This window comes from Phytophthora sojae (genome assembly GCF_000149755.1).
Source record: "Phytophthora sojae unplaced genomic scaffold PHYSOscaffold_6, whole genome shotgun sequence".
NCBI lineage: Eukaryota > Oomycota > Peronosporomycetes > Peronosporales > Peronosporaceae > Phytophthora > Phytophthora sojae.
Genome location: NW_009258120.1, coordinates 3,927,212 through 4,164,567, shown reverse-complemented (window position 1 = coordinate 4,164,567; position 237,356 = coordinate 3,927,212). Strand labels below are relative to the sequence as shown.

The window sequence follows — 237,356 nt, the reverse complement described above, 5'->3', positions numbered from 1 at the left end:
TATGTGGATAGAGATGACGGCCGGGCTGGACATTCATGATCAATGCACCGCAGTGACGGCACGACACATCGGGGTGGGGCTACGTCGGCTTGGACTTCGGGACGACGACATCGAGCTCGCCCCATACAGGGTCCTCCTTGCGGCCCATCGGAGTCGCGGCCCAGTTGTAGAGGACTTGTGTAGCCCGTAGGAAGTTGACTTGTGAAGCAAAGACTTGCGGGGATTTCGAGACGTGCTGCGCGCAGCGTGCGAGTAAGGAGAAGATGGTGGATGTGGTCGAGCAACCTAAAGTCTACACTGTATGCCATTGGAAGCATTCCCCTGCACTCGGTCAGACAGCGCGGGAAGCCTTAAGCGCGGCCCACATCGAGGTATTCGAAGCGCTTAAAAGTGGAGTGTGTGAAGGTCAACTTCAAGGGGATAAGTACCTCGATAATTACGAAAGTGACCGCACCATTTTTCCTATCGCAGAAAATATTTAACGTATTTAACGTTAAAAACATTGTTTGCAATCATAGCTATTAACTCATTTTTAGCAGCATAACAACTCTAGCAACAAAGTTCCAGGAGAATGGGAAAGTTGAGCAAGAACTGATTTAGTACATCTCTATACTAAGCATGAGATAAAACCACCAATGCATCAATAGATGCTGCATACCAAGCTGGGCCTGGGTATGATGTCACCAAGGCTGCACTAATTAAAGCAACATTGAAATGTTGGCGTTGCGTAACATTGAGCGCAACAATGGTGCCTCTGCCTAACATTGCACAATGTTACGGTATCTCTCGTAGCAAAATATTTGGTTTACCAATGTGACAATAGTGGACGCGCGTCGCCACGACAGCTCGACAGCTCGACATCTCGACAGCACGACAGCGAAGCACGCTGTATCACTCGGGGCGTGCGCCAACAGCTTCCGCCGCTACGCGGCAAGCGCGTCATGGTGTACGCGCCGACACATGCAGCAGGAGAATGGGCTCTACGGGATCTACGCGCAGCTCTACCTGGGCGCCACGTGTTGTCTATTCCTAGTTGGCAGGACACTCTCGCGTGGGCTTTCGCCTGCGGACTTAGCGTAAGGCACGAGGGGGTGGGGCAGGCCGCACAGCGGCCCCCCCCCCCGAGCGAAGCGAGAGAGGGGCGGGCCCCCCGAAGTGCCGTCGCTAAGTCCTCGCCTCGGCCAGGCGCGGTGTCTAGGAAAAAAAATATCGGGTAGCAGCGCAGACCCGCCCCCGCCTGATCGGCGGGTGTTGACGATCGGTGAACGCGCTCAGCGAGGCTCGCGCTCGCGTTCGCTCGCCCTCCCTTTTTAACCTAACTGCGCTGTTGGCTAGAGGCGCATTAAAAGCGCTGACGACTGCTTGGAAGATAGCGCATTCGATTGCATGCAACACGCATCGCGCCTAACGCAACGCAACGCACTGGGAAGGCGTTTGCTCCCGCATACGTAGTACACACATGCATATAAGCACCGCAGTAGGACATGCACACATTAGAATAAGGTTGAGCGGGTGACCGCTGCAGACGGACGGTCGCACGACGCGGAGGCGGAGCGAGCGCTTGCTTCCTATCCGGTAGATTCTGAAATGAGAGCTGTTGTGAGCCAGTCGCTCCAAACATGAAATTTCACGTCTGGAAAATTTACTTTGCGTCAATGTTAGCGATCACGCAACATTGGACCCCATCAATGTTATTGATCCCACACATTGAGGCTGATTTTCAATGCTGCTTTAATGACTCTCCTGCTTCTTAGGCTCTGTCTTCCTCTCTATGACGCACTGTTGCATAGACCTCGGCTATTCACAGCAGCATCTTTGAGGAAAGTGGCCACGAAACAGCGGTGACACATTATTTCGCTTTTTCTATTCGACCGAACAACAGGAAAGTCATTCACAGAGAGAGGTCGAATGCCGTCCTCTCTTGCCGGCGTGGTGGCGCTCGTAGCAGTCATGCTGCATGCAGCACTCGCGACGACCGTGGTTACAGCGTCTCACGGCAGGATACAGACTCCGCACCAGCAGAAGAACTCCCAGAATGAGACTACGCCCGACTGGCCGTCACTTCGCTTCCACTTCAGTTTCAAGCGCAAGTCTACCAACGTTTACGGTCACAACGAGTTCGACATGATCGCCGAGCCCACCGTGTCTAAAGACGGCGCCAGGGTGCTCTACGACGTCTTCGCCACGTTCGCAAAGGGCTCTACGACGTTCAACTACACGCTGGTCGACGGGACCGCCTATTTGTCAAGCAGTTCAGGCACGACCACCGCTCCGATGACGAAGTGCTTGGAGTCAGAGTCTAGCTCTCTCCCTCCGATCAACAATATCGTGGCTGCGCTGAATGGAGCTACAGAGGCTTCAAGTGATCCCCACGGTGTACAGTGCTCGACAGGTCGACTGTACAAGGCCTCAGTAGGGGCATCGACTTCGCGGTGTGTGCCGCTGAGCCATCAGGTTTCACGATGCGAAGCAGTGACATGGATATCGAGGTGGAGTATTTAGAGGCGTCTATGAACTTCGGTGTGGAACGTGAATGCCCCAAGACGGCGCTACCCATTTCCGTGACGTCGGTGGGGCAGGCTTTACTCACTGGAAAGCTCGATGCTGATGCTGTTCGTGGCACGAGGAAGCTGAAGGCTGCCTTCGACTTCTCGTGGGGGAAGAAATCGACGTGCTCGTGTAAATCTGCCCGAAGACCGTGTATTTTCATCCATGGGCTGGGCATCAAGGAGGAACTTCCACGCAGCCAAGACTCCTTTGAAGACTACTGGGGGGATGAGGTGCAGGAACACGCGCCGTGCTGCTCGTCGATTAAGTTCGCGGTCTTGGATACGGAGCACTACGCCTGGACGGATGCTGCACTGCAACGGAAAGTCTGCAATCGAGCCCTCGCAGTGAGCAACTCTAGCACCAAGTCTGTGATTTCCGACACAATTATCATCACCCACTCAATGGGGAATCTCATCCTGGCTGGAGCAATTGCCACTAAGAAGTGCGGCCTCGCTGCCAGTTCCTCCTGGATGGGTCTAGCAGGACCCATGGGTGGGAGCATGGCCTCCGACTATTTCCAAGCCTCATGTGCCGACAACACCAACGCTATCATTGAACAGTATGCTGATGTTTTCGGGATGTGCCCAATTCAAGCCGCGATCAAGTCGATGTCGACAGAGAACGGCAACTGCAGCTCAGCCGGTCTTAATGCTGCGTACAAAGCTGCTCAGAGCGTGTACCAGAAGAAGGTGGACGGGCTAATGTGCAGTGAGAGCGACGTCGGTCTGGTATCGTTCTACCAGCCCAAGTTCTGGGCGATGCACCACTTGATCCCGTACAAGACCAAGCTAAATGATGGAATGGTGGAGTTCGAGAGCTGTGCGGGCGGCTTTCCAGCCTCAAAGTTTGGCCCCACTTGGCAGAATCGCTTCTACAGTACAAGACTCAACCACTACGACATGACCTTCCGGGAGGGCGATGCGCCGTTCGACAAGGCAAAGATGCCTCTGAAATGGTTTGAATGCCTGCTGTAAAATGGATGTAAATGTGGTTATACTAGCGTCTCAAGAGAATACTTCGAAGCAATAGAGATAACTTAAAAAATATATTTGCAGCTGCATCTTTTCGTCCACTGTTCCGAATAAGTGTGGAATATCTTCCTGCTTCCCGAAGGCAGACGCAACCTGTAAGCATGCTAACGTGAGCTTTACTCAAGCGGATCAATCTCTACGCTGTCAAGTTGTACCGAGTTCTGCGTGGGGTTCCTCAAGACTGCTCACCCAGTGAAGTTGTTTATAAGCCAAACCACGAGAAAATCTTCAACGTGCCTCCCTCCATCTGATCAGACCGGAATTCCCTGCAAGCGGTACACTACTGTACCTACCTGCATAATATGTGTTTAACTCCTCGATTTATGTACATAAATGATATCTACCAAAAAGCTTCATTACAACTTGGCAATTCGATCGTGGTGTGTGCCGATACTTCGACGCGAGCAAAGTCCGACCCCTTTTGGCTTTTCTTGCGGACATTTCTTGCTCGGGTATTGAAAATCCTCTGGTTCAGGGGGTTTTCATGCCCCCCCCTACGGCCACCGTAGTCACTACACTACACTACACACACTGTGCGCATGTAGGCCACCTTACATATTTCATGTGTATTGTGCCGGTGGTATATTACCTATGTACTGTACACCGTACCGGTACGGTACGTGTAGGTGCAGTCCATCATCAAAACCCTGGCCAATCTTACAGGAAAGCCCTGGCATAATACACAATTCCTCAGCTGACATGCGAAATATACGGAATCGAGGTCTGGTCGGCTGCGCGGAACTGATCTGCTTAAACTTAGGGCGATTGGTTCTCCATTGAACTTCGGCATGTAATCATGCAGTCCTACGCTGGTCACTGCGTGCCGGTACAGCGAAGGGCTTCCCATTTGCTGATTTCCGTCGCTGCAGCTCGTGGCGGTCGGTGGCCAAAATGCCGTCGATGCTTGGCTTTGTCGTCTTGGTGATCTACTTGACGCTCTCGGTGCCGACAAGTGCGACGCAGAACGAAGAGAATTTGATGCTTCAGGCGCGTAAGCTTAGCTCGTCTGCATCGGAGACTAGAGACTGGCCTTCGCTGCGTTTCCACTTCAAGCTCAAGCGCAACACCATGGACATCTACGGCCACGATGATTTCTCCGTCTACGCTAACCCAGTCATGGCTGCTAATGGAACCAGCGTCCTGTACGACGTTTTCGCCACTTTCCAAGAAGACGCAATCGAGTACAACTACACTCTGGTGGATGGAGTTGGGTACTTGAGGAGCGGTGGTCTCGAAGCAGGCCCTGCGGCATCTTCGGTGGAGTGTTTAAGCTCGGACATGGACGACTTCCCTCAGATCAACGCCATAGTTTCAGCATTGAACGAAGCTACGGCTCTCTCAAGTGTTTCCACAAGTGCGAGAGCTAAGATCAACTGTCCTGTTGGCAACGTGTATAAGGCGTCCGTGAGTGGTTTCGACTTCGCTGTCTGCGCTGTCAGCGACTCCGGGTTTCAGATGTACAGTCGGGACGTGGATATTGACGTGGAGTATCTCGAGAGTCGAGTGAGTATCGTGTCTCCAAAGACTGACAGCTCGGAAAAGTGTGGAGCCGAAGTGGAGTCGAACGCCGTGACGGCAACAAGCAAGTCGCTACTGACGGGAACCTCAGTGACGGTGAATGGTTCGCGGAAACTGGCAGCTGACATCTCTCTCTGGTATGACGACGATCCTGTATGTTCGTGTAAGTCCACTCCACGTCCGTGCATCTTCATCCACGGTCTCGGTGTTAAGGATGAGACTCCGGACAACGAGGATTCCTCGACATACTGGGGGAATATCACCAACCACACGCCGTGCTGCTCCTCGATCAAGTATACGCACCTCAACACGATCAACAACACGTGGATGAACGTTACTCAACAGCGGAAAGTTTGCGATAGGGCACTTGCAGTGAGCAATACGAGCTCGGACTTCCTCATTAATGATACGATTCTGGTGACACACTCAATGGGAGGGCTCATGTTAGCTGGAGCGTTGGCGAATGGACTGTGTGCGTTGTCTCCAAGCTCGACATGGATTAGTGCGGCAGCGCCGATGCGAGGCAGCATGGGATCCGACTTTGCTCAAGACACCTGCGTCGGGAGCACGAATTTCCTGGCGGAATTACTGGCGGAGTACAAAAGCCAATGCCCCGTGAGTGTTGCGTCCAAGTCGGTGGTATACGAGGACGGAGCGTACAGCTCCATCTACCTGCGAATGGCGTATAAATCCGCTCGAGAGGCGTATCGGACAAACGTGTCGGCTCTCATGTGCAGCGAGAGCTTTTCTGGGATACTCTCAGCGTACCAAGTCAACTTTTGGGTCCTGGGCCACCTGATCCCGCACAAATCGAGCAAAAATGACGGCGTAGTGGAGTTTGAGAGCTGCTCGGCAGGGATTGAGGCGTCCAAATTTGGAGATACGTACACGGACCGCTTCTATCGGACGAAACTCAACCACTACGACATGCAGTTTCGAGGCGGCGACGCATTTCTCAATAAGGCGAAGATGCCACTGAAATGGTTCGAGTGTTTGCTCTAGTCAGTCAATCGAAAGACTATTATAAAGCACAAACGGCCACAACTTGACGGTTTCTAGCTGCCTGAATCAACTCAAAATTAGGCTTCGAATGGTCCCCTGCCACAAGCATACATGCTATTATTTGCTCTAACATTAGTCTTCATCACTCCAAACAATGTTTTGGCGGCTTGTTTGGGGCGTCTACGACGCGTGCTGGCGGACATGGTACGCGGTGCACGTCGAACACAAGGGCGCGTACTCGCTCGAGCGACTGCAGGTATTGCACCACTTCCTCGACCATCAGAGCTCCAGCATCACCTCAGCAGTACTCAACGTCGTTGTGGCGGTAGCAACCCCAGTACCGTGCCTTATTATCGCGCTGGCCTCCGACGCTATCCCATTAGCCCCGCCAGAAGATGGGCCGCGAGCCAACGGGATGTTCTGGGTCCGGTGCTGGCTGATCATGGGCTCGTTCACCCTGGCTTTGCTGCTGCCAATGCACCACCCGCCATTCCAGAACGAAAAGTGTGGCTCTACATCATGTCGGCGGGGATTTCAGCAGTGTATACGGGCTTCTACTTCGCCGTAGCGTTAGCGGTTGGATTTCCCGTCCCATTCTCGTACTTGACGCTGGACATGGTGTGGATCTCGCTTATCGTCGGAGGACTCTGGATTTACATTGGCCCCACATGTCGCGCGAGCGCCACTGTCCGTCAATGCCTGAAAAAGCACGCCATCTTCATCTACGCAGCCTCCAGCTTAGCGGTCGTGTATCCGTTGTTTTACTACGCCTTCTTGTGTGCTAGAGAATACGCCAGCGTGCAATTGCTGCTCACTTTTGCGCTTCCGATTATCAAGATGATGGAAAAGTTGCTCCTGTATCGTACCACAGCGCACGCGTCCGACCTGCAGCCGGTGTTTATCGCTTTCAACGTCGATGTGTTCAACGCGCTCTTCGTGTCGAGTTGTATGCGCAACTCGACGTCCATGTCGGTGACTACGACGCTCATGATGGCCGACTTTGTTGGAGCCTGCGCGGCGCTCTACGGACTTCAGAACACGATCGTGCATATTGATGCGCTAAATTCAAAGTTGGGGAGAGCTACGCGAGTTCAAATGGTGGAAATCGCGGCGCTCATTGCATACCGCCAGCATCCCGATACCCTAATTGAAGCAGAAGGTACGCGGGAGCTTCAAGCTACAGCAGCCGTCACGCCGTGGCCTACCCACGAGGCCAATGAAAACAGTGAGAACGTATTGGACTCGCCTAGTTCGCCGTCAAAAATCTGGATGAAGAAAGCGTCAGTCAAAATGAACGCGATTGTACCGGCGGTGACAAGCTCACTTTCCCCATTCCGTCGCGGTCCTAGTGTTGATGAGATGGCTTCCCGTACGTCCTCTATTCGCATCATGGAGCAGCTTTCCCCTAAAGAACGGCAGAACTTCGTGCATCAAACCTGCCGCCTCCTACGTCGAGTTGAATTTTTGCTGCTGGTTGAGTACACGGAGGTGATGGTGCCAATGGTCTATGGTAAGCCCAAAGATAATGCTTTATTGCTGTTTTCTTTCTGCAAACTCGCTAACGATGGCTATTCTTTCAGTGATTTACATTGCGACAGTGTACCACCTGCCAAACCGCAAGTATTTCCCGTATCTGCACGAAATGTCCGAGACCGATCTGGCAAACACAGTTCGCAGCGTGATGATTTACGGGCTGCTGCAGTTGGTTTCCTTCGTGCTGCTCTTGGTTGTGCTTACTCGACGATTTCAGCTCACTCCAGGAACAATACTACGCTTCGTTCTGCACAAGGAGTGGCGTGTGGTGCAAGGTCAATTCGTACTATGGATCATTTACGTGCTGCAGTCCTCTATCGAGCATGTTGGTACGAAAACGAAAACGCTTTTGTCAGCTTTTCTTGTCGATGCCAGTTTGTCTAACAACCGCACCGAATACATTTTTTTGGTATACGTACAGGCACCGACTACACGTTCAAGTTCAAATGGCTGCATCAGTAGCGACTACAACTCGTCCATAACTTTTCAAAGTATTTGATTATTGTAACATTTTTCGAGAGGAAGACTCTGACTGAAATAACACCTCAATAGTAGCCTCTCCTAGGCACTATCAAGAAGTTTGTATGGAAATAGCCCGAACCCTATATAATGATTTTCGGCCGCCGTGAGACGTTGTTTCAGTCCGAGGAAGTCGAATCTCTGTATTAGGAATTTGTATGGGCCGTCATCGGAAGCAACTTCTTTGTGCTGAAACAACAATTGAGGTTTATTTGGTGTTATTTGATCAATCAGGGCATGCCACACCAAGATTACACTTTTTCTAAAAAATATATGATCGGCAAATTTTTTTGATCTGGGCGAATTACGAAGTGAATCATACTAAAAAAGTACGAGTTGATACCAAAATGTACGAGTACGATCTCGTATGAACGCGTATTTTTTGGTATGACTTCCTAGTGCTTATAGGTATGAACTCGTAGTTAACGGTAAGACTAGTTGTTTCTGGTATAAACCTACATTGGCTGCACGGGTGGCATAGATATTGAATGGAAAAATATCCATCGTCTCGAGAGTTGTTTTCATTTCACCTGTTCGACCTTGGTGAATTTTACTATATGTATAGAGTGTAGCAGTATTCTGGTCGTTATAGTTTTGGCAATAGGTTAAATTAGAGTTCCTAAATTGCTGCACAAACGGAAACCAAAGAGCGAATACAGTTAGTAAATTGCAGCGCCATATTATCTCGTTTGAAAAAGGTAAAGGGCTAAATATCATAGGTGGACTTCGCTTTACCTCGATCTCTTATATGATTGGCTTAACCTCGATCTCTTATATGATTGGCTTAAACAAAATGTTATTTGGGCAATCTTAAAACCTCTTCAAAGTGATATCCTTTTCACAATATTTATTTGAATCATTTCGTGGGGTATCTTCCATATCCGTCGGCAACAAATGCTGCAGTCGTTGCCTCCGCCCCTACTCGCGTCCATCCTCCAGTATGCCATCAAGGACCTGCAGCCAGACCTGGGCCCTCACAAGCGGGTGCTCCCCATGAAGCGTCTGCAAGAGCTGGCGCTGGTGTGCAAAGCCACCCACGCCCTCATCGCCCCCATGGCGGAAACCCTTCAAGATGGAATATTTTATCAAGGTCTGGAGGATTTCGCGGGTCCTGAAGACGTAGAGGAAGTCCTAGAAGAAATAAAAGAATACGGAGCTCCAGTGCGTGACTTCCGACTGCGGTTGGGTCCGTACGAGCCAAGTCGCGGGCCGCACGACCCGAGAAACTTTGATTTCAGCGACCCTGAGCCCCAGAGTTAGACGAGCTGGACATCGACTGGGAAACGTTGTTCGGCTACATGCCAGGACTCAAGAGACTGGACCTGACTGAAGTCCCACTGCTCAGTCGCCACATCCCGCGAATCCTAACAGCGGCCTCGCAATCCTGTCGGAGCCTGGAAATCCTCATTTTGCCGAGTAAAATTGATCTTTTCGGCACTGTTACGGAGGTGATGGTTAGAAAATTATTGGTGGCTCTAGTTCCTGCGCTGGAGAAGTGGCACTTGAGCTGTGGAGGACTGCGGCAGCTGACGATGCCGACTTGTGAGGAGGACGAGGAACATGTGAGATGCTGCCCGCAATATATCGAGGCGGTGACGAGGTTCTGCCCGAGAATCGAGTACGTGGACGGATACGAGCAGGCGCTGAAGATATAGCGTCGTGCGAAGAAATGTGGTCGATTTCGCTGGAGACGTGGAAAGCGTTTAACGCTTCGTGCACGGCGCTACGGGCGTTCAACTGGAGTGTCGTCCCGTTCGGTGACCCATTTTTCCGTATATTTGGAGAGTATGTGAAGCCGCAGCTGACATCGCTGTCGCTTTCGGCGAATATGAAGTGGTGGTACGAGAGCTACCTCCGCCACTTCACCGCATCGGTCGTGAGAGTCGATCGATATGACAGACACCCGGGATACGGCAATTCGGCTACAAGCCCTGGCGACGCGCTGCGAGCATGCCCTGCCCTGACAAAGCTCTACATTGAGATTGATCATTGCGCCAACGAGGAAGGAGAGGAGCGATACGTGGACCCCTTTGTGTACAGAGATGAATTCTGGGAAGCCGCGGCTTGACACTGCTCGCTGTTGGAATGTATTGAAATGGTGGACGCGTCAGATGAGCAGCTCGACAACATGAGGCCCATCGACACGGTGACGGTCTGCACACTCGAGGCTCTTGCGGGTCTCAAGTGGCTGCGAAAGTGTATGTTGGAGATCGCAAGAGCTGGCGCCACCTGCGATGAGTGCAGTGGCGACGATAACGGCCTGCGACGACCACAACGACCCCTCCAGCTACACAACACGAAACTACCGATGCATATTAGCCTAGCACAGACATCCTAGCATCATCCAACCTAACTCATTCTGCAATACACCAGGTGTGAGGCACCACTACAAGGAGCAACCCGTGCAGGATCAACGAGTGCTCCCTTCAGGTTATGAGCCCAACTGGCTCGCCTTCTGCAGCGACCAGTGAAGTCGCGAGGCGACCACGAAGACCTTGAAGAATACTCGGAGGCGCGAGGTGCTAACGAGGCTGACGAAGACCACCAAGATGGAAGGAATACTCGCCTAGGACTGCCAGACGACCTGCACTTCGACCCTTCGGACCAAGAGACAATGGAGCAGCACGACCAGCTCCAGCTCATCCTTCGACTGCAGCCCGAGCTGGCAGAACTGAAGAAGCAGCTCGCGACGCGAGCGCCCCGTGCCCCCTCCATGTCGGATACTAGCATGGAAACCGCACCTCCATCACCGAAGAAGCCTAAAATCAAGGACGTACGCTGCTCGAACTTCAAGGGAAACGAGGTTTACCCTGGGTTAGGAGCTGGCTTCGAGAATTTCATCCACGAGTTCGAGCATGCAATAAGGACGGAGGAGCTCGTGAACGGATCCACCTGGACCGGCGACATCAAGGCTTCGGTGATTGTCAACTTCCTCGAGGGGAAAGCGTCTAGGTACTATCACAAGAAGAACTCAGAGTGGCAGCGCCGTCATAATGGTGACAGCATGCCGTACTCAGATGTGAAGCGCGCGATGCGTGCAGAGTTTGGCTGTAAACTAAGCCAACTCGAACTCAGCACGAAGATGCAGCGTAACAAGCGTGAAGGCGATACGTGGCATGACTACCTGGAATACTTGAACTTCATCGAGAGCCTCATCGAAGGTGATCAGACCAAGATGGTCATGGAGGTATTCGGAAACAATGCATGCCCCGAGTTAGCGCCCACGCTGTTGTCTTCAGTGCCCGACGACGCAAGCGATTACGTTGCGGAAACCGATCGCATGAAGCGACTGCTATACAAGCTGAAAGGTGACGGGCGCAGATGTGGTGCGAAGCGAGATGAACGCAAAAACCGTCATGCTGACCGCCGGAACCCGAATTTTCATGGCCACCGCAGCGGAAATCGCCACAATGACGATCAGCATTGGCGTAACCAGCGAAACAACAACGACAACTCGGATCGACGTCCGCAGCAGCAAAATAACGGCCAAGCCTTTGCCGCCGCTGGTCATCGTGGTGAAATACATTGCCATGTGTGCGGGAAGCCTGGTCACAAGATTTTCACGTGTCCACTCGTGGAACAGGCAAAACAACTAGCCACCAGAGGAAGTGCGAACGTAGCCGCTGCTGATGATGACGACACATCCAGAGATTCTGATGATGAAGGCTATGTCTGGGTCGCTGCCGACGATGCCGAGCGCGGCGCTTCTGCCACGAGAGGAAATGTTTGGACAGTGGATTCGGGAGCAACTCACCACCTTTGCATCGACCGTGACCAACTTTTCGCGATAGAGCCAGCATTCCTGTCGGTGCGAGTGGCGAATGGAGATCTTGTCGCCGCTACTGAGAAGGGAAAGACTGTCATCACGACGATGGCAGAAGGAGTGCCTCGTACTGTCCTGCTAGAAAACGTGTACTTCGCAAAAGGTATTGACCGCAACCTGATTTCAGTGGCTCAACTCACCGCTCGAGGCTACACCTGCACCTTTGATGAGGAGCAGTGTACAATTACGAACAAGACGGGCAAGATTGTTGCCGAAGTGGGTAATTCAGCCTCGACTGGGCTTTGGTCTGTTGGAATCGAGCAAGGCGCGGCCTCCTTCGCAGCAATGACGACCTCTACGCTTCAGCAGTGGCATGAACGCCTGGGGCACGTGAACTACCAGGATCTGGTACGCATGATTGACAAAAACCTCGTTGAAGGCATGATTGCCTCTAATCGGAAGGTGGATTTCTGCATGAACTGCGGTGAAGCGAAATTAGCTCGACGCGCGAAGAACAAGCAGGATACTTCTACATCTGCCCCAACGGACGAACCGGGCGCTACCTTGTGCGTTGACCTGAAGACGGACATGACCCCGGATCGGCTCGGTCACAAACACATTTTGACCATTGTAGACCACGCTACGAACTACAATCGCGTCTACTTGCTCCGCAAAAAGAGCGACGCGGAAGGGCATTTGGAGGACTTTGTTAGCGAGTTTGAGCGACAATACGACACCAAGGTGAAGATGATTCGCTCAGACGGTGGTGGTGAATTTGGCAGCACCAGACTCGGCCGCTTCCTCCGCAACCGGGGTATTCTCCACCAAGAAACGGAGGCGGGCATGTCATCATCAAACGGAAAAGCAGAGCGTTTTCACCGGACTGTCATGGATTCCGCCCGAGCGATACTCTGGGCCTCGGCGTTGCCACAGCGATTTTGGGGCGATGCTGTTCTGTATGCGAGCTACATTCGCAACTATCTGCCGACTCGAGCGAACGCCGACCATGCGTCTCCCATTGAGGCCCTCTCCGGAAAACGACCCAGTGTCTCGTACATCCTCAAATTCGGCTCGAAGTGTACGAGCCACATCGCTCATGCAACGAAGCGATCAGCAAAAAAGCGCGCTGAAAGAGGAGTTGTTATTGGCATCGACTTCAAGAAGAAAGCGTACCGTGTTCTCATCCCGCGAACCAAACGTGTTATTTCTACAACACACATCCGGAATATTGACCGTCTGGACTCGCGAGCCGTGGGGCGATACATGGACGCTGTCGACGCAGACAATAGCGGCAAGGAGGAGGAAGCTGGCGATCAACAGCACGAAACCAACACCCCACATGACGCTAATGGTGAGGAAGCACGGGCTGGTAGCCCTGCAGAGCAGCATCAACTTACGTCGCGTGCCATCCAGCGCATCTTTGGCCTGAATCGAGGTACACGAGCACTACCACGCGATGACGTTCGGCTGCCCCAATCGTTTCTCGAAGAGTTCGCCACTCCGGCATCTGTCCTGCTCACTATCGTACTCAAGGAGGGTACTGCCTTTGCGGTACTACTAGAGCGTGACGGGATCAAGGAGCCAGTAACTATGGGGGAGGCAATGAACAGCCCTTATTGGCAGGAGTGATGGCAGGCAATCGAAGAAGAGCTTCGAGCAATATCGAAGAACGCTACCTGGGAAATTGTGGACATTCCTACTGATGGAAATCTGTTAAGTGCAAAATCGGTGTTCAAGCTCAAGTTTGACAACAAAGGCGAATTGGAACGGTTCAAAGCGCGGCTGGTAGCGCGCGGCTTCACTCAAAAGTTTGGCATTGACTTCGCACAGACCTTTGCGCCCGTGCTCAAGATCGCGAGCCTGCGGTTCATTGTGGCCCTCGCATCTCAGTGGTATGCCGTCATTCGACAAGGAGATGTTGCTAACGCATACCTGCGAGCAGACCTCGATCGACCCATCTACATGCGCGCCCCTGTTGGACTCCAATTACCCATGGGCAAATGCCTACTGCTGCGAAAGGGTCTCTACGGCCTTAAACAGAGCGGTAAGTTGTGGAACGACACTATACACCGCTACTTACTGGAACTTGGCTTCAGGAGGAGCCAGCTTGACCCGTGCTTGTATTTTCGTTGGCATGATGGCAAGCTAACTGTACTGGGCCTCTACGTCGATGATGCGGTGGTCGTCAGCCAGCGTGAGGGCGATTCCGACTGGACGATGCAGAAGCTCGCCAGCCAATTTCAGATCAAGGACATGGGTCCAGCCAAGAAGTGCTTGGGAATAACATTGAGCAGAGCGACTGCGGCATCTACCTCCACCAGACAGCCAATATTGACGGTTTGCTGGCGAAGTGCGGCATGGAGAATAGCCGCCCCGTGACTACGCCGATGGAGTCAACTCGGGATCTGAGCGGAGAGGACAGCGAGCCCTTCTACGACACTAGCATCATGCGGGAGACCATTGGGTCACTACTATGGATTAGCAAATGCACTCGACCAGACATCACGATGCCTGGCGCGTTTCGTCTCAACGCCTACGTCGACTCATTGGACTGCAGTCAAACGTATCCTGCGCTACTTGCGCGGCACGCGCGAGTTGAGGTTGCACTTTCCCCGGCCGCAGGCACCTTACACACTATTGAGACAGCCATCTTCAGCGATGCAGATTGGGCCGGGGGCAAGGACGCAAAGTCGACTTTAGGAGGACTGCTCACCATCAACGCCATGCCTATTTCGTGGTACAGCAAGAAACAATCTACGGTCGCCCTCTCTACAGCCGAGGCTGAGTACATCGCTGGGGCGACGGCAGTGCAGGACTGCTTGTGGGTGAAGCAGCTCCTGAATGAACTTGAGCTGCACGGCAAAGATGATAATATCGACTTGTACATCGACAACCAGAGCGCGATCAAGAACATGGAGAACGACGTGACGACTGCACGCATGAAGCACATCAACATAAAATTTCACTTCATACGCGACGCCATTCGCAAGAAGGAGGTCAGCGTGACCTATTGCCCTACGACTGAGATGAAGGCCGACATTTTCACGAAGCCCCTCGGCGCAACCCTACACGGGCGCAACCTGGCCATGATCAAGTTTATGAACCCGCACAACGAGAAGATGTAGACTCGGATCATCTTGGTCGAGGAGGACTGTTGGAGATCGCAAGAGCTGGCGCCACCTGCGATGAGTGCAGTGGCGACGATAACGGCCTGCGACGACCACAAAGACCCCTCCAGCTACACAACACGAAACTACCATGCATATTAGCCTAGCACAGACATCCTAGCATCATCCAACCTAACTCATTCTGCAATACACCAGGTGCGAGGCACCACTACAAGGAGCAACCCGTGCAGGATCAACGAGTGCTCCCTTCAGTGTACGATTGGACCCGCTCGGTTGACGGGCAATGATATTTTCAACTACTTGCGTTGTGCAGTGAACACGGGTGGGTTCGTCTCTGAACGTGAATTCAACATCAGCATCGGCGGCCACGAGCACAACAGACTCGCAAAGTTTTACGCGGTGATAGTGGCATTTTTGAAGTTGCTTTCGGAGACAAACGAGGACGCTCTAGGCGCTGCGGTGTGCTCCATGAAGCCTCATCTGCGCATCACAAACCCCTACAACTCGAGAGTGCGGCAGAATTGGGCCGAGGGGTATATGCGCGACGAGCTAAAGCCTTGCTTGCATCTGTCCGGGAGAAGCACCCTTCAATGGTCATGGAAGTGTCAATTGGGGGTCGCAATGGAAACAAGTTCAACCGCATCAATGAGTCATCGCTGGCGTGGCGTCCAAAGAGCAGTCGTCGTAGGCTGTTTCGAGATATCGAAGCAGAAACAGCAGGACGCGATTCGGACAGCGACGTCAGTATCTTTAGTGGTGGGGAAAGTGGCGAGAGTGACAGCGAAGACGAAAACATGGAGGAAGACTAAGGGTGCGTACTGCACAACAAAATTCCAGCGGAATGGGCCCAATTTCAGCGGAATTTGCATTACAGCGGAATGGTCGATCAGCTGGCGCGTACTGCATACAATTCTAGCGGAAATTCGAGTATATTCCAGCGGATTTCATCCGCCCGAATTCGGGCAGACAGCGGATGGATCCAGCGGATGGATCCAGCGGATTGAACAGATGGCACCTGGCAAAGACACTTTTTCGTTAAGAGAGTGGGTGGACTCCATTCACAAGCGCGTCTCTGTGGCTGCCCGCGGCATACCGCTGGCGGAGGAGATGGCAATGCCGAAGACAGTGAAGAGGGTTGACGTGGCACGACCGCGGAGTTATGGAATGGAAGCTGTCGCCGCTGTGGTAGGAAGGCAGCCCGTCATTCAGGCCGACACTCTCTCAGGTAGTTTGGGCCACGTCCTACAGTAAGCAGGGCACACGGGTTTGTCCCCTCCACAACTCAATACCACTATACGTTTGCTTCTGATGCACGCTCTGTTTCCAATATTTGACAGTGGAAAATAGCAACAACAACAAAAATCCGCTGGACAGCAAAATCGCGCACTGCAACACAAAACAGTGGATTGGTCATTCCAGCGTGTGCTTCAGTTCCAGTGGATAGAGTTATCCGACGTTTTATTCCAGCGGAACTGCAGTACGCACCCTTAGCATTATGTGTGGATTGAGACATTGGGTTGCAGACTTGTAACCCCCTGACATGGCTACAAGTGGGGCGTGCACTACTGGTAAGGGGATCGCCGGCTTTCAACTATTAATACCAGTCCAGCACGCAGGACATTGCTTATTTGATAGCGAGCGAGATCTACGTTGAAAACCAGTAACATCCAGCTGACTCTTAACGATTTCGTTCAAATGCGTCAAACTCCCTGCCACTAGCAACAGCAAGGCGATGTCGTCCTTACTTGAAAGTTGCATACATGTATTCAATCAAAGCTAAGCAAGCATACTCCCCACAAGAAACAGCCTCTCAGTGATGTAAGAGCTTGTTGCTCTACCACCACCAAAGGTTTGAATTCTTCCTGAAGGTACGCATACCATAATAAGCGCTCATTTTCAACGTATTTCGAGTTGAGTATATGTAGAATAGCTGTCTGCCAACACCTGAGTAGCCCTAAGCTTCCTCAAATATGGTTAGAAGTAGCTGGCTTGGTGGTAAACCTTGACGGTGAATACTCATAAAACTCGCAGTCTCCCATGGTAATACAAATATTCCGCTTAGCACCAATCGATTATAGACGCTTGAAAGGCCTCATAATTTGCTGCCACACAAGTTTAGTGAATACCGAAGTATTAGCAAGACTCGTGAAGGCAACCAGCGTACAATCTGTGCCTAAACTTACGTTCAACCTCATTTTGACGCGGGCAGCACAATAGGTGGCGTCATCCTCATCCTCTTACTTGTTCCGCGAAGGATTTACATGAATCGGCTGGCGTCGACAGAACGATACATGTAGTCCAGCCAGCGTGAGATCCTAAATACTTTGAACCTGTCGCCTCTCCGATCGTAGATTAGCCCTTTACCAAGAGAGACAGATGTGCCTTAAAACTACTAAGCTTACCTACATTTGTACTCAGTGAATTAAGCTCAAATAGAAGGCCACTTTACCACATTTGTACTCGACGGCGGCTTCAACTGATCTCGTCAGAAGCTCCAAAACGTCGATGTAGCCTCCAGAATCACTTTGGGCAGATGCCTCATTGGATTTTAGCAGACACCAACTCCTCAACGATACTACACAACGCTGCGGCTTTCAATATACTTGCCGTACTGAAAAGCGACCCCCATCCATGGAATGGTTCGCACAAATTTTCTTCGTGTTTCAATATTTTTTCTTTCCAAGTTGCATGATTCCTCGCTTGCATGTTGTCACGTTTGTGAAATTGTCTTCAAGCATCTCCAGGCATTAGCGGTAAAATCCTCTTTTAGATTCGATGTTTGTCTCGTAGACAGAACTCGAGGATCTTCCGATGCCAACGATTGTCATTTACTTGAAGTACTAAATATTGAAACTGAGAGCTATGCTGGCCAACCAGCAGATACGAAATACAGCAAGGACTTGGTTGTAGTTCTAACTCCAAACCACGCAACTCCGACCCCAGAAATGGTTCAAGCACATAAGACCTCTGGAATTGGTTCCAATCTAACTTTGATCCAATCTTTCGTACTTTCGGTGGCTTGGTTTGTTCAAGGCCGTTCGGGGCGCTGCAAACGGCTCTCGGCATGAATCGCACTCCAAATATTGGCTTCGTGTAGATGTTAGCTGCACCTGTAAAACAAAACTAGGTAAGATTCTTAGTCTTGGAAAAGTTGGAAATGGAAGAGTAGGTGATATTACCTTCGGTCAATCATTGATATCTTTTTTCAAGCTCCTTTTTGCATTGTTTCATTATTTCTCTTCGCCGTCGACTCAAATGCCGATAATGCGACGTGCAAGGGCACCACTCGGCTGCTCGAAATCAGCCGTTTCGTTTCTCGAAAAACGCTCGCAGTCTTAAGTGATAAAAAATCATGGCTCCTGAATCCGACGTGCATGTGAACGCACCGCCCCACACTCCAAGATTGAAGACGCGGAGAAGCCTTAGTTTTCGCGTCTACTCTCACTATAGCAGCAGTAACTATTCCTTTTCGATCGAATCTTTCGCCAATCGATTGACGAACCCATTTCAGGGTCCATCCCCTCCTGCTCCAGCATTGCACATCAAAAAAGCGACTTGCTTGTGGTCTCTCCCACTGCCGCTTGATCTCTGCCTCAGGATGAGACCTTCACTGCGAATAAGTCGCTGATCAATTGAAGATGCGGCGGTAACCCTCGCGGCGCCTTCAGCTGCGCTTGGCGTCCGTTCTGGAGTGGGTGCTTCTTCTCAAGCCATTGACCAAGCGACTTGTCTGGTTGGGTTGCAGTCGTCTCATAATCCAACCGGACAGCTAGAGGCCACGATGATCCCGCAGCAGTGCGAGCATTCGCCCGAGTGGATGATGGACACGGCGCTGCACTTGTACGCGCGCTGCGGTCGGGCCGACGCAGCCAAGATGCAGCTTCGCCACGGCGCCGACACGGAGATCTGCAACGCACAGGGCTTCACGCCGCTGCTGCTGGCCGCACGCTACAACCAGCTGGGAGTACTTCAACTTCTGCTTCAACATGGGGCGCGCGTGGACGCGTTGGCTCCATTGGAGATGGATTTGGGTCAGAACGGAGTTGAATTGGGCTCTTGCGTCCACTTTGCGGCCGAAAGTGGCCACGTTCAGGTGCTCAAGTTCCTCGTCGCGGCTGCAGCACTAGACCCCGACGAGTACACTCGAGGACGACAAGGGATCACGCCGCTGCACTTGGCGGCGCGTCTGGGTCGAGCGGATATCGTACGATTCCTGGTGACTAGGAGTGATGTGGACGTCAACGCCAGAGACGCTCGAGGCATGACACCGCTGCACCACGCGTGCGACTACCCCAACGCTGAGGTGGCGCTCCGTTCACCTCCACAGCTTCTCCATGACGCTGCGCACGTGGAAGTCGTGAACGCACTGATTAACGCTGGGGCGGTAGCTGACGCCCGACGTACCCAAGACTGGGCCACGCCGATGCGGTGCGCTCTGCATCGAGGTCATTTCCTAGTCGCCAAGGCTCTCGTGGACCACGGCGCGTATAGTGGAGTGACCTGGTGGCTACACAAGATGAAGACGCTGTTATCCCATGATACAGCAACGTACGCCACGTTATCATCGAGTCGATCCAAGACGAAGATGAAGCGACTTCACCGGGATTCGAGCATTTGGGACACCGAACTATCGACTGGGAACGAGCCTATCACGTCCTTACAAGGTCTTGCTCGACATCATGAGACGGCTCTGCACGAGGCTTGCAAGGCTCAAAAGCTGCGACGGCTTCGGGTAGTTCTGAATAGACAAGGAGATGTGTGGGTCAATGCGCGCGTGTATCCGACTAGCTCGGACGATTGTGCGGGGTGGACGGCGCTACACATTGCAGCGGCCGGTGGATGGCAGGCTGGACTTGCGTTGCTGATCGCTCACGGTGCCAACGTAAAGCTGACGACTGAAGACAGCGATGTATCAAGTGGAACAACAGTTCTCCACCTAGCGGCGCAGAATGGCCTGTGATGACACTGCTGGACGCTGGAGCTGACATCAATGCACGCGATGACTTGGGCGACACGCCATTGCTTCGAGCACTTCGCAATGGACGCTCGCGTACGGTCAAGCTGCTGCTCCGTCATGGAGCAAAGTGTGGCTCGCAACAAGACCCCACGTTTGAGCTGGACGCGCCACGCTTCGGTGCAAGTGAGTCGATGATTGGGTCTTTTGACCCGCGGAAGACGACGGCCCTGCATCTCGCGGCTTTCTTCGGACTGCTTCCTCTAGTGAAAGAGCTGGCGAAATCCTCCACACTCTTCTCATTTGATGCTGTTGACGACGACGGAGCCACACCGTTGTGGCTCGCAGCGCTCATGGGGAACTTAGATGTGGTGGACTATCTGGCCCAACAAAGTGCGAACTTGCATCACCACGTTGGTGGAGATTCAACGACTGATTGTGCAGCTGAGTTCGGTCACCTTGAAGTGCTGGAGTACATTTCGACGTCTTCACCTGGACGACTAGGCTGGGGGTGCAGATCACTCACCCGCCTGGCGTTGCTGGAGAAGAGAAGACGTATCCACCGTAGATCTGTATAAATTGTACTTATTAATACTTCGAAATCATAAAAACATCGTAGAGTTGTGTTAGTTTTCGTACATTAACTAATAGTGCAATCCAGTTCAAGTGGAAAAAAAAACATTTTCGTTTATGCGAGCCCCTTAGTCTGCTACAGTAGATAGTAACCAGCTCAAGCTGCTTGATTTATCCTACGCGGACACTCGCTACGCCCTTTTGGTACTGTAAAAAGAGGTCGAACGCCTTGAAATTCCTGTGGACCTTCATCTGTTCCTTGGACAGCATGGACATCCCCAGCTTTCCGGCGACCCACGCCTCGGATTTACCTTCAACAGCCCACCGCGCCATCTGATCCGTTGCCCTCTTCTTATTGTAGTAGCGCTTACCAAACCTCGCGAAGCGGTCGTCTAGCAGCTTCTTGTACTTGACAAGCGCCTTCCAGTTCTCGTGCTGGCTTCTCAAGGCCTGCGGGACGCTGGAAATTCCGAGTTTCGCGGCAACGGAGGCTTCGGATTCTCCAGTCTTGTACCACAAGTTGAGCAACTTCTTCGTCGCCTTATTGCCACGAAAGTGCCCCGCGAAGTTCATGGTGACTCCCCTCTCTTCATCGTCTCGCGTTGTCTCCAATGCCGCCGTCCTCAAGAACCGGGTCCCGCGTGCAGCGTTCTGGATCGACAGCTTGGCGGAGGATTCGGACGAAAAAGCTTCGCTGGATGCGAGCAAGAAGCCTGCGGCAATTACGAGAAGAGAGGAGACACGCATGCCTGGACCGGGGACGCAGTCGAAAGCTGAGGATGCGAATTGCAGAATGAACGGCCAGGTGCCATTTCAAATCGGCAAAAGCTGGTGGCTGTGCTGCACAGCTTGAAGCTGTGTTGAGCTGTACTGTAACTGAAGTACAACCACAATCTTAGAGAATCTTAGAGACACTGGATGTCGTGCATAGATTCCCAGTGCAGGCTCGGGATCACCGTGTACGAAGCATTATTATTATATGAACTTAACCATTTGCAACTTTTAGTTTACCTTATCAATCAAGAACACGATTATTTATGTGGTTTTGGTTTATAACGGAAGATGAAGAGCAGGTACAGAATGAGATACTCAAACAGTCGATTGCTTGAGGCTTCAACGTCGAGTAGCGGGCAAAGTACGATCAAAACATGCATCTGCCCATCTATACGGTTTCATACTAGTTAGATGATGCTTCAGACTGAAGCCTTCAGTACTGTCGATGCTTCTGCCGATAGTTTGCCATAATCAGTTTGCATCGCTAGGCGAAGAATACAATTAGTGCTAGCTTCACTTTGCACCGAGATGGACGCCTAAATTCTAGGCAAGGCGGAGAATTCGTTGCACAACTAAGCAAGATCGCCCCCGAAGCGTTATCAATACAGTAGCTTATTACAATATTCGTGCATGCGACTGATAGAGATCGATGATCTGCTGAAAGGGTATCCCATGGCAAAGCCCCTCGTCGATCATTGCGTCCAACATTGAAGTCAATGCATCCCAGATCGCGTGCGCAATTTGCAAAAAATAGTCTCGCGTTCTGCAGTCGACAAGCTTGGTTTGGTTCTTGTTTCGCAGCAGAGGCCGACAAATTGTGTACTCCGTCTCCATAACAAGTCGTTAATTAGAGGAGCGGTAGCAACATGAAGGTTCCTCTTGCCTCGTGTAGCCTTGAACATGGCTTCGCACCACTTTCGAATTCAGGTCTTTATGACATTGGAATCGGTCGCGCCCACCTTCAATTTTTTTGTATCGTAGTCACTTAGAGATACTAACGACTTCAAATACAAAGTTCTCGCCTTCGCTCGTTTACGTCGCTGGCAAGCTACCACTACATAGCGTTAATGCGGTGAACTACACCGTCGTGAGCACTTACCGTTTTGATATGCGCCCATCCATCCAGTGTTGTAAATCCCCAGCCGCGAATCGAGCTGCGGGTCTCCACATTGTTGCGCTGCGCGCATTCTCATGTAACACGACCTGTCCGCTGCACCCACCTCCAATTTTTTGAAGACCATCAGCTTTACTCCATTTTATTGTCTCAACCAGACCTTTGACACTTCAAATTCTCGTCTTGTTGGAGTCGCTGTCTTCTTTGTCGACCATACTGTATTAATACCACATTGAAATGAAAAGACTTCAATTTGCTTAGATTCAGCAGCTGTCGAGGCTACCAGTAAAGCGAGAGTCGCCAAGGCACAGCGTGGACAAGTCCTTGGGGAGGTTTGCGAGTTATTTTAAAGCTGAAATACTGTCACAACAAGTTCAGAAGTGAATTTGTATTTGAGTAGACCGACAGGACGTTCTCAAAGATAGAATTCATGTATCCTTGTGATAGCATTGTAAGCGCTTGAAGCGATCGAAACTCAGCTTCAAGATCCGGATTGTTCCCAGATCATGTAGAGAAACTGCTTCTATCTCAGCATGTTCATTAGTGCACGAAAGGGTTGTCGAATTGTATGCGCTTGAAAGTCGCGAATTCGAAATCGAAACCAAATACTCGTTCACAAACCATATTTTACTACTAGTAATATGGTAAAACTTAAAAAAAATCATCATTTATCGTGTGGGCTCATGAAATGCTTGTCCGGAGAAAATAAGTAAGCAACGATCACGAATGCTGTTGGCATCTTGTGCTATCGCTAGCTCCTCTGATACAACGGATTGACACTTTGATTGAGACCTTACTCCGATTTGGCAATGCCACCATCTATCGCCCGAAATTCATCCACGAAGATACAAAACTTACCCCACTCATATCTACGTTTTACGTGTGGATCTCTGTACACTACTACAGTAGAAGTAATTTTAATTACAATTATCTGCAACATTCACTTCAACTTCACTGGAACTCTCATCTTCTTCCTGTACGCATTGACATTAACTTCGAGGATTCAGGCTAAGAACCGACTCCTCGGCGTCAGATAGTCTAGCTAGAACTCAGCTAGATCGCCCTGGAGAGAATCGCGCGATGGCCTCTACCATTTCCACCACGCGCCGACATTGTAGGCGCACTGCTCACAATGGCGCTAGGCCGACTCAACACCACAGAGGCTGGAAGAGGCCCGGCCCAGGCCCCCGTGAGTGGCGCACTCTTCACTGGAGTGGCGCTCTTGGCTGGAATCACCTGCACCTTGTCAGTCGGAGGTGTATTCTTGCGCTGATCGGTCTTCACACTCACAGGGACTGGCGGAATTTGCGTCCACATCGCAGCCTCCAGCGGCAGATACTTCTTCTCCAATTGGCTCGGTTCGTTGACACGGGAGTTCTTGGCATGCTGCCCCTTGCGTCGTTCGGTCTCCTTCTGCTGCTTCATGCCCTTCTCCGTGGGGTTTGAGCGAGGACGAAGGTTCTTCGCCTGCAGAGCAGGTTTGTCCTTGCTGGCATCCCACGCGCCACCAATCTGCTGGAGTTGCGTACGAATACCGTCGTAGAGGTGTTGACCACCGAGTTGCTGCATGGCCTCCTGGAACTTGTCCGACTGCGCTTGCTTCACCATGTACTTCAGCTTGTACTGGTTCACCTTCGTCCATTCCTCAGCAACCTTGTTGGAGGTCGGCGTCAACCCTTTCGCTGTCGGTGCCAGCACTAGGCGCTGGTGGCTCATAAGTTCCAGAATCTCACGCAGACTCTGGCATGCAGCACGCTTCTCGGGTGCCAAGCCCAGCACTATTCGCAGCACAAAGCTGACACCTACGGCTTGCTGCTTGGATTGGAGTCCTTTGGTGCCGAAGCGCGCGCCGATGACGGTGTCCATCTCGCCGAAGCTGTTCTTTCGGACCAACTCCGGTTCGCCGTACTTGGAGAGCGCGGCAGACACGGTGATCAGTGATAACAGCGCCTGCTGAGTCTCCTGCGTACCCTGGATGCAAGCAAGCGTCTTCGAATTCAGGACGCTGCGCACCCAAAGGTCGACGTCCTCACGCTTGGCGTTCGCCTTGCTGTTGATGGGCCTGGCCACGGCATCGTCCTTGGCTGTGAAGTAGTTGTGGAGCTTGGCGAACCGCTTGAAGTCCGTCTTTCGAATCTCCCGAGCGCGCTGCACGCTCCACGTCGTCACATCATTGAGCGTAAATGGCTTTGAACCATTGGCGACTGTGGTCTTGACGACGTTCACTTTGATGCCGTTGAGGTTCTTCGTCGTCGACTGCGTAGTTGCAACGGTTGTGGTCATTTGGGCGTTCTTTACTACTGTGGCACAGGCAGGCTTCACCTGTGCGCTGGCGGGGGCAGCGGCGGTGACGTTCTTGGCGTTGTTGGCCTTCTGACGCGATACAGCGTTGGTCATTCTTGGAAGTTGCTTGGGAGCGCGGTGGCTCTCGTAAGCCTGGTTCCGCCTTGTTGGCTAGCTGGTGGGATTGCAGAGTGTGAAAGTGGAAGCACTGCATAAGGCAGTTAAAACGAACGTGACGAAGATAGGATTCCCATTATGAGATACCCACAGACAGATAAGAGCTTGACGTCTGTCGGATCATCAGGTGAGGCCAGCAATAACTAAGACGCCGAAGCAGGACACGTCCAGTAGTAATTAGTACTTTTGCACGTATCAAAATATAGTACAGGTACTACTACTGTAACGAGAGCTATGCGTAGGCTGGGATAGCTAAGGAACTTGTAAGTAGGGCATCTCCCTGCCGCGCCGTCGATAACGAGCTTCGAAATTTACTACTTCAGTACAGTATGTGCTGTATGTAAATCTGTGTTGCCCATTGCAGCGCGTCTCTGAGCTCCTAACAAAAAACATCTCTGGTGTTTCCGTTCACACCTAGCTGGGGATCAACGGTCCGCTCTTCAAATTCGGCCGAAGCTTCGTCGTCAAGGGAGCTGACACCCGCCGAGCTCATTTCATTCAAGCTCTCATAGCAACATGCGGCGTCTAGAACTGTCTTTGATCTGTATACCTTCATCTTTGAAAATATTGTTAATTACTAGAGGAATTGTGCTGGCAGTGCGCACCGCCGGGGATTTTCATTGAAAATATAGTTAATTAATTTTCAAGTAGATGGGTGGAGAACGCGTCATCCCATAGCATCAACGCAAATGTTCAGTATATTTCAGTTCGTCGGCTTCAGCTACCGTACCGGAGCCAGCGACGCCGAATTAATCTGTGCTGGGCCGCCCCTCCGGGGTACTGCTATCCCAGAAAAAACGTATAAATGTAAGCTTAAGTTACTACTGTAGTACAGGTGCGTTGTAGGTGAAATGAGTCGGTAGAACAGAATAAACATGAAAACCCGTAGCTCCGCGGAGGCTGGAATAGGAAATTTTTGGTATATTTCCCCTGCTATTACTACGGATTAGCTGCGAAGCAGCCGCAACAAGTAAGCAAAAAAAAGAAATGAAGTCATGGTTACAATCTGTTCGAGGCTTGCACGAAATGCAAAATGCCTACCTTTGCGTCAGTGCTATGGTAGAGTAGGCCATCCACCTCAAGCGTTCTCTTTACTTAACTCCATCAATACATACTTCTACTGAAACATACCAGTTTCGTCGGTAGTATACCGGTTCAAACTGACCACGCATAGGACCCAGTGTCACACCGGGGTCATACCGGTTTCCACGGAGATGTACCGGTGGAAGGTCAAGAGGGGTCATTTTTTTTTACATGTACCACCGGATGCAATCCGATTTGGTCTGGGATAGCAGCACTAACGTTGCCCAGTAAAAAGCTAAACTTGTTCGTCATTGACTACTTACTCACCCACAGCGACAAATGATGCCGCGGAAAGTTTTAATGAACAGAAATTTTCAGCTTACCATATTTACCACAAACAAGGAAGATCCTCCACACGGACAAATACTATCTCTATAGTATTTTAATTATAACTTCAAAGTAAAAAAACTATATCACCTTACCGAGCGCTGTTGTGCCCCCGGCCTTCCAAATTTCGAATTTGTCGGTAGTAAACCAAGGTAAGATGAAAGGCTAGGAAAGTGCCGTGACTCAAAGTGGGTACATACCGGTGCATGTACATTTTCCACGTTTCTTGAAGGCACATAGCTTGCGCATTCGCACGCAATGGAACTCTTCCAAAACCAACACAAAAATAAATGTGTCATGAGCACAAAAATAGGGCTGCATACCCAGTACAATATGCGAAGACGCAAATATCGTCTCCAAAAAATGTGTCATGAAGAATTGTGTCAATTTTGGAGCAGCTCCAATGTATGAAGATATACATTAGGCTTTGCCATGGGTACCTTGCAAACATCTGGTAGCACATCCGCGATTTCTACGAATTGTCAATACCGGCTACAGTGTACTGTAAATGCAATGGATGCTAAGTTGTTGATAACGCTCTATGTCAGGGTAATACACGTACATGTAGCACTATGGACCAGAACTTTATGTTACCCGTATTAGCAAAAATACTACACTATACACAGAAACGGATATTGGCAAGAAACTTTGTATTCCAACACCGACAAATGCAATGCCTTAGCAATGCAATCTCAATTTGGACCCTCTAGCTACAGCTACTGTATACATTGCCCTGTACCCTGTACTTCGGACATGTGTATGAACTCCATACACACAGTCGTGTGCTTGATACAGTACTATGAAGCCGTACCCGAAGGTCGATCCCATTTTCCAGCATGCACACCGCTATCTTCAAATACCCCGTCTAATCGAGTTAAGTATAGAAGAAATTATCGGCCAATGAAAAAAACTTGACATCTGTTTTGGATCGGTTTTTTCAGGTTTTCGCACGGTTTCCTCGTGAAATCTGTTTTGGATCGGTTTTCCAGGGTTATACGACCCGGGAGGTTTTTTAGCGCGAAACCTGCGACACTCGATGGTATCGAGCGATAAAATTTAGCGAGCAATGGCTGCTGCGGTCACTTTTCGACGAGCATGGAGTCCGAACGGTGTTAGTAGCTAACAATATGTGAAGTGGCGTGTGAGTGTGGGAACTAGTCTTCCCTATCATTAATTACCTCTCAAATCGCTTCAACATCTCACCGCGCTGAATTGATTATAAATGCGTATGATGAGCACAAGTCCATACCGTCAAAATTCCAACGCTCCAACCAAGTGTCCAACATGTACCGGTACTACAGCAAATCATTTTAATGACATCTATTTCATTTTAATGACATCCTAACTAAATCCTATTCATTCATTCGTTCAGCTTCGGAGCGGGCCCCCCGGCCAGCAGCACCGAGAGCAAGACGGGCGTCGGCAGCGAGATGGACTGTGGCTGGGCCTCGGGCTGGGTGATGGCCGCCGAGGTCAGCAGCACCTGTAGCAGGGCGGCGACGGCGACAGTGGCTGGGCCTCGGGCGGGGTGATGGCCGGTGAGGTCAGCAGCACCAGGACCAGTGCGAAGAGGCGGGTTGTAACAGGGTTACACGCTCAAGTGGCTACAGTCACTTGTAACTCTAACAGATACGACGTCTGTTAGAGGTTCGAAAGACTTTCTCGACCTTGGTGTAGACACACCAAAGGCTACATACATTTACGACCACCACAACAGGTGGTCCATAGAGACTTAGGACTGCTATTGGCTGAGAGCAGCATCTCTTAGCCAATGAGCGACATGCATAGCATTAGAATTCTGCCAACCAGCCGTTGGCAGATTCCTATCTTAGAATATTACATTTAGAGGAAGTCAGAAACATAATACAAAAATAGCAGTTCTCATTTTAACCCAAAAACATTATTTGGATCGTTTGTTTAGATTAATCTATACTCGGAGGCCCGAGTATAATTAACTCTAAGTTAAACTAAGCTACGCTTCCTCACAGACACGCGCACACGCGTAAGCTAAAGTAGTGAGCCAAAGTAGGCCCATTACACCTGGTAGCACTTTGTAGTCCGTCCAACGACCGACTACCTGAGTTCGTACGTCACCGCACGAACGCGGAGCTGAGAACCTTCCCATGGATACGGAGGTGTCCATGGAAAGCTCCACTACGCCTGCAACTCACGTTGCACGCGCTGACTGTCCCCACCTGTCGGACCCAGAGTGGGAAGTTCTCCAACGACTGTCAACAGTCATTGGTGAGGCGGCTGTAGCTACGATGCTGCGTACGCTAACGGCGACAGAGCAACATGGTGTTGCTCTGGGATTCATCATGAGGGAGCAGCGAGATGCTGCTTCGTCTACCACGGTGTCGTCCCCGACGACACCGCGCGCGTAATCGCTGAAGCTCAGCGTGAGCAATTAAGTTGGAAGAGAGGGCGAGCCTCTCCTCCGTTGGCTTGTCGAACTCGACACTGCCATTGCGGCTCGACGCATCGTCGACCCGTTGTCGAAGGTCGCGTTCGCCATGTCATGTCTTGGCGGACGTGCAAGAAGTTGGGCGTATGGACGCCGACTCTCGGATCCTACGTGCTTTAGCACGTACGAGGGTTTCAAGGAAGAGCTCAGACAAGCGTTTGAGCCACCGCAAAACGAGTTCCGGTCGAGGGCGGAGTTCCGCGACCTGCAGCAGGGCAAGCATGATGTCCATGCTTACGCTCAGAGAGCACGGTACTTGGTCTCGAACATCGTGACCAATCCGATCGACGAGGCGACCAAGGTCGTCACGTTCATAAAGGGGCTGAGAGATGGGCCTGTCAAGACCTATCTCTTCCGCGAGTACCCGAGTACTCTCGAAGCTGCAATTACTCTTGCAATGCAGGAGGAGTTTAGCCTGCAGCAGGCTAAGCTGCATGCACATGTACCGAGGCGACAGCCACGCCCGGTAGTGAGGACAGGAGGCCCAGAACCCATGGACCTCTCGAGTGCTGCAACTGCTGGACCCCAGCAGTCGCAAGGAAACAATGTGCGATGCTACCGATGCGGTAGAATCGGTCACTTTGCTCGGGAGTGCACGGCCCCCGTGAACCAGCAGGGTGGCTATTGCGGCGGTGCCAGGCACCGTCGCAACCAAACAAAAAACGCTGGACGCCAGTAGGCGCGGGGCGCCCTACTGGTAATGCAGTTCCGCGTGTCGACCTTGGACACGCGACACTGAGGACTGCAGCCCCCAGTGAGGTTCATTCTCACTGCAAGAAACAAGATGACAAGCCTGACCTTGTCATCCTGAATGTGAACTCGATGAGAGCAAGCGGCTCTCTCCGTGCTTTGGTAGATTCTGGCGCATCGAAGAACTTTGTTCGACTGCGAAGTCTATCAAGGCTTGACTTCGAGAATTTAAAGATACCTCGAAGTATGTTGGAAGTACGACTGGTGGCAACGGGTGCCGTCGTGAAGACCGAGAAGCGCATGCTACGCGTGCGCTTCACGTATGAAGATCAAGAGTATGTCGAGACCTTTATCGTCCTGGATCTGGACGATAAGTTTGACATTGTATTGGGCATGCCGTGGCTTGCACGACATGATCCGGTCATCGATTGGGAGAAGCGCACTCTCGTGCGCTTAGGTCGCGACAGCGGAACAGTGAGCGATGGTCCTGTTGCCGCTACGCACGCACCTGTCGGTGCGTGCGACTCCCCACTCGAGACAGCGCCTAATGCCGCTGTCCCGAATCATCCTGGGGGCGCGCGAGCACGCGCGCAGGGGAAGCTAGCGTCGGTGTTGCCGCCGACAGCTAATGAAGAAAATGTGTTGACCTCTGAGCGCCCTGGGCGCGCGCGAGCACGCGCGCAAGAGCAGCAAGCATCGGGGTCGCCGCCGACGGCTGAAGGAGAATATGTGTTGATCTCGGAGATCGACACCCGCTTTTCAGCGAATCAGGAAGACTCTCCGGTCTCAAGGGGCACGGATGACGCAGGCGAGTCACACGCCTCAGCCGTGGAGGCTGACGCGAATCTGATTGGACCAGGTCTGGCCAATAATAAGAGCCAAGGTGACGGAACGCCGTCGACTCCGGGAGTCGATGGCTTGGGTGAATTTGATTCGTCGGCTCGGGGAGCCGACGCTGCAGGCGGTGCGGACGGTTGCAAACGTTTCGCACCGGAAAAACTTGCATGCTGTCGTGCAGTCGGGCTGCAGGACGAAGCGCCGGGCGACCAAGCCGGGCTTGAAGTCGCTCGCCCGCGGGACGAACCCGCCGGCGGTACTGAAGAAGAACACCCGTCCACGGCTGGGCCTGGACGAGGTCCAGAACCAAGCGGAGCCGGGCTCCGCAAAACAAGAAGACGGCGCATGCGAAGATCGCTGCGCAAGTCTCGGCCTGGGGCCGAGACGCTACAAGGAATGTCTGCCGGGCAGACGGAGGCTGAAAAGCCGGACGTCGAGACGTTGAACGTCTTGACGCGTACCTGTGCCGGGTTCCGGTACAGGGAGATGACTCTCGCTAACCCTCCGACGCAAGCGTCGGAGTTGACTTCGCTTCCAGTCATGAGCTGGAAGCGCTTCGCGCGTGACTTGCACGATGGACGCATCGAGCAAATATGCATTCTCTCGGACGCCGAGAGAACGAAGCGCGAGAATGAAGAACTGAGGCAGTTCTTCATGGAGACCACCACTGAGAGCGAGGACACGCTCAGTGCGAAGACGAAGAAGGAGCGCTTTGAAGAGCAGAGCTGGGACTCGTTGAAAACGAGTCCCTACTACGAGATCTTACGGGAATACGCGGACGTACTTCCGGAAGAGATTCCTGCGGATCTTCCGCAGGACAAGGGCATCCAACACGAGATTGATCTCGTGCCGGGAACGAATTACTGTGTCACGCGGCAGTGGCCACTGCCGCGAGAGCAGGTCAAGGCGATCGACGACTTCTTTGAGAGTCGTCGCAAAGCTGGACAAGTGCGGGAATCGAAGTCCCCGCACAGTGCTCCGACGTTCTGTGTCAAGAAGCCACAGGGCGGCTGGCGCATCGTTCATGCGTACAACAAGCTGAACGATGCGACGATACCGGCGCAGACACCGATACCGCGAAAAGATGTAATCATCGATTCGATGGCCAGGAGCACTATCTACAGTGCTCTTGATCTGCACGATGGGTTCTATCCGATCCTCATGCGTGAGAGCGATATCCCTCTCACGGCTGTGAGCACGCCGAGCGGCATGCTCTGGGAGTGGCTTGTGACGCCACAGGGTCTGAAGAACGCCCCTGCGACCTTCAACAGGTGCGTGACGCACTTGTTGCGCTCAGTGCGCGACTTCGCACCGAGCTACGTCGACGATGTGTTCGTCCACAGCCGGGCTGCGGACGGGATGAGCGATGTTGAGATGCACAAGGTGCATCTCCAGAAGCTGCTTGCGCTTGCGCAAGCACAAGCTCTATGCGAACTTGAAGAAGTGTATCTTCGGGGCGAGCGAGGTACCCGTGCTCGGGTGTCTCGTTGGGAGGAACGGTGTCCGCCCTGACCCTGAGAAGGTCAGAGTAATCAATGAGTGGCCGACGCCGTCGAACGTCAAGGAACTGCGGCAGTTCCTTGGCTTGGTCACGTACTTGTGCAAGTACGTGAAGGACTACGTGGGCATGATACGCCCGCTGTCACAGCTCCTGAAGAAGGACGCCGAGTGGGTTTGACTGCTGAGTGTCAGCAGGCCTTCGATGCAGTCAAGCGGGGCTTGACTGAGGCGCCGATCTTGGCGGTGGCCGACCAAGATCGCCCATTCCACGTAGTGTGTGACGCATCCGACTTCGCAATCGGATGTGCGTTGATGCAGCACGATCACGAGGGTCGTGATCGTGTCGTCTACTACCAATCTCGTCAGCTGAAGCCAGCTGAGCGCAACTACCCGGTACATGACTAGGAGCTCCTTGCCATGAAGTACGCACTCGCGAAGTTCCGAGTGTATCTACTCGGAAGCAAACCGTTCGTGGTCTATACGGACCACGCGTCGTTGCGGACGGCTGTGAAGTCGCCGCACATCTCGCAACGGATGACGAGGTGGATCTCATTCTTCGCAGAGTATAACTTCCGGGTTGAGTACAAACCCGGAAGACTCAATGTGGTGGCCGACGCGCTCTCGCGTCGACCTGACTACGCCACAACTGATGCCGAGGTCAATGCCATTGACGCCATGCGATCGAGCACCCCGACGTCGTCACTGCTGGACGACGTGAAGGTCGCGTCCGCGCACGACGCGGACGCGAAGCTCTTGCTGGCCTACGGCTCAGCGCCTTCTGACCAAGCTCGTCAGAAGCTGCCGAAGCATCTTCGTGCTCGTGCACACCGTTCCCGGGTGCACGAGGGGTTATTACTCTACAGTGCAGTCGACGACAACGCGGACCGCGTTGTTGTGCCCAATAACCATGACCTGCGACTCAGGATCATGTACGAGTATCACGATGCACCGACTGCGGGGCATCCGGGCCGTGAGAAGACATACCTTCTTCTCACGCGAGACTTCTACTGGGCCCACCAGTATAAATGGGTGCGCAAGTACGTCCGTGCTTACGAGGTTTATCAACGTCGCCTTTCGCGCAGGCTCCCTTGCAGTCACTACCAACTCCACGGGAGTGTTGGCAGTCCATGTCTTTGGACTTCGTGTTCGGTCTTCCCCCGGACAGCCAGGGGAACACGGGCGTTGTGGTCTTTGTTGACCGCTTCAGCAAGATGGTACATCTTGCTGCAGTACCCGCTGAAGTGACTGCGAAGCAGACGGCGCGTCTATTCGTTGACATGGTGTTCAAACACCATGGCATGCCGATCGACATTGTGTCGGATCGGGACCCGCGCTTCACTGCACACCTTTGGCAAGAAGTGTTTACACTTCTTGGGAGTCAACTTTCGATGTCGACTGCGGACCATCCGCAGACGGACGGGCAGACCGAGCGCGTGAACCGCGTGCTCGTAGACGTGCTTAAGAGCTACGCTAACTCGTTCCAACACTGGAGCGAGTGCCTGCCGATGGCGGAGTTCGCCATCAACAACTCGGTGCATGCCTCGACCGGGCATACACCGTTCTACGTGAATGCCATCAGGCACCCACGCCTCCCGAGTCAACTCGGGATGGTGGCTTCATCCTTAAGTGGGGGAGGATCTACGACTGCAACGCAGCAGCCGCAGAATGCCGCTGACACTTGCACAGTGTCAGCCGCGACTACGCGCAAGAAGAAGAAGAAGAAGCACGCGTCTGTGCAGGGCACAGACACCGCGAAGACGAACGCAGAGGCCGGGCCTACTGCAAGAAACGAGCTGAACGAGTTCAGCTCGGACGCAATCAACTTCGTGCAGCGCAGACAAGCCGTCATTCGGTTTGTCCAAGACGCTATCGCAGCTTCTGTCGACCGACAGAAGCTGAACGCAGACAATGTTGGTAGGGGCAACACTAATGAATTCAAGAAGGGCTCATTGGTTTTGTTAGCAACTCAAAACCTGCCTAAACATGCAGTTTCCGACTTCGGGGCGAGCAAGCTCGCTCCGCGCTTCATCGGGCCGTTCACGGTGTTGGCACGGCATGACAACGCCTACACGCTAGATATTCCATCTAGCAGGCGCCTCCATCCGACCTTTTACGTCGGGCGGCTGAAGCCATACCGGCACCAGGAGCCACCTAGCTCGGCTGGCCCGAAGCGGAAGCCCCAGCGGGAGCGAACCTCTGCTCCAGCGCGTGAACGCGCTGGGCCAAGCGTGCGACGCGACCTCCCACGTCGACAGAGATGTCCAATGCGGTCTGCGAGGCCTGAGCGACTTGAGCCCTCAGGATCACCACCTCCTGCTTCAGAGCGGTGAACTCCCGGCTCTGATGCTGTTCCACAGCAGCGACCCGCTCCTCGAGCGTCGGGCCAAGGTCAACCCCAGGTAGACCATACCCGGGGCGTGTTCCCACCACCGCCGCCTCCGATCCGCGACGCCCGCGGCTCAACACGCTGGATTGTTGAGCGTATTGTGAACCATAGTATCCCTAAAACGAACCGGCAGCCGGTTCGTTATCGTATCCGTTGGAGAGGGTTTCCGCCCCACCAAGATACATGGGAGCCGCGGGACGTCCTGCTGCAGGACGTTCCGGAAATGGTGAGGGCGTACGAAGCTCACCACGCACTGCCGACGCGAAGGTAGTGCGAGCGCTGTGGTCGCCTACAGTGCCCGAAGCCCCACGATCGTCGCGTTCCTCGCGTGCCAAGAACTTGGCACGGAGATCCTTGAGACTCTCAGGTACACGAATCGTCGTGTACCCGTTTAGGTCGCGGTCGCTCAAGCGCACCGCACCCGGAAGACACAACGTGCACTGATGGCCTTCGGGCACAGCGCATGGAATACCAGCGCCCACAGAGGATCTGTGGAGCTGCTCCAGCCTCCCGCGCGTCGAGAATGTCTCAAAGCGCTCACGGTAAGCAGCCTGCTTCTTGTTGAAGTTCTCAACAAAAGCATTCCAACTTTGACAAAGTGCCTGCAACTCAGGCACTTTGCTGCGAGAAGAGGTCTTCTAGCTGGAGAAGTATCGGAGCTCGTAAAAGAGTCCGATATATTAATCGCGCCTTTGATTCGTTAACGGATCAAAGTGCTGCTCCTCCGCCACAGCATCATCGTGGATCCCGCTGCATACGTACAGCGGAATTTCATTTGGAGGTACGGTGTTGCCCACACGGTCTGCGATCTCTGACGCAGACGGCATCCACGGATCGCGCGCTGCCTGAGCAGTGCGCGGAGAACTTGAAGACGCCACCTCACGCGGGGAGCTTAAAGCCCCAGCAGCGGAGAGCGGAGTTTCGCTCTCGCCGCGCGAACGCTTCGAGCTTGAAGCGTCCGAGTCGTCTCCTTCACGAGGGCGTCTCGACCCGGCATGCGGGTCGAGACTATCACTGTCGATAGACTCCTTGCGCTTGTTGGAAGAGGCCTCGCCCTCTTCCATCTCTACGTCGTCACTCCCGTTGTCAACGGCGTCGTTGACTACAGAGGAACCTTCGAGGACAATCTCCGACTGGGTTGTCCCCGACGCGGCGTTTGCAGCGAGGGCGTCGCGCTTTGCCTGCTGGCGCTCATGGTACTGAGCAACAGAGAGGTTACCCTCTGTTGCGGCGGCGGTCATCTTCTGCGGCGAGCTCATTGCGGAATGAGCTCGAGTTTTCTTTCTCCCAACGTGAAGAATTGACGAATGGTCAATTTCCTGATTGGCGTGCCGTTGAGGGGGGGGGGGGGGTGTAACAGGGTTACACGCACAAGTGGCTACAGTCACTTGTAACTCTGACAGATACGACGTCTGTTAGAGGTTCGAAAGACTTTCTCGACCTTGGTGTAGACACACCAAAGGCTACATACATTTACGACCACCACAACGGGTGGTCCATAGAGACTTAGGACTGCTATTGGCTGAGAGCAGCATCTCTTAGCCAATGAGCGACATGCATAGCATTAGAATTCTGCCAACCAGCCGTTGGCAGATTCCTATCTTAGAATATTACATTTAGAGGAAGTCAGAAACATAATACAAAAATAGCAGTTCTCATTTTAACCCAAAAACATTATTTGGATCGTTTATTTAGATTAATCTATACTCGGAGGCCCGAGTATAATTAACTCTAAGTTAAACTAAGCTACGCTTCCTCACAGACACGCGCACACGCGTAAGCTAAAGTAGTGAGCCAAAGTAGGCCCATTACACGGGTGACTCGTGCTGCGGCATGGCCTCGCGCGGGGTGATGGCCGGTGAGGCCAGCATCAGCAGCAACAACAGGACCAGTGAGTGCGGCTGCAGCGACACTGCCGGCTGGCTGGTCTTGCGCAGATTGATGGTGGCCGAGAACTGCAAGACACAAGGCAAACATGTCATCACTATGAATGTCCTATGCTAACGTTATGTTTTGTGCAGTGTTGTTTATGATGTAGTAATGAACAAGTGCAAGAAAATACACGAAGAGGTTTACCCAAATATGATGTTGTTCATGTATTCATGTGATGTCGGTGGTATTGTCCCTTGATCAGCGAGCCTGGTGTGCGGTGAGTCGCTTTAACTTTTGAGTTTGTTCGTGTATTTTGCTATGTGTTACAGTAGCAGATCAACCTTGCGCGGGCTTCAGTCGAGTGAATGAAGGCAGTGCTGAAGGTGGCGTCGGATCGACAATGACACCTTGGTCAACGCGTTCATGGAATTGGGCGATGAACGCGTCGAGCTTACCAAGCTTCTGCATCTGACGAAGAGCCTTCAACGCCGAACCCGCTGCAACCGCGGAGGAGCCGTGCGATTTCAAGAAGGTGAGTGCGTTCTGCTGCGCTTTATCACCAAGCTCCAGGACCTCGCTTTTGTATGCAGGCGACGAAGTGTCAAGCGCGAAATCTTCAGGTAAGAAGAGCATAAGGTACCCTGCGATGTGCCTGTACTCGTACAACGCTGTCTTCTTTAAAACGCGACACCTACGCACGAGGCTCCGCTGTAAACCACTCGAACCAGATTGTCGACAACGACTGGGCTCCCTTCTTCTTCGGGCGTGTCGTCGTAGCTCCTATTGGCGGTGGTTGCTCGGGAGCAGGAAGTGTGGTGTCGGTGTTGGCTGATCGAGTTGCGGCTGTGTTGGTAAGTGCTTGCAGGTGTGCTTCAACAGCTAATATGCGCTCGTCGAGTCGTTTATTCTGCAGTATTAAGACGTCGATCTGATCGGACTGACGCTTGATGAGGTCAATCAACGCAGGCGACTGCTCCTCACCAGCACTAGCCGAAGCCTCTGATGCAGGAGGTGCCACGAATGCCTGGTTAATCGTCACGCTCCACACCAGCAGCTCGGACTCACCGATGGCTCGTTGTGCTAGGAGCTCACGTATCTTCGTGATAAGCGGGCGGCTTGGGCAGAGCACTAACATTTCGGGGTAATGCATGAACAGGGTAGCCGTAAGGGCATCAGCAACGTCGTCGTCGAGGTTCAAGGCACCGTCAGCGAACGCTATCGTGCTGAAAAAAAGAAGCTGCTGCATCTTGCGAGCGCGGACCAAGACTGGCGTGTCCAGAGCGGCTAGCGTTGGTAGCCGCCCGTCCTTGGGCTTCCAGCCACTCAGGACGCGGGACACCTTTTGGTCGGCTTGGGTTGTACCAAGCATGTACCCGAAGGCCTTGTTGACGCGGACCAACTTCCAGCCGCCACGTTCAAAAATCCAGTTCTCGGCCAAGGTACCGTCGTTGGCATGCATGGCTCCACCACATCAAAAGGAATGGGAGATAAGCTGCGGCGTCATGCGAATGCTACGCAAATCGGCGAGCTTCTTAACACTAACCAGCAACCTGTTGACGTATGCTTGTGCACCAGGAACTGGCTGCTTTGTCGAAGGTGCTTCAGATTCCTCCATAGAAGACTGGTCATCATCAACTTCCAGTAGTTCAATCAATGTAAGCTCCTGTACATCATCAATATCATCTGATCTGTGCTTTCTGGCGATGAACTGAGGGAGCATGCGCTGGCTTGGTGCCTTCTGCATAATCAGCGCCACAGCCAAAGCTTGCAGAGGACATGTCAAGCAATTTGTTGGGTCCTTGAATAAGGAGATGCCTTGTAGTAAAGCTGTTTTAACCCGCTTAAATCGAAGAAATAAGACGCCACCTAGCATAAATGCCCTCAGTGTTAAAATGATTCTGCTAAGCACATGATAATTAATTACTTACCAGGCAAGATGGATAGCTGGCTCTTCTCGACTGCTTCCGCGTCCGAGCTTCGACCGTAAAGGTACCACATCATCACGACTAGGGCCGCGTAGAGGTATTCACTCTCCGTCGCAGCCGTTGAGTACAGTAGAGACACCATAGCTTCTAAGTCTTCTTTAGAGCACGGGGGTGCTTTCTTCTCGTCGCCGAGCTCCTCTCGGTTACTACAATACTTACCCAGCCCTGATAGAATGTTTTGGAGCTGAGATTTAACCAAAGCTCCTTGCAGTAGGTACTTATCTACTAGCCAATTCTTGACGTTGCCATAGTATGCTATACACGTATTGGTTGCTATAACCTTTTCGGCTGATGTGGCTAACGAATATGCATACTTGTCTAGTATAATACGCAATACCTTACATGTCTTATCCCCGTCGATAAGGCGGTGTGTGGCTTCGTGTGTCAAGCTCTCCGCGGCCAGGAACATCGTGAACGAGTTGATCGCCGTCGTCCTGGCCTTCATGCTGTTGGCAGGAGCAAGCGATGCGATCGGCATGCTAGCCTGCCTGCTCTTTTCACTCTGAACGAAACACTGTGTACCGACCACTCAGGTTGGAAACTGAAGGATATTTTTGGGATATGCATTTATATAGACAGTTGTATGGCATTAAAAATATTCTGACAAAATTCCAACCAAATATGGTTGGAATGGTGGAAAAATACCCTACTTTAGCGAAGCTTCCGATTGGCCAAAATTCATCGGACTTAAGGCATTCATTGGGTGAGACTCGTCAAGTACGAGCGTTTTGGGATTGCAAAAAATAGCGGTTGGAACAGAGTGGATATTCATCCATATCGCGACGGTTCCGACATCCCTACATTTTCCGACAACTAGGGAATTGGTCAAAGCCAGGGCAAAATCGGAAATATCGTGAAAGCGGAAATCAAATCATATCTACGGTAATTTAGGTCTAGGGGGCCACTTGACCGATTTCTAGTCGACTTTCATGCGGCCCTAGGAAATCGCCTCTAGAGACCCCTGGGCCGGGAAAAACGACATTTCCACCCGCGAACTGGTTGGGGCCCCCGCTCTGCTCGCTCGATCATCTTTGCGAAAAACTGATCATTTTTTGTTTTGAGGCATTTTGGCCTCGGAACAATGTGCACCGGAGCCAAGTAAGTGAGGCCGGCATCCAGGCAGGGGGCCACAATTAGAAGCATTCCAGTAGCAGCTATTTCCTCCAAACGATTACCATTAGCTAATGCATTGTTTTTGGTCGCGTCCGGGAAGCCTTTTCATTCGAATCGCCCGCCAAGCCCTCGATCCAGAACGATGCACGCGAATCACGGCTCTTGAGCCAATCACGGCTCTTGACTGCGAGAGACGATGAAGAGAGGGTGATCCCTCCAGGAGTGACCATGAACTTCGCGGGGCACTTTCGGGACAGCAAGGAGACGGCCAAGTGGCTCAAGGCTTGGCCAAGAAGGGAGAATCCGAAGCTATCGTCGCTGCAAAACTGGGAGTGTCCAGCGTCCCGCAGGCCTTGAAAAGCCAACACGAAAACTGGCAGGCGCTTGTCAACTACGCGAAATGGCAAAAAAAGTATTTCGCACAGTTTGGTACGGGTTACCAAAATTTTAAAAGGACCCAGAATGAGGTGGCGCGCTGGGCTGTTGAAGGTCGAACCGACGAGTGGGTCGCTCGAGTGCTGGGAATGTCGAATCTGTCGAAGGACCGGTACAAGTTTCACCGGAACTACAAGGTATTCGAGATGTTTCAGGAGCAAAAGAAGGCCTTCGAGAATTTACTCAAGAGGCACGTGGCGAGGCGGAACGGTCGAGCATAAGTTTTCCTTTCGTCCGCCTATCAGCTAAATAGCGAGTTAGTTCAAGAGGAGCCACACATAAAACGAAAAGAGCGCTTTCCAGTCCAAAGCAACGCTCAAAGTTACTCAAACCTTCACGCTGATTCCACAAATTCACATTGCTTCCCGTTAGGCAAACCCCGCAGAACTGACTCGCCACACGCTGATCTTGGTTCATTGACTGAAGCGATAACTTCTTTCATTCGAACGCCGTCGGAGCAAAACATGGTGATCGCCTGAATGAAATGTGTACTAATACCGTAGAATTGTTCACCGTACCTCGTTCCTCGTGGTCATCGTAAGTTGCTTCAATCCATTGCAATCTCTTGCGGTGTACCATTTCTCCAGTACGAAGAGATGGGTGGATGCTCCAAGGACATCTCCAAGTAAGCTTACAAGGCGTTCGAGGGGCTGCATACGAGCCAACATAAAAAAAATTAAATCGTGTCTGGCGCCTTCGAACGTGCTAGTGGGCGTCATTTGCTACGCTGTAATGTATGCACCAACCCAGAAGGCTGTAGAATGGACGGCAGTGTGCCGTGAGCTGAAATCCGCACTGGATCCGTCCTTGAGTTTGCAGGTCACGGTATTTGGTCTCGATAGGGACAAGTTCAGCCGCATCGATGCCATCGAGTTGGACTGCAGCCCGAACTAGCGCGAGAGTGTTCTTAAAAATGGCACTTGAAATTTATCACGACGCTTGAATAGAAGAAGTTATCTGTGACCGTGAGGGAAATGGTCTCAATGAAAACGGAGAGCCCGATGGACCAAGATCAGCGGATGCTGCGGAGACTACTGAGCCAGTTCTTGCAGGAGCGGGGTTATGTATAACGCGGGCTAACTTTTGAGCAACACAACGAATTGAATCCGAGACACCTTGCACACGCTTTTCAGTTTGCGTAGTGAAAGTGAGTGCTCTGATGATGCCAGCTCTTGGGTGAAGCCGGGGGTAGCGAATCGAGGATGTGAGAGAGCACGGATGGGATTTTAGCGAAATACCTCTTTTTCAACTCGTGCACGGCCTTATACACTGAAAAATACCTTTGAGCATTGGTGGCGTTCTTGTACAAGGTTAGCTTCAGATTGATGTACTACTTACATTTATGTCCAAGCTGTCATTTCATCACCCCCAGGTCGTATCCACGCGTACGCTTTCAGGGATCGCAATCGTGATTTTCATTGACGCTGCGTCGCTGGCGTCCACATCGCGACGACAGCTCCAACCCGCAGAGCCCCCTCGCTTCGAATCGTTCTTCTCATGCAGCGACTCCAGTAGCATCAACAAGTTGGGCGGAGCATTTCTCTGCTCGGCGATATCGAGGATGGCACCGTAGCCGATAGCGCTTGCGTCGACCATACCCTGCACCACCGTGTTGCCCGCAGGAGCTGATGTTGGAGGCGTGGCGTTTGACGAGGTAGATGACCGGCTGGAGGAAGGTGCTGGATCCGTGCTGTTCGACCAAACAGAGTAACGAGATGGCGCGGGGGCTGGCGTCGAACTCCACGCTGATGAGGACGCGGGTGCTGACGCTGTAGCGAGCCTGCTGCTGTTACCGCCGGGGAACAGCGAAATGATCGTTGACTTAGCGCTCTTCGGCTGCACCAGCGCTTCCATGGTCTTCCAATCGCGCACCAGCGCACAGGTCACAAGAGCCGAGAAGAGGTAACGCTTCGGGTCAATGTTGAACTGCTCGCGGAGCGGGCCTGGCTGGCACGAGCTGTGCCGCGTGTGCGACTTTTTGGTGTCTCCGTGGTAAAGCATCGAGTAGCGGAGGAACTCGCCCACAGTCATGCGATGTACACATCTGCGCGGGAACGCCAACCAGCGCGGATCCAGCTCCAGGCGCTTCACATTGGCCGTGATAGCAGCGACCCACTGGCGCTGGACCTCGGGCGTGAATGCGTCCAGGATCAACTCCTCCGATCCCGCCGCGTCGCAAATCTTGACACAGTACGGCCGCAACGAAAACTTGCCGCGGTAGTCCAGCGGCTCGATCTGCATGCCTCTGGCGAGCGCCAAGCTGCCCTTCTTGTTGCCTTTGCCCATCTTGTCGTGGAACGGGTTCCTGGACTTCTCGAGCTTGTCGCCGTCGTGCTTGAAGTACACGATCTCCTTCTCGGTGAGCTGCATGTACCGCATCCTCCAGTTGGCCTGCAGGTTGCCCACGCCCCTGGCCCGCTTGTCCAGGTACGCCTCCATCCGGCAGACCTCGGGGGCCGTGCTGGCGTCCTCCTTCTCCGTCTGGATCTGCAGCTTGGACAGCGTCACATACTCGTGCAGCAGGTCGAGGATCCACACGGGCAGCCGGTGGCGGTAGAACTTGGCGATGTCCAGCACGTCGTCCGTCGTCCTGAGCGAGCGCTCCAGCTCGCGGTCGTAGAAGACCAGGGACAGCAGCATGGCCGCCAGCTCGCGGTACCGCTGCGTGGCGGCGTACAGGTCCAGCAGGTTCTTGAGCGCGCCGAGCGACACCGTCTCATTGGCCACCATGCACTGCTCCACCAGGTAGTGCACCCATTGGCTCAGCGCCAGGGGCAGCGCCGCCAGCTGCTTGCGGAACAGCGCGGGCGCCATCGTCTCGGACACGAAGAGCAGCACGTCCAGCATCACAGCCGCGCAGCCCGAGGCCTCCGCGGCCGCCAGCAGCGCGCACTTGTCCGCGAACGAGCGCAGCGGCAGGCGGTACAGGTCGCGGAAGTCGCGCCCGGCGTCGGCCGCCAGCTCGCCCTCGTCCAGCAGCCCCAGGTGCACGCACAGCAGCTGCGCCACGGCGTCCTCCGCCGCCGCCGACATGATACGTCAATTCGTCAAATTGAGCCTGATACCTCTGATGCAACCCCTTATTGTGGGTATGGCACACGAGTCGAACTTAGCACTAACTTCGCGTTGTGTGTCACGAGCGGCTGTGGCTGTAGAGAGCTGGAGTTGTAGATCGTAGTAGCCATGCCCGGAGCTGCGGACGCCAAGGCGCTGGCCGCGGCCATGCGGCAGACACTGAACCTGCCGGCCACGCGCTTCCCGATGCGGGCCAACGCGGCCGCGCGCGAGCCGCAGCTGCACGCGCGCTGCGTGTCGGCGGCCTACGCGGAGCAGGCGGCGGACGAGTCGCGGCCGCTCTTCGTGCTGCACGACGGCCCGCCCTTCGCCAACGGCAGCCTGCACATGGGCCACTTCCTGAACAAGACGCTCAAGGACGTGATCAACCGCTACCAGCTGCTGCGCGGCCGGCGCGTGCGCTACGTGCCCGGCTGGGACTGCCACGGGCTGCCCATCGAGCACAAGGCGCTGACGCTGCTGCAGCTCGAGGCCAAGGACCTGTCGCCCGCGCAGGTGCGCGCGCTGTCCCGGCAGCTGGCCCGCAAGGCCGTGCAGGAGCAGCAAAAGGACTTCGAGCGCTGGGGCGTCCTGGCCGACTGGAGCGGCGCCGACGCCGAGAGCGTCTACCTGACCATGGCCCCCGAGTACGAGGCCCGCCAGTACGACGTGCTCAAGAAGATGGTGCACGACGGCCTCATCTTCCGAGGCTTCAAGCCCGTGTACTGGTCGCCCAGCTCCCGCACGGCGCTGGCCGAGGCCGAGCTCGAGTACCAGGACGATCACGTGTCCCAGGCCGCCTACGTCAAGTTCCGCTTCGCCTCCATGGGTAGCAATGCTAGTAAGGAGATGGCCAGTGTGCTGGAGAAGTATGGAGACAAGTTGTCGGCCGTGGTCTGGACCACCACGCCCTGGACCATCCCGTCTAACCAGGCTCTGTGCGTCAATGCCGAGCTGGACTACGTTGTGGTGCGGCCCCGCGGCGCCGATTCGGACGCGTGCTATTTGATTGCGAGCGCGCTGCAGGAGAGCTTTGCGACGATGCTGAAGGGAGACGCCGAGACGGACGTGGAGCTTGAAGTGCTGGAGACGCTCAAGGGTGCCGATCTGGAAGGCGCGCACTTCACGCACCCGCTCGTGAACCGCGACGCGGTGGTGCTGGTGGGCGAGCACGTGACGACGGACGCTGGTACAGGTGTGGTGCACACGGCTCCGGGACACGGTCAGGACGATTACTTCGCCTGGATGGCTCACCACTCGAAACCGGGTGAGCACCCGGACATTTTGTGCCCTGTCGACGCTGACGGCTGCTTCACTGCCGAGGCGGGACAAGGACTCCAGGGTTTGAGTGTAGTGGGAGAAGGCAACACGGCGGTCATCGATCTGCTCAAGAGCTCTGGCAACCTGCTGTCAATCAACGAATACCATCACCGATACCCGTACGATTGGCGCACGAAGCAGCCTGTGATCCTTCGTGCTACGGCTCAGTGGTTCGCGCGACTGGATGCGCTTCACGCGCGCGGCAAGCGCGTGCTTGAAGACTCGGTGCAAATGGTGCCACCGAGTGCTCGTCGTCGTCTGGAGGCTACGCTGTCAAGCCGTCACGAATGGTGTATCTCCCGTCAGCGCGCGTGGGGCTTGCCTATCCCGGTGTTCTACCACAAGGTCACGGGCGAGCCGTTGATTACAGAAGAGAGCATCGAGCACCTCCAGAACATTGTCAAGTCGTACCGCGTTGAAGGTGAAGACGGCGAGGTCGAGCGTGAAGGAGCTGATTGCTGGTGGGATTTGTCAGTCCGTGAGTTGCTGCCCGAGTCGCTTCAGGACCAAGCCGACCAGTACGAGAAGGGCACCGATACGCTCGACGTGTGGTTCGACAGTGGCAGCAGCTGGCACGCGGTGCTGCCGAACCTGCTTGAGCCAAACGAGGAGGGACAGATTCGCGCCGACGTGTACCTGGAAGGTTCGGACCAGCACCGCGGGTGGTTCCAGTCGTCGCTTCTTACGTCTTTGGCCATGCAGGGCACGGCGCCGTACAAGAACGTCATCACTCACGGCTTCACGCTGGATGAGCGCGGCAGTAAGATGTCCAAGTCGCTGGGCAACACCATCGTGCCGAACGACTTCATTAACGGATGCACGATGCCTGTGCCCGTCGCCGATAAGGGCTCAAATGCCAACAAGAAGAAGAAGGCCAAGAAGAACAGTGACATGCCTCAAAAGTCTCCCAAGGTCAAGCAGATGAAGGTGCCGGCGTACGGCGTGGACGTACTTCGCTTCTGGGTGGCGACGACCGACTACACTGGCGACGTCAGCATCGGCCCTGGCGTCGTCGGCAAGGCGAGCGACGCGCTTCGCAAGGTCCGCAACACGGCCCGCTTCTTGCTCGGCAACCTACAGGACTTCGATCCGGCGCAGCACGCCGTCCCGCACGACAAGATGCAGTTCTCGCTGGACCGCTACATGCTGCACGAGCTGAACTCGCTGGCCGAGTCGGTGACGGCTGCGTACGACGCGTTCGCGTTTAACCGCGCGCAGCACGCGCTGTCGCACTTCATTTCGACCGACCTGTCGGCGTTCTACATGGAGGCGACTAAGGACCGGCTGTACTGCGATGCGGCGGACTCGCAGACTCGCCGCTCTGCGCAGACGGTGTTGTGGCTGTCGCTACAGGCGTTGACTCGCGCTCTTGCACCTGTGGTGCCTCATACGGCTGAAGATATTCGCCTTCACTGGGTATCGCAGCTACAAGGCGAAATTCCACTTGAGGAGGTTCCTGGTAGTGTCTTCCTCGAGGAAGGCTGGATGCCCAGCGCCGAGCAGTGGAAGAACGACGAGCTGGCCCGCGACTGGACTGCGATCCGCCAGCTGCGCTTCGAGGTGAACCGCGTCGTGGAGCAGATGCGTCAGGCAGGCCGCGTCGGCAGCCAGCTCGAGTGCAACGTGTACGTCGTGGCCTCCGAGTCCGATCCGCGCGTTGCCGACTTTTTGGCTCCGCTGGCCAACAGCTCGTCGGAGCTCGAGGACGTGCTGTTGTGTTCCAGCGTGGAGGTGGTGGCGTCCGAGACGGAGATCGAGAGCGCGGAGCAGTTCAAGGCCAGTTGCCAGCTGGCCATGGGCCCCAACGATGCGCCGATGGAAGTCAAGCTGGTGCTGACGCCAGCCAAGGGCCACAAGTGTCCGCGCTGCTGGAAGTACGCGCCCGAGGTGGATGCGGCCGAGACGCAGCTGTGTCTGCGCTGCGCCCAGGCCACGGACCTGCGCAGCGTCTCGGATCTGGCCAAGTCGCTGATCGAGGAGGACGCATAAAGGCCGTCAAGCCACTGGCTTGACGTCGCTCGTGGCTGCCACGAGCTGGGAACAGTGTTCCCGGAACACCACCCACTCGGTGGCGTGGTTCGCTAGCATCTTGTATGTAAGGCGATCGTAATAGAGCAACAATGTGCATATCGATTAGGTATTTTTCTGGTAGAACATTTGTGTGTGTTTTCTAGATCAGCGCAAATTTTCGGCCTAAAACTGAAGTGTCATGGTATCGTTTGGACCTCACCTCAAATTCTGAAGCGTGTTGTGCCAATATTGGGGCCTAATCTGGCATCGTTACCTCCATCCGTGATCTCTCACATCTCGAGTTCGATACCTCGGCTTCACGAAGAACTGGCACCAACAGAACGCTCGCTCCCACTACGCACGAACTCGAAATGTTTGATTATCAGTGGCAATAATGAGGGAAATGGTCTCAATGAAAACGGAGAGCTCGATGGACCAAGATCAGCGGATGCTGTTGTCTACTGAACCAGTTCTTGCAGGAGCGGGGTTACGTGTAACGCGGGTTAACGTTTGAGCAACACAACATATCGACTCTATGAAATGTCACTTTTCCGTCCAAAGACCAACTCTCAAATTTTCCCAAGCCTCCCCACCGAGAGCCCACAAATTCACGTAACGTTAGATTCCCGTTAGACAAACCGCACCTCTGCAGATCTGACCCACTACACGCTGAGCTTGGACCCACTTTCAGCATAACTTCTTCCATTCGACTGAGTTTAGGGACTAAACACAGTAATGCATTGTGTTCTACCGCGGAATTGTTTTATCTCGTTCCTCGTGGACAGAGTATGTTGCTAACATTAAAAAAATGTATCGTATGCCTTCTTGACCTGCTACTTTGCACCATTTGCTACGGTGCATCGAGCCAAAAGGCTGCGAGGCAAGAATGAACGATAAGGCTTTCCGGTCCAGAGACTAACGTTTCATTGGAGATTGAACACCAAGTTTCGTCTATGCTTGGTCCCTCTCGAACTAATTTGCTGGTTAGCTGATAGGTGCGCGAGAGTAATGCTCATGCTGCAGGTTCCGCCTCGCTGCGTGCTTCTGGAGTAAATCCGCGAACTCCTTCTTTTGCTTCTGAAACATCTCGAACGCCTTGTAATTCCGGTGAAACTTGTACCGGTCCTTCGACAGATTCGACATTCCCAGCACTCGAGCGACCCACTCGTCGGTTCGACCTTCAACAGCCCAGCGCGCCACCTCATTCTGGGTCCTTTTAAAATTTTGGTAACCCGTACCAAGCTGTGCGAAATACTTTTTTTGCCATTTCGCGTAGTTGACAAGCGCCTGCCAGTTTTCGTGTTGGCTTTTCAAGGCCTGCGGGACGCTGGACACTCCCAGTTTTGCAGCGACGATAGCTTCGGATTCTCCCTTCTTGGCCCAAGCCTTGAGCCACTTGGCCGTCTCCTTGCTGTCGCGAAAGTGCCCCGCGAAGTTCATGGTCACTCCTGGAGGGATCACCCTCTCTTCATCGTCTCTCGCAGTCCTCAAGAGCCGTGATTCGCGTGCATCGTTCTAGCTTGGGCGACGATTCGAATGAAAAGGCTTCACTCGACGCGAACAGCAGGTCGGCAGCAAGTACCAAAAGAGAGGAAACACGCATTCCTGGAGTAGAAGTGGGAGGCTGAAAAGTAAATTGCGGACTGAACCGTCGGTGAGCATCAGAAGGCGGCACTCCTAACAGTGACAAAGCTTGAGAACACCAGATGTTGTACATACCACATGGTACAAGATATTGCTGGCAAGTCACAATACTTAAGTAGTTTCAGTTTTGTAATTTTTTAAATTTACCAAACTGCTTGCTTCGAGCAACCTAAGCCTGATAAATCAGAGGTATGCAGTTTTTGCATGCATTCGCGTCTGCACATGGATTAGTTTCCACCATGTATATATACGGTCAAGCTCGTGCCTTCGACATTGGGCAGGGCCGCCGATTATGGCATTTATATTTATGATGACAGAATCGGCAAATAAATAATGTCGCTTGCAAGAAAACCCCACTGCATAAATAATGACATGAGTACCATCCCTACATAAATAGTAGAGGATGTTAGCAACTTCGTAAATAACGACTCAAATTTACGGTCAACATTTTTATATGTTTAGTTAAAACGAAATCGTCGACAGTGTTAGCATACACGAGATCCCTGCATCCGATGCCATGCTGCTTCGCGCTCTGAGCGCCCCGAGTGACTGATCATCCCAGGCGTTCGAGGCTCAACGAGCACAGCGATGCGTACTGCAAGAGGTACTTCCGCTTCACCGAGGATGCGATTCGCGCGCTCAGCGCAGCACTACATTTCTCGACGTCATCACCCGCGATAGAATCAAACGCTACAGTATCGAGGCGCTGTGCATCTTCTTAGGTTGACATCCCCAAACCAATAGTACGATCAGGAACTCGGATATCACTACTCTAAGCAACATATTCTACTTTATGCTGCTCTTTGTGGTCAATGGCTGCCTACTCTACTTCGACGCGCCGTTCAGACGCGCAGCCGAATCGTCGTCATCCTCGTGTGCCTCGCTGGGAGAGGCAAGGACGTCACACGGATTAGGGGGGGGGGGGCACTTGAGACTGGATGAGGTGGTTCGAGTGACTCGAACCACCGCGACTCGAATCGAGTCGGGGCGCTACATGTACCTGTAAGCGCCATGGGGCCATGGTGCTCGAGGGGGAGATGCAGGATGAGAGTAACGAGCCAATCAAGGCTTGTAGACTCGTGAAAAAGCCTTACGAGTTTCTCGGGAGATTCCGTACTAACACGACGCCCCTCTTACGAGTTCGGGAACATAGACAGCGGTGGTCGAGTGTCTTTGTCCCCAACTCCTAAAATACCAATTTGCTAACATCCTCTAATGGTGCTGTGCAAGTGCGCAACTTTGTATTAACGTAGCTACGCAGACCATCTACAGTACCTACGTTCCAATAGCTCGCGTTCTGACGCAGGAACAAAATTTGTTCCAGCGTAATCGGGTGCAGTCCGTTGCGCTCGTGCCCAAGCGTGATGCGGGCAACACTGAAGAACCGCTCGACGACATTGGACGTCGGAGGGATACTGCGAAGCAGTTTATACTGGTGCTGGTGCTGAATGAGACGTCTGCGTTTCTGCAAACGCTCCACGAAGGAGCCTTGAGAGCACGGTTGTAAAAGTTCGGTTTTTGCTTAATGGAACTATGGGTAAATCCAGCATATTTGGGTTTTGCAGGGGTTTTTTTTGCCTATAATGCAGAGTTAAAGTGCAAATATTAGGACAAACAGTCCAATAGTTGGCCAAGGATAAATTATTTTATGATTTTGAGACCAAACGAGCCAATCAGAAGCCTATATTGTCGATTTTTTTGAAAAATAGAAAACCCACCTTCTTTCACCCAATCCCCCAGATTCAATCACACGCCCAACTTTGTCGAAAAAGGTGGGCTTTTAACAACACTGCTTGAGAGTCGTCGTCAGCCGATAGATCCGGTGTTTTTAACCCTATCGTGATCAAAAGGATACTTGAAGTATCTTTTAGTTCGGGCAATACTGGAATGAAGATATTTTACCGTCGCATTTGGAGAAGCCTACGAACCGTCGTCTAAGTTCCCACCAATAACCTAGCTGTAAAAGGTCTATCAGTAACGGCCAAACCTCACGAATTTCCATCACACTATTATGTCTCTTGGAGTACGTACTTTTATGGCTGCTATTTAGCACTGGCGCCAGCGAACCAGCGTTGAGTGCTACCAGTAAGCCATCACGAGCGTGGCCATCACGATGCCACAAGCAAGGTCGGCAAACTGGGCATGCCAGAAGAGTGAGCATGCACATATAATTCATAGCTAGACGTCTACGATGCAAAAGGAAGAAAGTGCCGAGCCGTTATTTATTCGTCGGGAAGTTTCGCCGTAGGAAGAACATCGTATGCTAGACCTTCGGGTAGCTTCTGTAACCAGCTAGGCGTACGATGATAGGTACATCTAGCGCAGCGGCATATTGCATCCTTGGCATGAAAAGATAGCAAGTCAGCCATTTCAAGAAGCTTTGCTACCTTCGGCCCAATCTTCTCCAGCTTCTCGAGCTCCTCCTTTCCGACGAAGTCTGCTGGTTGGAACCTCTTGATGCCGCCGTTGGGGTTGCGACCAGGTACGCATTCTTGTGGCGTACTGAGGAAAACGCGGTTCTCGTAGATATAGTGCGAGAGAAACCAATCTCGGTCCTCCGGTGTCATATCTTTTTGATCCTTACCTCGGACAGGTCCATGCAGTTCTCAAGCCAATACATCAACCATATCACGTTGTGTATGTTTTGCTCTTCCATGCGATGAAGGTTAGACTCGCGAAACATCGCGTGCATTTCAGAAATGGGCAGTATGTCGGCAAAGTCATCTATGTCGGAGCTCGATCCAAAGCGGGGTTCAAACACCTTGTACACAAAGGTAAGATATCGACGGCCATTATTACTGAAAAGCCAAACGAAGACTTACTCGATTCTGCGCCGGCACAAACACAGGAAGGAGTGTGTCAAATGTGAGCGTCGGTGCGGAAAGTTCCTGTGTCTGGTTGTTGTCCTTCTCCATACTTATTGGTGCTCTGCTGGTGACCGCGAAGATTTCGAGATGAGGAGAAGGGTCGCGCTCGCACGGCCAGAGCATGCTCCCAGGCCCAAGATCGCATGACCCAATATCGCTAGAAAGGTCGCGATCGTTGGGCTCGCAGTGCTCGCAAAGGCTAGAACTATCTATCTCACGTGGGTTGATCGAGAAGAGCCCCCCATGCCGATCGCCAGAAAACCCCAGGGATCTGAAGGTGAGGTGCCGTGCTGAAAGCCTATCACTACATTCAATGTGATGTCGAGGACTACGACTGTATTGATAAAGGTACAAATAATATATTGCAAGTCGCAAGGCAAATCGTGCTCACGACCTGAACTAATCCACGGATGGTGTTAGCATTAGCAGCGCCCGCCGGTGTAGCCTTAGCGTCGTGCGTTGTGCCCCCGCCCCGAAAAGCCTTCCCTACCCTCTGTGTCTCCCACAAATGGTACCCTATGTAATGGGCATATCAGGCACAGTAGTAAGCTAAGTGGTAAGTATAGTTTTACGCCTGGGTTTAGTGAGACCGCTGCCGTGTGTAAAACTATACTCATACTTACCACTTATTAGTTCCTCCGATCGACACACGTTAGCACCTAAATTTTGTTAAACCTGTTGTTGATGGCTTGTAGCTTACTACTGCCCATTACATAGGGTACCATTGTGAGGAAGAATTTGCGTTAGATTGATCGATAATAGTCGCCACGGCTCCGACCGTTCTTACTCATTCCACCAATAGACTCAGTACATGATATTTTCTGTGTCTTCTTTGTCCCGGTTGCTACGGTTGCAGGCGTCGTCACGACCGGCACGCCAACGTGCGGAACCCAATAACAAGGAGACTATCTCACCTTAGCGTTGGCTAATTTCATGTGAGGAGCTACATACTACATTCAAACACCACCAATGGACACCCGACCGCCTAAAGCTCTGCTGTACCGCCAGTACTACCTGCCCAATTTACGGCGCTGGGACAGAATTGATCGAGATAGGCATGAGGTAGAGCATGGCTGCAGTGCATTGGCGACGCTGCCAGGCCACCCAATCCCTGAAAAACTACAGCTTACTTGTATATACTTTGTCAATTGGTGCGTGCATTGGCACCCGCGGGGCATCACTACCATTTACCGTAAATGTAAACGATGCTACTACTAATACCTGGCTTCATCACCGGCATGACCAGCGTGGCGGTCGCCGTGGGCACTGGTGCAGTGCTGTATCCATTTGCCATCGCATGAATTACCATGCCAAAACACCAGCTCCTAATACATACGTCTTGTTACATAGTATTGATGCGTCTTCCTTTCTCCCTCGACTTATCGACCCAAGTGCGACAAACTTCGACTTCAAGTGAGCGAGTTATCTAGCCGTCTCGGACGACTTACTCGTGGTTGAAGTCAAAGTAAGCTTGCTCTAGCTGAAGCGCGAGGTTTTTTCCTTGGGCTCGCTTTAGCCAATCACGCGTCGACCGCGTAAAATTCCGCCAATGACAGTACGACCGAAATACACGGCTTCGTATGATTGGGTAGCGCGTAGATCCCGCCAAAAATCCTCCCTGTGTCGCGCCGTGCGGCGCGCGTTTTATAAACTCGCAGTTGGAACTCATTTTCCGATTTGCGTGAAGCCGAGCAACCCACCTATCTGGGCCGTCGAGGTGCTGCTGCTCACAATGCCGCCAGCCTCACCAGCACAAGAGTCGCATCGAGGCCACGCTGGCCAACGGCGCCGCTACCCGACCCCATCAACTGCGACACGACGACGCTGGCCCATAAGAGCCGACGACGGGACTGAATGGGCGACCTGCTGCCCGATTGTCCGCCGGCGTCAAGTTCGGCTCGGCCACTGAGGCGTCGGCGGATACACGGGTGGGACGCTAATGACGACGTCAAGCGTAACGCGGCCTCGGAAGGATCGGCGAACACATGAGCAGCACGCTGGCCGGCCACACCGTGGACGAAACGGCTACGGGAGACACAGAGGGTAGGGAAGGCTTTTCGGGGCGGGGGCACAACGCACGACGCTAAGGCTACACCGGCGGGCGCTGCTAATGCTAACACCATCCGTGGATTAGTTCAGGTCGTGAGCACGATTTGCCTTGCGACTTGCAATATATTATTTGTACCTTTATCAATACAGTCGTAGTCCTCGACATCACATTGAATGTAGTGATAGGCTTTCAGCACGGCACCTCACCTTCAGATCCCTGGGGTTTTCTGGCGATCGGCATGGGGGGCTCTTCTCGATCAACCCACGTGAGATAGATAGTTCTAGCCTTTGCGAGCTCTGCGAGCCCCCTTTCATGATGCTAAGATTCCACGAGCCCATACAATTGCCAGTGCAAGGTCATTTGACCACCTTCTTAGCTCCACAAGAGGTGAATGTCGGGGAAACGGAAGTATCTCGATCAATGCTCTAGCGAGCGGACTTCTAAGTGCCGGCAGCCAGTACAAGCCACGCACTCAGTTGGCCATGCCCCAGCTGACCTCCGTACGGAATAGTTAGGCGCATACATTGTACGTTCGGGGCGGTAACAGTGATGTGTTGGTGTGATTTAGATGTAGATTTGGCTTCCGATCGAGTAATGTTCGGAGCTGTGTGGCGAGTGCTACGTGAAGCTGGCTGGACATCCAAACGTCCAAGTCGGAACAGCCTTTGTGATCTGCATCGTTACATCGCTCCAAACGGTGACGTGGACAGCGTGGAAAGTAAGGACTTCTTTCTAGGAGAACGGTCTCTTTTGGAGTACTACAGGAGCACGTGCAGTGCGCAAAGTCAGTCAAGTGCTATGGAGCGTTCTGGCGTGGTGAAGGGCGGCAGAATTGAAGCTGTTGACATTGCAGTAAGTTCGCAAACCACTACTGCACGCGCTCCTGCTAGTCCTGCAGGTGCTTCGAGCTGTCAGATTGTTTCCCACCGAAAAACACGACTGCAGCAAGTGAACAAACAAGATGTGCAGTGTGCACGGATGAGTGTAGCACTGAGTGCAGTTGCACATGGTGCAAAAAGTTTATTCACCACTTCTGCTCGCATGATGTATGCGCGTCGCTAAGCCTTCCTGCTCCCGGGGGTGGACTTCTCGAAGATTTTGGAGATAGTAGCTATTGTAGCAAATGGTGCTACAAAAAGGCTACGGAAGTGAACTTGGGCACAACTGGAGCTGGTGAGCGAAACCTGCATCAGGTATCCAGTACCCGAGAAAACGCCGCCTCTGCATCTGGACCGTCGGTGATGGCACCGTTAGCTCCGTCCGCTACGATATCGAACGCGACAGCGACATCGAAACCGAGACGACGCATCAACTCTCGACCGAAAGGGCCAACCCGTTCAACCTCAAGCGTGACACAAGTTGCCAAGTCAAGCAAGAAAGGGAAGGCCCCCCTGCAGAAGCACGCTAAGAGGAAGACTAAGGCTACAGCAATGAGAGCAGAACTGATTCGTAGAGCCCACGCAGCAGCTGACAAATTTGTCGGCGCTAGTGTGGCGTTTGCCCCAGCTGACGAGGAGTGGATGTCGCTGAGCTTTTACCAGGGCGTTGGCTCTACCTATCTGATAGGTGTTGTGACCCGCTACAGCTTAGCCACCGAGAAAAACAGCGACAACATCGGTGTACCTGTGGCCATGTTCGAGGTACAATGGACTTGCACTAGTTTTCAAGGCAAGGACCATGTTCATACCGTACCTGAAGACATTATTCTCCGGGGAATTCGCCAGTTTGCAAAAGCACATCAAGGAGAGTTACAATTTGGAGAGTCCTGGACGCAGCTGTGCAGCATGATTCCAAAACTGTCAAACATTCCAGCACTTACTGAGGAATTTGAGGAGATGGATGAGGAAAACTACCGTGAGTGGTCAGCCTTTCGTGGTCGAAAAGAGTTGCAAATCGCATTGAGCCCTGACGAGGTTGAGCAAATTGAATCCATGTCGTTTTCACCTACCGCATCGTTGGGACAGCCGCCGAGTTTATTCAGCCATCCTGATGGATCGTCGACTACGAAACTACGCCAGGAGAGCCAGCATCTATTCGGTCACTCAGCAACCTCGGCTTTCTTTGCCTTTTTCCCGCTGTCGTTTTGGAATCAAGTCGTAGTTTTGTACGAACGAATATGCAGACGCCGCTGGTAGCCCTTCAGCGAGGCCAGTAACGATTGATGAGATGATGAAATTCTTGGGCATTCTGTGGTACATGACCTTGGTCGACAAAGGTGAGATGAACTATTGGGTTGACGACGAGGAAGCAAGTATTTCCCCTGGTGATCGCGCGATTGGGTTGGGGTCGATTATGACGTGGCGTCGATTCCTCTACATTCGCCGGAATTTGAGTTTTCGTTCAGGTGTTACCACCGCTGACCTGCAACGAGTCCCTGCTGCTAGAATACGGCCTCTTATCAGCATTCTCAAATCGCGGTGCTTGCGTCATGTGGACGTTGGTCGAAATGTGGCTGTTGACGAGGCTAGTATTGCTTGCCAGTCGCGATATGCACGACACATCATCGTATTCAACCCGCAGAAGCCTACAGGAAAGTATCACTTCAAGTTGTACGCTTGCTGCTGTTCAACGTCGTGGTACATGGTTAGCTTCAAGCTGCACTGCTCCAGCGATCTAGTAGACAGACTGGATGGTGTAGTTCCCCACCCAGAAATTCATCGGCACGCTGATCTCACTGCGAAGTCATCGGAAATTCGCTCCCATGTCATGGAAGTCACGGCGTCCTTGAAAGGCTCTAGCAGGATCGTAAACACAGACAACTTTTACACCTCCTGTTTGCTGTTGGAGAGTCTAAGGACGGTGGGCCTCTATGGGCGTGGCACAGTGCGCTCATCTAGCAAGCATTTCCCCCATTTCACGATGGTTCGAAAGAAAGATGATAAATCTCGAGGCTACATGAAGCAAGGTGTTTGCCTAGAAAAGCACATTGTCGCGGCGAGTTGGGTGGATGGATCTATCGTGAATGTCGTCTCGAATGCTGATGCGTCTAGTACATCTGCGGTCTATCGTCGACTCAAAGATACACCAGTTGAATTCACTGCACCTACCTGTATCGGTGAATACAACAAGGCTATGCAAGGCGTCGACCGGGTTGATCAGTTGCGCGCGCGGTTTTCATTAGCCGATGGCCACAGCTTCCAGAAGTGGCACAAAAAACTCGCAATGGCCATGATCAACATTGCTAGGTGTAATGCCTATATTTGCCATGGCCTAGCGCGTGATCCCAGCGGTGAGGGTTCTTCGCCAGATCTCAACGATCAAGCAAGCTCCAAGTCTCGTGATAGCCATCGATCATTCGTGGTGTCACTAGTACGAGAGTTATTCAACGGGGACTGGAAGAAGTGCATCAATACTGACTGCGGTATGGTGTATGCTACCAGCACTGCAGAGGCGCCAGCGCCATCCCAAGCACCAAATCCACCAGTGTCTTCAGCTCAAGCTGATCCACCACAGATGTGCGTCGAAAAGGAATCATGGATGGTGCTAAAAGGGAGAAGCCGCTCGAAACGCAAATGCACAGTTTGCAAATTTGAATGCAGAACTCCCACCCAAAAGACCGATTACTGCGAAAAGCATGGAGTTGCTCTGTGCAAGCGTTCATACCCCATCGACCCAGCAAAACCGCATCTGTGTCAGCAAGAATCTTGGACGTGCTGGCAGAAATATCACCTATTTTACCTGCCCAAGCAAGTCTACACAATTGACGGCAACTTGAAACGGACGTCTTCGATTTATAAAGCGCAGCATCAGTTCTTGAAAGAGCGCCGGGAACAGTAGGAAGCGAATGGCCATGAAGCGTAGTTGTAACAGTCTATCTCATTACATATGCTAACCATCACAAAACCACAGCTTTGTCATTACAGTGCGATAAGCTTGAGGTCCGGCGAAAACAATTCATGTGCTCATCTTCGTCAACTTGAAGGTCACTTGCACAGCCTCCTGTAAACGACAAAGGCACAACACACGAAGCCACAAAAACGTATCAGTAGAGCGATAGCTTTTTATCTTTCCAACAGTCAGCTTACCATCCTGGATCAAATCAACTCCGTCACTTGGAAGCACTGTGCGATGCAGCGTGCGTGTCTGCCTTCCCTCTGGTGTCATCATCATCCGTCTTCCACCTCGTATGTGTTTGAGTCAGCGTTGATCTTGCCGATGTCAGTCATGATCCACACGTCGTGGCTGCGAGTCACTTTGGCTGCAAAATGGCAGCCGATTGCAGTATATATCCACCATTCCCGGCACCATCATGTCGACGTAGTCGCCCTTCCCACCCGCCGCTGCAGGGTCAGTAGCCAACAATCAACGGGTGTCGATACTGCAGCTGGAGCGGCCACTTCATGTTGCTGTCGGCCGCTCCGCAATCGAAGCCTCGCATGTCGGCGGTCACGGGCAGCAGCACGCGGGCATCGCCCAACCGCCAGGGACGTCTCGGCCAGAAGGACGAACGTTGTGCCGGCGATGGCTGCCTGCTCGGCCGGTGGGAGGACCACGGGGAGGTCGATGAAGGACACCTGGGCGGAGGAGGATCTGCTAGAGCAGCGAGGCCACGAACGAGGCGTTCTCGAATGACTGGAGACACAGCAGGCGGAGCGTAGCAGCACAAACGCTCCGAGGCGCACGGGCAGTGAGGCAGGAGAGGGCGACAACGATGAGAACAGCAGCGGTAGTTTCTTGCTCTCTGGATGTTTATCGAGCCTGTGATAAGCAGCGTCGGGCGTCGGCAATCAACAACAGCAAAACAGTAATCCATCATCAGCACAACAGGATACCACCACCACAAGCGTCCGCTAGCGTTGGAAAACTCACGAAAAAAGAGTCCAGGATTGTCTTCTGCAGCACGTGCTCCGAGCGGTGGTTGTATTCCATCGGTATATAATGTCGTCCTACATCAAACACACCCGTCAGTCCACGTCCAAAGGCAAAAAGTATGCTACCTCCCGTCTTACCGTCTCCTTCATGACCCTTCAGAGCGCGCCGCCAGGGCCGAGGTGGCCAGAAACATTGGGCGTTATGACGATTCCCTCGCCACCGCTCGTGAGCGTGAACTTGTCCAAGTACTTGAGCTGCATGAAGTGCTCGAAGACGACGTCCAAGTCGTCCGGCGAGAAGAGCGAGAAGTCGCTGTTGAGCTTAGTCATTGCCTGGAAGGCGCCATACAGTGGAATCTGCCCCATGCGGTGCATCGGCCGCATGCCGTAGACGGGCGCGTTAAGCCCCAGCTTGCGATGGCGTTGAGCAGCGCCCCCATGCGCGCCAGGTCGATGCGGCCCACCACGCGCTGCAGCGGCTTGAGCAGCTCCACGTCGTACTCGTCCGTCCAGTCCCAGTACAGCAGGATGCACACCTCGTCCACCTCAAGCAGGTACGCGCGCGAATACACCCTACACAGTGCCGTGAACATGCAAGGCTTCCCCGGTGATCCCCACGGTACTGCTCATGCTGCAATTGTTGCGGTAGGATCCCCACGGTACTGGTCATACTGCTATTTTTGCGTCTTATCTGCCAATCAAAACGTATCCGTGCAATGGTACCTGATGTATTCTTTTTATCGAAAGGGCGCATAGAACCTATCTCTTTTTATATATTCACGAAGAAACCTCTGTCATCTTATAAGCTAGAAGGGTACTTCAAGTACCCTTTTAGCGCTCTAAACTTGAAGTTTGTATGGTGTCTCTTCAAACAGAAATGTATGGCGATAATGAAAGGGTTAATGTAAAAACGATGATACTTAGTAGGATTCCAGATAAAAAATATGATATTAAGTAGGGTATAATTTGTAGTCATAAATTATGACATTGGGTAGATTCGCTGCATAAATTATGATATTGATATGTGCTAGGTATTCAGTCCACAATAAATTTATTTATGTTATGATGGCCCATTATTTTTATGGTCATGCTATTTTCGGCGGCCCTGACATTGGGAGGTTATCAGCCTTCTAAAAAGGAATATATACATATATATAAGTGCGGTAGAGTGAAATCGAAAGCGGTTGGTTTCTTGCTTTCACCGGGAATGCACTGTGAAGCTGTAGGTCGCTCGAGGGTAAATTGAAAAGTGATATTCGCAGTGGAAACTAAGCCATGTGCAGACGCGAAGTGCATGCAAAAGTGCAAAAGTTTTTACTAAGCACATCTGAGTTATCAGGCTTGGCTTGCTCGGGTCAAGCAGTTTGATTGTTTAATTTAAAATTGCAGAACTGCACTTTCTCCGTGCACTTTTGTATCCTAGACTAGCTACTCACTTCATGCCCACCCGTTGCAGTATGCAATTTGCGAGTCGGGGGATTTGATCGGGCTTGCCTATACTCAATTGCAGTCTTGTCAACCACGTGACGGGATCCCAAAAAGTAAATCTGGAGCTGTATCCTTTTTACCAGTTGCCCGTCCAGCAATCCGTCTCGTAAACTATCCATAATCATAAATTACGGCTTCCGTAATTAACTAACGCATTGCGTTGACGGGATAATATCCCAAAACGTATTGTGGCTTTCATCCGTTTTGACAAATCGGGTGGTCCAAGATCCGATATATCGGGCCCGATTTGCAGGAGGGCTCCGATTTAGCAGGAAGGGCTGAGGGAAGCAAACTATATCTAGCCCGATTTGCGCCTGGGGGCTGCGAGTTGCGAAGTAGGGGCCAGAAATGCCGCTTTTTGCCGGCAAAAGGGACCGCCGCGAAAACATGTCTGGGGCCCTCTCAGATCGGCGTGGCACGAAGTTGTAGCGGCCGTAGATGTTCACACAGGTGATTTAGATGGCCATAGTGCTATGAAGTGGCTATATACAGTGTACTATTGTCCCCAATGTCTTGCAGTTCTAATGCGTCATGAGAGGTGGGGAGGTATGTCCAACTGGGAATGCCTCCCCTTTGAGCCTTATGCTACTAACTCAGGTCAGATATAGCTAAACAAAACCGTGCTTTGCGCGGGGAAGCTCTGGATTTTCGAGCCTTTTTTCATTTTTTATTTACACGTATTGTGCTTTGCAGACTTTTGGTACTTCGGACTGTAACAGAAGCGCTGCTCGAGCCTCTTCGAGCCTCTTCGCGCAAGATATCTCTCAGCTCACTAAAAGCAAACAAAAAGCAAATAGCTTACTTCTGGTTTTGTGTAAGCTAGTGTATGTTGAGAGCTGCACCCGCTTATGAGATGCACCTACATCGACCAATCATATGAAGCGATCTACATATTTTTATCCAATCAGACCAATTATTATACCCGGCAAATAAGATATAACCACAATATTACAGTTGTGACTTATACAACATGTTGAATTTTGTATATGATACTTTTTAAGTACGAATACAGATCAACATTACCGGGGTGAACATAGGGTGCAGCTCTCTACATGCGAATTGCGGTACAGCCCCTGTTCACCTGTCATGAGCCCTGTTCTGCTGTTGCTTTCTGTTTAACCTGCTACTTTCTTCATGGATTTCTCCTGAGATGTGTGTGGACTGTGGATTACACTCCCCAGACCCCAGCAATAAATCTTACTCCTAGTTGTGGGGGCAGGCCGATTTGTATGAATGCTCGGCAATGGTTTCCGCCTCTGGAAATTCCGGGCGGCCCTAATTTGTGAGTACAGTAGGGTTTTCTTCGGCTACGTGCCCTTGCAATCGCTCACTACCTCCTGCTACATGAATTTACTTAAGTACAGCGCTATTGTTTTACTTCTGTATCCTACGGATCCTCAATAGCAAAGAGCAGTCCATTTGCAAGTTACTAGCTATGGGAGTAACCGATGTACGTTTGACTGAAGTGCTTTGGATGAAGTGGTTTTGAATTATCGAAGCGAATCGCAGCTTGAGCCCGCAACTCGCGTTTAATCTAAAATACTACGTAGTATTTGTTGGAAAACAACAGCAGACCAGGGTCCTCGACAGGTCAGTAGGAGCTGTACGGTACCAGCAGCTCGACAGTGCTGGAACAACAGGTATTAATTATTTTACGCGCTGTACGTGCTGTTGGCGTAGAAGGACGACTCGGCGTAGTACTGCGAGTACTGGTTGTCAGCGTGGGCTGGTGTTGGTCTGTGCCATGGGCACCAACGACATGTCGGAGTGCGCAAGCAGGCCATTCGACTCTGCGGCGTCAAGTAGTCGTCGTTGTACGGCTGGCTTAGCCGTAATGGTGGCCGTATTGGTCCCGGTTGTACTGACCGCTGAGGTGGGGCTGCTGGGGGTTCGGGTAGTCGTCGTCGTCGCTGTGCTGCTTGGTGCACATGTTGTCGTTCTCCTGTTTGTTGGCGTTCAGCGTGGATGTCTGGGCGGTTCTCTTGCTCGCGTCGTGACGGGCATCGGGCACGGGAGTAGTCTGCTTGAGGTAGGGTGACCTAGTGAGGGTGCTCTTCTTCTTCTTGGGACAGTAGTAGTAGTAGAATCCCCTGACGCGTCGAGAGACTTTCTCCGATCCATATTCATCGCCAACGCATATGCCGATGCCGACTCTTCTCGGCGGCGGATGAATCAATCAAAGCCTTTGATTAGCCGAGTAAAAACACCACCCGCGCATACAAAAACCAAGCTGCTGATGGTTTTTACTCGAAGGGCGCCTGAAACTGTCACCCGGTGACAGCTCTGAGGGGTCGCCGTAACAAAAGTAGGGAAACCTGCTGGCTTTCCGCGCAGTCGCATGGCTTTTATTTCTATTTGGATGAGTTCACCTTTCTAAACCATAGTGAGCTCAAGTGAGCCCGGAATCCATATTTGCGCGCCCCCTTGATTGGCTGCTGACGGGTCGGCAACGCAACTTAAGTAAGGAAGTTTCCGCGACCGCACGTTACCGCTCAAGTTTAATGTCGGTGGTGCGATGCTATGTCGAGTGCGGAGCGCATGAACTTGAGCGGGAGAGTACCGTTGTTGCCTGTTCAAGTAGGCAAAAGTATCGAGTACCTAACCTGGGAAATGTTGACACGAGTCTACGTTTCTAAATTCTGTCGCAGATTTTTTTTCGCTGTCCCATGCGAGTCGCCAAGTATAGCGGGGGCAAGTGAGCGCGATGTGGTGTAGATGTTTTTTACGTTAGAAATTGCGAAAAGCATAGTGAGGCTAACTGAAGCGCTTCGATCGCGACCACAGTGTTTCTTTCATAAAAAAACATTCACAAATTTGCCGAACCGACTCTGCGAACACCCTGTGCTCTCAGCTTAAGAGCTGAGAGATCTTGTACGACTTATCGAGCACCACTTATTGATAAATCGTACTCATGTACGAGTTGCTAAAGTCGTGGATGGTCAATCAGCACTAAGTAGTGCGCATACGCCATCTCCTGCATGGTTTAGCACATCCAGCACCTTTTGGCAATTTTAGAAAGTGCCATTGCCGAACCAAACCGGGTTCGAGACTCGACTTAGCAACTTGCATTCAAGGCCACTATGATTTACCGCTAAGTGCGAACACTAAGTAGTGCACTACATAGAAAGGCAAACTGGATGCAAAGCACAATACTTGGATCGCACACTGCTGTCTACAGGGCCGCTCGCTAGATATGGGTCATGATGTTTTGATGAACGTTTACAGATACAGTATTGCCCCACTTGTGTTATTCACTAAACTTCGTCTTCAATATATTTAATAAAGTAAAAGGGATTGTAGGTTTCATCAAGCGCACGTATAGTTGGCGTTTGTAGTAGGTGGCGGCTTTCTTGATCGACGTCTTTGGCAAAGACTCTTTGCTCAATGAGGCCACCCAGTTTCACCGTTTGTGCCTTGTCGATCGTTTAGATTGCTCGTAGGTGATCCTCGTTCCGCGCAAACTGATTATCACGCGGTGTTTGAGGTGTAAACCACTCACTACCAATAGGAAACCGGAGAGCACGCCAAGCAAGGTATCATTAAATATGGTATTGACGTGACATGGTGTTCCGCTGAGGTTCGACTCGTCGATCTTAATATTTAAAGGGTTAACGCGAGACTCTGATTTGTTTAACACAATGATATAAAACATATCATGGTTATTGTTAATCTATTGGAAGAGTGGGGGCGTCGGCTTGTATAGTACAGGTTGTAGTGAAAGCTCCACTGCAGCGTGTTCATTTACAATATAACTCATCAAAGCAACGCGATTGAGATCCTCCAGCACTAGTCATTGGGCGAAAGCCCCATGATGGCGAGCTTACTTTCAGTGTTTCCGGCATCCTTGCCGCTCAAAATTTTACATGAGGGCACGCTAGCAAAATGCACGTATATATTGGTGTGCTGATGAGGCATTCATCTCACTTATATCACGTTCTGCTATTTGCTTCCACAGTTTAGCAAAGATCCTGCTACGGTTTCCGAATTCGTTTCCTTTGGTAAGTATACCTCTAGTATTTAATACTCTGATATGGATATTACAGGTACATATGGTTGTTGCTCGAGTGAGTGCGTTTCATTACCATCATTATGTTCGATGTGTATTGAGGCACAAGCAACATTCAGTTTTGTCGTGAAATGATTGCATCGGTTTAACGCAAACATAAATCTTTTATGGTGCTATCATTTCAAAATTGGTAAGGTTTTTGGGATTCACCCAACAACTCTGGATTAAATACAGTGAAACCTGTTTATATGATCCTCTCTATTTGAGCCATGCCGTTTATTTGATGCAGGCTTTGTCGCTACCAAATATTTCACTTAGTTTTTGTATGATCTCTGTTTATATGCATACAAGGTATATGAGTTACATTTTTGGGGACCAAATTAGGTCTCACCTGTTTATTTGATTCACACTGCTCACGGCCACACACTCTTCAAAGCACCACTGCTCAACACTCAACGCCTACCGCAAGCCTTCTTCGCTCGCCATGTCTCCTCGCACCTGTCTGACGCTAGAACAAAAGCTCCAAGTGCACCTAAAGCTCAAGCAGAATCCTGGCATGAACAACCCCATGCTCGCCGAGTGGATCTACGCAACTTTCAAGGCCCGGGTCAGCCGTGCCACACTCGCCCGACTGCGCAACCTGCCTTCTTCCTACTTCAGCCACGTCGACCTGAGTTCGACCAAGCGGCGCCGAGTGAAATTCCCTCAGTTCGAGCGGGAACTGAGGGAATTTTTCTTTCAGAACGAAGCTAAAACGGCGATGGCGGACGACGTGCTCCTGCTGACGGCGCATGAGCTGGCGGAGCGCTTAGGCATCGATGCCACGCAGCTCCGGCTAAGCAACGGCTGGCTTGAAAGCTTTAAGAAGCGCAATGGGATCCGCTCCCATACGCTACACGGCGAAGGTGGCGCTGTAGAAGCTGATGAAGTGCGAGATGCGAGGCTAGAGCTACAAGAGTTGGTGGCGCAGTTTACACCCGAGAATGTGTTCAACTTCGACGAAACGGCGCTTTTCTATCGCTTAGCGCCTAATCGAACGCTAGCTACGACTATTCGCAAGGGCAAGAAAAAGGAGAAGCAACGTTTGACTTTGGCCTTCTGCTGCAACGCGACTGGCTCCGACAAGCTCGACCCAATAGTCATCGGTACGGCCAAGAACCCGAGGTGCTTTAAAAAGGGAGCGGCGATTAAAGGTAAACCTATATTGTACAAGTCCTCCAAGAACGCCTGGATGACATCCGTCATTTTTGACGAATGGCTGCACCTCTCCAACATGAGAATGGCGGCCGCCAATCGCAAGGTCCTACTTCTAGTCGACAATGCTTCATGCCACAAGATTCTACGAAACCTGACTCATGTGACTGTTCACTTCCTCCCTCCTAACATGACATCCGCCGTACAGCCGCTGGATGCAGGTAAATATTTTATCTATATTGTGGTGTAGCCTAAACTAACCAACTCTATTACGGTGTTATTTTTATTCAGGTATTATCCGGTCGTTCAAGGCTCGGTACCGAAACTATTTTGTGCGGTGGTGTTTGGATGCACTTGAAGCTAACATTACACGCAAGCTCAACGTACTGGAAGCTGTCCAATTCTCCATTGATTCTTGGGCGGGTGTGAGGCCAACGACAATTACAAATTGCTGGGTCAAGACTCGCATTTTGGGAGGAAACATACTAGAAAGGACCCGTGCTGACACGGATTACATTGAGGAGGTATCCAGCAACGAGATGGAGGAGTTAACGGCGATGCTATCGAGGTGGGAGGGCGCTGTTAGCGCTAGTGAGTATCTGGCAGTGGACGAAGACGTTCCTGTGCACGAGCCAGATGTGCTAGTGGACGAAGCGGTAGGAAGTGATGCAGTTTCGCAGGACGAGCAGGAGGAAGAGGAGGAACAGGAACCCGCAGTTCAACCTGCCATTGCTCTGAGACACTGCATGGAGCTGGCTACATTGCTGCTGCAATGCGGAGAGCAGACTGACAGAGAACGAAGAGCTTTACAGACCGTGACCGCTTTGGTTCGAGAGACTACGGTGAAGGCAAAGCGGCAGCGAACTATGCACGATTTCTTTACGTGCACCACATAATTGTTTTAACTGAGTCCATTTTATATGAGTCATTGTAGTAGATGGTCACCAACAGGGCCTCATATAAACAGGTTTGACTGTAGTTTTCTCTTTTTCAGTTTTCTGTTACGCTACGACTTTCGATTTCAGCTCGAGTTCGTTCACTGTTTAAGTGCTATTTTGTGTAGGTATTACCTAAATTGAAGGAAGCAGTTCGACATCGCAAGTCAAGAAGTCTAGTAGAAGCTTGCGGACATTTATTCATTGAGAAAAGGGTGCTCCCCTGCGCTTAGCTACGGTAGCAAGTCTTGATTGAGTGTCCACGTGGCTGCAACTCCTCTCGGTTCTGAGGCCGCGAGGAGCCGACTGCAATGCAAGTCTTCGTCTCTCTAGTTGGAGGAGGCGTAGGCCTTCTCCAGCGGGTGCGGACGCGTGATCACGTCGAAGCGGTCCGGACCCACGCCGATCCACTTGATGTGCGTGCCCAGGAGCTCCTCCACGCGCAGCACGTACTTCTGCGCGGCCACGGGCAGCTCCTCGAACGTCTTGCACTTGGAGATGTCCTCGGACCAGCCGTCCATCTCCTCGTACTCCACGACGGAGTCCTGCAGCAGCTGCAGGTTCGACGGCATGCCGTCCAGCTTCTTGCCCTTGTGCCAGTACGCCACGCCGATCTTGACCTTCTCCAGGCCCGTCAGCACGTCCAGCTTGGTCAGGTTCAGCTCCGTGAAGCCGTTCACCATGTTGGAGTAGCGCATCTGCGGGATGTCGAGCCAGCCGCAGCGACGGGCGCGGCCAGTGGTCGTACCGAACTCGGCACCAACCGTGCCCAGGTGCTCGCCGACCTTGTCGTGCAGCTCCGTCGGGAACGGACCCTCACCAACACGAGTGCAGTACGCCTTCACGATGCCGATGATGCCGTTCAGGCGGTTCGGAGAGATGCCGCCGCCCGTGCACACACTGCCGATGCTCGGGTTGCTCGACGTCACGTACGGGTACGTGCCGAAGTCAATGTCCAGCATGGTAGCGTTGGCGCCCTCCACCAGGATCTTCTTGCCCGCCACGTAGGCGTTGTTCAGGTACGAGACCGTGTCCACGGTCATGTCCAGGATCTTGTCCTTGATGTCGCTGTACGCCTTGATCTCGGCCTCGGCGTCCGCCTCCAGCTCCGGGTAGTTGTCCTTGTAGAACTTGACCAGGTCGCGCATCTTCTCCGAGAAGTCGTCGAAGTAGCGCAAGTCGCCCACGCGCACGCCGTTGCGCAGCATCTTGGACGAGTAGGCCGGACCGATGCCCTTCTTGGTCGTGCCGATCTTGTTGCGGCCGCGGCGCAGCTCGTTGATGCCGTCCACTTCCTGGTGCAGGTCGAGCACCATGTGCGCGCGGTCCGAGATGAGAATGCGGCCTTCGTAGTCCACGCCCATCCTCTTGAGCTCCTCCAGCTCCTCGAGGAAGCTGGGAAGGTGCACCACGACACCGTTGCCGATGATGCAGATGGCGTTCGGGTTCAGGATGCCCGAGGGTACCAGGTGGAACTTGTACTTCTTGCCCTTGTGCACGATGGTGTGGCCAGCGTTGGAGCCGCCGGCCACGCGCACGATCACGTCGTACGACTGGGATAAGCTGTCCACCAGCTTGCCCTTGCCTTCGTCGCCCCACTGGGCGCCCAGCACCACGTCCACGCCGGCGTTGAGGCCGTCGGTGCGGCGGTGCGGGTTGGCCACGGCGCTCTCGATGCGGTTGAGCTTGGCCACCACCTCCTTGAGCATGGCCTGCGTGACGGCCTCACGGCTCACAGGCTTGGCCGCGCCCTCGCACTTGGCGGCCGAGCCGTCGTCCATGCTGGCCACGCCGGCCGCGCCCACCAGGGCCATGGCGGCAGCCACGGGCAGCAGGCTGGCGAAACGGCCGTTGCGCTGCTGGGCCTCCACGGCCAGGGCGGCGCGCACCGCGGCCTTGGTGTGAGCCGCGCGGAACTGCTGTCCCTGGCACTGGGCCGAGAAGCGCGTGGCGCCGCGCACAGCCTTGGACACGACGTCGAGACGCATCGAAGCGGGTCTCCCTCCGGTCTCCCTGCGGCGCGTGGATCCGGAATGAGCTGGAACTTCGGCGTGTTTGTGGTGGCTCAGAGCCGCCAGGCGGGTCGGGTCTGGGAAATGGGCCACGATGGTGAGCTCGGCCTGTCAAACCAAACCCAGGCTGACTGACCAATGGCACGGCAGGCATTTGTAGTCACGCAATCTGCCACCGATGGCGTGGACTGCCTGCGTTGTACCGGTAGATGCACAGGGTTTGACTGGCGCTCGCTTCGCAGTACTGCGCCAGCGCCTCTCTGGGCTGCATGAACTCTGGCGGGCGCGGCGAGTGCATGTACAATGCATGTATGTAATGCATTGCATCTCGCTCGAACTCAGGGCTACCTGAACAGTATCATCCGAGAAATAAGCCTACAGATCACGACGCCGTCAAGGCGGCCAAGATACGCGACGTGAACATGAGTAAGCTGCCTTCGTTGAACACGCACGTGGCCACCCGATTGCTGCGTTGGTTGGATGCTGCTTGGGTGGCGACGAAGGCCTAACATCTCGAGCTCACATCTCGACTCACGGGTGACAAGGAGGGGAGAGAGGGGATATGCGCCTCGACGTGGTGTCCAAGGCTGCGCGCGCGGCCGCGCGCTTCTCATCCTCGGCCCGGTTCCAGAGCCAGCAGTTCCGCACGGCCCATGCCTCGGCCGCGCTCCGCGCCGCGCTGGTCGTGGAGGCCGGCCAGTCCCAGCACGCAATGACCGCTACGGGCGTCTACTGTCTGTAGCCGCCGCGAGTGCAGCCGGCTTCGACAACGACGCCAAGTGCGACTGCGACTGCGGATAAAAGGATGAGCCGGAGGAGAAGGCGTGCTGCGCCAAGAAGGACACGAAGCCCGTGGACCCACAGGTGTCCACGCTAGCCACACTCAAGGAGGTGGTGGCCAAGCTCAATCGCATCGAGAGCGCCGTGGCTAACCCGCACCGTCACACTGACTGTCTGAACCCTGGTGTGGACGTGGTGCTGGGGGCTCCATGGGGGGATGGAGGCAAGGGTAAGCTGGTGGACAGCTTATCCCAATCGTATGATGTCATTCTGCGCGTGGCCGGTGGTTCCAATGCTGGCCACACCATCGTGCACGAAGGCAAGAAGTACAAGTTCCACCTAGTGCGGTCAGGAATTCTCAACCCAAATGCCGTGTGCATCATTGGCAACGGCGTCGTGGTGCACTTGCCGAGTCTGCTACAAGAACTGGAAGAGCTGAAGCAGGCCGGCATCGACTACGAAGGCCGCATTCTCATCTTGGACCGCGCGCACATGGTGCTCGACCTGCACCAGGAAGTGGACGGCATCAACGAGCTGCGCCGCGGCCGCAACAAGATCGGCACGACCAAGAAGGGCATCGGTCCGGCCTACTCGTCCAAGATGCTGCGTAACGGCGTGCGCGTGGGCGACCTGCGCTACTTCGACGACTTCTCGGAGAAGATGCGCGACCTGGTCAAGTTCTACAAGGACAACTACCCGGAGCTGGAGGCGGACGCCGAGGCCGAGATCAAGGCGTACAGCGACATCAAGGACAAGATCCTGGACATGACCGTGGACACGGTCTCGTACCTGAACAACGCCTACGTGGCGGGCAAGAAGATCCTGGTGGAGGGCGCCAACGCTACCATGCTGGACATTGACTTCGGCACGTACCCGTACGTGACGTCGAGCAACCCGAGCATCGGCAGTGTGTGCACGGGCGGCGGCATCTCTCCGAACCGCCTGAACGGCATCATCGGCATCGTGAAGGCGTACTGCACTCGTGTTGGTGAGGGTCCGTTCCCGACGGAGCTGCACGACAAGGTCGGCGAGCACCTGGGCACGGTTGGTGCCGAGTTCGGTACGACCACTGGCCGCGCCCGTCGCTGCGGCTGGCTCGACATCCCGCAGATGCGCTACTCCAACATGGTGAACGGCTTCACGGAGCTGAACCTGACCAAGCTGGACGTGCTGACGGGCCTGGAGAAGGTCAAGATCGGCGTGGCGTACTGGCACAAGGGCAAGAAGCTGGACGGCATGCCGTCGAACCTGCAGCTGCTGCAGGACTCCGTCGTGGAGTACGAGGAGATGGACGGCTGGTCCGAGGACATCTCCAAGTGCAAGACGTTCGAGGAGCTGCCCGTGGCCGCGCAGAAGTACGTGCTGCGCGTGGAGGAGCTCCTGGGCACGCACATCAAGTGGATCGGCGTGGGTCCGGACCGCTTCGACGTGATCACGCGCCCGCACCCGCTGGAGAAGGCCTACGCCTCCTCCAACTAGAGAGACGAAGACTTGCATTGCAGTCGGCTCTTCACGGCCTCAGAACCGAGAGGAGTTGCAGCCACGTGGACACTCAATCAAGACTTGCTACCGTAGCTAAGCGCAGGGGAGCACCCTTTTCTCAATGAATAAATGTCCGCTTGGTGTTGAATTTGCCTTTTGCCGTATACATCTTCAGTTTAGGTGGCGTACACAAAATTACGGGTTCAAACAGTGGTGAACGATCGTCGCAACAGTCGGCACCCTTTTGTCGATCTCAAAGCGAAAGTCTTAGCGTAGCTACAGAACCGTAAAAATGGCGGAGCGGCAGTTCAAGATCAAAGTGGGCACTCTGCGCCGGTGCGTATCAGGCCCCAGAGTGTGATGGCAGTACGTATCTATGGTATGTATTAATAACACATTTTATGGTGCTTGACAGGGTGAAGAAGGACCTCGAGTACTACGCCAAGGAGCACGCGGCCCAGCAGACCAAGATCGAGAAGATGCGCGCGGACGGCAAGGACGAGCACGACATCCGCAAGCAGGAGGAGGTGCTGGTGGAGACGGAGACCATGCTGCCGGACTGTCAGAGTCGTCTCAAGGAGGCGGCCACCGACGTCTCCAACTTCATCGAGGCAAACCGGGAGGAGGTCGAGTCGCTCGAGACGTTCAAGGAGGCGCAGGAGCTGCTGGCCGCCATCCCCACGCTGCTCCAGTAAAGTAAAGTACCTACTCGTGGAGTAAGCACACAGTCTAATTGAAGCCACCCCCTCAGATATCCGCACTCTTTTGCTGAATTAAACTCGCGTGACACCAAACGCGAGCTTGTCCGGTGATCCCTTGCGCTCGGGAGAGCAGCGGCTCGACGGCTTCTCGGGGGATAAGCTTGGCAGACTGAGCTTGGCTAGTGACCCGCCCGACGGGGTGTGCAAGTGGTGGGCACTGCGAGGAGTGCCTGGTGCAGACAGCACGCGCGGTGGGAGCGGGTGCACGCTAGCGTCGCTGTCTGTAGCTGTGTTGTCGGGTATCCGAGCGGCGGCACTCAAAGGAGGTCCGTGCGATGACTTGGTTTTAACGGGGGATAAACTACGTGGCTCGGAGTGCGAAGCTGAAGCTGGAGCTGATGGTGCTGAGCAGGGTAATGATGGACCGTCGACGGCGAGCCACGAGTGAGCTAGCACCTGATTTATTGAGAGCCGCTCGGACGGATCCTCGCACAGCATTCCGAGCAGCACAGTGCGCAGCTTCCCTGAATACTTCCAATTGGGTCCGTGGCAGAAGTCACGCGTTCGAACTAACGCCTGCAGCACAAGAGGTATTAGAACAGAGCCTTTGACAAAGCTTGCGTGAAAATGGCTTGACTGAGCGTACTGACCTCTTTGACACACTCAGCGAACTTCTTGGGCTCCTTCAGGATCGAAATCTCGTACATGGACATCCAAATCGACGAGAAGAGCGCATTCCCCAGCACCAACTAAACGGGCAATTTACGGCGTCAATGCAAAGGAAGACGCTGAAATCACTCATAGTTCGGAACGTACCTCAAGCAAGATGCACCCGATGCTCCAGATATCCGCCTTGAGCCCGTCGTAGCTTTCATGCAGCAGCAATTCGGGAGCAAAGAAGCCGGGGCTACCACAGAAATCGTGGAGCGCAGATGTAGCCTTAGTACACAGACCAAAGTCGATAATCTTGACCAGGTGCGCATCATCAGGCGAATACAGGACATTTTCCCTGCACACATAACTTTTGGTTAGTCCTGTTGCATGACTCTAGCATAGCTTGACTCAAACTGTTCAGCACGTACGGCTTCAAGTCTCGGTGGCAGTAGTTGCTGCGATGTAAAACTTCCAGTGCCTGCGCGAGGTGTAGGAACAGCGGACGAATCGTGTCCTCTGTCACCCCATCCAGATGCGCCCCAAAGAACTCGAACAAGTCCTTCCCTCCACGCTCCGTCACCAAGTAGATATGTTTGCGCGTATGGATGACGTCAACCAGCTCCAGGACGCCTACGTGTCGAATGGCAGGATCGCTCAGTGAAGCGATTTCGGAGCTGATACGATGCAGCGAGACGAGATCAATCAGCTTCTGCTTGTCGATTGCCTTGATCGCTAGCTGTGGTCGCTCGAGAGTGCTTGAAGTGTACACAACCGCGTACTGACCGTAGCCCAGAACTTGCTCTAACGGGTACTTCCCGACTGCTGTTGGTGTCTCCGGTAGCTGCGTCGTTAGACGGGGAATGGCTCGCAGGCTTGGGTCACGCGCTGGAAGGTACTCCCACATCAACTTCCGGTGGTTTTCAGCGAGCTTATCGAACTGCGCCTTCATCTCGCGCACGTCGTCGAAAAACTGCTCCTGCTCCATCTCGAGGTGTTGGGCCTTTTGCATCGCATCTTGCGCCTTGGCCTTGAACGAGTCGACCTGCTCCGTCAACAGCTTGATCTTCTTGCTCTTCCTGTCAATCTTTCGTAGCAAGTGGCTGGTATCACCGGTGGCAAAGGCGTCGGTCGCTGAAATTTCTGTAGAGTCCAAGCGAGACGTGTCTGCGTTGTCACTATCAGGCGAAGTTTTGCTGCCTGCTTCGTTCCCGATAATGGCAGACAGGGAGTCTCTGTCCAAACGCTTCCTAGAAACAATCTACGCATCACACCGACTCAGTTGGATTGCGCTGCATCAAACGACAGTATGCTGCAAGACGGGCGTCATACCAATTGGTGATCTTGAAGTTCGGCTGAAGCCTACAACAAACAATTGCAGAGTCACAACTAAATACTCACGATCCAGTTCCGTTTTCACAGTACGACTTGACCTTACCGCAGGCAGACTGGAGAGGATTTCAACCGGTGTCGCCGAAGCTGGAGTGACGGTAATTTGCGTTGGCAGCAGCACAAGCCAGATTAGCCAAGCTGCGTACCAACCCCGGTTTATTCAGGTAAACACGTACTTTGGAGAACGCTCAAAACTACGTCGAACAGGGCTTCGGCGCCGCCGTTTGCAGCAAGCACCAGCACTTCCATCGCGCTTCACTTTGATCAAGCCGACCGACACGCTTGCACTGGGGTAAGAACCAGTCCAAGAGGTGACAAAAGCGTTTCTGCCTAATGCAGGCTCTAAACTTACCCTCACCCATGTATCACTTGGTGTCTGCGCAAGAAATACTGCCTTCGTCACAAACCCGTTATTAGCACACGACAACGAGTTGACACGATACCGGCCCCGTGTCCAGCATACTTTCCACGCACACACTCACGCCATCGCTTATCGCCGGTCCAAAGTGAGGGATATAGTTCCGTCGCCACCTCTCTTTCGATTGAATTTCATTTCAAAGCAATAGGATGCAACCTCAACCGCTGTCGCTACCTACCTTCTTCACTGGCGATGCAGCGCCTGTTGCTGGTAGAACTCCTCCAGCTTGGCCAGGATATCCATCGTATTCTGCTTGAGGATTTTCCGGATGGCCATCACGATCTCTTTGCCGGTGAACTCTGTGTCTTCGTCGAACGCGTCCTGGAAGTGGAAGTAGATATCGTTCATGAACTCCTTGAACAGCTCGCTCAGAGCTGCATATTCCTGGTCGTTCTTGGCAGACTGTAGCTGAGTCATCTCTTGCTCTTTCGATGCCAGCAACTCTTCTAGGTGTTGCGCATCAGAGTGGAACCCTTCAGCTTGTTGTTTCAGCACCCTGGATTCACTCTCGAGCTGCTGAACACGGACCATGAGCTCTTGGACGCGCGAGTTCTGGACAGCTTGGGATTTGACTGTTTCGTCTTGAAGCTGCACCTGCTGGCTTTGCGCTTGACTCAGCCGGTTGTTCATCATCTCACGCTCGACGTCCCACTGCTTCTTCTGGGCCGTCAGCTCCGCGACTTGCGCCTCCAGCGCCGCCTTTTCCGTCGCCATTCTCTCGATTGAGTCCTTCGATCCTTGACGGACCTCGTCCTCTACCTGGCGTTGAAGATGCTCCAGCTGTCTGTGTGTGTCTTCTTGCAGTTTGGCCTTCTCCTTCGCGAGCTGCTCGTCCTTGGCTGCAAGCTCAGCTCGAAGCTGGAAGTTTTCTTCCTGGTACACCAGCATTTGCTCCTGTGTGTGGCTGAGCTGCTGCTGGACGCTGCGCAGCTCCAAGCGAAACTTCTCCTGTTGCAAATGGTTGCCGTTCTGTAGTTTATCCAGCAGCGTTCGGTTCTCCATCTGAAGCGACTCGTGTTGGCTCTGAAGATCCTCGACACTTGATTCAAGCTCACCATTAGCTACCTGAAGACGAGCATTTATCTCTTGGAGCTGGTCACGCTGGGCCAGAGCCTTTTCCAAATTTTTCAGCAACATTGATGAAGACGAAGACGACGATGAAGAAGATGACGTAGCAGGCGAGAAGGACGCGCCGCTGCCGTACTTGCCCGAACTGGTGGAAAACTTCGTCGACTTGATCGAGCTCTGCATATTCAGAAGCCTGTCCATCTTGGATTGAAGATCCTGCAATGTCGACTCGATAGACGTCGACGAGCGCTGCAGGCGGATGATACCGTTCTCCACATCCGGTGACGATCCGGGTCCTGTTCCCGCCGGTGCTGACGAGTACGACGTGAACGACCGGTTGGCATACGGCGTAAGCGAGGAGGAGAATGGACTGGGGGCCGGAGGGATCGCTGGCGGGGGCTGCGACGGAGGGGCAAACGAAGACGAAGAGAAGGACGGCACCAGGTCTAGCTTGGGGGGACTCCACCTATTAGTCGTCGAACCATAAGAAGCTGTGGTCCCGATAGGCGGTGCACTTGACCCCATGAGTGCAAAGGAGGAAGGCGTGAAGGTAGGTGCGGGCTTCTCCTGTGATGGCTTGTACTCGGTCAGGCTCGAATGAGTTGCAGTACCATTCTTCAACGTCGACGATTGAGAAGCTGGCAGTTCACTCACGCTAACGTCCTCAGATTGAAGCTTGCGCTTGCTCTCCTCCAGCTGCTCACGCAGTCGCGCCAAGTCCGACTGCTCTTTCATCAGGCGCTCCATATCACTCGACAACGCAGTCAAACTCGAGTTGCTGCTGCTGTCGCCAACGCCCACATCAACTGCTTCGGGGGAATGTTTCAGAGGCTCAATCACCTTTGCAGCCAGCGACGTCGCATGCGTAGGGGGAGCAGTAGCCTCTGTCTGGATTTCGTTCTGCAAGTTGCGGAAGGACCCTGGCCTCTCGCCCGGGAGTTGAAGACCGGCCAATAACACCGGGACGTAACCTGCCGGCGGATCTCCCGACTGGATAACAGAAGCAGCTCGGTGCAGCGAGGCGTCCACCTCCCCATTTGGCTCCATAGACGATCGGCTGTCTAGCTTCGTCTTCACACTTGCAATGAGCCCGGAGCTCTGACTGCCCATGCGGGACAAACTCGCCATGCGCTTCACCAGATCATCATGAACTCCCTGTGCCTGTGGGTCCTCAGCTTCAGTTCCAGCAGATACCGCCTCCTGCTCTACGTGCGTCAGCGTGGTGCCAGCACTCGCCCGCGTGTTCTTCTTGACCTTGACCAGCTCCACCTCCGCGATGACCCACTCCTGCGTCTGCGGGAACGCGGCCGCCACGAGCCTCTTGGCCGCCTTCTGCATGCTCACGAGCGCCTCCGAGGCCAAGACGGCCACGAACGGGCCCGCGTCGGCCGCGGCGTCTCCGTCCACAAGCTTGATCCTTCTCACCTCTCCGTCCTGCGTCTGCTCGGCCGCTGGCTGCTGCGTGATCTCCAGCGGATTGGCCGAGAAGAAGCTGCTTCTGCTGTCCACGGAGCCCTGCCACTTGCGGAGCGTCACGCCCGCCACGTCACCGAACGTGAGGGGCGCGGCGTCCTCCTTGCCGACAGCCAGCTGGTCCACGAGCACCACGGGCCGCGCGCGCTCGTAGGACTTGCTAGCCTGCACCAGGACCTGTGCGCGGGCCAGCGCCACGGCGCGCAGGAAGCTCTCGCTCGTGGCCGCGTCCTTGAAGCGCATGGCGTAGTTGCGCTGCGACTGGCGCTCGTAGAAGTTGACGTAGTTGTCCTTCTGCGGCACGAAGCGCGCGCCCCCGGGCGCCACGGGCAGCTGCAGCAGCGGCGTCTTCTTGGTGTCGTACAGCAGCAGCGAGAACGCGTCGCTCGCACTGCCCAGCAGCGCGCAGCCCACGGCCGCGTCCGTCTGCTGCGCGTACGAGCCGCTGGCGTCGTCGTACAGGTACAGGTACACGGCGCACGAGTGCAGCAGCGCGCCGTCCGCCATGCTTGTCTTCGGAGGGGGGTGCCGGATGTAGCAATGTGCAGTGCGCGACACTACGGTTGAAGCCGTAATACCGTCGTCGGCGCTTATAGAGAGAACGGATAGAAGAGCAAATCGCTCCCAAACTGTGGTATTCTAAGTAATCATACAGATTAGGAGCGATTTGCTCTAAGGAGCAGTTACATGGTGTTTTGCAAATAGATTCTACACAACCAGCACCCCAACGTATCTGATACGGAGTCGGGGTCAAATCAGCAGACGCAAGGTGCTCGTTCCCTTCGGCACTCGGTTCGCACGTGACGAGGCTGGAGCTGGTCATCACTTTCGAGTAACGCAGACCAGGGGTCTTGGACGCACTCGCCCCGCGTCGACGATGGTCGTGCGCGCCTTGGAGTGAGCGGCGCGCTCGCCTCGGAGTGAGCGGCGCGCTCGCCTCACGCGTTTTTCTCAGAGGTGGCGCCATCCCGGCGCCGGGGCTGCTCCGGTCGCTCCGGGGCTGATTTCCGCTGGATACTGTAACTTGCCGCAGCGGAGACCGAGGGGATGACTTCTGCCGTCCATGCCACTGTGGACCGTGGCTTTGCTTTGGATGGGTACATTGCGCGGGAAGCGTTTGAATTTTGAAAGGGCGCATGGCAGCGATATACACTTGGCGCTGTCACGTTTTGCGGAGCTCGTCGCGGCGCCTCGCCTCGATGGCAATTGTAGCCCCGCTTGGCGTTGCAGAGCTCCCTTGCAGGCCTGCAAATTGCAGTGCAATGCATCGGCTGCATGCTGGACCAAGTGCACCGTGCATGTAATGCAGCAGCTTCAACGCCCATCCGCCACGGTATCAAGCTGTGATTCGCAGCGTTCGCTGCTACGTTGGACCAGACCGATGGGTCCACTCGAGCAGGAAATTCCTGCCCGCCGGAAACTTGGCTGCAGCGAGATAAGCTGCAGTTTGAACGACTAAGTGAAGGTCGTTCAGACCTGGACATTTACGTAGGCAAAATGCTGGACATAGTACATGTACATGTAGATTTTTTTAGTGAGAGCGTCCTGCACGCGTGTCGAGACTAAGGATAATGGCCACCATCACTACAACGGAGCAGACACACCGGACTCACGCCCGTGGGATATTAGTCCGCCCAAGTCTTATCCAGCCGCGCTCCATGGATATCGATTGACGTAGCTGTAGGCCTGGCTCCTGCCTGGTCTCACTTCGCAGTGTAACAGTGCCCCCGGCTGGTGCTGCCGTAGCAGGCTGGTGTCGCCGCAGCCGACTGCTGTTAATTAACATATCGACGCTCGCCACCGGGTGCATCTTCCGAGACACCCTGCCAGGTTTGCAGCCTCGGAGGCTTCATACAGCCAGTGCGCTGCACCCTGCCGATCGGTGAGCAAGTTTACGCTCGGCAGGAAATGATGGCCATCGCCGGTCAAAGCGGCTGAGCCGCTCGGCCGGAAGTGGGCGAGAGTACACCGTAGAGGCTGCGAGCCAAAAGTTTGGCCCGCTGGCCGCAAGCAAATCGCGCTGCGTACAGTACTTTTGCGGCCAGTTCGATCCGAAAACCATAAAAGATCCATTGTGCAAGACGGGCGCCATACAAATCCCCAGTCACGCCGGCTTCTCTTCGAGAACAGCCCGACGCTCGCCACCAGCAGTGTGTGTGTGCCTGAGTTCATCTAACAACGTGAAAGGCCAGGTCGGAGCGACATCGATTGAACGCTCGACGCGGCAACAAGCGGCCGTGGCGCACTCTCTCACTCTCCGCGCACAGGGCGGAAGAACATCTTATCGGTACTGTAGCTAGCTACTCTCGCTTCTGACAGGCAAGCCGCGCATGGCATGGGCCCCGACTAACGACCCCTCTCTCCTCGTGTCCTGCCGCCTTCAGAGTCGAAACTTACAGCCGAGCACCGTGAGGCCCTTGGAGTGACCCAGCGACCGCCATGTTCAAGTCGCTGTTCCGCTGCATCCGCAGGTTCTTCAGCCGCATGAAGCCCAGGCACAAGGACCAGCTGCAGCGCAGGACCGAGTACGGCGCCGACATCGACATCGAAGAGGCGCTGGCCGAGCAGCTGGAGATCCAGAGGCGCAGCGGCCGCGTGCTGTCCTCCACGGCCAGCATCGCGGCGGCGCTGCGCCAGCGGCCACGCGAGGAAATCCCCGTGTTCTCGACGCACCTGGGCAACAACGAGCACCGCGAGCCCTCGGACCCGGCCATCAAGGCCGCAGTCGAGGAGATGCAGAGCCTCACGCCCGGATACATCGGCCAGACCGGCGAGAAGCCCGAGTCACTAGTGAACGGCGGCGTGAGCAAGAGGGTACCGTCCAGCAGGATCTCGTCCAGCGCAGGCTCCTCGTTCAAGATCCCGTCGCCCGTACCCGAGGACGGCGAGCCCGAGATGGAGACGGACGACAAGGAGAAGGACAAGTCGTCGCCTGCAGCGGAGCGAGCATCCGAGACGAAGCCGCGCCGCTCGTCGATCTTCGACATGCGCTCCGAGTGGATCTAAGCGCGGACGCCACTAAGCAAGATGTGGGAGATCACGACACGAGCACATCGAGAGCGGGCGGAGCAAACGCGTTGACGGGCCGACGGACAATCACACAAATGCCCGGTCGTGTTTTTTGTATATAGAGGGATGGCAGCACCCATTGCGAGCGGAAGCAAGTCCGGGGAGGCTAGAGCAAACCATAGACGACGCCACTAGGAGGCGGGGGCGGACGGCGCGCGAGGCGAGGCGAGGCGAGGTAGGGAACTTATTATTGCCCCTAATATTATAGTTGGCTCGACGGCAGGCTCATATTGAGGTACCATAGCATGGGACGATGTTTTGTTGGCTTCGCATGTTCGTCAGCCTCGTAGGACCAGGTAGCTGGCCTCGGAGCTAGCCAGCTAGTTCATCCGCAACGACCAAGCGCCGCCACCACCGCTCAGGAAATAGCAACAAGTCCATTAAGAAGTAAGAAGGACGGGCGTGTCGCCCGGAAGGATCTGCCTCCACCGATGGCTCAGCAAGGTGACGTCCGCGTCCACCGGGCTCAGTCGTCGTTGCAGGCAGACGCAACCGCAGACGGCACGACGGAGCTCTGGCTGCATTAAGTATAGTCAAATTTAAGCGTAGATACATACACGTAGGTTTCATTGCAGTGTCAGAAGCAAGTTCAGTCCATGGCCTGCCAGAGCTGCAGCGCCACGATTGGCGACAGTACTCGTCGGACCAGCGCGCTTCAACGGCAGGATTCATCCACATCCTGAAGCTCTGCGGCCTGCGCTTTGTCCGTCGCGCGTCGTCCCCGTCGTCGACTGTCGGTCCACCTTCGGAAACCAAGGTGGGAAGTTGGGCAGCGCCAACGCAATCGCTGCCTTCGCTTCACTGTCAGCAGCATCAGCCACCGTCACGTTGTAATGTAGCGCCGAGCCAAATTGAAGCTGTACACGTGGCGCCTGCAGACGGAGAACACGAACCGGAGCAGAGCAGAGCTTGCAGATGGAGAGCGCGAACTGTGAGCTGCGCACCGAGAGCGCCACATGCTCCGTCATTTCTGCACCACGTCACAGATTTCGATAAAGACTGACATGTCACTCTTCTACCTCCGCACAACGGTACCAAACCACTGGTACGCCTTCCAAACCGGTATCTGTACCGGTGACTCTCCCGCTTGAACTGCTTTTGGCGGGAATCGAGCTTTTGGTTTGGCGCCTCGGCATTCAAGCGCCCGGCCGAGTGCATTCCGACAGTCAAACAATCCGCCAATAGCCCATTGCCCCGACAGCCATGCTGGACCACCTGCTGCCGCTCATCTACCGCGAGTTCGAGTACTTCGACGAGGCCAACAAGGAGAACTTGGGCTACGTCATCCGCCGGCGCGCGCGGCCCGTATCTTCCTCCGCGGTCTCCGATGCGTCGCCACGACGGACTCCGCCGCGGCCCCCAAGACGCAGCAGCCTCAGCCCCGGCGCCCGAATCGCAGGCGGCGTGGCCTCCAGGCGCAGTCTCAAGCGCCGACGAGAAGAGGATGACGACGTTGACGACGAGGAGCGACCGCGCGCCAAGAAGCAGCAGCGGAGCCAGACGCCCGTAGCCGCGACGGAGACCACTACAGCTACGGAAGGTAGCGCAGAGCAGAAGCAGAAGCAGGACAAGGAGAAGGAAGAGAAGGAGATTACAGCCGTCGCAGCTGCAAAGGTGGAGAAGGTTGCAGCCAAGACGGAGCAGGAGCAGGGAACACAGGAGCAGGAGGAGACAGTCATCATAGCTGCGAAGGAGGAGAAGGTTGAGGTGAAGGAGGAACCGAAGCAGGAGCAGAAGGAGGTGGGGTCTCCAGTTGATACAGCAACCAAGAAGGAGCAAGAGCAGGAGTGGACGGAGTTAGCAGTTGATACAGAGCAGGAGACGGAGTTTGTGACCCCCGTGAAGAAGACGCAGGAGCCGATGATCTCGGCGAAGAAGGCGGGCAAGAAGAAGAAATCGGGCAAGGTGAAGAAGACCAAGAGGCAGACCAAAGTGTCGGCGGAGGAGAGGAAGCAGCACAAGAAGACGGTCAAGGTTTCCAAGAGCGCGACACCCAAGCGTATCCCATTACAGGACATCACCCACCTCTACGTGAACGAGCACACGCGCTCGTACGAGTCTCAGCAGCGTGAGCGCTTCGTGGCCGGATTTACGACGTCGGTCGCGATCCGCTTTTTCTAGGTACTCATGGACTTGGTAAGTGTCTGAGGTGGAAGGTGTTGCTGATATGTTGTTACTGTTGTTGCGATGATGCCAAGACCGCAGCTCGGCCGATGCAGGCTGCTTTGCAGCTCAAGTCCAGATTCTTCATTTCGTTTTCGTGTGCCCCGCGTTTTCTCCAAGCGAGGCTTTAGACAAGCCTATTTAGCGTCTTCACTTGCGCGCCGCTCCTCCCTCTTTTTGGCATGGATTGGGTGGAGGGTAAATGGTGATTCCACGTTTCAAGACCCCACCTTCAAGACCCAAGTTTCTTCACTGCGTGTATCTGCTTGCATGTGCGTCCGTTCTACTCTTCAAGATCCAAGACCTCCGCGCTATGCGCACGCCTCATTACGCGTGTTTGCTCACGCGGAGCCTTGGAGATGCTCTTCAGGTCAACGCCTTCTCTGATGCAAGGACTGCATCCCATTTCATGCGGACCCCAGCACCAAATCATCGCGAGTACATCGACGGCCAAGGTGAATCGACGACCCTCAAGCAAGGACTCCCCGTGAGTGCTTCACTTCAAGCTACTGCAAGTTCCAGTTTGCCACCGCGTAGCACACCTGGCCAATGCTGCACCTCATCACGTGCGCTGAAGCATTCGGGCCAGTACGACGTGGACAACGTTCTCAGCGGACCCCAGCGCTGCACCTCATTTCGTGTACGCTTGGGGCATTGGGCATCTGACAGATTCCAGTTTTGCAGTCGATCTCTGCTGCTTTGACGGACATGGTCTAGGCCGCACCTCATTACGTGCGTGCCGAAGGCCGACACGTCCGTCGAGCGGTGGAGTCGATGTTCGAGTTTTCGGTCCGATTGATCGCATCCCGCGCCTGAGCTGCACCTCATTACGTGCATGCTTGGATGCAGGATCAGCCTTCGAGAGGACTGAAGGCTTGACACGCAGACCTGGATCCAGATGAATGCCCAATCTCCGTTGGTTGCGTCCCATGTCGACGAACTGGAATGTCCAAGGATCACCTGCAAATCGTCTGGATCTAGGCTGCACCTCATCACGTGTAAGTCTTAAGACTAGGCCTTCAGAACCTGGACAGCAAGCTCAAGTCGATGAAGCACCCCTGCCTGCAGGACTGTACCACCTCGGCCTTGACGGATCCAACCCGCATGCACCTCATTTCGTGCAAGCCATCCCGCGATAAAGGCACAAGCATCCCACGATTTTGAAAGCCCGGCATCACCGCCCTGTACAAGTAATGCGCCCACACAACGCAAGTCAAGGATTTCGTCATGAAGAATCTCATCGATGCTTTCTTCAGTCAAGTGTAAACTAATGCATTTTCATTCATATTTTTCTTCCTGGAGTCTCCATTACTGGGTCGCGTTGAGTCGTAGTTGGCCTCGAAGGTGATTGTTGTGAGCAGGCAAAGATGCATTGTACCGAATTATTTGCTTTTTAGTACAAGTGTTGAAGCACAACATACATAAGCGTGCAGAGTCTACCGTAATTTACCAGCTCACGCTGCAGATTCGTGCGGCTGCGCCTTCGTAGGCTGCGCACTTTTCAGTCCCAGCACCTCCATCCATTTACCGGAGGCCTTCGCTTCCTGCGCCCACGCCAGACGCTGCGCTAGCATCTTGGACGGGTTCGCCCATTCACCCCAGAAGACTGTCATGCCACCAGATCCCTTGGTTTCCTGTTCCGCAAGCGCCTTGGTGATACGCTGCGCCAGCAGTTGAGACGGATACTCAACCAGGTGATACGACGCCGTGGCCAGCATGCACAGCAGCCCGAAGCGAGAGAAAATCCTGCAGTAGTAGTTGGGCTGCGAGTTGACAGTCTTGTTGTACAGCACGAAGCTGTGCAGCAGGTAGACCGAGAAGCTGATCTTGCCCCAGTAGCGCAGGAAGCTCCACTCGAAGATGGACGAAAGCGGCGAGGGCAGCAGCATCTCGCACACGAACACCGTGGTCAGAGACACACTGACGAACGGGAAGCCGGGCGTCTTGGGCGCCGTGTTCTCGTGGACCCAGATGAAGAAGAGACCACGGAAGGCGATACTCAGGAACACAGCCAGCGCCGAGTACTCGATGGTGCGTAGGAGCAGTTTGGGCAGCAGGCGGAACTGGAAGCCGCTGGCCTTGATCCAAGTGTCGAGCTTGACGAAGATGACGGCGGCCATGGATCCGGCCAGGAACGTCGGGATGTGCGGACGCAGCACCGAGTGGCTCGTGCGGTAGTCGTTCCAGCCTTCGTTGACCACCCAGTAGTAGGCCGGGATGAAGGGCACCCACCAGAACTTGCGCAGCATGAGCGTGCCCACGACGAACACGGGGATGAAGAAGTAGTACGAGATCTCGAGCGGCAGCGTCCAGAAGACGAAGTAGCGGTACTCGAACTCGAACGTGAGCGTCTTGTACAGGTCGAAGTTCTCGGGCTGCTTGATGAGGAAGTAGCGCTCCTTGGCCTCGTCGTCCATGAACCAGAGCGCCACGCACGTGAGCGCGAACAACGGGTAGACGCGGCAGAAGCGCTTGCAGAAGTAGTCGCAGAGCGCGAAGACCCACTTGCGCACGCCCGCGCCCTGGTTCATCATGCGGATGGTCTTCTTGGTGAAGAGCCACGTCAGCAGGAACGACGACAGCACGAAGAACGAGTCCACCGCGACGGCGCCCAGGTTCAGGTCCTGCATGTACTCGTGCGAGTGCTGCGTAACCACGAGCATGGCCGCGAGCCCGCGCACGCCGTCCAGGAACAGCACCTTGGTGGGCGGCGCGACCGCGACCGCCGCCTTCTTGGCCTTCACGGGCTTCTTGTCCTTGTCCTTGTCCTGCTCGTCGTCGTTCAACAGCGGCTGGTCCTCGGGCGTCGACTGCACGTGGACGGCCACGTCCTCGGCCTGCGTCTTGCCGCTGCCGTCGGCATCGGGTCCGTGCGAGCGCAGCATGGGGGCGACCTAATTAACCTTCGGGGGGTTTCAGCAATGCGGCTTGGCCTGGCGCGGGACGAAATGCCCGGTTGCTGTCCGAGCACCCAAGATGACCACAGGTGGCTTCAGATATAAATCCCGGGATTGGGACTCATACAAAACCCAAGTGCGGGGCCGCCTCTACCTCAACCAGACGACGTCTTTCGCGTGCATCTGCCCGCATATCTGTGGCTCGCACTCGGCGGCGCTCTTGCTCGATCCTTCCTGCGCTGATGGGCACCGGACAACCGTCGTGCGTGGCACTGGAAAATGGACAGCGCACAATTGCTTCAGCTCACCCAGCCAAGATGACACCGCCCTACTGAACAGTACACTCCACGCGGACGCTTCCTGCGACCCGCGACAATTAGTCGATTTCGACACAAGTCCGGCGCAACATCGGTACCGGCTCACGCTACGGGTGACTTACCGCCGGGCTCCGCTACGACGATAGCGAGTGTGTTCAACTGCGTCTTGTTGTCTTTGCTACAGCTACACGTCACGGCGGCCAAGCTACACTACATATATGTACACACACGCAGACGCTCACGCCGTGGACTCGTGGGGCTTGCCCTGCACCAGCGACATTGAGCTGCTTCTGATCCGGAGCACCGTCTTGATGACGGCCGAGGACTTGGCCTCCTGGGCCCAGGCCACTCGGTTCGCTAGCACTCGGGCCGGGTTGGGCCACCCTCCCATGCAGGCCGAAGCTCCGCCGGAGCCCTTCTTCTCCTGCTCGGCCAACGCCTTGGTGATTCGCTGGGACAGCAACTGGGACGGATACTCGACCAAGTGGTAGGAGATCGTCGACAGCAGCAAAATCAACCCGAAGCGGGAGAACACCTTGTCGTACCAGTTCGGCTGCGAGCCGATCACGTACGCGTACGACACGAAGCTGTGCAGCAGGTACACGGAGAAGCTGATCTTGCCCCAGCAGCACGCTCCACTCGAAGATACTGGATACGCAGGACGGCAGGATCATCTCGATCACGAAGAGCAGCGTCAGCGGGACACTGATAAACGAAAACCCCTTCTCGTTCGGGGCCGGGTTCTTATGCACCCAGTGGAAGAACAGGCCGTGGAATGTGATGCTCAGGAACACTGCAAATGTGATGTACTCGACGACACGGATTGCGAGCACGTGCCACCGACGGAACTCGAAGCCCGTCGTCTTGATCCACGTGTCGATCTTGACGAAAATGACCGCAGCCATGGAACCGGCGACGAAAGTCGGGAAGTGGGGACGCAGCTCCATGTGGCTCGTTCTGAACTGGTACCAGCCTTCGTTGACGATCCAGTAGTACGCCGGGAGGAACGGGACGAACCAGAAGTGACCCAGCGCGAGCACTCCGAGCACGAACACTGGGATGAAGAAGTAGTACGTGATCTGGAGCGGCAGCGTCCAGAACACAAAGTACCGGTAGTCGAACTCGAACGGGAGCACCTTGAAGAGGTCGAAGCTCTCGGGTTTCTCGATCAAGTAGTAGCGCTTCTTGGCGTCAGCGGGCAGCAGCCAGATCACGACGCTCGTGAGTGCGAACAGCGGGTAGACTCGACAGAAGCGCTTGGAGAAGTAGTCGGCCAGCGTGAACATCCACTTGCGGACGCTCGCGCGCTGGGCTAACAGTCGGATGCTCTTCTTCATGAAGAGCCAAGTCAACAGGAACGAAGAGAGCACGAAGAACGCGTCTACGGCGATGGCGCCCAGGTCGATGTCGACCATGTACTCCTTCGAGTGCGACGTGCAGACCATGAGCGCCGCGAGCCCGCGCACGCCGTCGAGCAACAGGACCTTGGTGGGCGCAGACGCTGCATGGGGCTGCGTGGTGCTTGCTGCTGTCGTCGCTGTCGCGCGCCACTAACGGCTGCGCCTCGGCGACATCGTTTACGGATAGTGCCACGTCTAATGCGGGGACGTCGGAGTCCGAGGCTTTGGCATTCCTCAGCATTGCGGGAATTGCGACAGTGGGGAGCTACGTTGGGGCTGTGGCGGCCAAGTGGCGACTAGTGATGGTTTTGGACGACTTCAGAATAGTTCAGAATACTTTGGAAAACGTCCAAAATTCCGTCCAAAATCCAAATGTATCCAAAACTGTCAGAAAGAATACTCGGGATTGATTCTCAACCAGAGGCACAACTGCGCCTTCGCATCCGAAGAAGCCACCGCTGGTGCCCAATTCGAACGAGACGCCGCTGCAGATTCCCTCTGCGGACGAGCCCATGCCAATTACAGCTCCGTTAGCTGCTGAGCACGAGCCCCAACATCGACAGAGACGCCCGCGCGTTAGACCTGTACCGGAAGGCCCAGCCGAGCCACCGTAAGCGCCCTGAAGACGAGCTGGACACCAGCACACGAAGGTGACCGACGTCGAGGAAGAACGGACGACCGGCTGCAGGGCGACCGCGCCAGCGACAACGACGCGGAGAGGCTCTCTCAGTGAAGCAGCTTGCCGAGCGCCAGAAGGAGGAGACCCACCGCACCGTCGTGGGGAACATCAAGCTGCGCGGCATACTCAAGCGTGGCTTAGGCGTTGACGGCCGTCCTCACGGCCAAGGATGGCACTGACGTGCTCGTGCTCATGAAGAGCAAGTAGTACTATTACCCCGCAGGCGCACAGCGCGACATTAGGAACGCTGGCTACACTATGTTCATCGTGGGTGACGGCGCTGTGGTTGTCGAGGTGGTCGGCGACACGACGTCCAAGCGCCCGAGGTGCACTGTGACGATCCTCGAGGGAGAGACCAAGCGGGTCGCGAGTGACGAGTCCGCGATCAAGCCGTCGACGTACCTCAAGCACCTGGCCGTCAACGTGGAGCTGAGCGAGCATCAGACGAAGTATCTCAATGGCAATTACTTCGAGAAGCGCAGGCTGCGGGCGGACAAGGCACAGATATTGAGGCGGACATCCAGACCTGTGCGGTGGCTTCAGCCGAGCTTATCCAGAAGCAAGCGCGTCGCTTCGTCAAAGACAACCGAAAGCCGCAGCAGAACAGTGCGTAGTACGCCAGCAGCTACGTGCAGGCCCAGATCAATACCACCAAGAGTTCTATGTTGAAGAGAAGGTATATGAAGACCTAAAGTAAAACCAAACACACAATGTATTAAAGATTAGTTGTCGACTTCTACACTCTCTGGGCGCGATTGATGACGCGCAAGATCGAGTTCATCGCTCTCAATGATGCCATAATTGATGTAGATGAATGCAAGCATCTCGACCTTTTCTACGGAGAGTCTATTCCTCCTTTTGGAGTGAATGTGATCAAATATGCTCCATGCTCTCTCGCTCGCAGCCGATGAAGTAGGAATCGCGAATACAATATCAGCTACGGGTACCGGAAAGACTTCTTCTCACTCTTCGAGCCCCAGTAGTACTGCGGACTTGACTCAGAAAACTTTACCCGCTCAGCTTCACCACCACGCCGTTTTTCAGTCTTGAACTCAAGAATCTCCGCGGTTAGCTTAGGTATATCCACTGCCGTTATGATGCCGCAACGTACCGCCATTTGGCAGGCTTGGTCATCTACCTTCTCGCTGTCCATGCCAACAAAGTCGTCAAGATCCGTAGCAGGATCGAGCATGAATGCAATGCCCATTGCGTTGGTGTGCACGTACGTCCAGCGCTTCTTGATCTTTTCACGAAAGCAGCCTTGCAACTCGACGAGCGATAAAGTTGCAACCTTCTTGTAGTCATCTCCAGTAAGGATGCTTTCATCCTCTGCCAATACACTTTGAAGCTCATTGTCAGCGCTGCTGGTGGGAGTTATGCGCTCTACTGTGTCGCTCAGAAGTTCGATTCCATCTCGCGCAGGTCCATGCGCTTCTCTGTTGTTCTGCCGCTCCACCACGCGATTCTGCGGCTCCGTCGGTGGACCCGCCGCATCATCCTGCTGTTCTTCGTCGGGTGACGTGACGCCGTAAGCCGAATGATAACGAAGCCACCGGAACCACCGATACACACCCGACACAAACGTATTGTCTGTTTCTAATGCCCGGAGCGCCGTAATGATGGGATCGAGAAGGCGTACTACTGTCCTCAAGCTACTCCAAAACCCGTTATCGCGGATGAGCTCCGTGATATAGCGAAGCTTCTTCCGACTTGCCGCGGTTCCACGATAGCGATCAAGAAATCGATCGTACTCAGGACTCAAAAACAATTTCTCGAATATGTCCTGGCTGTTCAGCACACTCCGCATACAGGCATGCACTGAGTACCATCGCGTCGGCATTGGTAGCACGAGATTGCGCGTTTTAATCCCTGATTCGCGGGTTTCTTTCTTCAACTGCTTGAACTCGTCATGTAAGGCAAGGTGGTCTCGAATAAAGCGTGTCAGGGTGACAGCTCTCGACAGGATCGCTTTAATGGCAGAAAATTGGCACACGTCTTGCACCAATAAATTCAGTACGTGTGCCGAACAGCCACCGCTCACCACATTTGGGCGTCTGCCCTGTACGCTAGCCGACGCGCTCCTCATATTTTGCGCGTTGTCTGTTATAATAGCAACGACTTGGGCTGTAGTATCACGTTTAATTTCCTCGATAACTTTGTCAATTTCGCCAGCGATATATCTTGCCGTGTGCTGCTCGGATCTGGTAGACCATGACGACCAAAAGACGGACGGTATCCCGGGTGCAACCACCATAAAATTGATTATACTCGAGCTGTTGGTGTCACTCCATCCGTCGGTGACGAGCGAGACGTAGACTTGTTTATTGATCAGCTCGATGACATGGCTCCGGCGAAGCTGATCTCGCACCCGTTTCAGCAACACTCCGCTCACTTTATGGCGCGATGGTATTTGCATTGTAGGTGCCAACATAGCGAGAAATTCACGAAATATTGGGGCCTCCAGGAGAATAAAAGGAAGTGCGCAAACAAAAAAACTTTCGCCAGCGCCAATTCGAAGGCGTCTTGCGTCAACCCGCTTTGAGTAGATCGGACTGTCTGGTCGCGTTCTTGAGCCTGAGCAGTGGCTTGAGCAGGGGCTTGAGCAGGCTCGGGAGGTGCGGGACGCAGAGAAATTTGCACATCACGGGGGACACGAGGGCACTGCTTGGGCTGCGTTAGATGCTTTAGCAGGTTGCCGCCGGGCTTGCCATTTTTCTTCAAAGTACCGCAATACTTGCAACGACCGTGTTTTTTCCGTTCTCTCTCTCAATGTCGTAATGCTGCGAGATTTCATCTCGAGGGCGCCCCATTCGGGTTGGCGAAGCTCCCGTTCGTCGCAACGAAGGTGGTGGCGAGAAGTTAACGCGTCTTGTTGGCGTAGGCGATCGCATGTGCCTTAGAGACGGGCTGGAGGTAGAAGTTCCGCCATGGTAGGGGCTGTAGCGAGGAGAACGTCGCAACGCAGAGCCGGAACGGATCCCCTGCGCACTACGCGTGGTTACTTGCGGCGATGTAAAGTTGTCACTTGATGCTGGTGTTGCTTGCCGACTGGAAATAGGCGCTGGGGAGGCGTTCGGCAGGTTCGCAGGCAAGATGCAGTTTCAGGAGCGCCGTCGGGTGGCAAGGTGTTCATGGAGGGGAATGTCTTGCAGTGAGGGAGATTTACAGAGGGAGGGAAGAGGGAAGATCGCACATCAAGTTCGAGGTACTGACTTTTAGACACTTTTGGACATTTTGGACACTTCTAAAGTGTTTAGAACGTTTTAGACGTTTTGGACGTTCTTTACTCGTCCAATTCAGAACCATCACTAATGCCGACACTGGACTAACGGACCTCCAGCTCCGTATCCGGCATTGCGGATCCCGACATATCTTCGCTGACTTGATTGGGATCACGTATTGACCAATCAGAGGACGGTATTCAGTACGTACCGCCAATCGTCCACTTTGAGTGAAGTGGCCACCTTTGCTGGACGATTCGTATGGATGCGAGCAATGACGCAGTGATCCTTTCCTCTCCTCTCGGTGAGAGGCTCTCGCTACTCGCAGTGGATGCCGCTACTCTACGGATCTCCTGACTGAAGTTTAGGCACATGACATCGGGTCGACCTTTTCATGGTGGCACAATCATTGGGCAGCGCGACCAAGACGATTTCAACACCGGCACCAAACGCGGTGGCTGCTATCTCTCTATGCACTGGTGGCACGCATTGGCATTAATCTTGCTGGAGACAACACCTTAATTCGCGGAGGCTTTTACAGTACAGTGTATTGAGCCCACTTTGTGTCTCATCGTTCTCCCGGCGTGATGCGGTACTGCCCACTTAACCAAGGCGCACGGTACAGTTTTCCCAAATATCGGAAGAAAAAACAGCAACTGCCCACCTTGTTTTAGTTTTAACTAGCAAAGTAGTGCTGAATTCGTTGGTAGCGTGCAGTTCGCACCGAGTAGACACTCTACAAACGAATCAGTGGGTCCAGAACCTTCGACTTCTACCACGACACAACCCCGTGAACTACGTAGTGATAACCGAATTGCCCAAGTGCTCAATCCCGGATCCCCACATACGTAGTGCCCTTGTCGTGACTCACGAGTCGTGAGCCCAAAATAACAAAACAGCTAGTAAACTTCAACTTGTAGCTATTGTAGGCAACTTCAACTTGAGGCTCCAATCAAGTGATGTGGGTACTGGCAGCGGAAAGACCAACCGAGCACATCCAACTACGGGCCTGCGCCGCTTGTGAATATTGGATACGATAACACGCGCAAGTCAACGGATCGATCTTTTCAGTTGGCAGAGTTCCGATGATCGATATGCGTCCTCACACAGCGCGCAAAAGCAGACAAGCATAGCTAAAAAGTGTTGATTGTATCCGTACAATTGGAAGCAAAGCTAGCGCTGCACTCGGAAACGCGGCGGCCGCAGGTGAACAGACGGATACGAATGCATTCGTAGACTGGTGTGTCCATCAACATTATTAGTTTTTATATTAGCTTTACGGTCAAATAAATGCTACGTGCGCCCCCCCCTGCAATCAAGCGGAGAGTGGCAACACGAGCACATACGACGTCGATGGTAGCTCATTTTGTAAGTCGCAGCCCAGCACCCCCATCTCTACATGGCACGACCGCGGGAGTTGCCAGCGCGACCGGTGCGCACGGCGGCAGTGGGTGTAGCGCTGCTCACGATCGCACCCGATCGGCTCTGTGCGATAGTGCCTGGTATCGGGCCGGCCGCGGGAGACACATTCTTGACAGGCGACGCGTTCTTCACGGGGGACACATTCTTCACTGGTGCGGCGTTCTTCACTGGAGCAGCGTTCTTCACGGGCGAAGTATTCTTCACCGGAGCGGCCGTCTTCTCCGGGACTGCACCCTTCACCTGCTGCGCGTTGGTCTTGGGCGCCGCCGCGTCCTTCTTGATCTGGACGTTGTTGGCAGCCGCCTTCACGGCCACCGGCGCCGGGGGCGGAACGTGCGCCCACTTCTCGACCTCCACGGGCAGGTGCTTCTTCACAGCCTGGATCTGGGCCTTGCCGCCAGCGTTCTTCTTCGCAGGCTGAGGCGCCTGCTTCTGCTTCTGCTGCGGCTTCACGGCTTTTTCGGCCGAGTTTGAGCGAGGACGGACGTTGTTCGCCTGCAGCGCAGGCCGGTCCTTGCCGGCCTCCCACACCGCCGCGCCGCCGGCCTGCTTGAGCTGCGTGCGGATCGCGTCGTACAGGTGCTGGCCGCCGAGCTGCTGCATGGCCTCCTGGAACCGGTCCGACTGCACCTGCCTGGCCATCTGCCTCAGCAGGTTCTGGTTCATGGTGGCCCAGCCGTCCGCGTCGGCGGCCGCCGCGCCAAACGCGGGCTGCAGGCCCTTGGTCGTGGGCGTCAGCACGAGGCGCGCGTGGCCGTCGTAGTTCAGGATCTCACGCAGCAGCTGGCACGCCGCGCGCTTCTCCGGCGCGAGGCCCAGCACCAGCCGCAGCACGAAGCTCATGCCCACCACCTGCGGCACGTGCTGCTTGGAACGCAGGCCGCTCGTGCCGAAACGCGCGCCAATCACGTTGTCCATCTCGCCGAGGCTGTCGCGCCGGCCCAGCTCCTTCTCGCCGTACTTGGTGAGCGCGGCCGACACGATGAGCAGCACGAGCAGCGCCTGCTGGGTCTCCTGGATCTCCTGGATGCACGTGAGCGCCTTGGGGTTCACGGCGCCGCGCACCCACTGGTCCACCTGCTCGCGCTTGGCGTTGGCCTTGGCGTTGATGGCGCGCGCCGCGGCCTCGTCGTTGGCGACGAAGAAGTTGTGGAACTTCTGGAACCGCTCGAAGTCCGTCTTGCGGATCTGGCGCGCGCGCTGCACACTGCTGGCAGTGATGTCGGTCAGCGCGAACGGCGTCGCGTTCTTGGCGCCGTTGTCGTTCTTGTTGGCGTTCGGCTTCTTGCCGGCCGATGCCACCTCGCGCGTCGGGGCTGCAGCGACGGTGACCGCGGCCTTGGGTGCCTGCGTCGCCGCAGCCGTGGCCTTGGCGCTGACTGGCTTCACCTGCGCGTTAGCAGGAGCGGCGGCGGCGGCGGCCGGGGCGTTCTTGGCGCTGTTCTTGCCGTTGTTGGCCTTCTGTCGCGATGAAGCGTTCGTCATTCTCGGGGTGCCCAGGGAGCGCGGAGGCTCTCGAAAGCTTGGTTGTGTCGCTTGTTGGCTTGGTAGTCGATTGCAAAGTGAACGTGCTCGAGTACAGCTGAGCTCGACGCGAGAGGACTCGAGCTCAAAGCTCGGACCCAAACCGCATTGGAGCGTGCGTGAGTTTCACGAGCTGGCCGGGCCGGGCCGGGCCGAGCCGAGCCGAGCCGACAAGAGCGGTGACGTGCTTCTCACCTACGCTGGAGGGATTCGACTAAGGTGGCGAAGCGAAGCCGTGCGAGGGCGACCAAGTAGGAAGCACAACGCCGCACTATTTTCGGCTTCAGCCTGACGTAGTCACCATCTAAGTTGGGGTGTGTGAAACTCGGGATCTCGATCGTGGGATGGCGATTAGATCGGATCCTCTGCTAACGAGTGTCTGTAGTGCCTTGTCGCGAGCGTTTGTGTTGGGGACCAGCCCAAAATAACAAAACAGCTACTAAACTTCAACTTGTAGCAATTGTAGGCAACTTCAACTTGAGGCCCCAATCAAGTGATGTGGGTACTGGCAGCGGAAAGACCAACCGAGCACATCCAACTACGGGCCTGCGCCGCTTGTGAATATTGGATACGATAACACGCGCAAGTCAACGGATCGATCTTTTCAGTTGGCAGAGTTCCGATGATCGATATGCGTCCTCACACAGCGCGCAAAAGCAGACAAGCATAGCTAAAAAGTGTTGATTGTATCCGTACAATTGGAAGCAAAGCTAGCGCTGCACTCGGAAACGCGGCGGCCGCAGGTGAACAGACGGATACGAATGCATTCGTAGACTGGTGTGTCCATCAACATTATTAGTTTTTATATTAGCTTTACGGTCAAATAAATGCTACGTGCGCCCCCCCTGCAATCAAGCGGAGAGTGGCAACACGAGCACATACGACGTCGATGGTAGCTCATTTTGTAAGTCGCAGCCCAGCACCCCCATCTCTACATGGCACGGCCGCGGGAGTTGCCAGCGCGACCGGTGCGCACGGCGGCAGTGGGTGTAGCGCTGCTCACGATCGCACCCGATCGGCTCTGTGCGATAGTGCCTGGTATCGGGCCGGCCGCGGGAGACACATTCTTGACAGGCGACGCGTTCTTCACGGGGGACACATTCTTCACTGGTGCGGCGTTCTTCACTGGAGCAGCGTTCTTCACGGGCGAAGTATTCTTCACCGGAGCGGCCGTCTTCTCCGGGACTGCACCCTTCACCTGCTGCGCCTTGGTCTTGGGCGCCGCCGCGTCCTTCTTGATCTGGACGTTGTTGGCAGCCGCCTTCACGGCCACCGGCGCCGGGGGCGGAACGTGCGCCCACTTCTCGACCTCCACGGGCAGGTGCTTCTTCACAGCCTGGATCTGGGCCTTGCCGCCAGCGTTCTTCTTCGCAGGCTGAGGCGCCTGCTTCTGCTTCTGCTGCGGCTTCACGGCTTTTTCGGCCGAGTTTGAGCGAGGACGGACGTTGTTCGCCTGCAGCGCAGGCCGGTCCTTGCCGGCCTCCCACACCGCCGCGCCGCCGGCCTGCTTGAGCTGCGTGCGGATCGCGTCGTACAGGTGCTGGCCGCCGAGCTGCTGCATGGCCTCCTGGAACCGGTCCGACTGCACCTGCCTGGCCATCTGCCTCAGCAGGTTCTGGTTCATGGTGGCCCAGCCGTCCGCGTCGGCGGCCGCCGCGCCAAACGCGGGCTGCAGGCCCTTGGTCGTGGGCGTCAGCACGAGGCGCGCGTGGCCGTCGTAGTTCAGGATCTCACGCAGCAGCTGGCACGCCGCGCGCTTCTCCGGCGCGAGGCCCAGCACCAGCCGCAGCACGAAGCTCATGCCCACCACCTGCGGCACGTGCTGCTTGGAACGCAGGCCGCTCGTGCCGAAACGCGCGCCGATCACGTTGTCCATCTCGCCGAGGCTGTCGCGCCGGCCCAGCTCCTTCTCGCCGTACTTGGTGAGCGCGGCCGACACGATGAGCAGCACGAGCAGCGCCTGCTGGGTCTCCTGGATCTCCTGGATGCACGTGAGCGCCTTGGGGTTCACGGCGCCGCGCACCCACTGGTCCACCTGCTCGCGCTTGGCGTTGGCCTTGGCGTTGATGGCGCGCGCCGCGGCCTCGTCGTTGGCGACGAAGAAGTTGTGGAACTTCTGGAACCGCTCGAAGTCCGTCTTGCGGATCTGGCGCGCGCGCTGCACACTGCCGGCAGTGATGTCGGTCAGCGCGAACGGCGTCGCGTTCTTGGCGCCGTTGTCGTTCTTGTTGGCGTTCGGCTTCTTGCCGGCCGACGCCACCTCGCGCGTCGGGGCTGCAGCGACGGTGACCGCGGCCTTGGGTGCCTGCGTCGCCGCAGCCGTGGCCTTGGCGCTGACTGGCTTCACCTGCGCGTTAGCAGGAGCGGCGGCGGCGGCGGCCGGGGCGTTCTTGGCGCTGTTCTTGCCGTTGTTGGCCTTCTGTCGCGATGAAGCGTTCGTCATTCTCGGGGTGCCCAGGGAGCGCGGAGGCTCTCGAAAGCTTGGTTGTGTCGCTTGTTGGCTTGGTAGTCGATTGCAAAGTGAACGTGCTCGAGTACAGCTGAGCTCGACGCGAGAGGACTCGAGCTCAAAGCTCGGACCCAAACCGCATTGGAGCGTGCGTGAGTTTCACGAGCTGGCCGGGCCGGGCCGGGCCGGGCCGAGCCGAGCCGAGCCGACAAGAGCGGTGACGTGCTTCTCACCTACGCTGGAGGGATTCGACTAAGGTGGCGAAGCGAAGCCGTGCGAGGGCGACCAAGTTGGAAGCACAACGCCGCACTATTTTCGGCTTCAGCCTGACGTAGTCACCATCTAAGTTGGGGTGTGTGAAACTCGGGATCTCGATCGTGGGATGGCGATTAGATCGGATCCTCTGCTAACGAGTGTCTGTAGTGCCTTGTCGCGAGCGTTTGTGTTGGGGACCAGCCCAAAATAACAAAACAGCTACTAAACTTCAACTTGTAGCAATTGTAGGCAACTTCAACTTGAGGCCCCAATCAAGTGATGTGGGTACTGGCAGCGGAAAGACCAACCGAGCACATCCAACTACGGGCCTGCGCCGCTTGTGAATATTGGATACGGTAACACGCGCAAGTCAATGGATCGATCTATTCAGTTGGCAGAGTTCCGATGATCGATATGCGTCCTCACACAGCGCGCAAAAGCAGACAAGCATAGCTAAAAAGTGTTGATTGTATCCGTACAATTGGAAGCAAAGCTAGCGCTGCACTCGGAAACGCGGCGGCCGCAGGTGAACAGACGGATACGAATGCATTCGTAGACTGGTGTGTCCATCAACATTATTAGTTTTTATATTAGCTTTACGGTCAAATAAATGCTACGTGCGCCCCCCCTGCAATCAAGCGGAGAGTGGCAACACGAGCACATACGACGTCGATGGTAGCTCATTTTGTAAGTCGCAGCCCAGCACCCCCATCTCTACATGGCACGGCCGCGGGAGTTGCCAGCGCGACCGGTGCGCACGGCGGCAGTGGGTGTAGCGCTGCTCACGATCGCACCCGATCGGCTCTGTGCGATAGTGCCTGGTATCGGGCCGGCCGCGGGAGACACATTCTTGACAGGCGACGCGTTCTTCACGGGGGACACATTCTTCACTGGTGCGGCGTTCTTCACTGGAGCAGCGTTCTTCACGGGCGAAGCATTCTTCACCGGAGCGGCCGTCTTCTCCGGGACTGCACCCTTCACCTGCTGCGCCTTGGTCTTGGGCGCCGCCGCGTCCTTCTTGATGCTGGGTCTCCTGGATCTCCTGGATGCACGTGAGCGCCTTGGGGTTCACGGCGCCGCGCACCCACTGGTCCACCTGCTCGCGCTTGGCGTTGGCCTTGGCGTTGATGGCGCGCGCCGCGGCCTCGTCGTTGGCGACGAAGAAGTTGTGGAACTTCTGGAACCGCTCGAAGTCCGTCTTGCGGATCTGGCGCGCGCGCTGCACACTGCTGGCAGTGATGTCGGTCAGCGCGAACGGCGTCGCGTTCTTGGCGCCGTTGTCGTTCTTGTTGGCGTTCGGCTTCTTGCCGGCCGATGCCACCTCGCGCGTCGGGGCTGCAGCGACGGTGACCGCGGCCTTGGGTGCCTGCGTCGCCGCAGCCGTGGCCTTGGCGCTGACTGGCTTCACCTGCGCGTTAGCAGGAGCGGCGGCGGCGGCGGCCGGGGCGTTCTTGGCGCTGTTCTTGCCGTTGTTGGCCTTCTGTCGCGATGAAGCGTTCGTCATTCTCGGGGTGCCCAGGGAGCGCGGAGGCTCTCGAAAGCTTGGTTGTGTCGCTTGTTGGCTTGGTAGTCGATTGCAAAGTGAACGTGCTCGAGTACAGCTGAGCTCGACGCGAGAGGACTCGAGCTCAAAGCTCGGACCCAAACCGCATGGGAGCGTGCGTGAGTTTCACGAGCTGGCCGGGCCGGGCCGGGCCGGGCCGAGCCGAGCCGAGCCGACAAGAGCGGTGACGTGCTTCTCACCTACGCTGGAGGGATTCGACTAAGGTGGCGAAGCGAAGCCGTGCGAGGGCGACCAAGTAGGAAGCACAACGCCGCACTATTTTCGGCTTCAGCCTGACGTAGTCACCATCTAAGTTGGGGTGTGTGAAACTCGGGATCTCGATCGTGGGATGGCGATTAGATCGGATCCTCTGCTAACGAGTGTCTGTAGTGCCTTGTCGCGAGCGTTTGTGTTGGGGACAAGCCCAAAATTCACAGGTCGAAGACCTGTGCTTGGTCCCGGCAAAAACTTGTAACTTTCCAAAACCGGGTGCCAAACCGGGTCTCTCTTTCTTAATTGTAATGTTTAAGCTAATATCTGCCGGAATCGGGTACCCGTCGATAATTATGCACATTTTTTACCAAAGGTTGGTACTAATCGTTCATTCGTTACCAAAACCTGCGGTCAAACACTTACGTACGTTCCAGTACACTATGAGAGTGTCATGGCCTCGCTGAAGGCGTATCAATTTGCGCCATAATCGACCAAGCTTAGCTGAAGATGACCAATACGACTTTTCTAGCTGCAGGCTGCATTTTTTACATGTCAATTTGCTCAATACTCAATCACTTAGCCGAAGATGCCCAACCTCGTGTCTCTCGCCAAACCAACCGCTCAACTCGACGGTGACACGAGCATCGTTCGTTTGAATTAGGGTTTCTTTACCTGCGTTGAAGCGCCCACTTCCAAGGACTTGGCACATTAACGTATTTTTCATTCCGCAATTTACCCTCAAGTTAAAAGGTCAAGATCAGCGCACCATGCATCTCTCCTTCGTTCCGCTAGCTCTCTCATCTGATCGTTAGCAAACAACACAGTACTAAATGAGCACAGTATACCTTACCTGCAAACTGAATGAAATAGCTCTCTCGTTGCTGGCGTCAACGCAGCGATTGGACGCTGACCAGGGTGTTATTCCCGGGCAGATGCTGCGGCTGCGAAGCAGGCGCAGTAGATGCCAACGTTAGAATCGACTAGAGAGTTCGGCTGGTAGTGCTCTTTTAAAATCCTTACAAGGATTAAAAACAACACTGGGATTTACTCAATTCTTATCCGTTATCATCGTCCATGAAACTATTCGCCGACCTGTGTACCCTCCAAGAGCAACTCTCCGGGTTGCCAATAACAAAACAGCTGGTAAACTTCAACTTGTAGGCAATTGTAGGCAACTTCAACTTGAGGCCCCAATCAAGTGATGTGGGTACTGGCAGCGAAAAGACCAACCGAGCACATTCAACTGCGTGTGTCAGCGGGCCTGCGCCGCTTCTAAATATTGGATACGGTAACACGCGCAAGTCAACGGATCGATCTTTTCAGTTGGCAGAGTTCCGATGATCGATATGCGTCCTCACACAGCGCGCAAAAGCAGACAATCGTAGCAAAACAAAGTTGTGATGATCTCTCTGCTAAGGGAAGCAAACCAATCATAAACGCATGGGACACGGGCCCTACAGACACTCGTTAGCAGAGGATCCGATCTAATCGCCATCCCACGATCGAGATCCCGAGTTTCACACACCCCAACTTAGATGGTGACTACGTCAGGCTGAAGCCGAAAATAGTGCGGCGTTGTGCTTCCAACTTGGTCGCCCTCGCACGGCTTCGCTTCGCCACCTTAGTCGAATCCCTCCAGCGTAGGTGAGAAGCACGTCACCGCTCTTGTCGGCTCGGCTCGGCTCGGCCCGGCCCGGCCCGGCCCGGCCAGCTCGTGAAACTCACGCACGCTCCAATGCGGTTTGGGTCCGAGCTTTGAGCTCGAGTCCTCTCGCGTCGAGCTCAGCTGTACTCGAGCACGTTCACTTTGCAATCGACTACCAAGCCAACAAGCGACACAACCAAGCTTTCGAGAGCCTCCGCGCTCACTGGGCACCCCGAGAATGACGAACGCTTCATCGCGACAGAAGGCCAACAACGGCAAGAACAGCGCCAAGAACGCCCCGGCCGCCGCCGCCGCCGCTCCTGCTAACGCGCAGGTGAAGCCAGTCAGCGCCAAGGCCACGGCTGCGGCGACGCAGGCACCCAAGGCCGCGGTCACCGTCGCTGCAGCCCCGACGCGCGAGGTGGCGTCGGCCGGCAAGAAGCCGAACGCCAACAAGAACGACAACGGCGCCAAGAACGCGACGCCGTTCGCGCTGACCGACATCACTGCCGGCAGTGTGCAGCGCGCGCGCCAGATCCGCAAGACGGACTTCGAGCGGTTCCAGAAGTTCCACAACTTCTTCGTCGCCAACGACGAGGCCGCGGCGCGCGCCATCAACGCCAAGGCCAACGCCAAGCGCGAGCAGGTGGACCAGTGGGTGCGCGGCGCCGTGAACCCCAAGGCGCTCACGTGCATCCAGGAGATCCAGGAGACCCAGCAGGCGCTGCTCGTGCTGCTCATCGTGTCGGCCGCGCTCACCAAGTACGGCGAGAAGGAGCTGGGCCGGCGCGACAGCCTCGGCGAGATGGACAACGTGATCGGCGCGCGTTTCGGCACGAGCGGCCTGCGTTCCAAGCAGCACGTGCCGCAGGTGGTGGGCATGAGCCGCCGACGCGGACGGCTGGGCCACCATGAACCAGAACCTGCTGAGGCAGATGGCCAGGCAGGTGCAGTCGGACCGGTTCCAGGAGGCCATGCAGCAGCTCGGCGGCCAGCACCTGTACGACGCGATCCGCACGCAGCTCAAGCAGGCCGGCGGCGCGGCGGTGTGGGAGGCCGGCAAGGACCGGCCTGCGCTGCAGGCGAACAACGTCCGTCCTCGCTCAAACTCGGCCGAAAAAGCCGTGAAGCCGCAGCAGAAGCAGAAGCAGGCGCCTCAGCCTGCGAAGAAGAACGCTGGCGGCAAGGCCCAGATCCAGGCTGTGAAGAAGCACCTGCCCGTGGAGGTCGAGAAGTGGGCGCACGTTCCGCCCCCGGCGCCGGTGGCCGTGAAGGCGGCTGCCAACAACGTCCAGATCAAGAAGGACGCGGCGGCGCCCAAGACCAAGGCGCAGCAGGTGAAGGGTGCAGTCCCGGAGAAGACGGCCGCTCCGGTGAAGAATGCTTCGCCCGTGAAGAACGCTGCTCCAGTGAAGAACGCCGCACCAGTGAAGAATGCGTCCCCCGTGAAGAACGCGTCGCCTGTCAAGAATGTGTCTCCCGCGGCCGGCTCGATACCAGGCACTATCGCACAGAGCCGATCGGGTGCGATCGTGAGCAGCGCTACACCCACTGCCGCCGTGCGCACCGGTCGCGCTGGCAACTCCCGCGGCCGTGCCATGTAGAGATGGGGGTGCTGGGCTGCGACTTACAAAATGAGCTACCATCGACGTCGTATGTGCTCGTGTTGCCACTCTCCGCTTGATTGCAGGGGGGGCGCACGTAGCATTTATTTGACCGTAAAGCTAATATAAAAACTAATAATGTTGATGGACACACCAGTCTACGAATGCATTTGTATCCGTCTGTTCACCTGCGGCCGCCGCGTTTCCGAGTGCAGCGCTAGCTTTGCTTCCAATTGTACGGATACAATCAACACTTTTTAGCTATGCTTGTCTGCTTTTGCGCGCTGTGTGAGGACGCATATCGATCATCGGAACTCTGCCAACTGAATAGATCGATCCATTGACTTGCGCGTGTTACCGTATCCAATATTCACAAGCGGCGCAGGCCCGTAGTTGGATGTGCTCGGTTGGTCTTTCCGCTGCCAGTACCCACATCACTTGATTGGGGCCTCAAGTTGAAGTTGCCTACAATTGCTACAAGTTGAAGTTTAGTAGCTGTTTTGTTATTTTGGGCTGGTCCCCAACACAAACGCTCGCGACAAGGCACTACAGACACTCGTTAGCAGAGGATCCGATCTAATCGCCATCCCACGATCGAGATCCCGAGTTTCACACACCCCAACTTAGATGGTGACTACGTCAGGCTGAAGCCGAAAATAGTGCGGCGTTGTGCTTCCAACTTGGTCGCCCTCGCACGGCTTCGCTTCGCCACCTTAGTCGAATCCCTCCAGCGTAGGTGAGAAGCACGTCACCGCTCTTGTCGGCTCGGCCCGGCCCGGCCCGGCCAGCTCGTGAAACTCACGCACGCTCCAATGCGGTTTGGGTCCGAGCTTTGAGCTCGAGTCCTCTCGCGTCGAGCTCAGCTGTACTCGAGCACGTTCACTTTGCAATCGACTACCAAGCCAACAAGCGACACAACCAAGCTTTCGAGAGCCTCCGCGCTCCCTGGGCACCCCGAGAATGACGAACGCTTCATCGCGACAGAAGGCCAACAACGGCAAGAACAGCGCCAAGAACGCCCCGGCCGCCGCCGCCGCCGCTCCTGCTAACGCGCAGGTGAAGCCAGTCAGCGCCAAGGCCACGGCTGCGGCGACGCAGGCACCCAAGGCCGCGGTCACCGTCGCTGCAGCCCCGACGCGCGAGGTGGCGTCGGCCGGCAAGAAGCCGAACGCCAACAAGAACGACAACGGCGCCAAGAACGCGAACGCGAATGCCGCCGCCAAGCCAGCGAAGACCAACGCAGACAACGGCGCCAAGAACGCGACGCCGTTCGCGCTGACCGACATCACTGCCGGCAGTGTGCAGCGCGCGCGCCAGATCCGCAAGACGGACTTCGAGCGGTTCCAGAAGTTCCACAACTTCTTCGTCGCCAACGACGAGGCCGCGGCGCGCGCCATCAACGCCAAGGCCAACGCCAAGCGCGAGCAGGTGGACCAGTGGGTGCGCGGCGCCGTGAACCCCAAGGCGCTCACGTGCATCCAGGAGATCCAGGAGACCCAGCAGGCGCTGCTCGTGCTGCTCATCGTGTCGGCCGCGCTCACCAAGTACGGCGAGAAGGAGCTGGGCCGGCGCGACAGCCTCGGCGAGATGGACAACGTGATCGGCGCGCGTTTCGGCACGAGCGGCCTGCGTTCCAAGCAGCACGTGCCGCAGGTGGTGGGCATGAGCTTCGTGCTGCGGCTGGTGCTGGGCCTCGCGCCGGAGAAGCGCGCGGCGTGCCAGCTGCTGCGTGAGATCCTGAACTACGACGGCCACGCGCGCCTCGTGCTGACGCCCACGACCAAGGGCCTGCAGCCCGCGTTTGGCGCGGCGGCCGCCGACGCGGACGGCTGGGCCACCATGAACCAGAACCTGCTGAGGCAGATGGCCAGGCAGGTGCAGTCGGACCGGTTCCAGGAGGCCATGCAGCAGCTTGGCGGCCAGCACCTGTACGACGCGATCCGCACGCAGCTCAAGCAGGCCGGCGGCGCGGCGGTGTGGGAGGCCGGCAAGGACCGGCCTGCGCTGCAGGCGAACAACGTCCGTCCTCGCTCAAACTCGGCCGAAAAAGCCGTGAAGCCGCAGCAGAAGCAGAAGCAGGCGCCTCAGCCTGCGAAGAAGAACGCTGGCGGCAAGGCCCAGATCCAGGCTGTGAAGAAGCACCTGCCCGTGGAGGTCGAGAAGTGGGCGCACGTTCCGCCCCCGGCGCCGGTGGCCGTGAAGGCGGCTGCCAACAACGTCCAGATCAAGAAGGACGCGGCGGCGCCCAAGACCAAGGCGCAGCAGGTGAAGGGTGCAGTCCCGGAGAAGACGGCCGCTCCGGTGAAGAATGCTTCGCCCGTGAAGAACGCTGCTCCAGTGAAGAACGCCGCACCAGTGAAGAATGCGTCCCCCGTGAAGAACGCGTCGCCTGTCAAGAATGTGTCTCCCGCGGCCGGCCCGATACCAGGCACTATCGCACAGAGCCGATCGGGTGCGATCGTGAGCAGCGCTACACCCACTGCCGCCGTGCGCACCGGTCGCGCTGGCAACTCCCGCGGCCGTGCCATGTAGAGATGGGGGTGCTGGGCTGCGACTTACAAAATGAGCTACCATCGACGTCGTATGTGCTCGTGTTGCCACTCTCCGCTTGATTGCAGGGGGGGGCGCACGTAGCATTTATTTGACCGTAAAGCTAATATAAAAACTAATAATGTTGATGGACACAGCAGTCTTTAAGTCCATGCGATCGTACAGGCCATTGTTGAAGTGGTCAAGTTCTCGAATCTGATTGGCAATCAACTGCCCTTAATAGAGGCCCTATTGAATGCAAAGCGATTGCCCCCTCATTTCGGTATCCGATATCTCATCCGAAGAGCTCTTTGAATTCCTCCATGGCTTCATCGGACGCAGCAGAACACGCGCGCGTGAGCGGCCTCTTCGCCGAGGTCGTGGGCCGCTCCAAGGCGCTCGTCGGCGGCTTCCTCTCCGTGGACGCGGCCTCCGACAGCGCGTCGGTGCAACTGGTCTGGGCCAAGACGGACCTGGTCAACAACGTGACGCACAAGTACCAGGTGCAGCACCACGTGAGCCACTTGACGCAGACGCAGCCAAAGGTTCTCGGCACGGGCTTCCCCACCCCTTGGTCGGCCGACTACACGAGTGTCTCGCCCTCCGGCAAGCGCGTGGTGACGCTCAAACTCGACAAGGGGAAGGGGGAGGGCGCCCCTGAGGGGCTTTTCTCTGGTAGGCTCTCAACCATTGTTTTTAAGTATTTCCTTGCTGTTTTGTGTGACGTTTAAGCCTTTATTTCGCTGAATTTGAGCAGTTTTTGAAGATCGCAAGCTGGTGTCGGCGTTTAAGGCGCCCAAGACGCTGCACGGGGCCATCTACCTGGGAGAACGGGAGGGCGGCATCGCCTGGTCGCACGACGAGAAGACCATCGCGTACGTTGCTGAGAAGAAAGTGGCCGAATCGCCGACGTTCTGGGAGAACGTGAACAGCAAGAAGGAGAAGAAGGAGAATGACGAGTCGATGACCCCTCTCCCTGGTGCCAAGTTCGAGTACGAGGACGACTGGGGCGAGCAGTACGAGGGGAAGAAGACAGCGTCCATCTTCTTGGCCACGTTGGCCACGGGGAAGATCGAGGAAGTGAAGGGGGTGCCGGCCAACTTGACGTGTGCTGATGTGGCCTTTGTGCCCGGAGATAACGAGCTGGTGTTTGCAGCCACTGAGACGGACAACCCGAAGCGACTGGGCATCATCTACTGCTATAACCGCCCGATCGCGCTGTATCATGTGGTGCTAGACAGGGAAGATCAATCGAAGAACGTGGTGAAGAAGCTGGAATTGACCCCGCAGGACGAAGAGAGCAAGGAGATTGGAACGATGAGGAACCCTAGGTTCTCTCCGGACGGCAAGCAGCTCGCGTTCCTCTCCACGCGAGACATTGCCACCCACGGAACGTGCAGCTTTCTGTGCGTGACAGACTGGGCCACGAAGCAGACGTCGACGGTGATCTCCATCAAGGACGAGCCCGACGCATCTGCACTTGACGTCACGAAAGTGTTTAACGGACTGTTCACTGGCTCACTGGGTGAAAATGCCTGGTCGCCAGACGGGAAGTACATCTACGTGGTGTCCCAAGTGGGCTCGCGTCAGGTGTGGAAGTACGTTGAGGTCGCGACAAAGCGATTGATCTCTCCCGAGTACGTGGAAGGTCTTGGCGTCGCCATTGAGACGGTGCTTGACCGCAAGGGCGACTACTTCTTGGTGATGGTGTCCTCGCCTACGCGCCCTGCGAGCGTGTTCCTTGTGCACATTGACACAACGAGTGGTAAGCACATTGGATCTTCGATCTCGATTGAAGACCAGAAGGGGGCTACGGACTACATCAAGCGCTGGGAGGTGTACTCGATTCCTGCGTCTGTGTCGGACGTTCCAGCTACTGAGAAGAAGCTCCCTGAGACGCCTGCTGTGCTGACGAATCTGCTGATCCCGTCGGTGTCTAGCTCCAGTGACTACGAGGCAACAGTGATGCTGCCAAGCAGTTCCCCGCCTGCCGACGGCTACCCCGTCATTCTGGAGTTGCATGGAGGACCGCATGGAAACTCGCCAGTCATGTACCGTGGCATGTGTGACTTCTGGGCTGCCTTGGGTTTTGCCATCGTCACTGTGAACTACCGAGGCAGTACCGGGTTTGGAATCAAGGCATTGGAGTCGCTGATTGGGAAGGTGGGCACTCAAGACGTGTACGACTGTCACTACGCGCTGTGCTACCTTCTGGAGAAGAGCTCGAGGCTTGGCCTGTCGCTAGATAAGTCCCGTGTCCACTGTTCTGGTGGAAGTCACGGCGGGTTCCTCGTGACGCACCTCATCGCGCAGTTCCCTGGATTCTACAAGTCCATGGTGACGCGCAACCCCGTCACGAACATGTCGAGTGTGTTCTACACTTCAGACATCCAGGACTGGGGCCTTGCCTGTGCTGGTATCCAGCGCTTCGAGTCGATTCACACGTCGCAGAAGCTGCAGAACTCCAAGGACGAGCTCCCTCCTCTCACCCCTGAAGCGCGTTTGGCAATCCTCAGCAAGTTGTGGCAGCACTCGCCCGTGAGCAACGATCTTAGTAAGGTCACGACGCCGTCGCTGTTTGGACTGGGCGGGAAGGACAAGCGTGTGCCACCTAACCAAGGTTTGGAGTATCGGGCGACGATCGCGAGCTACGGAGTTCCAACACAGCTCCTGTGGTATCCCGAAGACTCGCACCCGTTGGGCTCCGTGGAGGCTTTTGGCGACTTCTCTGTCAACTGGGGGCTGTGGCTGCTCAAGTATAACCCCAAGTAATTTCCTGCCGGCGTGAATTGAGCATCGATGCGCGGTAGAAGGCTACGGTGAAGTCAACGTTGATGCATTAAAGGTAAACTTTCAGTCGAAATGTACGGTGACGTGCGATTCAGTGTCGATTTCAAAGTATCAGTTCGCTGTAGCCAACTTCTTGGCGACTCAACGTTACTTGTAGCATTACTCGGCGTCTGTCGGCTTCGAAGGGGGCGTCACGAGGTCCGTTGATCCCGAGAATTTCTGCATGTAGAAGTAACACAACATCAACCCAAGTTAATTCACAGCTTGTTCCCAGTGAGTCACCGGGCCAACGCACTTCCGCGAAATCGGCGAAGCCTCCAGCGAGCACTCGAACGTGCGTCTTGACTCCAGCAGCCTCAGCCCGCTCAATGAAGCGCAACGCGCACGTGGGGCCGCGCGTGTTGCTGTGGCCGCAGTGGAAGACGATGTTTTGCTTGCTGCCGAACTTGGCGACCAGCGCGTCCACGTCGGCGTCTTCTTTGAAAGTGGCCGAGGGCAGGTGCTCGGCGTCAACGATGTGGCCCAGCAGCTCGTAGTCCTCGTTGCGGACGTCAACAACAACCGGGTGCTCGGCGTCCGATCGCAGCGCGGCAGCCAAGTCCTCGGCCGAAATCCGCTCGACGGCCAGGAGTTCTTCAGGAGTCGGCATGGTGACGGGAGGGGAGTAGCTTGAGTGGTCCGGGGCTAATCTGGATATGACGGATAAGGCCCAAGCACCAGTCTTGACTCCTTAGTTGAAGTGTAGCGTTAAACGCCGCTGTAGGATGCGATCTCTGAACAGGAAGGCGGTCTGGCCCCATATGAGCACTGAACTGACCTCTCTGCCTGTACGCAAATACTGATGAAGGCCAATCGGGGCTGTAGCAGCCTCGTTCGTGTCAACACAAACAGCTCGGGCTGATCTTAGTGGTAATTGCCTCGTAAACGAACGCCTGTGGTGGACTGCCAGAGCGTCTGCGTGCCGTGTTGAAGACTCAGGTATCGTAAATCCCAATCCTACCTCACGCGTAGTAACGTACAACTTTATCCACCCGCTCGTACTTGCAAGATGACCGTGTTGTTTCTCTAAACTTTTCATCGCTTTTCGGTAGCATCGTTTCCTTCATCGTCCTGCGTGGCTGTCTACAGTATTATTCATGCCCCGATCGTGATAGGAAAGCACGAGAGGTCCTTGAGGTCTACGAGCACGATGGTCGATGTCTCCGAGAAGGAGGGTACCGTGATAAGTCGCACTTGCTGGTCCTTAGCACCTATTCAACCAAGACCAACGTTAGAAATACTCTCCAGGCCATGATTTAATAGAGCTTCACCGTACCTTTAACAAGACGCGTGCTGAAGCGTGGCTGGTTGCCAGAGAAATACACGTGTGGGCAGGTTTCGAGGATGAAAGGGTCCTCGTTGGCCATGGGGAAGCAAGCCAAAATGTCCGGAGCAGTCGGAGCCGCGTGGCGCCACTCAACACACCGCTCCAGATAATCCAGCGAGCGCTCCTGCTCAGCCTTCTCCTTGTCTTCGTCTGTTGTCAAATCAGCGTCGCCGTCCCCGTCGCCCTCACCCTTTGGCAGAGTGCACTGCAGCATACTGTGCAGCGGCTGCCCAGCGTCTCCAAAGAATTGAACTCCTCCAACCTGTGCCTCGTACGGGTTCGTAACGCATCGGAAGGACTTGAAGTGCGAGCTGCGCGGGAACAGGCACGGGTGGAAGCTCTGCTGCGGAAGCGTGTAGTTGCTCGGATCCGACGGGCCGGGCATCACATCGACACACATGGCCGCCGCCAGCGTCGACACCAGTTCGTCGGCATTCTTCAGTGGCTCCCCCTCCAGGGCCAGCTGCTCCGCCGTCTTGCGCTTGATCGTCGGCACCTGGACCTCTCCGTCTCCTGCGGCTTCCACGACGTTGCCCACCACGACGGTCCGAGCGATCTTCGAGACGAACTCCTTCTCCTTGTCATCTCCCAGGCGGCCAGCCAGATAGTCCACCAGCACGTGGTTCTTCAGAGGCTGGCTGTCCTTGTTGCGGCCAATACTCAGGCCCGACACCAGCGCCACATACTCGCTCTCCTGCCTCTCCGGCAGCGGGTGTTGCGGCGGGAAGGACGGCAGAAAGACCTCCTCCACGAAGAACTGTCCTCCTCCTCCGTCACGCGGCACGCGGCCACGCACGCCGAGCACCACGCCGGTCACGAGCCTGGCCACGTCGATGCCGCCCACGAGCTGCACGCGGCCGCTCTCGTCCTCGAGCAGCAGCTCGTCCTTGTCGGTGGCCAGCGACTTGTCGATCTTCTCGATGGGCGTGACGCCCGTCTCACTCGTCAGCGCGTCGAACAGGTCCGGCTTGGCCTCCAGCACCTTGAGCAGCGTGCCGATGAGCACGCATTCCCGGCCGTCGGCCTTGAGGTCGATGACCTTGGCCAGCACGGGCACGCGCCCGCCCGTGCGCTCCTCCACCTGGACGCTCACCACGTCGCGCAGCTGCTGCAGGCGGCTCACGTAGATGTGCGAGAACTGCTGCGCGTACGACTTTTGCTTGAGCACGAAGCGCTGGTAGGTGGGCGTGTACTCGACCGAGCGGCGCGGGGTCTGTGGGGACAGTTAGGCGTGGCCACAGGTAGCAACATGGAGAAGAAGACGTCAGCTATCTGGTGAGCCTATGGCCGCGAGAAGGCCGGCAGTAGGAGCCGCAGGACACGCGTGTCCAGCGAAGGATCGAGGCTGCGGACGCACCATTTCCGTTGGCGCCATTTTCGAGGATGGCCAGATTACTGGATTTTAACAAAACTTCATTAAACTTTACACAAAATGATTGTGAATTTCATAAATACTCGATCGATAAACTTTACTTTTGTTGCGATATACTTTTAGTTCTGCTGGAAATGTTTTTCATTTTTTACTTAGCTGCACGACTCTGAGTGCGCCTCCACGTCCTTCAGCTGCATCTGCTGGCGGCATTTCGAGCATCGCACCATCACAACTGTCGGTCGAGAGCTTCGAAGACTGACTTTGGGCGACGTGTTAGGAGATTCCGTTACTGGGCGAACGGTGTGGTGCACCACCGCTTGTAAGATGTGCCAGTCGACGCGAACGACGTCCACCAATCGTGCACTCCACGGGATCATAGGCTGGTTCTTCTTGGTCGAGTCGTAAAACCCCACCACTTCAGCTACTGTCGATAGTTCCTCTTCTTCTTCTTCTTCTTCTTCTTCTTCTTCTTCAAGTTCGTGGAACGGGACAGCATTGCAGCGCTGAGCAATTTCCTCTCTTAGCCACTCGAAAGTCGAGTTCTCAGTGAAGTAGACGCGTAGCCGAAGAAGGTTTGGCGTAACTGACTTGTCCGCTGTGACTGCATGCAGCTCAACGAAGCAGTACCGAGACCGCTCGATACTGCTTTTGATCACGGGGCGCAACAGCGGATACCGATCAATTTGGTGGGATGTCGGCGTCAATGCTGCTGAAAGCGCCTTCCACAGGTCCACAATGTTCTTGTCTTGAGTGTCGCTTGCTTTCCGAGGCGACAGAGCAAGACCGAGCTGGTGGATGTTATTGTGAAGCTTCATTTTCCCAACCACGTCCAGAGCGTTAGTCGGCATCAGCCGCGCGGCTTCCACCAGCAACGACCTCGCAGTGGTTATTCGTTGCGTGCTAAGGCGAAGCAAGTCTCCGCAGCACGCTAGAGACAACGCCAACTGAAGACGCAGCGAATGCTCACGCGAGATTTTGATGGCATGCTCCAATTGTGACAGCGCCAGCTTCGTCGATCCGACCGGGGTGGCCATCAGCGCACGCTGCAGGTTGATAAATCCGCTGGCTAACCACGTGAGCGCGTACAAATCCGGTTCATCCAGCACACGTGACAACTCCATAGCTGTGCCCAGCAAGAAGTGGCAGTACGGGTTGTCCAATTCAACCTCGCTGGACAACTGCAAGGCCAATTGAACTCGAGTCTCGATCGCTTTGCGAAGAGCTTCCCGTCGGAACTCAAAACTCAAAAATGGCTGGCCGGAGTTGGTGTACGCCGTTGACAGTCCCCCAGTGACCGCTGCTTCATGCTCCGTCTCGCCGTACAACGCAACGTCGAGATCCTCGGCGTCGATCTCGAGAGCAAGCATCACGGCCAAGCGAGACGCCGCTCGCTGGAACTCAAACACCATGCGTGGCGATACCTGTTCCCAAGAGGGTTCTGCTGGATCCTTTGGTGATACATCGCTGGGCTTCTCGCTCTGGTTGTCGGGCTTTGCCAAGTCAGTATAATCCAGGTCAAGCGTGATATGAGGAGCTGATGCCGCCATCAATGCGTCCAAGAACGCGCCCCGACCCAAATTATGCTCGAACTCGATCCACAGTTTGCTCCCGTCCTTCATGACCACCACCAAATCCTTCGTCCGAGCTGCCAGGCCATTGTTTTGTCCCGATGTACTCACTGTTCTGAACGTGAGCTGCACCTGCATGATATCGGAGTACTCGATCGCTGCCCACTGCTCGTAGTCGTCGTACAAATGCACGTGCGGACACTGGAATTCACTCGCCAGTCGCTGTTGACTGCTGCATTCCAGGGTGAGCTCGGCAGGGGACATGCAAGCACAGGCGCGGGTGCGTTGCTGTCTCCTCCGAAGCGCGAAGAGATGCGACTCCCCCAATGCAAGCAGCAGGTCCTTGTCGGTTCTGTACGGGGCCTTCTTGTTCCGCTTGAAGCAGCTCTTGCTGAACTCCTCATCCTCGGTCCATTCGTCTTGTTCGACGTAGACGCGCGCCAAAACGCCGTAGTGGCATGCGCTCGGGTTTGTCATTGATCAAACTAAAGCTTCGAGAAATGCTTTAAAGACACAACGCCAGAGAACGAAGGCAACACCCGCCAACCCAGCAACGATCATCCCGAAATAGGAGGTCATGCGATGTGTTGGTGGTGACAACGATTTTTCCACGCAGTATCTTTATGCTATCCTATAGACCATGAATGTAGAGAAGGGAGGAGACTTTTCTGGCTGCGATGTAGCGCGAAGACTGCAAGGATAGAATACTTTCACATTTCGATAGTATCCTATTCAGTCATTCTGTTTCCTCGTGACTTTATTTCAATCGCCCTCTCGTTCTTAGGTCGATACCAAGGACATGAGGGTGCTAGGATCACGGCCAATTCCCACTCGTCAAATTGCAGCGCAACAAGTAGCAGTCAGCCCCGCGTTTAAAAAGCCGATCCAATCAGCCCAAGATGGCATCACGCCAAGAGCCGAAAGCTCCGATGAAGGCGTCTGCCAAGATGGCTGCACCTAAGACGAAGCGTGGGGGAGCACCTGCTCGGGACCTTTTTTCGACTGGTAGCTTTGACCTGAGTGAGTTGAAGGTCGAGAAAGTCGTGAGGGCCCTAGAGCTCGACAGTGCCAACCACGACATGTTCATCTGTTACTACAACTTCTTCGCCGCTCACAACAGCGGGTTATACAAAGAGATCGAGGCAAAGCACAGCCTCAAGCGCGATGACATGGTTGAGTGGATTGCTGAAACTATGGGCTCCGAGGTTCTGTCATGCGTCAACTACAAGCCAAACAGCAAGAAGGAAGAAAAGGGGGAAATGCCCGACCCATTGGTCGTGGCCATCGCGCTGAGAGTCTACGATGAGGGTAATCTCTCTCTCATGTACCAACTTGGCGAGCTGACGGACTATGTCACGAACCGCCACCGCCCACACGCTCTGCGCTCGAAGAAACATCAGGAGAGACGTGACAACAGCGGCTTGCCTTATCTGGATGAGAAGCAGGTCGCGCACACACTCGGCCTCGGCTTCGTTCGAAAGTTGGTGCACTAGTTGCCCCCTGAAAAGCGAGTTGACGATCAACAGCTCAAGGAAATACTAGCAACATGCGCCATGTACTGGTTGGCACGAGCCAAAAGCTGCACAAGAGGGTCGACAATATCCTGAAGTCTCCAGTGAATCCAGTGAACCGTACGCTTGGACAGCAGAAGAACGCGGTCGCCTGAGGCAAATCGCCAAGCAAGTTCAGTCGGATGAGCTCCAGCAGTCCATGATCGACGTTGGGGGTGATCACCTCTACGATGTCATACGAACTCGACTAAAGCAGGCTGACCCCACCGTCTGGAAGGAGGAGAAGGACAAGGTTGGTTTGCGGCGCGAGTATATACTGAGACGGGATAGATATGCAGCTCAAGTCAAACCGAAGAAGCTCTCGGAGCGCAGGAAGGAGCTGCATCTGAAAGTAGATAATACGCCCGACCTACGGTTCAAGGAGAACAGGGAGCTGCGAGTAGCTGCTGACAGCAGGAATGGGAGCTCTCCACCGCCAGCTCCCGTAGTTGCCACGCCCCGAAGAGGCCGTGGCTCGAAGACTACACCAAAGCAGCCTGATAGTCGAGAAGCACCGAAGGACTCCGTCAGAAGCGAGAACAAGGCCAAGTCAAACACAAGCAGCTCTCAATTGAGCTCAACCCCAGCACGCCTCAAAGCTGATGGAACGCCGGACATGCGCTTCCGCTCCAACAAGACGCAGGCGGCCAATGCAGCCAGCTCTTCGACTACGAACCCTGATAGTAGTGAACGCGTGATCCTGACGGGCCCTCGCGGTGGGAAGTACTACATCGACGCCAAAGGTAAGAAGAGGTACATCTAGTAAACCAGCACAGACAATAGCCGCTCATCGTCTCCGTAAGGAGCTAGCGTGCATTTGGATAAAGCAAACCCATTGTACAGTATCCGCTTCGATAAGGATCACCTTTTTGTGCGTTGTGATCTCTGTCATGCCATGAAGTTCGTCGTCTGAGTCAATACAGTGTGATAGTCTCCGGCGGGTGAACCTTTGAATTTGCCCGTTCCGAATTTCGATTTGGGGATCAGCGTGAACATTGCCAAGAGCTTGGGTTCGCCAGGCACTGCTGGTTTCCGAACAGGATGGTTGTGGAGATCGGCCGACAAGATTTCTGAGCGGCGGCCACCATGACCGTGACAGCCGCGACGGCTCTATCCTGCCAAGCAACCAGCACACACGGGTGGGCACAAAAGAAACTCGAATCTATGCATTCCGACGCACGACGTGGAATCCATTCGAGTCAGATGTAAAGCCCCGTAATGGATATGGATGGCCCGAAACCTCGACGCAGGAGGGGCACACACGCCGGCTTTAACAGCCACTTCCAGCGAGAGGACTTGCATGGCTCCAGGCCTTTCGAAGTGCATTTAGTTGTGGCTTCATGAACCTCGTGCTTCATGGCCTCACGTCGCCACGAAAGAGTTGTGTACGAACGGCCGGCCACTTGCTCGCCGGTTGTGGCGCCGAAAGCTGGTGCTGCATCGTTCGGAGACCGCGCCTGGCCGACTGGTTGCTCGGCGATTGTGGGGTCCTCGAAAGCGTGTGGCGGGGTAGCGTTGTGCGATGTAGGCCAGCTGGAGGAGCATGGTCAGCAGCAACTTGGCATGCGGATAGGCTCCGGGAGGGCTGCGATAAGACGCTCAACAGGTGGCAACAGTCCACCGTAGCGTGCTCTCGCTTGTCAGAACGCCATTCGCCATTCAGTCGGAGAGTCGCGATGAAGGTCATCGCCGACGACGACGAGGCCTTCTCGGGCATTCGGCCGTCCTTGCATCGGCGCCACACTATGGGTGGTAACTCGTCGGTGGCCTCGGACTCGGCGCACGCTCCGATCGTATGGAGACCGGTGATGCCGATGGGGCGTCGGTCAACGCTGGTGTCGTCGCCATCGGAGGACGTTGGGGATATGCGAGCGACTATCGACGGCTCCATGAGGACGAAAAGGTCCATTAGCGACGTCACCAGCCACAGCCGCCGCTCCGGGGACAAGGCCAACTTCGCCCTGCACGACGTGGACGCCTTCAGTGTGGAGCGTGCCAAGGTGATTCGTCGTATCAGCGAGGAGCGCTACGCCCGATTCCTCAACTTCTTCAAGGGCAACGAACCGGAGCTGGCGAAGGAGATTCAGGCGAGGAGCGCCTTCTCGAGGGAGCAGTTGGACGCCTGGGTGAACTACATCGTGAGCCCCAAGGTGCTGCGCTGCATCGTTCGTAGTAAAGACACCCAGCAGGAACTCCTGGGCCTGCTGATGGTGTCTGCCGCGATCTCAAAGTATGGCGAGAGTGAATTGATGGCCAAGGACAGGAGGGGCGACCTGAGTGCCCAGCAGAATATAAAGCTTCACCCTTACGATGAGTACTCAAGTAGCAACCAGGAACCACCTGCACATGTTAACAACAAGGGTGCGGTCGCCATGGAATTCGTGATACGAGTCAACGCGCGGTTGCCGGAAGACAGGCGTGTTGGTGGCGTGGTGCTTAGAGAGATTTTGGCCTATGCCAGCACCACGCATCTCAGCAACGAGACGAACGAGCAAGGTGACGACAAGAGTCTCAACAGAGAGGAGGAGCGAACGAGGCAGATCGTCATGCGCGTTCAGTCGGAATGGTTCCAGGACGCCATGATCAAGGCAAACGGACGATATCTCTATGATGCCATCCGACAGATCCTCTGCAACGTGGACGAAGCGTTGTGGGATGCGTCCAAGGACAAACTTGAGCTGCAGCGCGCCCAGAAGAGCGATCGACTCGGGGCTGAGGTCCTGCAGGTCGAGCGGACATCTGCGTCTGAAGTTCAGATCCGACCCAGAATGCCTCCACCGCCGCCACCTAGCGGACTAAGACAAAGAATGCTTCCCCCGCCACGTCCAGATGAGCCGACGAGAGATGTCTCGATGATGAAAGAGGTTCCTCCTGTTCCGACGGCGATCAGCACCCCAGGCAAGGTCATGCGCTACACTCGATCCTCGTCGATGCCTGTCCAAGAGATCCAAGAACGTGAAAGTTCGCCAATTGTCGGAACAGTCAAAATGCGGCGAAAACTGCAACCGCTCGGAGCTGCCCCGCGCCCCCGCGCGCTTCCTCCCAGGCGTCCTCGGGGCAAAACCCACGACGTCATTGCCCACGTGTCAAGCACGTTCGTCATCAAGGCCCAAGAGCTCGAGTAAGCAGTATTTGTGTCATATGTGTCACCAATTTGCCTGAAATCATGGCGAACAACGAGTACAGTACCAATCCAGAACCTCAGGCTAGCTAAGACCTGGAGAACAACAGCTCAGAGAGAAGCAACACAGATTAATATAGTGCGCTTTTTGTGCTCGATTCATCCCGCCAACAATGTAGTTCTAAGGCAACTGCTGCGGCGCTGGTGCAGCCTTCGTAAAACAAACGCCACACAAATAATTTGAAGTCTCGCGAATTCATTTGAATGCTCTGCCTCAAAATCAATTCGGATTTCTTCTCGTACCTCACTACTCAATCGCCCTCTTCTCACACGTGAAAGATCTTCACTCAGTGCGCCTAACTCTTGGGCTACAGCTGATCTGGTGTGATCGGGTGCTTCAGTGGTATGATGGACTTCTTGTGGACGTCTCGAGGCAGCGCCTTCCTCATATCTACACCAACCGACAATAAAAACAATGAGAAAAGATACGAAGCAACTTCCTGGATGCTAGCAGGGCTATACCGAATGCGTCTTCCCCGTCGTCTGCGCTTGAGTAATACCCGAGCACACGTCTATAGACCGAGTAGCCGAACTTCTCGTACATCCCGATGGCCAGCGAGTTGGAGACGCGCACGAACAGGTCCACGAAGTAGCCGTCGTAGAGCTCCACCGACACGTTCTCCAGGTAGTCCATGAGCTTCTTGGCCAGTCCGAGCCGGCGGAACTCGGGGGCGACCGTCACCGCCGTCACATGTCCGTGCCAGTTGGTGCCTTGGCCCTCAGCCTTGCCCATAACTGAATCAGGCAGAGCACAGCCACGAAAGGTATCATTTAGAGGTCCATACTGGGTCAATCCGAGCCGGGAGAGGCACAAAAGAAGCAGCGTCAAGGGGAGTGACTCACTGTAGCCCATGATGGTGTTGTTGGGGTCCTCCTGCACCAGGAAGTAGTCGGGCCACTTGGCCAGGTACTGCAGGTAGAACGACATGTTGTACTGGTGGCCGACAAACGGGCAGAGCTCGGTCAATACTGGCGCTACGCGGGCGCGCGTGGCGTGACAGCAAAGCAGAAAGACTCACCGTCTCCGTCAGCACGTCCAGGTTGACGTTGTTGAAGCGGAACAGGTCGTCGCAGCAGAACTTGCGCGTGGACGTCATCCTTGGTCCTCGTCTTGACTGGATTGGCGTAAATGAGACCCCAATGTGTACCCGGGTTACCCTAGATACATACTGTATACTATACGGTTACTAGATAGTGTATAGTAACCGTGCGTAACCTCGGGGTACGTCGGATGGATACACGACATGCGGGACGTCGGCGTGGAAGTGCGCGAGTCCAACATCCCTGGGGCGGGCAAGGGGTTATTCGCTACGAGGCTTCACGCTGAAGGTTCTACCGTCTGCATCTACACGGGGGTAGTGCTGCCCAACCAGCAGGCCTGGAAACTACCGGACAAGTCCTACCTCATGAAGCTGGGCGACGGCAAGTACGTTGACGCACTCAACTGTCCCGAGGTGCTGGCCCGGTACATCAACGACTGCAGAGGACACCGCGGAGGCTTCAACGTGCGCTTCGATAAGCGGCCGCACGATGACAGAGCTGACGTCGTGGCTGTGAGAGATATCCAGCCGGGGGAGGAGCTCTACGTCGACTACGGCCGACTCTACTGGCTGGCCTACAACATGATGCACAAGGACAACCCCGTGCGGTAGAACAACACCAGCTTAGAATGAATACAATGGCGTTCAGTTGATGAGATTCAAGTTAGTATTCGCGCAGAGATGCAGAGATGGCGGCTGCCACGTCTTCTTCACTCGCGCTGCGGGGCTTGGTGGGCGTGCCGTCCTGGTGTCCCGTGCTGCTCATGCTGCTCGACAGCGACAGCTTGGCGCCCTACCCAGGCAAAAGCAAGCGTGAGGAGTAGTTGATGAGAGATAATCCAAAGAGCGAGCTTACCTGTCGAGCAAGCTCGTCGTCCGAGTCGTCCCTCTCGCTCGCAGCCGCTGCCTTCTCCTCTTCCTTCGCCTTGCGCATGGCGGCGATCTCGGCCACGGCGATCTCCAGGAAGATGCGCTCGCGGTTGAAGTCGTAGTCGAACACGTCCTGAGGTCGGATAAATATCGACAGTTTTTAGTGTGAATATGGTCCATTTCCCTCTCCCTCCTTCACGTACCCGTTGCAGCAGGTTCTCGTTGAGCGAGGGCATCACAGGCGCAGTCGTGAACGTCCTGTTGAGTGTTATCTTGGTGTGCTGCAGCGTCAAGCAGCGATATACGGTAAGTTCCGCCATTGGCGGCTAACTTTTTTTTCTCTGTTGACAAGTCGCACCAACCTTCAGGATGGCCGTTTGTCCGCTGGAGTGCACAGGTGACGACGCCATGTTGATGATGATACTTTAGGTGTCTTCCCCAGTTCGGAACTGCGTACGAAGCCGAGTCTTTCACTGCTGCGCAATATATAGACAAGGAAAACGTTAGTATGTTCATGCAGGCATGGCACTCGCAGCACAAGAACACCCACGGAGCTCGCTTCCTCCGTCGCACTTCTCTCGGCCGGAACTTGCAGGATCAGAGCGGAAGTCTGAACGTGTACCGGTATTTCATTACCGCTGATCTGCATGCCCCTTTGTGTTTCGTTTGATCGATATTCTCAGGTACTGTAGCATTTAATATTAACCTGAGGTTGGCATCGACTGCTTGACCTTTGACCTCGCGTACGCCGCAGCAAGAGCGTTTTCACGCCTTCTCTATCTAAACGCGAAGACGAGTTCTACGATCCTCCCGCCATGAGCGACGCTTGCAATACTCCGCTCTTTTGGTCAGCGCCGCTTGATGCCTTCCAGGTCGAGCTTGTCTGTGCCCTTGTCGCTCTTCCAGGGCCAGCCAGTGCCCACTCGTCCCTTGACGTCGTCCTTGCCGTCTTCACCGTCCGACGGTGAGTCCATCCACGTGTCCTTTGCCTCCACCGGAGCAGCAGCAGCGGGCGCTTGCTGCTTCGAAGCGGCCCAGTCGCCCTTCTTCCAGTCGCGCTTGCTCTCGGCGCTGCGCTGCTGCGCCACCGCCGTGTCCACCAGGTCGCTCACCATCTTGAGCTGGTCGCGCGCCTGCCGCAGCAGCAGACCCACGCGGCGCTCGTCCTCCTCGTTGCGGTAGGCATCGAAGCCCGCGCGCACCTGGCGCCGCACGTCCTGCCGCACATCGTCGGCCAGCGGCTTCGTGGTGCGCAGAAACTCGCGGTACTGGTTCAGCACCGCCGTGCGGTTCAGGAAGTACTGCAGCGACTTGACCTCAGCCCCCAGCGCTCGCCTCGTGACGCCCATGACTGCTGCAGACTGCACCTCCGGGTCAACGGCTTGCAAACTGAAAAAATGTGAAGTGGTTGTAAAAAGCCAGAACCGATGTACTTTATCCAAAATCAGCAAGTTGAAGTGAATCGCGGCAGGTTTTGCTATTATGTGGTGATCACGCGGACGCCAGCACTGGAGACTCGCTCAGCCGACAGAATGTCTGGCTGCGTGATGAACATCATGTTGCGCGGCACCTTCATCGACCGCGACAGCCACTCGATCATCGCAGGACCGAACTCACCGCGCACCGACACGAAGTCCACGCGGATCTTCGGGTACATGCTGTCGAACAGTGCCGCCATCTCGCGGAACGAGGTGAGCACCGGAGCGACCGCCTCCTCGTCCGAGAACACGTGCACGATGCGCAGCGTGTGGGTCTGCTCGTTACGACGCATGTAGATGATGGCCTTGTTGATAATCGTGAGGTCGGGCACCTTGCAGAAGAAGACGATGGGGGCGTCGCGGATGCTGACAATGGTGCGGGCGATAGTGCGGCCGCCGCGCGCACCGGTGTGCTCGATCTCGGACGAGCTGTCGGTAGCGAGGCCAACCGCAGCAGCCTTGCCGTAGCGTGAGGGGGCCATCTTCTTCATCATCACCAAAATGCAGCGCAGGATCGTAACACGCTCGAACATGACAAACATCACGAACATCACGACGATGAAGTAGATGGCGAAGTACATCAACACCGACGGGTCACCGAGCAGGTTGGCGAAGATGGCCACCACGACCAAGATGAAGCCCACAATCACCGCAGCCCACGGCGCGTGGATGTCGCGCGGGATCTCCGAGCGCTTGCCCTTCAGCAGCATGCACGCGCACGAGAACGTGGCCATCAGTCCGAGGAACGCGTACGTGTACACTCCGTTCACAGTACAGAATTCTGCCCGAATAAGGAACGGGTGTATAACTAATAGCCTCACATATTTAATATTATTTTTCAGTCGATGTGGCGATAGGGGGATGTGCAAGGTACTGCAAGGTACTGAGGTGAAAAATCCAGTGCCAATCATCCACCCTCGTTTGAAAAATGGCGCGCATTTAGCGATCTTACTAGACTTCAAACTACATGTATCGTAGTGGTAGACTTGCACTTTTTCTTTTGCACCTCGCCCCACAAGCCCACCTCCTCCCCCACTCCACCCATGAAGTCCACACCGTCCAAGCGTCTCCGCCTCAATTGGTCTGAGAAAGTGGGCATCCTCGACAAGGTGAAGGGCTAGATAATCCCTACGAGGTCGACCAGTTGACAGCGCTGTTGTGGTGCGAGGATGCCTGGTCCAAGGTTAGTGCTTCGACCATACGCCACTGTTGGAATCATTCCGGACTCGTAGGTAAAGCTGCTCTTCAGTTCATTTTGAAATTACTAAATCAGTACATTGGAAAAGTATAATCAACTTAACATCAATTTATATATTCTGCGTCTTTATATATATCAGGCGTTCCTTACTCGGGCAGATTGAGTCAGTGTTCAGGATCAGAACGAGGCTTGCTGAGAGGACAAAGTAGAGTCCGATGATGTTGTGGCTGGTACCGCGCAGCTTGTTCTTCTTGGCCAAGAAAGCAGGCAACACGCGGTCATTCGACAGACGCTCAACCAATCCAACAATTCCAACGTAGGAGGTAAGCACAGCACCGCTGAGTACGATGAAGGTGTCAACAGAAGCCTATGTCTCGAACCAGCTTCCCACTGCCACACGAGCGACCTTCGCCAGCAGTGCATCACTGCTAGCATAGATACCGTCGTGGTAGAACCGCAAGGATGCCAACGCCCAGCCCCAGATTGAAAAACGTGACGAGTGCCCACATGTTGCGCAGTGTCTTGCGGAACACACCCGGCTGCTGCTCCTCCACGTAGTTGGACGATGACTCAAAGCCCGTGATACCCAGCATGGACGCACTGAAGCCGAAGAAAATGGACGTGAACACGTTGCCGTCCAGCATGGAGCCCGCGAAGTCCACCTCGGGCAGCTCGGTCTTCATGTTGTCGCTGAAGATGTGTGTGTTCTGGACACCGTAGATGACGCACGAGACGAATAGGATCGAGAGCACGATGATGTGGTGGAGGAAAATAAACACAGCCACACGAGAACTCTCGGAGATACCGATGAAAGCCAACACGGCGAACGCCCCGAGCAGGACGATGATCGACGTGACGATCGGGATGTCGATCTGGGTGTTCAGATATTTGACACCCGACGTAGCAGACACCACACCCGTGGCCACGTACGACAAGATACTCAGGCAAGCAGCCACTGCAGCCGTGCGCTTGGACGTCGTATTGAGGAGTGCGTTGTAGGTACCACCGTTCATGGGGATGGCCGTGACCACCTCCTCGTAGATGAAGCGGAAGAAGAAGAGCACCGTCGACACCATGAGCAGAGGTATGGGCATGAGCTTTCCGCACTTGGACGTCACCGACGATGCCGAGTAAAGCACACTGGACAAGATGTCGTTTCCGCAGATGGCGGTGGCTGGGAGCTCGCCTGGGAGCTTCCGTGGTTGGTCCATTTCATCTTGAATTGCCGCCAACTCTGCATCAGGCACCCTCACGTGCTCGGACGAGCCCGAACCGGGGAACTGCCACGTCGGGCCTTTAGGCGCTCCTTCCACGATCTCGATCTCGATCTTGCGGCGACGCAGATTCACGGCCCGCGAGCTGGTCAGACCCTCCGAATAAATAACTGTATTGCAATTTTTACGGTATTGTTTCATGGCAATAACTTATTTTTACTCCTTTCTAAAACAATACAGTTATTTTATTACAAATGTTGTTGTAAAAGTATTTACAACAACATTTGTAATAAAATAACTGTATTGCAATAGAACCCCATGGGGTTCTATTGCAACCTCACATCGCTTCGATTGACTGGTGGTGGACGCGGTGTCCACGAGCTCTAGCTAGCGACCACACTGTTCCCGGGGGCTGCCACGGCTCGCGTTTTGCAGAGTACACTTCTAAACCTACCAAGAAGCCCAAGACCAACCACCACTACCAACTCTACGATGTCGCTCATCAAGTTCTCCAGCAAGAGCATCTGCACCTACTTCTTCAAGGTCGTTGTGGACGAGACCAGCCAGCCCACCGATTATTTCCGCTGTCAATGTGGCACCGTGCGCAAGCAGGCCCGGGGGACGGGCTACAGCAACCTACTCAACCATGTCCGCAAGGAGCACCCCGACTACGCCACCACCATGGCCGCAAGCGCTCACTCAGGAGCGCTGACGTCCTTCGTGGACTCCAAAAGCCAAACGGTGTACAACTGGCTAGACCTGATGGTCGAGTGCAACCTCCCCTTCTCGTTTCCTGAGAATGTGACGGTGCGCAAGTACATGGCGATCCCCTCCATTTGCACGGAGACATTCTTGAAGTACATGCGCCTCGTCTGCGGAGAGGTAGAGAAAGATGTGGCCGAAGCTCTTCCTGCCAAGTTTGGCATCGTCTTTGACGGGTGCACCTTCAAGTCGGAGCAGTACGTCGGCGTCTTCCCGCACGACAACCGAGCCGAGACTGTGCTGCTCGCCATGGCCCCTATTGTTGACGACGAGGTCGAAGACCATACGGCGGAGAGCCATGTCGCGTTTTTGTCGACCGTTCTCGGCTTTTTCAATCGCACGACTAACGACATCATCTACGTGGTCGGTGACAACTGCTCGACCAACGGCAAGGTGTCGACATTGCTTGGTGTTCCGCTAGTCGGATGCGCCAGTCATCGCCTTAATCTGGCGGTGACTGCGTTCATGGGAAAACATGAGAAGGAGCTGGAAAAACTCCAAATGTTGATGCGTAAGTTGCGCACACTGAATGCTGCTGCGAGGCTTCGGTAAGTTTTGCTTATGTTTTCGCTCTTTTCAGTATTTTATTTTCCTCTGTTTTTGGTATTTTATTTTCCGCTAAAATTTCTGTACTTTATTTTTGCAGGAAGTACACCAACCTTCGACCTGCCTTACGCCAGGAGACACGCTGGTCGTCAATCTTCAAGATGGTGTCTCGGTTCTTCGAGCTGAAAAAGTTTCTGGAGGCTGACGACGATCTGTCTGAGCTGCTGCCGACGCGTCGCGAGATGAAGAAGCTAGAGGCTCTACTGGAGCAGCTCAAAGATTTTGAGAGTGCGTCCAAGATGCTGCAGCACCAGAACGGCGTAACGCTCTTGGACGTTCGCGATATCTTCGACGAACTGATCACCATCTACCCTACGGTCTCTAACTACCTTGACGCAGACGCGGATATTGTCAAGAACCCCGAGTTCGAAGCCGCATGCGTCGCTGCATTGCGCACCGGGGCCGAAGACATCACTGCGAAGCAGCGCAAGCTGCTTGAGCCGTTTGCAGTTCGTATCGATGCCAGCCGTCGCAGACAGCGAAGATGGGCTTTGCGGACCGCGTGATGAAAAAGCGGAAGATCGAGCGCAAGCAGCAGGCGACATTCCCCGCCGTCAAGTTCGTCCCGCCAACCTCGAACTGCGTGGAGAGGTTCTTCAGTCGCGCTAAGCATACGCTCTCGCACCATCGCCACGGGATCCTGCCAGTGAACCTCGAGGCAGTTCTCGTTTTGAAGGAGAATAGGCGCTTTTGGGGCGCCAACACGGTAGTGAAGGTAGTTAACTCGACTTCGTAATAAACGGTTTGGAAAGCTGGTATTTTACCAGTATTGACCGCTGACAAACAATAACTCATTGTTAAGGATGCAAGCATTTGACGCAGTAATTATTTGTAGAGCCTACGTCCGTAAATTGGAGACGGTATTATCGGAGGGTCTGGAGCTGGTGCCGGAGCTGGGGATACGCGGCGACGCCACCTCCATGTAGACCGTGGTCGGAACATGAAGGATGCCCATTGAGCTGCCTTCTCCAGCACTTGAAACCGTTGCGACTGGGATTTAGACTTTCGACTGGAAGAGGACGACTTGGCTCGAACTCGACGAAATGCGGAATGAACGGACTGAAAGCGTGTTGAAGACGTGTGTGGCTCGATTAACCGGTGATTGATTAAAAACGTGATGGCATATGGATAAATATCGTGACGGTGCCGACACATTTTTTTTACTTGATTAAAGTATAGGCAGACTGACCGCAACGCACGTATATTGACCAATGACATCTAGATTTACCCAATATCGGCCAATGAGCTTGATTAGGTGTAGGGTAAAACGATGCCGACGCCGTGCCGACGTTTAATGTAGGCACGGGGGCGAAAATATGCAGGGCGTCAATACGAGCCACCAGTCTACTGCTCATCTCTCGAATATCTGCTCTCTTGCCGACAGAACATTCGGAACCAGTATGAGCCTCCAAGACCTCGCCCCCGTCAACTCCCAGCGCGCTCTACAAACCGCAATCAACGCCTTCGGGCGCTTCGTCGCGGCCCAAGGCGTCTCCACGGACTCATCGCTGCCTCTCTCGCAGATGATGAGAGTGGGGCTGTGTTTGTGAAGCTCATGGACCGCTTTGGCGTTCACCTCGCCTTCGTCGAAGGCCGAGGGGGGAAGCCGCTGGCCAAGACCTCGGTCATGAGCTACTACCGCCATGTCAAGAACTGGCTGCTCGACACCTACCCGACCCACCGAGCCACCATCGAGAAGAAACTACTCAAGATGGGACAGACGCTCGAGCGCCATTGTCTGAAGCGCATCGAAGGTGGAATGGTCAAGAAGGCGCCTGCCTGCACGAAGGAAGACCTACGAATTCTCATGGACGGACTGTACTATGATGCCGCCAGCCCCAAGGACTACCAAGATGCCGCGTTACTGGCGCTGATGTGGTACGCGTTTGGCCAAGCCTCGGACCTGGGGTTCGTGGTGAAGGGAAACCTGTCTGTGAGTGCGGATGGCGTTGTGTTCGTCCGGCTCATCCGCGTGAAGACTTCAGACGAGCAGGGCATCTCTCTCTTTCCCGACAAGAACAGCTTCATCACGTGCCCCCTGCATGCGATTGCGATGGCCCTGGTGATGCAGGACGCTCCGTGCGCACAGCTGCTGGATCATCCGCACCTTGCCGCAAGCAGCGACGAGAGTATGACAGTCCCTGTTGACGTGCCACTAGCTGAAGCTCTTGTTGCCTGCGAGAACGACGACACGCCAAGTGAGCCGCCTCAGAAAAAGCGTAAACTGCCTGAAGAAAACATGAAGATCCACGCCTACGTGAACCGCGTTGTCAAGACAGCGTCTGCCGCTCAAGCTAAAGCGGTGCCAACTGCAAACTTGACGTCTCACTCGTTTCGACGTGGTGGGGCTCAGCATGCAAACGGTGATCCACTGCTTAGTGCTCAGTGGATTTTCGATCGTGGTTCGTGGAACATGACGGCTACCAACAAGGCTTTCGCTTACGTGTTCAACACTACCAGTGAAGACCAGAAAGTAGCGCGTGTTCTCAGCGGGTGGGACTCGAGCAAGAAGCCACCGGTTCCAACCCTCTCCTGGTTCGACTCCGCCAGCCGGTAGCAGGCACTGAGCTTGGGTAATCTTCTTTTCCAGCCAAGCGTGTGCACCCAAGACCCCGAGAAGAAGCTCAACGCCCGCGTCGCTGAAGTTCTAACTGCCGCGCTGATCCAGCATTTTCCCGAGATACTCGAGTACTACCCGATGTGCCCGTACGCTACCCGGATGCGCGAATGCCTGATGGCGTTGGGTTTACCAAAAGCTCAAGTTCTCGCGTGGAGCTCTGAACTACAGGCGAAGGTGGCACAAAAGGATCTGGAGGAATCTCAAGACGACGCGGAGGCATTCACAAGGGAAGAGAAGCTGATCAATCACCAGAACTGCATCATCGGCGAGCTGAAAGCCATGAATCGAGCCTTGACCGAGCGGGTCACCCAACTGGAGAGTCAGCGCGACGTTGGTCAGGATGACTCCTCCACAAGTTTGCCTGCACCGGTGGTGGCACCACAATCGCATTGCGAGGATTCCGCTACTGTATCGAAGTCGTGTGGAAGCAAGGCTCTCCCGAAAGGCCCAGCGGCTATTTGGTTTGAGTGGTACGCAAAAACACCACGTATGTGGGACGTGTGTGCGGATCGGCAGAAAAAATCAGCGTACAAGCACACCGTGAACTACATGAAGCTCTTCTTACCAAACGGCTTCGAGCTGGACCCGTCGGCCCCTGACTACACCGACCAAGTTGTCCGTACCGGAATTGAGGCCGAAGCCGGGATGTACAGATTTTTCGAAGAGCACGGAGTCAAGAGCAAACGTGGATCAGCTGTACTCAAGCAACTGCGCAAGTTTTTCCGGGAAAGCAAGCTCAACTCTCTAGTAGACGCATACCGTGCTCGCGTTGCTGTCGCTGGCATAACGGGCCCAGCGCCCAAGGAAACGCAAGAGCTGTTTACACGGAAGTAGTTGAGTTATAGTTTCTAACGTGGGGCTATAATAAATGTTCTGTACCGCTACACATTACACTTCGATAAATGTATAGCGTACAGCATGTAGTGCGCGTTTGACTTTCGTACGCAACTGCTGGAACGCCACAGAGCTTCATAATATCGATCTACTCTTAAACAGCTCATGCATTTGACAACATCTTGCACTGCAGCCGAGGCGGTGTGCTACCACTCTGAATCTTTACTGTAGCCATTTTAATTGTAAAAAAATAAGACTGCTCCTGTCTTAAAGGTTATTTTATGATTACCCAGAGGTTACAGATTAAACAACGGTTTTGTGTAAAAGAAGGATTTTATTGTTGGTAGTTAATCGGCTCGACCGCGTAAACACAGCCCAGATCAGCAAAGAAGTGGCGTAATCCGTCTTCGGTACTTGGCTTGTAGACGAGCTCGTCCGAGTCGATGAAGTCGCCCACCGCCGCGCGAGCGATGCAGTGCCAGGTACCCTCTTCTTGGCCAAAGGGCCTACTGATGATCACAAGGTGCCTAAAACTAGACCTAGGAATCTTCTTGAACCACCTTTGCGAACTGCAGTTGAACGTGTTGGTACTGTTCAGGTACCGCAGCTGATAGCCCTTGGCGCGAAGCGCTTCATGCAGTGCTTGCATAGAATACGCCCCGTACTTCTCATCGCCGTGGGGGGTTGGCCCTTCTTCCTCGGGTGCAGCCGCGTTAAGACGACGCACGATTGGCACCAAATCCTCCACGGTTAAAAAACCCCGGGTTTGCACCGCATTGTTGATCGAGTACAATCCACAGAGAGAATATCTCTCGGATGTACCGCTCTGATTCTCACACATTGGACCGCCCCTAGTCCGTCTACCCACAATGGATTGCATCTCTGTCCGTGGAAGGTCTAGCATATCGCCGGACGTGAAGATAGACGCGCACCAAAAAAAGACTCCCCACTCTTACTTAGCACTGACGTGAAATCGCTAGCAAATCGCCGGTGGGGTGAGCACAAAAGCAAAAGTGAGAAGGACTGTGTCGCTGCATCGATGGCGACGAGCGCTAACCAACCGTGTAAATTTCAATGCTTTTAATACAGTACAGCCAGATGAACTCTCGAAAAATGAGAAATGTATTGCGTTTTTGTATGTTACGCAGCGCTAATGCTGCTGTTTTAATAACCAACATGCAAACTCTTAAGTTGGTAACAGCGGCAGAATTGCAGGTGTCAGGCTGTTACTGCCTGACACCTGCAATCCAGGATTTGCTCTGGCACTGCAGGAGCAGTGGCGCATTTGATTGCTAACCGCCTGGGCACCATGCCCGATGTGCATGATGTGCCTGCTTTTTTAGCCAATCCCAGCTTGTAGGCACTCTGTCGGCCGATGTCGGCACCGTCATGGTATGGCGAGAAAAATGTCGCCTCTCCTAGTCGTCATCGAGGCTGCGCCTCCGGCCGTGCCATTCCTCCCGATATTTTAGAGCATCTTCGGCTTTGATGTGAGCAGTTTAACGGATCATTTGCAGCATGGGCTAATGCCGTCCGGGTGTTCTTGCCACAGGATTGGACATTGCCGTCTTTACTTGCCCGAAATGTGTGTAAGTAAATTGATCCCAAAAACCCTAAATACGAGTGTACAAGTCCTTTGGTTAATGATTTTGCGACTTCGTACTCTTTTGGTTTCGACAGCATGGCAGCGCAGTGCAGTATTGTGTGTTCTGTTCCAAATTTCCATGGGCGGTTTGTTGGACCACCCGAGCCAAATCTCCGGCCAATCTCCGGGGCCACTAGGATTGGTTATAGACACCCGTTTAAGTACGAATTGGCCTTGACATGCGGGCACTTGGACCATATGGTTTGGGCCCGGGAGATTGGGCAAATGACTTGAGTGTTGTATTTGGCGATTGGAGCGGGGTCTCCAAACCGCCACGATTTGGAAATTTTGACCGGAATTCACAATATCGTCACAGCAAGGTTTGGAATTGCCTTCAATGATGAGGACATTTGCTTAACTTATCGGAGACGGCGTCCTAGTGAAGATCTTGGAGTGGAAGTTTCCAAGTTTTGACGATATTCGACAGCAATTGTCTGAATAGTGTAGAAGTGTTGGAACCCCAAATTACGCAACAAAAGGATATCGCACACACTTTCCTCACCACCTGGCCGTCAAAGCTGAAGAACGTGGCGGCGCGGCCGTTCGGACGAGCGCGGCAAGCTGGCAGTGCGGGCATGCTCGGCTCCTGGATGGGCGAGGACAAGAGATGTCCACGTCGCCCCGCCCTCCTCCATTACACTAACAGCCGCTCTGTATGCCGCGGAGAGCATACCCGCCCCACGGACACACCAGTAGACGACATGGGTTCGGCCAATCCCATTTGACACCGTTGCCGAAAAAGAGGCGTCTGGTTGCCGGAAAAGGGGCGTCCGCTGCCTCGTCACATGAGGAAAAATCCAGAGCCCCGCGCCACAGTGACCCAGCCGGGCCTGCGTCTGCGGCTCACCCAGCCATCGCTGCGAGCGAGCGAGCAACTGCCACTGTCCTGACCAGGACAGGCAGGCCTCGCGGTGCAACTCGACTTCGCACTGGATCCAGCGAGTTGTTCCAGCTCTGGCGAGAACGGATCCGGTGGATCGGCTAGCAACCGTCTCCAGAGAACGAGTCTGGTTGCTGCTGTTTGTTGTCTGGCCGGCAAGCCTGGCCGAGCTCGATGAAAAAATTGCTGGCGGATTTGCCTCCGCTGGCTGGCTGGAAGCTCTCGTGGAGATGCTGCGAGAGATGCATCTCAAGCTGAAGTTGTCTGTGACTTGTGCAGTGTTATGAAATGCGATACGAAACATGCTGGTGACTGTGAACTTGCAGCCTCTGCACTCCAGCGCTAAGCGTGATTCGGTTTTGTCAACACAGAGTGCACAGTTTGAATACGGCAAGCGCGGATGCTGCGTTGCCAATGCGGGTCATTCAAAAGCTCCGGACCAACCTTTGTTGACTCGAGCATTGATTACATGTTGTACAACAGCGTGATCGGCAGTCCTTTGAGCGCCACTCAATGAGCGGATGAAGCAACATCAGTGCGTAGACATACTGAATGCAATCATGCATGTACATTACCATGGTACTCCTAGCTTACTCAACTTATACATTGCAAAGTAATCCTCGCTATCGATGGTGCGCACGAGGATCATGCCGTAATGACGCGAACGCCGACGGAAGACACACACGCCGCCGACACCATGTCGGGCTGCGTGATGAACATCAAGTTGCGCGGCACTCCCATCTTCTTCGACAGCCACTCGATCGTCGCGGGTTTGAACTCGCCCTGCACAGACACGAAGTCGATGCGGATCTTCGGGTACATGCTGTCGAACAGCACCACCAAGTTGCGGAACGCCTTGAGCACGGGCGCGTCGGTCTCTTCGTCCGAGAACACGTGCACGATGCGTAGCGTGTGCGTCTGCTCATTGCGACGCACGTACATGATGACCTTGTTGATGATCGTCAGGTCCGGCCGCTTGCAGAAGAAGATGATCGGCGCACTGCGGATGCTCACGATGGCGCGGGCGATCGTGCGTCCTCCCCGCGCGCCCGTGTGCTCCACCTCGGGGGTATCGCGAGTGCGGAAGTAGTTGACGGCCGTGCCCTTCGCGTACTTGGACGGCGCCGTCTTCTTCATCAGCGCGAGAATGCAGCGCAAGATCATGACGCGCTCGAACATGACGAACATCACGAAGGCCACGGCGATGAAGTACAGCGCGAAGTACATCAGCACGGACGGATCGCCGAGCAGGTTCGCAAAGATCGCCACCACCACCATCACGAAGCCCAGCACCAGCACAGTCCACGGCGCAGTGACGTCGCGGGGGATCTCGGGTCTCTTGGCCTTCAATAGCATACCGGCACTCGCGAACAGCGCCATCAAGCCCAGGAACGCATACGTGTACACGCCGTTGATGATGGTGGTGTCTGCATTGAGCACCAACACGAGACTGGACGACAACAGAAAGTAGCACCCGATGATGTAGTGGTTCGTGCCACGCAACTTGTTCGTCTTGGCCAGGAAGCTTGGCAACACGCGGTCGGTCGATAGGCGGCGCACCAAGCCGCAAATGCCGACGTACGAGGTCAGCACGGAACCGGACAGCACGATGAAGGCGTCGACACTGACCCAGGTTCCGAACCAGCTTCCCAACGACACTTCTGCTGCCTTAGATAGCAGAGCGTCTGCGCTGGCGTAGATTCCGTCGTCACCGCCGAGTGGCAGCACCGCAAGGATGCCAATCGCAGTGGTCGTGTTGAAAATTGTTGTCGGCAATGCTGCATTTCGTAGAGTTTTACGGAAGACGCCGGGAGCCTGCTCCTCAACATAGTTCGAGGAGGACTCGAAACCCGTGATACCCAGCATGGCAGCGCCAAAACCGAAGAACACGGCAGTGAACGCGTTGCCGTCCAACATGGACCCAGCGAAGTCCACCTCCGGGAAGTCCGCCTTCATGTTGTCTCGAAAAATGTGCGGGTTCTTGATGCCGTACACCGCACACGACACCACCAGAACACTCAGCACGACGATGTGGTGTAAGAAGATGGCGAGGGCCACACGGGAGCTTGTAACAATGCCGAGCAGAGCGAGCAGTGCAAACACGAAGAGCACAGCCACTGTGCAGCACACGGTCGGAATGTTCACCTGAGTCCTGAGGTATTGGACGGCCGATATTGCTGCAATAACCCCCGTGGCCAGATAGGACAGGATACTCAAACAGGCAGCAATGGTAGCCGTGGACTTGGAGATGGCATTGAGTAGCACGCTGTACGTACCGCCATTCATTGGAATGGCGGTGATCACCTCGGCATACATGAGCTTGTATAATTGCACGACAATAGTTACCATGAGAAGCGGAACAGGAGTGAGTTTCCCCGCCTTGGCAGCAACGTTGGACACGGAGTAGAGCACACTCCCCAAGAAGTCGTTGCCAATGATGGCGCTGGCAGGCCACTCGGATAAGAGCGCACGGGGCTCGTTCAGCTGAACGCCATCAAGATCTGCATCGGGAACGCACAATCGTTGGGTGGAGCCTGAGCTGGGGAACTGCCAAGACGGACTTTTCGCTTCCTTTTCCACCACTTCAATCTCGATCACGCGGAGCCTCAGGCTTGCAGTCGACGACGCCAACGAGCGCGAACGATCTCCTGGGTGTCGGTTTGCAGCACTCATACTCATACCCGATTCCTGGGGGTGGTCGAATCAGTCTTGGTACGAAGAATCGGAAATGAAACGCAGATTGACCGGAACTTGCGTTGAAAACATCACCCAGAAGCTTGAAAATCCAGGGCAACAGTCACTACTGTAGCACTCAAAACCAAACCAGCATCGAGTGCACCGCTTACCAAAAAAATCTCTACCGTAAGTTATTGGTCAGTCAGATGTAGATAAAGAAGTCTACGACGTCCACCAAACCAAGAAAATCGACTACTAGCAGCGTTTGCCAACCACGTCATGAATGAAACTCAATACGTAGCTATTCATTACAAAGTTAACCCTACAGCAATCGAAAATTACGCACGCAAAACGATCACGAGTGTCTGAAACACGGTGGAGGGGGGGGTCATGCCGTAATGACGCGAACGCCGACGGAAGACACACACGCCGCCGACACCATGTCGGGCTGCGTGATGAACATCAAGTTGCGCGGCACTCCCATCTTCTTCGACAGCCACTCGATCGCCGCGGGTTTGAACTCGCCCTGCACAGACACGAAGTCGATGCGGATCTTCGGGTACATGCTGTCGAACAGCACCACCAAGTTGCGGAACGCCTTGAGCACGGGCGCGTCGGTCTCTTCGTCCGAGAACACGTGCACGATGCGTAGCGTGTGCGTCTGCTCATTGCGACGCACGTACATGATGACCTTGTTGATGATCGTCAGGTCCGGCCGCTTGCAGAAGAAGATGATCGGCGCACTGCGGATGCTCACGATGGCGCGGGCGATCGTGCGTCCTCCCCGCGCGCCCGTGTGCTCCACCTCGGGGGTATCGCGAGTGCGGAAGTAGTTGACGGCCGTGCCCTTCGCGTACTTGGACGGCGCCGTCTTCTTCATCAGCGCGAGAATGCAGCGCAAGATCATGACGCGCTCGAACATGACGAACATCACGAAGGCCACGGCGATGAAGTACAGCGCGAAGTACATCAGCACGGACGGATCGCCGAGCAGGTTCGCAAAGATCGCCACCACCACCATCACGAAGCCCAGCACCAGCACAGTCCACGGCGCAGTGACGTCGCGGGGGATCTCGGGTCTCTTGGCCTTCAATAGCATACCGGCACTCGCGAACAGCGCCATCAAGCCCAGGAACGCATACGTGTACACGCCGTTGATGATGGTGGTGTCTGCATTGAGCACCAACACGAGACTGGACGACAACAGAAAGTAGCACCCGATGATGTAGTGGTTCGTGCCACGCAACTTGTTCGTCTTGGCCAGGAAGCTTGGCAACACGCGGTCGGTCGATAGGCGGCGCACCAAGCCGCAAATGCCGACGTACGAGGTCAGCACGGAACCGGACAGCACGATGAAGGCGTCGACACTGACCCAGGTTCCGAACCAGCTTCCCAACGACACTTCTGCTGCCTTAGATAGCAGAGCGTCTGCGCTGGCGTAGATTCCGTCGTCACCGCCGAGTGGCAGCACCGCAAGGATGCCAATCGCAGTGGTCGTGTTGAAAATTGTTGTCGGCAATGCTGCATTTCGTAGAGTTTTACGGAAGACGCCGGGAGCCTGCTCCTCAACATAGTTCGAGGAGGACTCGAAACCCGTGATACCCAGCATGGCAGCGCCAAAACCGAAGAACACGGCAGTGAACGCGTTGCCGTCCAACATGGACCCAGCGAAGTCCACCTCCGGGAAGTCCGCCTTCATGTTGTCTCGAAAAATGTGCGGGTTCTTGATGCCGTACACCGCACACGACACCACCAGAACACTCAGCACGACGATGTGGTGTAAGAAGATGGCGAGGGCCACACGGGAGTTCTCAGCAATGCCCACAAATGCCAGCAGCGCAAAGGCGAACAGGAGCGCAATGGTGCAGACCACGATCGGGATGCCCACTTGGGTGTCCAGGTAGTGAACGCCCGACGTAGGAGACACCACACCGGTGGCCACGTACGGCAGAATACTCAGACAGGCAGCCACGGCAGCAGCGCGCTTGGACGTGGTGTTGAGCAGGGCGTTGTAGGTGCCGCCGTTCATGGGGATAGCGGTGACCACCTCTTCGTAGATGAACCGGAAGAAGTAGAGCACGGCCGCCACCATGAGCAGCGAGACGGGCATGAGCTTGCCGGACTTGGCGACCACCGATGAAGCTGCATACAGCACACTTCCCAGGATGTCGTTTGCCACTGATGGCGGTGGCGGGCCACTCCGACAGCAGCTTGCGTGGCTGGTCCAGTTCGTGTTGAATGTCCGCCAATTCCGCCTCGGGCACGTGCACGTGCTGAGAGGTGCCGGAGCGGGGGAACTGCCAGGTGGGGCCTCGCATCGGGCCGTCCTCCACTTCAATCTCGACTTTGCGGCGGCGATAGTTCACCGCGCTGCGCATGACCGGCACCGGCGACGCGACTTCGAGGTAGCTGTCCGATTCCATAGCAATGGTGTTGAGTACCGTAGGAACTTGACTTGACTTTATGTGGCGTAAAGCGACTTGAGCTCGACTCCGCAAAATGGGGAATAGCGGGACTGAAAAGCGTGTTGGAAGGTGGAATCCACTGCACCATGGGTGTCGGGTGCTGGGCTATAGTAATTGGAAGAGCCCACTACAGCTACAGGGGATCCCCCACTTCAGTACTATCGTCGCCAATCCCGGCGCAGCCCTCAGAGAAGCAGAGGCAAAAGATCACGCTGGGTCACCACTCCCTGAGGGAGTCCCTCCCCCCTTTGGCAGGCTAGGTGACATTCTTCTGGAGCAGCTCGTTTGCGCGGCCTGATCCTGACGAAAAGGAGCGTGTCGACCCTCCTTCCCATTAGCGGGGTAGGTACGAAGGGGGGGGGGGCAAACAAAAGTTCTCGGCTGGGCTCACCATCGGGCAGGCAACCGCTCCCATGGAAACTTTCCTCTTGGTTCCCAAGTAAACAGTTGTCCTCCGTTGTCGCTCCAAAGAAGAGGATTGCCGGTGATGCGGCTGTACACTCGGAGTTGAGTCGAAGGCTTCGACTCGAAGCGCAGGTTTGTGCACACCCACTGCACGTCCCGCATTGCACTTTGCACTCGCAGACGTGGCAGCGGATGCCTATCTCGCTTAGTCGAGCGCGGCATCTCCAGCCAGCCAGCCAGCCAGCGGAGGCAAATCCGCCAGCAATTTTTTCATCGAGCTCGGCCAGGCTTGCCGGCCAGACAACAAACAGCAGCAACCAGACTCGTTCTCTGGAGACGGTTGCTAGCCGATCCACCGGATCCGTTCTCGCCAGAGCTGGAACAACTCGCTGGATCCAGTGCGAAGTCGAGTTGCACCGCGAGGCCTGCCTGTCCTGGTCAGGACAGTGGCAGTTGCTCGCTCGCTCGCAGCGATGGCTGGGTGAGCCGCAGACGCAGGCCCGGCTGGGTCACTGTGGCGCGGGGCTCTGGATTTTTCCTCATGTGACGAGGCAGCGGACGCCCCTTTTCCGGCAACCAGACGCCTCTTTTTCGGCAACGGTGTCAAATGGGATTGGCCGAACCCATGTCGTCTACTGGTGTGTCCGTGGGGCGGGTATGCTCTCCGCGGCATACAGAGCGGCCGTTAGTGTAATGGAGGAGGGCGGGGCGACGTGGACATCTCTTGTCCTCGCCCATCCAGGAGCCGAGCATGCCCGCACTGCCAGCTTGCCGCGCTCGTCCGAACGGCCGCGCCGCCACGTTCTTCAGCTTTGACGGCCAGGTGGTGCGCGTGTACGGCCCGACATCAGTCAGTGCTCTCGTGAGTTGCTGTGGCGGCCAAAGACGGCTGAGCGGGGACGGATGTCATGAGCCGGAAACATGTGACTTGTGTTAAACGCCCGCCTCAAAAGAAACAAGTGCACCGCGGAGGGACGACCCGGCGTGATATAGGCGTTTTTAGTAGTATCCGGCGAGGCGACGTCCATTCACGTATCGCCTGTCCTTGCCACTTTATGGGCTCACCGCCGTTGACTTGGACATTGAAGTGGCCATACTGAGCTTCATATATCACGGAATTTAAGCGCGCTCACGCACGCACCCACCCACCCGCTTCAACGCAACGGACCCATTCCGCTTTTCACCGCGTCCGAGCGCCGTCGTCTCGTCCAGTTGAAAGTCCCGACCCCAAACGTCCAAGCGCAATGGTCTTTAGCGCTGGAGAAGGCGGAAGCGCCACCGCCAGCCTCCAGGTGTCGGCCACGGGCTACATGGAGGTGGCCTCGCCGCGCGTCCCCAGCTCCGGCACCGGCACCAGCTCGCGGGCCGTCAACCTGCGGCGCCGCAAGATCGAGATCGAGATCGTCGAGGGCGCCCCCAAGGGCCCGACGTGGCAGTTCCCCGGCTCGGGCTCTTCCGAGCACGTGCAGGTGCCGCAGGGCGAGCTGCTGGAGATTCAGAAGGAGCTGGAGCAGCCCCGCAAGCTGCTCGGGGAGCTGCCCGCCACCTCCATCAGTGGCAACGACATCCTGTCCAGCGTGCTGTACTCGGCCTCGTCCGTGGCCGCCAAGGCTGGCAAGCTCATGCCCATTCCTCTGCTCATGGTGTCCACGGTGCTCTTCTTCTTCCGCTTCATCTACGAGGAAGTGGTCACGGCCATCCCTATGAACGGCGGTACCTACAACGCCCTGTTGAACACGACCTCCAAGCGCACGGCGGCCGTGGCTGCCTGTCTCAGTATCTTGTCGTACGTGGCCACCGGAGTGGTGTCGGCCACGTCCGGTGTGCGATACCTGAACAACCAGGTCGACATCCCCATTGTGGGCTCGACGATCATCTTGCTTGGCGCATTTGCAGTTCTTGCTGTGATCGGCATCACGGAGAGCTCCCGCGTGGCTGTGGGCATCTTCCTGCACCACATCGTCGTGCTCTTCATCCTCTTCGTGTCGTGCGTGGTGTACGGCGTCCAGCACCCGCACGTCTTCAAGGACAACATGCACGCGGGCTACCCCGAGGTGGACTTTGCAGGCTCCATGCTGGACGGCAACGTGTTCACGGCCATTTTCTTCGGCTTCGGTGCGTCCATGCTGGGTATCACGGGCTTTGAGTCATCGTCCAACTACGTGGAGGAGCAGCAGCCGGGTGTGTTCCGCAAGACACTGCGCAACATGTGGGCGCTTGTCACCTTCTTCAACGTCGGCCTTGGCGCTGGTATTCTTGCGGTGCTGCCGCTGGAGGGCAAGGGCGGCATCTACGCAAGCTCCGACGACCTCCTCGCCATGGTCGGCCGGGAAGCGGTGGGAAGCTGGTTCGAGACGTGGATCTGCATCGACGCCTTCATCGTGCTGAGCGGCGCCGTGCTGACCTCGTACGTTGGTATCTGTGGTCTGGTGCGCCGTCTGTCCACGGACCGTGTACTGCCTGCTTTCCTCGCCAAGACCAACAAGCTCCGCGGAACAAACCACTACATTATTGGCATCTACTTCGCGCTGTCTTCCAGTCTCGTTCTGATCCTGAACGCGGACGCTACGACGGTTAACGGAGTCTACACGTACGCGTTCCTCGGACTGATGGCCATGTTCTCGTGCGCGTGCATGCTACTGAAGGGCAAGCGCTCGGAGATCCCGCGCGACATCCACGCGCCGTGGGCTGCGGTGATTGTGGGCTTCATCTTGGTCGTGGTGGCCATCTTCGCCAACCTGCTCGGTGACCCGTCGGTGTTGATGTACTTCGCCATCTACTTCATCGTCGTGATGTTCGTGATGTTTGTCATGTTCGAGCGTGTTACGATCCTGCGCTGCATTTTGGTGATGATGAAGAAGATGGCCCCCTCACGCTACGGCAAGGCTGCTGCGGTTGGCCTCGCTACCGACAGCTCGTCCGAGATCGAGCACACCGGTGCGCGCGGCGGCCGCACTATCGCCCGCACCATTGTCAGCATCCGCGACGCCCCCATCGTCTTCTTCTGCAAGGTGCCCGACCTCACGATTATCAACAAGGCCATCATCTACGTGCGTCGTAACGAGCAGACCCACACGCTGCGCATCGTGCACGTGTTCTCGGACGAGGAGGCGGACGCTCCGGTGCTCGCCTCGTTCCGCGAGATGGCGGCGCTGTTCGACAGCATGTACCCGAAGATCCGCGTGGACTTCGTGTCGGTGCGCGGCGAGTTCGGTCCTGCGATGATCGAGTGGCTGTCTCGATCGATGAAGGTGCCGCGCAACATGATGTTCATCACGCAGCCAGACTTCCTCTCAGCCGAGCGTGTGTCGACCGTCGGTGTCCGCGTTATTACGGCATGATACAAGCAGTTGCAGCATTAATTGCTAGCGTGTGTAAATACAAGTATGAGTTCGCTATGAACTAGAGTTGGGGATCTTTGAATTATTCTGTTGTAAGTAAGCGCAGTGGCCGGATGCTGGCGTTGTTTGCTGGAACCCGCATGGATTCACCACATCGATAACTCAAAACAAAATTCACGGGCTCAGATGAGAGGGGTCTGCCCGAAGCGAGCCTTAGGAGACATTCACCGCACCCACGATTTTACTGTACGGGAGCGAGCCGCTCGTGATGATGCAACGCTAACAACCGTCTGATGCGCTTCTGTAAACAGCGCTGCAAGACTTGCGCTCCAAAAGCTCCATTCGAGGAGGGGTGACCTCCATGATCACTCGAGTGTGTCAGCTTTAGCGCAGGATGGGCGAGACATGAGTGCCCGCCTCAACTGTGACGTGCCACAAGCACAAAAACCTGAAAAAGTATCCTGCGTTCGAGAACAGCTTGAAGTGACTATGGGATCAGTAGTCAAGTGGCCCCATCAGCGACCCGGGGTCTTTTTCCCATTCGGCTCTCAGTTCTGCATTTGCCGTGTCAAGCACAAGCGCTTTAGGCGTCTTCAGTACACGGCTTCGTCCGTGGCCGCCAAGTCAGGCAAACTCATGCCGATCCCGTTGCTGCTGGTCTCCGCCGTGCTCTTCTTCTTCCGCTTCATCTACGAGGAAGTGGTCACGGCCATCCCTATGAACGGCGGTACCTACAACGCCCTGTTGAACACGACCTCCAAGCGCACGGCGGCCGTGGCTGCCTGTCTCAGTATCTTGTCGTACGTGGCCACCGGAGTGGTGTCGGCCACGTCCGGTGTGCGATACCTGAACAACCAGGTCGACATCCCCATTGTGGGCTCGACGATCATCTTGCTTGGCGCATTTGCAGTTCTTGCTGTGATCGGCATCACGGAGAGCTCCCGCGTGGCTGTGGGCATCTTCCTGCACCACATCGTCGTGCTCTTCATCCTCTTCGTGTCGTGCGTGGTGTACGGCGTCCAGCACCCGCACGTCTTCAAGGACAACATGCACGCGGGCTACCCCGAGGTGGACTTTGCAGGCTCCATGCTGGACGGCAACGTGTTCACGGCCATTTTCTTCGGCTTCGGTGCGTCCATGCTGGGTATCACGGGCTTTGAGTCATCGTCCAACTACGTGGAGGAGCAGCAGCCGGGTGTGTTCCGCAAGACACTGCGCAACATGTGGGCGCTTGTCACCTTCTTCAACGTCGGCCTTGGCGCTGGTATTCTTGCGGTGCTGCCGCTGGAGGGCAAGGGCGGCATCTACGCAAGCTCCGACGACCTCCTCGCCATGGTCGGCCGGGAAGCGGTGGGAAGCTGGTTCGAGACGTGGATCTGCATCGACGCCTTCATCGTGCTGAGCGGCGCCGTGCTGACCTCGTACGTTGGTATCTGTGGTCTGGTGCGCCGTCTGTCCACGGACCGTGTACTGCCTGCTTTCCTCGCCAAGACCAACAAGCTCCGCGGAACAAACCACTACATTATTGGCATCTACTTCGCGCTGTCTTCCAGTCTCGTTCTGATCCTGAACGCGGACGCTACGACGGTTAACGGAGTCTACACGTACGCGTTCCTCGGACTGATGGCCATGTTCTCGTGCGCGTGCATGCTACTGAAGGGCAAGCGCTCGGAGATCCCGCGCGACATCCACGCGCCGTGGGCTGCGGTGATTGTGGGCTTCATCTTGGTCGTGGTGGCCATCTTCGCCAACCTGCTCGGTGACCCGTCGGTGTTGATGTACTTCGCCATCTACTTCATCGTCGTGATGTTCGTGATGTTTGTCATGTTCGAGCGTGTTACGATCCTGCGCTGCATTTTGGTGATGATGAAGAAGATGGCCCCCTCACGCTACGGCAAGGCTGCTGCGGTTGGCCTCGCTACCGACAGCTCGTCCGAGATCGAGCACACCGGTGCGCGCGGCGGCCACACTATCGCCCGCACCATTGTCAGCATCCGCGACGCCCCCATCGTCTTCTTCTGCAAGGTGCCCGACCTCACGATTATCAACAAGGCCATCATCTACATGCGTCGTAACGAGCAGACCCACACACTGCGCATCGTGCACGTGTTCTCGGACGAGGAGGCGGACGCTCCGGTGCTCGCCTCGTTCCGCGAGATGGCGGCGCTGTTCGACAGCATGTACCCGAAGATCCGCGTGGACTTCGTGTCGGTGCGCGGCGAGTTCGGTCCTGCGATGATCGAGTGGCTGTCTCGATCGATGAAGGTGCCGTTCGGTCCTGCGATGATCGAGTGGCTGTCTCGATCGATGAAGGTGCCGCGCAACATGATGTTCATCACGCAGCCAGACTTCCTCTCAGCCGAGCGGGTGTCGACTGTGGGCGTTCGGGTCATCACCGCGTAGCTGGTCCCTAGGCATGTGATAAACAGAAACAAAGCGTGTAACGTAAAGAGACGAATGAACCAGAGCGAACGCATTTATTCCTAGATCCTCTTTACACAGCGGTAGTTTTTGCTTGCATCTTTATCTTCGATGTCACCGTATTATCCATACTACCCTGTGAACCAAAAACGGCGTCCCTAAGAGCATCTCCAGCGGTGGGTCTTATCCTAAGGCCCTGGTTTCTCCGTCGGTGTCTGGGGATATGGGGAAAACATCTTTCATCTCCGACCAGACTCCAACGTCATCGGCAAATGGTTCACCTCCGCCAGAACGGGATCTGACGGCCCCAACGGCTGCCTAGGACAGGCGATTCAAAACTTTCCGTCCCAATTGGGCACCAGCGTCCAACGGCGTCGACCAAAGCGTGGTTCTCTCTACCAGGGCGTCGCTTACTTAAAGTCGTTGTTGGCCCTGATCCCAGCGATCGTTTGCAAAGATCTCTCTTGTGTGGACTCGAATCCATTCTCTCTTTTTCCGTCTCCAAGCCAAGTCCTCCTCCAGCGCGCTTCACCTCGACAGGAATCGGTCATGACGGAGCCCAATCCTACTGGAGCGTTGTTGGCGCCGTCGCCCACGGCAGTCTACCGCGAAGCGTCTTCACCAAAACTCGCAGTCTGCTCGGTGAACAGCTCGCGAGCGCTGAACCTTCGTCGGCGCAAGATCGAGATCGAGGTAGTGGACAACGGCCCCAGAGGACCGGCTTGGCAGTTCCCGGGCTTCGGCACTTCGGAGCACGTCCAGGCCCCTCAAAATGAGCTGGCCGACATTCAAGTCGAGCTGAATCAACCACGCAAACTTCTGGGCGAGCTACCGGCGACTGCTATCTGTGGCAACGATATCCTGTCGAGTGTGCTGTACTCGGCGTCGTCTGTCGCTGCGAAATCGGGCAAGCTCATGCCGATTCCGCTGCTCATGGTGTCGGCTGTGCTGTTCTCGTTCCGGTTCATCTACGAAGAGGTGGTGACGGCCATCCCGCTGAACGGAGGCACCTACAACGCTTTACTCAACACAACCTCCAAGCGTACTGCCGCGGTGGCTGCCTGTCTGAGTATCTTGTCGTACGTGGCCACGGGCGTCGTGTCGGCCACCTCCGGTGTCCACTACCTGAACAACCAAGTGGAGATCCCGATTGTGAGCTGCACGATCGTCCTACTCGGCGCCTTCGCTCTTCTGTCAGCTATGGGCACGGCGGAGAGCTCTCGCGTGGCGGTTGTCATCTTCCTGCACCACATTCTGGTACTGTCGATCCTGTTCGTCTCGTGCATCGTGTACGGTGTCCAGCACACATACGTCTTCAAGGACAACATGAAAACCGAGCTGCCCGAGGTGGACTTTGCAGGCTCCATGCTGGACAGCAACGTGTTCACGTCCATTTTCTTCGGCTTCGGTGCGTCCATGCTGGGCATCACGGGCTTTGAATCATCGTCCAACTACGTGGAGGAGCAGCAGCCGGGTGTGTTTCGCAAGACACTGCGCAACATGTGGGCACTCGTCACGTTTTTCAACATCGGTTTGGCTGTCGGCATCCTAGCGGTGCTGCCTCTTGAAGGCGACGACGGCATTTACGCACACGGCGAGGCACTGCTGGCGAGAGTTGGCCACGTCGCTGTTGGAAGCTGGTTCGAAACGTGGGTATGTGTGGATGCCTTCGTTGTGCTCTGCGGTGCCGTGCTCACTTCGTACGTCGGCATTTGCGGTCTGGTTGAACGACTTTCGAACGACCGCGTGCTGCCCGCCTTCTTGGCCAAGAAGAACAAGCTCCGCGGCACCAGCCACTACATCATCGGCATCTACTTCTTCTTGTCGTCCAGCCTCGTTCTGATCCTGAACGCGGACGCTACGACGGTTAACGGAGTCTACACATACGCGTTCCTGGGTCTCATGGCGATGTTCTCATGCGCGTGCATGCTGCTGAAAGGTAAACGCTCGGAGATTCCTCGGGATATCCAAGCGTCGTGGGCCGTCGTCATCTTGGGCTTCTTGCTCGTTGTGGTCGGCATCTTCGCCAACCTACTTGGAGACCCGTCGGTGCTCATGTACTTTGCCATCTACTTCATCGCAGTGATGCTGGTGATGTTTGTCATGTTCGAACGAGTCACGATTCTCCGCGTTGTGCTAGCGGTCCTCAAAAGTGTGGCCCCATCGCGGTTCGGAAAGGAGGCGTTCATCGGAATGGCGGACGATGGCACCCCGGAGGTGGAGCACACGGGTGCTCGCGGTGGACGCACCATCGCCCGCACCATTGTCAGCATCCGTGAGACCCCCATCGTCTTCTTCTGCAAGGTGCCCGACCTCACGATCATCAACAAGGCCATCATCTACGTGCGTCGTAACGAGCAGACCCACACACTGCGCATCGTGCACGTGTTCTCGGACGAGGAGGCGGTCGCTCCGGTGCTCACCTCGTTCCGCGAGATGGCGGCACTGTTCGACAGCATGTACCCGAAGATCCGCGTGGACTTCGTGTCGGTGCGCGGCGAGTTCGGTCCTGCGATGATCGAGTGGCTGTCGCGGTCGATGAAGGTGCCGCGCAACATGATGTTCATCACGCAGCCAGACATTCTGTCGGCTGAGCGAGTCTCCGCTGCTGGCGTCCGCGTGATCACCGCATAATAGCAAAACCTGCTGCGATTCACTTCAACTTGTTCATTCTGGACAAAGTACACATAGTTTTGACGTTTTGCATTCCATTCACCATTTTTCAGTTTCAACAAAGTACAGGAATATCTCACGGATGAAGCTGGAGGCGCAAGCGCTCGCCGCTGAGCAACCTGCTGCCGCCAACTCGAGCCCCCACGACCCCCCAACCCGCTTTCTTCTCCATCTACAGAAGGTGCTGCTCCCTAGGCACTTAGTGTCAACAACTGCGGACGCGTTAGAACACTGCCAGCTAAAGCATGGTTTCTGATACTTTTTCCAGCAATTCCGACACCGCCGGCGCTATGAGCTCACATCGTGTCTTGCCGGACTGCTGGGCATTGCTCTGATGCTCGTGGAGTGTGAGATCGTTGAACGCGGCCAGGATCTCTCCGCACCTTCCGAGACATGGGTGCAAGTGCTTAAAAGTTGCGTCTTGGGGTCGACTGTTCTGCTGGACGTGCTGCTGGTGCTGAGATATCGCTGCGACGGCCAAGTGAACCAACTGCAGAGCTCAATCCCCTCGAGACGACACAAGTTTTCACTCTGGAGGCCTGTGTTGCTGGCGCTGGAGCTGGTTGTCTGCAGTTTCCATGTGCCACCGGGTGTTAGTGGAGAGTTTGAGATCGTGCAGCTGCATGGAGCTGCGAGTGCCGAGGACGACTCGGTCTGTGAGTCGCTGCAACAAGGCATTGATACTGTTAGGCGCGGTGATGGATGCTATTTGGTGTATCGGTACCCTGTGGAGGCGCTAGGCGTGTTCATGGCTGCGAGGCTGTACTTGCTGGCGAGATTCGTGCGCAGCTCGTCAGCCCTGCACTCGCCCTGGATCTCGCTTGTGGGATCGCTGAATGGAGTGGACGCCATGAAGCCGTTCTTCCACTTCAAGTCCATTTTCAAGCTTCATCCTTTGAATGTTTTGCTGCCACTCACAGTGCTGAACACGCTGCTGACTGCTGCCATTGTGCGCGTTCTGGAGCGGCCGGTTCAAGCTGCCTTCGACAGCTATTGGAAGTCGATCTGGTTCACCCTCGTGACGCTGGTAAGTGTTCACCTGGTTGTGTGTTTCCTCAGTGATATTTACCTCAGGCTAACCGTCTGTGTCTGTGCAGTCTGGAACTGGATTAGGTGATTATTTTCCGGTGACATGTCTCGGTCGGGCGTTCTCAGTAGCTGGCGGGATGTTCTGCGGTGTGTTGATCGTCGCGCTTAATCAATCTCTCTTCTTCAATTTTCTCGATCTTTCGCCGAGCGAGAAGAAGGTGAGGTACCTCATTGAGCTGGAGTGGTGGGAGAAGTCGACTCGCCAAAATGCAGCAAAACTGCTGCAAGCGGCATGGCGGGCAGGAAACTTGCGGCGGGGAGCCGAATTAGGCGACCAGCGTTACCTTTTCTCGATGATGCGGACCGCACGCAGGCTGCGAATGGAGAAACCGACCATTGAGCTGTCGATCGAGGACCAGATCGCCGAGATGGAGGCTGCTGTGCTGGCTGAAGCGGATCGCATAGAGGCCGAAAAGACGGAGGTCATCCAGCGCATCCAATCCAAGGCGATGCAGCTCTCGGCTCTAAAGGAGAAGCTGGAACAGGCGGGACGAGCAAGTTGACTGCGATAATTGACACATTTTTCGCTTTCGAGCCGCAGGATATGCCGAGAAGATCAGGTGAAGCTGAAGGTGCCGTTAATAGTTTTCTGAACTTTGTAGACGAGCAATTTCGTTCGAGGCGCTTCAAATTCAAATTCAATTTTGGCGCGCAAGGAGCCAGTGCCGCCGGAAACAATGCTCGCATCTCATTGGTCGATAAGACGCGAGGATTAATTTTTTCGGCCGACCTTAGCCGGCCCACTCCAGCCAAGCAGCCCAAGAAGAAGAGCAAGCCCGCGCTAAAGCCCCTCGTGACCGCCTCCTCGCGCGCTGCCTTCTCTCGCTGCGCTACCGGCTCGTCCCCGGCCCCCCACCAGGCTCCATGTCGACCGACTGGCTCTTCTCCGCGTCCGAGCTTCAGCTCACGCCGTCGCGCCGCGACGGCGTCTCGCTCGCGGCGGAGCTCGAGCGTCGGGGCGCCGCCTGCAAGCTGCTCGCGCGGCTGGCGGCGGCGCTGCGCGTGTCGCTGGCCACGCATCGTAGCGCCTGCGTGTTCCTGCACCGCTTCCTGATGCGGCGCTCGCTGGCGCAGTGCGACGAGCGCGTGGCCGCGGCGGCCTGCCTGCTGCTGGCGGCCAAGGCCGAGAACGACGAGACCCGGGGCGTGGACGTGGGTCGACTAGCCAAAGAGCTGACGAACGCGGGTCAAAGTGCTGCGTCATCAGAGGCCCAGGCCGTGCGCGACATTCTTCAGTTGGAGGGGGATGTGCTGCTGGCCCTCGGCTTCGAGCTGGAAGTGGACCACTCGTTCTGTTATATCGCGGCCGAGGTGGACAAGGTCGTGGCCCTGCCGGCCCTTGCGGCCCGCCGCAACGAGCTGCGCCTGAAGCTCAAGCAAGTGGCCTGGAGCTTCCTGAACGACAGCGCAATCACGTGGACGTGTCTCGCGGTGGACGCGCCGCTGGCCGCCAGGGCCGCGGTGTTCGCCGCCGGACTGTTCCAAGGCTGCGTGTCGGAGGACGTTCTGGCCCGCGATGGCCAGCCCTGGTGGACGGTGCTGCAGACGCCGCTGGACGTCTTGAAAGGTGCTGGAGTGCATCTTGTGTGCATGTGTTAGTTTAGTAGTGTACACTGTGAACTCATGGGGTCAGTTGTGTTGCTTTAGATGCTGCAAGACACGTGCTGTCCGCCTACATGACCCCCTTTGTGGACACCAGTGTGCTTCCGAGCGCTCTGGTCGAGTTGGTGAACGTCTTCCACTCGAAGACGGACGTGAACGAGCCCAGCGATATCTGCGTGCGTGAGCCTGAAGTGCTCATTGAGACGGAACCCACGCCGCTGGACGATGACTTCAACAAGCAGGTCGAGATCGACGCAGAGATCCTGTTCCAGAGCGTGGAGGGATCTCCGGCGTTTGTGGAGCAGACCACTGCGTGGATTGACGACTGCGTGGTGGTCGGCAAGGGAGAGCAGAGCCCGTCGAGTCCGTCCGACCCGTGCGCCGTGGAGAAGAGCCTCCCGCTCTACTCCCCGCAGAACCGCGCCATGGACCCATGCGCCGAAGGATCACTACTTCTGAAGCGCTCGATTACGTTAGCAGACAGCGGCCGCATCATCAAGAAGGCCAAGTTTGCACTATGAGGATCGCCTGAGCTTACGTCAGTCGTAGCCCTGGCGATGGAATGCAATTCCGCACCCAAGCATTTTAGAAAAGAAAACAGCAGTGAAGAACCAAGCGTGAAGCAGCATTCCGACCTGCATACGAAGCGAGTGCTTCTGTATATTGATCAACTACGTGGAACCAAACCAGTGAAGTACTACCTCTGTGCTGAAAATAATGCACCTTCAAAAAATATTTGCGCATAGCTCCGCCTCGTTTTTTTTCACCGATATAGGATTTGCAGAGGTTTAATGAAGTGCCCTACAAAAGAAAATGATCCAGGTCTGAAGTCTCAAATGCAGAGGGTAGTAGCGAGAGCTGGTGCTGGGGTATCAGCTGCGGTGGGGAGGGACGTTGTCCAGCACAACTAACCGGACGAGGTTGGGCAGCACGAAGCTGCTCTGCGTAGATCTGCTCTACAGAGAGCATTGCGATTGCTGAGTGAGCGCTGAAGAGGATCTCGGCATCACACATCAGAGTGGTGGGGAGTTGGCCAGCATTGATCAGCTTGTCCTTGTGCATGTGCGAGAGCCGGTAGTTGTTGCGCCTTCGTTGGTCATGATCTCCTTCATGACAAGTTGCAGCGTTAAGAATGTCTTGTTGAGAGTCTCTGCCGTAGTCTCTGCAAACGCGAGCTCAACGTCCTTGATGAGATCCTCCGTGGTCCGTGGGCTGGTGTGAGACTGGAGAGACTGTATGCTGCAGAAGTAGCCGAGATCAAGGCAATTGAGATCTGGGCTTTGGGCAGGTTGGTCCTTGAGTCGAATATTCCATCCGTCGGCGCGTCCAGCAGCCAGCACTTCAGCGTCCTCCTCAAGCACATGTGGCCTCGCGTTTTCTTGTTGAATGCGAATGAGAGTGGCCTTCTGATCTTGAGGCCACTTCGCCTTGATGGCAGGAATGACGTCGGTCACGAGCATGCGGCACGCCAAGGTACGGTTCATAGAGACTGGTTTCATCTCCTCGACACCTGCGGGGCGGTTGACACTCCAGCGTTGTGTAATGTAGGTTTCCACGACAGGCCAAAGCCCTATCTTGCTGTCCCAGTCGCCGCGTGGCCGCGCCACGGCGCACAGGAACATCACCTTCTTGATGTGACGCTTGCTTTGAACGTACTGCATGGGAGATTCTTCCAGGGGCGTGCCGTCCTTGCCCGTCAGCACGTACACACGCTGGCCGATCTTTTTGACGTAGAACCACTTCTCGTCAATGTGGACTACGTCGAACATTGGGTCGAAATAGTACTGCCCGTCTCCGTATAGCTTCACGTGGTTCACGGCGAACTTCAGGCGCGCCACGCTATGCGATGCCGTAAGCAGGGGCCGTGTGTGCCTCAGGGCCCGCCTCATGTAGCCCTCCTTGATCAACTGCTGGACAAGGTAGGAACTTGTATTCGTCGCCTGTTGGATCTTGCGGTGGTTCTCACGCTCGTTGACGGGCACGGCTGACACATGCTCGCAGAGGACTGCTCGGTCTAGCTTCTTTCTGCCACGCGCACTCTTTTTGGACTTGACAACTGCAGCGACGCGGTCGCCCATCGAACTAATCCCTCTCTCCCAAATGCGCGCGAAGACGAAACGACTTAAGTGAAAGTGTGCTGCAGTCTGGATAATTTCCCCAGGGCTCAGCACACCTCTGGTGCTGCGAAGGAGCAGCGTCTCCCGAAAGGCTTGCCGTTCTTCATCGGTTGCTTGCTTCATGTGCAGGAGAGTGCGTCTTGAGCGGGAGGCTGTAGATCTTCGAATGAGCACTAGAGGAAGTTGTGCGGTCCAGAAAAATGGGCGGGAGATTCGCAATTCAAACGATCGGATTTACAAGGGTATCGTTCTGAACAGGGTGCAATCTGATTGGCTAGGTGCGTTATTTTCCGCTCAGAGGTAGTAAAAACGAGAAAAAGAGTCTACCGTGAGTGAAAAACGTCGTCCGATTGCCATCAATTGTGATAAGTCTCTTTCCGAGGACAAAGTCTTGGGCTAACCTTCTCGTGAGTATCGGTAGATCGTCGTACGTACAGTGTAGATTGCTGGTGGAATTCATCAAGATCCTAGTAAATGTAAACCAACGCAAGTGTTATTCTATTCGCGACCTACAACAAGCACTCGAACCATTTTACTGGCATCTTCGCCTCATCTACGAGCGAATCGCCATGTCTGAAGGCTGCATCGGCATGGTTTAGCTGTGTCGCGTAGAACTTATCACGATACGTGTTGCCAAACTTCGATTCTGGGATCCCTGCGGCGCAGCTCTGGAACTCGACCATGCTGTCGTTTTGGTCCGACTTGTGGGGGACCGCGTTGCCCAGCACCCGGTATTGCAAATGCTCAATCGAATATATCCCAGCGTACCCTTTACTGCACATGAGGGCGGATACATTGGCCCGGTACGCTTCCCGGGTGACGGCGTATGCTTCATCAAGCTTTGGATTGCTGTACGTTTCGTTTTCGTACGCTAGAGACTGAATCCCGTCACCTGCGGGGCACAAGCCTGTGAGATCCACGAACGTCTCCATGAAGAAGTTTGAGTCGTCCTTGCAGGAATCCTGAAAATAGTCGGAGGACATACTTCCGGTCATCGGCGCTGCAGAGCTGACCCACGTAGAGCTTGACGCTAGCTTGCACTTCCCAGTTGCGATCGCGCCTGCCATCATAAGTCCCCCCATGGAGTGCGTCACGATAATCGTGTCGGAAATTGTTCTTCCGTGGCTGGTGTTGCTCACCACGAGCACTCGGTCGCACACCTCTTGCTGCTGGATAGCGTCCGTCCAAGAGTATTTTATCGTATCGAGAATCGCGAACTTCATTGACGAGCAGCAAGGAGCATGATCCGTTAAATCTCCCCAGTACCTTGGACGTTTGTTGATGTTCTTCGGCTCCGCTTTGCGAATCCCCAAACCGTGGACAAAGATGCACGGCCGTGGCTTTGACTTGCATGAGCACGAGTCATCGAGAGAGAAGTCGAACTCCGCCTTCAACTTTCGCTCTGAGTTAGTGGAAATCGCCTCACCAGTGAGCAATGATCTTGCTAGCGCTGACAACGAACTGGGCGATGCTACTGCCTTGCATCCACCTTCCGAGTCGGCATTGACTTCGGGTGCCACAATATCCACGCGGTTCGCCAAATACTCCACAGTGACGGCCATGTCGCTGCCGAATATTGCGAAGCCCGAGGAACCTAACGCGCATAACCCGAAGTTGATGTTACCAACCGAAAACTTGAACGCGTTGCCGCTGGAGCATTCAATCACACTGCCAGTGCTCGAAGATATCCCCGTCACTGGAGTTAAATCACCCAGAGCTGAAACGAATGAGTTAATTGATGGCACGGTAGATGAATCTCCACATGTCACCAACGGGCTGTCGACACCAGAAGAGCTGCGCGAACTGTACGCGACTCCATCTACGACGGTGTAGTTGTACACCGTCGAGCCCTCTGTGAATGAGGTGAACGCGTCGTAGAGTACAGTGTTGTTGTCGGCCATTTGAACGGGGTTGGCGAGCACGAAGAAGTCCGATTGTCCATGAACGTGCATTGACTTGCGCTTGATGATGAAGTGGAAGCGCAATGACGGCCACTCGGGCTGTTCCTAGAGAGTGTGGGGCTGCTGCTGAAACTTGGGCGAACCATTCTCGTGACTTGATGCGGCTAGCGTAGCGAGTGGAAGCAAAGCTGCAAAGGCAACTATAGAACCTCTAAGTACATGTACACCTTTTCGACTTCAAAACTGCAAATTGTAAGTTCAAAACAGCAAAAGGTAAGATCAAAACAACAATACTCTATAAATGTATATCACAAACTGAATGATATCTATCATCGTATACGATTATAGAGTACAATTTGCCTATTGGCTAGCTATGCTGCGTGCCAACCAATGAGCTGTGTATAAAAGTACGAAGCTGACCTGGTCTCTGCTCGTGCAGTTTTGAACTTACCTTTTGCTGTTTTGAACTTACAATTTGCAGTTTTGAAGTTGAAAAGGTGTAGTAACATGTTTTCTTGTGAGGTGCTCGCTTGACGTGGAAATTTTATAATGAGCTGGCTCACTCTAGGCGATACCAATGCATACGGGGCGACATGAGCAGTTGTTGCGATCGGTTGAACAGTTGTTGTGGTTGCTGTGTGCGAAATGTGGTCACCGTTAGTCGAGGTCAAGTGGCCGTCAGTGACGGCGTGACGGCCCATTGCGCAGCGTCGAGTCAAAAGCTGCACACTCGCCTGCAACCATTTCCCCAAGAAAATCTTCGGCTGTGCTGCGATTCCACGTTTTCCTGGATTGCTGTGCCACTGGCATGTAATAAGCTGCTCAGCTTTATCAACTGTGTCAGCGCTGAATTTCAATGCGTCAACCGGTCGCTGCCTGAACCTAAAGTTGTTGCTTTGTAGTGTCCACACTTCGGACACTTTCATATTTGCTTTATCAGCTGCTCTAGTCTATTATTTTGTGCGTGCTCTACTACAGCAGACACTCGAACCACTTGACTGGCATCTTGGACTTGTCCAGCAGCGCATCACCGGTCTTGAACGCGACGTCGTAGTGGTTGAGCTTGGACACGTAGAAGCGGTCGCGGTAGCTCTTGCCGAATTTGGACTTGGGGATGCCTCCAGCGCAGCTGTGGAACTCGACCATGCCGTCGTTTTTGCGCGATTTGTGCGAAATGACACCCCCCATGACCCAGAAGCCGAATTGGTACGACGAAATGATGCCCGAGAAGCTGTTGCTGCACATTACAGCGTACACATTGGCTCGGTACGCCTTCTTCGCAGCCTCGTACGCTTCATCCAGCTCCGGGGTGCTGTAGCTTTCGTGCTCGTACGTCAAAGACGTGATTCCTTCGTCTGCGGGGCAAAAGCCCGTGGTCTCCACAAACTTTTCCATTACCAGGTTGGTGTTGTCCTTGCAGGATTCCTGGAAGTAGTCGGCCGCCATACTCCCGGACATCGGTGAACCCGTGCTGACCCACGTCGTGCTTGAGTCGAGCATGCAAAGTCCATTGGCGATTGCTCCAGCCACCATCAGCCCACCCATTGAGTGCGAGACGATGATGGTGTCGGACACTGTGGAGCCCTCGCTCGTCTCGCTCACTGCGAGGATGTGGTCGCACACTTTTTGCTGCTGAGTCTCGTCCGTCCACGAGTTGTTCACCGTGTTGAGCATGGCGTACTTGACCGACGAGCAGCACGGGGTGTGGCCCGTCATGCTGCCCCAGTAGTCGTACGAGTCGAGGTTCTCCTCCTCTTCAGTAAGGACGCCAAGACCGTGGATGAAGATGCACGGACGAGGCGTCGACTTGCACGAGCACTGTTCTTCCAGCGAGATCTCAAAGGCCGCTTCCAGCTTCCTCGAGGTTTCAGGAGAGATCGCAGCCCCCGTCAGGAATGACTTGGCAATGGGAGACACGGTACTGGGCAAGGCGATCTCCTCGCAGTCGCTGTCCACGCCGTCGCTCAGCTTCGGCGCCTGAATATCCACGTGATGCTCCATGTACTCCACTGCGATGTCCATGTCGGCTCCGAACATCTTGAAACCTGCTGAGCCCGAATAGCAGACGCCGAAGTCGATGCCGTTCACTGAAGCCTTGAACGCATTGCCAGGGAGACACGGGATTACGGTGCCATTGCTGGTGGACACACTCGAGACGGTCTTGGCTTCACTCAGCGCCGACACGATCGCGTTCACCGGTGGCAGGATATCTGCGTCCATGCACTTGACCACCGCATTGCAGCCGTTCAGATAGCTGCCTGCAACGTAGGCGTCGCCACTCACGAGGGTGTAGTTGTAGACGATCTCGTGTTCCATGAACGCGGCAAAGGTGTCGTACAGCACCTCGATGCTGCCGTCTTTGAGCGACACCGTTGGGGTGGCCAGCAAGGAGAAATCCGACTGGCCGTGGACTTCCATGGCGTCGCGCTTGATAGCGAACCGGAAGTGGAGCGACGGCCAATTCGTTGTCGACTCATCCTGCTGGAAAGCTCGAACCGTGAACGGGAGGACGCTCAGAAGGACAACAGCGACTATCGAGCTCAGAAGAGGGGCCGACATGACTGCGTGTTCAGTAGAACGAGTTGTCGGTTCGGTGGGCGAAAAGAAACAGTGAGGCCGGCGGTGGTGTCAAGTTCTACGCGAATGGGATGCCCCCGCCCATCCAACCACAAGGTGGCCGGCCGATTTCGTGTTGCAAAACTGGCGCAGAGAGGCAAGTATTCGGTTTGCCACCGATCAGGTGTTATCTGGGGCTTTGCCTTGGAATCACGTCTTCAACCTGTGGCTTTGCTTGCATACTTTCCACCCAAATTCACTCAAAGAGGAGTGAATTTGCATGTTGCACTTGCACTGAAGGCCAGACAGACCTCGGCAAGGGCCACATTTGCCAGCGGTCTTGTGACAAAGACCTCCGGTTTCGCAGCAGGACGTGAGACTTGCAGGCTGAAATGGATAACAGGTCGGTCATTGCAATTCATCTGGTCTTGAGTTACGTCACACTTCGGTAGTTTTTGAGTTGGGGCTCCGAAGATTACTACAGCAAGCACTCGAGCCATTTTACGGGCATTTTTGCCTCATCGAACAGTGCATCGCCGCTCTGGAAAGCCACGTCGAAGTGGTTGAGTTTTGTCACGTAGAATCGGTCGCGATATCTGGTGCCGAACGTGGATTCCGGGATCCCTCCGGCGCAGCTCTGGAACTCGACCATGTCGTCGTTGTGTGGAGATCTATGAGGAACAACGCTCCCCAGCAGCCAGAACTGCCACTGGTAGTTGGAGATTAAGCCGGTGTGCTTGAAGCTGCACATTGCTGCGTCCACATACGTTCGATAGACTCGTTGTGCCGCCTTGTACGCCTGGTTTAGCTTCACCGAAGCGTTCTCCTCGTTCTCGTAAGCAAGAGACCTGATGGCTTTGCTAACTGGGCATCGTCCAGTGACATTGGCCAGCTTCTCGACGATCACGTTGGTCTCGCCCTTGCAGGAATCTTGGAGATAGTCCGAGCCCATGCTTCTTCTCATTGGGGCACCCGTGCTGATCCACGTTGAACTCGGAGCAATGCTGCACTTACCCGAAGCGATTGCGCCAGAAAGCATGAGAGCATCCATCGAGTGCGTGACGATGATGGTGTCCGAAATTGTTGTGTCCGAGCCACGGCAAGTGCGCGGTCGCACACTTTTTGCAGCTGAGTAGCCTCAGTCCACGAGTGATTCACAGTGTTTAGCACTGCGTATTTGATCGACGTACAGCACGGAGCGTGGTTCGTCATGTTGCCCCAGTACTTGGTCGGAAAGACGTCTTGGTTCTCTGGCATCTCGATCTTCACCCCTTGTCCGTGGATGAAAATGCACGGCCGTGGCGTCGATTTGCACGAACACAAAGACGCATCGTTCAACGAGAAGCCCAAAGCAGTTTTCAGGGATCTTGACTCCAGTTATACAGTCAAACCTGTTTATATGAGGCCCTGTTGGTGACCATCTCCTACAATGACTCACATAAAATGGACTCAGTTAAAACAATTATGTGGTGCACGTAAAGAAATCGTGCATAGTTCGCTGCCGCTCTGCCTTCACCGTAGTCTCTCGAACCAAAGCGGTCACGGTCTGTAAAGCTCTTCGTTCTCTGTCAGTCTGCTCTCCGCATTGCAGCAGAAATGCAGCCAGCTCCATGCAGTGTCTCAGAGCAATGGCAGGTTGAACTGCGGGTTCCTGTTTTTCCTCTTCCTCCTGCTCGTCCTGCGAAACTGCATCACTTCCTGCCGCTTCGTCCACGAGCACATCTGGCTCGTGCAGAGGAACGACTTCGTCCACTGCCAGATACTCACTAGCGCTAGCAGCGCCCTCCCACCTGGATAGCATCGCCGTTAACTCCTCCATCTCGTTGCTGGATACCTCCTCAATGTATTCCGTGTCAGCACGGATCCTTCCTAGCATCTTTCCTCCCAAAATGCGAGTCTTGACCCAGCAATTTGTAATTGTCGTTGGCGTCACACCCGCCCAAGCATCAATGGAAAATTGGACAGCTTCCAGTACGTTGAGCTTGCGTGTAATGTTAGCTTCAAGTGCATCCAAACACTACCGCACAAAATACTTTCGGTACCGAGCCTTGAACGACCGGATAATACCTGAATAAAAAAAACACCGCAATAGAGTTGGTTAGTTTAGGCTACACCACAATATAGATTAAATGTTTACCTGCATCCAGCGGCTGTACGGCGGATGTCATGTTAGAGGGGAGGAAGTGAACAGTCACATGAGTCAGGTTTCGTAGAATCTTGTGGCATGAAGCATTGTCGACTACAAGTAGGACCTTGCGGTTAGCGGCCGCCATTCTCATGTTGAAGAGGTGCAGCCATTCGTCAAAAATGACGGATGTCATCCAGGCGTTCTTGGAGGACTTGTACAATATAGGTTTACCTTTAATCGCCGCTCCCTTTTTAAAGCACCTCGGGTTCTTGGCCGTACCGATGCCTATTGGGTCGAGCTTGTCGGAGCCAGTCGCGTTGCAGCAGAAGGCCAAAGTCAAACGTTGCTTCTCCTTCTTCTTGCCCTTGCGAATAGTCGTAGCTAGCGTTCGATTAGGCGCTGAGCGATAGAAAAGCGCCTTTTCGTCGAAGTTGAACGCATTCTCGGGTGTAAACTGCGCCACCAACTCTTGTAGCTCTAGCCTCTCATCTCGCACTTCATCAGCTTCTACAGCGCCACCTTCGCCGTGTAGCGTATGGGAGCGGATCCCATTGCGCTTCTTAAAGCTTTGAAGCCAGCCGTTGCTTAGCCGGAGCTGCGTGGTATCGATGCCTAAGCGCTCCGCCAGCTCATGCGCCTTCAGCAGGAGCACGTCGTCCGCCATCGCCGTTTTAGCTTCGTTCTGAAAGAAAAATTCTCTCACTTCCCGCTCGAACTGAGGGAATTTCACTCGGCGCCGCTTGGTCGCACTCAGGTCGACGTGGCTGAAGTAGGAAGAAGGCAGGTTGCGCCGTCGGGCGAGTGTGGCACGGCTAACCCGGGCCTTGAAAGTTGCGTAGATCCACTCGGCGAGCATGGGGTTGTTCATGCCAGGATTCTGCTTGAGCTTTAGGTGCACTTGGAGCTTTTGTGCTAGCGTCAGACAGGTGCGAGGAGACATGGCGAGCGAAGAAGGCTTGCGGTAGGCGTTGAGTGTTGAGCAGTGGTGTGTGTGGCCGAAGTGTGAATCAAATAAACAGGTGAGACCTAATTTGGTCCCCAAAAATGTGACTCATATACCTTGTATGCATATAAACAGAGATCATACAAAAACTAAGTGAAACATTTGGTAGCGACAAAGCCTGCATCAAATAAACGGCATGGCTCAAATAGAGAGGATCATATAAACAGGTTTGACTGTATTAGAGACCTCCCCACTGACGTCACTGAGCTCGGTGATGCCACCTTCTCACATTTACTGGTCACGAATGAAGGCGCCACGATATCCACACGGCTGACCAGATACTCCACCTCGATATCTAGATCACTACCGTGCATCGTGAAGCCCAATGATCCCATCAAGCACAGGACGAAGTTAATACCGTTAACAAGAACCCTGTACAAGCTGCCGCTCGAACATTCAATGTTGACGCCGCCGCTTGACGAGACTGGAGTCGCTTCATTGAGCGCGGACACAATTGCGTTTACCGGTGGTACGACGTCGACGTCCAGGCACCGCACCGAGGGAGCTGCTGTCGTGTCGTTCCGAGACCCGCGTGAAATGTACGAGACGCCGTTCACAAGGCTGTAGTTGGTGACGGTCGAGGAATCTGTAAACGTTGCGAGAGTGCCGTAAAGTATTTGGGAGCCATCACCAATGGCAGCAGGGTTGGCCAGCGTGGTGAACTTCTGCTGCCCGCGAACTTGCATGGAGCTGCGCTTGACCTTGAAATGAAATCGCAGAGACGGCCAGTCCATCGTGGTTTCATTCTGTAGATTTTGCTGTTCGTACTGCAGTTTCTCCAACCCGCTGCGATTATTGAGCTTGAAAGTGAAAGCAAGACGGCGAAGCTGACGGTCAACTGCAGAAGTGGTGCCGGCATCATCCCCGCTTACCGCAGTCGAGGTCAGGCGAGCAAAATGAAAAATAATGAAGGTTGTGCGGCCGACTTTACTGGACTAGGATTGGAGTGATGTCGTCGTGACGCCCATCCGGAGGGAAACTCGGGGATGCAAGTGCAATTGAGCGCCTTTCGCCTCAAGTACAAGTACCGTGGTATTCGGAGCTTGGTTAGCCAACTCGGATGGTTTTTGCTGTTGGCAGGTTGTCCTCAACTTTGTCACTGCGTCTGATGGTATCTCTGTCGAGTCACTCATGCCAGTGGTCTGACGGTGAAAACTGTGTATGCACGAAGGTATATATTATAGTCTTCGTAAAGGGAAACAATTCCCTCTGTGAACTGCAGTGACAACTCTAATACTTTGCTTCGGAAAGTATAATAGCTGCGGCTAGAGCAGACACTGGAACCACTTCAACGGCATTTTTGCCTTATTCAAGAGCGAGTCTCCATTCCGAAACGCAGTGTCGGCATGATTCAGCTTTGTCACGTAGAATGCGTTTTTGTAGCTGTTTCCAAAGTGTGCGGGAGGAAAGCCGCCCGCGCAGCTGTGGAACTCCACCATGCCATCGTTCTTGAAAGACTTGTGAGGCACCACAGTGCCCAGGGTCCAATACCACCACTGCCGCTTGGATCGAAGCCCGGAGAATCCGTTGCTGCACATTAAGGCCGTCACCTCTCGTCGATAAACCTTTTGAGCTGCTGCGTACGCTGCATCAAGTTCCGGTGTGCTGTAATCGTCACCTTGGTACGCGAGAGAAATGATTCCATCGTCCGCGGGGCAGAACCCAGTTTTTGCAGCCAAATCTTCGACAATGAAGTTGGTCTCGTTCATGCAGGAGTCCTGGAAGTAGTTGGAGGCCATACTCCCTCGCATCGGCGCAGACAAACCCACCCACGATACGCTTTTGTCAAGACTGCACTTGCCTGTAGCGATCGCTCCAGCCACCAACAGTCCGCCCATGGAGTGCGTGATAATGATAGTGTCCGAGACCATGGTTCCCTGACTGGTTTTGCTTACTGCAAGAACCCGATCGCACACTTTTTGTTGCTGCTCATCGTCGGTCCACGAGTTGTTCACCGTGTTTAGCATAGCGTACTTGATCGACGAACAGCACGGCGCGTGGTCGGTCAAATTGCCCCAGTAATTTGTGGGGAAGACATCGAGATTTTCCGGTTCCTCTTTGGAAATGCCAAGTCCATGGACGAAGATACACGGCCGAGGTGTTGACTTGCACGAACACGAATCGTCATCGTTACCAAGTACGAAGTCAAAAGTGAGCGAAGCTGACTTCAACCTTCTGGCGTCCTGAGGAGACATCGACTCCCCAGTAAGCAGAGATCTCCCGATCGATGTCACGGAACTTGGCGATGCCACGCTGTCGCAGTTAGCTGGCACTCCTTTCGGGGCTGGAATGGTCTCTTGAGTTTTCACGTACTCCACCTCGATGTCCATGTCGTTGCCATACATCGTGAAACCTGTACGCCCCGTAAAACACACCCCGAAGTCGATCCCATCGACCGAAACTTTGAACGTGTCGCCACCTGAGCATTCGATTGCTCCACCTCTCTTCGACGTTATACTCGAAACAGGGACGGCCTCGACGAGGGCACCCACTATCGAGTTAATCGACAGCAGCGCCGTGTCTTCTTCGCATTCCACCGACGGGTTGGAGCTGCTGTCGTCCAAAGAGACTTGAGAGACGTACGACCTCCCGTCTACGAGCGTGTAGTCGTATAGTGTCGAGTCCTCCGTGAATGTAGCGAAGGTGTCGTACAGCACACGGCTGCCGGTATCGTGCTCGGACACGATGGGGTTGGCCACGACGGAGAAGTCGGAGTAGCCGTGGACCTGCATGGCGCTGCGTCTGATCGTAAAGCTGAAGCGAAGCGAGGGCCAAGTCTCCCCCGTCGCTACAGCTAGAGCGGTGGAGACGAACAGTACCGCGAAGACGGTGGCCAGGATGAAGAGAGGCTTCATCGTGTCGCTGCAAGCTGGACGCTGCCGCGCTCTTGGTCCGAGGAAGGAGAAATCAACAGTGCGATGTGTCTGCGACCGACCGCCATGTGAAAAGTAAACACTGCCACAAGTGCACACGGTCACATCCCATGATGCCCCGGGGCCTGCCTATCACACTGAAGCCTGTGTGTGGGGAATTTGCAAGCAGCTCTGCTTTCGTCATTAACCCTTGGGCGCGTTATGATGGCGTGCCTTGGCGTTGGTGACCGTCGGCTTACATGGAGTTCCGTGGCACACGTGATTTTAATCTTCTCGAGTGAAGACGCGAGTCGAGTCATTCAGAAAAAAAACTAATTTTTTGCCCACTTTTTCTTTCCACTTTCCGTTCACGTTTCGTACTTAGTAGGGAATTGGGTCCACGAAGGGTTTAGGGTTTAGGGAATGTCCACCAATCAAAGTCTACACTATCTCTCTGATTAAGTACGAGTGAAACGATTTCAAGCGTGAGTTGTGCTTGATCTAGACAGGCAACAGTTCTAATCGGCACTGATTAAAGCAACATTGAAATGTTGGCGTTGCGTAACATTGAGCGCAACAATGGTGCCTCTGCCTAACATTGCACAATGTTACGGTATCTCTCGTAGCAGAATATTTGGTTTACCAATATGACAATAGTGGACACGCTGTATCACTCGGGGCGTGCGCCAACAGCAGGCGCGTCATGGTGTACGCGCCGACACATGCAGCAGGAGAATGGGCTCTACGGGATCTACGCGCAGCTCTACCTGGGCGCCACGTGTTGTCTATTCCTAGTTGGCAGGACACTCGCGTTGGCTTTCGCCTGCGGACTTAGCGACGGCACTTCGGGGGGCGCCGCTGTGCGGCCTGCCCCACCCCCTCGTGCAGTCCTCGGCTCGGCCAGGCGCGGTGTCTAGGAAAAAAAATATCGGGTTGCAGCGCAGACCCGCCCCCGCCTGATCGGCGGGTGTTGACGATCGGTGAACGCGCTCAGCGAGGCTCGCGCTCGCGTTCGCTCGCCCTCCCCTTTTAACCTAACTGCGCTGTTGGCTAGAGGCGCATTAAAAGCGCTTAGCGACTGCTTGGGAGATAGCGCATTCGATTGCATGCAACACGCATCGCGCCTAACGCAACGCAACGCACTGGGAAGGCGTTTGCTCCCGCATACGTAGTACACACATGCATATAAGCACCGCAGTAGGACATGCACACATTAGAATAAGGTTGAGCGGTGCACGCCGCTCCGGACGCGCCGCTGGAGAAGACGCTGGCAGTCGCCGCCATCATGGACGGCACACCCTCCGGTGCCTTGCTGTCCACGACCGTGCTGCTGCAGTAGGAGAGCGTGGTGCGCTCGAACCTCGGCCCTGACACTGACACCAGGGACTTGCTGGACTCGCCAACCGTGGCCTCCCTGGGCGAGCTTCTGGCCACCAATGGCTCGCTGCGCCCGACGACTGTGAGCGAGCTGCTGGCCACCAATGGCTCGCTGCTGGTCACCAGCGCCCGACGACCGTGGGCTAGCTGCTGATCTCGCTGGACTCGCCGACCGTGGCCTCCCTGGGCGAGCTGCTAGCCACCAAGATGCTGGTGGCTGCAGGAGACAAAGAGCGTGGTAAAGACGACTTACGTGGCCATTGTAGGCACGCTGGACACCGAGGGCGAGCTGCTGGAGACCGAGGACGTGCTGGACCCGAAGACCATGGCCCCGTGGACGAGCTGCCGAAGCCCAAGGGCGTGCAGGGCCCGACGACCGTGGCCGAGCTGCTGGACCCGAAGACCATGGCCCCCGTGGACGAGCTACCGAAGACCAAGGGCACGGTCAAGCTGCTGTACACCAAGCGCGTGAAGCGCGGGACGCCCGTGGTCGAGCTGTGGTACATCGAGGGCACAACCGTGCGTGTAGGTAAATATAGCAATTCCATTTCTAGAAATGTCCAGTGTTCATGTCGCTTTGCCATTGTTTTCAAAACGCAAAAAAAGTCGTATTTAGTTGAAGGTGCAATTAGCCAATAAGAAGCCTGAACTTGAAACGTGGACGCTACTGTACTGTAAACTACATGTACTGCATCTTCCTTCACTTGATCTTCTCGTCATATCCTTCACCTCGGAATAAAAAAAATATTGGTGAGTGTTGCTGTCAACTCGCTCGTCCCGCTCGCTCCAGCTCCTCTTTTAATTAAAGCCGAGAGCTGCATCGCCTTGGCCTGGATGCGCTGGATCTAGCGTTCTCCATTTACCTGTAGGTGATTTTAGTTCCCGCTTACTTCCCGGAAGTGAGGTAAATTTACAGGTAACTGAGTAAGTGTCGATTATCACACAATCAGGTAAACATTTACCAGCGTCACGATCCAATAATTGTCGAAGGCAGCTTGAACCGGCCGCTCCAGAACGCGCACAATGGCAGCAGTCAGCAGCGTGTTCAGCACTGTGAGTGGCAGCAAAACATTCAAAGGATGAAGCTTGAAAATGGACTTGAAGTGGAAGAACGGCTTCATAGCGTCCACTCCATTCAGCGATCCCACAAGCGAGATCCAGGGCGAGTGCAGGGCTGACGAGCTGCGCACGAATCTCGCCAGCAAGTACAGCCTCGCAGCCATGAACACGCCTAGCGCCTCCACAGGGTACCGATACACCAAATAGCATCCATCACCGCGCCTAACAGTATCAATGCCTTGTTGCAGCGACTCACAGACCGAGTCGTCCTCGGCACTCGCAGCTCCATGCAGCTGCACGATCTCAAACTCTCCACTAACACCCGGTGGCACATGGAAACTGCAGACAACCAGCTCCAGCGCCAGCAACACAGGCCTCCAGAGTGAAAACTTGTGTCGTCTCGAGGGGATTGAGCTCTGCAGTTGGTTCACTTGGCCGTCGCAGCGATATCTCAGCACCAGCAGCACGTCCAGCAGAACAGTCGACCCCAAGACGCAACTTTTAAGCACTTGCACCCATGTCTCGGAAGGTGCGGAGAGATCCTGGCCGCGTTCAACGATCTCACACTCCACGAGCATCAGAGCAATGCCCAGCAGTCCGGCAAGACACGATGTGAGCTCATAGCGCCGGCGGTGTCGGAATTGCTGGAAAAAGTATCAGAAACCATGCTTTAGCTGGCAGTGTTCTAACGCGTCCGCAGTTGTTGACACTAAGTGCCTAGGGAGCAGCACCTTCTGTAGATGGAGAAGAAAGCGGGTTGGGGGGTCGTGGGGGCTCGAGTTGGCGGCAGCAGGTTGCTCAGCGGCGAGCGCTTGCGCCTCCAGCTTCATCCGTGAGATATTCCTGTACTTTGTTGAAACTGAAAAATGGTGAATGGAATGCAAAACGTCAAAACTATGTGTACTTTGTCCAGAATGAACAAGTTGAAGTGAATCGCAGCAGGTTTTGCTATTATGCGGTGATCACGCGGACGCCAGCAGCGGAGACTCGCTCAGCCGACAGAATGTCTGGCTGCGTGATGAACATCATGTTGCGCGGCACCTTCATCGACCGCGATAGCCACTCGATCATCGCAGGACCGAACTCGCCGCGCACCGACACGAAGTCCACGCGGATCTTCGGGTACATGCTGTCGAACAGTGCCGCCATCTCGCGGAACGAGGTGAGCACCGGAGCGACCGCCTCCTCGTCCGAGAACACGTGCACGATGCGCAGTGTGTGGGTCTGCTCGTTACGACGCACGTAGATGATGGCCTTGTTGATGATCGTGAGGTCGGGCACCTTGCAGAAGAAGACGATGGGGGTCTCACGGATGCTGACAATGGTGCGGGCGATGGTGCGTCCACCGCGAGCACCCGTGTGCTCCACCTCCGGGGTGCCATCGTCCGCCATTCCGATGAACGCCTCCTTTCCGAACCGCGATGGGGCCACACTTTTGAGGACCGCTAGCACAACGCGGAGAATCGTGACTCGTTCGAACATGACAAACATCACCAGCATCACGGCGATGAAGTAGATGGCAAAGTACATGAGCACCGACGGGTCTCCAAGTAGGTTGGCGAAGATGCCGACCACAACGAGCAAGAAGCCCAAGCTGACGACGGCCCACGACGCTTGGATATCCCGAGGAATCTCCGAGCGTTTACCTTTCAGCAGCATGCACGCGCATGAGAACATCGCCATGAGACCCAGGAACGCGTATGTGTAGACTCCGTTAACCGTCGTAGCGTCCGCGTTCAGGATCAGAACGAGGCTGGACGACAAGAAGAAGTAGATGCCGATGATGTAGTGGCTGGTGCCGCGGAGCTTGTTCTTCTTGGCCAAGAAGGCGGGCAGCACGCGGTCGTTCGAAAGTCGTTCAACCAGACCGCAAATGCCGACGTACGAAGTGAGCACGGCACCGCAGAGCACAACGAAGGCATCCACACATACCCACGTTTCGAACCAGCTTCCAACAGCGACGTGGCCAACTCTCGCCAGCAGTGCCTCGCCGTGTGCGTAAATGCCGTCGTCGCCTTCAAGAGGCAGCACCGCTAGGATGCCGACAGCCAAACCGATGTTGAAAAACGTGACGAGTGCCCACATGTTGCGCAGTGTCTTGCGAAACACACCCGGCTGCTGCTCCTCCACGTAGTTGGACGATGATTCAAAGCCCGTGATGCCCAGCATGGACGCACCGAAGCCGAAGAAAATGGACGTGAACACGTTGCCGTCCAGCATGGAGCCTGCAAAGTCCACCTCGGGCAGCTCGGTTTTCATGTTGTCCTTGAAGACGTATGTGTGCTGGACACCGTACACGATGCACGAGACGAACAGGATCGACAGTACCAGAATGTGGTGCAGGAAGATGACAACCGCCACGCGAGAGCTCTCCGCCGTGCCCATAGCTGACAGAAGAGCGAAGGCGCCGAGTAGGACGATCGTGCAGCTCACAATCGGGATCTCCACTTGGTTGTTCAGGTAGTGGACACCGGAGGTGGCCGACACGACGCCCGTGGCCACGTACGACAAGATACTCAGACAGGCAGCCACCGCGGCAGTACGCTTGGAGGTTGTGTTGAGTAAAGCGTTGTAGGTGCCTCCGTTCAGCGGGATGGCCGTCACCACCTCTTCGTAGATGAACCGGAACGAGAACAGCACAGCCGACACCATGAGCAGCGGAATCGGCATGAGCTTGCCCGATTTCGCAGCGACAGACGACGCCGAGTACAGCACACTCGACAGGATATCGTTGCCACAGATAGCAGTCGCCGGTAGCTCGCCCAGAAGTTTGCGTGGTTGATTCAGCTCGACTTGAATGTCGGCCAGCTCATTTTGAGGGGCCTGGACGTGCTCCGAAGTGCCGAAGCCCGGGAACTGCCAAGCCGGTCCTCTGGGGCCGTTGTCCACTACCTCGATCTCGATCTTGCGCCGACGAAGGTTCAGCGCTCGCGAGCTGTCCACCGAGCAGACTGCGAGTTTTGGTGAAGACGCTTCGCGGTAGACTGCCGTGGGCGACGGCGCCAACAATGCTCCAGTAGGATTGGGCTCCGTCATGACCGATTCCTGTCGAGGTGAAGCGCGCTGGAGGAGGACTTGGCTTGGAGACGGAAAAAGAGAGAATGGATTCGAGTCCACACAAGAGAGATCTTTGCAAACGATCGCTGGGATCAGGGACAACAACGACTTTAAGTAAGCGACGCCCTGGTAGAGAGAACCACGCTTTGGTCGACGCCGTTGGACGCTGGTGCCCAATTGGGACGGAAAGTTTTGAATCGCCTGTCCTAGGCAGCCGTTGGGGCCGTCAGATCCCGTTCTGGCGGAGGTGAACCATTTGCCGATGACGTTGGAGTCTGGTCGGAGATGAAAGATGTTTTCCCCATATCCCCAGACCCAGACACCGACGGAGAAACCAGGGCCTTTGGATAAGACCCACCGCTGGAGATGCTCTTAGGGACGCCGTTTTTGGTTCACAGGGTAGTATGGATAATACGGTGACATCGAAGATAAAGATGCAAGCAAAAACTGCCGCTGTGTAAAGAGGATCTAGGAATAAATGCGTTCGCTCTGGTTCATTCGTCTCTTTACGTTACACGCTTTGTTTCTGTTTATCACATGCCTAGGGACCAGCTACGCGGTGATGACCCGAACGCCCACAGTCGACACCCGCTCGGCTGAGAGGAAGTCTGGCTGCGTGATGAACATCATGTTGCGCGGCACCTTCATCGATCGAGACAGCCACTCGATCATCGCAGGACCGAACGGCACCTTCATCGATCGAGACAGCCACTCGATCATCGCAGGACCGAACTCGCCGCGCACCGACACGAAGTCCACGCGGATCTTCGGGTACATGCTGTCGAACAGCGCCGCCATCTCGCGGAACGAGGCGAGCACCGGAGCGTCCGCCTCCTCGTCCGAGAACACGTGCACGATGCGCAGCGTGAGGGTCTGCTCGTTACGACGCACGTAGATGATGGCCTTGTTGATAATCGTGAGGTCGGGCACCTTGCAGAAGAAGACGATGGGGGCGTCGCGGATGCTGACAATGGTGCGGGCGATCGTGTGGCCGCCACGAGCACCCGTGTGCTCCTCTTGAGACGGTTGATGCGTCGCTAGACCGATTGCAGCCGCCTTACCATACCGTGACGGAGCCAACTTCCTCAAAATGACGAGGACGCAGTGAAGAATCGTCACGCGCTCGAACATGATGAAGATCACGAAGGCCACCACGACGAAGTACAGCGCGAAGTACATCAAGACGGACGGATCACCCAGAAGATTCGCAAAAATGGCGATCACAACCATCAATAAGCCGATCACCACCACAGCCCAAGGCGCGTGAATGTCCGCCGGAATCTCCGATCGCTTGCCCTTCAGCAGCATGCAAGCGCATGAGAAGAGTGCCATCATACCCAGGAATGCGTACGTGTAGACTCCGTTCACAGTGGTGGCGTCCGCGTTCAAAATGAGCACAAGACTGGACGAGAGCAGGAAGTAGATGCCGACGATGTAGTGGTTCGTGCCTCGCGCCTTGTTCGTCTTGGCCAGAAAGCTCGGCAACACGCGGTCGGTTGATAGACGACGCACGAGACCGCAGATGCCAACGTACGAAGTCAACACGGCACCGCATAGCACCACAAACGCGTCAACGCAGATCCACGACTCGAACCAACTTCCCAGCGCTTCACGACCAATCTTCGCCAGCAGAGCATCCGCGTTCTTGTAAATTCCATTCGATCCGCCAAGAGGCAGCACAGCGAGGATACTGGCACCTAAACCGACGTTGAACACCCCACATGTTGCGCAACGTCTTGCGGAAGACCCCTGGAGCTTGTTCCTCCACGTAATTCGACGACGACTCAAAGCCCGTGATCCCCAGCATGGACGCTCCAAAACCGAAGAAGATTGCGGTCAGCACGTTGCCGTCCAGCATGGAACCCGCGAAGTCCACCGCCGGGTACTCCGAGTGCATATTGTCGCGAAAAACGTGCGGGTGGTTGATGCCGTAGACCACACTCGACACGAACAGGATGCTCAGCACCACAATGTGGTGCAGGAAGATGGCTGTAGCCACCCGCGAGCTGTCCGAGATCCCCATTACCGCCAGCAACGCGAACGCGCCCAGCAGAATAATGGTCGAGCCAACGATCGGGGTTGTTGAGATAGCGCACGCTGTTGGTGGCGGAGACGACGCCCGTGGTAGGACAAGATCCCCAGGCATGCGGCGAAGGCGGCTGTCCGCTTGGAGGTCGTGTTGAGCAGGGCGTTGTAGGTACCACCGTTGGCGGTGACTACCTCCTCGTAGATGAAGCGGAAGAAGAGACCAGCAGCAGCGGAATTTGCCCGATTTCGCAGCGACGGACGACGCTGAGTACAGCACACTGAGCAGGATGTCGTTTCCGCAGATAGCAGTCGCGGGTAGCTAGCCGAGGAGTTCAGCTCTCTTGCGGAACACACCGGGCTGCTGCTCCTCGATGTAGTTGGGCGATGATTCAAAGCAGTAATCGTAGTTCAGGGAAAAAAAACTCGTTAATTTAGCGCTGTTGCTCTCGAAGTCATAGGTAGATTTTGCTCTCAAAGCATCATACTGACGGCAAACGCAGCTTTCTAGTCCGTGATGACGCGAACACCGAGTGCTGACACGCGATGGATGTTGTCGTTCGCAGGTTGACGCATGAACATCATGTTGGTCGGCACATCCATCGACTTGGACAGCCACTGCACCATGGCCGGGTCGAACGCTCCAGTCACAGCGATAAAGTCGATCTTGATCGACGGGTAAATGTGGTCGAATAGGTTCACGACGTCTTCAAACTCGCGCGGCACGGGGGCGTTCGGCTCGCACACGTGAACCAGCCTGAGGCAGTACGTGTGCTCGTTCTGCATCACGTAGCGCACAGCCTCGTTGATCTTGGGTAGATTGGCCACTTTGCAGAAGAAAACCACGGGCGTGTTCTTGATCGTCTCGATGATCTTGGCGATCTTGACGCTGCCCACGAACACCTGGCCGTGTGCTGACAGTTGCTGAATGGGATTCGCGTCCGTTTGTCCACCACGAAAGTGCAGCAACAGCTTCCGCGAGACGTAGAGCAGCCCCTTGAGCAGGCTCACGCGAGTCAGCATCATGAATACCACCAAGAAGAACACCGCGAAGTAGATGAAGAAGTACGACAGCGCCTTCACGTCCGAGAACGCGTTCGCGAGGATGCCCATGGAGATCATTCCCACGCAAAAGCACGTGTTGGCCCACGACGTGGTTCTCTTGCGCGGGATCTCTTCACGGCAGATTTTCAGCAGTAGACAAGCGATAGTGAACGACAGTAGGACGCACAGGAAAGCGAGTGCGAAGACGCCGGACAGCACCGTCACTTCGGCGTTCAGAATGAACACGAGACTGGAGGCCACGAGGAAGAACGTCAAGATGATGTAGTGATTCGTGCCGCGGCAAGAGTTCACCCTCAGCAGGAACGTGGGCAACACGCGGTCGATGGCCAACCGCTGGAACAATCCGTTGATCCCCACGTACGCGGTCAGCACCGCACCAGCGAGCACACCAAAGGCGTCGATGGCCACGAGGACTTCGAGCCACCGGCCTCCACTCAGTCGGCCCATGTACGACAGCAAAGTCGACTGGTTGGCGATGATTGTGTCGACTGGGACAATCGCCAGGGCCAGCAGCGAGTACGCCACGTTGAACGTGCTCGACAAGGCCCACATGTTGCGCAGCGTCTTGGGGAACATGCCCGCGGCCTGCTCTTCCACGTACTGCGAGGAGCTCTCGAAGCCCGTCACGCCCAGCATCGCCGTGCCGTAGCCCAAGAACAAGGCCGACGCAACATTGCTGGCGTCTGCAGCGCCGCCGAACATCGTCACGTCAGGCAGAGACGTGCTCATATTGTCCACGAAGACGGAGGGGTGCTGCACCACGTAGATGAAGCTGAAGATGGCCAGCAGTATCAGCGTGAACGTGTGGAAGACGAAGAAGATAAGCGCGACGAACGCGCTCTCGGCGATGCCCATGAGGCACAGCAGCGCGAAGACAGCTAGCAATCCAATGGTGCAGACCATGACCGGGATCTCGAACAGCGACTCGTTCACGTAGTTCATGGCCGACACGCCGTTGACCACGGCCGTCGACAGGTACGACAGCATGCTGAAGACGGCGCAGACGGCCGCCACCTTCTTGGGCGCCGAGTTGAGCATGGCCGTGTAAAAGCCGCCGTTCAGCGGGACGGCGCTCATGACCTCCTCCAAGACCCAGCGGAGACAGTAGACGACCGTCACGACGAACAGCTGCGTGACCGGCGCTAGCTTGCCGGCCTTGGCGATGGTCTGGCCAGCCGAGAAGAGCACGCTGGACAGGATGGCGTTGCCGCTGATGGACGTGGCCGTCCACTCGCCGAGCTTGTTTTTGGTCTCGTTGGCCTGCAGCTCCTGGCCGATGGCCGCGATCTCGTCCGCTCGGCCCTGCACGAACTGGGCCTCGCCACCGATGTTCGGGTGCATCCACGACGGCTCCTTGAAGCGCCGGTCCGTGACCTGGATCTGGATGAACCGCTGGCGCAGCTGGCTGGGCGTGTCAGCGCGGATGAAGTTCATCTCGCTCACCCAGCCAGGCTGGTGCACCGACAGCGAGGTGACGCCCGCATAGTCTCCGCTGGGGGACTCGGGGCCCAAAAGGTCCAGACGCAGGTCTCCGTTGCGGCGGGGCTCGGCCATGACTTGAGGCGAGGAAAGCGCAAAGTGGGCCGCGCTCGACGAGGAAGCCGAGTGACAGTTGAGTGCAGCCGAAAGCGACACCTGCTGAGTTGGGAGAGACGTGGTGTGTCTGAAAACGGTTGGCCTATTCAAGGCTGCACTAAGACAGAGAGCGGACGCTGCGCAAAGGGATGGCTATTGCGCATCGACTGCAATGACTCTCCAGCTGCTGGCCGCGCCAAGTTTGGCACGGGGAATCAGGAGCGGCAAGTTGACCGGAAGGATCTTATCCCAAACCGTTGCGCAGCGCAAAGCGCAACTTGCGCTCGATGGCCTTGCAGGTCTCCAGGCACAGCCTCGGAGACTTTTGCGTTCGTTCGCTGGCTGCGGCTCGCTTGCCGGTGTCTTTGTATAGACGGCAATTTTGCAGGCAGACTGAAGGGGGGGGATGGGATAGTCGCCCCCGCTCAGCCTGCTACACTGGAATGGCTGCGCCGCATGTGGCCCATGTACGCGCTGGCGCCAAACGCTTGTGGGTGATCCAGTGCCAGTCTGGTCACCTGGTGGGGCGTCAAGTGGTCGATGCCACTTGGATTCGCTGCATGCTGGCCAGTTGGCCGTCGTCTAATTGCTTCTCGTCCAACGAAGAATCTTCAGCTTCAGTACACTGAAGTTGAAGCATCACTCGTTATAGTTGGGCACCTTTGGGCAACTTCATTGCCCTCAAATTCTTACACGAATATTTGCGATACTGAATGCTTGCATTAGCGAGTGCAACTTCAACAGCAAGTAATACATGCATCATTCAGCTGAGTGCGTTCACGCTGCTTGTACTGCTAGCTAAGCTGGTGGATAAAACACGCTAAATTATTTAGAGGGCGGAGTTATCTTTTCCTTCGAGCTGAGCCAGCACGGCCGAGTTCAGCTCAGCTAACCCTTTCAAGCACTGGTTCCGAAGCCTCTTATTGTTAACGCGAAGGCCAAGTCAGACGTAAAACCTTGCATATATGGTATCCGCACTGTAAAGTTACTCGTGTTCTATCACAACCATTAAGCTACACAGATGAACAAATGATTCGCACCGCCTTCTTCGTGTGGGACGCGCTACTTCCAGCGGGACCATCACTGACGATATGGGCTGTGACTTGGGAAGCAAACAAGGCTAGGCACTCCATCCTACATCAAGATGTTTGAAATTAAAGCGACTTGACATTAACTTTACTACTTCGAAGTAATATACTTCGAAGTAAAACATAATGGGGAGCTCCTCTACAGACAACGACTTACAAAGCCGGCAGACACAAAAAGCCGGCAGACGACGTCAAGCAAAGCTTAACATGAGCAAACCAGCCAATCCGATTCAATCAAATGACTTCATCTTTGTATACCATCTGGTTTTGTGTACTTTATATGATTTTTTGTGTACTTTATGCAACACACCGTGTGTTTTTTATGACAGTTTTACAGATTTGACGGGAGGGAATTTATCGTTGTTTTTATATAGGAGGATGGCATTAATTACATAGTCCGCATTGGGATCATCGACCCCCTTGTCAGAGCTGATGTACTACATCGAACCCAATTTGTCGCGGTTGCTTGCCGCACAGTCATTTCGAAAACTAAAGTTCACACCACCGGCCTACCTCCCAATATTATTCAGGCCCTTCAGCCACCTCAAACTTACAGACGCATGGTAAACACTTTTTACGCGTCTCATGCTGCGGCAGCCGACTAATAGTAGAGACTTGTTTCCATCTTGCTTACAACCTTTGCTACTCCACCGACTTATTCTGTGACGATGCGCACGCCCAATGCCGAAACCTGGTGGGTCTTCCTGCTAGAAGGTTGGCCCATGAGCATCATGTTGGTGGGGATTGCCATCGACTTGGACAGCCACTGCACCATCGCCGGGTCAAAAGCCCCCGTCACGGCGATAAAGTCGATCTTGGTCGACGGGTAGATGTGGTCGAACAGGTTCACCACGTCCTCGAACTCACGTGGAACGGGGGCGTTCGGCTCGCACACGTGCACCAGCCTGAGGCAGTACGTGTGCTCGTTCTGCACCACGTAACGCACAGCCTCGTTAACCTTGGGCAGATTGGCCACTTTGCAGAAAAATACGACGGGTGTGTTCTTGATCGTCTCGATGGTCTTAGCGATCATCACGCTGCCAACAAAGGCCTGACCCCGTGTCGAACATTGTTCAACGGAGAGGTTGTCGCCTCGGAAATGCAGAATAAGCTTGCGCGACACAAACAGCATCGCCTTCAGCACATTCACACGCGCCAGCATGAGGAATACCACCAGGAAAAATACTGCGAAGTAAATGAAGAAATACGACAACGCCTTAAGATCCGAGAACGCGTTCGCGAGGATCCCCAAAGCCACCGCGCAAAAGCAAAAGCCTGTGTTGGTCCACGACGTGACTTTTTCCCGTGGAATTTGCTCTCGACACGCCTTGAGCAGCAGACACGCGACGATGAAGCACATTAACACGCAGAGGAATGCGAGCGCGAAGACGCCAGACAGCACCGTAACTTCAGCATCGAGAATGAAGACGAGACTCGACGCCACGATAAAGAACACGAGAATAATAAAGTGGTTCGTGCCACGACATGAGTTAACCTTGAGCAGGAAGCTGGGCAGCACACGGTCAATGGCCAGGCGCTGAAATAACCCATTGATACCCACGTACGCCGTCAGGACTGCGCCAGCGAGCACACCAAACGCGTCGACAGCCACGAGGATTTCCAACCAGCGACCACCAGTAAGTCGACCCATGTACGACAACAGCGTCGACTGATTCGCGATGATCGTATCCAGAGGTACAACCGCCAGCGCTAAAAACGAGTAGGCCACGTTGAACGTGCTCGAGAGAGCCCACATGTTGCGCAGAGTTTTTGGAAACATGCCCGCCGCTTGTTCTTCCACGTATTGCGCCGAAGTCTCGAAGCCCGTCACGCTGAGCATTGCCGTACCATAGCCTAAAAACAAAGCGGAGAAGACATTGGTGCCTTCTAATGCCGAGCCAAACATCGTCACTGCAGGGAGAGATGTGTGCATATTGCCCACAAATATCGACGGGTGCTGTACTACATAGACGACGCTGAACACGCTTAGTAAGACGAGCGTGAACATGTGAAAGGAGAAGAGAAGCAGTGCAACGAAAGCGCTCTCCGCGATTCCCATCACACAAAGCAGAGCGAAGGCCGCCAGCAGTCCAATGGAACATATCATCACTGGCATCTCCACCAGCGACTCGTTCACGTAATTCATCGCGGACACACCGTTCACCACTCCAGTTGCCAGATACGATAAGATGCTGAACACGGCGCAAACTGCCGCAACCTTCTTCGGGGATGAGTTGAGCATGGCAGTGTAAAATCCTCCGTTCAGCGGCACAGCACTCATCACTTCCTCAAAGACCCAGCGCAGGCAATATATCACAATTGTCACGAGCAGTTGGGCGACTGGGGCGAGTTTCCCAGCTTTGGCGATGGTTTGCCCCGTAGAAAACAGAACGCTGGACATGATGTCGTTTCCGCCGATAGAGGTGGCCGTCCACTCTCCGAGCTTGTTTCCCGACTCGCGAGCTTCAAGTTCGTCGTGAACAGCAGCAATTTCTTCTACGGGGCCATGAACGTACTGCGCCTCACCGCCAATGTTGGGATGCATCCAGGTCGGCTCCTTGAATCTTTGATCAACCACTTGGATCTGGATGAAGCGTTGACGTAATTGGCTCGGTGTATCGGCGCGGATGAAGTTCATTTCGCTTACCCACCCTGCGCCTTCCGTTTCTGTTGGGTGACGCATCGGCAGCGGCGTGAGTCCGCCGAGGTGAGCATAGGTGGCAGTGGGTGAAGTCTGTGAGAGCGGCGTTCCAGAAGGCAGCAGCTCCAGCCGTAGAGCTCGGTTGTCGCGATGGGTCATAGACTCTAATTCGTGAAGAAATTCCAACTGCATGACTGGAGGATTGAGAATAGCCCCAACAACCGTTGCACTATTTGAGATATTAATAATTAACGCGTACGAGTATTATACCTGTCAATCAATTGTAACGACCATCTTTTGATTGTCGTTGGCGATATCTCGCATTTGTATAATACATTCGTCGAAACGTTACTTTGTATTTGTAAGGGAAATCGTCGGTATTTTCGCCAAAAATATTTGGAATTGTGCCGATTTGAGACGCCCAAAACGCTGCGGGAATCGCTCCACTGATTTTTATTAATGGGGAAGGGCGACGTCACCGGTAAGGGCGCCGCGGTGTATTGCGTTACTTGCCTAAACTGAACGCTAAGCACCATTCCACTCTGCATGTAGCTACGTAGTCTGCCGGGCAACCGGCAATGCACTTTGACAGTGCATGGAATCGCTCCACTGATGGAGCAAAATCCTGTCGCTTTTATTTTGCTTGTCCCGAAAGCCCGTACAGCCCGTTTCGAAGTCCACAGCCGAGAGTCTACGCATGAGTGTTAGATGAAACATTCTATCAAGAGGTCAATTTGATCCAAAATCGAAGAGGGGAAAACAGGTCAATCCTAACAGTTGGTCACGGGAATGATGGTCAAACAGGTCACACATCAGGACGCTAGGTCACGTGACCAAACTTAACAGGTCACACCCATTGATGTAGACGGTAAGATGCGCGCACGCCCGCATGAGAATGAGAGCAAAATGCATATGCAGCTTCGAAGCGGACGAGGGCCCACTTCTCTTCAGCCTGAAGAATTCAGACATCATACAAGTATTCTCAGTACACACGACACCTCCCTCAATGCTTTCGTACTCTGTCAGCTCGGTTTCCTACAGGACACGACGTGCTGCTTGCTGCTGTGTTACAGTATAAGCTGGCTAAGTGCTGCACTGTGGGCTGCCTATCATCTTGCACAGCGTGCTTGCTACTAGTAAAAGTACCATGTTGCGCTGCAAGTCCTTACCATGCTAAATTGTGTGCTTCCTACCATTTACACGGCAAGAGACCGCCGTCATCATGAGTCTCCTGTTGCGTTCGTACGCGCTTAATCCTGCTCAAGGATGCATCTGAGCTTCCGCCGCGTTTTCTTGCTTCGGTCGTTGTACTGACGTGGAAACCATGGTCGCTACTATCATTACGACCATGTCGGAAGGTGGCTCCTACCGTGTTCGGAAAGGCTGCAATATGGCCACTCAGGTCCAGTATCTGGAGTCGATAGCCGTCTAATGTTTAGACTTTAAACGACAACAAATACAAATGCAAATAGCTACTCGGAAAAGGGGGTGGATGCGTGCGCTAAGCGACTGTGACCACGACAAGAGGGGTTCGGCCATCGAGCATGGGCAACAACTATAATGGACGTGGTGCTGAAGAATGAGTGCAGGCTCACCACGTACGATGCTCCGCTTAGCAAAAAGACGCCAACCAGGTACGAACCTACATGCCAAAGAGAGCAGAGCACGGGCTTGTGCTCAAGTCAAAGCGATTCAAAGCGAGCTTCAACTTGCACTCAACCTTCTTACTAAGTACGATGTATTGTTGGATGGGGCTCGACGCTAAGTACGACGGCCCTGCCACCTCTGAACCAGAGGGTCAAACGTGAACAAGACAGCTACAGTAGCAGCGGCAGACATGTCGGGACCTCTGGGACGAATCATCGCGCAGGTGGTGGTCATGGGCGCGGGCATCGTGTCTAAGGCCTTCGTGCAGGCCTACCAGCAGGCCGTCCACAACGCTCGCACGGGCAACACTGGCGCCATGGCAGCGAAGACGGTGGTGCGCAAGAACCAAATGTCCAAGCAGCAAGCGCGCGAGATTCTCAACTTCCCCACGAGTGGACCGGTGCCTTCCTCGGAGGAGATCCAGAAGCAGTTCACAAGGTACTTCGAAGCCAACGACCCAGCCAAGGGTGGCTCGTTCTACCTGCAGTCCAAGATTTTCCGGGCCAAGGAAGCGCTAGAGCGCAAGGACCCTGACGAGGAAGCTCCGGCCAGCGATGCGGCGAAGGAAAAATAGAATGCGCGTAGTGATGGTCGCGCTACAGGCCGAAGAACTCCCGCAGGTGCCGTGTGCCGCGCTCTCGAAGGCCGCCACTCTCGTGGTGGGCGGTTTGACCACCGACTGCGGTGCTACTGCGGCGAAGCTAGACTGGGATAGGAAGTTACCACGTAGCTGGGTCTCCCCTGCGTCGCTTGGACGTGGGGCGGAGGCTGGCGTCCTGCATAAAGCTCTCTCTATAATATACCTATCGAGACGCCTTGGCCTTGGCTGATCCCCATCGCAGCGCCGCGATCTCTCCCGGTAGTGACGACGACAGTCTCCATTGGTTGGTTGAAAATACTTTTGCCGGAGGTACGTACGAATTCCCCCACAGTCGTCAATCGGAGTACAACAAGGAAACATGGTGCTGGCGAGTGTGCGTGCTGGTGGCGCGCTGGCGGGAGCGGCGGTGCGCAATGGCGCGGCCGCCTTCAGTACGGCGGGGCGTGTGACGTTTGAACAGCTCACGGCTGGAGCCGACGCCGAGCAGCTGGAGTTCATGAAGGAGCAGATCGTGCAAGTGGACGAGCTGGACAACGTCGTGGGCCCTATCAGCAAGAAGGATGGTACGTGTCGACGTCGGCCTTGTACCTAAAGATGCACCTAGCTAACTGAGTGGGGGTACTTGTTCCGGTGGATTGACAAACAGCGCACATCCACGACGGCGTTCTGCACCGCGCCTTCAGCGTGTTCGTCTTCAACTCGAAGAACGAGCTGCTTATTCAGAAGCGCGCGAGCGAAAAGATCACCTTCCCCAGCTTCTGGGCGAACACGTGCTGCAGGTAGAGTGGCGCTACAACGTCGTGTATACTGTGTGCTGGAGCGTAACTTGGTTTTGCGATTGCAGCCACCCGCTTTTCACTGAAGGAGAGCTCGAGGACGGCTTCGGTGTGAAACGTGCGGCCATCCGCAAGCTGGAGCACGAGCTTGGCATTCCTACTTCCACCTTTGCACTCGAAGACTTGGCTTACGTCTCCACGGTCATGTACAAGGTACGCGACTTCAACAACATGTTTCTTAAAGATGTTTCCGGGCGCTTACATGTTTACCTTGTTTCGACCGCAGGCTGCGTCAGACGCTAATTGGACGGAGTACGAAATGGACCACATTCTGTTTGCGCGTGGCGACGTGTCGCTGGACAACGTGAACAAGAACGAGGTGGAACAAGTCGAGTTCGTTACTCGTGAGAACCTGCCAGCACTCCTGAATGATTCCACGCGGAAGCTCTCGCCGTGGTTCCACCTCATCGGTTCTAACTTGCTACCTAAATGGTGGGACAATCTCGACACGGTGCTGGCGAAAGACAACGCTGACCGCCAGATCCACGACTACCGCTAGGTAGCTGATAGCTACGCGCTCAACAGGCTAGACTGCCCCTATAGAACTGGCACACAGAGCTTGAAAGTGTGCACTACAAGAAAACACAATTCACCATGAAACACGCCGAGCTGAAATGGCTGATGTTCTGTTGTGAGTTAATTTGCATCTTCTGAGCGGCTAGTTGGAGCGAGCTTAGAAAGACTAGCACCGATGTTTGAGAAGAACGAGCCGATCGAATACTTCGAGAACTGGGACATACGCAGCGACGCACTGCCAAGATAATCACCGTTCTTGTCCGTGCCCGTCCAACCAACGTAGATCGTGAGATCACACTGTGCAGTGGTGTTGGTGCTGGTGCTGGTGCTATTCGAACCGGCAGAGCTGCCGTCACCGACAGTCACGCTCGCATCGGAAGCGTTCGTTGAATAACCCGAGCAGCTCTCCACAGCGCTATAACACGTTTGTCCTTGTCCGCTCAGCCGTCCGGTTGCCGATTCTTCTGGCTTCGAGTACAGGTTGTAGTCACACATCTCTGCTGTGCAGAAATAGCAGCCTTCGTCCCAGCTGACGCCTTGCACAACACCTTTCTTCACAGAGATAATGGCCGTCATGTACGGGGAGATGCGATTTGTTGACGCAGACGAGTAGAGCTTATAGTTGGTGCGATACTTGAGGCTCGAGACGGTGAGGAAAGCACCTGATGGGTTGGCTCCGATACGCGTATCATTCCACGCTAAGAGTGCACGAAAAATGGGAGTTAGTGTTTGCGACGAACGCAGCTAGCAAGATGCACTTACAGTCGCTGATGCGTAGCACCGTGAACTTATCCGCTACAGGCGTGAAGAGCGTGCGGTACTCGTCGTTCACGTTGATACAGACGTACGTAATCGTTCCTTTCACGACGAGAGGCACGGGGTTGGACGGTGAGCAGATACTCGTCACGTTCGTCTGCACGGCGTACACGCTCATGCTTGCCATGGCCATCGCCATCGCCCAAGCGGCCAGCAGCCATGAGTGCTGGAAAACCGCGCGCCGGTGCTGCGTTGAACTCATCGCGTGGTCGATGTGGAGGACGAATACGCTGTGCTGGAGCGGGGGGAGAAGTTTCGCTTTTCGCTGTGCTGACCTTTCTCGAAGGCATCACTCGTTGTCGGCAATCCGTTGATTTTTTGCATTTCAAAATAGCAACGGAGAAACCCCCGGGCATGAAGCAAAACCCGCTACATATCATCCTCATCAGGCCTGTAACGAAGCTGGGCAGACCGAACCACGGTACTCCATTTTTTTTGGTTCGGAGTTACAGATGACCTTTCAACCGAACACGGTTTACCGGTATACCGTCTTCGCTCAAATAACCTCAGGAACCGACGAAGCAAAACGCCCGGTTCAGGTTTTTCGGGTTCGTTTTGATCGCCTGTCCTAGGTGCGAATGCTGCAGGTTCTCGCGAATCTTCGCTACAATGAGCGACAGGTGCCTCCTTGAAAAGCCGCACGACCGAGCGATCACCGTATCCTTGCTCGCTGTGTGGCTTTTGGTTTCCGATAGATGCTAGAAAGCAGCATGTGCCCTCACAGTTCAATTGGTGTCTTAGCATGCGGCCCTCTCTGAAACCATGGCCGGGGATCCCGTCTTGGTTGCTCACGATGATTTGAAGGTCCATCTGTTGGTTGGAGCACGAGGAAGCATTCATCACCGAAAGCTTATCGTTAATCCGCTTCTCCATGAGAGTTTCACTGTCTGCGAATTTCTGCTCGGAAACCCTTCGATCCGCTAATATTGCTTTTTCCACAACTCGGTTTGCTGTCTGCTCCATTTTCAAATTCAACTCACAAACAGCAGCACGGAGTTAAACATCAATCTGCTGCTTATAAAGCTCTTGAGACGAACAAAGATCGGAAAGTTGCTTTGCAAGCTTTGCTTGTAAATCGTCCATACGAGCGTTCAATTCGGCTTGTTTTTTGTCTCCAGCAAGCGCATGATTCTGAAGTATGCGCTTCTCAGCATCAGCAAGTGAAGCAGCTACGTCCTGCTTGATTTCCCCGAAAAGCTGGCCGCCGGTTGCTTTAAGACGAATATTAAGCTGCTGCTCAATAGCTTTTGCGCTCGTAGCCATTTTTTCTCAACAAAATGATCCAACTTGGAGGTAAAATCATCCATTTTTTTGCTGAGGTTTGTCTCCATAGCGGCTACGCTTGAATCAGTGTGTTTGCAGGCCGTCATCAGCAGCGATTCAAGCTTTTCCTGCGTGCGAGCTTCTTGTTCAGACGCCAGATCTACCGCGGTGTAAAGCGTCTTCAGCTGTGACTCATCTACATGTTCCCGAAGGCGAGACTCCAAACGCGATGCATGGTACCCCGCTTTTGCCTCCACCGCTGCATCAAAAGAAGCCTGTGCCACATACAAAGCTTGATTCACATGTTCTTCACATACTCGGGCAATTAAATTATCAGGATCAATTAGCTGAGAGTTGGCAACGTTAATATCCACAGCTTCCTCGAGTCGTGCACGAGCTTCAATGAGGCGCGTTTCTGCGGTGTCAGCGCGAGCCGTGATCTCGTCAATACCTTGACCAATGCTTGATTGAACCACTAGCTGTGAGCTGCGAAAGCTTTCTTCAAGCCGCGGTTGCAGCCTCTGCTCGATCGTAGCCGCGACACCTTCAACCTCGGCTCGTGTATGGACAAGAAGTTGATCCACACGGTGTTCAAAGCAGTGGCAGGTTTGCTGTGCTCGTAGCTGGATATCCGACAACGCGTGCGAGACTTCAATGGGGTGCCCGGTGATTTGAATGATGCCCTCCTGTAGAGTGAGCTGGCGTCGACGATGAACTTGTGAGGGCTGATCGACATCAGGTTGCACGTCATCACAGTGCGAAGCACCAGCAAACGCAGCGAGCGCATGCATCATCTTCAGCGGATGCCGTCTGCAAAAGCCGCACTAAGCAGTTTCGTTCTTGAAATTTTTTGACCAACCAGGGCAACTCCAAACGAACTCAATTTGCCGTTTCACACAGGTTCTCTCGCTAAAGTGCGGTGCCAAACGAACCGATAAAACCTCGAGAACCTAGTTCTTGAGGTTTTACAGGTTCGCCAAAAAACCCAGGTTCGTCTTCGGTTCGTTCCAGGCTTGATCCTCATGCTGGCGTGGCCGCAATTAGAGCTGATTGCCCAGTAATGCCTTCCATGCGGCCTATCGGCGTTTTGGGCGATCCCGCCGATCAGCGATCAACGACCGGCCACTCGTTAGGTACCCACAGTGTTGTCTCCATTGTCTCAAATTCTTAACGGGACAGCTCTGGTTCTACATGTACGCAGTAGATTCGTCAAGCCCAATATGGCGTGTAAAAGACCATTACAGTACAGACTCCGTGCGAGTTCTCAGCGATGAAAGTCACTGCTCGGCCGCATTTTACCGCTCTGGGAAACGACCGCAACGACCGCGGCAAGTGGTTAGACGCAAATGTTCCCCACGAAAGCGGTCCATCGACTAGCTCCCCGTGAATTTCCCGCCGTGGTGAGCACTGCAGCCTCTTGGATCAGATTGTTCTCTAAGCGGATAGCTTAGAGCCAGCGTCATTTCTTGTCAGACCATCAGTTATAAACATTCGGTACTTTTTAATATGAACTTGAGTATTCAAAATCGGCTGGTACTACCGGTATAAAGCAACAGAGGCGGTCGGATCGATGTATTTAACGAGTATTCAGTTTTGGAATAAAACGCCGCACGTGTGGGCCTTAGCGGACCGACTTCGGAGGCGGCGCGATGAACGATCGGCTGCGCTGCGCATTGCAGCCCATTGATCAACATTGTGTTCATCACGCCATGGCCCATGCCGAGCGCCACGGTGGGGCTCGTGGAGATCGCGTCGCCGCAGTACGTGGCGCACACAGCTCATAGAGCTGCGTGGTCAAGGCAATGATAAGCACGTGTGGGCCTCACCGACCGACCATTACTACTTCGGAGGCGGCGCGATGAACGATCGCCTGCGCTGTGCATTGCTGCCCATTGATCAACATTGTTTTCATCACGCCATGTTCGGTATTCGCTGGGCATGCTCGACGGCACGCTGCATACGCTTGACCATGCCGAGCGCCACGGTGGGGCTCGTGGAGATCGCGTCGCTGCAGTACGTGACGCACACCACAGAGCTACGTGGTCAAGACAATGATAACAGTATCATGACATGCAAATGCAACTCCAATTATTCTTGCTAGCTCGTCGTGCAATAGCACCTCATCGTACCATAACCATGGTGGATGGGATAGGACGCCGCGTCTGACGTCAGGCGATTAAATATTCCAAAAGCAGCACGTCTTTGTTAACGACCGACATGAGAGTAGCCAGGTCAATATCACCTGGGGCAGTCAGTATTGTACTGCTCGCTAAGCACTGTACGTGATGCCGCCCTTCACGACGGGGTAAGCCCACCTGTAGATCGGCGTGGAAATACAGTGATCTTGGTCGTATCCAGCGACCATAAGCCCCATGGTGATAAACAGCTACGCAGAAGTGAAGGGCTGACGCTGTAGTCACCAGGTGCTGTGTGGGCCGGGCCAGATTGAATTTCAACCACAGTACAGTGTAGAGTAGTGCGTAAGTAAGAATACAGCATAGACCTTCAAGGCCATGTTGGTTGCAGTGACAGCGAACCTACACCACCCGCTGCTGGTTTATACGAGGGCTGGACCATTAAGTTCTGTCGTAACCCAGATGGTCCAACCCTCGCATAAAGCTGCAGATCAAGCCTTGTAGCAAGATACAAGTTTGGATTGCTGCAAACCGTCGAGCCGACGTGAAAGGACAATAGCAGGGACAGCGCTTGGACATTATCAAGGCAAGTCCCAGAATTATTCAAGGCAAGTCCCAGAGACGCTTTACTTCAATATCCCTGTGCCTAGTGTGCGCATTCAGCAGAAACGAATTGTCAGCCAAGCACAAGCATCGGAGCTCGAGTGAAGTTGCGCCTCATGGCCGAAGAGGACCCGTTCGCTGAGATGGACGCGATGCTCGCAGAGCAAGTGCGCCTACGGGCACTCCCGCCGAAGCGAACGGTCCGCGGGGTGCGCGAGTTCTACCTGATGCACAAGCCGAAGGAGGACGACTACGTTGGTGTGGCTCTGTGTGTCGCTGGGATCGAGGACCAGCCCAAGCTGTATCGGTACAACCTGGTCGACGCGATTTTCGAGGGCAAAGAGGCTGGGCTGAAGGCGAGAATGGCCAAGATGGACCGCGCGATGCGCAACACTATCACGTTGCAGGTGACAATGTGGAAGCCTCGTAAGCGTCCCCTGGGCGGAGTGCGCTGCCCGCACCGGGTTGGCGAAGTCGCCGTCATTGGCAAGGTCCGCAAGCTGCAGATGTACCATTCCCTTCTGCAGGGGCAAGTGGAGGCAGAGGATTGGATGGCTGAGCAGGAGCGCGGCCTCTAAGCGGTCCGACAAGTTGGAGGCGGCGGCGATTGCGGTAGAGTGACGTGCTTTCATGAAAATGCTGAACAAGATGCCGAGCGAACTACCCACAACCAGTGTTCAGCAGTTTGCGTTGGATGATAAGCATGAGCTTGGTTCATGCAGGGCCCACCAGAAGAAAGGTATTTAGCAGATCATCGTGGTAGGTAAGCCTAATTTAATATAACGAGTTGTCAGTGTCAAGCCATGTATTGTCCGTTTTAGAAGTTTGCTGGGAAGTAGTTGGGCACGTCGCTCTTGTGCCGTCCACCACCGTGATGCTATAGTACTGGTATGGCTGCGGCAGGTTCCTCAGCGACATACTTCGACCGTGTAGCGAGTTGCTCAGCAGCCCCTCCAAGATTTGGTTTCGCCGTGGATCTTGCAGCTGTTGCGTTCGTTAAAGAGCTGCATCCACAATAAAGTAATAAGGGCATGTACTGCATGGTATCGGGCTTGACGTCGGCAGCCAGGACCAGTTACCGGTCGGAGGGGAAGCTCAGCAGCTTCTCGCCCACGAATATGAACTTGAGCAACTCGGAGCTATAGCCGACGATGATCTTTGACAACAGTGGCTTGGGTTTTGGGTACGAGGGCAGTGTGGGGGTGGGCGTGTGGTCATCTTGACAGCGGGACCGAAGCCTGGGGTCATCTCGCCAGCACGCCCACGACCATCTCGTGTGTCGAGGCACTAACCTCGACTAATAGTGCAATTGTACTAACAGTGACGCACTATTAGTACAACTGCAGCCACTGGCCAAAATTTCATTTTCTCCTCCAATCAATTTTTTCAGGTTCATATTTTCCAGTAACCAAATCTTCAGATATTTACTTCTGTAGTAGCAAAGAGCAGTTTTCTCGGAGACATCCAATGGAGGAAGAGACTAAGTGTGAAGATGGTGCTGGGTGCGGGCTGAGTGCGCAGGTGCGAGCGATTCGTAGTAGCCCTATGACTTCCATCACTTCACTAATGAAGTCGCGAAGCTTGGCGCGATCTAACTCCCGAACTCGTGAATGGTCTACTTGATTACCAAACTTGGTCGCTAACTAACCGCATGCTCATCGCTGACGTATCTCGCCTAACCGAACGCGACGTACCACAAGCAATCCAAAGTCAGGGTGTAAATGCCGGCTGTCAAGGTGTCAAGCTTCTAGTTCTTGTTATTAGTGAACAAGAGCTTACCTACAACCGTGTAACCGGTGAGGTTGAAGATTATACCTCTGCTTAATTAATTAAATTTATTATTTCTTATACCTATCTGTATATATGACCAACATGTCGACTGAGTTAAGTTTTGGAAAATTTAAAGGTAAGACCATTGAAGAAGTATTTGCTTCTGATCCTGGTTATTGCCGCTGGCTGAAGAACCAACCAAATGTACTAAATGATAAACTGCCTTCGTTTTATGAAGGTAGGTACCTTGACGAATATTTGGATTTTGATTTGTGAAGGTAGGTACCTTGGGTTTTATTTTGCGAATGTTGATGAAGGTAGGTACCTTGGAACTTTACCACGTTTTAGCATTGCTTGTAGGAGATCTAAACCGGGTCTGAACAACTTTATATCACTTGAAATGCTACTGATGTAGAGCTTCAACAAGATATCTCGCTAATGTCATATTTCGAGAAAAACTAACCTCATTTTATGATGTTATATACTACTGGCTCAGAGTGCCCCAGAGGATCCAATTGCCCTGAGAACAAACCCCACTAACACCATGATCATGCGCAGGAGGCCGCTAAACCCGCTAAAAAGCTTGGACTTGTGGAGATACACGCGAGTCCGTGATGTAGCAGATTTGTAATCCAGAGTGCCGCACGATGACCCAGAGTTCACCTCCCTGAGTGCAGGTGACCCAGAGTTCCAAAAATGATTCTCTGGGTTTGGACCATAAATCCAGACTCTCTATACTGAACTTAAGTGTTTCCCAAGCCAACATCCAAGAATCGTCACAGTTCCCCAAGATTCCTCAGAATTCTCCAGGATTTCAGAAGATGACCCTGAGTGTCACATGATTTTCAGGGATTCAAGTCAGCTCGAAGTCAGTCTGCAATCAAAGTGATGCGTGACCTTGAAGAACCGCTATGGATGCGCAGACTGGATACCTTCGAGGAGTCGAGAGGGAGTCCTGCGCCATATTAAACCAAGTCCAAGGACCCACAATTGACACTTTCGACGCCGTGCGACAAATGGAGTCGCAAGCCGATCGCAAGTTGGGACCGCTGAACCCAAGGTATACTCAAGACAAGACGTTTGACCCCAAGCATAGTGAACAGAAGATATTTGCCCGAAGAAGAATGCAGAAGAGAAAGAAGTAAGAGAGAGAAGTAGCTGATAAAAGACAAACAGAGTTCCTTTTATCCTGTACTGCGCAAGTGACTTCGGCCAAGCCTGCCGACGGAAATCCGGAGGACCCGAGACTACGACCGCGGGACGCTAAGGGCACTTCAACGGCGAAGGACAGCCGTCTGTGAGGACTCCATCAAACTCAAGTCCAGTTAGGTGGGGACCAGCGACGGCCTTGAGCTTCCTGGAGTGATCCACCTATTCCATATCCTGGTTGGGTCACTTGCTGTGCTCGTGGTAGCCCATTTCATATTATTCCAGAGGGTATTTTGGGGTGCTAGGTAGTCGCCTCCAGGATTTTGTATTGACTGCTTGTGTGAAGGCAAGGTAACTGATAGTGATTGTATTTTCCTCCTTTATTGGAGGTGGTGCGCGTTTGTGTGAGTCTCAGGGGAGCTAGGCCCTTGAATTTCAGACCTAGTGTGTGTGTGACCCACCGTCCAAGGGTCCAAAAGAATAAGTGACGGCTAGGTGTAGTGTTTGTATACTCTGTATTTGTTGGTTTTATCGAGCTAGGAGGGCATTTGGGTAAGGTGTCTTCTGAGTTCCAAGTCCCAGAGTTGACTGAAATCCTGGACCCTGAATTCGTGATATTCTGGGTTTCGGGGGATCTGATTCTCTGGGTTTGCCTTTTGGTGTGGAGGTGCGTTCTGAAGTAGACGTGCACTTCCGCACTTCTTCGAGGCTACATTTACAACCGGTGGAGTGCCGTTATGTCGAAGACAAACGAGCCGACAGGGATTACACAAGGTACCCACGCCAACCACGGAGTGTGATTCTCAGGGTTTAAAGCTTTGCGGCTGCGAATCTCTGGGTCTATCTTATTGCTGTTGACTCTCAAGTCGATTCTCTGGGTCTACCCCCTGGGGAACAGTCTTGGGCTGCGCTATACGAACCCCCCTGGGCGACAAAGGCGTCATCGGCCTCGCCTCACTCGTCATTCTCGACGTTCTGCCCTGAGTAATCCAGCGTCGTCTACGACGCTTCGGTTAGGTCCGGCAAGAACGCCAGCTCATGCGCGTAGTCGGTAAGCTAAATCTCGTTCGCTACGTGCTCCGAAACGCCGTTCAAGGTGTCATCACCTTCGTCAGATCCTTCTGCAACCATGGCATGCATGACTGAGATATAGGTCGCCTCCAGTAGCTGCTCGGGGTCGTCGATCGCACTCACATCCGAATCATGGAGTTCAATGTCGGCGTCAGCGGTGGAGGTTCCGGCTTCAGTAGGAACGTCGTTAGGCCCTGGGTCGTGTTCACCCCAGTCGACTTCGCTACTACACACTGCAGCCGACGTTTCTCCTGACTCCAGGCTGGGCGCAGCGGTCCCCGTTGGCAGGACGTCCCATGTAGTTGTCTCGGCCACTGCTACTACGTCGCGGTCACCCTCCGAATCGTCGTTCGTCACGCTGCCACCATCACTCAGCTCATCCCTGGCTTCCGATGCCTCAACCGAGGCGTATGTCGCTCCCTGGCCAGTAGAGTCAGCACCACTGTTCGCATTCACGGGCAGGCAGCTCGCTCGGCTAGGCGGCGAATCTCCGGGTACGTCCGAGTCATCCGATGCGCTGGCCTCGTCGCCCGAACCATCGTTCGACCCACCAGCACGTTCCACATCGGTTGTATCAGCTCGAGCGACCTCGACCGAGCTTTCACTGAACCTGGGGTCGTCGGCGTAGCTATGTACATCGGGTGACGAGTACTCATCATCCAACGGTGCTTGTTGACGGCCTTCTGGCCATGGCGGGACATCCGGTGGCCTCGGCAGGATCTTTCGTGGCGTCGGGTAAGTTCGGCGCTCGACCGCAGGCGGCTGTTCAGCCAACCATTGCTCGTAGAGATGGCGTTCTCGTCCTTGCAGAGTCTCATCACGGCACGTTGAGTAGGCTAGCACCTGCCACTCCTTGTACTTGTTCGAGTCTAGCCTTGCGTAGCCAGTCTCTCGCGGTAATTCACCATGCGGGACTCACAGCACCACGGAGTCATGCTTGGCACACCGTGCCGCTGTGGTCGTAATGTTGGTTAGCCGTACCCATGCCGGCTGTCCCCGTCGAAGCCTCGTTACGGTCGGCACAAGCTTGTCCGTGCGTCGAACCCACACATCAAACTCTGAACGAGGTAGCCGCTGGCGCGGCAGTCGAAACTCTCGCCACGCGCGACCGGGGATGTATAAATCCTCGGTCGGGCCACACGAGGGCTGCGTGCCGTAAGGTTCGTTATCCTCAACACTCTGCGACTTCAGCAGTGGCACCATGACCTCGTCCGGAAGGCGTGAGGTGCCATAAAATAGGTCCAGCCGGATTCCAGCTGGGATCATAAAATCTATCCCAAGGACGACGTCCACACCAGCCCTATGGTCCATTATCCACATCTCGAACTCGCAAACCTGTTCCCACCCGAGGGTGATCTTCACGAGCGCCCGTCGCCGGGTCTCCATCACCCCCGGGTTGATGCCGCGGACTTCAAGACTTCGTCCATGGTCCCGGACTTCCCGCACACGTAGCCGCTTGGCGACGTTGGCTGAAATCACGCTAACATTTGCTCCAGTGTCGAGGAGGATCCTCGTTCGCGCGTCGTCCACAGCGCCCATGACCAAAGCTCTCATGCGCATCCTCTTGTCGTATCGTTTGGACGACCACCACCCCAGTCTCTCGCCGGGCAGTACTTTCACCGCCCGAACGAGGTTCCGAGGTGGTCCCCTGACCTGGGCTAGACTTGTAATCAAAGCCTCGGTCGGGTGTTCATCACGTTCATCATCATCATCTTCATCAACACCAGTCTCAACGAGACTTGGGTCTCGGTTCTCTCCATTTTCCGTCGGTTTCACACGATCGTTGTTCATCAGGTCGTCAGGCCGTTTGCTTTTGCCCATGAACGCGAACAGATAGTCCGCATCAACCGCAGGCTCAGCTAACTGTGGCAGCCCGATTGGGACCAACCCAGTTTCAGTTGGCGGGCTGCCTAGTTTAAATGGCTTCCATACACCAGGCTTTGCAGCTCTAGCGACAGATCCTTCTTGTCGACCTTCGACTTCAGAAGCTTGGTGAGCTCGTGAAGTGCTTCACACTTCCCAGCGTCGTGCACCTGTTTGCACAGTTTACACCGCCGGTAGCAGAAGTGCACCGAGTAAGACGGGCTTTCGCACGCGGCACACGGCCCATACTGGCGACGACCATCTCGTTCGCGGTTGGACGGGCCTCCTCCGTTCCTGAAGCGTTGGTTATCAGTCCGAGCGAACGTTCCTTCGGCTGCGGCTCTGCGCTCAGCGTCGTTAGCGGCAGCGACATGTCCGGTAGACTCGTTCGAGTCGTAATCGTCATGCGAATCCTCGTCCGAGTGCTGGCGCCCGTCCTCGAAGCAATCCTCGTTCGTCCCAGCATCACGTCGGGGGGCGTATGATCCCTCGTTACGCGCACCCACCGAGTCCCTGACGTTCCATTCTGCCATCACATCGACCAGCGCGTCAACCAAAGTGACTCGGGACCGGTACGGCGATCCATCGCGTCGGTCACGGCGACGGTCGTCTTCACTGCGGTCGTTGCGGCGGTCGTTGTCACGGCGACGTCGTTTGCGACGGTCTTCGTCGTGGTAGCGTCGTTCGCGGCGGTAGCCACCACGAGAATCCTCGTTCGACCTCGCATCGCGTCGACGTCCATCATCTTGACTCCGAGAGCGGCGGAATGACGATTCTCGGTTCGATTTGCGGTCACGGTGACGCAGGATGTCGTTGATCATGTCTTCGAGGTCATGGACGCTCTTGACCCAGACGTGGCACAGACGGTCTTCTAAGTTTCGGTCGTCACACGTGGCCAAGAAGTGTTCCACGTGGTCCTTCGCGTCACGACCACCGTTCTCAAATTGCACACCGGCGTTGCTAGCGTAGCCGTTGAGCCGGTTGAGGTAGTCACAAACGTGTTCCTTGTCTTCTCGCTTGGCCGAGTAGTACCGAGCCTTCGCAGACTGGGAAAACTTCGAGCAATAGTACTTGATGAACGCCTCGCTCAGCAACTTCCACGTGCGTCTTGTCTTGCGTGGGAGCTGGCGACACCAGTGCAGGGCTCCATCCCTGAGCTTAAGTTCGAACGGCATGCACTACTCGTTGGGTGGTGCATGCGTTCCCTTCATCTCATAGATGAACGTTCGGAGCCACTGCATGGAGTGCTCGCTCTTGTCGCGCGTTCCGTAGAACGGCTTGATGTTGGCGAGAGGCAAATGCGTGGCGATCTCGAGCGTTGGGGTTGAGCTCTGGTTGTCTACGGTCCGTAGATCGTGGGGTTACCATGTGTGAGTCTTGCATGTACGGCGAGGCTTCGCCCTTGGTTGCAAAGACACCGTCATCAGTGGCTCCCTTCCGAGGGGTCGCTGGTAGCGGGACCTTCGACGGGTCTACTGCCTCCGAGGTCGAACGAAGCATCGTTGGGCCTCGCGAACTGACGTCCGCCACTCCAAAGGCATTACGCAGCTTCTTCCTCCACTTGGTTAACGCCGTGGCAGCGGCGGTCGGCGTCCAACTCGCGAGCGCAGCCTCCGAGGGGAGGATCTGGGGTTCGCACCCCATAGCTCGCAAGAAGTCCACAGTATTCTGCACAACGTGCCGAGTGCTCGTTGAGTTGATCGGCGTAGCCAACGCCCCTCCGAGGTCCATCCAGATGGCCTGGCGGACTTGCTTCGGGGAGAACAACTGCATCCATTCGCTCTTGGTCTTCATCAGGTCTAGGCACCGGCCTAGGACCTTGTTGGCCGCCGGAGTATCCCCGTTGAGGGGAGGTCGAGTGCCGGCTTGGGGGTTGCCCCTCCTACCGTCACCGAGGGTTTGAAGTCCTCGGTGGCGCCGTCATTCGCGTCGTAAGCGGGCTCGGGGCCCGGGATGTGTCGGAGAGGTCGCGGGTAATCGACCTTGATCTTTCACTGCGACCTGCCGATACAACCGCAGCTTCCGAAGTCTCGGACATCGCAGTCCGGACATCCCAGTCTTCATATTCGTTATCTTCTTTGGCGTCCGAGGAATCAATCGCCGTGTCGTAGCTCACCGAACGCTCGTCAATCGACTCCATCCGACCCGTCGTTGGGATCGAGAATGAGCTTCCAGAGCGCACCGAAGTCTCGTTGCGCGTTCCACTCGATTTGGCCGGCGTCGCTGGTACCGCTGACTTGACTCCCTTCGCCATCTTCTCTCTTCTTCATCTTCTTCTTCTTCTTCGCTTCTCTTCTTCTTCTTCTTCTTCTTCTTCTTCTTCTTCTCCTCTTCGCTCGTTGGGGTAAATACCTACTACAACCAAGACACACAGAAGGTCACACCAATCCCGGGTCGCGGCACCAGTTGTGGTGTGGTAATTCAACTAAAATCCTCCTCTACCAAAAGGTATTAGAGACACCAACAACACGCTAACCCGCAAAGGTAAGCGCTTATTGGATCAAAACCAGAAGACCAGGAACGATCCCTTACACCGGGTCGGTTGCAAGCACCTCTGTGCACCTTAGGTTGTCTTCGGTCAACCCAAAAACCTGTACCACTAGCCACGAGCTAAGGCTAGGATACCATACAGTGCTTTCACGCAGCCTCACCGCAGTCCCTCAGAAAGGAAGGGTACCGGCGTGTTAGCCCTTATACAGGGGGCCAAGGTAAACATCGGCTGGTAGACTAATAAACTCAGGAACACTAATAAACTCAGGAACACTCAAATCCCACAAATATACACTGAACGATACTCTAATACCGTTTCTGCCTCTCCGGCCGCGCCAACTCTTGGCGCTGCCAAGGAAACACTCGGTCAATGCACGATAAGCTCCCCGACAGGCATCCACACGCAGCCGAGCGTGTCCAGGCACTACAATAAGCTAGCTACACTTACCGAAGTCGGACTTGACCCTTGTTGGCTTTGGGGGAAGACTGTCTTTTTATTACTGAGTTTTCTGAGCCCCTGGGGCCTCGTTCTGGTCATCCTATGATGAGTCCTATGTCCCTATACAAATATCTAGTGTGAACGATCGCAATAAGGCGATTCCGGACACATCAAATGACGACCGCGGCTACACTAATAAGTGCGGCCGAAGTACGTAACTAAATGTATCTGTACCTAAACGTGGGTACCGTGAAGCCTCCTTCGGGGTTCTATTAGGACCCGACGAGGCTTCAGCCACTGACTGTCACTCCACCGAGGATAATGTCGTCATCCAATCAGAAGCAGCCATCTCCGTCTCTCCTTGACCTCGCCTTGATTGCCCCTTGATTGAACTTGATTGTCGGGCTGGTGTGTCAACAGCGTTGGAAACTGCCACTTTCCAATGCCACAAAATATATTATCAAACTTTAGAACTATTCACACTCTACACCCCGCAGTACGCATACAGATATGTTGCCGACTACACTCAAAGGCAACTTCAACAGGTAATACAACTCATGTAGCCATGTTGACTACGAATAGGTATCTCTGCCTATCGATGGGTCTAAGGCAGTGGGATAGACTGAGCGCTGTGGAAGACGTTCCATGGGTCGTATTGGGCCTTGATCTGGCGCAGACGCGCGAAGTTGTCGGCGCCCCAGTAGTGTCGGCCGAAGTCGGCGCCCAGGTCCAGGTCGCAGTAGTTCTGGTAGTTGCCGCCGTCGAAGTACTTCTCGAGGGCGCCGGCGATGCCGCGGATCCAGTTGTAGGACGGGGAGTCCTCGGACTCGCCCTTGTTGGCGCCCACGCCGATCTGCACGGACCAGACGGCATCACGGTGCGCCCACGGAGTCATGTCGTTCTTCTGCGAGGCGAAGACGCCGCCGTACGCCTCGAATTGGATGTACGCCCACGTGGTGTTGGGCAGGCTGTCGGCCCAGTCCAGCACAGTCTGCACGCCCTCGTCGTCCAGCGCCGAGTTGGAGTAGCCGCCCTTGATCTTGCTGTAGTCCTTGTCGGCCGACGTCAGGTGGTGCGAGACGTTGAGCGAGCTCAGGTCGTCGCACGTGCCCTTCCAGACGTACGCCTTGGTGGCGAGCTGTGAGCAGTTGTCGCGGCGGTCGATAGTCTTCAAGCCGCCGTGGTCGAACAGGCCCGACGAGTTGAGCAGCACGTCCAGCTCCGCCTTGGAGCCCAGGTACTGGCCGGTCATGCGCGCGCCTCCGCCGTCCACGACGAGCTGCGTGGTCACCCTCGAGTCGGCCGTAGGGAAGTAGTCCATCCACGCGCGCAACACCTGCGCACGCACGGAGACGTTGAACTGCATGCTGAAGACCGTCACAACCGGCATCTTGTACGCCTTGATGGTGAAGAGCGTGACAATGCCGAACGAGTCGGCACCGCCACCGCGCAGCGCCCAGAACAGGTCCGGGTTCTGCGTAGTGGACGCGGTGACAACCGTGCCGTTGTAGAGCACCACCCGCATCTCGGTGGTCTGGTCAGCCGCGAGTCCGTAGTGGCGGCTCACCATGCCGTAGCCTCCGCCGCTGATGTGACCGCCGATGCCGACGCTAGGGCACGTGCCGGCGTTGAAGTTGTAGCCTCCGAGCCGGTCCAGCTCCGTGTAGACCCAGGCCAAACGAGCACCCGCCTGTATCGTGGCCAGAACGGAGCCCTCCTCCTTGTTCTCGGACACAAGGTTGACGTCCACCATGTCGGCGATGTCGATGACCAGCGAGCCGTCCATGGACGACAGCACTTCGTACGAGTGGCCGCCGCTGCGAGGCACGGGTGCCAGGCCGCTCTGCACCGAGCACTTGACGGCGCGCACCACGTCCTCTTCCGACGAGGCAAAGTACACCCCAGGGGCTTGCGGTCGATACGCGCCTTGGGGCCCGTCGCGTAGTCTTCGTACAGCGGCGACTCCGACATGAAGAAGTTAGTGTTGGCAGTCAGCGTGCCGTTGCCACTGCTGCTATTGGTGGCGCATTTGTCCATGCAGTCCTCGAACGCCTGGAGCAGCGACGACGAGTCCGTCGATTCGGACTGCGTCACTTGCGCCAAGGAACCCGTGGCGGCGAGTGCCGCTGTGAAGAGCGCCGCGGCTTGATAGAGGAAGACCATCGTCTGGACCGGGATGGGGACTTGACGGCGGCGTGGCAGAATCCGGAATGAGTGAACGAACGCTACGTGCGGTGTACAACCGCTGGAACGGCCAATAGCTACAAGAACCCGCTTGCTGTTTGAGACGTCTCATGAATCTAGTCAGACTGACCAGCGGAAAAGCCGGTATATTAGCATCCATGCGCACGTGATCCGCGTTGATGGCAAAAGTCTGCCGGTGCCCAGAGCACGCAATCGGGTACCCGAACCGGGTAAATTACCCACCCGAACCGGGTACACCCGAGTTCGGGTAGGGTGCGGGTACCCGAAACAATCTCCGGGTGAAGCTCGGGTACCCGAGAGTAAGGATAAAAATAAGTGGAAGGTTTCGCATCCCGACGCTTATGTGCATTTGACGACGCCAGACCCAACATCCAAGCATGGAGACCGATAACCTCCCAAAAATACGACATGAAGTCTCTACGGTTGATAAGGTACACGAAGAAGCTAAAGGTGAGGTCCGATTAAACCCCCCCAACGCGAGCGCCAGTATGAGACACGATTAGGCAAAAACCTTAACGTGTACCAGACACGTTAAGTGAATTATACTTTGTTTTTGTATGCCCACATACAAACTTGGAGTCAATAAGGGCTAGGTTTATACCTCATCTTTCCCGCGATGCCGTGCACGAGTCGTGCGTTTGATATAGGTAGTGATGGGAAGCACAGATCAGTGTTTGAGGCTGCAGGTGCTTCAGCCCACCACACATTTCTCGCTCATTCGAGAATCTCACCGCTTCCCCGCAGGTCCCTGAATTCCAAGCGCATTCGCCAGACGAGCTCAAGAAGCTGGACATACAAGTGTACCTACCACCTGGGTACCAACCACAGCTGCAGTATGAGGCAAAGGTGTGAGCAACATTGTTTGTGCTGTATCATATGCTACGGTTCTAATGCTGTTGTGCTTGTAGCGGTGTACAGTTGCTTCTCTTGCAAACGCGATGGTGTCGATGACTGCTGAAGCTACTGCGAGGGCCATCATGCTAACCCAGTAAACGACGAACCCCCACGTACGGCAAAAAAGACCAAAGGTGCGTGCCGTTTATGCTGTATGGACGCGCTATTATTCTAAGCATATCGTGTCTGTTCCTTCCATTGATAAACCGACAGGCGGATAACGCACCTGAGCACGTCCGGTAGTACCGCAGCCGCAGGATTGTCGATACAATGGGAGTAGCGATGCAAGTACCGTCCTGGGCGCCAGCAACAAAGCCAACTATAATACAATACTACCTTCATGGATACTCTAGTTTTGTATTGCATACTTTGTTCTGCTTTCATATGTGTGAATACGTTGATGAAGCGTTGTCTAGAGCATAAGTGGCCATGATAGGACACTGCGTTTTGAGCTTCATATACGTTCCATCAGACACGCTCGTTGGTATAAGTTATCCTATCGTGTCTGGTACACGCTAAATGTATGTTTATTGTGTATGGTACATGGTTGAAGTATGGCTTTGTCGTCCGCCCCCAGACATGGATGGGCAATCTGTGGAAGGTCACACCAGATCAATTGTACATACTAGTACACGCCGTGACGATGACGCCAGCTAGTCGCTTTCTGGCTCGAATCGTGACCTGTTTTTAGTATACTACCGCGGGCACACCTTACATATGTTCTGTTCCCGTCGATGCGTGGACAAGTCCCGCCTTTTGTTTGTGCCGACTATGTGCACAACAGACACAATATAGATCTAAACTTGTCTTGGTCAAGACACTTTTACGCGTTGAAGCCACGATAACTCAGTTGGGGGTGGGGGTGTGCACCGACTTTGCTAGAGACACGATAGTATATTACTACATTATAGTATGCATGCCCATCATAATGATACACCTTAACGTTTGTAGGAATAGGTGAGATGGTGGGAACCAAACCGCTTCGCGCTGGGGGGGGGTTAATGGACACGCATCCAGAATTCACGGGTGCGCGAGCTTTATTTTCATAATAGATATACCACTTCTTTCATTTACTTCGCTTTGACCGTTGATAGAATGTAGCACCGCCCGGAGTATAATTTATCTCGGGTGGGGATCCTAGGCTTTACCGCCGGGTGGGTGCGGGTACCCGAAATCGTCTGGCCGGGCACCCCGGGTGGGTGCGGGTACCCGAGTTTCGCTGATTGCGAGCTCTGATGCAAGACTACTTCGCTGATGACTCTGTCTACAGTGCCCGTACGTTTCGCAGACGCTTTCGAATGCGATGGCCACTGTACCTAAGGATCGTCGCCGCTATTGAGGAACATGCTAGCTACTTTCAGCAGCGAGCTGACGCGACGGGAAAGCTGGGGCTGTACAGCGCTGCAAAAGTGCACTGCGGCAATCCGGCAGCTTGCTTACGGTATGCCGGCGGATGCGGTGGACGAGTACGTCCGCATAGGATAAAGCACAGCTATCAAGAGCTTGCTGCGGTTCTGTTCTGCGGTACTAGAGGTGTTCGGCGAGGAGTATCTACGTGCGCCAAATGCAGACGACGTCAATCGGCTGCTAGCCATGCATGGGGTGCGTGGCTTCGTGGGCATGCTTGGCAGCTTAAACTGCATGCACTGGCCGTGGAAAAACTGTCCGACGGCGTGGGCAGGGCGGTACACAGGCAAGGAGAGTACGCCGACCATTGTGCTCGAGGCGGTGGTCTCAAACGATTTAGGGTTCTGGCATGCGTTTTTTGGTATGCCGGGCTCGCAAACATGACCGCGCCTACATGCAACTACTCCATTTTCTGCCAACGGGACGCTCCGTATCTGATTGTTCAGTGGGGGTAGCGTCCTCAGACGCATCGCATCCAGAAGCCGTGCTGCGGCGCTTACGGGGGGGGGGTCTTCTTGTCCGCCAAAGATTCAAACCACTTGGGGGAGTTCTGGAGAATCGCCCACACAGCCTGACGTTTGAAGGCACTCTTGTTCTGCGCTCGATAGAGCACATGAGCATCTAGAATCTTGTCATCCATGCTCTTGCCGCTCTCGTTGCGGACAAAAACCGCGGCGTAGAAGCCGGCAAACTTGTTGCAGGTAGCTTGCAGGGTTCGCCATCGAGTCTGCAAGCTGCTAGCAACGCGCTGCTCCTGGCGCGCTTCATGCGCTACAAAAATTCTGCATGCACGCTCTTCCAAAACACCTCTCTCGTTTACTCGTCACCAGCAATAGGATCTTGGGAAACATCCAGCCAAGCGGCGGCTAGGTTCAGATCCTCATCAAGGCCGAAGTTTTTGCCCTTCTTCTTGGTAGCGGTGGCAATCGCGAGCGCGTGCGTTAACTCGCTGTCTTCTCGCCCTGCCACATCGTGAAGCACACACCCATCAGGGTTTGGAGAGCTGAGGCCAATGTCGCCACACTCTGTGCCGCTTCCCGTTGCTACTGGGTGCGGGGACGGCGTTAACGCGAATGGAGTGGGTGGGGGAGCGAGAGATCGCTGGGCGAGGTCCAGAGACGGCATTGCGCCTTGCGACGCCGTTGCTGAAGACGTTTGCGTTCCTGAAGACAGGGGAGAGGATGAGAGCAATATGGCGGGGGAGGAGGGCGACATGAAGAGAGCGCTAGGGCTTTTGATCTAGAGCTGACTTGAGCTGGCTGGTGTTTGACCAACAAAATACTCAAGCCCTCAACCGTAGGCAAGTTTGGTCAAAACTTTGATCTGCGTAAAAAATTGTGCAATTTGCTTAACATTTACTCAAACCGGTGGAGCATCCAAAAACTAAAACTATACTTAAATATTGACAGAAAAGGGGTAAAATTTAATTTTACTCACGACCGGTGGAGATGCTCTAATGAGATTACAGAAATCTGCCTCAACCGAACGGGTATACAATACATAACCTCATATAAATAATACTTCAAGGTCACGAACGGAGATGAGCAAAGGTACTGATGTAAAAATCCAGGATACCTTTGTTTGGCTAAAAGTACTAAGCTGTGCAGTTTGAAAATTGGCGCCCTTTTGATTGTCTGTGCGATCTTCTCTGTATTTACGATTCCACTTTCACATTTGCGCACTACCCGCTAAGCCCTCTACGAGTAGTATAAAGTAGAGCTACTAACCGCACTGATGTGGTGCGAACACACTTAGTCGAAGGTCAGCGCTGAAACAGCTCAGCACTGCTTTACTCGGGTTTGATTAACTAAGCAAGCGTCAAATCCCGTCTAAGATAAACTAATTCAGTACAGCCTTTTCTGTGGTAACGTTGAGATCACTTTATATACCTAGAGCCCTTATATATCAGGCGTTCGGTATTCAGGCAGAGTTCTGTATGATAAATCCTTGGCCAATCCTTAGTGTAAGCAAGCTTCGATCACGCGATTTTTATTGTGGGGCGATCTCATGATAGAAATACATGTACAAATCTACCCACGTAAAAGCTGCTCGGGACAATTCCTACAAGCTCGACCCAGCGTAGCCCGGGGACCCAACAGCAAAGCCCGATCCGCATCCGGCGAAGCGTCCCGACATCAGTGAACCCACCGCAAGCGGACGTTGCGGGCCATGCACGTGCCTTTCCGCAGCGACAGCTTCGCTTACATGTCCAGTATCCGTACAACCGCCTGCTAGCGATGAAAACAGCAGCGAGAGGCGGCTGGTGAGAAGGGCTCCTCGGCCCGCAATGGGGACGAGTCTTGGACCAGGCCCTGGTGGCTGCAGCGGCCATTACCGTATGCAGCCAGCAGGTGTCGGCTCTGCCCTTCCAAGTGCAAACAGCACGCGTGCCGTGCAGATTTTAATCAAGGCCGCGCCGAGACGATCATCGTTAGTGTGTGGCTGACAGACACCTCTCAGAGACCCTATGGCTTCGATAATGCACTTGAATTCCAAAGTACATGAAATGAGATACATTTTCGCGTAGCCGAAGTTATGCCTGCGCTAGACTCAATTTGGCTAGTCGGCGGCATAGAGTGGTGTCCGCAGATGTCGGGTCTCCCGCTGCAGGCAGCGAATCGAGGATTGATGTCATGAGTGTCTTCCATCTTGTCTTGTCCAGTGCTAGTTGTCGAAGTTCGTCAAGATCGCGCGCGCAGCGCAGTCGGTGTCCGGAGCCACTTGAAACGAGGTCTGCGTCCAGTACTAGAGGCAACGTTGTGCGCGGTCGGCCGCGCCACTTAGCTGCATCGCTTGGAGCGAAGTAGGCCGCCATTTGAACGTACGCCGGGATCTCAGGGCGCCGCAGGAGTGGCCAAAGAGGCCCCACTTGGACGCCGTGATCCGGTGTCGGAGCGGCCGCTCGTTGCAGATCTCGTAGAGGTCTTGATTGGAGACGTGGTGAGGGTAGCAGATGTTGAGTACGTTGCGTAGCTGCCGACGGTGAAAGCACTCCAGGCTGTGGAGCTCTGACTGCGTAGTCCCGCTGTTGTAGAGTAGAAGTAGTAATACAGACTAGAGCGTGAGAACGAGACGGGTAACAACTAATACCCGTTTTTACCGATGAGATCAGGTATTAGATCAATGTAAAATACATAACGTGGTGTCTGACACATATGATTCCCTTTTAAATCCGGATATATCAGGCGTCTCGTTCTCACGCTCTAGTCTGTACTCCGGTACCTAGCTCCGTCCTTTTTTCTAACCGTAATTTACCGACGAGCACTGCTCTGCACCTTCCTGACCCCCAGCTGCTGAAAACGTCGACACCACTGCTAAGTACAGTAGCACCAGGTGCGAAAGAGGTCTCATCCACAACTCCGAGCACCGCACACAGCAACAATGGGATCACGTACACTCCACGACAAAAAGATATGGACACCTCCAAAAGTGGCTGTAACTTCGTCATTTTTTATCGTTTTAAAGTGCGGTTTGGACTAGAGTTGCAGAACACGCTGGTAAAGATCTGCACGCTGCTAACACGCGCGCTTTTGCGCTTCATCAGGTAGCTCACATACAAATCACTGGTTCTGCCCAGGTGACAAAACTTATGGACAGCTAATCCCCATACAAAATCCTATATTAACCAAAACCCCTTACAAATGATACGAACTTGGACTTTGTATGGGGAGACAAAGCAACCCATGATTTCTCCACTCTACCTGGATCAGCTGTCCATAAGTTTTGTCACCTGGGCAGAACCAGTGATTTGTATGTGAGCTACCTGATGAAGCGCAAAAGCGCGCGTGTTAGCAGCGTGCAGATCTTTATCAGCGTGTTCTGCAACTCTAGTCCAAACCGCACCTTAAAACGATAAAAAATGACAAAGTTACAGCCACTTTTGGTGGTGTCCATATCTTTTTGTCGTGGAGGGGGATAGCTTAGAGCCAGCATCATTTTTAGTCAGACCATCAGTTTAATACATTCGGTACTTTTTAATATGAACTAGAGTATCCAAAATATCATGGTATTACCGGTATAAAGCAGCGAAGCGCGATCGATGATTTTAACGGGGTTGGAATAAAACTTAAGCAAAAAATGCGCGGTTTAATTCACACGCAACATACTGTGCGAACTTCGGCGCTGTGCGACGTTGGCTAAACGGAGTGCGCACGGCGCGACAGTAGTGTATGTAGTGTTCTGGACGTCGCATCATATTGAGCTGCAGTAGGTACAGAAGAAACATTCATTGATAGACGGACAAGCCACCTTCGTGGCCATTGCGGTGCACTTTAATCCTAAATGTGCCCGATTAGATGGGCGTGATGTTTGCTGCAGCAAGAACCTAACTAGAGCAATATGAACGCATAACAAAGCGGAATTAGCTTCATAACTGCGGTGACGTGTAAACTGCTCGTTCGTAAATAGAGATATCTTAACAGGTGCGGTTCGCGAAAAAGTCTCGTTGGATGACATCATACTGAGTTGCAACAACTCACGCACCATGGAGTAGACCTTGACAGTTTTTCTTCCTGGTCGTCGGGCGAGCAGAAAAAAGCTAATAACAGAAATAGCGATAACAACATCAGTAGCAAAGCTATTATTTAATAGCGGTTGCAGTAGCGGTGGCATTGACAGTAGGACAGTTGCAGTGGTAGCGGGCAGTGATCTTGACGCAGGCGAACAATTCCAATAGCATTTTACTGAATAAGAAATATTAATACTTCGTATTGATATTACTTACGCAGCAATGCAAGTCACATATAATATTTAGAAAAAAAGAGAGTGATATACAAAGCCTAGACGACCGATAAGAAGTTAAGATCATCGGTAATGCTTGTGGGGACGGCGATGTTCAGACGGCATCTACTTGTAAATTTAGCTTGCGCCAGCCATGAGATGGCCAGTGATATTATGCAGCAATATATAATAGAAACATGAAGTGGATTTTGGCAGTCTTTCTCCGGCGTGAAGAAGAAAGCAGGGGAAATATCATTGAAATGTCATTATCATAGCTGATATCGTAGTTGTAGCGCAAATAACAGCGGTAACGGCAGTGCCAGCAGTGGCAGCAGATAATAAACAGTCGCAGTAGCGATAGCAGGAGATATGAACTAGCAACTTCAATGACAGCATTACTATGATATCATTAACAATAGTGAAATAGTAGTTTTAGTTGCTGTAGTTGCAGTAGGGATAAACAGTACTTAGTAACAGTGACCAGTAGTAACGCCCACCACAGTTAGCAATATCAAAAGCAATTTCTTTAACAATAGTGGAATTTCAGTAGTATAGCAATAGAAGTAGTAATGGGGTAGCAGTAGCAGTAGCAGCGGTAGTGACAGTGGCAGTGTCCAGTAGCAGTGACAGTAGCAGCCGCAGTAGCTGGCAGTGGCGGCGACAGTGGCAGTTGCAATCAATACCAATAGCAACATGATGATGTTGTCAACATCAATTATAACCGTGTTTGAGACCAACCGCCGGATATGCTCTTATAGCATCTCTAGTATGAGAATTAAAATATCTAGTGCAGTCATATGAAGCGTTACAGGCATAGTACTCACCAAAATAGTGGTGATAATGGTAATAACAATAACAAGTGCAGACAGCAGATATCTGCTGAGGCGCAGTGTGTCCTAGCCGTAAAAAACGCAAAATTGTTCGGGGCGTTTGCCTCCGCTTAGAGACCCGCACCCCAGTTCATTCGAAAGAAAATCATGCCCAGGTTTTCTTACCGCAATGGATAGTTCACCCTCACCGCCATTTCTACGACACCATTATTGTGATTGGCTGAAAGCCCGTGTGGGTCTAGGTAGCGAATTCCCTCCCTCCCTTTCCTCATTCCAGAATCGGCCGCCTCGAGAAAAGATGGTGAAGCTGTTCTGTGCGATCGTTGGTGCGGCGGGAAGCGCGTTCCCTGTGGACATCGATGGGGGCCAGTCGGTTGGAGACTTGAAGAAGGCGATCAAGGCGGAGAAGACGAACGACTTCAAGGACATCGACGCAGACAAGCTGAAGCTCTACGTGGCGAAGACGGAGGGCGGCGCGTGGCTGAGGTCGAAGGATCTGCTCCGGATGCGGAAGGGGGAGATGCCCGATGAAGTTGAGAGTCACTACATGAAGGAGGAATTGGACGATCCAACGGACAAGATCTGCGAGAGGTTTCCCACAGTCTCCGACGGAACGATTCACGTGCTGGTGATGCTTCCGGAGCAAGAACACGCACAAACTGAATTGTGGCTTGTCACTGGATCCGTTGGCAACGCGCTGAACACGAAAGGGATTCGCTGCAGGCTGTACCGACTGGCGGGGTCATTCCTTGGATACTACGATCCCAACCTTCGTGCTGGCGAAACCGACAAGGCGCTGTGGTATGATGAGGTGATGTTGCGGATCCATGTTCTTTTCAAAGAAGGTATGCATTTTGGTTATTGTAGAACTGTGCTGGTTGATGTCTCACAGATGTTGTACAGAGAGGGATGCTTTGCTATTTGAAAACGAACTGCAGACCGAAGGTATCAAGCAAACTTCCCCACTCGATGGCCACACGATCTCGACGACTGTGGCCCCAGTTTCTCGGGAGTTAAGCGAACTGCGACGCATCTTTGCCATGCATTATGTTCCAGATGATACCGAGTCCCCTCAAGTCTCAATGACGACTTTCTCGTCCAACACCTCGATCGTTGACGTAGCGACTGACGAATTTAAGTACCAGCGTATCGAGAGTGAAGAGTGGTTCGGGTCGGTGGGGAAGGCACAGAGCTGCCATGTGATGTCCAGAGAGCATTGCCTGAAATATCCAAGCTACAAGAAGTATGACAACGACCCAAGCAATCGTCTTGCTCTTTCTGCAGAAATGCACGAGTGGTTTGATGCTCGGTCCTATGCGGTGCCGACGATGAAAATTTCCGTCGAGTCCACATCTGAAGGATTTGTAATCGGCAACAGATACAAGGTACGAGTAGTTTGAGTACGTGCTGAATACTACTTGTTCTAACATTATTTACGATGCCATAGGTCGATTTGGTTGTGCGCGCGTGGAATGCTGGATTCGCAAGACTTCTCTCGCTGCGTTTGAAAGAAGGCTTTGCTGTGTCGGATGATGGCTTGGAGATGCGAACATCCATCTACGTACAGAACAAGAAGGTGTTTTGCGACTGCATGGAGTGGAAGCGCAAAGAGATAGAGAAGAAGTGGAGAGAGCACGAGGATATGGCACCTGCTGTGGACTGACTGCACCACGCGTAAGATCCTATTGACTTCAATTTTAATTTGCTTTTCATCCTAATAAATATAAAGTTACTAATATACAACGATGGCGGACCAACTAGCCGAGCGCCGCCGCTACGCGTTACGTTAATGTTTTCGACCAATCGCAGGTGTTGGCGCCACCATTTTTGGACCATTTCGAACGAAAATGTGGCCGCGCCGGCAGCCGGCGCAGGCAGCTCCTGGTGGGGCTTCAAGCGCTGCAACCTCAGCTCCAGCAGATCGTCCATTGTCCTCTCGAGCACCACCATCTTCTGCGTCTTCAGGCACATCTGCACCTCTATTTGCGCCTCGTAGGAGCGCCGGGAAGGCCCCAAACCCCACTGTCAAAGCTCAAAAGACCTCTAGTTCAGGCACAGACGACGCTGCGTGGCTGCTACGGGCTCTAGACAAGAAGAAAAAGAAGAAAGTCAAGCCTGATGCAAGCAAGAAGGTCACTAAGCCCTCAGAGCCCGAAAAAGCGGCGAAAAAGACGCAGCCGAAGCCGAAAAATGAGCGAAAAGGAGGTCCACTAGGCCTCTCCATGTCTGTACAGGAGCGCCAGCAATTGTGGCGCAGTGGGGCAGCTAAGAAGCCTGAAGATGAAGCAGTGGAACGGGCCAAGCAGCAGGAGAGAGAACGTCAAGAGACGGGCTTTGATCGTGTCTTCCAGGAGGTCTTCGGGGAGCAGCAGAAGGACAAGAAAGGAGGCGACGAGGAGGAGCTCAACAGTGTTTTATCCAGTGGAGATACAGGCGCCAATGCGTCGTCTTTAGGGCTGTCGGTGGTTGATGCAGAGACAGATAAAGACAAGGAGGTGACGAAGGTGTCGGGCAAACGTAAGGCTGCTCCGAGTGATGACGAGAAAGAAGAGGAGGCGTGGGGCTTCGCGACGGCTGGGAACAGTGGGTTCACTCTCGATGACTTCGACGCTCCATCTGACAGCAACGACGCGGGTTCCGGTGCTGTGGGTGATGCTCGGAAGGCTGCGGAGTTTGAGCGCTGGAAGGCCGAGGACGCCCAAAGTGCGGTGAGCGACAACTTCGTCAAGCTGAACATGCGTAAGAGATTCAAGGGCAGCTCTGGGCGCGCCAAGAAGCGACCGGCGTATCTGCGCGCACGTAATGAGAACCTGCTGGACGAAGCTACAGGTGAGAAATCTTCAGGCCTCGCTCCGGTGGTCAATGCGAACGGTACTCAACAGAGTAAGAAGGAGAAGTCGATGCTGGCTGACGACGGCGTGGACTTCACCGAGGAGTGTCTGGAAGCGCTGGCCAAAGCCGAGAAAGCGCGTGGTCTCTCTAGTCAAGAAAAATCGAAACCGAAGAAGGAGGCCGAGCCATTGACACCGCCGAGGTGTCATCATGCGTTGGTCTGTCAGAGCTTGGAGGTCAAGAAGAAGAACAAGAACCACGGCCGCAAGTTCTTCGCCTGCCCGCTGGGATTCGATGAAGGTCGCTGCGACTTCTTCCTCTGGGAAGACGACCACGTCCCGCTTGCACTGCAGACACTCTTCACGGCTTCTTCTTCCTCTGGCGGTGTTGCTGAATCCGCAGCAGAAGCGGAGGCCATTGAGTGCGTTCCTCCGGATATCGAAGCTACTGCAGAGGAGCAGCGAGAGGCAATGCTCACCAATCTGCGCCTGGTGTTTGGGCACGCTGACTTTCGTCCTGGCCAGCAGTGGGCGATCTCAAGGGTGCTGCGTCGTAAGGACACTCTCCTTGTGTTGCCCACGGGTGCAGGCAAGTCGCTGTGCTATCAATTCCCAGCGCTCTTCTTGCCTGGAATTACGCTCGTGATCTCGCCGCTTATTTCGCTGATGAACGACCAGTACGAGAGTCTCCCCGCCCCATTGAAGGCTCGCTCCGTGTGTCTTTCCGGCTCCGGCTCGGATTCAGGCTCGTCCAAGGCGAAGCATGCGGCTTTTGTGCGTGATCTGCTGGCGGACAAACTCTCTCTGATCTTCCTGTCGCCGGAGAAGGCGCTGGGTGCTGGAATGCAAGCGCTGCTCGCGTTGCCGCGGGTCCGTGCGCGCATGGCGCTAGTGTGTGTCGACGAAGCGCATTGCGTCTCAGAGTGGTCCCACCACTTCCGTCCAAGCTACTTGCGGCTGGCAGAGGTCTTCCGCCACGCCCAGTGCGTTTTGTGTGTGACTGCCACAGCCTCGCGACGTGTTGTCCACGATGTATTGCATCAATTGCGCTCACGTCGGCAGCTTCAGAATCAAGGTGGCGAAAGCGAGAGCGACATGGTGCTGCAGATGCCATGGCAAAGGAAGAATCTGGCGCTGGAAGTTCGTTCCGTCCGGTCGAATGATGAGCGACTGCGGCATCTCATCCACATCCTCCCCGAGTTGAGCAAAGGATCATCACAGTCCTCCAAGGCTGGCGGTGGTGTTATCGTGTACGTTCACCAGCAACGGCAGACGGAGGAACTTGCAGCTCTGCTGCGTGAACAATTGCCCAACGCTTGGCGCACTGCTGGAAAGGTGGTGGCGTTTCATGCTGGCATGGCGCCTGAGGCGAAGGAAAAGGTCCGCACAGGTTTTGCGCGAGGCAGAGTGCGCGTTGTGGTGGCTACTATCGCATTTGGTATGGGCATTGACAAGAAGAATGTGCGGGCTGTTGTGCACTTCCACATGCCGTCGTCTGTCGAGGGATACGTGCAGCAGATTGGACGAGCTGGTCGTGACGGCAAGTCTGCGCGAGCGTTGCTGTATCTGCTGAATGAAGACGCGGTGCACTTCCGCTCGTTACTGTTTTCAACCGCATTACATCGCGACCAGCTTCGGAGGCTCATGGCTCTTGTCTTCCAGAGTCGGGAGAGCTTATCCCCAGCGAGCAAGAAGCATGTAGTGGCTGTGAAGTGCTCGGGAAGAGGTCAGAGAGCTGGCAGTGACCTGACGCTGGAGTCTCTCGAGCGAGATTGGCTGGAGCGCCACCTTGACCTGAAGGCGGCTTCGATCGAGACGTTCCTCACGTTGCTGGCCCTCGAGACGCAGCGTCAGAAGGACGACGAGCTGGGTTTACGCGTGACACTCCAACCTCTGAGCATGAGTCAATGTACACTGCAGCTGCTGGACACTCAAGCGAAGAAACTGGGACCGCAATCTACAGTTAAGTCACTGCTCGGAGCGGTGCAGCGCAAGGAATTGCCTAATGCACGCGTGACACATCGTAAGGACGGGTATCTGAGCTCTTGGGTTATCGACTGCCACCTGCACGAAGTAGCTCAATGGTACGGACGGACGACTGGTGCCAACAGCAATGGAGACCAAGCTGCAGCCCTGTTAGCAGCTTCCGACGCTCAGCAGGCGGGTGAAACCAATGCTGCTGCGGTCGCTGCCGCCACGAATGAGCGTCGGCTGCTTCAAGAATTGCGAGCGGCTCAACAGACTGGTCAGATCCAGCGCTTTTCGCTGTCACAGCCCGCATTCCAGCTGCAGTTGAGCTGGAGGGCTGAACTGACCGACGAGATGAAGAGTGAAGTCGTGGACCGATGGACGAAGCTGTTGTACGCGAAGCACGAGCATCTCGAGTCGCGCCAGCTTGCTCGTCTCGCTCATTTGTATGGAGCGCTGTACGCGGCAGCTCTACCGGCGCCTTCTCCGACGTCAACCGCGCGTGATGGCGAAGATGAGGAAGACGAAGAAGATCTGGATAATAAGGCCCATGCTCTCGAGACCAAACTGGTACGTTACTTCGAAGACGACGACGATAAGGATGATGCTGCAGCCGGTGGAGACGACGTCGAAGGTGACGAGGATGAGCGTTTGCTGCAGAAAATGCTGCGGCCGCTGACCGAGTCTCTGATCGAGGCTATCGAGCGGGATACACGCTCACTCATTCAACTCCGTCTTGGCGGTGGAGGTCCGCTTGAGGGCAGTGATACTGAAGAGAGCAAGAGCAACGATGAAGGTATCAAATGGACGAGTTACGCTGTGGCCAAGGTATTTCACGGATTGACGACGCCGCAGCTTCCAACTCGGCAGTGGCGCGACCACGTCTGCTGGCGACGGTACTCTGACGTGGCCTTCGAGCGCATCGTGCAGATTGCACACAAGGTGATCCTGGAGGAGGAGGCTTTGGAATCCACTGTAAAGTCGGCGAGTGTGGGCATGTCGACAAATTAATGGTACTTATGACCTGTTAGATTACTTCTCTCCTACTTCATAGTTTCGCCAAGTTGGGGAACGATGGCGGCCACTTCCTTCGATGGCCTGAAACTCCAGCCGTTCCCAACCGTGGCGCTGTGCGTGGAAATTCACACAAACTCACTTCCTAATTCACTAACTAGCTTATCGTCACGAGTATTTGTACGCAGACTTAGCTCAAGCGCAGGTCCGGAAGTGCTGGACTGGAAGTTGCTGGTGTGATCGGTGGCGACTTAGGAGCTGCTCTGCTCTGTGAGTCGCTGGCTCGGGCGCCTTCTGTGTGCTAACTGGGCAGGTGGCGCTCAAGGTTGCATTAGATTTGACTGCGTTGTGGATGCCTGCGATCTCGATGCGTCTCGCCCACGTCTCAGTCGGTGAGTGCTGTGCGCTTTCCAGCATGGCGAAGTGACTGCCGCTGTGGTACAGTTTGCGCTCGTGTGTTTCGCTCTCGAGCATAGCGCTCCATGTCTTCTTGAGCATCTGCATCTCCTCGTCGTCGTCCGAGTCGTCCGCGTAAATCTCCGCGCGTTCTTCCTGGCGACCGAACTCACGGTAGAACCTCCGCGTGAAGTCGAAGTTGTTGAAGCGCTGAGTCTCGTCGTCACTGCCGCCTGCATCCTCCTCGCTGCTGGAGCTGAGGTGATATCTGCTGGTGCAGGACTGATACTTGTGGTCCGTCACCGTCATCGCGAAGGCTGGAGTCGGTACCAACGGGTAGTGGTGGAATCCCGGGGTGAGTGACGCCGCAGCCGACGTCCTCCTAGCTGCACCGGGCGACACGGGTCCTCGTCGAGCAGGTTTGACATTGCTGCAGTCCACACTTCGTGACGGAGCGACGCGCGGGGCCGCAGCTCGGTGGCTTCCACACTCGAGGAACGTCTCGATGTGGGTCATCATGCTGAAGCAAATGGCGATGAGTTGGCGCTGGCGAACGACTTCGACGACCTCCAGAGCCTGCTGCAAGAAGCGGTTGAGCGCCAGAGATCGCGCCTCGATCACGCGCTTGGAGCGTGAGCCAAACAGTTTTCGCGGCGGGAACTGCTTGAACACGAAGGCGAAGCGGTCGGACGGCGGCGTCTGGCGATGCCTTCCGCGGTGCGAGTTGATACTGGTACAAGTGCTGACACTGGAGCCAGCGCTGGCACTCGAGCTGACGTTGGACCTGGTGTTGAAGCTGCTCTCGATGTTGTCCATGTCCGGGCTGGTGAGGTACGTGGCCATCTCGTCGTCGATGAGTGCGAGGAGCTTCTCGCGCAGTTCGCAGAACTCGGAGAAGCAGCGGCGGATGTGCCAACTCCTCCGCGTCTTGGTGTCTTCAACCCGCAAGATGTAGACTGTGGACGGCTTGAGCGCCAAGGCCGACGTGATGGTCGCTGTCAATGAGCTCATGGAGCCATTCATGGTGGTCCTGCCTGTGTGGTACGAGGCGATTGCAAGAGTGCCGACTGGTGGTCGATTGATCCCCCCCCGTTTCAGCCCCCAACTAGTTGGCGCTGCGGTTTCGTGTGGTCCGTGTCTCGCTCGGCTTTCAGCTCTACCCGAAACCAGTTACGCGCGTTGCTCGCTTGATTTTCGCCACGCAGAGTCTCAGAGCCTGATGCTTGAGGCTCGGGATGGGGGTCAAATTGTCTGCCAGGTAGCGACTTGGCACGCAGAATGGAAAGTGGTGACCGCGAGTTGAACACTTTCGGCGACGGACGGTGGATAGATAGTCTTCGAGGGCTCAGGTGGGGCCCTCTCACGGGCCGGACGCCGACTGGACTGGAAGGAGCACGCCGGCATCCCTGGAAACAAACCGAGTGGCCCACGGCTCGTATCTCTAGCGCCGCCGCCGCATTTGACAGCACCAAGATGTTAGCTAACTGCGGGCGTCTGTGGATCACCGAGCTCACGGTCGTCGGGGATCAAGATGCAAGGTTTACTGCGCCGCAGCAATGGTAAACTTTGAAAGGGCGCCCTACTGAGCATTACACAACCGGCGCGCATTTGAGCCTTTCACGCGTGCGCATGATCACAAGTCCAGCGTAACGGCGGCAATTATTGAGCAGAGTGACCTGTGACCAGTGCTGCTCGGCCGAAGGCAATGTTTTGACATCAAAAGCACATGGTACTCTTCCAAGCAGGAAAAGGTGGTGCGGGTCAGGTCAAGCGTTCGTCTTTAGCGAGGTGGGGCCGAATTGAAGTGCGACTATCATCCAGCCACTGTCAGGACAGGCCCGAGCTTCCGTTGGGTGCAGAGAGCAATTGTTCCTCGACGCGAAAATTGGCCCCGGGAGGGATTGAATCTCGCATTGTTCTCGCTAGCCACGCGCGTCTCGGTCCAGTCGTCGTGGTCGATTGCGAGGCTCGCCTCGGTGGAGGTGAAGCTTCGGTGAACACGCTTCCTTCTGTCGATTCAACACGACTGGAAAGGATTTGGCACGAAATCCATTCTCGAGTGGTTTGATCGTAGTGCCAACGCGTTTTGGCCTGCGATCTGACCACCGCTGACTCTCGTGTAAGTTCGATGGAACACGTACTCCTTCTGCTTTAGGCTGTCGGGCGAGAGCCCAATGCTGTTGCAAGCGGGGGTGGGGACATACATGCAGTGTGTATGGTACTCAGCGCAACTTTCATGACGTGGTTTCATGGCAAATCCGTTCACAAAAATGCACTGGGCCGGGCTGCATCCACCGTTCAAGCACAGCGCTCATAGCAGGAGAGTATCAACTTGATACTGTCCTGCTCGCTGGAGATAAGCTCAGCTCGCGATCAAGTCCTCGCCTATGGTGTGGACGTATCATACGTAAGATGTACACACAACACGCGTCAATCAAGTTGTGTTTGTGGAGAGCGGAAGATGGTGAACGGGTGAAGGGCTCACTAGGATATCATGCGCCCAAGCGCCCTTCCACCGCCCTCGACGATGTTGCGGGCAGTAGTGGGAGGGATGCCGTTGCAGTCGGCAACCAGCACCCAGTCACGCCCTTCTCGGTGTGCATCGAGCACACGCGTGCGGGCCGCAAGCCAATGCTTCGGCTCTTGGGGCATGTTGCCGGCGGAGACAGGGAGAAATCCACATTGCTCTAAATACTAATTTCAGAAATTATTTTCCGATTTTTGGATGTTACTTAAGTTACTTCACACCGTTTTGCTTTACACTGCTGCCAACTTGGATTGGCAAAGGTGTAGTTGCATTCGTTTATCAACATGAAACCGAGAAAATGGAGCCCATGGCTCTCCTGCTGGTTGTAGCGAAGAGCTTTCTCACCAGTTGAGGCTTCTGGGATTTCTCACTTTGCAAACGGGCCGCTCCACACAACTCAACTCGGCCGTCGTAGAGTTTGCAGCTACGTCCGATGAGAGAGCTACAGTCCTGATTCAGCCGTTGGGTTAAAAGTTACCACTGGTAACGGCGTATCATGATATCGAAGTCAGGGGGGCTCGGTGTAGGGATGGCTAGCCTCACACTCGCGGTGGCCTCGCCATCTTCACTAAATTCCGCCAGGCACGTGTGCTGCTCGATCCCCTGAAGGCTTTTCAGTGGCGCAAAAGCTGAAGTCGATGATGCGAACTCCCTACAAGAGGCCCCATGTAATGCAAGAAAATGAAGCTGACGGGCCAGAATCTGCAGGGTCAAGAAGAGAAGGAGAAACATGAGATGGAGAGACAGATCGTCAAGCTCTTCTGTGGGATCGTGGGTGCGCGCGGTTCGTTCCCGATCGAAATCGACGTGGAGCTAGCGGTGGGGCACCTGAAGAACGAGATCAAAAAGGCGAGGCCGAACGCGTGCAGGGACACCGACGCCGACCAACTGCGGCTTTTTGTACCAAAGAGGGCGGTGAATGGCTTACGGAAGCCCAACTCGTGGAGGGTCTGGATGCAGATGTAACCAGCCGCATGAAGGAATTACGCTTTGCGCAGGAGCCCATCGGCGCAATCGTCGCATCAAGACAACGCAGCAGGCACACTTCTCCTAGACTTCTCCTAGAAAGATATTGGAGAAAGTTAAGGGCCCGTAGATATGCTGGTGGTTCTGGAGAGAGCAACTGGTGGGACGATCGGCTCGGTGGAAGAGTGTAAGAGAAGGCTCCAGACGTGGTTCCGCGATGGCCTTGATGAACGCGACGAGAAGACGTCCGATCTGAATCCCGGGAGTGATTGAATTGTCCATTTAGATCAAGCGGTGAATCCGAAGTACGTACTCGAGACACCAGATCTCCTTCCGGCGTATAATACAGCGGTGTTTCACTTACCAAACAAATATATTATCAAACTTTTGAATTATTCACACTCTACACCCCGCAGTACGCATACAGATATGTTGCCGACTACACTCACACGAAGGGCCTTACCATTGCAATCTTTGCCTAGAGTGCCCTTGATAGGATCGCACGACCACCGTTTCCAGCACGTGCCGACATGGTAGGCGCGCTACTCACGTTAGCACCAGGCCGACTCAGCACTACCGAGGCTGGAACGGGTCCAGCCCAGGACCCCAAGAGCGGCGCACCTTTCACAGGGGCAGCGTTCTTGATCTGGGAAGTGTTCTTGGTGGGAGTGGCGTTCTTGGTACGCGCCTTGTTCTTCGGGAGCGTGCCCTTGGTTGCCTTCACCGGTGCTGGGGGTGGAATTTTTACGGCCTCCGATGCCTGTTTCTTCTTGGCGGCCTGGATCTGGCCTTGGGTGGCGTTCTTCGCAGGCTGCTCCTTCCGGCGTTCGGCCTCCTTCTGGGAATTCACACTCTTCTCAATGGAATTCGAGCGAGGGCGTGCGTTCCTCGTCTGCAGAGCGGGCTTATCCTTGCGGCCATCCCACGCGCCACCGATCTGCTTGAGCTGCGTACGAATGGCGTCGTACAGGTGCTGACCGCCGAGTTGCAGCATGGCCTCCTGGAACTTGTCGGACTGGGCTTGCTTCACCATGTGCTTCAGCTTGTACTGGTTCACCTTGCTCCAATCCGCGGCGTTCGTCTTACCGGAGATCGGTTTCAATCCCTTGGCGGTCGGTGCCAGCTCTAGCCGCTCGTTGTTGTCGAGGCTAAGGATCTCGCGCAGGGTCTGGCACGCCGCACGCTTCTCGGGCGCCAAGCCCAGCACCAACCGCAGCACAAAACTAGCACCGACAGAGTACTGGCCAAGCAGCTTCGACTGCTGCGCCTTGGTGTTGTTGCGCGGAGAGGTGGCAGTCTTGGCATTAGTGGCCTTCAGTCGCGATGCGGCGTTGGTCATTCTTGGGCGGTGCTCGGGGAGTGCGGAGGCTCGCGTGGCTTGGTTGTTGTTGCTTGTTGGCTTGTTGGACGATTGCAAAGTGAGACCTTCAGGGGACCCTCGCCATGCAGCTCGAGCTAGTGTTGATGGTTTCCAGGTATCTTCATAATTGAAAACCTCGATATCTTACCTAGGTATGACAGCAGGCGAGTTCGAGCACTTTACAGATGCCGAAGCAAGGGCACATCATGTGTTGTGAGGGGGGGGTCTTTTGAACAACCTGCCGCCATTCACCGTTTAAGGCCTAGTTCCAACCGCGTGCCATCCGTGCCATGCCATGCCATGTCATCCGAGAGCTCCTCGGGTTTAGGTCACTGGTGCCATGCTAGTGCCATGCATGGCACGCTTTGGTGCCATGGCAATTGGTCGTGCCATGTGCCATAATGGGGAAATTGCTCGTGACGGACATCAGACTTTGCTCTGCTGGTATACAAGCCGAGCGCCGCCGCTACGCGGCGGATAGAATTTATATTGTAGTTAAGCTTAGTTGTTCCTTGCACCCGTTCCGCTCGCCTCGTCGGCTCGCTGCACTACTCGCAGTGTTAGCACTGCGAGTAGTGCAGCAAGTTAATAAATTCAGAGGCCGGGGCGGGTCCTGCGGCCCCGCAATGTCGTATGCTTGTCGCGCAAACGCGGCCTTGACTAGTTTGTCCACCTATTAGGAACCCATATAACCCGCTTTTGGCCGACGGGGTGCTAAACTGTGTTTGTATATCACCAGTTTATCTTGCCATGGCGCAAGCCATTTCATTCGGAAACGGAGTGCCACGCAAATTCGGTACCTAGCCCTATTGGATGGCATGGCACCACGGCGCGCACTAGGCCTAAGTGTCCTCGGCAGGATATTATATCAACTGAAGCCGTGCTGACTGGAGTGCTGGTGGCAGGACAGTATCAAGTTACAATCCTGCCACCAGCTGAGCTGCTCAGCTCGCGATCAAGTCCTTGGCTGAGCTGTCGTACGTAAGATGGGGGTTGTGGAGAGCGGGCTCACTGGGATATCATGCGCTCGAGCCGCCCTTTCCAGTGCCCTCTGGAGCTGCCGTCGTTTCAAACACTTTTTTAGTCTATCAACACGAAACCGAGAAATTGGAGCACACAGCTCTCCTCCTGGCTGTATGTACGTTAGTATCGAAGAACTTTCTCACCAGTTGGGGCTTTTGATGTAAGCGGGCCGCTCGCAGTTCAACTCGATCTTCCTAGAGTTAGCTCCGTTGCGCTTGAAATGGGATAACTACAGTCCTGATTCAGTCGTTGGGTTATAAGTTACGAACGACGCAGCATGGTATCGAAGCCACGTGGGCTCGGGTGGGTTTGGATTGTGCTGATCGATACGCCCCGAATACTTACGACATTATTTTTTGCGTCACATACCCTTAGTGGCGTGGACTTGTTCTTAGTTGCTCACATTGGTCCGTGCTGATTAATTTCAACTTTCAACGTCCCTTACTCAACTCGATTGGGTTTGGGGACAGCGGAAGCTGGCGAACGCACGTCATGCCTTGCTCAGAGCGCCCTTTCCAGGTCTCGCTTCATGAGTTACCGTGGTGTGTTTATCAGCACAACACTAAGGAAATGAAGCCTGGTACAGCGTACGTGTAAGTTACATGTAGTGCCTGCTGGTTGTAGTGAAGAGGTAACGTTAGTTGAAGCCCTGCCTCTTGTCATCCTGATTGAAGAGCCTTCACACAGACCTTTACAATGAAAACATGGCTTTCCATTTTCTTACCTTATTGTCCCGGCCAGAATTGAAGGGCCCGTAGTAATGCAAACGCAGAGCTCAATCTTACATGTACAGTTCGTAGCTACGTTGTATTATTTGAGATGGGATAACTACAGTCCTGATTCAGCCAACGTGTCCCTTTTGGCTTCGATATGTACTTTGGAATCCAAGTGCATTATCGAAGCCATAGGGTCTCTGAAGAGGTGTCGGTCAGCCGCACACTAACGATGATCATCTCGGCGCGGCCTTGATTAAAATATGCACGGCACGCGTGCTGTTTGCACTTGGAAGGGCAGAGCCGGCACCTGATGGCTGCATACGGTAATGGCCGCTGCAGCCACCAGGGCCTGGTCCATGACTCGTCCCCATTGCGGGCCGAGGAGCCCTTCTCACCAGCCGCCTCTCGCTGCTGTTTTCATCGCTAGCAGGCGGTTGCACGGATACTGGACATGTAAGCGAAGCTGTCGCTGCGGACAGGCACGTGCATGGCCCGCAACGTCCGCTTGCGGTGGGTTCACTGATGGCGAGACGCTTCGCCGGATGCACATCGGGCTTTGCTGTTGGGTCCCCGGGCTACGCTGGGCCGAGCTTGTAGGAATTGCCCCGAACAGCATTTACGTGAGTAGATTTGTATACAGACTAGAGCGTGAGAACGAGACGCCTGATATATCCGGATTTAAAAGGGAATCATATCTGGCAGACACCACATTATGTATTTTACATTGACTCTAATACCTGATCTCATCGGTAGAAACGGGTATTAGTTGCTACCCGTCTCGTTCTCACGCTCTAGTCTGTACTGTATTTCTACCATGGAGCATTGCATTGAGATCGTCCCGCAATCCACATCGCGTGATCGAAGCTTGCTTACACTAAGGATTGGCCAAGGATTTATCATATTGTGCCTTTCGGTCATTTTGCCGAGTCCTACGTAGGACTTTGGAGGTCAGTTAATCTGAGGTTGGGGGTCTCTAAATCTGAGATGCAAATCTCGGACGAGTCCGATTAGCGGTCTCCCGGAGGCTCTCCGTTCAATGGACGTCCAAGCCAAGCAAGCTTTGTTTGGGGAAGCAATCAGTGCTGGAACCCACGAAGGCGAAGGGAGAAGACTTGGTTGTTTAATGTATCGACCGCATCGTGCTTACCTAGGTTTATTCTGCGTCTGACATACACCGTATTAGAGTCAGCTCGTATGAAAGTCCTGCCACAAGACTTGACAGGAGTCCTTGGTAAGACCTCAAACCCCGAATGCCGTGAGAATGGGCGACATTCGGGCTTTCGGCTGTTTGTAGGACCTATGCAAGTGCTTCCATCGGACTAGCAATTCTTGGTCCTAATTCCCTACGAGGGGCCTGCTAATCTACTCCGATAACCTAGCCCCATCTTAGTTGGTAATTCAACAAAGCAGATGCAAAAACTTGCCAAAGCTTTGCCAAAGCGTGGGCACCGGCAGACTTTTGCCATCAACGCGGATCAAGTGTGCATGGATGCTAATATCCCGGCTTTCCGCTGGTCAGTCTGACTAGATTCATGAGACGTCTCCAACAGCCAGCGGGTTGTTCGGTAGCTATGGGCCGTTCCAGCGGTTGTACACCGCACGTGTGGCGTTCATTCCGGAATCTGCCACGCCACCGTCAAGTCCCCATCCCGGTCCAGACGATGGTCTGCCTCTATCAAGCCGCGGCGCTCTTCACAGCGGCACTTGCTGCCACGGGTGCCTTGGCGCGAGTGACGCAGTCCGAATCGACAGACTCGACTTTGCTCCAAGCGTTCGAGGACTGCATGGACAAATGCGCCACCAACAGCAGCAGTGGCAACGGCACGCTGACTGCCAACACCAACTTCTTCATGTCGGAGTCGCCGCTGTACGAAGACTACGCGACGGGCCCCAAGGCGCGTATCGACCGCAAGCCCCTGGGTGTGTACTTTGCCTCGTCGGAAGAGGACGTGGTGCGCGCCGTCAAGTGCTCGGTGCAGAGCGGCCTGGCACCCGTGCCTCGCAGCGGCGGCCACTCGTACGAAGTGCTGTCGTCCATGGACGGCTCGCTGGTCATCGACATCGCCGACATGGTGGACGTCAACCTTGTGTCCGAGAACAAGGAGGAGGGCTCCGTTCTGGCCACGATACAGGCGGGTGCTCGTTTGGCCTGGGTCTACACGGAGCTGGACCGGCTCGGAGGCTACAACTTCAACGCCGGCACGTGCCCTAGCGTCGGCATCGGCGGTCACATCAGCGGCGGAGGCTACGGCATGGTGAGCCGCCACTACGGACTCGCGGCTGACCAGACCACCGAGATGCGGGTGGTGCTCTACAACGGCACGGTTGTCACCGCGTCCACTACGCAGAACCCGGACCTGTTCTGGGCGCTGCGCGGTGGCGGTGCCGGCTCGTTCGGCATTGTCACGCTCTTCACCATCAAGGCGTACAAGATGCCGGTTGTGACGGTCTTCAGCATGCAGTTCAACGTCTCCGTGCGTGCGCAGGTGTTGCGCGCGTGGATGGACTACTTCCCTACGGCCGACTCGAGGGTGACCACGCAGCTCGTGGTGGACGGCGGAGGCGCGCGCATGACCGGCCAGTACCTGGGCTCCAAGGCGGAGCTGGACGTGCTGCTCAACTCGTCGGGTCTGTTCGACCACGGCGGCTTGAAGACTATCGACCGCCGCGACAACTGCTCACAGCTCGCCACCAAGGCGTACGTCTGGAAGGGCACGTGCGACGACCTGAGCTCGCTCAACGTCTCGCACCACCTGACGTCGGCCGACAAGGACTACAGCAAGATCAAGGGCGGCTACTCCAACTCGGCGCTGGACGACGAGGGCGTGCAGACTGTGCTGGACTGGGCCGACAGCCTGCCCAACACCACGTGGGCGTACATCCAATTCGAGGCGTACGGCGGCGTCTTCGCCTCGCAGAAGAACGACATGACTCCGTGGGCGCACCGTGATGCCGTCTGGTCCGTGCAGATCGGCGTGGGCGCCAACAAGGGCGAGTCCGAGGACTCCCCGTCCTACAACTGGATCCGCGGCATCGCCGGCGCCCTCGAGAAGTACTTCGACGGCGGCAACTACCAGAACTACTGCGACCTGGACCTGGGCGCCGACTTCGGCCGACGCTACTGGGGCGCCGACAACTTCGCGCGCCTGCGCCAGATCAAGGCCCAATACGACCCATGGAACGTCTTCCACAGCGCTCAGTCCATCCCACTGCCTTAGAACCATCGATAGGCAGAATGACCAAAGATACCTATTCGTAGTCAACATGGCTACATGAGTTGTATTACCTGTTGAAGTTGCCTTTTTTCGCACCACTTCGGTGCCTTTACAACCCGCGCCATACCCCAAGTTTTCAGGACGTATCGAGTGTGGTTGACGGACAGAGGAATCCCAGTCCACCATCGAAGCCAAAAGGGCCACGTTGGGTACAACGGCTGAACCAGGACTGCAGCTCTCAACTGACGAAGAGTGTTGCTACCACCGTACTACCGGTAGCTTAGCTACGAAATGTCCGACCCGTTTGCATAAAGGGAAGTACTGTTGGCATTGTGAGGGCTCTTCATTGAAGAGTCTTCAAACAGGATGGCAGGAGGCAGAGCTTCAATTATCGTTACGTCTTCGCTTCTCGGTTTTGCGTCATCAATCAAAACCTGAATATCCCAACGCGAGCTCATAAGCTGCCATCTTCCGCTCTCTCCACAAACTTACTACACACGAGTCGATCATGCATGAAACTTCGTTTATGCTATACCACATACGCATATGCCCACGCTTCGGTATCTTAGTTTGTCAAGCACTACTGCTGCACGGCTTCACCTGCTGCCAAACCTAGGTAAGATATCGAGGTTTTCAATTATGAAGATACCTGGAAACCATCAACACTAGCTCGAGCTGCATGGCGAGGGTCCCCTGAAGGTCTCACTTTGCAATCGTCCAACAAGCCAACAAGCAACAACAACCAAGCCACGCGAGCCTCCGCGCTCCCCGAGCACCGCCCAAGAATGACCAACGCCGCATCGCGACTGAAGGCCACCAATGCCAAGACTGCCACCTCTCCGCGCAACAACACCAAGGCGCAGCAGTCGAAGCTGCTTGGCCAGTACTCTGTCGGTGCCAGTTTTGTGCTGCGGTTGGTGCTGGGCTTGGCGCCCGAGAAGCGTGCGGCGTGCCAGACCCTGCGCGAGATCCTTAGCCTCGACAACAACGAGCGGCTAGAGCTGGCACCGACCGCCAAGGGATTGAAACCGATCTCCGGTAAGACGAACGCCGCGGATTGGAGCAAGGTGAACCAGTACAAGCTGAAGCACATGGTGAAGCAAGCCCAGTCCGACAAGTTCCAGGAGGCCATGCTGCAACTCGGCGGTCAGCACCTGTACGACGCCATTCGTACGCAGCTCAAGCAGATCGGTGGCGCGTGGGATGGCCGCAAGGATAAGCCCGCTCTGCAGACGAGGAACGCACGCCCTCGCTCGAATTCCATTGAGAAGAGTGTGAATTCCCAGAAGGAGGCCGAACGCCGGAAGGAGCAGCCTGCGAAGAACGCCACCCAAGGCCAGATCCAGGCCGCCAAGAAGAAACAGGCATCGGAGGCCGTAAAAATTCCACCCCCAGCACCGGTGAAGGCAACCAAGGGCACGCTCCCGAAGAACAAGGCGCGTACCAAGAACGCCACTCCCACCAAGAACACTTCCCAGATCAAGAACGCTGCCCCTGTGAAAGGTGCGCCGCTCTTGGGGTCCTGGGCTGGACCCGTTCCAGCCTCGGTAGTGCTGAGTCGGCCTGGTGCTAACGTGAGTAGCGCGCCTACCATGTCGGCACGTGCTGGAAACGGTGGTCGTGCGATCCTATCAAGGGCACTCTAGGCAAAGATTGCAATGGTAAGGCCCTTCGTGTGAGTGTAGTCGGCAACATATCTGTATGCGTACTGCGGGGTGTGGAGTGTGAATAATTCAAAAGTTTGATAATATATTTGTTTGGTAAGTGAAACACCGCTGTATTATACGCCGGAAGGAGATCTGGTGTCTCGAGTGCGTACTTCGGATTCACCGCTTGATCTAAATGGACAATTCAATCACTCCGGGATTCAGATCGGACGTCTTCTCGTCGCGTTCATCAAGGACATCGCGGAACCACGTCTGGAGCCTTCTCTTACACTCTTCCACCGAGCCGATCGTCCCACCAGTTGCTCTCTCCAGAACCACCAGCATATCTACGGGCCCTTAACTTTCTCCAACATCTTTCTAGGAGAAGTCTAGGAGAAGTGAGCCTGCTGCGTTGTCTTGATGCGACGATCGCGCCGATGGGCTCCTGCGCAAAGCGTAATTCCTTCATGCGGCTGGTTACATCTGCATCCAGACCCTCCACGAGTTGGGCTTCCGTAAGCCATTCACCGCCCTCCTTGGTACAAAAAGCCGCAGTTGGTCGGCGTCGGTGTCCCTGCACGCGTTCGGCCTCGCCTTTTTGATCTCGTTCTTCAGGTGCCCCACCGCTAGCTCCACGTCGATTTCGATCGGGAACGAACCGCGCGCACCCACGATCCCACAGAAGAGCTTGACGATCTGTCTCTCCATCTCATGTTTCTCCTTCTCTTCTTGACCCTGCAGATTCTGGCCCGTCAGCTTCATTTTCTTGCATTACATGGGGCCTCTTGTAGGGAGTTCGCATCATCGACTTCAGCTTTTGCGCCACTGAAAAGCCTTCAGGGGATCGAGCAGCACACGTGCCTGGCGGAATTTAGTGAAGATGGCGAAGCCACCGCGAGTGTGTGGCTGGTAGTTGATACAAAGTAAGAGCGCGAAACAGGTCATTGACAGGTCAGGTCATGTTAGGTCATGCAAGAAACACATGATTTAAAGTATTACTTCGCTGCATGTGGCGATACCATCTGGAAGCTCATTAGTGAGCCAAAGATATCCCTCTTGTACAGTAACGCATAAACCGATTTCATCGCACCAAGTATTATTTTCCAAAGATATTCTCGTGGGGGAATCACCGTAGAGTGTTGCCGCTCGTGCCTGGGAGTGGCTGGAGGGTTAGTTCTAGGCTAAAATCAAACTGAGCGACTGTGGCCGCGTTCCTTTGGCTCGAGATTACTGGTTCTCGAACCGTGTGTGTAAAAACTCGTCGATCTGGAAAAACAGATTCCCCGACGGCTACGCCGCCGGGTAATCAACCATTTCCAAAGATCTTCTCGTGGGGGAATCACCGTAGTGTATTGCCGCTCGTGCCAGGGAGTGGCGTGGAGGCGCCCCACCTTGAGAATTCCTTCGCGACGCTTACTGGCACATCAGGCTTGACAGACCTGCTGTTCCTTCCGAGGTCAGCACAGGATAGTCCTCGAAGCAGGAGGACATCCAGCGCCCAAGCAGCTTAATCACCAGTCTGTCCGCCCCAGCATTGAGCAACTTGGTCGCGCCACCGATGCGTACCGAGTGAGTAGAGAACCGCGCAGGATCGAGACCTTCCTTGGACGCCGCGGCCTTGATTATCCTTGCTACTTGGCTTGACGAAACTCCGCCTGACTTCCCCATCTTAAGAGCTGGTTCGTCATGCCTTGTTCCTATTCGTCTTGCAGCATTCTTGATCCACCGTGCTGCGCGCACTGGGCAACAGTAAGGCATCTGGTGAGGCGTGTTGGAATCGAAATTCCTCTCTTCCGAACTGATTGTTCTTGGCGCCCCGGAGGAGAATGCCGACAATTGTAGCACAGCGCGACTTGACGGCTTGCCATCGCTGTCGCAAAATCGAATATCACCTAAGCGGAGGACGAACGGGTGATACTCCCTTCCGATGAACAGATACTCGGACCTGCGCAGCAAAAAGAAGTACGCCAGCAACAGACCACCCCCACAGTAGTTGGTTAGACGGGCGGCGGATGTCGAGTTGAGAGTAAATCCGACGGAGGAGGCTTGGCGAAAGAGGCTGTTGCTTGAGTACGGGCTGGTGAAACGGCGGATCCCGCGGAGCAGAAGCGCATACTGAGCAGTGACACTGGGGTCATACCCGCGTTCAAACCGATGACGCCACCGGACCGCACATAGCTTCGAGCAAATGGTGCCATACGAATTGCCGATGAGCTTACGGCTAATACCAAATTTCCATAAGAAGACGGCGAAAGCTCCAAGCTGAGCCGTGGATGTAACTGATCCATCTTGAGGTAACCACGGCGAGTACTGCATAAAGCTGCACCAGGATTCCCATTGCCGCCACGCACGTGAATAAGCACGGCTAGTGGATGTCGCTAAAGCTCCCGCGCAGAGCAGCGCGCCCAGACCTGCGAGAGTTTGCGCGAGCTCGGAGGGACTGTAACCTGCGACCAACCAACACAAAGGTTAGTAAACGCCGCCGCCTTCGCCCGTGACTCCCAGCTGCGACTGCCAGCGTCTGCCATCACATTTTCCGACCCCGGAATGTGCTCCGCGGACAGGTAAAACCCGTGCCGCACTTCGAGCAGCGCGATAAGCCGGAGCAGCATTTGCGCGTAGGGATTGTCCCGAACCGCACGCTTATTGCTCCAGGCCAGCGCAGATGTATTGTCAATGCGCAGGCGAACGTGGACGTCCGCTCCATCATCGCTGGCGGTCCACAGGTGCCCCCACGTGATCGCTGCGAAGACGGCACTCATTAATTCGCGAATATTGATGCCGAACGTGAAAGCGCCACCGTGCTTTTGCTCGTGGATGGCCGCCCGCTCTTCCGCGTCAAAGCGAACTTGAATATATTCGCGACGGGCAGGGAGAAGGGCGCAGAGTCCAACGTCGCTCGCGTCCATAAGCACCTCGACACTGGGCGGCTGCGAACGAGTAAACCGCGCCAGCGGAATGGAGTTGAAATGGGAGGCAGACAGAATGGCCCGAAACCATCGGAGATCATCCAACGCAGACTCAGCCAACGGAAAACAGCCAACATGAGGGGTGCGGCGCTGCGCGTCAGCTAACCGCTGAAAGAATGGCGCTGCTGGGCGCACGCAGGTGGCGACATGACGGAGAGAACCGATAACACGGTTGAGTTGCGATCGTGACGCCCGGGTACGGTGCAGTAAGTCACACACGCGCTGCCTCGCCTTCTCAATCTTCGCTTGGGGCATCGAAACTGTGCGCCGCTGGAGATCCCAGTCGAGGCCGAGCGCCGACCCCCGAGTCACCCACGCCGTAAATTTGTCTTCGTTACAGGCGGACGGTCCCAAGACAGCAACCATCGCTGCGCGGAGCTCCGTCGCCGCTTCCTCCAGCCGAGTGCCGACAGCAGGACTCCGCGCAGTTGTGGTCGTCACACCACACTTTGCCGTCGAATTCCCCGGTCCCGTGCGCTGGTTGGAGAGGCCACAGGGGCTTCGACGTCGAGTACAAGTGGTTAATGGCACCTCCAGCGATAGCATACGCGGCTGGGGAGTTCCGCCACCCAAACGGGCAGCATAAATCCACGATGAGAACACCAAGCTCCGGGATTGTACCAGCAAAACGGCCGCAGTGGTCGGCATGCAGCGGGATATGCCGGAACGCGCCGCTCACATTCCCAGACATCAGCCGCGCTAGACCCGGGTAGTGCGTCTCAACTTCTTCAATACGGGCTGCGATCGCGCGCCCCCCGTCGTAGTGGACTGCAATCTCGGTCTCAGGAACAGTAAACTCGTTAACGGAGCCATGGGCAGGAAAGGATAAATCGTGAATCACACGGGCATCTTCGCTGAGCGGCTTATCGCCCTTCGGGACAGCCCCAAAAGGGCTGCAGAAGATACCGTCGAGATGACCAAGGAGGTCGATGTCCAGCACAAGGTAGCGATCTTCATCTTGATCAAGGCATTGAGAGACCGGCGGGCGGAGCCATGGTTTGGCGGCGGGGTATCCTGCGAGGGGAAGCCGTCCTTCCATCGGGGAACAACGCCTTCGTGAACCACATCGCGCCACTGGTCCGCAAACCGATAAGATCCCCAACGGGGCTTGTGGTCCGGCACTTGAAGGGCTTTGTTGGGGCTCAGGTCTGAAGCATCTTCGCCGCGTAAAAGCCGGATGAAGTCAGGAAGACGCGTCCCGGAGCGGCGCAGATAGGCGCTGTATGCGGCCTGCTTGTTGTGGTCAAGCCGATACCGGAGCGAACCCCGCGCCGTTGAAGTCCGCGAATGTGGCTCGGGAATTGAAATCCCCCAGCGTTCCAACTCGCTGTGGAGACGGTGAGCACCGGCGTCTCTTCGTCGTTGGATCCGTTGAATGCGCTCTTGAAGGTCTCTAGCCCGCGCCCGATCTAAATCCGCTAGGAAGGTGCGCGAGCCACACCGAGTCTGCAACCGGAATCCGTAGCAGGCGTCCGTCCGCCCGTGTCGACTCCCCAAGTTACGCGAGGACCACCAGTCACACCGGTACAGCCATCTTCCCCTTCCTCGGACCTCGGTCGGCTGCCAAATCTGGCCCATGGACGGCCGCCACTCTCCACGGAGGCAACCCGACCGCCTATGGTGCGAAGCCCGGCTGTGCGGGCGCAGGTAGCGTCGAGGAAGTGGACGCCACGCGCCGGGCAAACATTCCTGCAACGGCTGTCAACACCGTGCTATGCGAACACACTGGTGTCCGATCGGGTTTCTCGCCGGTATGGTTCCCTGCCGGCCCATGTTGCCAACGGCACGTCGAGTGACCGCCGTTCACTGACTCCGGCCGAGTCAGTGAACGGCGGTCGATGGCCTGGGCTGCGGCACCTGCGGTCGCTGGCCGCGAGACAAGTGGGGAGAAAACGAGTGCGGCGACCGTGCGGGCAGCGACAGTAGCCGCGCCGCCTGTGGCATCGGGCCCAGATTTGGAACGAGCGGAGCTATTGGCAGCGTCCGCACACTCGCTATTGGCGGCGTAGTATTCCGTCCCGACCATGTCAGAAGAGAAGCAGAGACCAAAGTGGTAGGAGCTCCGTTCAGGGTAGACGCAGCCGAAGTGGCAGGCGCGTCGCTCAGGGTGGGAGCAGAGACCGAAGTGGCAGTAGTTTTGCTCAGAGAAGCGGAGACCGACATGGCAGTAGCTTCTATTAGCGAGATACTTCGAGTGCTGGGGGCGCGTACTGCCGTAGCGGCGAGTAGCTGTGTACTGTCCGACACCGGTACCAAGGTAGGTCTAGCCTGAGCAGCGTCAAGAGGCAAACCAACACCAGCCCGCGAACAGCCCTCTCGCCATTCGCAGTGGCGCCTTCACAGGTCCTTAAACTCGGGCTTTAACCCCCCATAACGCGACTCGATGAACTCGCGCACCGTCGCCGAGAGGTGTTGAGGCCGAAAGTGGCCGCGTCCCGCAAACGTGCACTGGGGGCCCGTTGACCGACAACCCTGGTTGGACAAGTACCGCATGCACAACTTCCTGCCTTGGGCGATGGGCAACGCGTTGAGGACAAACTCCGGGACCCGCTTGGCTGCTGCTCCTGTTCGGGACGAGAAGCTGTCTTCCTGCTTGTTACGGCCGCGGGGTGGCAGGCTCGTTGTTGCCGCTGAAGCCTGCAGAGACCCAAGGCGCCGTTCGTGGATGATGTTCTGGACTTGGACAAACGACTCGTGTGCAACATTGAATTCGTCCTGAATGGCACTGCACCGTGCAGTAGAGCCCAACACCACGCATGTGCGGACCTTTCCAGGCGTTCGTCCATCCAGAACACCAGATCTACGAGCTCCTCCTCGTCGGTAGTGCAGCGAAATGTTTTCTGGAGGAGGAAGAATTTCCGTGCCGCCTTGATGACACCTCCGACGAAGGGCTGGTACACTTCTTCGACTAATACAGCCAGTACGTCCAACGCAGCCAAAATGTCGTCCAGCGACTTCGCTGCTACAGGTCGTGGTAGTTCATTGCTGCTTGAAAAGTCGCACATGTCGTACTTGGCAAGCAGCTGACGTCGGCACGTTGCATCGATCCGCCCAAAGTGCAGGAGCGAGAGTCCACGAGTCCCGAACTCCCACGCGAAGAAGCCTTTTAGCACGGCAGGGTGGGGGAGGAACGCTAGCAGTTCGATCTGGGCCTGCACGTGCTCAACAAGAACTCATGTAGGAGTACGTACCGTTGACAATGGCTTGATGCACCGTGTTCTGGAGACGCGACGCCCGAAATTGACCTTTTCCACCAGTCTCACCAGGTACACCATCCAGGAGTAGCTGCGCGGAGGAGGCTTCATCGTCACGGAGGCGCGGTCGAGCGTGCGCCTGTAGACCGAAATCTGTCAAGTCGCCCTCGCGGCCACGCTTCGTCGAGGCTCTGGTCTGGCTCGGCACCGCCGCCTCCCCTATTTCTTCCACGCTGTTGTCGCTATCATCGTCGGAGTCTTGTAGCGGGTCTGCCCCAGTAGTGACTGCCGGAGTCGAACTGACGCGAGCCGTTGCTGTCGCGGCCGGTGCTTGGCCAGCCGGATCATCAAAAATAGAGTCTCCAAGCTTGACGGAAGGGGGCGGTCGGCGGTTTCCATCATGATAGAATACAAAATCGAGCACATGCTTCGCAGAGACTTGGGCCACTTGCATACTACTGATGTCGAACACTGGCACCACACCGGTTTCTTCGACAGCAGCCACTCCGATCTTGTTACAGATTGCTTCGAGCGAGCGTAGTGCTCCCCGCCCACGGGCATGGAACGCTGAGTAGGCTGCCTCATGAATCGCCCGCATCTCCGCGGGCATCGTAGAGAGCGTAGACTGCCCCTCGCACAGGCGCATCGCATACGTCTCGACCGCTAAATCCTGCAACAGCTCCTTGTCGTAGACAAAATCGAAGTTGCCGGCAGAGGAGGCGACGTGAAGGACGCACCGATTCGAGTCAGAGCTGCAGCGGTAGCCGGTCACCACACCATATGTCCATCTTTCTGCTCCACCATCCCAACGATGCGCGATGCAGACACAGCTCCCGACGTACGTTCCGAGGCCACCCTGGGCTTCTTCACGCGCCATCCTCGTCGGCTTACAGAGGCCAGGGGCAGCGCTACCGAGTAGGCGTTCAGTTCACTCCAGCGCCCGCTCGCAACGCGATGGACTTCCACGTCTTGGTCGTCCGAGGGCTGTCCTGAGCCGTACGCGAAACCCGCCGTGTCGAGCGTGTGCGGCTTGAGATAGAAGAAACGCGGAGAGGTCATCCGTGAAGCGAAGGCGGATAGTCTGAGGTTCGACGACGTTAGTTCTAGGCTAAAATCAAACTGAGCGACTGTGCGCGCTGTTGTGGCTCGAGATTACTGATTCTCGAGCCGTGTAAAAACTCGTCGATCTGGAAAAACAGATTCCCCGACGGCTACGCCGCCGGGTAATCATCAACCATGTCTTTTCAAAAAATACACAGTGCGTTGCTCCCAAGTTGATGCCTCAAGCTGGGGGATTCCAGTGTCGTGAGACGTGTATTTCTGACTTGAGTCACGGTCAGTTTCTACCTCGACCAGCATAATTACATCGGTCAGCATAAAATACCTCAGTCGGCGTAGCTACCTCAGTTGCCGTATTTAGCTCGACCAGCATACAGTTACCTTGGCCAACGTAAATACCTTGGTCGTATAGTTACCTCGGTCGGTGTAATTGAATGGAATCTGCCTTGGACTGTGTACAAGGAGGCTTGTTTTGTGACTATGGAGGTGAAGAGGAGTCTTGGCAAGAAAGCAGAGACAGCAAGGTCTATTACGGATTAACGACGCCGCAGCTACCGACTCGTCAGTGGCGTGACCACGTCTGTTGGCGACAATACTCTAGCATGGCCTTCGAGCGCGTCGTGAAGGTTGCACACAATGTCATCCTGGAGGAGGATGCTTTGGTAAACTCAGCGAATGTGGGGGTGTCGGGACAAATCAGTGGTACTATGGCCTTGAAACAGGTGGGCCAACGAGGGGGACCCATCTGCAGCAGCAGGCAGCGGAGGACGATCACGAGGCGGCGGAGACGCTGACGCAGGGCGACGAGAAGCAGACGTCCTCGCTGGGCTACAGCATGACGATGGGCGGCACGGGAGCGGTCCAAGAGGTAGGGACGGAAGCTGCGGACAGCTCCTGAGTGGCCACAATAACGAAGAGTGGCACGGTGAAGGGCACGACCGAGCTGCACGCAGCAGCTTGTGTCGAGTCGACGTTGAAGGACGGGGCTGGAGGGCCCGAGCAGCGAGCGGAGACCGCTCACTACGAGAATTGCGCCGCAAGACGCAAGACGAACGCGATCAGGCTCACGAGGCACGCAGCACACGGAGCGAGAGCTCTACACGAACGAGGGAGAGGCAGACGAACGAGGAGTTGACGGAAGCGCGGAGTGACTGGTCGGAGCCGGGAACCCTGCGTGGAAAACGAGAACGTGATCGTAGGTTAGTGTTGACAAGAGGTTGACATTAGCTTGCGTGATAGAAGAGGTTTAACAACCCCCTTAATAAATTCGGTCGGACGCACTGAGGTGGACGATCGGGCGCAGTGACGAAGTGTCGCTGTCGGCCAGAAGGTGTTAGAGTTGCAGCGACGAGAAGTAGGACCGACGCAGCGCAGCTATACGACTTGCTCAAAAAGCCGAGCAAGATAACTGGCCTGCTTCATGGTGGTCATACAGGGGCCTACTTCTACAACTATGAACGAAGCTACGGGTGTCCTGACGAGGGCCATGACGCCGATGTCTCCGGCGAACACGAAGACGTCGAACAAGTCGGGCAAGTCCAGACTGAAGTCAAAGGCGAAATATTTTGAAGACGATGGTGATGAGTCGAGCGGTGGCGAGACGGGCGCTCGACAGGGCTTCGGCAACGCTGGACGTGGAAAGGCGCGGCCAAGTCAGCTACGCAATGATCCCATCGACGAGGAGGAGAAGGAGTCGGCCGTAATGGCGCGGCAGGAGCCAGTGTCGCTGGATCTGGATCCACCGCCTGCTGCCGAAGAATCGCAGACGGCGGATTCCCCTCCAGGTGACGAGCCGGCACCCACGAACGAGGAAACGACGGAGAGGACGACGGAAATGGACGCGATCGCAGCGACGCTGCACCAGCTCACGACGCTGATGGCGACCATGCAGCCACCAGTGAGCACGCCGAGAGCCGATGGACGGAACGACGAACACGTGGCGGCGGAGATGACTTCAGCCTGACGCGACGACGACGGTGAGACGCGGACGGCACCAGCGGGCGAGACGGCTGGACACGTGCAGCAGCCGTCAGCTCCAGCGACGAGTGTGGGCACGACGGAGCCGACGAGACACACGGCACCAGCGACGACGAGTACGGGAACGCCGGGAACGACTACGACGACTACGACGACGATGAGCGACTGGAACGCGGTGACGGCTGCGATCCACGAGCTCTCAGGCCGACTCGAAGGCCTACAAGCTGCGTTGAGTAGGACGGCGAGGCAGGAGCCAAGTCCGACGGCGAACTGGGCGACTGTAGCTGCCGCCTTGCAGCAATTGACGATGATGGTGACGCCGGCGCAGACGGCGGCGACGGGCGACATGCAGCAGCAACCACCAGCACCTCCAGGCAACGAACAACCGGTGTCTGATGCTGGGGCTTCAGCTCCAATGCAACCTGGGCAACGAGGTGACGGAGGACGCAGCGAACAACATCGGGCAGCTGGGGGTGGACCTCCGCCTTCGGATGGGAGCGACTGCAGCTCCGACAGCTCGAGTGGCGAAGGGTGGCGGCCCCGTGGTGGACGACGACGTGTTGAGAGCAACAGCGAGTCAGAGAGCAGCGACGACTCGGAGGACAGCTTCGGGTACGGCTCCAGCAGCTCGGAGAGCTCCGATTACGACTCCAGCGATGACTCAGGTGGACGACAGGGTCATAGACGCGCGGACGGCGTGGACGACGTCGGCGAGAGCGTTACCGAGAGCACGGACGGCGACGGCACGGACGGCGGTCACGTCGCAAGAACGTGAAGGATCTGGAACTGCCGACATTCACCCCCTCACCAAAGGTGTCTGTGTCGACATGGATCGACCGTGTTGACCTTGCACTGAAGGGCGCGGAAGAGTCTGGACGCGGCAGGTGGTCCGACAAGGCCCTGTACTTCATCTTGGGAAACAAACCGATGGAAAATGCGGCCAAATGGTGGGTCGATATGGATAGACGGACGACGGAACGGAAGAGAACGTGGACCAACTTGAAGAAGGCCCTGGTGCGGCGCTACGGCGAGAAGCTGGATAAGTCTGCGGCAGAGTGGCGAGTCAGCATGCGACGCATGATGCCTGGCGAGACACATGCTGACTTCGCAGCTAGCCTACGAGACGTGGTGGGCGGGAACAAGGTCAGCGAGAGAGTGCTGCTGGCTCAGTTCTACAGATGTCTGGATAAGACGACGAAGAAGCTCGTGAAACAGCATCCGAAACCGCGGACGCTGGAAGAGGCGGTCGACAAAGGGACAGAGATCGACGACCCGATGGATAACGTCGCGCAAGGTATGATCAATATCGGCCAGGCGTGGGCGACAACGCCGAGCCGATACGTGATCCCGATGAGCGGAACAATGGGCAACACAAACGTGATTCCGGGCATCAGCGGGACCGGATTGCCCGCGGAGATGGTCGGCAGTGGCAGCGATGTGATGATGCAGTCGGAGGTCGAACAGGTGGCCCTGTTCACGAACCCTCAAGGCGTGTACAACGCGTACTCGGGCACGTGGGATCCGCCACCCGGACACGTGTGGAACGGGAAGTATTGGTACAAGCCGAGGAAGGTGGCGAGGAAGTCATCTGTGACAGCGAGCGGCCACACGGAGTCGAAGAAGTCGGCTGGCAAGGCGAAGGCGACGGTGTCGAGCGGCGAGGAGTCTGAGCCACGACGGAAGAAGGTGAAGGCCGCGGTAAAGCAGGCCGGTGCGAACGACGGACGCGGCAACAGCCGTGCAGCTGACGAGCGACGGCGTGTTGTTAGCGGTAATGGTGCAAGCAGCGTTGGCCAGGCAAGTGGCACCACTTGCTACCTGTGTGGAAAGTCGGGTCATTGGGCGCAGCAATACCCCACGGGTCCAAAGTGCTATGCGTGCAACCAAAACGGGCACTACGCACGAAACTGTACGAATGAGGAGGCGAAAGCCAAGAACGACGCGTACTTGCAGACGCGTGGCACGGTAACGGTGTCGGAAAACAACGAGCGGGCGACGTAGTGGGGTTACGACGTCCGCGCAACCCTGATCATCCCCAGCGAATGAGAACGAGGACGAATGATGAGGGCGGGCGAAGTCTGATTGTGACGGCGGCGCCAGAGCAAGTTGCTGTGGATGGCGAGCGGATGGCGGCGTCACGAAGGGCCGATGGCCAGATCCGAGGACGAGTCCGTGTGGTGACGGCGAGCGAGCTGCCCACGAACGATGACGAGCCGAACGATGATGACGAGACGAAGGAGGAATCCTCCGACGTCGACAATGATGATGATGAGATGAATGAGAGGGGGCGGACGACGTGCTGCGCGTCGTGGTCGGCCGGCAATATGATGAACGAAGTAATGCAGTTAATGAGAACGGAGGCGGCGTCGAAAGACGGCGACCGAGCGGCGCGATACGTGGCTACCGTGCGGCCAGCGATGGCAGCGGTACGCTTCGTGCGTGCAGAACGAGAAGAAGAGCTGCGAAGCTCTGCTGATGATGATGAGGGGCGACGTCGAGCTGGAGAAGGCGAGACACTACCCCGAGATGACGATGATGACGAACGAGGTAAAGCTGGAGAAGGCGCCGGGCGACGCAAAGCTGGAGAAGGCGAGCCGACAGCTGACTCAGCTGCAGCTGTGATCACGTGCACGTCGACGGCCACGTCGACGAGCGCAGCAGCGATGACGAACGAGGAAGTGAAGGCAACGACCGACGCGACGTACGATGAGGACGAGGGCAACTCGACGGCCGAGTCGATGACGAACAACGAGTCGATGACGACTGACGAGTCAATGACGAACGAAGTAGTGCAGGCGACAGCCGGCGTGGCTGACAACGAAGACAAGGGCAATGAGGCGCTCGAGCTCACGGTGAGCAACGAGTCGATGACGAACGATGAGTCTGCGGTGCCCAAAGCGTCGGTGATGACCAACACGGTGGCGGGGAATAACGAGTCCACGGTGGACGTGTTGATGGTGGACGGCGAGGTCTCGAGCGCGAGCGAGAGCTCGTCAGATGGCAATGAGCGTGCAGGTAGTGATGTGGAGCAAGCACGGCTCGCGCGGAAGAAGGCTCGCAAGGTTGCGAAGCGACTGCGGGTCAAGGCTCTGCTGGTGAAGCGACGGCGAGCAGAACGTGAGGCCTAAGATGAACGGCGACGGGCTGAGACGGAGCTGCGTGACGAACGGCGACGAGTGGCAGCCGAAGCCGTGGCCGCACTTGACGAACGGCGGCAACGACGACTGCGTGATGGTGATGACGAACGCTCCACACGGCCGAGTGACTTGGCACGTGTGAGCCTGGTCAAGCATAGGCGCGAGGTGACGAACACGCCACGGGCAGTGAAGGATGATGACGTAGAGTACGTGGGGGCAAATGACGGACTTCCGACAGCAATGATGGAGGTGAATGGCGCCTCGAGACGCGTGAAACTTGACAGCTGCGCGCGCTACACTATAGCGGGCACTGAGTGGATGGCCCACGGCGACAAGCAGGCTGTGGACGCTCCGGTTGACTACGTGGAAGGCATCGGGGGGTTTCTACTCGACGTGCTGGGAGTATGGCGGTTCAAACTGTGCACTGTATTCAATGAAGTTATCGAAGTGGATGCATGCGTAGTGTCGGGCTGTTCCGACGAGTTTCTACTAGGAGTCGACTTTATGAGGGCGCGCGGAGCGACCATGGACTTCGATCGCAATGAAGTGCGGTACGCGGACGGAGGGCGAGCGGTCGTGATACCGTTCCGGACGCATGACGACGCTGGAGGAGCACGAGTCGCAGCTGTACGGATGGTAGACTCACGAGCAATGCAGTGACGCCTGTTGAAGTCTCGGTGGCAGCTGAAGATGGAGAACGCGGCTTGTTCTTGCCGACGAGGCACACGGGGTCAGTGTTGTTGGCAGCGACGGTGACGACGGCTCAGAACGGAAGAGCCTGGGTGCCAGAAATCAACACGAACAATGAGTCAGCGCGATTACCTAACAAGAAGGAGCTGGACACGTGGATACCTGTCGATGACGATATGCAAATCCTGTCGATGAGTGGCGAGCTGGACGCTCAGCGTGTGAGTGAGTGGATCGACGAACTTGGTGACAGTACGACGCCCCTGGATGACGAAGACGAAGTACACATTGGAGTTGATGAACCAGATGCACGTGTATTAGTTACCAAATTGCTACGTGTCTATCGTTAGTTGACTGCGAGTACTGGCGATTGTCCTCCTGCGACAGCCTTGGACATCAACCACCATATTGACACGGGTGACTCAGCGCCGATCATGTTGAAGCGCCGGCGGCAAGCACATGCAGAGGATCAGATCATCGATGAGAATGTTGACAAAATGCTGAATGCGGGCGTCATAGAAGAAGGGAACGGCGCGTGGGGTTTTCCGGTGGTCCTGGTACGCAAGAAAGATGGGGAAGTGCGTTTTTGCGTAGACGACCGTGCTCTAAACAAGGTGCCGAAGAAGGACGTGTACCCCCTTCCTCGCATCGACGAAACCCTTGAGACTCTGGGTGGTGCATTGCCCTTTACTACTCTAGACCTACGCGCGGGTTATTGGCAGATCCGTGTGGCACCCGATGATCGAGATAAGACGGCTTTTACCACGAAGAGAGGGCTTTATCGCTTTGTTCGCATGCCCTTTGGCTTGACGAATGTCCCCTCTACGTTTCAGAGGATGATGAACGGGGTTTTGGGTGGTTTGACCTGGGTGACTTGCGTAGTTTACCCAGATGACATTGCGGTTTTCACTCGAGGTGGAATCGAGCGGCATGTGGTCGAGCTGGCCAACGTGTTGGAGAGATTGGCTCAGGCTGGGCTGACTCTCAAGTTGAAGAAGTGCATGTTCGCAGCTACATCTATGGAGTACCTAGGGCATAAGTTGAGCAGTGACGGTGTGCGACCGTTGCAGCGGCTGGTGACGGCTGTGCAGGAGTTTCCGAGGCCAACAGATGCAGTTGAGGCCAAGCGGTTTGTGCATCTCGCGGGGTACTACAGACGTTTTGTTGAGGGCTTTGGGTCCATCGTGGCCCCGATAACGAAGCTGTTGAGGAAAGATGTCGAGTGGGAGTGGACACCTGCTCAAGAGGCGGCGTTTGAGCGAGTGAAGATGATTCTGACGACGAAATCGCTACTGATCTACCCTAATTTTAAGCTGCCTTTTCGGGTTGCGACGGATGCGAGTACGGTGGGTCTGGGCGCTTGCCTAATGCAAGATCATGGCGCCGGCTGGCAACCTGTAGCCTATACCAGCAAGATGAACAACACAGCTGAAAGTAAGTACGGTATCACGGAGTTGGAATATGACGAGGCGATGCGGTGTTTTCTCCCGGAAAGCAGTTATAGGCCCTCCTTGACAGACCTCAGGCTACTAGAGCTTTGGATCCGTGTCGGCTGGCACAGGTGTGTGTTGTCCAGTACACGCTGTTGGTCAGGCGCACGATGTGTATCCCTTGGGTAGCGGTTCTTTTCACCAGGAGGTTAGTATCGACCCCGTGAATCAGACAGCTACGCCAGGCTAACGCGAGAACAATCCAACCCAAATAGAGTTATACACGTTATACAATCACACAAATACTTCTTTGCCCTCTATTCTTTCTCTAGGCCCAAGGCTAAGGCCAAAATACAAGTCAACTGGTCCAAATCCAAGACACTTGATCAATCTTGGGGACGCGCACCACCTCTCGGAGAGAGGAAACGATCTACCCTGTCGCCAACTTCTTCAGTTCGACAGAGGCCCAATAGACCGCAAATATACAACAAAGACGGTCTGCAATCCGCCCAAATATACAGATATGGAATAGATATGATCACTTCCAGGCCGAAGCAGTGGATCACTTACCTAAAGTACTTTGAATTTTGTCGTGGAGAACGGCCTTCCAGGCTGTGAAAGAAGCACTTGTGCCCTTCGAAGTAAAACGAACTCTGTTTGGTTAAAGGTCACATGCAGACGAAATCTTTCCTAAGCGGCCCTTCGGAGACTGCGATCTTTCTGCGGAGTGTTGGTCTGGCCTTGAAGGGTCGCCAAACTGGATACCTTCTCGGAGTTGTTGGGTACACCTAGGATCTTGGAAGATGCCATAGTGAAACCAAGTGTTCTTGGGTTTGGAGCCTCGGAACGCCTCAAGCCGAGGTCGTTCTTGGAATTTTGTGGGATGTAAGTCTGGGAACGCGAAGTCTGGGAATCGTTATTCCGGGAAAACAACGGGGAATCTGAGAAGTACCTCAGCTCCCAGGTTGTAAGCCAGAGTCGAGTTCCGCCGTACTTAGATATACTGGGGAGGATCGCTCGCATTCCGTTGCACTTCATGGAACGGGATCAACTCGCCCACATTGATCAATCTTCCGGGATTCAGCGTCCATTCGCAGACATTACCCTTGTTTTTATAGGAGACTCCAAATCATCCAGTATCACGAAGCTCCACATCATTGGGACTTCCCAGGTTCAGGTGCATTCACCCGAATTTAGGGATCGACACCGCGTCACAGGAATGTTTGGCGGTCGTATGGGCGATCAAGCTCTTCCGTCTTTACCTGTATGGCAGAATGTTTACGATTATTTCGGATCACTCGGCGCTAAAGTGACTCATGACGAGTCCGAACCTGACAGGTAAATTGCATAGGTGGGCACTCACCTTGTAGGAATTCGACTCCGAGGTCGAGTACCGACCTGGCAGCACGAACGTGGTCGCAGATGCACTCTCCCGAGCACCTGCGGTGGCGACGGTATTGGCGGCTGTCGGACGACGGCGAAGGGCGAAGAAACGAGCGGCTGCTCGAACGGCGGGCACGATGGAGACGGCAGCTGGATCTGCAGTACGTGACGGCAACAGCGGTGGGGAAGTGCGAGCTGAAGACGGCAGTGGCGGTGGGTCTGTGCCGACAAGAGCGGCGGAACGAAGTGCGAAGACGACGACTGAGCGGCTGGAGACGACAGCCAGTGCAAGCACGCAACCTACTCTACAGCTGGCAGCAACGAACACGGCTGACGGGCAGGACGGCAGTGACAGCAACGAGCAACATCAGGACGAGGGTCCCGAGGACACGAACGACGAGGGCAGCATGAACGAGATGACTGTGGTGAGCGCGGACGGAGTGACGACCGTTCAACCTACGGTGGAGGCGGCGGTGACGAAGATCCCGAAGGCCGACACGAAGCGACGCGTGAGACGGCGCGTAGAGCCTACGAACGCTGAGCGACCCTTGACGCGAGCAGCGAAGCGGCATGCTGAAGAGCAGCGGCGGCGAGAGTTGGCGTCTGACAACGAGACGAAGGACGGCGAGGTGGACGTGCCGGTGGACGACACGGAGCACGCGGGGAGCAGCCTCGTGCCGGTGACAATATGCGAGTCACGGCAGTGGCTCAGGGGGTGACGACGAGCGGCGAGATCACGGCAGTGATGCCCCTGAGTGACCACGCGGTGACGGAGAGCAGCGTGACGCGTAAGCGGAAGTGCGTGACGTCCGTGGACCCGCTGGTGGGCGGTAACGAACGAGTTGAAGCCTGTCACGAAGAGCAGGATGCAGTACATGCGGCAGTGACTGGCGTGACGAACGCCGCAGAGGTGGCGAGCACGGTGGACGCGGCGAAGACAACCAAGGATGTGCAGACGCGGAAGCAGGCCGAGACGACAATAACGAAGACCCGTGCATCGAGTCGACGGAGTATGCGGACGACGTCGGAGAAGCCTCCGAGTGTAGCGAAGACTGGCACGACGACGAACCGAGCGGCGAGTGCGAAGTCGCGGCCAGCGACGGCGAGGGCAGTGACGACGACGAGCAAGCACTCGAAGCCGACACCTCGACGAGATGATGACGATCGACGAGACGATGACGAGCAGCGAGATGATGACGATAACGACGGTGGACGGCCAAATGCTGAGAAGCAGCGTGGATCTGGACGTGATGACGAACTGCGTGAGCATGAACCAGTACGACGACGCGCAGGTGGACCGGCACTTCAACTTACCGATGCCGAGATCATTGATGCGCAGCGGAAGAGTCGATTGGTGCAGCGCTTGATGGAGTCGGGCGAACACCTAGGGCGGCAGGTGACGAGGATGTTTGGGCTGGTGACGATCGAGACGCAAAAAGGGAAACGAGTTGTATTACCTCCGGCGTTATGGCCTACAGTGATGAAGGAGTGCCATGACTCCGTGTGGGCTGGACACCTACGAGCCCCTCATACCTACGCAAGCATCGCACAGACGTAATGGTGGCCGAACTTGATGCGCGAAGTGAAGCGCTGGGTGGCAGGCTGTCAGGAATGCGGGTCTCGCAAGGCACGGCCGAGAGAGGTGATCCCTCCGCTGAGAAGTATACGTGGTGGTGCCGTTGGCGGCAGATGGGCTTTAGATGTAGCTGGGCCCTTACCTACGACTGATGGTGGCGAACGATACGTGATCGCGGCAGTCGAGTACGTGACTCGATACGCTGTGGCAACGACGGTGAAGCAGCATACCGCGGAGAACGTTGCGGCTTTCCTGATGAAGAACGTAGTGCTGAAGTTTGGTACATTCAGAGAGTTGTTGACGGATGGGGCGCCGGAGTTGACCGGCAAGGTCATCGAGCAGCTGGTGATCATGCTGCAGGCCCAGCAGATCAAGCCCGTACCTTATCACCCGCAGATGATTGGGCTAGTAGAACGGTTCCACCGCACATGAAAGGACTGCATCGCCACCTACATGAACGACGAGAAGCAGAGGGATTGGGATGTTTGGGTAGACTTCGCAGTGTACAACAGCGACCAGCACTCGACGGTGATGCTGTCGCCGAACGAACTGATGATGGGGCGGAAGCTCCGTAACCCCAATGACCTACTACGAGTTGCGAACGTAACGGAGGCAGGAGCGCTGACGAATTATCACCGACGGCTGGTGACGGCCATGGAGAGCAGCCGTGCATGTGCTGAGACGGCAAGGAGGCGTGAGCAGGAGCGCCAGGAACGCTACTATGATCGAAAGGTGCGGAGGAAGCGGGTGTTTGAAGTTGGCGACCGTGTGTGGTTCTATAAGCCGCCACGAGGTCCCAAGGCGACGAAGCTGGTACATAAATGGCTTGCGCCAGTGAGGATCGTGGAGCCAGTAGGCTATGACAATTACCTGGTGGAACGAGAAGATGTGGAACACGACCCTGAGCAATATTTAGCACATGCTTCATTTTTAGTTAGCTACCATCAGCCAGCTACACTACTCGAGGAAGCAGCAGCTGACATTGAAGCGCAACTGGAGCATGAAGGTGCGCTCGAGCTCGACGGTAATGACGAGACGGACGGAGCGTCTGGTGGAGCAGCGACGGCTCCGGTACGTGCAGCACCAGCTGCAGGAACTACAAAACGGCGTCGACGAACAGTGGCAAGTACGACTACGAAACAGCGACCGGACGAGGACGTGGTGGAGCTACGACGACGAAGAAGAAATGCAGCGGGACAGTACGTCCTCGAGTACGAGGTGCGACCTGTACAGCGAGACGGTGGACGACGGCGACGGAAGAACGGAGGACGGTGATGGATTACGGTTAAAGAGTATGACCCCTTGCTACAAGATGGAAGGGTCGTGGAAGACCCTAGAGATGGAGAAGTTGTGTAACAGGTGGGCCAACGAGGGGGACCCATCTGCAGCAGCAGGCAGCGGAGGACGACCACGAGGCGGCGGAGACGCTGACGCAGGGCGACGAGAAGCAGACGTCCTCGCTGGGCTACAGCATGACGATGGGCGGCACGGGAGCGGTCCAAGAGGTAGGGACGGAAGCTGCGGACAGCTCCTGAGTGGCCACAATAACGAAGAGTGGCACGGTGAAGGGCACGACCGAGCTGCACGCAGCAGCTTGTGTCGAGTCGACGTTGAAGGACGGGGCTGGAGGGCCCGAGCAGCGAGCGGAGACCGCTCACTACGAGAATTGCGCCGCAAGACGCAAGACGAACGCGATCAGGCTCACGAGGCACGCAGCACACGGAGCGAGAGCTCTACACGAACGAGGGAGAGGCAGACGAACGAGGAGTTGACGGAAGCGCGGAGTGACTGGTCGGAGCCGGGAACCCTGCGTGGAAAACGAGAACGTGATCGTAGGTTAGTGTTGACAAGAGGTTGACATTAGCTTGCGTGATAGAAGAGGTTTAACAACCCCCTTAATAAATTCGGTCGGACGCACTGAGGTGGACGATCGGGCGCAGTGACGAAGTGTCGCTGTCGGCCAGAAGGTGTTAGAGTTGCAGCGACGAGAAGTAGGACCGACGCAGCGCAGCTATACGACTTGCTCAACAAGCCGAGCAAGATAACTGGCCTGCTTCAGCCTGTTATATTACTTTCTCCTACTTCATAGTTTTGCCAAGCTGAAGGAACGGTAGCGGCCACTTCCTTCGGTGGTCTGGACCCCAGTTGCCCCCAGCGTGATAATTCACTCTATATCACTTCCTAATTGACTGACTGTTCGTCACGAGTATTGGTACGCAGAGACTTGTAGACGCGGATCAAGCGCAGGCCGGGAAGTGCTGGACTGGAAGTTGCTGGTGCAAGCGGTGGTGACTCAGGAGTTGCTCTGCTCTGTGTAACGCTGGCATTGACGCCTTTTGTGTGCTAACTGGACGGCTGGCGCTCAAGGTAGCGTTGAACTTCAGACACTGCGTTGTGGATGCCTTTTCGGTTCTTTTCGCCCAGGTTTCAGTAGGTGACCGGCGTCCGTGCTCCACGTCTTCTTGATCATCTTCGCCTTGGTCTTCCGGTTAAATCTCCACGCGTTCTTGTTGGAGATCGAACTCGCGGTCGAATCGCTGTGTGATGTCGAAGTTGTTTAAGCGCTGAGGCCTGTCGTCGCTGCTGCCTGCGTCTTTTTCGCTGCTGGTGCTGAGGTGGTATCTGCTGGTGCAAGACTGGTATTTGAGGTCCGTCACTGTCATAGCGAGACAGGAGTTGGTACCAACGGGGAGTGGTGTAATTCTGGCTGGGGCGTCGTGACGAGGCGACGTGCGGGGCGCTCTTGCGAACATCACCTCAGAATTTTTATTTTGATGTTTGCGGTTACCGTTGATAGCGCTCCGGGCGAGCACTGCATCGAACTCCGCTGACCGGTCCGCTCACTTACCCGGCGGCTACGGCAATCGTCCCTACGTCTTCGTCTCCGTCCTAATTTCCTACAACATGCATCCTAATTATGTATCTGATCAAAACCTTCTCTACTGATGTTCTCGCTCTAGCGTGGTGGGTCACACATGAGCTTGCCCTTGCTCCTCCAATGTTGTCCAACGAGGATCGTGACCCTGCTCCGCTCGGGCTACTTCCTGTCGTCTTCACTGCCAGTTCGCATGCCACCGCTCGTCCCACTCACGACGTACCGAGCGAACATCGCCTTGGAAGAGGCCTACAGCTACTCCGATTGAGAGCACGATGCTGTCGAGGAGGTGGACCAGCGGCAACCCTCTACTGGTACTTCAAGCAAAGGCAAGGCATGCTACGACGACGCATGGCAGCCGTATACGAGTTTATAGTTAGTCGTACCAGTGCTAATTTCCTGTCCCACCAGTTCCTCAGTCAGGCGTGGCTGGCATGTGACTAGAAGGAAGGCGGTTGCCAGGACTATGTCAGTCATCTGCTTCCGTAGCGATTATTTTACAGTAGTCGCGCCAAGAGCACATGCGTGACCTCGCATGACCTGACCTGCCTATGACCTGAAAAAGAAGCTATCGATACAAAAATATTTTGTGGTATGCGAACTGGGGGGGGGTCATGTAGCGTCTTCGTGAGTCAAGGTGGCCGTGGAGTTCATGTCAGCGGATGAAATTTTGCGGAAGCAAGCCGAGACAGTGATGCACTTTCACACCGGTCGGTGGTGCCGATGGCGATCCACATGCACATCAAGTTGCCTTTTCCTTCACGGACAGGCTGAAGTAGCATGGAGTGGTCCACGCATGTGTTGCGCGACCCATCTGTGTGATTCACGCACTGAGTTGCGCAACGTAGCATGTGAATCACCGAGATGGGTCGCGCACCATACGGGTGGTCCACACCACGAGCCTGGCCTGCTTGAAGCGCGCCATTCTTGAATCTGCCGTGCTGGACCCGTGGCGCTGCGTGAGCTGTTCCGCCCCGAGGACCTGAACGACGTGGGCGCGGACGAGGCCGTGCGCCTCGGCATCCTCGCGGAAGAGTACAGGCGGCATGTGCGCGGCGCCACCCAGGCTGACGTGCTCACCGATGGCGGCTTCGTCTGCTGGTACTTCCACGAGGCCGCGGCGGAGTGGCGGGAGATCCCGGTTCAGGAACTGCGTCCAAGGAGTACGGGCGGCTACGTCAAGCTCAAGGACATTGCCAGCAACGAGGCCTTCGCGCAGATGATGACTCGGATCCGAAGGAGGGGCCCTCGCTCAAGGCCTTCTTCCTCCAGCTGATCAGGAACGGCAGGATTGCCGAGGCCGTGCGTTGTGGGCGTCGGCCCGGCCAAGGACTGCAAAACCAAAGACGGACTTGCATGGGTTCGATGATGGCAATAGCCAGCGCGTGTGCAAGGTTGGTCTTTCTGGCGACATGCGAGTTCGCATCGGGCAGCACTGCGCATTCAGCGGCTACGGCAAGTACTATTTCCTCGCGCGTGAGGTCTGGGTTCTCAGAGTGAGGACTCGTCATCCTTCCAGAGGAATTGTGGGGAGTGGCGGAAAAGCTCTTACTTTTTCTGCTGAAGCTCCACAAGCTGCACAGATCTGGGTCTGCACGACCTCGTTTTGTTTTCAGGAGTCCGAAACCAGCGAATTCTACAAGACCTTCAAGGATGTCGGGTACGAACTCCCGGCTAAGCTTAAGATTTCCGTGCTGGGAGAGCGGGATGCGACGCCGAAGGGATTAATCGCCACGATGAAGAGAACCGATGTTCTGATGAAGAGTATTGGGAATACCAGTGGAGGTCTCCTGAAAAATACGAAGGTGCTGCTCGCGCTGGGAAGTGAGCTGATGAGAAAGGTGGCGCAGCGCCAAGTAGCCTCGGCAAGAAGTTCGCGATCTCTGCGCACAGGCATTTATCACAGGACGGCTGTCGTCTCCGACTCGCAGATGACAGATTCGGAGGATCTCTTCCAGATCGATAATTTCAGCCCCGGCTTGGGCCGTCGACTCGGAGGAAATCGCAAGTATGCATGTCGCCATGGTTATTCTCTGCTTGACAAGCTGCACGGCTTGATGTCGATGGCGCTTGGACCCAAGTCAACTTTTCGTGGTATTGTGAAAATGTATTGTAAATATTGTCCTTTTTCAGCTTGGTCCCACTGTCTCAATATCGATCCAACGA

At 55.1% G+C, this 237,356-nt stretch overlaps 89 protein-coding genes across 89 annotated transcripts; 42 read left to right on the top strand and 47 right to left on the bottom strand.

Moving 5' to 3' along the window:
• Positions 1 to 1,998: 1,998 nt before the first annotated feature.
• PHYSODRAFT_394585 (hypothetical protein) lies at positions 1,999 to 2,415 on the top strand (the record flags this gene model as incomplete). Its single annotated transcript, XM_009533368.1, has 1 exon — positions 1,999 to 2,415. A coding segment is annotated over one exon (417 nt), but the record flags the coding sequence as incomplete, so codon positions are not given.
• A 62-nt stretch (positions 2,416 to 2,477) lies between these two features.
• On the top strand, positions 2,478 to 6,101 carry PHYSODRAFT_513340 (hypothetical protein; the record flags this gene model as incomplete). Its single annotated transcript, XM_009533367.1, has 2 exons — positions 2,478 to 3,224; positions 5,802 to 6,101. 2 exons carry the CDS (start codon positions 2,478 to 2,480, stop codon positions 6,099 to 6,101), a joined length of 1,047 nt encoding a protein of 348 aa, XP_009531662.1.
• Positions 6,102 to 6,596: 495 nt separating this feature from the next.
• Positions 6,597 to 7,154, top strand: PHYSODRAFT_390980 (hypothetical protein; the record flags this gene model as incomplete). The annotated part of the gene is made up of 1 exon (XM_009533366.1): positions 6,597 to 7,154. A coding segment is annotated over one exon (558 nt), but the record flags the coding sequence as incomplete, so codon positions are not given.
• Positions 7,155 to 7,490: 336 nt separating this feature from the next.
• On the top strand, positions 7,491 to 8,096 carry PHYSODRAFT_511694 (hypothetical protein; the record flags this gene model as incomplete). The annotated part of the gene is made up of 3 exons (XM_009533365.1): positions 7,491 to 7,611; positions 7,682 to 7,963; positions 8,056 to 8,096. The coding sequence occupies 3 exons, from the start codon at positions 7,491 to 7,493 to the stop codon at positions 8,094 to 8,096; spliced, it is 444 nt and encodes a 147-aa protein (XP_009531660.1).
• A 951-nt stretch (positions 8,097 to 9,047) lies between these two features.
• On the top strand, positions 9,048 to 9,413 carry PHYSODRAFT_303465 (hypothetical protein; the record flags this gene model as incomplete). Its single annotated transcript, XM_009533364.1, has 1 exon — positions 9,048 to 9,413. One exon carries the CDS (start codon positions 9,048 to 9,050, stop codon positions 9,411 to 9,413), a length of 366 nt encoding a protein of 121 aa, XP_009531659.1.
• Positions 9,414 to 9,460: 47 nt separating this feature from the next.
• PHYSODRAFT_389708 (hypothetical protein) lies at positions 9,461 to 9,652 on the top strand (the record flags this gene model as incomplete). The annotated part of the gene is made up of 1 exon (XM_009533363.1): positions 9,461 to 9,652. A coding segment is annotated over one exon (192 nt), but the record flags the coding sequence as incomplete, so codon positions are not given.
• A 170-nt stretch (positions 9,653 to 9,822) lies between these two features.
• Positions 9,823 to 10,221, top strand: PHYSODRAFT_512175 (hypothetical protein; the record flags this gene model as incomplete). The annotated part of the gene is made up of 1 exon (XM_009533362.1): positions 9,823 to 10,221. The coding sequence occupies one exon, from the start codon at positions 9,823 to 9,825 to the stop codon at positions 10,219 to 10,221; it is 399 nt and encodes a 132-aa protein (XP_009531657.1).
• Positions 10,222 to 18,864: 8,643 nt separating this feature from the next.
• On the top strand, positions 18,865 to 19,405 carry PHYSODRAFT_317026 (hypothetical protein; the record flags this gene model as incomplete). Its single annotated transcript, XM_009533361.1, has 2 exons — positions 18,865 to 19,325; positions 19,372 to 19,405. The coding sequence occupies 2 exons, from the start codon at positions 18,865 to 18,867 to the stop codon at positions 19,403 to 19,405; spliced, it is 495 nt and encodes a 164-aa protein (XP_009531656.1).
• Positions 19,406 to 20,742: 1,337 nt separating this feature from the next.
• On the bottom strand, positions 20,743 to 21,325 carry Avh1b-110 (Avr1b-1 avirulence-like protein; the record flags this gene model as incomplete). Its single annotated transcript, XM_009533360.1, has 1 exon — positions 20,743 to 21,325. The coding sequence occupies exon 1, from the start codon at positions 21,316 to 21,318 to the stop codon at positions 20,743 to 20,745; it is 576 nt and encodes a 191-aa protein (XP_009531655.1). The 5' UTR covers positions 21,319 to 21,325.
• Positions 21,326 to 23,512: 2,187 nt separating this feature from the next.
• Positions 23,513 to 24,856, bottom strand: PHYSODRAFT_512195 (hypothetical protein; the record flags this gene model as incomplete). The annotated part of the gene is made up of 1 exon (XM_009533359.1): positions 23,513 to 24,856. One exon carries the CDS (start codon positions 24,854 to 24,856, stop codon positions 23,513 to 23,515), a length of 1,344 nt encoding a protein of 447 aa, XP_009531654.1.
• Positions 24,857 to 33,971: 9,115 nt separating this feature from the next.
• PHYSODRAFT_335889 (hypothetical protein) lies at positions 33,972 to 35,465 on the bottom strand (the record flags this gene model as incomplete). The annotated part of the gene is made up of 3 exons (XM_009533358.1): positions 33,972 to 34,322; positions 34,461 to 34,827; positions 34,912 to 35,465. 3 exons carry the CDS (start codon positions 35,463 to 35,465, stop codon positions 33,972 to 33,974), a joined length of 1,272 nt encoding a protein of 423 aa, XP_009531653.1.
• A 549-nt stretch (positions 35,466 to 36,014) lies between these two features.
• PHYSODRAFT_335888 (hypothetical protein) lies at positions 36,015 to 37,537 on the bottom strand (the record flags this gene model as incomplete). The annotated part of the gene is made up of 3 exons (XM_009533357.1): positions 36,015 to 36,161; positions 36,478 to 36,730; positions 36,774 to 37,537. The coding sequence occupies 3 exons, from the start codon at positions 37,535 to 37,537 to the stop codon at positions 36,015 to 36,017; spliced, it is 1,164 nt and encodes a 387-aa protein (XP_009531652.1).
• Positions 37,538 to 37,549: 12 nt separating this feature from the next.
• Positions 37,550 to 38,541, bottom strand: PHYSODRAFT_513143 (hypothetical protein; the record flags this gene model as incomplete). The annotated part of the gene is made up of 2 exons (XM_009533356.1): positions 37,550 to 37,944; positions 38,007 to 38,541. 2 exons carry the CDS (start codon positions 38,539 to 38,541, stop codon positions 37,550 to 37,552), a joined length of 930 nt encoding a protein of 309 aa, XP_009531651.1.
• A 931-nt stretch (positions 38,542 to 39,472) lies between these two features.
• On the top strand, positions 39,473 to 39,832 carry PHYSODRAFT_248631 (hypothetical protein; the record flags this gene model as incomplete). Its single annotated transcript, XM_009533355.1, has 1 exon — positions 39,473 to 39,832. A coding segment is annotated over one exon (360 nt), but the record flags the coding sequence as incomplete, so codon positions are not given.
• Positions 39,833 to 40,973: 1,141 nt separating this feature from the next.
• Positions 40,974 to 42,644, bottom strand: PHYSODRAFT_335887 (hypothetical protein; the record flags this gene model as incomplete). The annotated part of the gene is made up of 1 exon (XM_009533354.1): positions 40,974 to 42,644. The coding sequence occupies one exon, from the start codon at positions 42,642 to 42,644 to the stop codon at positions 40,974 to 40,976; it is 1,671 nt and encodes a 556-aa protein (XP_009531649.1).
• Positions 42,645 to 42,794: 150 nt separating this feature from the next.
• On the top strand, positions 42,795 to 45,974 carry PHYSODRAFT_511967 (hypothetical protein; the record flags this gene model as incomplete). The annotated part of the gene is made up of 1 exon (XM_009533353.1): positions 42,795 to 45,974. The coding sequence occupies one exon, from the start codon at positions 42,795 to 42,797 to the stop codon at positions 45,972 to 45,974; it is 3,180 nt and encodes a 1,059-aa protein (XP_009531648.1).
• Positions 45,975 to 46,979: 1,005 nt separating this feature from the next.
• Positions 46,980 to 47,498, bottom strand: PHYSODRAFT_511756 (hypothetical protein; the record flags this gene model as incomplete). Its single annotated transcript, XM_009533352.1, has 1 exon — positions 46,980 to 47,498. A coding segment is annotated over one exon (519 nt), but the record flags the coding sequence as incomplete, so codon positions are not given.
• Positions 47,499 to 48,897: 1,399 nt separating this feature from the next.
• Positions 48,898 to 49,122, bottom strand: PHYSODRAFT_415288 (hypothetical protein; the record flags this gene model as incomplete). Its single annotated transcript, XM_009533351.1, has 1 exon — positions 48,898 to 49,122. A coding segment is annotated over one exon (225 nt), but the record flags the coding sequence as incomplete, so codon positions are not given.
• A 739-nt stretch (positions 49,123 to 49,861) lies between these two features.
• PHYSODRAFT_303457 (hypothetical protein) lies at positions 49,862 to 50,206 on the bottom strand (the record flags this gene model as incomplete). The annotated part of the gene is made up of 1 exon (XM_009533350.1): positions 49,862 to 50,206. One exon carries the CDS (start codon positions 50,204 to 50,206, stop codon positions 49,862 to 49,864), a length of 345 nt encoding a protein of 114 aa, XP_009531645.1.
• Positions 50,207 to 56,866: 6,660 nt separating this feature from the next.
• On the bottom strand, positions 56,867 to 61,835 carry PHYSODRAFT_347174 (hypothetical protein; the record flags this gene model as incomplete). Its single annotated transcript, XM_009533349.1, has 7 exons — positions 56,867 to 57,254; positions 57,366 to 57,442; positions 57,506 to 57,778; positions 57,832 to 57,940; positions 60,512 to 60,592; positions 60,718 to 60,945; positions 61,822 to 61,835. 5 exons carry the CDS (start codon positions 61,833 to 61,835, stop codon positions 57,524 to 57,526), a joined length of 687 nt encoding a protein of 228 aa, XP_009531644.1. The 3' UTR covers positions 56,867 to 57,254; positions 57,366 to 57,442; positions 57,506 to 57,523.
• A 1,786-nt stretch (positions 61,836 to 63,621) lies between these two features.
• PHYSODRAFT_510853 (hypothetical protein) lies at positions 63,622 to 64,951 on the top strand (the record flags this gene model as incomplete). Its single annotated transcript, XM_009533503.1, has 2 exons — positions 63,622 to 64,276; positions 64,347 to 64,951. The coding sequence occupies 2 exons, from the start codon at positions 63,622 to 63,624 to the stop codon at positions 64,949 to 64,951; spliced, it is 1,260 nt and encodes a 419-aa protein (XP_009531798.1).
• Positions 64,952 to 65,319: 368 nt separating this feature from the next.
• Positions 65,320 to 67,012, bottom strand: PHYSODRAFT_347173 (hypothetical protein; the record flags this gene model as incomplete). The annotated part of the gene is made up of 1 exon (XM_009533348.1): positions 65,320 to 67,012. The coding sequence occupies exon 1, from the start codon at positions 66,976 to 66,978 to the stop codon at positions 65,320 to 65,322; it is 1,659 nt and encodes a 552-aa protein (XP_009531643.1). The 5' UTR covers positions 66,979 to 67,012.
• Positions 67,013 to 67,023: 11 nt separating this feature from the next.
• On the top strand, positions 67,024 to 69,261 carry PHYSODRAFT_347172 (hypothetical protein; the record flags this gene model as incomplete). Its single annotated transcript, XM_009533347.1, has 4 exons — positions 67,024 to 67,099; positions 67,384 to 67,473; positions 67,548 to 67,729; positions 67,807 to 69,261. The coding sequence occupies 4 exons, from the start codon at positions 67,024 to 67,026 to the stop codon at positions 69,259 to 69,261; spliced, it is 1,803 nt and encodes a 600-aa protein (XP_009531642.1).
• Positions 69,262 to 69,527: 266 nt separating this feature from the next.
• PHYSODRAFT_355064 (hypothetical protein) lies at positions 69,528 to 70,020 on the top strand. The gene is made up of 2 exons (XM_009533346.1): positions 69,528 to 69,600; positions 69,680 to 70,020. The coding sequence occupies exons 1-2, from the start codon at positions 69,557 to 69,559 to the stop codon at positions 69,957 to 69,959; spliced, it is 324 nt and encodes a 107-aa protein (XP_009531641.1). The 5' UTR covers positions 69,528 to 69,556; the 3' UTR covers positions 69,960 to 70,020.
• A 743-nt stretch (positions 70,021 to 70,763) lies between these two features.
• Positions 70,764 to 71,568, bottom strand: PHYSODRAFT_317018 (hypothetical protein; the record flags this gene model as incomplete). The annotated part of the gene is made up of 2 exons (XM_009533345.1): positions 70,764 to 70,974; positions 71,048 to 71,568. The coding sequence occupies 2 exons, from the start codon at positions 71,566 to 71,568 to the stop codon at positions 70,764 to 70,766; spliced, it is 732 nt and encodes a 243-aa protein (XP_009531640.1).
• Positions 71,569 to 74,733: 3,165 nt separating this feature from the next.
• PHYSODRAFT_392359 (hypothetical protein) lies at positions 74,734 to 75,474 on the bottom strand (the record flags this gene model as incomplete). Its single annotated transcript, XM_009533344.1, has 1 exon — positions 74,734 to 75,474. A coding segment is annotated over one exon (741 nt), but the record flags the coding sequence as incomplete, so codon positions are not given.
• A 1,932-nt stretch (positions 75,475 to 77,406) lies between these two features.
• PHYSODRAFT_513152 (hypothetical protein) lies at positions 77,407 to 77,973 on the top strand (the record flags this gene model as incomplete). The annotated part of the gene is made up of 2 exons (XM_009533343.1): positions 77,407 to 77,757; positions 77,827 to 77,973. 2 exons carry the CDS (start codon positions 77,407 to 77,409, stop codon positions 77,971 to 77,973), a joined length of 498 nt encoding a protein of 165 aa, XP_009531638.1.
• Positions 77,974 to 78,348: 375 nt separating this feature from the next.
• Positions 78,349 to 78,714, bottom strand: PHYSODRAFT_303449 (hypothetical protein; the record flags this gene model as incomplete). The annotated part of the gene is made up of 2 exons (XM_009533342.1): positions 78,349 to 78,554; positions 78,594 to 78,714. 2 exons carry the CDS (start codon positions 78,712 to 78,714, stop codon positions 78,349 to 78,351), a joined length of 327 nt encoding a protein of 108 aa, XP_009531637.1.
• Positions 78,715 to 81,653: 2,939 nt separating this feature from the next.
• PHYSODRAFT_511300 (hypothetical protein) lies at positions 81,654 to 83,084 on the bottom strand (the record flags this gene model as incomplete). The annotated part of the gene is made up of 1 exon (XM_009533341.1): positions 81,654 to 83,084. The coding sequence occupies one exon, from the start codon at positions 83,082 to 83,084 to the stop codon at positions 81,654 to 81,656; it is 1,431 nt and encodes a 476-aa protein (XP_009531636.1).
• A 567-nt stretch (positions 83,085 to 83,651) lies between these two features.
• PHYSODRAFT_335872 (hypothetical protein) lies at positions 83,652 to 85,054 on the bottom strand (the record flags this gene model as incomplete). Its single annotated transcript, XM_009533340.1, has 3 exons — positions 83,652 to 84,029; positions 84,070 to 84,897; positions 84,995 to 85,054. 3 exons carry the CDS (start codon positions 85,052 to 85,054, stop codon positions 83,652 to 83,654), a joined length of 1,266 nt encoding a protein of 421 aa, XP_009531635.1.
• Positions 85,055 to 85,605: 551 nt separating this feature from the next.
• Positions 85,606 to 86,224, bottom strand: PHYSODRAFT_355063 (hypothetical protein). Its single transcript, XM_009533339.1, has one exon. The coding sequence runs from the start codon at positions 85,931 to 85,933 to the stop codon at positions 85,619 to 85,621; it is 315 nt and encodes a 104-aa protein (XP_009531634.1). The 5' UTR covers positions 85,934 to 86,224; the 3' UTR covers positions 85,606 to 85,618.
• A 205-nt stretch (positions 86,225 to 86,429) lies between these two features.
• PHYSODRAFT_335870 (hypothetical protein) lies at positions 86,430 to 87,299 on the bottom strand (the record flags this gene model as incomplete). The annotated part of the gene is made up of 1 exon (XM_009533338.1): positions 86,430 to 87,299. One exon carries the CDS (start codon positions 87,297 to 87,299, stop codon positions 86,430 to 86,432), a length of 870 nt encoding a protein of 289 aa, XP_009531633.1.
• A 1,263-nt stretch (positions 87,300 to 88,562) lies between these two features.
• PHYSODRAFT_355061 (hypothetical protein) lies at positions 88,563 to 92,879 on the bottom strand. Its single transcript, XM_009533337.1, has one exon. It carries the CDS (start codon positions 91,618 to 91,620, stop codon positions 90,109 to 90,111), a length of 1,512 nt encoding a protein of 503 aa, XP_009531632.1. The 5' UTR covers positions 91,621 to 92,879; the 3' UTR covers positions 88,563 to 90,108.
• Positions 92,880 to 94,940: 2,061 nt separating this feature from the next.
• On the bottom strand, positions 94,941 to 95,867 carry PHYSODRAFT_361357 (hypothetical protein; the record flags this gene model as incomplete). The annotated part of the gene is made up of 1 exon (XM_009533336.1): positions 94,941 to 95,867. The coding sequence occupies one exon, from the start codon at positions 95,865 to 95,867 to the stop codon at positions 94,998 to 95,000; it is 870 nt and encodes a 289-aa protein (XP_009531631.1). The 3' UTR covers positions 94,941 to 94,997.
• Positions 95,868 to 98,002: 2,135 nt separating this feature from the next.
• PHYSODRAFT_347166 (hypothetical protein) lies at positions 98,003 to 99,505 on the top strand (the record flags this gene model as incomplete). Its single annotated transcript, XM_009533335.1, has 2 exons — positions 98,003 to 98,635; positions 98,685 to 99,505. The coding sequence occupies 2 exons, from the start codon at positions 98,003 to 98,005 to the stop codon at positions 99,366 to 99,368; spliced, it is 1,317 nt and encodes a 438-aa protein (XP_009531630.1). The 3' UTR covers positions 99,369 to 99,505.
• An 823-nt stretch (positions 99,506 to 100,328) lies between these two features.
• On the top strand, positions 100,329 to 102,038 carry PHYSODRAFT_562589 (hypothetical protein; the record flags this gene model as incomplete). Its single annotated transcript, XM_009533334.1, has 2 exons — positions 100,329 to 100,481; positions 100,626 to 102,038. The coding sequence occupies 2 exons, from the start codon at positions 100,329 to 100,331 to the stop codon at positions 101,898 to 101,900; spliced, it is 1,428 nt and encodes a 475-aa protein (XP_009531629.1). The 3' UTR covers positions 101,901 to 102,038.
• Positions 102,039 to 102,220: 182 nt separating this feature from the next.
• On the top strand, positions 102,221 to 104,669 carry PHYSODRAFT_510613 (hypothetical protein; the record flags this gene model as incomplete). Its single annotated transcript, XM_009533333.1, has 2 exons — positions 102,221 to 102,572; positions 102,652 to 104,669. 2 exons carry the CDS (start codon positions 102,221 to 102,223, stop codon positions 104,667 to 104,669), a joined length of 2,370 nt encoding a protein of 789 aa, XP_009531628.1.
• Positions 104,670 to 104,846: 177 nt separating this feature from the next.
• Positions 104,847 to 105,336, bottom strand: PHYSODRAFT_317011 (hypothetical protein; the record flags this gene model as incomplete). The annotated part of the gene is made up of 2 exons (XM_009533332.1): positions 104,847 to 104,906; positions 104,983 to 105,336. 2 exons carry the CDS (start codon positions 105,334 to 105,336, stop codon positions 104,847 to 104,849), a joined length of 414 nt encoding a protein of 137 aa, XP_009531627.1.
• A 646-nt stretch (positions 105,337 to 105,982) lies between these two features.
• Positions 105,983 to 107,428, bottom strand: PHYSODRAFT_254404 (hypothetical protein; the record flags this gene model as incomplete). The annotated part of the gene is made up of 2 exons (XM_009533331.1): positions 105,983 to 107,266; positions 107,411 to 107,428. 2 exons carry the CDS (start codon positions 107,426 to 107,428, stop codon positions 105,983 to 105,985), a joined length of 1,302 nt encoding a protein of 433 aa, XP_009531626.1.
• Positions 107,429 to 107,577: 149 nt separating this feature from the next.
• On the bottom strand, positions 107,578 to 109,470 carry PHYSODRAFT_510521 (hypothetical protein; the record flags this gene model as incomplete). The annotated part of the gene is made up of 2 exons (XM_009533330.1): positions 107,578 to 108,816; positions 108,886 to 109,470. 2 exons carry the CDS (start codon positions 109,468 to 109,470, stop codon positions 107,578 to 107,580), a joined length of 1,824 nt encoding a protein of 607 aa, XP_009531625.1.
• A 470-nt stretch (positions 109,471 to 109,940) lies between these two features.
• On the top strand, positions 109,941 to 111,306 carry PHYSODRAFT_303439 (hypothetical protein; the record flags this gene model as incomplete). Its single annotated transcript, XM_009533329.1, has 2 exons — positions 109,941 to 110,477; positions 110,536 to 111,306. The coding sequence occupies 2 exons, from the start codon at positions 109,941 to 109,943 to the stop codon at positions 111,304 to 111,306; spliced, it is 1,308 nt and encodes a 435-aa protein (XP_009531624.1).
• Positions 111,307 to 112,219: 913 nt separating this feature from the next.
• PHYSODRAFT_510935 (hypothetical protein) lies at positions 112,220 to 113,668 on the top strand (the record flags this gene model as incomplete). The annotated part of the gene is made up of 1 exon (XM_009533328.1): positions 112,220 to 113,668. The coding sequence occupies one exon, from the start codon at positions 112,220 to 112,222 to the stop codon at positions 113,666 to 113,668; it is 1,449 nt and encodes a 482-aa protein (XP_009531623.1).
• Positions 113,669 to 114,032: 364 nt separating this feature from the next.
• On the bottom strand, positions 114,033 to 114,821 carry PHYSODRAFT_514762 (hypothetical protein; the record flags this gene model as incomplete). Its single annotated transcript, XM_009533327.1, has 4 exons — positions 114,033 to 114,115; positions 114,187 to 114,459; positions 114,568 to 114,658; positions 114,744 to 114,821. 4 exons carry the CDS (start codon positions 114,819 to 114,821, stop codon positions 114,033 to 114,035), a joined length of 525 nt encoding a protein of 174 aa, XP_009531622.1.
• Positions 114,822 to 114,944: 123 nt separating this feature from the next.
• On the top strand, positions 114,945 to 115,376 carry PHYSODRAFT_562581 (hypothetical protein; the record flags this gene model as incomplete). Its single annotated transcript, XM_009533326.1, has 1 exon — positions 114,945 to 115,376. The coding sequence occupies exon 1, from the start codon at positions 114,969 to 114,971 to the stop codon at positions 115,374 to 115,376; it is 408 nt and encodes a 135-aa protein (XP_009531621.1). The 5' UTR covers positions 114,945 to 114,968.
• Positions 115,377 to 115,428: 52 nt separating this feature from the next.
• Positions 115,429 to 116,044, bottom strand: PHYSODRAFT_511213 (hypothetical protein; the record flags this gene model as incomplete). Its single annotated transcript, XM_009533325.1, has 4 exons — positions 115,429 to 115,557; positions 115,621 to 115,767; positions 115,838 to 115,915; positions 115,997 to 116,044. 4 exons carry the CDS (start codon positions 116,042 to 116,044, stop codon positions 115,429 to 115,431), a joined length of 402 nt encoding a protein of 133 aa, XP_009531620.1.
• A 260-nt stretch (positions 116,045 to 116,304) lies between these two features.
• On the bottom strand, positions 116,305 to 116,983 carry PHYSODRAFT_547502 (hypothetical protein; the record flags this gene model as incomplete). The annotated part of the gene is made up of 1 exon (XM_009533324.1): positions 116,305 to 116,983. The coding sequence occupies one exon, from the start codon at positions 116,981 to 116,983 to the stop codon at positions 116,483 to 116,485; it is 501 nt and encodes a 166-aa protein (XP_009531619.1). The 3' UTR covers positions 116,305 to 116,482.
• A 131-nt stretch (positions 116,984 to 117,114) lies between these two features.
• On the bottom strand, positions 117,115 to 119,725 carry PHYSODRAFT_335855 (hypothetical protein; the record flags this gene model as incomplete). Its single annotated transcript, XM_009533323.1, has 3 exons — positions 117,115 to 117,872; positions 118,461 to 118,648; positions 118,752 to 119,725. 3 exons carry the CDS (start codon positions 119,723 to 119,725, stop codon positions 117,115 to 117,117), a joined length of 1,920 nt encoding a protein of 639 aa, XP_009531618.1.
• A 291-nt stretch (positions 119,726 to 120,016) lies between these two features.
• On the top strand, positions 120,017 to 120,838 carry PHYSODRAFT_510733 (hypothetical protein; the record flags this gene model as incomplete). The annotated part of the gene is made up of 1 exon (XM_009533322.1): positions 120,017 to 120,838. The coding sequence occupies one exon, from the start codon at positions 120,017 to 120,019 to the stop codon at positions 120,836 to 120,838; it is 822 nt and encodes a 273-aa protein (XP_009531617.1).
• A 293-nt stretch (positions 120,839 to 121,131) lies between these two features.
• Positions 121,132 to 121,628, top strand: PHYSODRAFT_510726 (hypothetical protein; the record flags this gene model as incomplete). The annotated part of the gene is made up of 2 exons (XM_009533321.1): positions 121,132 to 121,272; positions 121,368 to 121,628. 2 exons carry the CDS (start codon positions 121,132 to 121,134, stop codon positions 121,626 to 121,628), a joined length of 402 nt encoding a protein of 133 aa, XP_009531616.1.
• A 1,109-nt stretch (positions 121,629 to 122,737) lies between these two features.
• Positions 122,738 to 122,929, bottom strand: PHYSODRAFT_514308 (hypothetical protein; the record flags this gene model as incomplete). The annotated part of the gene is made up of 1 exon (XM_009533320.1): positions 122,738 to 122,929. A coding segment is annotated over one exon (192 nt), but the record flags the coding sequence as incomplete, so codon positions are not given.
• An 862-nt stretch (positions 122,930 to 123,791) lies between these two features.
• On the top strand, positions 123,792 to 124,346 carry PHYSODRAFT_512240 (hypothetical protein; the record flags this gene model as incomplete). Its single annotated transcript, XM_009533319.1, has 1 exon — positions 123,792 to 124,346. The coding sequence occupies one exon, from the start codon at positions 123,792 to 123,794 to the stop codon at positions 124,344 to 124,346; it is 555 nt and encodes a 184-aa protein (XP_009531614.1).
• A 3,170-nt stretch (positions 124,347 to 127,516) lies between these two features.
• Positions 127,517 to 129,544, bottom strand: PHYSODRAFT_335853 (hypothetical protein; the record flags this gene model as incomplete). The annotated part of the gene is made up of 1 exon (XM_009533318.1): positions 127,517 to 129,544. The coding sequence occupies one exon, from the start codon at positions 129,542 to 129,544 to the stop codon at positions 127,517 to 127,519; it is 2,028 nt and encodes a 675-aa protein (XP_009531613.1).
• Positions 129,545 to 129,935: 391 nt separating this feature from the next.
• On the bottom strand, positions 129,936 to 131,970 carry PHYSODRAFT_335852 (hypothetical protein; the record flags this gene model as incomplete). The annotated part of the gene is made up of 2 exons (XM_009533317.1): positions 129,936 to 131,689; positions 131,727 to 131,970. The coding sequence occupies 2 exons, from the start codon at positions 131,968 to 131,970 to the stop codon at positions 129,936 to 129,938; spliced, it is 1,998 nt and encodes a 665-aa protein (XP_009531612.1).
• A 3,180-nt stretch (positions 131,971 to 135,150) lies between these two features.
• PHYSODRAFT_286763 (hypothetical protein) lies at positions 135,151 to 139,197 on the top strand. Its single transcript, XM_009533316.1, has one exon. It carries the CDS (start codon positions 136,248 to 136,250, stop codon positions 138,159 to 138,161), a length of 1,914 nt encoding a protein of 637 aa, XP_009531611.1. The 5' UTR covers positions 135,151 to 136,247; the 3' UTR covers positions 138,162 to 139,197.
• Positions 139,198 to 139,544: 347 nt separating this feature from the next.
• PHYSODRAFT_254225 (hypothetical protein) lies at positions 139,545 to 140,523 on the top strand (the record flags this gene model as incomplete). Its single annotated transcript, XM_009533315.1, has 1 exon — positions 139,545 to 140,523. A coding segment is annotated over one exon (979 nt), but the record flags the coding sequence as incomplete, so codon positions are not given.
• A 636-nt stretch (positions 140,524 to 141,159) lies between these two features.
• Positions 141,160 to 141,969, top strand: PHYSODRAFT_513705 (hypothetical protein; the record flags this gene model as incomplete). Its single annotated transcript, XM_009533314.1, has 1 exon — positions 141,160 to 141,969. A coding segment is annotated over one exon (810 nt), but the record flags the coding sequence as incomplete, so codon positions are not given.
• Positions 141,970 to 142,018: 49 nt separating this feature from the next.
• PHYSODRAFT_514817 (hypothetical protein) lies at positions 142,019 to 142,444 on the top strand (the record flags this gene model as incomplete). Its single annotated transcript, XM_009533313.1, has 1 exon — positions 142,019 to 142,444. The coding sequence occupies one exon, from the start codon at positions 142,019 to 142,021 to the stop codon at positions 142,442 to 142,444; it is 426 nt and encodes a 141-aa protein (XP_009531608.1).
• A 361-nt stretch (positions 142,445 to 142,805) lies between these two features.
• On the top strand, positions 142,806 to 144,064 carry PHYSODRAFT_248667 (hypothetical protein; the record flags this gene model as incomplete). Its single annotated transcript, XM_009533312.1, has 3 exons — positions 142,806 to 143,127; positions 143,149 to 143,508; positions 143,589 to 144,064. The coding sequence occupies 3 exons, from the start codon at positions 142,806 to 142,808 to the stop codon at positions 144,062 to 144,064; spliced, it is 1,158 nt and encodes a 385-aa protein (XP_009531607.1).
• A 2,105-nt stretch (positions 144,065 to 146,169) lies between these two features.
• PHYSODRAFT_335846 (hypothetical protein) lies at positions 146,170 to 147,612 on the bottom strand (the record flags this gene model as incomplete). Its single annotated transcript, XM_009533311.1, has 1 exon — positions 146,170 to 147,612. One exon carries the CDS (start codon positions 147,610 to 147,612, stop codon positions 146,170 to 146,172), a length of 1,443 nt encoding a protein of 480 aa, XP_009531606.1.
• A 921-nt stretch (positions 147,613 to 148,533) lies between these two features.
• On the bottom strand, positions 148,534 to 150,120 carry PHYSODRAFT_511321 (hypothetical protein; the record flags this gene model as incomplete). Its single annotated transcript, XM_009533310.1, has 1 exon — positions 148,534 to 150,120. One exon carries the CDS (start codon positions 150,118 to 150,120, stop codon positions 148,534 to 148,536), a length of 1,587 nt encoding a protein of 528 aa, XP_009531605.1.
• A 475-nt stretch (positions 150,121 to 150,595) lies between these two features.
• Positions 150,596 to 151,374, bottom strand: PHYSODRAFT_248646 (hypothetical protein; the record flags this gene model as incomplete). The annotated part of the gene is made up of 2 exons (XM_009533309.1): positions 150,596 to 151,245; positions 151,308 to 151,374. The coding sequence occupies 2 exons, from the start codon at positions 151,372 to 151,374 to the stop codon at positions 150,596 to 150,598; spliced, it is 717 nt and encodes a 238-aa protein (XP_009531604.1).
• An 851-nt stretch (positions 151,375 to 152,225) lies between these two features.
• PHYSODRAFT_514427 (hypothetical protein) lies at positions 152,226 to 152,909 on the bottom strand (the record flags this gene model as incomplete). Its single annotated transcript, XM_009533308.1, has 1 exon — positions 152,226 to 152,909. One exon carries the CDS (start codon positions 152,907 to 152,909, stop codon positions 152,226 to 152,228), a length of 684 nt encoding a protein of 227 aa, XP_009531603.1.
• A 1,604-nt stretch (positions 152,910 to 154,513) lies between these two features.
• Positions 154,514 to 156,103, bottom strand: PHYSODRAFT_335843 (hypothetical protein; the record flags this gene model as incomplete). The annotated part of the gene is made up of 1 exon (XM_009533307.1): positions 154,514 to 156,103. The coding sequence occupies one exon, from the start codon at positions 156,101 to 156,103 to the stop codon at positions 154,514 to 154,516; it is 1,590 nt and encodes a 529-aa protein (XP_009531602.1).
• Positions 156,104 to 157,330: 1,227 nt separating this feature from the next.
• Positions 157,331 to 158,029, top strand: PHYSODRAFT_286760 (hypothetical protein). Its single transcript, XM_009533306.1, is given in 3 exon segments — positions 157,331 to 157,482; positions 157,638 to 157,984; positions 157,998 to 158,029. Coding segments are annotated over 3 exon segments (357 nt in total). The 5' UTR covers positions 157,331 to 157,481; the 3' UTR covers positions 158,007 to 158,029.
• Positions 158,030 to 158,415: 386 nt separating this feature from the next.
• Positions 158,416 to 161,599, bottom strand: PHYSODRAFT_562558 (hypothetical protein; the record flags this gene model as incomplete). Its single annotated transcript, XM_009533305.1, has 2 exons — positions 159,509 to 161,599; positions 158,416 to 159,180 (listed from the first exon to the last, which is right to left on the bottom strand). The coding sequence occupies exons 1-2, from the start codon at positions 161,570 to 161,572 to the stop codon at positions 158,416 to 158,418; spliced, it is 2,829 nt and encodes a 942-aa protein (XP_009531600.1). The 5' UTR covers positions 161,573 to 161,599.
• A 546-nt stretch (positions 161,600 to 162,145) lies between these two features.
• On the bottom strand, positions 162,146 to 163,739 carry PHYSODRAFT_248630 (hypothetical protein; the record flags this gene model as incomplete). The annotated part of the gene is made up of 2 exons (XM_009533304.1): positions 162,146 to 163,200; positions 163,301 to 163,739. The coding sequence occupies 2 exons, from the start codon at positions 163,737 to 163,739 to the stop codon at positions 162,146 to 162,148; spliced, it is 1,494 nt and encodes a 497-aa protein (XP_009531599.1).
• Positions 163,740 to 164,125: 386 nt separating this feature from the next.
• PHYSODRAFT_562553 (hypothetical protein) lies at positions 164,126 to 169,984 on the bottom strand (the record flags this gene model as incomplete). Its single annotated transcript, XM_009533303.1, has 2 exons — positions 164,126 to 165,607; positions 169,469 to 169,984. The coding sequence occupies 2 exons, from the start codon at positions 169,982 to 169,984 to the stop codon at positions 164,126 to 164,128; spliced, it is 1,998 nt and encodes a 665-aa protein (XP_009531598.1).
• Positions 169,985 to 171,815: 1,831 nt separating this feature from the next.
• PHYSODRAFT_562549 (hypothetical protein) lies at positions 171,816 to 172,208 on the top strand (the record flags this gene model as incomplete). The annotated part of the gene is made up of 1 exon (XM_009533302.1): positions 171,816 to 172,208. Exon 1 carries the CDS (start codon positions 171,825 to 171,827, stop codon positions 172,206 to 172,208), a length of 384 nt encoding a protein of 127 aa, XP_009531597.1. The 5' UTR covers positions 171,816 to 171,824.
• Positions 172,209 to 172,593: 385 nt separating this feature from the next.
• On the top strand, positions 172,594 to 173,570 carry PHYSODRAFT_514370 (hypothetical protein; the record flags this gene model as incomplete). Its single annotated transcript, XM_009533301.1, has 4 exons — positions 172,594 to 172,798; positions 172,882 to 173,014; positions 173,080 to 173,224; positions 173,256 to 173,570. The coding sequence occupies 4 exons, from the start codon at positions 172,594 to 172,596 to the stop codon at positions 173,568 to 173,570; spliced, it is 798 nt and encodes a 265-aa protein (XP_009531596.1).
• A 137-nt stretch (positions 173,571 to 173,707) lies between these two features.
• PHYSODRAFT_352038 (hypothetical protein) lies at positions 173,708 to 174,521 on the bottom strand (the record flags this gene model as incomplete). The annotated part of the gene is made up of 2 exons (XM_009533300.1): positions 173,708 to 174,285; positions 174,350 to 174,521. The coding sequence occupies 2 exons, from the start codon at positions 174,519 to 174,521 to the stop codon at positions 173,708 to 173,710; spliced, it is 750 nt and encodes a 249-aa protein (XP_009531595.1).
• A 1,051-nt stretch (positions 174,522 to 175,572) lies between these two features.
• Positions 175,573 to 176,460, bottom strand: PHYSODRAFT_303424 (hypothetical protein; the record flags this gene model as incomplete). Its single annotated transcript, XM_009533299.1, has 1 exon — positions 175,573 to 176,460. The coding sequence occupies one exon, from the start codon at positions 176,458 to 176,460 to the stop codon at positions 175,573 to 175,575; it is 888 nt and encodes a 295-aa protein (XP_009531594.1).
• Positions 176,461 to 178,520: 2,060 nt separating this feature from the next.
• On the top strand, positions 178,521 to 178,982 carry PHYSODRAFT_335833 (hypothetical protein; the record flags this gene model as incomplete). The annotated part of the gene is made up of 1 exon (XM_009533298.1): positions 178,521 to 178,982. One exon carries the CDS (start codon positions 178,521 to 178,523, stop codon positions 178,980 to 178,982), a length of 462 nt encoding a protein of 153 aa, XP_009531593.1.
• Positions 178,983 to 179,992: 1,010 nt separating this feature from the next.
• On the top strand, positions 179,993 to 180,229 carry PHYSODRAFT_512371 (hypothetical protein; the record flags this gene model as incomplete). The annotated part of the gene is made up of 2 exons (XM_009533297.1): positions 179,993 to 180,070; positions 180,119 to 180,229. Coding segments are annotated over 2 exons (189 nt in total), but the record flags the coding sequence as incomplete, so codon positions are not given.
• Positions 180,230 to 182,379: 2,150 nt separating this feature from the next.
• PHYSODRAFT_253063 (hypothetical protein) lies at positions 182,380 to 186,051 on the bottom strand (the record flags this gene model as incomplete). The annotated part of the gene is made up of 6 exons (XM_009533296.1): positions 182,380 to 183,263; positions 183,314 to 183,347; positions 183,376 to 184,257; positions 184,329 to 185,409; positions 185,440 to 185,588; positions 185,623 to 186,051. 6 exons carry the CDS (start codon positions 186,049 to 186,051, stop codon positions 182,380 to 182,382), a joined length of 3,459 nt encoding a protein of 1,152 aa, XP_009531591.1.
• A 94-nt stretch (positions 186,052 to 186,145) lies between these two features.
• PHYSODRAFT_511594 (hypothetical protein) lies at positions 186,146 to 186,511 on the bottom strand (the record flags this gene model as incomplete). Its single annotated transcript, XM_009533295.1, has 1 exon — positions 186,146 to 186,511. One exon carries the CDS (start codon positions 186,509 to 186,511, stop codon positions 186,146 to 186,148), a length of 366 nt encoding a protein of 121 aa, XP_009531590.1.
• Positions 186,512 to 187,790: 1,279 nt separating this feature from the next.
• On the bottom strand, positions 187,791 to 189,349 carry PHYSODRAFT_253093 (hypothetical protein; the record flags this gene model as incomplete). The annotated part of the gene is made up of 2 exons (XM_009533294.1): positions 187,791 to 189,094; positions 189,196 to 189,349. 2 exons carry the CDS (start codon positions 189,347 to 189,349, stop codon positions 187,791 to 187,793), a joined length of 1,458 nt encoding a protein of 485 aa, XP_009531589.1.
• A 2,171-nt stretch (positions 189,350 to 191,520) lies between these two features.
• Positions 191,521 to 192,022, top strand: PHYSODRAFT_253080 (hypothetical protein; the record flags this gene model as incomplete). Its single annotated transcript, XM_009533293.1, has 1 exon — positions 191,521 to 192,022. A coding segment is annotated over one exon (502 nt), but the record flags the coding sequence as incomplete, so codon positions are not given.
• Positions 192,023 to 197,539: 5,517 nt separating this feature from the next.
• Positions 197,540 to 197,755, top strand: PHYSODRAFT_363598 (hypothetical protein; the record flags this gene model as incomplete). Its single annotated transcript, XM_009533292.1, has 1 exon — positions 197,540 to 197,755. A coding segment is annotated over one exon (216 nt), but the record flags the coding sequence as incomplete, so codon positions are not given.
• Positions 197,756 to 197,854: 99 nt separating this feature from the next.
• Positions 197,855 to 198,982, top strand: PHYSODRAFT_286755 (hypothetical protein). The gene is made up of 3 exons (XM_009533291.1): positions 197,855 to 198,086; positions 198,145 to 198,626; positions 198,689 to 198,982. Exons 1-3 carry the CDS (start codon positions 198,056 to 198,058, stop codon positions 198,902 to 198,904), a joined length of 729 nt encoding a protein of 242 aa, XP_009531586.1. The 5' UTR covers positions 197,855 to 198,055; the 3' UTR covers positions 198,905 to 198,982.
• A 106-nt stretch (positions 198,983 to 199,088) lies between these two features.
• Positions 199,089 to 202,175, top strand: PHYSODRAFT_513121 (hypothetical protein; the record flags this gene model as incomplete). The annotated part of the gene is made up of 4 exons (XM_009533290.1): positions 199,089 to 199,581; positions 199,627 to 199,886; positions 200,175 to 201,533; positions 202,101 to 202,175. Coding segments are annotated over 4 exons (2,187 nt in total), but the record flags the coding sequence as incomplete, so codon positions are not given.
• A 65-nt stretch (positions 202,176 to 202,240) lies between these two features.
• PHYSODRAFT_286754 (hypothetical protein) lies at positions 202,241 to 206,224 on the bottom strand. Its single transcript, XM_009533289.1, has one exon. It carries the CDS (start codon positions 204,471 to 204,473, stop codon positions 203,250 to 203,252), a length of 1,224 nt encoding a protein of 407 aa, XP_009531584.1. The 5' UTR covers positions 204,474 to 206,224; the 3' UTR covers positions 202,241 to 203,249.
• A 500-nt stretch (positions 206,225 to 206,724) lies between these two features.
• On the top strand, positions 206,725 to 206,889 carry PHYSODRAFT_430657 (hypothetical protein; the record flags this gene model as incomplete). The annotated part of the gene is made up of 1 exon (XM_009533288.1): positions 206,725 to 206,889. A coding segment is annotated over one exon (165 nt), but the record flags the coding sequence as incomplete, so codon positions are not given.
• A 407-nt stretch (positions 206,890 to 207,296) lies between these two features.
• On the bottom strand, positions 207,297 to 208,336 carry PHYSODRAFT_355057 (hypothetical protein). Its single transcript, XM_009533287.1, has one exon. The coding sequence runs from the start codon at positions 208,280 to 208,282 to the stop codon at positions 207,422 to 207,424; it is 861 nt and encodes a 286-aa protein (XP_009531582.1). The 5' UTR covers positions 208,283 to 208,336; the 3' UTR covers positions 207,297 to 207,421.
• Positions 208,337 to 211,703: 3,367 nt separating this feature from the next.
• Positions 211,704 to 213,260, top strand: PHYSODRAFT_511802 (hypothetical protein; the record flags this gene model as incomplete). The annotated part of the gene is made up of 1 exon (XM_009533286.1): positions 211,704 to 213,260. The coding sequence occupies one exon, from the start codon at positions 211,704 to 211,706 to the stop codon at positions 213,258 to 213,260; it is 1,557 nt and encodes a 518-aa protein (XP_009531581.1).
• A 728-nt stretch (positions 213,261 to 213,988) lies between these two features.
• Positions 213,989 to 215,027, top strand: PHYSODRAFT_355056 (hypothetical protein). The gene has a single exon (XM_009533285.1). It carries the CDS (start codon positions 214,043 to 214,045, stop codon positions 214,901 to 214,903), a length of 861 nt encoding a protein of 286 aa, XP_009531580.1. The 5' UTR covers positions 213,989 to 214,042; the 3' UTR covers positions 214,904 to 215,027.
• Positions 215,028 to 215,434: 407 nt separating this feature from the next.
• PHYSODRAFT_430999 (hypothetical protein) lies at positions 215,435 to 215,599 on the bottom strand (the record flags this gene model as incomplete). The annotated part of the gene is made up of 1 exon (XM_009533284.1): positions 215,435 to 215,599. A coding segment is annotated over one exon (165 nt), but the record flags the coding sequence as incomplete, so codon positions are not given.
• Positions 215,600 to 220,209: 4,610 nt separating this feature from the next.
• PHYSODRAFT_253098 (hypothetical protein) lies at positions 220,210 to 222,125 on the bottom strand (the record flags this gene model as incomplete). The annotated part of the gene is given in 4 exon segments (XM_009533283.1): positions 220,210 to 220,597; positions 220,639 to 221,044; positions 221,064 to 221,729; positions 221,909 to 222,125. The coding sequence occupies 4 exon segments, from the start codon at positions 222,123 to 222,125 to the stop codon at positions 220,210 to 220,212; spliced, it is 1,677 nt and encodes a 558-aa protein (XP_009531578.1).
• A 3,774-nt stretch (positions 222,126 to 225,899) lies between these two features.
• Positions 225,900 to 226,061, top strand: PHYSODRAFT_420397 (hypothetical protein; the record flags this gene model as incomplete). The annotated part of the gene is made up of 1 exon (XM_009533282.1): positions 225,900 to 226,061. A coding segment is annotated over one exon (162 nt), but the record flags the coding sequence as incomplete, so codon positions are not given.
• Positions 226,062 to 232,969: 6,908 nt separating this feature from the next.
• On the top strand, positions 232,970 to 233,590 carry PHYSODRAFT_513804 (hypothetical protein; the record flags this gene model as incomplete). Its single annotated transcript, XM_009533281.1, has 1 exon — positions 232,970 to 233,590. The coding sequence occupies one exon, from the start codon at positions 232,970 to 232,972 to the stop codon at positions 233,588 to 233,590; it is 621 nt and encodes a 206-aa protein (XP_009531576.1).
• Positions 233,591 to 237,356: the final 3,766 nt, after the last annotated feature.

What these genes read in the sequence shown, in the direction of transcription:
- PHYSODRAFT_355064 (XM_009533346.1), top strand. Translation starts at nt 69,557, where the DNA reads ATGGCGGAGCGGCAGTTCAAGATCAAAGTGGGCACTCTGCGCCG. An exon ending in AAAGTGGGCACTCTGCGCCG is followed by an intron (nt 69,601 to 69,679) that starts GTGCGTATCAGG and finishes GGTGCTTGACAG; the next exon opens with GGTGAAGAAGGACCTCGAGT.
- PHYSODRAFT_355063 (XM_009533339.1), bottom strand. Translation starts at nt 85,933, where the DNA reads ATGCTCGCTCAGCTCCACGTTGACGGCCAGGTGCTTGAGGTACGTCGA.
- PHYSODRAFT_355061 (XM_009533337.1), bottom strand. Translation starts at nt 91,620, where the DNA reads ATGACGAACGCTTCATCGCGACAGAAGGCCAACAACGGCAAGAACAGC.
- PHYSODRAFT_286763 (XM_009533316.1), top strand. Translation starts at nt 136,248, where the DNA reads ATGGGATCAGTAGTCAAGTGGCCCCATCAGCGACCCGGGGTCTTTTTC.
- PHYSODRAFT_286755 (XM_009533291.1), top strand. Translation starts at nt 198,056, where the DNA reads ATGTTGCGGATCCATGTTCTTTTCAAAGAAG. An exon ending in CCATGTTCTTTTCAAAGAAG is followed by an intron (nt 198,087 to 198,144) that starts GTATGCATTTTG and finishes GATGTTGTACAG; the next exon opens with AGAGGGATGCTTTGCTATTT. An exon ending in TAATCGGCAACAGATACAAG is followed by an intron (nt 198,627 to 198,688) that starts GTACGAGTAGTT and finishes ACGATGCCATAG; the next exon opens with GTCGATTTGGTTGTGCGCGC.
- PHYSODRAFT_286754 (XM_009533289.1), bottom strand. Translation starts at nt 204,473, where the DNA reads ATGAATGGCTCCATGAGCTCATTGACAGCGACCATCACGTCGGCCTTG.
- PHYSODRAFT_355057 (XM_009533287.1), bottom strand. Translation starts at nt 208,282, where the DNA reads ATGACCAACGCCGCATCGCGACTGAAGGCCACTAATGCCAAGACTGCC.
- PHYSODRAFT_355056 (XM_009533285.1), top strand. Translation starts at nt 214,043, where the DNA reads ATGACCAACGCCGCATCGCGACTGAAGGCCACCAATGCCAAGACTGCC.